This window comes from Nyctereutes procyonoides, unplaced genomic scaffold (assembly GCF_905146905.1).
Source record: "Nyctereutes procyonoides isolate TBG_1078 unplaced genomic scaffold, NYPRO_anot_genome, whole genome shotgun sequence".
NCBI classification, from domain to species: Eukaryota; Metazoa; Chordata; class Mammalia; order Carnivora; family Canidae; genus Nyctereutes; species Nyctereutes procyonoides.
In genome coordinates this window covers 2944668-3227131 of record NW_026575151.1, presented here as the reverse complement: position 1 = coordinate 3227131, position 282464 = coordinate 2944668, and the positions used below count along the sequence as shown (strand labels likewise).

The 282464-nt window shown below is 36.0% G+C and overlaps 1 protein-coding gene across 8 annotated transcripts; it reads left to right on the top strand.

Moving 5' to 3' along the window:
- Nucleotides 1–77287: 77287 nt before the first annotated feature.
- Nucleotides 77288–281932, top strand: PTPN13 (protein tyrosine phosphatase non-receptor type 13). Of its 8 annotated transcripts, none has more exons than XM_055313033.1 (48): nucleotides 77288–77785; nucleotides 134398–134517; nucleotides 156685–156863; nucleotides 166388–166453; nucleotides 169032–169217; nucleotides 174362–174449; nucleotides 184819–185382; nucleotides 196256–196351; nucleotides 196739–196832; nucleotides 204340–204562; nucleotides 208837–208911; nucleotides 209035–209209; nucleotides 210717–210870; nucleotides 211139–211277; nucleotides 212206–212358; nucleotides 213544–213726; nucleotides 216905–217067; nucleotides 221414–221831; nucleotides 221969–222066; nucleotides 223608–223664; nucleotides 231112–231201; nucleotides 231487–231594; nucleotides 231780–231911; nucleotides 235412–235881; nucleotides 236917–237048; nucleotides 238426–238519; nucleotides 239134–239219; nucleotides 240284–240446; nucleotides 242044–242258; nucleotides 242377–242475; nucleotides 244245–244609; nucleotides 245544–245727; nucleotides 247383–247541; nucleotides 248019–248190; nucleotides 248288–248498; nucleotides 251491–251561; nucleotides 255246–255307; nucleotides 258132–258225; nucleotides 259206–259343; nucleotides 259442–259530; nucleotides 265117–265172; nucleotides 267715–267821; nucleotides 269981–270129; nucleotides 271762–271852; nucleotides 273681–274018; nucleotides 276359–276574; nucleotides 278589–278651; nucleotides 281264–281932. In XM_055313033.1, exons 2-48 carry the CDS (start codon nucleotides 134403–134405, stop codon nucleotides 281357–281359), a joined length of 7476 nt encoding a protein of 2491 aa, XP_055169008.1. In that variant the 5' UTR covers nucleotides 77288–77785; nucleotides 134398–134402; the 3' UTR covers nucleotides 281360–281932. The 8 variants fall into 8 exon arrangements, with proteins under 8 accessions (XP_055169008.1, XP_055169007.1, XP_055169013.1 ...); XM_055313032.1 differs by having other exon boundaries at nucleotides 236917–237063; XM_055313038.1 differs by lacking the exon at nucleotides 184819–185382 and having other exon boundaries at nucleotides 236917–237063.
- Nucleotides 281933–282464: the final 532 nt, after the last annotated feature.

Here is a 282464-nt window from a genome sequence, read left to right as displayed (position 1 = left end):
CAAATTTGCTAAGAGATTAGATATTAAGCATTCTTGAAACAATTTTTTAAAAATTTAAAAAAATAATTACTACTAGATGTCCACATCCTTTTGCAATTAGAGTTTTGTAAAGTGAAATATTCCTTTCAAGCATGTTAGCTACCGTCTATGCATTTAAACTCCTCCCAATCGGTATCCAGTAACAGCGAAGTAAGTGGACCTTGGGATAACACACAGAGAGACATACTCAGAGAGCACAAGACAGAAAGTTGCACAAAACCAAAGTGGATCTGTATTCTGTTAATGTAATCAAACACTGAAAAGAAGATTTACACTGTCCTGGCTCTACCTATGATCATCAGTGGCTGAGTTGTATGCATACCAAGAATATAGGCCTCAGGGTGGGGAGAAATGCGGTAAGACTAATTCCAAAAAATTCTCCTGATGATCTTGTTAGTTTGGCCATTTTCTTGCCAGGACCACAAATACACATCCATTGGCTGTGCCTCTAGATCATGAAATGAAGTGGAAATGTGTCCGTTGTTCAGTCAATATTAACAAGACAAAAGGCCACTCATATAATTCATAGTCCAAAGAGGGTTTGTTTTGCTTTAATTATTGATTTTGATTTCTTGCTGTAGCCAATACCATTATCCAAACTATTCAACATCTTAGTCTCTTCTTTTCCTTAATAATAAAACTTTGATTTTATTCCAAATAGTGATATGTCCAACTAAATTACTGCATTTATTAACCTCCCCTGTAATAAGGACTGCTGATAAATGTTAAGTGGGCCTTTAGAGAAGACAGACAACTAGAATATTTTTGTCCCTCCTGCTTCCTTGCCTGGAACATGTGCACGTGATGTCTGGAACCCTAGCAACCATCTTGGTTCCTAAGACAACCTCAGGGATAGAAACCACATATTATGGATGGTAGAAAAAAAAGAGAAACATCCTGGGTCCTTGATGCTACTTTGGACACCCCATACAAACCTGAAATATTTCTTCAGCCTTCCTTTTTTTTTTTTTAAGATTTTATTTATTTATTCATGAGAGACAGAGAGAGGCAGAGACACAGGCAGAGGGAGAAGCAGGCCCCATGCAGGGAGCCTGATGTGGGACTCGATCCCGGGACTCCAGGATCATGCCCTGGGCTGAAGGCAGGCACTAAACCGCTGAGCCACCCAGGGATCCCTTCAGCCTTCCTTTATGAAAGAAAAATAGAATCCCATCTTTTTGGATTCCTATCTGTGTTACTAGCAGTTGAAAGAAATTTACAACTGATAAGCCAGCTACCCAAAACACTCATATTACCTGATAATTGCTCAATATTCACTTCATTTTGGGATATGAAACAAAGCTTTAAAACTAGCTATAATAGTTATGGTAATTCAATTCTCAAACAAAAAATCAGGTCACACAACAAGAATAGTTTGAATCCACTAATGGGAGAAGCACATCAGCTCATTTGAAATCAAGACTGTGCAATAACACCCAGGTCATATGATTCTATTAGAGTTATTGAGTTCAGGCATGTAGCAGTAATCCTAACCTGATCTCCCACTTCATCAGGAAAAAGATAAATTTGGGTACTTGGTGATATACACTATCATAACCAGAAGCTGCAGTTTAATACCTAATATCCAAAATTAATTTCACAAAGGGTTCTGGGCCTCTTGAATTTTACATTCCCCCACTAACATTGGTTATTTTGTAGCAATTACACCTATGCTTCTCTTTCTGGACTCAGAAGAAGCATTATTAGCACCTTATCCTATAGAATTCAGTTCTATATATCTAATATTTGACTCACCTAAGCCCCCTATATCGATTTCCCCCAAAAAAGACAATACTACATACCTTTTTTCCAAGGTGTATAGTGATGTTTAGTTAATGTTTAAAAAGTATTTAGTAATCTGCAGATGAAAGATGTTACAAAAGCATAAAGTAATATCATTAATCTGAGTCATCAGTTAACCTTATTAGATATGCAAAATGAAAGCTATGTTACTACAACTAAAAGAGTTATGAATACACATTAGGTCAAATAAGAATCTCAGAACAACTTAAATCTATGTATTACATCTACAAAGCAAACACGGGAAACTTCTTATTATTAGAGCAATATGCTTTTTTCTGTAATAACTACTTAAAACTTTTAAGAATATAAACTGATTAGAAAATTAGTATAATAATAAAAACAAGATATCTCTAATAAACACCCTAAATCTTTATATTTTAATATGAAGATAAAGATTCAATCTGCAGTGATTTGAAACCATACACCTTGAAAAAAAGAAAATTTACTCTTTGTGAGTGAAACTAACAATAGTAACCTGAATCTCATAGATTTAAACAATAAATTGACAATTTAGTTCAATTGATGTTTATGAGTTCAAATGTGCACTATGTTGAGGTGTGTGCTATTTTATATACAATCCTCAACAATTTTCAACTAAGTATACAGCTATATTTATATAATAATAAGTACATATCAATATTTTATATATTTCTGAACCAAGGTATTATTTATAATATATATATTGTTTTGACATATAAAACTAAAATATCATCTTACTGTGTGACATTGGGCTCTTCTTCAAGCTCTTTTTAAGTTCTTTTTTTTTTTCAGAGTATGAAGAAGGGTTTTAATATCTTTTTAAGTTCTATATCCTAATGCCCACTTGCTTGTGTAGCAGAAAGAAAATTAGGAAATAGGAGGTCCTCAATGATGACAGGAATTAATTCTCTTGCAATTAGTTGGGGTAAATTCATACTATCCATCCATAGCTTACCTATAAGCTGTGGACCTATAGTTTCAAAGAAAATGAAGTCTTAAGAGGGAAAAAAAACACAACAGACACACAAACAAATATGCATGCACATGCATGCACACACACATTACTGTGCAAAGAACAAATTCCATGGCAGTTACAAGAAACAAACCAACAGGGTTCATCATTACATTGTGTCAGAGAATGAAATGATGACTGTATTTCACTCAGAAAGTACATTGTTGAACTTTTCTGCCAACTTCCCTAACAATTTGATCAATTTGGAAATTTGTGATCTGAACAGGTTTACAGGGACGGTAAAGAAGACTCGCATCCATTTCATTTCTCCAAAGCATAAAGTAAACATTCTCCTGAGTTGAAAGTAAAGATAGTTTTTGGAATGATTAATCCCTTTCCAAAAAGAAAAAAACAGTAGGTCATTGCATCACAGGACTGTAGAGACTTTTAATGGTCAACAAATTTAATGACATCTTAACCAGTCCAGATATAAAATCACAGAGATTATTTTCTTTTTTTTAAAGATTTTATTTATTCATGAGAGACAGAGACACAGGCAGATAGAGAAGCAGCTCCCCTCAAGGAGCCTGATGTGGGACTTGATCCCGGATCCCAGGATCAGGACCTGAGCCAAAGGCAGATACTCAACCTGTGAGCCATCCAGGCATCCCAAGAGTATTTTCTTCTACTTCTTTGATGACTCCTTTTCTCATGTGCATTCCTTTTGTTCTTCCTCAAAATGTGTCATGACCCATGTTTACAAACTAAATGTCCCCAAAATAGTCACCACCTTTTTCCATTGTCACATATTTTTTAAATATGTTATATGAATTAAAATGTTAAGAATCGTTATCTTACCATATGGTAGAAAATGAGTATCTCCCACCTCATGCCTAATATCTTCATACATTCTAAGAATGTTTACATTATTTTGAGTCACTTCTTCAAATTTCTTGCTTCTTGAATTCTCAAGTGTCATCTCTCTTGTGAGTGTTTCCTTAGCCTTACTCTGTATTGATTCAACATGGAATACTTCCCACTAATTTCCCTAAAACAATTTCATAAGATCTATAACTGTGATCATACATCTTCATTGAAGTTTCAGTGACAACATGAGATAAGAGGGTATAGTATATCACAGCACAGCATAGCCAAAGGTTTCAAATAGAATTATTTCTGTTCAAAGATGCATTTTTCCCATTTTAATGTATTTGGAATTTTGATATTTCCTGCATTTAATATCTTGCCTTATTTTGTCCTGAAAAGCTTTTATTAAATGGACAGTATATCACATTATCCATGATATCCTAAAATCAAAGAGATGTGATTAAAAGTCCAAAGTCACACCCACAATCAGAAACTTACCATTGATCATCTCACTTGCAGTCTTGCAGTCCTAGCTCCTGTCCCATTCCCACTCCAACATCTACTCCATTCCCTCCTATTTTTCCCCATCTCTCAATTTTTCCCAGGTCCTGGACTTTCACAAAAGGACTACTACTCTTTTTTCCTCCAGACTACTTCAAACTTCCTCCAGACTACTTCAAATTTCATAAATCTTGTTTATTTGTCTTTATATCACCACTAGACCACTCTCAGCATGCTTTGAGTTTTATTGTCCACTGCAATATGGTCCAGCAAGATGACTGACTAAACAAAAATTTTCACTTTGAGGAATTTTCTTGATACCTTTTGTTTATTTTCATTCCTTTTTGTCAATTTGTTTAAAAACTGAGATATAATTGACATAAAACATTATATAAGTTTAAAGTATATAACATGTTTATTTTATAAATTTATATATTGCAATGTGATTATCATAGCACTAGCCAACACCTCTATCACATCACATAATTAACAGTTCTTTCATGCGGTAAGAACATTTAAAATCTCAGTAGCTTTCAAATGTACATCTCCTCCCCCAACCCTACCAATTTTTAAAATTGACATTCCTACTGTATAGAATTCTTCCAGCACCTACAATTAATATTCTTCTCTTTTTACAATTCTTTCCCTTGCAGTTCTTATCCAGTTTGATAGCACCTGGCTTTCACATTTTAATCTTCAACTTTCATCACCCTTCTATATTCTAGACTTACATTTCCATTCTGAAAGACATCTTTACCAAAACTTCCCATGACACCTCAAAGTTAGCACATAAAGGAAAATAAGGAATTTTTTGCAAGATTGTTACTTTGTGTGAATCATCAATATAGACTACAAAGCAAAGTAACAAAGGTTTATTCTGAAGAACTCCGGGATCCATTTGCCAAGACCTCCAAAAATGTGAATTGACTTTCTGCCAGTCAGAAGATTATGATTCACCAAATGCCTCTGGAGTCTCAAAGGAGGGACTGCTGATAGAAGATCATAAAAAAAATAATTGAAAGGTAACCATTGGGATCAACCCAGATGTCTAGAACTTCAAAGCCATGATATACAAGATTAAAGATATCATCCTCTGTTCCTGAACATTTCTATTAATGGAATTATAATTTTCCTAATCACAGAATTTTTAAAAATTTAGTTTTGACTCTTGTCTCTATCTCTTCCTATATTTCTTCAATTGTCTAATTCTCTCAATTCAGACTCTGAAACAATTTTTCCATTCCCACCTTTGCTATCCCATACTCTTTTAATAAAATGGGCATCTAAAATGTACAGATTTGTTTCCATTTAATCTAATCCTCATCTACTGCTACCAACAGACAGATTTTCATAAAGCACAATGCTGATGATATCACTTCCCTATAAAATCTTCAAAGGCTGTTTATTGCCTACGAAATTGTGTATACACTCTTTAGTAACCTTATCGTTGCCAAATCCAAGGGTCAGTTCTCAGTCTTAATTTTATTCAACCAATCAGAAACATTTGACAATCTCTAGCCTGGATTTCTTCAGTTTGGTTCTCTGCTTCAACCCTTACCGGATAATTTATTTCATAAACAGCCACAGTAATACTTTTAAAACATAAGTCAGATTATGTCCCTATTCTAATTACATCTCTCCAATTGCTTCTTTCTATTTCACATAGGATAACATTCAAAGCACTTACAATGGCCTGCAAGACCTTATATGACATGGCTGGCTTCCCACTACCTTTCTGACATTGTTCTCTATCATAATCTTCCAACTCTCTAAACCCTACTCTAGCCATACCTATCTTCTTCTTATTACTCAAGTACAAGGAACATGCTCCCACTTCAGGGGCTCTGCAAGAGCAGTTCCCTTGACCTGAGTACTCTTTGCCTGAGAGCTGCATGGCTCTAAAGCATTCAAAGGTCTATTCAAATGTCACTGCACTAAAGAGTTTCTCTCTCCATTCTATTTGAGTAACAATCTTCTTAGCTTACCCAGGCCCTCTCTATTCTCCATAACACTTAACACCATTTGAAATGTTATAGTTCTGTATGTATTATTTTTGTCTGTCTCTTGCCACTAGAAGAATGTCTGGCAGAAAGAGTTTTGTTTCTTTCACAGCTATATTCCCAGAGTCCAATAGAGCACCTTGGCTTTAGTTCAATATATATCTGCTCAATGGGGGTACCTGGGTGGCTCAGTGGTTGTGCATCTTCCTTTGGCTCAGATCATGATTCCAGGGTCCTGGGATGGAGTCCCACATCAGGCTCCCTGTCGGAAACCTGCTTCTCCCTCTTCCTCTGTCTCTGTCTCTGTCTTCGTGTCTCTCAAAAAAAAAAAAAAAATATATATATATATATACTCAATGAATGAGAAAATATCTTACAAAATGACCCTCCTTACAGAAACCCTATGCTAGCCCAGTAGAACTCAATCTGTGTGTGAAGGATCTGGGAGGTATTGAAGTAATGTAAGGGGGTCTGTGAATCCACACAATTTCAATGAATGTCTTGTAAACATTTCTAATACACACACACACACACACACACTTTATTTTAAAACATTAACTTGGGATGCCTGGGTGGCTTAGCGGTTAAGCACCTGCCTTTGGCCCAGGGCATGATCCTGGAGTCCCAGGATCCAGTCCCACATCGGGCTCCCTGCATGGAGTCTGCTTCTTCCTCTGCCTGTGTCTCTGCTTCTCTTCTCTCTATGTCTCTCATGAATAAATAAATAAAATCTTAAAAAAATCATTAACTTAAAGTATATTTTATCATTATATATTTTGTCAACCAAAAGATACTAATAATGCAGTCACAATTACTGTAGTAGTAGGGGCCTACTGATTTTTTTCATATTGACAGAAGATCCTCACAAAAATATTAGTAACCTTATGACACTAGCCAAATGAAACCACTGTCTTTTCTCTGCCTTATCCATAAGACTTCACATCTGTGCCCTTGCTCACATTTAGATTTTATGTAGAAAAATCTTTCTTCCTCTTCTTCTAACTCCACCCTTCAATTGCTTTCTAAATCTTAAATCATCATCATCTACACCTGAATGAGCATGTACCTAAGTGAGAGCTGGCAATGAGACACATGATGACTGCCTGGAGGAAGGGATAGGTCTGAAGGAAGTGCCAAAGTAGACAAAGAATTGCCAAAGACTAGTCCAATAGAGCTCCCAAGTTCAACTCACCTGCCTCCAAGTTTGCCTACAGCCACCCCCTCCATTAAATGTCCCTTACAGAGCCTTCCCAAAGCCCATCCACTCTCCATGAAGACGTGAATACAACATGCTAATTCTTGACCTCGTACTATTTTTTCATACCAATGGAAGTCCTCTGCTTATTGCTCTTTGCCAAATATCATCCTCATATCTTCATTTTCATTCAATCTTTACCTATTTCTGTAAATTTTCCTGATTAGCCAACACATTCTTTTCATTCCTCCACAGCATTTAGTAGTTTCATAAACAATTTTTCAAATAAATCTTCTACTAACTTGTTTTATAAAAGTTATATATTTTTCTCATTTGTCCTCTTAAATGTGAATTCCTGTATAAGATGTAAATACCTCATAAATTTCTTTTATGGTCTCCTCCCATTATATCATAGTGCCTAGTACTGTACTAGGTACAGAAGAAATGCTGAAAAATATGCTGTGAACCCCCTATCCCACTAAAAAATTTTCTATGACAAAGATAACATAGACAAAGCTTTAACATACCAACAGACTAGAAGAAAAAAAATTATGCATGTGTATATTTGCAGATACAGCTGAAATAGCTGTACATAGCAATAAGGTCCAAGGGGATATGAGTGAGGAGGTGACACATGCTACAACATACATATATATGCATGACAATATATAAGGAACATATATCTAATTTATCAAGATTGATAAATTAGACTGATAAATTAAAACCTATATATTATAAATAACACCCTTGGCCAATGTTTTTAAAAGGAGAAATACTCCAGAAAATATGTTTTCCATATATATAACAAACTATTATCCTGAATATCCAAAGAATTCCTACACATCAAAATAAACAAGAACAACCCAATAAAAATGGGTATAGGGTATAAACATGAAAAGAATAAGAGGCAATTCCCAGAAGATGAAATGATCAGTAAACATAAAAAGATGGACAACCAGGGAAATAAAAGTAAAAATAACAAAATACCAGTTCTTAGCAATCAGATTGACCAAAAAAAAATTTTAAAGTCTGATGATATCAAGTGTTGGCAGATATGTGGACAAAGAAATGTGGAGGAGCCCTTCCATTACAATTGCTACTTCAGAGGGCAATAGTCTATCAAGCCAAAAATCCCACTTCTCCACATCTATCCTAGAAAATACCCATGTGCATTAGAATGTTTATCACAGCATTGTTTGTAACTTTGAGCAAGCCTCAAAAGGAGATAGAAATATTATGGAATACTATGTCACTATTAAAAAAATAAACTAGATACATGTATAATATCATATGTAAATCCCTAAGATGTATTCTTAAGGGTAAAAAGCAATTGCATACAGTGGTATAACATTTTATTACTTGTATAAAACATACTCCTATATAAATACACCCATACTCTAGCAGACAAGAAGTACCAAAAAAATTCTGTGAGTATATGTAAGTGTATCTCAGTTTAAATAATATCCAGAAGGGTCCACAAGTCTACAACTATGGTTACCTCTAGAAAAAAGAGAGGATTATGACTGGAGTGCCTGTCTAAGGAAAATTAGCCTTTCTGTCAAGTTTTCATTTGTGGAGAGAAGCATTATTCAGGTACCATTTGTGTGGTTATGCTAAAATAACCAACGTGTTTTTTGATGGCATGTGAATTCAAGAGTGGCTCCTTGAAAACAGGTGCCAAAGCTCTTGGGTTTGCACTTCCCACAGAGTTCTCAAGTACTGTTTACCTGGTAGGCTTAAGTACAAGCTTGTTAAAACGGATGAATGGGTGGGGATGAAGCAAGAGGCTGAAGCCAGATCGTGAAAAGCCTTAATTTCTGAGTTCAAGAGTTTCTACTTTATTGGGCAGAACAAAATAAATTGAGATCATATATGTAACAGAATTCCTGTCCATACATTTTAGCATCTATGACTAATATCACATTTCAGTTCTATCCTGTTTCATAACCAGAAGATGGAGCTCCAAACATATAAACCACTTTTTTTCTTTTTTCCTGTTTTGTTGGAGCCATGGTAGAGGTAATAGTTTTATTTCTGTAATTCTAGGTTTTTCCCTTCTCCATTTAAACTCTTCCATTTTTATTTAGTTCTCAGATAATCAAACTGCAATTGCTGATTGCAAAGGGGAAGGAATTACCTATAGGGAATGCTACACCCTTCAGTCTGAGGTTTCCTACCTCTGGGACTTCTTTTTTATGCACTAGTCCATAACATTTTTGTCTGTCATTCCCAGTCTGTCCCTTCCCCACCCCGCAATGGAAAAGCCCACTGTAAGCAGGTGCTGACATCCCATTCTGTCCTCATGGGAGGGAAAATTTGAACCGTGCTATACATGGACTTTGTCACTATGTGCAGCCAGGAACTTGTACACTGAAGAAAGAGGACATGGCAGGGCTGGAATATATATTTTGGACTGTTCTCCAGTTTCAATGCTTTTCTAACATAAATTCCTTACCCACAGCATTCTTCCTTGAAACCTCTAAAAATTCATCGGAAAAAACAGATTTTCTAAATTTCTGTAACATCTGCTCTGTTACCTTTTATGGTGATATTATTAATACAGCTGTGTGTCTAGCTATTTATTCAAAATTAATGGATTTATTTACTTTTTCAATAACTGTTTATTGATCGTCACTGCAGAATTACAGAAGGATTATGGATTGGTGGGACACACGCACACACACACATATACACATCCCTCTACTCTCAATCCTCAATATATTTATCCAAGAATACGCAACCCAAGAAAGCCAGAAGTGACTCAAGCAGAAGTAGCATCACCTATTAGGATTGTTCCTTGCTCTTTGTTTCTTAAACCGAGGACAAAACTGTCAGCGACTCTGGTAAGATTCCACACTAGTTAAATTCTTCAAGAAAATTTGCTGGCTTCATAATTGCTCTGTTAGACATCACCATTTTGAAAATAGTTACACTAACAACATATATACCACTGTTGAAGGGAACAATTATATATATTTGGCCTCTCTTTCTTAATCCAAATTCCGTATCAGAAAACACATCTTCACCGTGGATCAACAATCAGATATATTCCAGTAAAATCCTTCTAACCCCTGCCTGCTTCCAGGTCCTTCTCAAAAGGTCCACGTGTCTGTCCCTACCAAACATCTCCCAGGTTCTAAACTTGTATCTCTAAATATCTATGGGTCATTCCCACTTCTAAATTGACAATGTTTAAGTTGAACTTATTTTCTTTCTTGATCCCTTTCCTCTCCTACACAAACCTGGTCTCCTCCCAGCTTTCTGGAGATCGTTTTTTCTGTAGTTAGCTACTCAGTAATCTAAATTTAAAACCTTGCAGAAATCACTTGGATTTCACTTCTCCCTCACCTCCCACATCCAGTCAAGCAGGTTCTTCTCATTTGGGGTCCACAGTGTACCCCAAATCCAGTCCCTGTGTATCATTTTCAGAAATCATTCTCTCACACAGTAATTTCAATAATTTTCCAGCTATCCCCACTCTCTTCCTTCTCAATACATACTGGCTATATTAACACCATACTAGGAGTGCCAAATAAAATACAGGCATCCCTTATTGTTGTTTGCTAAATCTGGCAATCCTGCACCATGCTCATCTTTCTAAACATATTTCTGGTCAGGCAATGCTCCTATTTAAACTCTCTCCCCCTGCTATTACTGAATTAGCTTTTTTGGCTTTTAGCTTTCGGTTTTTATTATTGTTGTTGTAGTGTCCTGATAGTTACTGAATTAAGACTAAACCCCTTAGCACATCACTCAACAAATACTCTATCCACCACCTGCTATGAACAAAGTACTCTGATTTGTGTTGTGAAGTATGCAAAGTAAATAACTTATAAACTCCGTTCTTAAGGAGATATAGCTAAAGGATGATCATTTACGTAAAAGCACCACATAATCAGATGTAGAATGGTAAAACTCAACTTAGAGTTGAGGGTAAGGAGGGTCACAGGCTTATAGTCATGTGACCCAGATTTCATTGGCTTTAGGCCAATGAAAACCTTTTTTAACCCTACCCACACCCTAGTCCTAAAATTCAGGCACTGAGAAAAGTCAACTTAACATCTGCCCTTGGCCTGCGACAAAGACAGTCCTGGCTAATAAAACTTTGTCCCCAGTGTATAAAGAAAAAGAAAATAAGTCGTTTTTATTCAGTTCCACAGCTGAGGAAAGCAAGCATAAATGTTGCATAACTTAAACAGAATCCTAAATGATTCAAGGAGACAGGAATGGAGTCCAACATTATCAGTGTTCTTTCTGAAGCTAAACTCATCTCCAAACAGGACTTAAAATATTTGATGAGTAAAGCAATTTTACTTGAATAAGCAAAATATAAAGAGCGATATAGGAATAAACAAATCATAGAACAAAATTAATATAGGAATAGCTGTAGCAAGGATTCAAAATTAAAAAGCAAAAACCAGAGGAAATTCTAAACATTTGCTTTTGGAAAATTTCAAACAATGAGATTCACTGGGTCAGAAAGAAATAATGAGAACAAGATGAACCTGTCTAGCAACAGCTTCCAAAAAATAACACTAGGGTATAGACATGTACCTGGCCAATATATTTCTTGTATATGTTCATCAGAACTATAGAATTGATACAGAATTATCTATTTTTGAAAGCTTTTAATATAAAACAGTTCTGTGATATTTCCAGAAATACAACAACTGCATGGTGGGAGAGAGTAAAGGGGGAAAAACTCATCTTTTATTTTTACCATTATCTTTCTTTTGAATTCTATAATATGTGTACACATAATTATTCAAAAAAATGTTTAACTTTGTCTATTAAGGAATATCAACACATTGTATATATATATAATGGTTTTATTTTTTATAATAAGTTTCCCAAATACCATTTTCCTGCCAAACAGTAGCTCCTCTAATACATCTTGCCAATTATGTGTTTTTCAACCAAATAAAATCATTAGAACAATCTCATTCAGGAATTTCAGACTCAGTCCTGTCTATTTAAACACTCCAATTTGCATTCAATCAAAGCTCTACTTGTCCCACGATCGATCCAGAAGAGGTGAGGCTTTCAGTTTAAAAGTTTAAGGGAGTTTGGGAGATGTGGGGGCTGGAGTGGGGAAAATGAGTTCTGAATCTTTGGTACCTCCACCGCTTTCTTCTACCAGGCATGAGCAAATCGGATTGAGGCAGGGAGGAAGAAGAAAAGAAACACAAACATCTCCTTATGTGACTGAGCAAGCTGTTGTCCTCTCCTGGGTTGATTAAAACTACTAGCCTGGACTACTGTCCTTATGCTCCATGAGGACCAATGGTGGCTCCAAGATTGTGCTCTGATGAGAGATTTGGTTATATCCTCCGGCAGATGCTCCCCGGGTGACCTGCACCCACATCTGGGCCCCTCTTCATCCCTTTCACTGAATTAATCCTGGGACAATCAGGGCTGCCAATCCCATCTATTTTCAGGGACAACTCTCAGAATCTGCAGCCAGGTGAGGACTTCCTCAACTCTACTTCGAAGGCAGAGGCCCCCTCTCCACCTAGGTGCACTCTACTGACCCCATCTCCATTCAGTCCTTTTCCTATATTTTGGTAGCACACAAGGCACATTTGCAAACCTGCTACTCAAGGAGGTCATACATCCAGGGAACAAAATGTTTACTTTTCTTTTCAAGAGACTTACTTGTATTGCCCTCCCTCACATATGTGTCTTGAGAGAAAGAATAGACTGTAAAGTCACTCCCCAAAAGGCTGTCTTCCCAACCTCCCTTGAGAAGTGGGAATGTGATGAGTGGTTAAACTAGTTCTCTAACTAGGCCTTCTAGAGAGCCCTGCAGGAGGATGGCTGACCCAACTACTGGTGACTTTATAAACTTAGAATATGGAATGTACTGTGCCTTTGTCTTCAGTTTGGGCCCTAACAGTACTGTTACAGAATTTTTTTTCTCTGTCAGTGCTCACAGTTCTTGGTCACACTGCTTTGAAGAATGAAGAGGTAGACCAGACGGAGTGACAGGCAGCAAAGCAGAGTTTATTAAGCAACAGTAAAGTGGTAATAGAAAGCTCCTGTAAGGAAAGGGACCCAAGAGGGTTGCTACTGGAATTTTTAAGTTTAGGGTTTTTATGGGCTGTTTTAATCTGATTAGCCTTCCTTGTGCCTGTCATCCAATTAGGTTTTTGTCACCTATCTATCACATAGAAAAGGGAGGGGGGGCTCCTAGCACAGTGCTGTAAAATCCTTTAAAGGGTGGTTTCCTCTTAGGGCAGGGGCCTCTTGTCCCTGCTTGGCTGTCTTCCAACTACCCTTCATCAGTAGTTAAGTGGCAAAAAGAAAATTATTATTGACATCCTGTAAGAATTGTCAATGTAGGGACACCTGGGTGGCCCAGCAGTTAAGTGTCTGCCTTCAGCTCAGGGTGTGATCCTGGAGTCCGGGGGTCGAGTCCTACATTGGGCTCCCTCCCTCTGCCTATGTCTCTGCCTCTCTCTGTGTGTCTGTCATGAATAAATAAAAAATAAAACTTAAAAAAAAAAAAAGGATAGTATGGGATCCCTGGGTGGCACAGCAGTTTGGCGCCTGCCTTTGGCCCAGGGCACGATCCTGAAGACCCAGGATTGAATCCCATGTCAGGCTCCCGGTGCATGGAGCCTGCTTCTCCCTCTGCCTGTGTCTCTACATCTCTCTCTCTCTCTCTCTCTCTCTCTCTCTCTCTCTCTCTGACTATCATAAATAAATAAAAATTAAAAAAAAAAGGATTGTCAATGTACTTGGTTCCCACCATCCATATAGGGTTCAGACACCATTATAATTTCAGTTCTAAATGATCAAAATTTGGGGGCACCTGGGTAGCTCAGTTAGTTAAGTCAGACTCTTGATGTTGACTCAGGTCATGATCTAAGACTTGTGGGATTGAGCCCTGCCACAAGCTCCACGCTCAGTATGGAGTCTGCTTGTCCCCTCCTCATCTGTTCCTCCTCTCTCCCCCTCCACACACATGCCCACACATACATGTGCTCACAGACTCTCTCTCTCTCTCAAATAAATAAATAAAAACCTTTTTAAAAATTAAAAAAATAAATGATTAGAATACATATGATAGGAAAACAAGAATCTACCAAAAGTAGCTGTTTTTTCTGTAGTCATCTTAATAAAACCAAATAAGTATTTTTTGAACTTGGACAAAACTAAATTAGATGAGATGAGAAATGGTACTTAGGCTGACTGGCCACTTGGGTAAGACTTCTCAAGGCTTGCCTTACTACCATGCTGAGATCTCAACCATGCAGGATCAGGAACTGACCAGGAAGGAAGAAACTAGAACAAAGGTGAGGAGTTGGATAATTTCCACGATTGCCAAGCTAACGATCACTTGGCGCATCCTTTCCCACAATAACAATATACCTACCAACATGACCAGACCATTTAAAGAGTGCTAGAGATTTATGAAAAAGTCTCCCTCACTGGCTACCCTTCCTCCAGATTCCCTTCTGTTTATCAAACTCTAAGATCAACCAGTCTTTGCCTTAGCAAGTAATAAAGTAATTAATTCTATTTGAGCCCATTAAGAAAAGATAGAAAAAAGGCAGGCAGAGACAAGGGACCCCCTCTGTAAGAGGAAGCCACCCTTAAAAGAATTTTATATCACTCTGGAAGGAACCCTTCACCCTTTCCCATGTAAACAGCTGCCTGATAGGTAGATGAGCACGTGGACAAAAACCTGATTGGGTGACAGGTGCATGGAGGGTCAATCAGATTTTAAAAAGCCCACCAACAAGCCCATAAAAACTCCTAGACATAGAAGATATGGTGGCAACTCTTTCGGGTCCCCTCCCTCAATAAACTTCACTTTACGGCCCATCATTCTTTGTCTGGTATACCTCTTCAATCTTCAAAACAGTGTGACAAAGAACATCGGACATGGAAAGAAAAGAAATCCTGCAACACTATTACATTACAATCATGTTTAAGACCCCGCACTCTGAGAATACACTCAAATCCCTTTGATTTAGAGCATGTGGTGTGTAATCAGATGGGTTAATAAGAGAAACACCTAACTGTTACTTTGGGATTGATTTGAGGTGGTGGTGGTTGTTATGGGTTATTTTACTATTGTATTGATATTTGTTATTACTGCTACAGACTCACCAAAGAAGAATAAGGAATCTCTTTTCCCCCCACATGACTTCAAGAAAGAGGAAGCGCTGGTTTCTAAAGGTTGGGCACTTCACCTCCCTCACCAGAAGAGAAGTGAGCTTTTATGATTGAGGTAGACTGGAGGAGATTCAGCTAATCACCCAGCAGAAGTGGTATAGAGGTAAGATGGTAGAAGTTGCTGCCAGAGGAACAGAGGGGAGTATCTCTAACATAGAATGGGGACAGGATATGGAGTTGTTAGAGATGGCAAGTCATGGTGTCTCCTGGGCACAAAGCACCCAGGCTGGAGCTGAGTAACATGAGGAGGCCAGACACCAGACCAAGAAGCCTCAGCAAGAGATTCCACCAACTACCAAGAAATAGAGGAGCCACTCATTCTCTAAGTAAATCTCAGGGGTTCACATAACAAGTTTCTAGCAACTACCAAAGATAAACCCTCAGGAAATGGAAAGATCCCTCAGTAATGATTGACATTTGGCATCTCACCACAAGCCCCACCAGCAGACAAACATGAGTTGTAGACATTGCTCTGCTAGTGCTGTAATATTGTAAATACTGGACTCAGGAACTTTTGTTCAGAGAAAATTGAGAGAACTTAAGTCTCGAATATAATTGGAATCTTCACCTTGGAGTGGAGTTGAAAATGCTATAGCCCAAGTGGCTGTTTACTGCTTTCCATTAGCAGTTACTCACTTGTCTTGGGGTGGGGGGAAGGGAAGAATTGGCTATCTTAAAAAGTGGGTAAAAAAGCTGGTTTTAGGGCTTGTGTTCACCTTGGAAATGTTCTATTTAACAATTGCGTCATGCACATCTGGTGTAGGAACTTTTTCTACCATAAGTGACACCAATAAATGTTTGTTATTTACAAAAAAAAAAAAAAAAAAGTGGGGGCTTGGAGCCAGATTTCATTTGATTCAGAAAATGAAGTACTGCGATTTTTCTCATGCCAAAATGTTGCAGAGAAATTTATATCCCCTTAAATTTGTCCAAACTCTTTAGACCCAGACTTACAGGCAATCTTTCACGGTTTACTTCCTCAGGTGGCTAATCCACTGCTTGTGGGTAAATTTATAGGTTTACCTCTCAGTGATTATGTATTTCTATATAACTAGGAAACACTTAACTGTACTTCCATGTGTCAACAAAAATCTGTTCAAATATAATGTTGTTTTCTATTGTTCACAGACAGTAGGAAACACATATATACCGAACCCAGAAGACCACCAACTGGTCAGACAAGTCCAAACAAGAAATGAAAACAACCACAACATTTTTACTTTCTCATTAATAGAAACAGTGTTTTCTATAGAAGCACCAACTTCTGTGATTTCTGAGAAAAAGGAATTATATTTGTTGGCCTGTGTTATGTAACTCATTCAGGATTCCACAGGAGAAAATACGCAGGCAGAATAACTGATTATTCATTTCTCAGTTTTTCTTTCTTTTTTCCTTCCTAACTTTTGTTTTCAGCTACCAATAAAAAAAACTACTGGCATAAAAAGAATGGGTAAACTGATATCAGATTTCTTTTTAAGTCCTTCCCTTCTTGAGGCCTAGTGGAGAAATACCTTCAGTTACCTCACCACTTCACTATGGTCAACCTGCTACCATTTTCCCTACACATTCTTATATTAATCTTCCTAAATTACAGCCTTGATCATTTTACCCCAATCTCCCATGAAAACCCCTAATTTAACACCATTCTATTCAAAGAATGCTTATTGAAGGACTACGAAGTTTAAAACATTGTGATTAACACTCTGAGGGACATGAACTTGAATAAAATGGCTCTGCCTTCAGGCAGTTTATATTCTCACAGGAGATACAGACATTTCCTAACCTACCAGAAGGTGAACTCTGCTAACTGTTGTAATTAAGGTCAAGATTAGGGCTATAGGAGTCAAGGCAAAGGAAAGGATAAAGATGGTTCCTTTTTCTGATAAGGCCCATTATTCACAAAATAATCAGAATCATATATCTAACAATAAGTGCCCGGTATAAACTGGAATCATCAGCCTAATCTTATCTCCTTCTGCATTCCACAAACCCTCTATAGACTCAGCCAGTTGGTCTATTCAGCTCCAAAAGCATCTTGCAGTTTCTATCTCTCTCCCTCTCCAAATGCCGTTTATTCTGAGGAGATCATCCCTCCAGTCCTCCCTTTCTGTCCAAATTCTACCCACTTTATATACTGCCTTTTCTATGAAAACCTTCTTGCATCAACCAACCAGAGTGCCCATTCTTCCTCGCATTTGAGTCACTTCCTGGAATCTTTCTTTCCACCTTTCTGAATCTACGGTTATTTCCATATGCAATACAACTCTGGGACTCATAGATTCCAGGTCCTTCCTGCCTGATATTTCTGCCCCATTCCAACATCCCAGCCTCATACCATTGGTTTCAGCCCCTTATTTGGTCCTTCATTGCCCATGTCCTTAGTGCTATGCCTAGTCCTCACTCTCTATCTCTAGTAGCTAAGGGGGTCTGATCCCAGACCCCTTAGAACCCATGGACTCTACTATTGACGCCACCCACTTTTGTCCTTCAATATGTGTTTCATGTGTCTTCCTATATATCTCAGCCTATGAAACGGACTCAAAAAAAAAGCAAAAATTCATCATAATTTGACTGTGACTACTTTAGTACAACATGAATGAAACTTGAATGACATTGTGCTAAGTGAAAAAGAAGTTATACACTAAAGGGTAGACATTTTATGATTCTGCTTAGATGAAGTACCTAAAGTAGTCAGATGCACAGACATAGAAAGCAGAATAGTGGTTATCAAGGGCTGGAAGGAGAAGGGAATGGAGATTGTTTAATGGGTACAGAGTTTCAGTATGGAATGAAGAATAAATTCTAGATATGAATAGTGTTGATAGTTGCACAATAATGAAAATGTACTTAACAAAACTAAACTGAAAATGATTACACTGAAAAATGATTAAAAGGGTAAATTTTATCTTATGTATATTTTATGACAGTAAAATAAATAAATGTAAGTGACTCATTCACAACATGGGGGGGGGGGGAGAACAGCACCAAAGAGTTTGACAGAAAATCAAAATAGAGATCTCCATCAGCACTCATTCTTTCGAGATTCTTAACTAGCTAGCCAAATACCTCCCCTGCTAAGATTTCACAAGACTGAATATTTTCTCTGGATGTCCCTTTGTTCTTTCCGGTTTGGGGCTCCAGTTTCTTCTAGACCACTTTGTGGCCTGACTCTGAACAATGAGTTTTAAAATAAAGTGTATAAGCAGTTTATAAGCATAAGGGTTTACTGAACAAATATGTTTCACCAGGGCATTGCTTCCTGCTCCTGGTCCTACTGCTTGATTCTCCCACCCTCTGTGGCTTTCACATCCCATGGACCCAATCTCATTTACACCCGGACTGGTGAGTACATTTCTCCCTTGAGAGAGAGAACCAATCTCCTTCACTGTCTCAGTTTCCCTTCCCATCTCACAGATGGACTACCACTTTCTGCTTAGAATCATGGGTCCTGGGTGCTTTTAAAGATACAGCCCTCTATAGCCTCCTTAGGGATCCTGTTGCCATAGCCACTAAATTTATTTACCTTACAGTTCCCAAGGCTCTTCATTAGTACTTGTCTTTTCCACTACATAATGTTTCCTTGTATTATTTACCTCTCTGGAAGGCAGAGACAGGGTCTTATATGTCTTTCTATTTTTCTTAGTGCCTTTATGAATGCCACATTTTTTAAAAATATAACCAGAATGTCACTCAAACATTTTCAAGAATCATATCATAATAATCAATCCATTAAAAAGTTATTAAATTAGTCAGAGAATTTCTTTAAGTATGTATTTATTTATTACTTTTATATTTTACTTCTGTTTACCAAAGTAAACAGAGTAAACTCTGTTCCAACAAAGTTCATGCAAGCTGTACTCAGAATCCACTGAATTCCATTGCAATGTTCTTCAGGTATGAATCATAGAGATTTAATATACTGTAAGTTGGATAAACCCTGCTCATTCTAATAAGAATTTCCAAGACAATATAGTATGAATACTCTTCTTCAATCCTGTAAATCACTTAAATATCTTTAGTGGAATTTTCATAGAATTCCTCAGTAGGGTGGTTTCTGGTAAAACCCCTAGAATTTAGATCATGCCACTGATCATTATGGTGAATATTGTCTGAGTTCTACGTGTCTAAGTCTACCTAGACTATAATCCATTATAAAATTTCATCCAAATACCATTCTCCAATGAAGGAACAGGGCTTCTCAGAGAAATGTTGAGTCTAGGGCTTGGGTAGGACAAATATAAGATGAACCCAGAGCATTTGTAGTGCCAGAAAGCTCAAAATACAAAAGGACAGGAGTGTGTTATAGGTACACAGAAGCCAACCTGAAAGACTTCCCAATGGCCAAAGCTGAAACAACTTGAGCAACAAAAAAATAATGTGGTGCTGGATTACAATCTAAAGTATAAAACAAATACACATGAGTCTGTACTGATACAATGAAGGAGTGGATAAATAAATAAGTTGGGGGAGGGGGAGGAAGAGGTGAATTTTTCTCTTTTATTTTAAATATTTTTAATTTAAATTCAATTTGCCAACATATAGTATAACACCTAGTGCTCATCCCATCAAGTGCCCTCCCCAGTGCCCGTCACTCAGCTACCCCATCCCCCCATCCACCTCCCTTTCCACAACCCTTTGTTTGTTTCCTAGAGTCAGGAGTCTCTCATGGTTTGTCTCCCTCTCTAATTTTTCCCATGAGGTGAATTTTTCTTGCAAATGACTTCCAAATAATATATGTTGAAACTCCTGCTTCTTGGAGGTAAAAAGTAATTCCCCATACACCCTCTCTTCTCTCAAGTGTGAGATTTAGTGACTTACTTCCAATGAATAGGGTTTAGAAATGGAAAATAGTAACTTTCCAATGGAGAAATCTGACAATTGATGTGGTTAACATCACCAGGCTTAGTCATGTTGATGGCATGTAATTATGATATGATGTGATGAGAAGGTGCTTCAGCCCTTGATATTTTTTTCCAAAATCTTGTAATTTCAATCTAATCATGAGAAAAACATCATACAAACCAAAACTAAAATTAAAGCATATTCTACATAATACCTGACCACTATACCACAGAACTATCCAGATCATGATAAACAAGGAAGGATTTGCGAAACTGTCATAGACTAAAGGAGATTAAGGAGATGTGGTGACTAAATGTAATGTGGCATCCTGGAGTGGATCCTAGAACGGCAAAAGGACATTAGTGGGAAAACTAGTGAAATCCAAATAAAGTATGAAGTTTAATAAATAGCAATGTACCAATGATGGTTTCTTAGTTGTGACAAATACACGACGGTATTATAAGAGATTATCATTAAGGGAAACTGATGAGGAGTATACAGAAGCTCTGTACTACCTTTGCAACTTTCTGTGAATCCAAAATTATCCCAAAATAAAAAGCTAATTTATATAATACTTTCTCCAGTCATCTTTAGAGGCAAATGGAAACTTATCAGATCCTGCTCATGGAAAAGGCCCCTGTTCTATCCTGAGACTTAAAAACCCAATACAATGGACTCATGTCCATTTGTATACATGACTTAATACTTTTTCTCAATCCTCTCATAACTGGCTTTTTGCATTCTTGTTTTCATTTTGAGTTTTGTTGGTGACAATAAAGAAATGGCCCCTTTCTATCTGAGAAGTGAGCACCTGAGATTCTTCTGCCAAAGCCAGCAAATTCCAGAATAAGTTTACAAAATTCCAAAATTTAAGCTAGAAAATAATCCAAGCTAGTTACTAGATTTAACCAGATTTAACAATTTATTCAAAATGGACAACACAAGGATCATGTGAAGATACAGCCTAGGTTAACTATATTCTTTTCTATCAACAACATATATAACTAATCCAAGAATACACATAAATGTATTCTTTATGCTATGAGATACCTCCATAAATTCTTTAGCCTACTAAAGATGGTAGTAGAACAACTCTCAAAAGAAAAAATGCAAAATAAGCTAAGCTCAAAGAATTTAATCCATCAGATTCCCAGGGCTGAAATTTTGAAACATTTGCTGTCTGTTGTAATACAGTACAGGATATCTTAAAATGTTTTATCAAATGTAATACAAATAATGCAAGAAAATTTCTATCAAGTCTACAGCCATTGTATTTTTGAAGAATAAAGTAGACCCAAGAAGATTATGGGATGTATCCTAGAAATTCACAGTGAGTCTATAGCAATGCAATAAGAAAGAAATACAATGAGAACATTTTATTTTTTCATGTCGCCAGAGACTGATAACTATGAGGTTCTGGTCAATTGAAAATTGATGTAGGAAAACGAGGAGATAGTCTGGCTCAAGGCAAGTTAGAGACAATAACAACATCTACTAAAGAATTTAGTGACATATAGAAAAGCATAATCCACACTAAAAATCTCTTAAATACTCAACAGGCAATCCTTTTACATAATACTTTATACTAGTAAATATGCTTTCATAAATCTGTGCTTTCTTTGGACAGTTTTTGGTTTTTAATGTTTAATTTTACTTGACATATTTCAAAGAAGTGGGGCCAGGGCTAAGAAAGGGCTTTTTTGTTTATTTTTCTAGATGGAAACAGATGTGTACTAGAGAACAATCCCTCAATGAGCATCTAATGTACGGCAGTCACAAAGCCCAGACACTGTAATATTTATTCATCCTGAGGTTTCACTGGGTTTCTAGTGAATAGGTTTCTCTCTTTTACTTTATTTTTTTAATATTTTATTTATTTATTCATGAGAGACACACAGAGAGAGAGAGAGAGAGAGAGAGTCAGAGACACAGGCAGAGGGAGAAGCAGCCTCCATGCAGGGAGCCTGATGTGGGACTTGATCCCAGGTCTCCAGGATCAGGCCCTCGGCTGAAGGCAGACGCTGAACCGCTGAGCCACCCAGGCTGCCCGGTTTCTCTATTCTAATTTTAACTTTAAAGTTAAAGTTAAGTTTTAAAATTTTCCTGAGTTGGACTTTATATACTGTCTACTAAAAGAAAAATTCAGCCTTGTTAAAATTCAACTTTATTTTTCTTGTTTCGGCTATGGAGGAAATCTCAAAAACAATTAGCTTTCTTGCTCCTAGGGATGTCTTTCTATCACTTTCTTCAAAAAAAATTTTTTTTCATTTATTTCAACATTGTATATTATACTAAACATAAATGTATTTCAATAGAAATATAAAGTATTATTTAGTAAATAATGATTTGATATAAGTAAAACTATTTTTTAAAGACTTATTTATCTATTTTGAGAGAGCTAGAGAGAGAACATGGGGGGAGGAGGACAGAGGGAGAGAGATTCTCGAACAGACTCTGCACTGAGCACAGAGCTCAACGTGGGGCTAATGTGTGACTTAGTGCAGGGCTCCATCTCACAACCCTGAGGTTGAGCTGAAATCAAGAGTCAGACGTTCAACTGATTGAGCCACCCAGGTGCCCCATAAGTATAACTATCTAAGTCATACCATGTTCCCATAAAGAGATAATTATAAAAAATGAAACCATAAAGATCTAAAGTTAGTTAGCTCTTCGTTTTCCTCTTTCTCTTCCCTTCTTTTCCAGAACAACTCACTCATAAAGCCATTAGGTAAAAAGACAAGCAGAAGAGGCATTTGCACCAGGATAGGGAAAGCCATGGTAGCCCTAAGTGAAGTAGGTGAGCATCTGCAGAGGAGGAAGGGCTAAGAGGGGTACTGGAGACTGTGCAAGGTGAAGAGGGTACTCATGCATAAAGGAGACCTGACTCAGGGTAAGAGGAAGAAGGTGTCTATGTGGTGGAGTTTGCAGCAGCAGCCGGGCAGGCTAACTGCAATAAGGAAGTCATTGTTGTAAGTAGTAATAGTGGTAAAAGGAGATTGGTGCATATAAAGGAATTGATTAAATAAGTAAATGTTTTAAGGATAATGAGATCCAGGGAGAAAATATAGGTTGAAGTTCATGATGATGGATTAGAATTGGAGGTGTCTTTGTGAACATATGGTTTTCAGTATTGTAGATTTCTGTGGAGATAAAGATAGGGGTGTGTGTGCATGTGTGTGTACAAATATTCTCTACCTCTATCCACAGAGAGGGAATGGCAGCAGCAACACCACAGCAATAATAATTGCACCTGGCATCCAGATCTTGGTTTCCAAATACAATTCTACCCTAAAAAGAATCAGGGATCCATGAAGAAATGGCTCATTCAAGGGCTGGGAAAAAGAAAGTGCAAATGAGCTTGGAACACTGTATTGTGGCATTAATAAAAAAGTATCCAGGGCTGCCTGGGTGGCTCAGTGGTTGAGCATCTGCCTTTGACCCAGGGCATGATTCCGGAGTTCTGGGATTGAGTCCCACATCAGGCTCCCTGCAAGGAGCCTGCCAATGTCTCTACCTTCTCTCTGTGTCTCTCATGAATAAATAAATAAAATCTTAAAAAAAAAAAGAAAGAAAGAAAGAAAAAAAGAAAGTATCCAAAGAATGATGGGTAACATGTCAAAAGGACAGAGAAGCCAGCATCCTGGGACTCAAGTCTCAAAGCTTCCCTAAGAAATATTTACAGTTCCTATCTTTTGCCTAATGTTCTATCAGGTTGTTTGCGTCTTCAAAATTCTTTATCTACCCTGTAAACCAATCCTTTCTAGAAAATGTCTTCTCATTTATGTTTATCTGGTCACTATCTTTTGATAAACCACCATTATTCATTTTAATATAGTTGAACTTATCAATTTATTTCTTTATAGTTTGTGTTTCATGGGCTTTGTTTTATAAATTTTTCCTACCCCACATTCATTAAGATAGTGTCCTAAATTGTCTTCCAAAAGTTTAACCTTTCACAATTTGGTCTTTAATTTACAAGGAATTGTTGTTTATATATGAAGGAATATAGAGACACAATTACTTTTTGCATATGAGCCTCCAATTATTCCAGCACCATTTAGTATACTCCTTTTCCCACCTGAGTGTTCTATCCCAGCATCACACCACAGTCTTAATCCTTATAATAAATCTTAATATCTGGTAAGGCAAATGTCCCTGTTTTGGTCTTTTATGTCTATTTTGGATGTTTTTAGCCCTTTTCTATTCCATATAAATTCTGGAATAACACTGTAAGATTTTACATCCAACTTTTCAAGATTTTGATTGGAATTGCATTATACTCATAAAGCAAATTGGGAGGAAACGCCTTTACCATATTCATTGTTCCTATCCACAAACATGGTACTTCATAAAAACACTAAACTTTTGTACATATAAAAATAATAATGAAAAGACCCAAAAAATGGGGGAACTATTACTAACAAACATGATAGCTCAAAGGTTTATATGACTAGGGGTGCCTGGGTAGCTTAGTCAAGTGCCTGACTTCAGCTCAGGTCAAGATCTTGGGGTCCTGGGATCGAGCCCTGTGTCTGGCTCCCAGCTCAGCAAGGAGTCTGCTTCTCTCTCTCCCTCTCCCTCTCCCTCTCTCTCCCCTCCCACCCCATGTGTGCTTGGGCACAGTCTCTAACAAATAAATAAAATCTTCAAAAAAGAAAAAGGTTTATATGACTAATAGTTTTAAATTTCTTATAAAATACCACGGAATATTGAGAAAGGATTTGACCAGATAATTGATAAGGAGGAAACACAAATTAGAAATAAGTATATGGAAAAATGACTGGCCTAATCAATAGTAAAGAAATGCAAATTTAAGTATCCATAAGATGCCATTTCACCTATCAAGTTAAAATTCTTTTTTAAAACGTTTTAATAGGGATCCCTGGGTGGCGCAGCGGTTTGGCGCCTGCCTTTGGCCCAGGGCGCGATCCTGGAGACCCGGGATCGAATCCCACGTCGGGCTTCCGGTGCATGGAGCCTGCTTCTCCCTCTGCCTGTGTCTCTGCCTCTCTCGCTCTCTGTGACTATCATAAATAAATAAAAAATAAAAAAAATAAAATAAAACGTTATAATAGACACATCAGTTTGAGTCTAAGTGAAAATCAACCCTCATCAGGGTTGAAATCTTGGGGGGGGTGCTTGCTAAAAACCTATCTGTAATCAAACTGAAGAGTCTCTTGGGAAAGAACACTTTGGAAGGAACTAGGAATAATGAGTTTCAGCCAGTGAAACAGCAGTTTTCATTGGTACAATCTGGTCTGTCTTTCAGTTATGTCTTCTAGTTCAGCTTCCCCATTGAACTCCTACAGAGGAAGGAGAGAGGCCATACAGAAAAAGAAAAACAAAGAAAGAAAGAGTGAAAGGAAGAAAAAAGAAAAAGGAAAAGAAAACATATCAAAAAGAGGAATTTCATGATCTTTGAAGCTCCAGAACATACCAGCACAGTTTGGTGCCTGTTTGTTAGAGTGACACTGGAAGAGAAGGCATCCTTCTGTACTTGGCACAGAACATTCTGAAGCTCCAAACCTTTGCTATTAGGCTGAGGTAAAGCCAATTGGTTGGTGTGTGAACACAAAAAGGTGAGGCCATAGGCACTTTTAGAAAAACTTGATCACGGAACTCAGGGAGAATTTCCAGAAGCACTAGCGGTCACACATCAGCTAGCAAGGCAGAAAAGCAATATTGAACTTCTTTAGTTTTTAATCTGGCCTCCTTCTGTTCCCATAAGCAAATAAGCTAGTGAGGGCTGGGAAAATCCTTCCTCAATATCAGCAAATGTACAAATGGCATGCCCTCCCATACTGTTGGTAGGAGTAGAAATGAAACAGACTTTTCAGGAAACCATTTTGCAAAATATATTAAAATTATTTTTTTAATTTTAAATTCTTTTTTTTTAAATTTTAAATTTGGATCCCAAAATTGTCCTACTAAATATCTTGTCCAATAAAATAAGAGACATAAATAAATGTGTGTCCAAGGACAACTATTGTAGTACAATTACAAAATCTCCAAATGATGTACTAAATATTCAGTCATAGGAGTATTAACTTTAAAAATAAAACTGCTAGTTATTTTACCAGCAAAAAATGAGTTTATTTGGAAAAAGCCAAGAATTGTAATCCAGGACAAGCAAGCTACAGCAAAAAAACATAGGCAAGTCTGGAGAATAAAGGGGAGGACCACTCTTTTATAGAGGAAAGGGGGAATTTGAGAAGACTATTATAAACAAAATATCCATTGGAGTAAACTGGGAGTTGGAAGTATAGTGGCTTGTCGTTGGCTGAGTAGTGACTGTCTCATCTGGGCTGTTGCCAGGGGGAGGAGGTAAGCCTTTCTTCCTCTTGCCCTGATAGTAAAGTAATATCAATGTGCAAGGTCCCTTTCTTCCTATTGGGTCTGCAATTGACAATGAATGGTAGGACATGAGAGCTCCCCCTGCCAAACCTCCTGACTTCATTTTAGTGAGGTTTCCCTTTATTAATTTTCACAGGAGGAAGGTTAAATGAGTGATGGGACCACTAAACAAGTGACTAGATGATTAAATACTATACAACCCTGTATTAGAAAACACCATTGATAGTAAAACACAGAGTACCAAATTGATGTAGAAAGATAAATCTGTGCTGGACATTTTTAACTAAGGTTTTTTCCTTTGTCAAATTACTTCTTTTGCCCTGTAGTTCTCCACTTACTGGATCAATTGGAGCCATCACCTTGGGCGAACAGAAATCCACTGGCCTGCTTGAATGCCTTTTTAACTCAAAGTGGGCTTACCACTCTGAAGCAAAGAATTGATACATAAGTCAGAATTAGGTTTTTTGAATTAATGTAAAGGACATGATCGTAATATTGAGGCAGAATCTAGAAGACTTGCATTTAAAGATGATAAAAATTAATCACAGAATAAAAATAATGCAATATTTAACCTAAAGCCAATTTTCTACTTGGTGGAAGAAAACAGAAAAATTCCCTTCTAGGCTGCAGAGAAAAGACTGGAAAAAGAGGGAAAGAAGAGAACAAAGTCAGATGTAAGAAGAGTTCTTGAGAGGACTGTCCTGCTTCCTGGGTTGAAATTCAAGATGGATATTTGTGCTCCAAATAGGTTCCAGAATCTGAGAAAAGAAAGTACTTTTGTTTCACTTCCTTCATGAAATCAGGGAGGAGCCACTATTGGAATGCCTACTGACAAAATAGGGTGGCTGCAGAAGACTATGAATGGCAGCAGGTCAGGAGTAGAGACAGAGGGGGCCTGTGAGAGCCACCCACCCCCACAATCTCCATGGTTCCTGCAGAGCTGAGAACAATGAGACAGCCAGCTTGTGGGTGGGTGTGAGTGGAGGATGACCACAATAGATGAGAAGGAGGCCCCATACTAAAACCAGGGGAGATCGGCTCTCAGCAACATCAGGGAAAGATGACAAAACTCCAGCAGCAATTGCACTGCACTGCCCATGCCCAGAACATAAGGTGTGTGCTAAATTAGCAGCAGGTCAGTGGGGCCAGAAACCCACAGGCAAAATCCAAACAAGGCAAGAGCACAGTCAGAAGGGACGGAACCCAGATACCCATCCTCTGCTGGCAGCATGAGCTTCCCCTGTTCCCAGAGGCCATCGCAAGGAGGGAGGAAAGTGGGGTAAAAAGCAGAGATCCTGAGAGGGAGTCTGAACTGGCAACAAATTGACTTAAGTTACAGAGAAATTTAAAGTTATTTTTTACTCAAAATTCTTTACTACAAAACTAGGACATCCATGTATACAATGCTATTTTGACCTATCCAGTATTTATTCTCTCTTCTTCTGATAAAAACAGCTGGGTTTCCTGGGTCCTATTTTTTCAAGGCCTGGGTGTTCCTTTGACTTTGTAGCCTGCCAAGAAATTCCTTTCCTTCCTTAAATTTGAAACTAGGTCAGTTTCTGTGATTTGCAACTAAAGAATGCCAGCTGATATGAAATACATAATCCCAATTTTGTAAATGCATAAGAGCACACTGGCACACACACATACAGCTACATGTGGAAGAGATTAGAAGGAAATTTTTTAAAAAGTTAATAGTGATCGCTCTGGTAATAGGATTACAAATACAATTAGAAAGAAAATTACAAATTTTCTTCTACCTTCATTTCCAAATTTTCTATTCTCTATAATGAGTATGTACTGTATTTTTATTCGTAATATGGAAAGATAGAAGTATTATCCATTATGTCCAGAACAATAACATTAGGAAGCCCAATCACATTAATAAGACAGGTCTCTGTCTTTTGGCATCCTGGGCCAGCCAGCAGCAGCAAGCATAAGAACTGTAGGGCAGTGAGGTGCAATGGGAAGAGCATTCATGGGAGGGCCTAGAGACCTGAATTTTAGCTCTAACTCTGTCATTAATAAGCTGAGGGCCTTCATTAAGTCTCACAATCTCCCTGAACCTCAAGTTTCTTCATCTGTGAAATGAAGGATTAAACTCCTTATTAGATTGCAGAGGTCACTGACCTGTCAACCAGACCCTAGCTCAGGTTCCAGTTCTCAACATTTCTAGGATATATGTGCAACAGGACAAAATGTCCCAGTTGCACCAGCCAAAGTTTTCACTTTCAGAATATTCTCAAGGGAACTCTGTTGTGCTTCTGAGATAGAACCCTAACAATATCACTTTGATGTTTTCCATCTTACTTTCATGCTATTTCTGTCAGAAGGGACACTTTACAATCCACTATTGTCTGTTACGAGAATGAGGGTGCAGCCAGCACTTGACCCTGACATCAGTCCCGGATCAGCCTAAGAACCTCAAAAGCCATTATACCAGATTGTGCTAGCTCTCTTCCTACCTGCAGCACACTGCAGCACATTGCCTCATCGTGCAGCTGGTCATCTGAGCCATAGACAACAGCAGGGAAGGGCTTACAGAGGGATCTAGGGAAAGGCAGATTGGCTACTACCACCTCAACCCAGGAAATCACAAAGCCAAGGAAGTCCAAAAGGGTGTGGTGCAGTATTTCATAACATATCCTCTGTTAGTGGGGCCCTGTTCCAGGGAGAGGACCTAGATGTAGCCCAAATGAAGTAGGTACACATAGAAGGGTACAGCCGGAATGAAGCTGAAGAAATAACAAAGACCATACTAGCAACTTTTATTTCTATTCCAAACTAACCAGGACTTCATCAAACTAATCTCTCGGCTCATTTATTATTATATAATAATAATAATAATAATATTATTATTATTATTATTATTATTTTGGTCATTGTTCGTCCCATATATCCATGTCTTGCAACTTCCCCGGGAATTTTCTTCCTCTTTTTATGTATAATAATGTCTAAAAGTCCTCTTTGGCTTGCCCAGGACAAACTCCCCCATGCACCAGAGTAATGCATGACCTGACACTCTCTGTCCTGTCTCAGGAGGCCTCTAACTTTTGGGGCTCCAAGGAAAATATAGGCCTAATATAGACCTTTAAATTCTGTATGGTAAAACTCTACTTCCTTCTTTCTCTTTATCTTAATTTCTAACCTAAAAGAAGAAAATAGAATGGAAATGGACTGGGTAATCTTTTCCAAGAAAAATTTGAATTTTTTAAACCACTAAAAGAAGAACCAAAATTTGAATGCAGAAAAGATACAATTAAGCACACTTGCAGCCTTGGCAAGTACATGAAGGGGAGTGTAGAGGGAATAAGACTGCGTGGGAGTCAGGCTCAGTCCAAAGAAAACATGCTCGGGAATATCTCAAGATGAGATCTAAAGAGATGGAGTGAGTCAGTCAGTGAAGAAAGCAAAGGAGGACAGAAAACACCAGAAGATAGTCATTCTAGTAAAAGGAACCCCAAAACTAGCAGCAGGAACCTTAAAGAGGAGAAATGAAGAACAGTAAAAGGCAGAAAATGTCATTAAACTGTCTGAAGAAAAGCAAACAGGGAGAGGTGATTTGTCCCTTTGCCAAAGTCAGTGCTGCCAATGGGGAGGGAAGAGAATGGAGAATGTGGGAGGAATTGAGGAATTCCAATAAGAAGGTTATCTCCCCCAAAGAATGCCAGAGAAGGGCTTTTTTCCACAAGAGATTAAGTCATTATTCTAAAATAACCTAAGAGGTCATGCATTGCCTCTCTGGTGTTTACAAGAACAATCCCTGAGTAGAAAATAATTTTCTAATAGGAAGTGGGGGAGCTGGAGGCAACATAGAAAGGATAAAGATCTCTCAAATTAAAAACAAGAAGGCACTTAACTGACTTATGGTTTAAACACACCCCACCCCGCAACACACCCCCCAAAAAAACCTGCTGACTCTGCAGGCAAGGCTGACATCACAGACTGCATCAGAGTTAAACTGCCTCCCCACCGTTCTTACTGAAAATACAGCAGGATGGACAGCTGCAAACATCTACATGGTCCCTTATCTCTCTCTCTCTGTCTCTCTCTCTCTCTCTCTCTCTCTCTCTCTTATGAACTGCTTCAAGTCACAACATCATCATTTTCATTTAGCGAACCAAAGCATCACCTGCTCACATTCACCATTTTCAAACCTACAACCGAAATTAGTGAGCACAGCAAGCCACTTTATTTTTTTAAGCCACTAAACAGAGAAAATATAAATAAAACAGAATGTGGTCTCTTTAAGTATAGTTCGTGATTATAGAAAAGATAATTCTCTTTTGTTGACAATGGGGATTTCTGGTAGTGCATCTATCTGGCAAGCTTCAGAAACAATAGTTCTATTGAAAGGCTAGAAAGGAAGTTGCTATGACCAGATTGCTTCCTGTGGTGAACAAAAAGGGCTTTTGCTGACAGAGCAACTTCATGGTTACGGAGAGAAGCCCACAAGTTTTGTCTTTCAACATTGAAAATTGTTCATTTTCTTCTTCTTTTTTTTTTTTAATTTCACTATTTCAAGAGGAAACGAGATCTTCTGACTTGCTTCCTAAGGAAGAGTTTTAAAAAGAAGAAAAGAAGGGAGAAAGGAGGGAGGGCGAGAAGGAAAGAAGGAAGGAGTTTTGAAATGAGTGTAAGGATTTGTTCACCTAAAAGCACTTTAAGGAAGAGAATGGATGTATCAGGTATAAAGGTTGATTCTCAGGACCCCTGGGTGGCTCAGAGGTTGAGTGTCTGCCTTTGGGGTCCCAGGATCGAGTCCTGCATTGGGGTCCCCGCAGGGAGTCTGCTTCTCCTTCTGCCTAGGCCTCTACCTCTCTCTGTGTGTCTCTTATGAATAAACAAATAAAATATTTTAATAAATAAATAAATAATAAAAGATTGACTCTCAGCACTGAGTGCATGAAGAAGTAAGACACTTTCTCCCTCATGTCCTTCATTTCTGTCCCCTCATCCCTGGTGTTGAGGGCATGTATGATAAGACAGAAAAAAGGCAGGTGTGTTTTCCACAGAGCAAGCAACTTCAAAACAAACACTTTTTCCATGCTGGTTAAGGCCATGATGAAAAGACCTCAGAAGACTTACTAAAATATCATCTGAAAATGCTTTCCAATCCTACAATGTAGGTCTCTATGGTAATAGAAGAGAAAGCAAATTTATCTTGATAGGAATGTCTGTAAATGAAATGTATACATGACTGTTGCATTTTCCACGGCAGGACATGAGGAAGAAGGTTGAAGAGAAGAAGTCCAAGGGGGAAGCATAAAGGCCCTGATGGACGGAAAAGAGAAGAGAGATGTTGATGCGAAGAAGGAATATAGTTTAGCACTTCAAACATTTGTTTCTCTTACGCTCTGACCAGGGACGGGTTTGCCTTAGTCCTAAATAAGCACTTATTTCAAATAGAATAATCACGAATTTCACATTTAAAAAAATTTAATCATACATTAGACATAAATCAGGGAGTAGCCATATCATTCTTCCTTTGAAAATAAAAGCAAACCACTGAAACAAAACTGATTACATAATCTGCAAGGTCTACCATAAAATGAAAATGTGGGGCTCAAGAGGTGCCCTGAGTGGCTTAGTCAATTGAGCTACCAACTCTTGATTTTGGCCCTGGTCATGATCTCAGGGTCCTGAGATCAAGACCCCCCTGGAGCCCCAAGTGGAGCCCAGTGATGAGTCCAACTCAGGTTCCATGTTCAGCACAGTCTGCTTGTCCCTCTTCACCTCCCCCCACCCAACCCCTCTCCAAAGGCCGGGCACATGCTTTCTCTCTCTTTCTATCTCTCTCAAATAAATAACTAAAAATCTTTAAAAATAAATTTTTTTTTAAGAATCTGAGGCTCAAAACTTGTTAAGAATTTCAAAAGGGCAAGAAGAGAGCATTAAACCAGACAAAGGGAATTGCTAAGTGTGGGGCCTGTGTCACTGCATAGGACATATACCCATAAAGTCAACCCTGCCCCACAATTAAAAGCAGATTTGGATAGGTTCATTAATGCATTTGGAAAAAAAAAAAAAAAAACAACCCAGATGCAAATTCCTATTGTAAAAGTTAGAGAGGGAGAGCTTGATTATTGAAGTCAGAAGACTTATCTCTGCTTTTCCATGAGTGGTAGTAGGTCTAAATGCCTTCAATGGTACTTCTAATCCTAGTATTTTTACTATCTCACTAGACCATAACTTGCTCACTATGAACAAGAGAATACAGAAAAACATCATATATAGCTCTTAGATATGGAAATCACTAAAAACATATTCTAGATAGGTTCTTTTCAAATACCTTTATAGTCTTATAATACTTTGAGGCCCAATTAAATTGATTCTTTCACCATTAGAGTTAGTGATTTCAGTTCTACAGCAAAGTGAAAATGCTACTAGTAATTCACTATTTATTTCATAATGTTAAAATACCAGTATAAACACTAGTATTTTATTTTAAAGCTTAAAAATCAGTGAAACCAAATACTTAGTAGATTTAAAATACAAAAGTGCATAAATACATTACAAAGCATCAAATAAAAATGAAAATTTATAAAAATATATGTGTTAACCATTTATTGTGGTTGTGATAAAAATTATCCATAGATGAAATGATCAAAAGTTTTTTTTAAAGATTTTATTTATTTATGAGAGACATAGAGAGAGAGAGGCAGAGACACAGGCAGAGGGAGAAGCAGGCTCCATGCTGGAAGCCCGAAGTGGGACTCGATCCCAGGACTCCAGGATCACACCCTGGGCCGAAGGCAGGCTCTAAACCACTGAGCCACCCAGGGATCCCCTAAAAGTATTTTTAAATGTAATAAACATTATGTTCAAGTTAAGATAATTGAATGAACAATGAAAAATCAGAAGTTAAAAAATACATTTTTAATTAAATAAAGTATAAAAACAAAGGCATCCATTATGTCATGTAATTCTTGAGCAAAATTTTGTACAATTTCTTCCAGCTGCTGTGAAAAATATTCTGACTGTATATTAGTTGGAAGATGGTGAGAAATAATTACATGTGGCAAATCCAAATAATTTGCTCTGGCCCTTCATTTTCAATTAATTATATTTATTATTTAATAACTTTGAGATAAACTTTGGAACCAACTTTTTTTTTCAGGGATTATGAAGTTTTGATTGATTATTATTTTACTGATATTTTAAAAGGAAGTATTTTAACTTCATTTTCATTTTCTTTTATTTTATCATGTATAAATTGAAGACTTCCGGGGTGTCTGGGTGGCTCAATTAGTTAAGTGTCTGCCTTCGGCTCAGGTCATTATCCCAGCAACTTAAGATCAATTCCTGCATTGGGCTCCCTACTTAGCAGGGAATCTGTTTCTCCCTCTCACCCTACCCCCCCTGCTCATGATCTTTCTCTCTCAAATAAATAAATACAATATTTTTAAAAAAAAATAAAGACTCCCAAAGTTAACCGTATCACTTTCAAAACTATTATTTTATATTCCATTTGCACAGATAATCTTTGAACTGGATGTATGAATGCCTATTAGGATTCACATATATATTAACCTGTCTGGAATAGAGATATCTTTCTGTATAAAGTGAATTTTAGGATCATTGATCTTGATCTCAACTTACAAATGATTCAGATGCCAATTTTTTTTAAACAATAAAATAATGATAGCATGAGCAAAAATACCAAAATGTAAGGGATCACAAATATCACTTCATGGGAAAGTAGCAGGTTATCAAACACCAATTTTGTCATCATTATTATGGTTCATTTACTTTTGTAATCCAACCCCTCACATATACACAAAAGTTAATTTTATTTTGAGAATTTCAACATTATCCTTGAGAAAAGTGAATATATGCTATAGTATCAAAAGCCTGAGGTTAGAATTACTATAATGAAATTCAGATTAATGAGCAATAAATAAATATTTTCATTTTAAGATAGATACAGTATGCCAAAGAGCATGACATAAATAACTCTCCATCATCAACTCATTTCTCAGTCTTTGACAACAGTCAGCTAGAGCTATAAGGTAACCTTAGAAATTGAGGTTTACTGACAATGGAAAACGAAAGAAGGACCTGGATTCTAAGCACAGTGGAATGTCAAACTGGCCTTGTGTTAACTATTACAAGACATTTACAAAACAGGAAAAATTATTTTAGGCCACTATTATTTGAAATTTTCTGCCACTCACAGTCAAATTTAATGCTAACTCATACAAAATTCTGTGTACAAAATAGGCTGCTACAAAAACAGATCCTGAAATATATAGCACCAGCTCAATGAAAGTAGTTGGAATATTTTCCTAAGAGCTGGAATGGTAGCAACTCTTCTTATGTCTTAGCAAAATATTTAATAAAACTGTTACCTATGATAAGCCGGCAGGCAGACCACATGCTAATTAAGAATGTAGTACTTGGAAAAATAAAATAAGATGAAAATAGAGAGAGAGGCAAACCATAAAAGAGGCTGACCTCTAGGATTTATTTCCTGAGGGTTGCTGGAGGGGAGGCAGGTGGGAGGATGGAGTAACTGGGTGATGGGCATTAAGGAGGGGACATGATGGAATAAGCTCTGGGTGTTATATTCCACTGATGAATCACTAAATTCTACCCCAGTAACTAATAACACAGTATATGTTAACTAAATTGAATTTAAATAAGGAATTTTTTTTAAAGAATATAGTGCAAAGGAAATGATTAGAAAAAAATCAGAATACTGATTCTTGTTGGCTGCACCAAATTCTTATAAGCTTGAGCGAGAGCTAAGCAATGGTGGAAAGGACTTCTGCTCTGCTGAGGGAGACCTACTCTGCCTACACCCTGCAATCAAAGGAAACTAAAAATCTGATAAATTAGAGTTTCTCAAGATATAAAAAGCCAAGCCTTCTCTCCCCCAACACAGAATTATATTTCTCTCTCTTAGAAAATAATTTCCATTTATAATTATTCATTTTATAATATTCATATATATATGATATTCATATTATTCAATTATTCATATATATATTCATTTTATTTATTTATTTATGTTACACTCTGTGAAAATTAGAAGGTCTGTGTTATTCTCAATTGTATCCCCTCCCAGTGCTTAGCACAGATTTGGTGAAAATAGGCACTTGGTAAATATTGGTTAAAATAATTAATAAATTTCTACTTATTATTTCCATTTATAAACATTCTATTTTAAACATTTGGGATGCAAAAAGCATCAGTGCACCATAACATGACATTTTAAGTTCATTTAAGTTTATTTAAATAAAATACTTTCCTCAAAAACTATACCTCCATCAAAGAAGAATACTTTTTAAAAGACATAAGACATATTATATCCTAAAAGTCAGGCCTCTCAGAACTTCTCAGGGCAGAAAATAAGTAAATCCATCTCATAAGTGATCTATAAGTTATCATGCATTATTACCAGTACCTTTCAAGAACAGCTTTCAAGTCACTACAAATGCCTAGTTGCAGTAATCTACAACCAGTGTAGATTTACCATATGCTTCAAGGACAAAAAAACGTCTTCATCTAAATATTTCCTAAGGGACATAGTTCTCGTAAACATTCTGAGCTTTTACCCAAGTTGAATGAATACATTTAGGACTCCAAACTACACACGTATAGAACTACTATCCAAACTCACTGAGTCAGGAACTCACAGTAAGTTCTAATGTCATTCAAGCGTGACAACAGTTTTTTTGTTTTGTCTTGTTATGTTAGATCTACAAGGCCAATATAGCATTCAATAGGTATCAGAAATTAAAATTAAAAAGATGTAGGAACATCACTATAAGGCAGAGCTTCAGTTAAAAAAAAAAAAGAAAGAAAGAAAACTTCCAAATATCCGAAGTTTAACAGAATTAAAGTTTAATTCTTGCTCACATGAAGTCCTCAGAGGCTTGCTTGTCTTTGCATGTTGGCCTACTTTCTACGTGCTAGTATTATGGTACCTTTTACCAGCCCATGTTTCCACAACATGGTAATAAATTTTCCTCCTAAAAGTGACATATATTGCTTCTACACACATTTCATAGGCCAAAACTAGCCACTTGGCTATGCCTCACTTCAAGGAGCCAGACAAGTACAATCTTCTTGTTTCCTTAAAATAAAGGAAAAAAAGAACTAAGTGAACAGCAATAATGCTATCCACAGCACATTATAGTCACCCAGATTTGTGGCAGTTTACATAATTAGTCTGACCTAATCTTCTAGTATTTACAGTAAAAATGGTATGTGTATATGCATTAGTCCATCAAATAAGCCTACTTCACTATTATCAAAATTTATGTTTTCTACTATTTAATAACCACATCATATATGCTAAATGCAGTAATGTCAATTTTTTTAAAAGATTTTATTTATTTATTAATGAGACACACAGAGAGAGGCAGAGACACAGGCAGAGGGAGAAGCAGGCTCCATGCAGGGAGCCCTACGAGGGACTCGATCCTGGATCTCCAGGATCACACCTGGGCTGAAGGCGGCGCTAAACCGCGGAGCCACCCGGGCTGCCCAGTAATATAAATTTTTAATTGTTTTGCTTTTGTCTATGAATTTTCTAACTAGGCAAAACCAGATAAAAGAATTTTGTTATAATTTTAAGAATCGTTTATCCAATAAGTAATTGTAATTAAGTTTATCTTATAAACAATGAGTGAAATTTTGTCAAAAAGATCATTCCTAATTTTGAATTTTCATCAAAGATGGCAAAATATGACTTCAAAAATAGCATGAGCTTTCTTTTTCCCAAATATTTTCTTGCAACTTCTTGCTGTCATAACAGTTTGGGTCTAAATCGTATTTTCAGAGGTTTAAAGACAGATTTTTATTTCTGCTGACATTTGTAATTTGAGTATATCTATCAGTAAAAGATAATTTTAGTGGGTTAAATTGAAATTTAAAAACAAATAAAAAGGAGGAAATAAGAAATACAAAAGGGAAATTTTAAGAGAGAAAGAAAGAGAAGAAGCATACTTAGCACCTACTAGTTGAGATACAATTCGCCATGGGTTGCACAGGGAGCAGAACTGGCTTTTTTCTTTTTTCTGGATTACCTTTCCAAGGATGTCTGTACAAAGAACAACCTTGGAAGATAGAGAGTATATCTCTTTAGAGCAGAGGGCAGGTTTGTTTGCTGCACGTTATAATTAAGATAATGTTTCCCTCCAGGGCAAAAGTTGGGCAGCTTATCTTGCAGCCCCCTTAATTGATTGGGGTTTCCTAAGCTCAGGGTCCTTCAACTGCGATGCAAACCCACTGCTTGTGTGGCACTCACCTGGGCCACCGCACATCACCTCCGTAAAATTTTCAGGGGCACAAATGACATGAACATGAAGCTCATGCTGCTCATGCTTGTCTGATATGCTATGAGTAATAAGTCCTTTTTTTTTTTTTTTTTTTTTTTTTCTGACCTAGGAGTCTTGTCTTTCGCCAGCATATACAAAACTATGGCAAGCTAACTTGACAACTTTTGGTGACAAGAATGGGATACTGACAGACATGGCTTTCTGGAAGAGAACAGATAAGAGATCATAAGAACTGAGTTAAGGCTTATAATAAGACTCCTCAGGACCCAGTGAGTAGTGCAGTACTTACCCAAACAAGTAGACAAGGGCTAATGGGAGGTGGGGGAGGAGCTTCCCATTGTCCCATCTTTTCTTGAATGTTTACAGTCTAAGTGGCAGGAGGCAGGATTGAAACAAATTACCTAAATGGTGCTTGAATTGTTGCTCACTAAGAAAGAAGAGAAAAGGTCAAGGAATCTCCAAAGCTGTTACAGGGCTTTGGGTGATCTGAAAACATTAGCACTTAGTTTTGGTTGAGCCAGGAGTAGCCACCGGGTCAATCAAAATGGAAAGCAAGCACATGCTTTGCTTATTGGCATGGAGCCACACACCCTCAGATTCCTCCTTCCATCTATCTCAGCTGCTTTCAAGAAAAAAATAATTGGAGGTGGAGTTGAGGTCTTTCTGTCCCCTATGGGGAACAAAACTAAGTGCACACTGCCAAGTATGCTGGAGAACTTAATGGAAGAGGAGGATTCAAACCTCTATGGCTCTGTTGAACATAGGCACCCGAGTCAACCATTCTACCCCATTCTATGATTAAGGCATTGCTCAGATTCAATTTGTATGATTTGGTCTGGGCTTGCAGTAGGAAAATGTTAATATGACCTTGTCTTCTAAGATGTTATCCATTCCTGATTTTCCTTTTACTTCTCTAAGAACCCCTCAGTTTTCTTCAATGGCTTCTTTGCCCCTAGACCACTTCTTTAATTAGACACTCTTAAAAGAAATAGAGGGTAGACAAGTGAAGAAGTTAGATGCTATAATAGGATTTTGAGGGGAAATATCTGAATTACCATGATTAGAGGTAAGCTGAGATTTTTGTATTTTCAAGAGGAGGCATTTTCAAGGGTTAAAAATGAATGAGGGACACTGTCTTACAAGTTGATGTTTTCCACAGTTTCATCCTTGGTGGCCATTTCTTCTACACTTTTTTTTTTTAAGATTCTATTTATTTATTCATGAGACAGACAGAGAGAGGCAGAGACACAGGCAGAGAGAGAAGCAGGCTCCATGCAGGGAGCCCGCCGTGGGACTCTATCCTGGGGTCTCCAGGATCACACCCTGGGCTGAAGGTGGCACTAAACCGCTGAGTCACCAGGGCTGCCCTTCTTCTACACTTTTAGATGTATGCTTTCACCTACATTCTAGAAGCTATTTGTATGCTCATAACTCCCAAGTGTGTATCTCTAGTTCCAACCTATCTTTAAGTTCCAATCTTGCTTTTTGCAAGTACTTGTCAACTGGCTATCCCAAAGGCACTTCAACCTACTGCATTAAAAAGACTAAAATAATCATATCTCTTTAAATATTCCCACCTTCCCCATTATGGTTAATGGAATCAATATCTTCAATTCTCCCAACTGAATCCAAAAACCTCATCCTAAAGTCCCTCCTCTTCCTAACCATCCATAGCCAAATACTATTCATTTTCATTCAGAAATATATCCAAAAATATATCCAAAAAGAATGCCTATTCTTTCCCATTTCTACTGCCACTAATTCAATTCAGGCTCTTAAGATTTCTATCCTAGACTAATGACATAGTGCCCTACCTGGTTTCTGCCCCATCTATCTCTCTTATAATCCCCTTTTAAACTCTTACCATAATTATATTCTTACCAAAGAAATATGATTACATCCTTCCCTTGTTTAATGATGTCTCCTGATTTCCCACTAGCTGTCCTGTGAAAGCCAGGCTGTTTTGTCTCAGTACAGTGCTCTTCCAGATGTAAACCCAATACACTGTTCCAATTTCATTTCCTTCCATTCTCCACCACAACCCTAAGCTCCAAACCACAATGAACTTCTCACATATCTTTTCAAAATTCTATGCCTTTGCACATTTTGTTCCTTGCCTGAAATGCCCTTTTCCCTCTTCTTTATATAGCATTCTATCTTCAAGACTATCCAGAGTTCACCTGATTGTCAAGCAATCTCTGACATTCCTAGCAACAACCACGGCATTTATTCATCTTTATTCAATTTATTTCTCCATATGTTTGCCTCTTCCACTAGACTGACTTCTCTAAGAGTAAACATCATCTCAAGATTTTTGCATTTTTGAGTCCTGGATGCATAAGCAGAATGTCTTAATATGGCTGAATAAATGCTTATTGGTTCATAATTTCTTAAATAGGGATGCCTGGGTGGCTCAGCAGTTGAGCGCCTCCCTTCACGCTCAGGGTGTATGATCCTGGAGTCCTGGGATCAAGTCCCGCATCAGGCTCCCTGCATGGAGACTGCTTCTCTCTCTGCCTGTGTCTCTGCCTCTCTCTCTCTGTGTTTCTCATGAATAAATAAATTAAAATCTTTTAATAATAATAATAATTTTTAATAAAAAAATAAAAATCAGGATCCAATAAATGCCTTGGCTTGGAATCAATTCTTGAGCAACCAAATGCTGGTATTTAACAAACTTCCATGCTCTATATTATATAACTTTTAATCATTTAACCTTTTATTCCTTGACTACATTCACTGGGTTATTTAAATGAACAAGATGAAATATCATATAAGGGAAGAAAACAAGTTTATACTTCGTTCATTATTAAAAGTTTATAAGGTTTTGTAAGGGAAAATGCAGAAATTATTAGGTAAATTAAGGATGACGAGCATTTTTAAATTATCTTTGTCTCCGTTGGGGTCATAAAAAATCAAAAACGTGACTCTTTGACTAGATATGAATGTATAACCAATCACATCATGCCTTATAATATTAGGAACTCAATTTTTTTTTTAGGAACTCAATTTTTAAAATAAAAAAGCTTAATTTGAAGATACCAAAAGATCAATCTGCCTACTAAGTTATATTTTGTCCAGAGTATGGATTTCATTGCTTTGATCCATAGCATTTCATGGTCCACTGCATTTTATCTGGTCACTTTATCAAACTGATCAAATGCTTTCTATGCTGTCTCAGAAACACATAGGTGGGAAGTGAGGGGCAAGACACAGTTCATGAAGAGGAATGAGAAAAAGCTGAGGCAACATGTGCTTTTGGATTTAGTATAACTTGATCTCTATCCATAGGTTGGTGGAATTTGAAGACCTTTGAGTTCTCTACATCAGCTACCCTGGGAAAGTACAAGTTTCTGGAAAACAGAGAGCTTTTTTCTTTTTCTTTTTTTTCTTTATACCCTTCACCAAGATACACTAATTAATTGATCATATAAGCATGGGCATATTTCTGGACTTTATTCTGTCCATTGATCTATGTAACCATTTTTGAGCCAGTACTATATTGTTCTGATTGCTACAGCTCTATAATATATCTTGAAATCTGGGATTGTGATACCTCCAGCTTTGTTCTTTCTCAAAATCTCTTTGGCTATTGTGGCTCCATACAAAATTTATTTTATTTTATTTTTTTAAAGATTTTATTTATTTTTTCTTGAGAGACACAGAGAGAGAAGCAGAGACACAGGCAGGGGGAGAAGCAGGCTCCATGCAGGAAGCCCGTATGGGATTCGATCCCAGGACCCCGGGATCATGCCCTGAGCCAAAGGCAGATGCTCAATCACTGAGCCACCCAGGTGTCCCACAATAATATAATTTAGTTATCAAACTATATTATGTGAAATAATATGAAAATGAACAACAATATGAATATCGTATTTTATTACTTGTAATAGTTTGGGGGGGTCTTTAGGGTTTTTTACATATAGTATCATGTCATCTGTAAGTAGTGACAATTTAACTTTTCGTTAGCAATTTGGATTCCTTTTATTTATTTTTCTTGTCTGATTGCTGTATCTAGGACTTCCAGTTTGATCACTGTGGCTAGGAATTGTCTTGTTCTTGATTTTAGAGGAAAAGCTCATAGTTTCTCACCTTCAAGTAACTGTGGGCTTTTCATATATACCCTTTATTATGGTGAGGTATGTTCACTCTAAATCACTTTTTGAGAGTTTTTATCATGAACAGATGTTGAATTTTCTCAAATATTTTTCTGCATCTATTGAGATGATTATATAATTCTTATCCTTCATTTTGTTAATGTGGTGTATTACATTGATTGATTTGCCAATATTGAACCATCTTTGCATCCCCAGAATAAATCCCACTTGATTGTGGTAAATGATTCTTTTAACGTATTGCTGAATGTAGATTGCTAATATTTTGTTGAGGATTTTGCATCTTTGTCCATCAGGAATATTGGCCTGTAGTTCTCTTCTTTTGTAGTATCTTTGTCTGGTTCTGGTATCAGGATAATGCTGGCCTCATAGAGTATATTTGGAAGCTTTCCTTCCTCTTCTATTTTTCGGAATAGTTTGAGGAGAATTGGTATTAACTCTTTTTTAAGTAGAATTCAGCTGTGAAGCCACCTGGTCCTAGACATGTGTTTGTTGTGAGTTTTTTGATTACCAATTTAATTCTGTTACTAGTAATTGGTCAGTTCAGATTTTTTATTTCTTCTTGATTCAGTTTTGGAAGATTATATGTTTCCAGGAAATTTTCCATTTTTCTGGGTTGTCTAATATGTTGGCATCTAAATTTTCATAGTAGTCTCATAATCCTTTGTATTTCTATGACTGAACCACCCAGGCAGCCCCTATTTCATGCATTTCTTGATTTTTGTTTTTTTCTAAAGAGGGAGAGAGAGGGAGGAAAGGAGCAGAGGGAGAGGGGGAGAGAGAGTCTTAAGCAGGTTCCATACCTAGCACAGAGTCCCAATGCAGGGCTCAATTTCACAACCTGATCTGAGCCAAAATCAAGAGTCAGATGCTTAACTGATTGAGCCACCCAAGTGCCCGTATTTCATGTATTCCTGCTTTGATCTTTATTTCCTTCCATCTACTAACTTTGAGCTTTATTTTTTCTCTTTTTCTAGATCCTGTAGGTATAAGGTTAAATTATCTATTTGAGATTTTTCTTGTTTTTTTTCTATTTTTCTATTGTTGAAAAAAGCCTGTATTGCTATAAATTTCCTTCTCAGAACTGCTTTCACCGCAGAAAAAAAGAACTTATATTCATCCCTCCTTTTCTCTGGCTAAAACATTCTGAATATATCTTTGCTGAATTATCTTAAATGAAATGCTTTATTATTTCTTTACAAAGTTCTAGATGATATTCTAATAAAATATACTCATCTATTGTCTCAATATAATAAAATATAATACATGTGCATAAAAAAAGAATAAAAAACTTATTTTAACTCTCATGTAATATTTAGCAGAAATAGATAAAGATATACTTTTATACAATCTTGGACCAGAGGCAACTGTAAAGAAATTGCTGGCTCGGTCACTGGAGATTAAGATAATCTACATCTGTCAACTGAAATAGACAGTACATAAAACAGACCCTAGAGAAAGGAGAAATATTTTAATTTCAGAAAATGGAATGGGGGATCCTTGGGTGGCTCGGCAGTTTAGTGTCTGCCTTCAGCCCAGAGCGTGATCGTGGAGTCCCGGGATCAAGTCCCACATCCAGCTCCCTGCATGGAGCCTGCTTCTCTGCCTGTGTCTCTGCCTCTCTCTCTGTCTGTGCCTCTCATGAATAAATAAATAAAAATTCCAAAAAAAAAAAGAAAGAAAGAAAGAAAGAAAATGGAACTGTGATTGCAAAAAGAATTAGATGCCAGGCAAAGCAAAAATATGGTGTTTATTTATTATGGAGCCCTTTTAAGTCTGAGATGCAAATAAAAAAGCAGAAAAGTTGGAAAATATCTTCTAAAGTCTGAAAATCTTTAATTTTTTTAAAATTTAACAATGTGAAAAATGAAAACCATTTTTATAGCATTGTCAAGATAGTCAAGTTGAACGATGCCCTTAAGATTTCATGCTCAGTCTGTGCTCAGCTGTAACCTCTAGGACTTTTATTTTTCCTGAGTGGGCTGGGCAGTGAAACCAGTAAGACTTGCCCTCTGGGTTAGAGCCATTTTAAATACAGTGCCCGGCCTACTCATCAGACACAAGAAAGCAGTGAATCATTCATCTTCTAACCAAAATTAAGCTGGTTAATTGCACGGCTATCAACGCTGACAGTTAATGTTTACATTCAAATTTTTAGGTAAAGGGTAAATGAGTTTTTAACAAAAGAAATATGAAGTGTTCCATTAATGAAATTCTAACTGGACTATAACCAAATCATTTTTAATGGCAATAGTAAATGTTTTAAAGATATTATAACTTCTTGTTTTCCAGTGTGTCTTTTTCTTGACCACAACCAGTATAGGATAGAAAAATTCTAAAATAACAACCTCCTAAGTTATGTTATTGTAGAGTAGTTTTACAGCCCAACCCAAAGCAAAATAAACATCAGTAATGAATTGCTCCCATGAACCAACCTAAGGAAAGACTGTCACTAAAAACTAGTACAGTGGTGCCTGGGTGGCTCAGTCAGTTAAGTGACTGCCTTGGGCTCCAGTCATGATCCCAGGGTCCTGGGATTGAGCCCTGCATTTGGTTCCCTGCTCTTGGGGAGTCTATTTCCCTCTCTCTCTCTGTCAAATAAATAAATAAAATCTTTTTTAAAAAAATGAAAACTAGTACACTTTAGAAGCCTAAGAAAGATAGAACTCTGAGGCATGACAGTTTTATTGCTTATTTCCATCATCTAAGATTTCATCCAACTGAGCAGCTATTTAATTAGGAAATAATATCTCAAGAATCTTACTGGCTCTAGTTGCAAACTTCGGATAAATTGAGTGATGTTACAGAAGGGCAAAACTGTTCATTTACTCAGCAGTAGCTCCTGAAATGCAATAAAATCAAAATGCTCTTTAGTTTCATCCAAAAGTAGGTGACATTTTTTTTTCTTATTATAGAACATAGAGGTGACAGATTCATCACAATGTTTTTTGTTTTCATATTAGTTATTTGGCATCCAAGAAACTGAATATGTCATGGAAGGGGTGGGTAGGATGCATTAGGAGTTATATTCCTAAAAATGAAATTGTTATTTTCGTATACTTTTTCCATTAGCTCTTAAATTCAGACATTTAGAGAAACATACTTCTCTTGATTAAATGTACTGACTCAGGTAGTATTTAATAACATCTGCATCCTAAATTGAATCATTGCAAACTTGATGCTAAATAGTGGCACCAACTTTAATGTTTTATTCTTTCACCTACCCTCAAGAAGCTCTTCCAGCCTCATACTTTAAAAATAAAAATCCTGATTTGTTTATTGATAATATAGAGAGGTAAAACAAAAAGTAAACAGAATATATAATTTTAATTTCAACTGGCTATCATTTCTGTTTTCAAACTAGTATGGTCTTCATTCCTTGATTAGCCTACATTGAAAATTTAAATATAGAGCACCTCAACAAAATATACTCATGAACCAATTCATAAATTTAAGTCCATCGATCCAGGAAAGTGTATTCTTATTTTAATTCTTTTTTTTTTTTTAAGATTTTATTTATTTATTTCATGAGAGAGAGAGAGAGAGGCAGAGACACAGGCAGAGGGAGAGGCAGGCTCCATGCAGGGAGCCTGACTTGGGACTCGACCCCGGGTCTCCAGGATCAGGCCCTGGGCTGAAGGCGGCGCTAAAGCACTGGGCCATGGGGGCTGCCCTCTTATTTTAATTCTTATTTCAGAATTTCTCCACCAATAAACAAGTTTTTATATTCCATCAACTTCAGGGCTAATGATGAGGCTTTGTCTATTTGGTGCCTTTCATCTTTGGCCTTTAAAGCCTTTTATGGGCCTTAATTAATTATTACCACACCCATCTGAGACAGGTTGGTATTATCATCCCCTTTTTATAGTTGAGGAAACGAAGACAAAGAGAGATTAGTATGAGATTTGCCCAGTGACATAGACTAAATTAGGGACACATTTAGTATAAGCTACAAAATGCCTCACAGATAACCATGCCATTGGCCTTTTCATTTCTCCTTCCAATCAGCATCAAAGTTTTAACAACCTGGACAGAAAAAGTTTCTCATTTTGCAACATAGTTAAATTGAATTACTTTCTCACTCTGTAAAATTTAGGTTGCCTCTTTGAAGATCTATTTTATTGCTTTCTCTTGCTACAAAGTAAATTTTTTTGACATTTGGCAACTCACTGTACAGCTTGGTACTCTGAAGAAATTAGAGAATGCTGTGACTTAAAGTTAGATCTAAAACCTTCAGGAGGGATCCCTGGGTGGCACAGTGGTTTGGCGCCTGACTTTGGCCCAGGGCACGATCCTGGAGACCGGGGATCGAATCCCACATCGGGCTCCTGGTGCATGGAGCCTGCTTCTCCCTCTGCCTATGTCTCTGCCTCTCTCTCTCTCTCTCTCTCTCTCTCTCTCTCTGTGTGTGTGTGTGTGTGACTATCATAAATAAATAAAAATTAAAAAAAATATTAAAGTCCACAGAGGCCATTCACCTAAAAATCTTTATGGTAACATTATTATGATACAGTCCCATACAGTGACTCATGTTGGCTTGTTCAGGCTTGTGCTCCTTGAGAACCAAAGAACTGCATAATAAACCCAGTCACGACTAGTCTCTCTGCTATTGCACTAGGCCTCACATTGACTGTGAAAGTAAATCTGCATACCAATTTCATTCAATGGCAAATGCTTGCTACTGAAATGAGAAAAGAAAACTGACGCTTTTTTATCACTCTTCTTGTTATTATCATTTATCCTTTTTTTTTTTGTCAAGACATCCCCAAAAGTCTATCTTCTGACTTAACCAAATCCAATGGCTTTGCTTTTTTCTCTCTCTCACACGACTAGCATCTCTTACTGAGAAATAATGCCCATCTTTAAAAAATATATATTAAAAATCACAGGATTTTTAATTATGGGAGAAATAGGTAAAAGGGATTAAAAGGTACAAACTTCCAGTTATAAAATAAATAAGTCACAGACATGAAAAGTACAGCATAGGGAATGTAGTCAATAATATTATAATAACATTGTTGATGGTGATCGTTGAGTAATGTATAGAATTGTTAAATCACTATGTTGTTCACCTGAAACTAATATTGTATGTCAACTGTACTTCAATATTTTTTTAAAAAGTAAATAGAAATCACAGGATTTTAAAAACTATATTTAAATTATCTTAAATGATAATGAGATGGAAATTCTCACTGGGAGATATCTCTATTATTAGATGTATTCCAAATTTGGTTTGCTTATGCATTTGGTTTTCTTAAAATGTCTTACTATTCAAAAAAAAAAAAAGTCCTACTGCTCCATTAAATTCATCATGCTACCAGCAAATGGTCTCTCTATTCACAATAAAGTCTTTCATCTCTCCCCTGATCTATTTTGGATAATTTGTGTAAAATACAACACAATGACTACCTTTGCAGAAAGGGTAAAGAGAGGAAGGGCAAAAACACATTTTTAATTTTGAGACTTTTGAAACTATACTATTCAAATATCTTATGCTGTACTGTACTCTTCATGCCCACTCATCTTCCACCTTCCTTAATATAAAACCATCCACTTTTTAGATTTAGCACATGACTAGTCATATGATTTCAGGATTAAACATTTGTTTAAATATTCTGCTATACTCAATTAAATCATAGTAAAGTTAAAGTTCATTATTTATGTATATATATATAATTTATATAATTTAGGGAAAATAGCAAGAATTTTCACTATGAATGAATAATTTACTCCAAGTTTCAGGTCCAATTGAGTAAATCTCAATTGCTAGACATTTAAAATATTTTCTAAATTTCATATAGTGTGCCAGATAGCTTGCAGAGTGTATATGCCCATTTAGCTTGGACATTACAAAATAATCTTTTCTTCCTAAAATAGAGATATGTTCCATTTTCCTTAAATGAGAGCTTTCAAAATAAGGACACATTTTCTTTCAATATTTATTGCAGCTTATAATGGAATTCTTATTCTAAGATTTGGATAGAATCAGTTACGCTTATTTGCCAAACACTTGCAAATATTTGTTTTAGGGAGTAGTTGATAAACCTGTCTGTTCTATCTGGTAGCTTAGAACTAGGTCAATTTCACCATTTGGAGCTAAACACCATTCATCACTCTTATCTCTCTAACAGCTAATCTGAAGTAGTTAAGTAGTAATATATTGGCATTCCTCTTTTTAACTGATGCAGCAAGCTATAAACAGCATTGCAAAACAGAAAGAAAAAAAAAACAAACTGTTCAATAATCCTTACTGATCTTGGGGTAGAAAGCTTGGTAAATTATTTTCAATTCAAAACAAAGATCCTTAAAATAATTTTCATACAGTTGGAAGATTCTTTCCTGCTGGGTACTAGGACATCATGGAATATATTTAATGACCTATGCAAAGAATAAAGCCTTTTGCTCTTATAATTCATGTCAGAAATAGAGCAAAGCACATTAAATTCTTCTCACATTGTAGTAAAAGGCCTGTTCAATTTCCTAGATGACTCTGTCAGTTGTTGTGTATCATGGCTTTTTATGATATGTGAATAATATAATGCGTAGTAGTACTAATGGTAGTATTTCTAATAATCATTCAGTCATGCCTTAATAAACCAGCCTCTCATGTGCTCCAGGCATATTTGAGCTCAGTTTCAAAAGCTCTTTCATTTTTCACTGAGAGCAATTCATAAAATTCCTCTTTCTTTTTCCAGAATCAACTCTTCATTGTTGCTTCTTTTGTTGACTTACAGTGAATAAAAAACTGCTCCAATATTAAGTTCTGCTTTTTATGAAAAACTAGTTGTGCTGGAGATAGATAGATAGATAGATACATACATACATACATACATACATACATATATACATACATATTAATTAGAAGCCTGCACAAGTCATAATTATTTGAAAGCACACAATATAAAAGTGGATGAATTAGGTAATAAAGAAGGAAACAAGACACAGACAAAATCCTTGCGCTCAGGAAACTGACAATCTAGTTAGAAGAAATAGAAACTGTTTCCTCCTTTGCAAAATATGATGAACCTTCCTGGTGCTCGCCCCCACCCCCCGCCTCACACATTCTAATTTTTATCTCCCCAGTTTGGGCATGTACCACTTCCTGCTTCGATTATTACAGTGCTGTCCTCTAAAAAGAGGCTAAAATAATTTAGCCTCTGATAAATCCTCCCACTTGATCCTTCCTGAACTGACTATTCATTCTAACTTTCATTCAGATTATGTTCATACAAGATTGTATAATTCTGTTCCAAAAGTTCAAGAACTAATGCCTTCAGAATAAAATTTTAATTTCTTAGTCTAGACTCAGCCTCAATGCTTCTAATATCAGATGCCAATCTGTTCCATCAACTTTATCTGCTGCAATATTCCCACACATAAGTTAAACTACATGACAAATCATTCTCTATATAGGTATGCACTTTCCCATTTCTCTACCCCGTGTTCCATGTGTTTAGAGTTGTCTCTGTTGAAATCCTATCCATTTAAGGTGATGTTCATATGCTGCTTCTTCCATAAAGTCTACCCAGAATTCCCCCAGCCGAAACTGATACATCTCACTCTGTGTCTCTGTCTCTGTCCCTGTCTGTCTCATCTAAATGCTCTAAGTTCTTTCTCTGTATCATTGTTATGGTACCAGTCAAATACTACCTTGTATTGTTATGTTTATTTCTTTCTTCCCTACAAGCATATAAAAACCCCTACATACCTCTTGGCATGTGTCATATACATTGAGTTAGTAAATATTTGTGAGGTGTTGAATGAATACAGTGAGAAGAGCCAGCAAGTGTGCAGAGAGGATGGCAAATACATAGTAGGGATAAACGTCAGGTAAAGTTTTGTAAAAATTAAAAAAGTAGAACTTAAATTTAATACTGGAGAGAAATTTTATTCATAATTGTATCTTGATTTATAGTTTCCTTACAAGAAATTTCTCATTTTTCACATAAACATTTCATTCATTTATAAAATGTGAAGGAGGCATAAAAAGGTATTGAGGTCAGTGGATAAGATCATTCTGAAAATTCCGGGAGAGAGAGGAAATTCAGAATATCTAAAAGAGAACTTATTCAAAATAGTGGTATCCTTTATACCTAGACAAGTAGTGTCCAGATTTTATGTGCTGGTGAAATATCTATTTAATTTTGTCTTCCATGTTTATGGTCTCCTCATGGTAAGTAGGCCCATTTAAGATTGAAGTAACTTTTCTGATTACTTAATACACGGAACCTACTTCCTTCTGGTCCACGCACCTTTGAGTTTAATTGTCTCCTAACCTCTAAAAAATGTTGGATGTATGGTGTTTTGCAAAAGAAACACAAGGAGACCAGAGGAACAAGACTGTAACTCTCAGAAGTAGTGCAGGAGTCGTTTCCCTGCAAACAGCTGGCCTCCTGCTTGTTTCCCCAGTACAGTTTCCCTTCCCTTCCTCCCTTAAGATTTAGTACTTGATTCAAAAGGAATTCTAGTTGACCACAGAAAGAAGATAAGAAGCAATTGTGCAAGGCATGTACTTGCCTATGGATGAAGAAATGCTGAGATACCACCAAATGAATCCCGTTCTCCCACTCCCCGCTCTGCAATGTAGAGAAGTCTTTGTGTCCCTACTCAGGTATGGAACCATGGGAGAGATCCTTTCCCGGCTTCCTCCACATTTTAAGGAAATGGAAGGAACAAGCAAACGTTCTTTAGGCTGGATTTAGGCCTCAAAGCTCTGAAAAGGGAAAATTTCTGGTAGGGCAAGATAGTCTTGGGGAGGAATTCAAGTATACAAGGTCAAACTACTCTGGAGAATAACACAATGGAGTATTTGCCTAGGCTTGTGGGACAATCTACATTTATTCAAGCCAGAAAAGGTGGGGGAGGTTCAAGGGCCTCCCACACTGGAAAGTGTGTTTAATGGTTTGGCATCCTGAGAACTCATCCAGCCTAGTAGGAGGAAGTCTAACCCTACAAATGTGCTTCTGTGAGAAGTCTTCGTACATTTCCCATTCCCACCTTAGAATACAGCTGGTTGCACATGTGGTGGCCAGATGGCTCCCCAATTCACTCAGAATATGAGGTGGGGACAGAAGAAAAGATGGGTCAGCCTCCTACTGTACATTAACAGCACATTAGTCAAATCAAACTCCTCTATGGACAACTTTGTTTTTTAATAGCTCAGAGCAGTACCTTTTTTTTTTTTTTTAAAGATTTTATTTATTTATGAGAGACACAGAGAGAGAGAGAGAGAGAGAGGGTGAGAGAGAGGCAGAGATACAGGCAGAGGGAGAAGCAGGCTCCATGCAGGGAGCCTGATGTGGGACTCGATCCTCAGTCTCCAGGATCAGGCCCTGGGCTGAAGGCGGTGCTAAACCGCTGAGCCACCTGGGCTGCCCAGAGCAGTGCATTTTTATTGATGAAATCCAAGTATATTTTTATTTATTTTTGGTTATTCATTTGGTTGTTTAGAGTATACTTTTAAATCACACATATACTCGTTTCTTACTTTGTTCAGTAGAATAAATCCATGTTAAAATAAACTATATAAGTTTTAATTCCCAGCATTTTTATTACTTTGTAGTGATATTAAAAGTTAGACACAATACAAAAATCTTAAATGTAGAAGACATTAAAATAAATATTTCCTAACACTATGGTAGGCTACAAAGCTGCTCTCAAACACACACATTTTCTTTAAAAGCTAGCACTTCAGGGCAGCCCGGGTGGCTCCGCGGTTTAGCGCCGCCTTCAGCCCAGGGCCTGATCCTGGAGTCCCGGGATCCAGTCCCACGTCCGGCTCCCTGCGTGGCGCCTGCTTCTCCCTCTTCCTGTGTCTCTGCCTCTCCCTCTCTCTGTGTCTGTCATGAAGAAATAAATAAAATATTTAAAAAATAATAAAAATAAAAGCTAGCACTTCAGCTAATCAACAATATCCTAACTGATCAAAATATGGGACCACAGTTGCACTGAAAGATCTTCAAGTTCCTCCAGAATCATTACAGATAAATTTGTATTTAGCTGTTTGTATACCAACTCTAAGAGAAATAAATCACAACAAAAAGCAAGTACAGGGATCCCTGGGTGTCGCAGCGGTTTGGCGCCTGCCTTTGACCCAGGGCACGATCCTGGAGACCTGGGATCGAATCCCACGTTGGGCTCCCTGGTGCATGGAGCCTGCTTCTCCCTCTGCCTGTGTGTCTCTCTCTCTCTCTCTGCGACTATCATAAATTAAAAAAAAAAAAAAGCAAGTACACAGATGTAGCATTTTTTATGTAGCACACATTCATGTACCAAAAACAATCCAGTATTCAGTGCTTCAGCCCAGGCATAGATAAGATTCAGCATTTTTACAATGCTTGTTGCCTATCCCATCCCCGTCTTCCTGTTTAAATTTCTTTGACAGCTCACCACTTCCCACAGCCAACTTTCAAGTTCCTCTACTTGGTTTTTCTCTTCATATTGCTTTCTACCACTTCAAATGCATCTCCAACTACTTCCTTACATACACAGAACTCCTGCTCCAGATAAACTGGCCTACCTATTGCTTCCTGAACATACCATTCACTTTCTTTCTACCTGATTCAGCGTTTTGATCAAATCCTTCCTAAGGATTTTATCACTTCTCCTTTACCTTTCTTGAAGATACAGTCTAAGTGCTATCTCTTTCAGAAAGCCTTTCCCAGCTATCTCCCTACTGCAGATATTCATACTCTCATAGAACACCCCCTTCCATGTACTCATCTGGCAAGTATTGTCTGAACAACCATGCAGTCTTTACTTCATTTTGTATCATTCATTGTTATACTGCATAACAATTTATTTCCTCTTCCCTAGGTCAAGGGTCAGGTCTACTATCTATTTTTATCCCTAGAAACCAGAACTAAAAAGTACCTGATAAATACTGTTGCTAATAATATTGAAGCAATGCTAATGGACCCATAGGAAACAAACACTAGGGTGGATCTCTTAGGAAATTACTGGCTACAAAAAATACAAGTTTGTCTCACTCAAAACACCCTGTTCCTTTCCTAAATTTGCCAGATAGATACAAAAGTAACTTATATCATGTTTTCACTGATAACCACCATTTTCCTCATTTCTTTATGGTAGCCACATTCGTTTTAGTATATATCTTTTAAGACTGCATTTTATTTTTTTTTAAGGTTTTATTTATTTATTTGAGAGAGAGAGAGCATGAGTGGGTGAGGGAGGGGCAGAGGGAGAAGCAGAGCCCCCGACTGAGCAGGGAGTCCAACAGGGGTACTGGATCCCAGGACCCTGAGATCATGACGTGAGCTAAAGACAGACACTTAACCGGCTGAGCCACCCAGGCACCCCAAGATTTTTTTTTTTCTTAAAGATTTTACTTATTTATTGAGACACGGGAGGGCGGGGGCGGGGCAGAGACACAGGCAGAGGGAGAAGCAGGCTTCATGCAGGGAGCCCGACGTGGGACTGGATTCCGGATCTCCAGGATCACACCCCGGGCTGCAGGCGGCACCAAACCGCTGCGCCACCGGGGCTGCCCTAAGACTGCATTTTAAATTACCTATGTTGCACACTAGTGTCTCGTCTTTTGAAAAATTTGAAAATTTCTAGGAAATTTTTTACGTTGTAGTCAAATTTTTAGTGTTTTTTTCCCCGTAGATGTTATAGTAATTACCTTATATATGTTAGTCCATGCTGGTTTGCCTATACTTCTGAGTTTTCTGATAATTTAAAATTCTTGAAATGGACGAGAATATGCATACCTGAGGATGCGTGCAAAATTCCTTTGAAACTCTCTATAGCTAAGAATCAGAACTCTTTAATTCTAGTCTTGAGTCTACTACAGTGTCCCTTTCCTATCAGTTAAATGGGAATAACAACACCTATCCTTTTCTTATTACATATTAGATAATAGATATGACATAACAGATCTGAAAATCCTTACAGGAAAAGTGATACATAAAGTCAAAGTATTACTCATTAAGATAAGTCTAAGATCACCAAGTCTCACATCTCTTCACTGCTTGGAAAAAAAAATGTTTTCAGTTATTAAGCACCTTTAATGTTCTACGTAGTGTGTTGCCTGGGAACTCAAAGATAAATAAGACCAAGGACAGGTTCCAGATCCCAAAATATAGTAAAGATGAATAATTAAATAAATAGAACAGAGGTCAGGAAAATTCACTGCCTGTTTTTGTAAGGCTCATGAGCAGAGAATGATTTTCACAGATAACCATTTGCAATCGATTTGATGAATAAAAACACTAACTGAACCACAAGTAAGAGAAATGGTATCCTAAGAGAATTCCGTTCTTTAATAAATATACCAGGTATTACAAAAAATCATACATATCATTTTATCTTAATTTTGTTCATAAAAATCATTAAAAGTTATTTTCTCTCTTATTATATATATATATATATATATATATATATATATATATATATACCTACATGATATCCTTGATTTTGCCTCTTGGTAAATACAATGATAGATGCTGTAATTTGAGAATTCAAGTAATCATGAAAACATTGGGGACAAGCACTTAATCAGTTTTGTGTAATGATTTCAAGGTAAACTTCTGGGAGTCTCAGTACACTCTCATGCATCATGGGCCTGCTGGAGTCATGTATTGATGGGGCACCTTGAACACTATATGCAAATAGAGCAGCAAGTAGTGACAGACATATTGCATGTGTTCCAGTATTCTAACAGACTTTAATTACAAAATACAAGTTCAGAAAAACAGACCAGCTCAAGTTTAAATTCAAAACACAAGTACAAAACAAAATTATTAAGAATATCAAGATAGCAATAGTAGAACATTAAGTCAAGTGTGGGGCTTTCCTAAGCATGAGGCCTTATTCAGTTGCACAGGTCTTATCTCCATGAAGCTGTCAACTCTGTAAGAAAGTGCCAAGTTGGGCAGTGCAGGTGGCTCAGCAGTTTGGCGCCTGCCTTCAGCCCAGGGCCTGATCCTGGACACCCAGGTTCGAGTCCCACATCGGACTCCCTGCATGGAGCCTGCTTCTCCCTCTGCCTGTGTCTCTGCCTCTCTCTGTGTGTGTCTATCATGAATAAATAAATAAAATCTTAAAAAAAAAAGTGCCAAGTTGTTTTCCAAGAGCTGTACCATATTATATTCCTGACAGTAAAGTTTGAAATTTCCAGTAATCTGCATCCTTACCAGTAACTAGCAGTGTCAAACTTGTTAAATTTAGCCATTCTGGAATACATATAATGCTATCTCATTTTAGTTTTATTTGCATTTCCCTAATGAATTATTATGTTTATTACTCACTAATTAATGAATTATTCATTTATAATTATGAATAATTATATGCTTATTTGCCATCTGGTTATCCTCTTTAATGTCTGCTTAAATCTTCTGCTCATTTTAGAAACTGGGTTGTTTTCTTGAGTTTTGAGAATTCTTTATATATTTTGGAAATAAATTCTTTTTAAAAGTATTTATTTATTTACATGAGAGAGACAGAAAGCAAGAGAGAACCTTAGGCAGACTCCCCACTAAGCATGGAGCTTGACGTCGGGCTCAATCTCAGGATTCTGAGATCATGGCCTGAACCAAAATCAAGAGTTGGCTGCTTAACTGACTAAGCCCCTGGATATAAATTCTTTTTTTTTTTTTTGAGATTTTATTTATTTATTCATGAGAGACACACAGAGAAAGGCAGAGACACAGACAGAGGGAGAAGCAGGCTCCCCATAGGGAGCCTGACGTGGGACTCGATCTCGGAACTGGGATCACACCCTGAGCCAAAGGAAGATGCTCAAACACTGGGCATCCCTGGATATAAATTCTTAATGAAATGTGTTTTTAACAAATATTTTCTCCTAATCTGTGGCTTGTTTTTTCATTTGCAACAGTCTTTTTTTTTTTTTAAGATTTTATTTATTTATTCATGAGAGACAGAGAGAGAGAGAGAGAGGCAGAGTCACAGGCAGAGGGAGAAGCAGGCTCCATGCAGGGAGCCCGATGTGGGACTCGATCCTGAGACTCCAGGACCACACCCCGGGCCGCGGGCGGCGCTAAACCGCTGCGCCACCAGGGCTGCCCTGCAACAGTCTTTTGAAGAGCACAAGCCTTAATTTTTGTTTGCCTTTTTAAAATTTTTTTTTGTTTTGTTTTGATTTTATTAAATAAACTCTACCCCTAACTTGAGGCTTAAACAAATGACCCTGAGATCAAGAGTCTCAAGGTCTACTGACAGAGCTATCAAGGTAACCCTAGGGTCTTAATATTGACATGTATCAATTTCTTTCTTTTATTGTTTATTCTTTTCAAGCCTAAGAAATCTTTGCTAGCCAAAGGTCACAAACATTTTCTTCTATGTTTTTTTATAGAAAATTTTACAGCTTTCTTCTAGAAATTTTTATAGCTTTTAGTCTATGATTCATTTCAAGTTAATTTTTTTAATCTATTGGAGGTAGGTTTTAGGTTTAATATAAAATTTCATATTAGAATTTTTTGCACATGATATTCAATTTTTCCAGCACTATTTTTTTTAATTCTATCTTTTACACCATTAAGTTACCCTGTCATCTTTGTGGAAGATCATTTGACTATATATTTTGTTTCTGTTTCAAAATAACTTTGCATTTCCAAATAAATTTTAGAGTAAGTCTCTCCATTTCTACCAAAAAGTTGCTTCAATTTTTATTTGAATTGATGGATTCTATAGATGAATATGAAATAACAGACATTTTAAAAACAGCAATTCTTTTAATCCATGAACAAGGTGTATTCTTCCAGCTATTGGGTCCTGTTTGATTTCTCTCATCAATGTCTTACAGTTTTCAGTGTATAAATCTTTCATATTTTTCTTAGACTTAACCCATAATATTCAAGTTTTGATGCTGTTGTGATATCTTTTGAAGTTTCAATTTCTACTTGGTCACTCCAAAGAAAGATAATTGATTTTTGTATCCTATGATCCAGCTAAATAATTTACTTATTAATTTTAGTATTTTTTTATTTTTTGAATTTGGAGGTAACAATCATGCCATCTGAAAATAATGACAGTTTTATTTCTTAAACGTGAAAGGGCAGACAAGGATCACAGAATATTTGAGAGAAGCCTCTAACATAAAAGACAAACCCAATAAACAGGGGGGGAAAGGCAATTGGAGGAAACAGTACAAGGAGCAAAGAGAATATTCAAAAGTTAAAAGAGAGAGAGAGAGAGAGAGAGAGAAAGAAAATATTCAAAAGTATCATTGGTGGAAATCCCTGGGTGGCTCAGCAGTTTAGCACCTGCCTTCGGCCCAGGGTGTGATCCTGGAGACCTGGGATCGAGTCCCACATCGGGCTCCCTGCATCAGTCTGCTTCTCCCTCTGCCTGTGACTCTGCCTCTCTTTCTTTCTTTCTCTCTCTCTCTCTCTCTGTGTGTGTGTGTCTTTCATGAATAATAAATAAATAAAATCTTTTTAAAAAAAGTATCATTGGTACCTTCAGAGAGAGGAAAAGATACTGCTTTCTAGGAAAGGAAAGATAACATAATATTACGTATTTTTAAAAGGATCACTCAAAGAACTTAAAAGAGCTTCTGTAAATATAAGCCAAAAAAAAAAAAAAAAAGGAAGAAAGGAAGGTAGGAAGATAGACAGGAAGGAAGAAAGGAGGGAAGAAAGAGAACATCAAAAAGATTTCCAGAAAATAGAGGAGAAAAGAAGAAAATTAAGGGAGAATAGAGTATCAGAAAATTCAAGGTTCAGCATGTGATTAAAGATACCTAAAGATTAAAGAGAGAGCAGAGGTACCGGGCAGGTGGAAGGGACAAACAGAGTTATTAATGAAGTTATATTACAAGAAAATTTTCCTAAACTAAAAGGCCTGAATTTTCAGTGGCCACCATAATAATATTAAATAGATCTATATTATGCTCCTTATCGTGAAACTTCAGAACACCATGGACAAAATGGACAATGATTGCAAATACTACACTGAGGAGAAATAATTTATATATACAAAGATTCAGGAATTGGTATGGTATCAAACTTTTCAACTGCAACCCTGTAAGAGACAATGCAACATAACCTTTAATATTTTGAGGGGAAACAATTTCCAAAATATAATCATATTAAAATAAATACATTTTTAGACATTTGAAGGATCTATTGGAGGGTGTAATTCACCAAATCAAAGGAGAAAACTAGAGGAAGAACATAAGATCCAGAAATAGGGGATCAAACACACAATAAAGAGAAATCCCATGACAATGGTGCAAAGAAATTCCAGATCCTACCTATGCAGCAAGGCCTAAAGAGCAACAGGTGTACATTGGAGCAGGAGAATGCAAAGCTCTGGGAAGAATGTCTCCAAAAGAGGGAAAGAAAAACTGTTAATTTGCCAAACACGTCTAATCTTCTCAGGTAGATTTATGTTTCTAACAGGCAGCTTAGGGATGTTTAACTACATAGAAAACTAAGCAAACAAAAACAAAAAAATGCAATCATTTACTCTAGGAGGAAAAAAAGTACAAGAAAATAAATATACTGAAAATAAATGAATATACTAATCCACTATGTGACTCAATTTTGAGTAATACATAATCATTATAAAGGCTAAATATTGACATAAATAGAAATTGTGATAATTGTATTGGGAAAATGGGAGGAATGGAAGTCTAATGGATATGTAATTGTAAAAATTATATATATAATTGTATAATCCTCATATTGCTGATGAAGGAACAAAGTCACAGAAAACTTTACTTCCTCAAGATTAGTGTTCTCAACTGGGGTGATTTTGTTTCTCCTGGGGACATTTGGCAATACCCAAACACATTCTTAGTTGTTACCCCTGGGGTGACAGTGTTACTCGAATCCAATGGGTAGAGACCAGGGATATGCTACACATCCTAAAATGCACGGAATAGGTCCCTACAACAAAAAGTCAGCTGCCACAATATGTCAGTTGTGCCTGTCAAGAAACAGTGACCAAGATAAAGGGAAGTGGTCATTAAGGAGCTGGAATTTGAAGTCTAGCAGCTCTTAATACCATCCTAGTATGCTGCCTTTCAATAGCAGCCCATAGATGTTATATAGAAACATGAAGGTAAATATGAGAAGAAAGAGTTGGAAAATTAAAACCAGTTGCCTCTACAAAGAAATAACTGGAGGAGGGAATAAGGGCCAGTGGACTATTTGGGGTTTGTTTGTTTGTTTTTGAGTTTGTTTACTTTTTCTACTTCTTGCTGTTTTGTAAAAGACCTGAATTATTTGAATGTTGAAATAATTATGAACATTCAAATCATAAACTATTTTCAGCTTCATCGTTGTTTCCCATATTTTAGAAGTGTCTAGAAAAATGCAACGTATAAGAGTTGTCTCTCAGTAAATTTTGATTGAAATGAAAAAGAAGGGGAAAATGCATGGAAGACAGAATATATAAAAAGAAAACTTTGTCTTGATTGACATCTTGCATATCAAGTTCCAACTTGCAATATAATGATGCATTTCAGACAGAAAATCCTGATGATCCAGATTCCTAATGGAAAAGCTATTTCAGACCTTATTATAACCAAAAAAGAAAAAATAACTTTACTAGATAATGACAGATTACCAGCTCTATCATTACGTATGTAAAAGCATCTATATTAGAGAACAATGAAGTTATTTTTTTTAAATGTTGAAAGCAAGTTAAATAAGGATGACACTGTTATTCTTAATAATTAGTTTTAAATATACAGCACACAACCTTTAAAGATCCATATAGAAAATACAAATCCCACTTGGAAACTCACCCCCCTCAATATCTTGTAACAGTAAAAACAGATCTTTAACAGGATGAGCTGCAGAGAAAAGGAAGAAAGTTCATGTTACTCCTAGAGCAGTACATTGGATTAGCCAATTATCCCTGTACTCTCAGAGAGAACAAAAGCCATTTTCAAGAATTTTCCCCATCTTTATTTCCTTCCCCACAGCTTTATTTTCTTTCCTCAGATATTTCTCCTCCTGTGTAAGGTTCTGTGTGCATGCCTTTTATTGTGCTTGTTCTTTGACTAGGTAATTTCACATGTTTCATACATTAGATGACATCAAAATGTATACGGTAAGAAGCCTCCATCCTCTGCTGTCCACAGTCAGGAATGCTGCCCATTCTTCCCTGCTCCTTACCAGTAACTGTTTCTAATAGCATTTTTAATGGAATGAGTCCTCTCAGTATTTCTTTATGTAAATTCAAGCAAATCTAGAGAAGTATGCATGTGCATATATATGTGCGTATTTTCTTGTATTTCCCACATGTACTGTTGTATTTCTTACTTTCATATAAGAATTTTTAAATAACATTTGTTATATTAAAGTCTAGCCACCTTAGACTCACCATTTAACAAATTAGAAAATTTAAGTCCGGAGAGATGACATCTATATTAAAGATACTGACTACTATAACAATTATATAACAATTATTAAGGTATTTAATTATGAAATAATTATTTAACAATTTTTAAAGCTTTTTAGTTTCAAGGCACTAAAAAATTGTTTTAAGCAGGTGTATAATATCTATGGTTTTAGGGTGTTTTTAAAAATTACTTGTTAAGCTAACTTCAAGAAAACTTGTACTGTACTTTAACAACTACTTATGTTTGGAAACAAATTCATAATGAGACCTAACAATATCCCTTGTATAAAAATAAATCAAGGGTGCCTGGGTGGCTCAGTCAGTTAAGCATCCAACTCCTGGTTTCGGCTCAGGTCATAATCTCAGGTGGTGAGACTGAGACCCGGGTTGGGCTCTGTGCTTAGCGGGGAGTCTGCTTGAGTTTCTCTCTCGCCCTCTCCCTCTACTTCTCCTCCTCCCTCACTCTAATGCTCCCTCTCTCTCTCTCTTCTCTCTCTAAAATAAATAAATAAAATTAGTGGTTTTAATTTGGCTAAATTTCATATCATTTTCTGTACTGTTAAATAGTAATTACTTAAAATTTAAATAACACTACTGTATCAAAGATTTTAATTTCTCATTTTTACTAAAGTGTCATTCTTGGTATAGTCAAAGATCATAAAACAAATGCTGAAAGTCTAATTAAGTGGGGAAATCAAATTTTTTTCAACAAGATTTTAATGAGAAGCTATGGGACTTGGAACTGGATAAATAATTAAACCCTTGCATCTTTCTTTCTATCATTTATTTTCCATCCCCCAACCCCATGCAACCTGGGCAGATCAGTTAGAAACATATTTCATAGCGTGGAACTCAGAATGGGGACTTGGTAGAGAATAAAAATGAAAAAATGCTGCACATAATGACCCACCAAGTTAACCTGGGAATACTCCTCTTCACAGGGCTTCACAGCATGGTGGATTTGGCTTGAAACTGTGAAATCAAAGGAGAGTTTGTTTTTCTCTGGCCCTTCCATGATTCTTCCCAGGAGCAAAGACTATTCTATATTCATGGGAAAATCACTATTATAGAATGTCAATGGTGTTTGAATGAATGGCCTTCTATTCCAATTCAAATAAATATTATCTTTGGATATATATTAAATTTATTGGCCTTCTTTTATTTCAAGTGGGAAAAGAAATTACTTTAAACATAGGAAGAAACCTAGGAGACAATCAGAAGTCACTGCATCATGTCTATTTGAATTTCTTTAGGCATGTGAACATACTCTTCTCAAATAAAAGACTATGGGAAGAAATGGAAAAATCAGCTGCATGCCTCAAAATAAGGAGAGAAAATATTTCAAGAAATAGAAAATAGGGGATCCCTGAGTGGCTCAGCGTTTAGCGCCTGCCTTTGGCCCAGGGCTGATCCTGGAGTACCAGGATCGAGTTCCGCATCGGGCTTCCTGCATGGAGCCTGCTTCCCCTTGTGCCTATGTCTCTGCCTCTCTCTCTGTGTGTCTCATGAATAAATAAATAAAATCTTTTAAAAGAAAGAAATATAAATAATGAGAAAAAATTAACTATCTATTAAATAACTGCCATAACAAAGAAGGTATATGCCCCTTCCAACTTTTTTTTTAAATTTTATTTATTGATTCATGAGAGACACAGAGAGAGAGGCAGAGACACAGGCAGAGGGAGAAGCAGGCTCTGTGCAGGGAGCTCAAGGCGGGACTCCATCGGGGGACTCCAGGATCACACCCCCGGCCAAAGGCAGGGGCTCAACCACTGGGCCACCCAGCGTCCCAACCCTTCCAACTTTCTAGAGGTTAAAAAATAATGATGTGCTATTAAAAATATAAAAACTGTCATAGATTATATTAGCTCTCTAATTATGAAAATTAAATCATGGGAATCCCTGGGTGGCTCAGCGGTTTAGCGCCTGCCTTTGGCCCAGGGCGCAATCCTGGAGTCCCAGGATCGAGTCCCGCGTTGGGCTCCCTGCATGGAGCATGCTTCTCCCTCCTCCTGTGTCTCTGGCTCTCTCTCTCTTCTATCATAAATCAATCAATCAATCAATCAATCAATCTTTAAAAAAAGAAAAAAGGAAAATTAAGTCAAGATTCTTCCATGAAGGGGCAGCCTGGGTGACTCAGCAGTTGGGCGTGATCCTGGGATCCAAGATCAAGTCCTGTGTTGGGCTTCCTGTGTGGAGCCTACTTCTCCCTCTGCCTGTGTCTCTGCCTCTCTGTGTCTCTCATGAATAAATTAAAAATATATTTAGGAAAAAAAGAAAAAGATTCTTCCATGAAAATTATATATATTCACAGTCAGGAAAATAAAAGCAAAGAAAAATGATTAGTACCTTATCAAAACTTCACCAATGATATTTCAATCACATCAAATCCTCTTGGCAGATATTCTTTTTTTTTTTCTAAGATTTTATTCATTTATTCATGAGAGACAGAGAGAGGCAAAGACACAGGCAGAGGGAGAAGCAGGTTCCCCATAGGGAACCCGACTCAGAACTCGATCCTGGGATCCCAGGATCACGACCTGGGCCAAAGGCAGATGCTCAACCACTGAGCCACCAGGGATCCCTTGGCAGATGTTCTGTCTGAACAAATTTATCTGTTCACTCTTGTTCAGTTTTGCATGACAAAGTTATCTTTCTTTGAGTTGTGTGTCATTGTATATGTGTGCTTTTTGGTGAAAATGAGATGTAAGAACTTGAAATTCTTTGTACAATCTATATCCATGCATCATTGCATATACTATTAATTTTTAAAAATATTAGTAGGAATATCTGTGCTGTGAAGAGAGCACAAAATATTAAAGGAATAAAAGCATGATATAACAGTTGAACTGTATGTTACTGGGTATTATTAGTTGGCATTGAGGAGTTTCTAGAAATCATAAAAACATGGTAAGTCATTCATACCTATCTTCAAACACTATGGTGACAAGTGAATTAAGTGATTTTCAGGTGCCTAAATAAGAATTTATTGTCTGCTAAAATATTATTAATTAAGTGCCTTTATTCTCAGAATCCTACAATGAATCTATAAGCTTTTTTTCTTTGTCTTCAAGTGTACAAGTAATACTTACCACATATAAAAGTGAAAGTAACAACAAATATGAAATTCATTTATGAAAGAATAGAAAAAATAAGCCAAAAGGAATCTATAGTTCTTTCCAAGTCAAAAGCAGTCCATGTTGGGAAAATGAAATTTAACAGTCCAAGGCAAAATAATGAATACATTTTTCTTTACATTGTTAGAAGTACAGTATACAATTATATTATTTTCAAGGGAAAAATGCCATATCACTAATATAAATATATACTTTTTAGAGAATGATTATAATAGAAGGATAAAACAGAACAAATGAAACAAGAGTTTTTGTACTTATCATACAAATATTAACTTAGGACCCTAGTTTTACCAAAACTATGTAAACTTTAAGTTCATTCGTGATTATATTAAATTAACTACTTTGGCTTTTTGTTTTCTCTTCCATTACAGGCCTCTTGTGCCTTAGAGCTGTTACATTTTACTTGGCTTAATCTATAACTAGAGCAAAACTGAAATAATCATCTGTGTCATCTAAAGAAAACATCCTCACATGACACAGTGGGGGAAGAAAGAGGCAGTGGCCTGACATTGATGACCACCAAACAGAAGTTGGAAACTAAACCAATGGATCTTGAAAGCCTAGTAATTTGATAGAAAACTTTCTATAAAAACTGAGAAACAAATGATACTTCACATAAAATACAATCTCTTTTGTAAGACCTCTGCATTTTAGTTGGTAACTACATTTATATTTTGATTTTACTACTGTGGTTATAGTTGAATATGTTATTAATACAATTGCTGAAGTGATATAAAGAAAATTAATACATTATTTTATGAAAATATTATTTTTAAAAATTCATTTAAAATTTGTTTTACATTGAAATAGCTCATAAAGTTCTTGCTTGTTTACTTAAAGATTCATGGAAAAACTTATTGTTATTACATACATATAACCTATTCACCCTATTCTCACTACCCACTGAACCAAACTCTGTCTGGAGTTTACCCATGCTGGGGATACTAAAGTAGCAGATACTGATGATTACTTCAATAATCCAATATCCATTTCCTTTTTTTTTTTCAAACCTTGTTTCCCATGTCTGCCTTTGCTAGAAGCTAGAAAAGCTAAATACTTGCTTCTTTGCTTCCTTGTAGTTAGCAGAATACAATTTTGGCCAATTTATATATAAGTATAAATATAATTATAATTTTATTTAAAAATTTAAAATTATAATAATATAATTTTGTAATAATTATAATACATAATATAAATATATATAATTATAGATAATTATATTTCTTTTTAATGTCTATATATAAATAATATTTCTCTATATATAGATCTCTATAGATAGATAGATAGATAGATAGATAGATAGATAACCAAGGTTGACCTCATATGTTTCCATCCTTCTGGTCTTGAAAGAGGATTGAATATTTATAGAGTTTCAACAGTCTTATGATTGAAGAGGAAGGCAAAGAAGAACTGAACTGCAATGACTCAGGCTTGGACATGGAGCAGTTGCCTACAACCTGGATTCTTATGAGAAAAAGAATCCTTTCTGCTTAAGTCACTACTTATGCAGCTAAAAGCCTTTCTGACCCACTGTCCTCAAAGAGTCTATATTCTACGGATAAAAACATGGTCAGATGCCCAAAGTAAAAGATTATGCTTTAACCAGAGGCTGTCTCTCCTAACTAAAAAAGAATGGTACTGATTCCTTACCACATCCTCCTTCAATATTCTGATTATCAGAGTCTGACTGTTAACTGAACACGAGGACTATTCAGAGCATCTATTTGAGAAAGTTCACGCACAGAAATACTTTCTATGTTTGGCTGAAGAACAGGGTAAGAGTATATGTGTGAATAGTAAATGTGTGTAAGGTGATGACAGCCAAGGGAAAGGCTTGCCATGATGACTCCGTCCCTTCACCTCTATCTACTTAAATTAGTTAATTTCATCAGAGACATTGTGATATAATGAACATAAGCAGTGCTGCTTCAGGAATCACATGACTAAGTATGACACAATGATGGCCTTACTTCTGCAGTTGAGCCCAGCTCTGCTCTGGCTCATTGTTGACAGCTTTGGGAGCACTGAGTGATGATCTCCTTAACACCAATACTGATTATCCCATGGAGGGCACAAGCAGCAGTGGAAATGGCAAACACCCTACTGCAAGTGACGTTCAGGCATTAGACTTTCAGGAAGAGGTATGAGTACAAGCACAAAGTCAAACATTACAGAATACATGTAAACCTTCACTTGGAAAATTCTGGAAGTATGGGAGGTAGATGACACATTTTCAGGAGTCTGGAGTCCTACATATGGAAGAAGATGGGCCTCAATTTGAGTTAATAGTATAATTGGAATCCATCCGGTCTATAGCTCAGGCTGGTGAGAGTTTTAAAGACAGTGATTTTTGGCTAAAAGGTTTTTGGCTGATAGATGCTTTAACTCTTCATCTAATTCAAGTTGCCATTGATGGTATTGAAAAGACTTTCCCATTAAGATAACTGGACAAGAGAATGGAGGATCACTCAAAGTACAATGAATCAAGGGAATGCTTATTGAAAGCTGAGTAATTGGAGTATATTCTCTGATCAAAGGGAAGAAAGTTCATTATTCTTTGAGTTCATATTAATGGCAAAGTTCCAGAACTGTCTTGAGAGAGTAGAATAGTCCCCCCCACACACACACTCTAAGAGTATATATATATATATATACCCTCAATATTAATATTTGTTCTATTTGTCCTCACCCCTTTCTCTTTCTCCTTCCCTCAGTAGAGTAACAAGAATAAAAAGATCAACCAACAATCAACAAAGATTAATATTTTCTCAACATGTATTGCATACAAGGTATTGTGTTAAGCACTGTATAGGGATTTTTCAAAATAAAATAGCTCTATTAAATGACCCTCATGTATTCAAACCATAAGATTAACACAGAGACTGATGTCCATGGCTGCTGAATGTTTACTAACAAGCTGTATCAGAGCATACCTGCACAGTTATGCATCCTCCAGCTGAGTTATAACTACCAGTATAATAGTATCTGAGTGTCACTATGTGACGGGCTGTATTCTAGGAGTTAGGGACAAAACAGTAAATAAAACAGACTAAAATCTTGACCTTATGAAACTTACATAAAAATCAATTTTTTAGGGGCACCTGGATGGCTCCACTGGCTGTCAGTTACGCAGCCAACTCTTGATTTTGGCTCAGGTCATGATCTCAGGGTCCTGGGATCAAGCCCCACATTGTCTCAGCACCAAGGGGGGAATATGCTTGAGGATTCTTTCTCTCTCTCCCCCTCTGCCCCTCCAGCACCCCCACAACACTGCTCCCATGAGTGCCCACTCTCTCCTTCTCTAAAATAAATAAATCTTTTAAAAAATCAGTTGTTTTAGTTTCCCAAATTCTTTTTTTTTATTTTATTTATTTATTCATGACACACACACACACACACACACACACACACACACACACAGAGAGAGAGAGAGAGAGAGGCAGAGACACAGACAGAGGGAGAAGCAGGCTCCATGCAAGGAGCCTGACATGGGACTCAATCCCGAGTCTTCAGGATCACACCCCGGGCGGAAGGCGGCGCTAAACCGCTGAGCCACCTGGGCCGCCCAGTTTCTCAAATTATTAATGTGAGTTATTCTTGCTAATGTAATGAGGTAATTTAATTTTGTATACTTTATTAAATGTCAAGTCCAAAATGAAAATAAAATGAGAGTAAAGTTGAAATTTAAAAACACTTAATGTAATGAATTTTAGGTTATGTATATTTTACCACTATTTTTTTAAAAATGAAGTTGAATGCTGTAGAAAGACAAATTACTGTCGTGAATTACCAGAGGCAAGAAAACTGGAATGTATTACACAAGTGTCCTCAACTTCTACATTTCCTTTAACAGAAACCAAATGAGAAAATTGTAGATTTTGCATTTAGGCAAGGTTAATGTCAAAAAGACAATCTTCAACTCTCAACAGCGGATTTATGGTCAGAACAGCCTTGGCTCAACATCAAAAGGTTGACTAATGAATGTATAATGATAGGGGTTTGGTAAAAATAAAACACTTAATTTGCATATGTATGTATAATTTTTAATAGTTCTCTAAGTTGAAGGTGAACTGAAGACTACTCATGCTAAGACTTCAACTCTCTAAGAAATTTCCTCTCCTCATGTGATTGTAAAATGTGGCAGATCCAGCATTTCTCTCATTTATAGGCATATGCTAGGTCAGAATTTGGCCCTAAATTGATAATCAGTGCCTGCAGATAAGACTACTTTTCCTTCTATGTTTTCTATTAGACATTATAGGAGAAAATGTAAAAATCAATCAACTTTTAAGAAATGTTTTACAGGGGCACCTGGGTGGCTCAGTCGGGTGAGCATCTGCCTTTGGCTTGGGTCTTTCGGATGGAGTCCTCTGCTCAGCAGGGCAACTGTTTTTCCCCCTTCCCGCCTCCCTGCTCGTGCTCTCTCCCTCCCTCTCTCTCTCTCAAATGGATAAATAAAATCTTTAAAGAAAAAAAAAAAGAATTTTTTTGTGAAGTGATGCTTTGTTTTATTAAACACTCTGACTCCACCTAACAAAGCCTTTAATGATCAACTTTCTTGCATTGCAGCTCACTACCATCAGACAATGTGAAGTCACCCTCTTTAAAATGGAGCTTAAACTAGAAAGCTTAATTTCTGATTTGTTCTCCATTTCTGGGAACACTTCAGAAAATTAAGATTAGCAGTCATGAATCCTAAGGCAAGTCCCTATAGGTCAGATTTAGATGACAGCATGTTCACATTAAATTACTTTGTGTATGTTTGCACATGGCTTAGTTTCAAAAAATAGAAGGGTTATGCTTCTTTGCCTTATTCCCTCCCACCAAACTGAATAGGCAGTTACATAACTTGCCAGGGCAAGTAGTAGAAATGAGTCAGAGACAGGACCAGCCCTAGTAAAAACTGTGAATTAGGCAGTTTGACTTCAGTGCCACACCCCTTTAGTACTACACATACTTCCGTGATCCCCTCCCTTGGTATCATCAGCCCAGCAGCTCATCATCACAGCACACACCTCTCCCCCACCAAATTCTTCTCACTGTCTCTTTCTCTTTCACTCATACCGAAACTGGCTTCCCTTGTTCCTTCTTTCCCTTTGTTAATTAAAATTTACCTCTCTAGTATCTCTCACCCTCAGGGTTTAATGTGACAACTACCTAATCTGATAAATCAGATTATACTAATGTGCTGAGAGAGAAAGCTGGAAGGTATGGTGAATTTTAACTTCTACATTCTAAAGTTGACACTTCTGCAGTTTAACTCTTTAGCAACTAAAAATGAGAATTTCTAGCTGAAGCATTCAGGAAATATTGTGGCTCCGGCGGAGCCATTAAGCAACAGGAAAATGCAGGAGTAGGTGAATGTTTTTAGCCTAACACATTACCAGCCCTATCAGAGAACTAACAAGGCCTGGTCAATGTGGGGCCAGCAGGGGGACATTCGAAAAGAGCTAAGAATCTTGTTGGTAAAGAAAAGTGGAAGTTACAGGAGCACAACAAATTTTTCAAACTTAACCTTTCATAGGACTAGCTAGCCCTACTACCTGATAAATATTTTTTAAAGTTTCTCTTCAGAATGACTGAGATCATTTAAAAAAAAAAAAACTCAATTAAGTCTAGAACACTAATTCAAAAATCTGCATACCTTTTGCTTTTATTGTTGTTTGATTTTCTTTAATAGCACTTTACAGTTTTCATACACATATTTCATTCAATCCTATTGAATTCTGAAAGAACATTACAGGCTATTATGCGTGGGACATATCAGCTATTCTTATTTCCTTCACTTTATAAATGAGGAAAATGACACTCAAAGAAGTGAGGTGACGTGTCAAGATTTGTACTTAGGTCTTTTGAGTGCAAATGCTGTGTTCTTTCATTGTACTCAGCTACCAGGCTACCTCCCGATGTTTAGAGTTATCTGTGCCATTGCTGTCATGTAACTCTACATCCTAGGGGAATTCTCACATTCTAAAGAGACTTCAGCTACCACCAAAAGAAAATAACCTGTTTATTCAGTGGACCTGAGGGTAATTGTAGTCCTATCTGGTTTCCATTGATGCATTTTTCCCTAGCTAATTCTTGGTTCACTTGGAAGTGTCAGTACTGTCTCACAAAGTCTTCCTTAAGCACTGTCAGACTTTGTGCTCCAATTACCTGCTCATGTTTTGGTAGATTACTTATCTTGCTTCTGCTTCTCCTCTGGGCAAAGTTCCCATCACAGTCCCTACTCTGTAAGCAAAAAAGGATAATTATGTTTCTGGGCTTAAAGGAGGAAAAACACTAACACAGTTGGTACAAGCCAGAGTACAAATATTTCATATTGAGATGAACACAAGAAGCCAGCTGGGAAAACATTGGTATTTACAGATTTAGATTAGCCTAGAATTCTTTTCAACCTTTGAGGTAAAGGTGGTATTTTTAAATCATTGGCATTTAAAGCACACAATCCTAACATTTTGGAAAGCTATAAACCCTTTTCTGAATTTGTTGAAATGTATGGATATATTCCCTAGAAAAATGCACAAATACACGTACTTGAAATATAATCTCAAGGAGTCCATTAAGGGGTGGTCCATGGGTCCACATAAAATATTCCTGATTTAGAGTGTGACACAGGTTAGCCTATAAGTGATGAATATTCTGAGGTCCAGGACCCCAATGAAAAATGTGTTAAGGCCAGCTATTTAATTTCTTTATGTTAATAGTGATCATCTGTTGACCTTTTTGTTTGTTTACAGAAGCTGGCAAAAGAGAAATAATTTTTATTTAGTCTTTAAGAGAGAAATCAGCTATGCTAGACTCTAAAGTAGCATTGTCCAAAAGGACTTCTAGTGATGATGGAAATGTTCTGTATCTATTCCATTCAGGAGCCACTAGCCACTTGCTGGTGGGACTGAGCAACTGAATTTTTTATTTAATTAATTTACAAAAAAGGTTTTTTTTTCTTGTGATTAAAACTTTTAAGATCTACTCTCAGTAATTCTCAAATATATAATACAGTATTATTAACTATAGTCCCAATGCTGTAGTTTACCTCCCCATGACTTATTTATTTTACAGCTGGCAGTTTGTCTTCTTAATATCCTAGACCTTTTGTAACAAAAGTAGCACACACATGTTGTAAAGATTTTAAGTAAAAACATTTCAGAAATGCAATGTTTACTGTAATTCTAATCCTCAGAGGAACCATTGTTGTTATAAATATTTCCATATAAATAGATGTATGTATTTTTTTTAAAGATTTTATTTATTTGAGAGAGTGAGCAGGAGGAGGAGCAGAGGGAGAGGGGCAAGTAGACTTTGTGCCAAGTGCAGTGCCCCATTTGGGGTTGGATCCTAGGACCCTGAGATCACAACCTGAACCGAAATCAAGAGTCAGACACTAAACCAACTGAGCAACCCAGGATCCCCTAGATATATGTATTTTTTAACAGAAATCATATTATTTTGTATGGCAATTTGATTTTGTCACTGGATAATATATATGGACAATCATAGTTTATTTAATCATTCTACTATTAAGGACATTTTGTTTTTAATCATGACTACCAACAATACTGCAATAAATATTCTTGATCACATCTCTGGTCATATATGTAAATATTTCAATATGATAAATTTCCTAAGTGGAATAAGCTAAGAGATATAAACATTATATATTATGAAAGACATTGTAGTTGCACTCCCAAATACAGTAATTCTACCAACAATCATGAGATGGTACCTGTTCCACATGTTATCACCAGTACCAAAGATTATAAGTCTTTCAAGATTTTTTAAAATAGGGCACTTGAGTAGCACAGTTGGTAACCTGGTGGACTCCTGGTTTTAGCTCTGGTCATGATCTCCGGGTCCTTAGATCAAGTCCTGTGTCAGGCTCCAAGCTCAGCAGAGTTTGCTTAAGACTCTCTCTCCTCTGTCCTGATCCCCAACCACCACCCTCCCTGCTCTTGCATGTGCCCTCTCTTTTTTTCAAGTGAATAAATATATCTTAAAAAATGTTTTCCCATTTGATAGTTACAGACACCTCATTTTTAATGTTTTCTTTATACAGTTGTTTTACTTTCATTTTTTAAAAAATATTTTATTTACTTGAGATAGAGAGCTCACTTGGGTGCAGGATCAGAGGGGAGAAGTGAGGCGGATGGGGTGGGGCATGGGGAGAGGGAGAAACAGCTGCCCCACCGAGCAAGGAGCTGGATGTGGGCTTCATCCCAGGACCTTGAGATTGTGTCCTGAGCTAAAGGCAGACACTTAACCAACTGAGGCATCCAGGTGCCCCTTTATTTTCAAATATTCATTGCTTTTCTGAATTTCTTTTGTAAATTTAATATTCATTGCTTTTATTGCTATATAGAAGCTTTGTATTTTATGTAGCAAAATAAACAAATTCTTTCAAGATTTGGGGGACAAGTGGGTATCTGCTGCTATCACTAAAATAAATTCCATATTTATGCAAAGAATAAAATGTGAAAAACAAAGCCATGAGAACCTAGAAGGAAAAAAGGAACAATATTTTCAGTAACAGAAAGTAAAATGACTTGTAAGCATACAAAAACTACTAATAAGCGAAAGAAAACTATACCTGCAATGTGACAGCATTTTGTACCTATTAGATTAGCAAAGATCAAAAAGGTTTGGTAATGCTGTGGTGGTGAGGGTGTGAGGAAACAAAATGTGCCAGCAAACTTTCCATCTATATTAGGATGACTGTAACTAGTTTGTACCACTTTTATAGAGGGCAACTTTTTTTAAAAATTGTTTTAAAGATTTTATTTATTTATTCATGAAGGACACACAGAGAGAGAGGTGGAGACACAGGCAGGGGGAGAAGCAGGTTCCTTGCGGGGAGCCAGATGTGGGACTGGATCCCGGGACTCCAGGATCACGCCCTGAGCTGAAGGCAGGCACTCAACTGCTGAGCCACCCAGGTGTCCCGAGGGCAACTTGATTTTGCCTATCAAATGTAAAATGTGCCTACTCCTTAATACAGCAATTACACTTCTAGAAGCTAAACCTCCAGTTCTGCTTTACATATAAGACAAGACCAGGTACAAAGAAATGTATTTCAAATTGAAAGGAATAGCAAAAGTTTGGGAATGACCTATGTGTTCATTAAAAAGGGAGAAATTAAGTCAACTATGCCGCATGCAAGCAACAGAATACTATACAACCATTCAAAAGAGCTAGGCATATCTAGGGGATCTGATAATAGAAATCAAAGGATATTACAATATTTTAAAAAATGTATTAGATAAGGATTTGAGCTAACATTACTTTAAAAAAGAATATGTGTGGGGATCCCTGGGTGGCGCAGCGGTTTGGCGCCTGCCTTTGGCCCAGGGCGCGATCCTGGAGACCCGGGATCGAGTTGCACATCAGGCTCCCAGTGCATGGAGCCTGCTTCTTCCTCTGCCTGTGTCTCTGCCTCTCTCTGTGTGACTATCATAAATTAAAAAAAAAAAAATGTGTATGTGTGGGTCTGAAAAGATAAACAAGAAATAAATTTCTCAACACTGTTTATTTAATGATGCATGTTCCTCTCCTTTAGTATATACTGTAGTCAACCATTTAATCTTATATTGTGCACGATCTGGTGTCAAACCTGCTGTTAACCATTGTGATTTATAATTTAATAGCTTTTAATGTACTTCCTCCTCATTTATTTTTTTTTAAGATCTTCTTGGTTATTTTTAAGAGGTTAATATTCCAAATGAATTTTTAAATTATGTTTTCGAATTCCCAAAAGTATTGATAGACATTTGATTAAAATTGTACTGGATATATAGATCACTTTTAAAAGGTATTATATGATGTTTGAGTGTTGATATTTATTTATTTTAAAGATTTATTTGTTTATTTTAGAGAGAGAGCACAAGCAGGAAGGACAGAGGGAGAGGGAGAAAGAATCTCAAGCAGACTCCACACCCAGCACAGAGCCCAACTTGGGGCTCAATCTTACGCCCCTTGGATCATGATCCTGAGGTGAAGAACCTGGGAACATACTGGGGCCCAAACCAAAGTCAGTTGCCTAACCAACTGTAACACCTACACCCCTGAGAGGAAGTATATCTCTTATTTTTTATGATTTTTTTCTTTTTTTTTCCTTAAGTATCCAGATTGGAACCCAAAGCAGGATTTGAATCATGACCCGAGCTAAGCTCAGAGTTAGACGCTCAACCAACTGAGCCACCTAGGCACCCTATCTCTTCTTTATTAAAATATTTTTGTCTCATAAATTCACATTTAAAGTAAGTTTTAAGGCAGCCTGGTGGCTCAGTGGTTTAGCACCACCTTCAGCCCAGGGCGTGATCCTGGAGACCCCGAATCGAGTCCCATGTCGGGCTCCCTGCATGGAGCCCGCTTCTCCCTCTGCCTGTGTCTCTGCCTCTCACTCTGTGTCTCTCATGAATAAATAAATAAATAAATCTTTAAAGTAAGTTATTAATTTCTTTTACTATTCACTTCTAGCTGTTTAATTGTGGTTATTATAAATAGGATTCCTTTTATATTGTATGTTCTGATTATGGTTTGTACATGGGAAAATTCTTCATTTTGATGTTAATTTTTAAAAAGATTTTATTTATTCATTCATGAGAGACACAGAAAAAGGCAGAGACACAAGCAAGAGGGAGAAGTGGGCTCTATGCAGGGAATCCAATGCGGGACTAGATCCAGGGACCCCAGGGTCATGACCTGGGCCAAAGGCAGGCGCTAAACCACTGAGCTATCCAGGGATCCCTTGATTTTGAATTTTTTTTTAAGATTTTATTTATTTATTCATGAGAGACAGAGAGAGAGAGGCAGAGACACAGGCAGAGGGAGAAACAGGCTCCATGCTGGGAGCCTGACATGGGATTCAATCCGAGGTCTCCAGGATCAGGCCTGAGGCTGAAAGCGGGCGCTAAACCTCTGAGCCACCTGGGCTGCCCTCTTGATGTTAATTTTTAAAACTGGTTACTTTACTTCATCTTTTATTGCTTTTAAGGGTTTTTCATTTATTTATTTATTATTTATAATAAATTTATTTTTTATTAGTGTTCAATTTACCTTTTAAGAGTTTTTCAATTGATCTTTGGAGTTTTCATATAATTAGCAAACAAATGACAATCCTAACTTATGTTCAGCATTTAATTTTGTATTTCTAGTCCATATCTCACTGGATTTCTATTCCATATATCTATCATATCCTTTCATGGTATGATAATGAGCACCCTTGCCATGTTTCTGACTTCAATGTGAATAATTGTGTTTCATTATAAAACAAGTTTCTGGATTGGGTATAAAATATATATTGTTAAATTATTCTAAATTCTTTAAAAGTTTTTAAGGAATGATGCTGGATTTTACAAAATTCTTTTCATTACCAACTGAAACACTCATACAGATTTTTTTTCTTCCTTGACTTATTAATATATTCTCAACCAAATGTATTATTATTGAATCATTCTTATATACATATACTATTGAGAATCTATTATTGAATCATTCCTATATACCAGAATTCCTCTTAATTTTGCCATAGCATTTGTAACATAGTTCTGGGCTCTACTTGTATTTTATGTATTTTAATTTTACATTATATCCAAGAGGAGATTAACTTGTAGATTTCTCTTTTGTGTAACCAGCCTTTTACCTCATACAGAAGGATTACTAGTGAAAAAGCCTTGAGGGCAACCGCCTGAAATGGACTTAACAACAACAAAAAGACAATGCTCACAACACTGGTTTGTCTACTTTTGAGAAAATTTCCAACACTATACTTTTTATATTTTCTTTCCAACTTGAACTTGCAAGCTATTCCAAGTATTATGGATTTGCTTTTCTTTCTAATAAATACATGAACTTTCTTTCAGTGGCAAGCCGAGGCAGATGTTCAACCTTAACCCTTGTCATACACGAATCAGAACCCTTAAAAACTCCTGTTTCAGAAAATAAGGGAAGGACTGGGGAAAGGGTTCCCATCCCTCACTTCTGTCTCCAGTTCAACTGGGCTGGCCTTCTCACTATTACTTACTTTCACCCCTCTATTTGTGTTGTTGCACTTTGGTTAATGTTGTTTCCTTCAATTGTCTTTTTACATGTCATTCATCCATTCATCCCACTACCCACCCTTTAAAGGCCATTTTAAATTCCTCTGGCTCCTTAATCTTACTAATCCAGCCCATTCAACCCAGCACAGCCTTTCTCTCATCTGCTACATTTGGCTGCACATTCTAGCCATAATCTCAAATTGTTTCAAGAATGCTACTTTTCTTTCTTAGGCTCTCTGTGGTTAGCTCCCTGAGGGCAAGGACCTTATCTTAAAATTTTGCTGTGCATTTTCCATTGTATTTAGCGCAGTGAGTAATTACATTCGGTGCCTACTTGCAAGGCATATTTGACTGAACACATCCATCACAGTTATTCATTTAGTAAACGAGATAATGAAAAGTCAAGTGCTCGCCAAAGGTAAATCATTACTATTAATTCCCTCACTCATCATACATGTACAGCAGCCTCGGGGGCTAGGGAACCCAGGATTGCAGTTTTAATTTCACCTCAGATCTCACCATCTTGGAGGCAGCCACGAGGTTTAGATTCACCTGGGGCACAACACTGTCAGCCCAGGACCCCATGTACCCCCAGGTACCCACCCTATCCAGAGTGGGCCAGGTTACCTTAGACCTCTGAGAATAAACCCCAACTTTTGAGACTCAGATGACAAGATACTGCTTGCTCCTGAATTCAGGAAGACTTCCCTGTTAATTGTTGAAACCCAAACCCTTCTGTCTGCAGGAGGGGGAATAGCTACCAGGACATAGCTTTGCCAAGTGGCAATGTGTAGTCCTATACTACAGAAAAATGGATATTCTTTATTTTATTCGATTACGTCGAACCTTTCACTTAATTTTTTTAACTTGAGGATGATCTTAGTTTCAGAGGACTTTTAACCTAAGAATTTACGTACTCCCCCCCCCCCCACAAATATGAGGATTTGGGTCTTCCCGAGGGCCTGTGGGGCTGACGGAGCGCTGCCAGCACACCTCTGCGGGTCGCTTCCCAACTGCGGGAACCTTCGCCCAGAGCCGGCTTCCGCGGACCCCCCCCCCCCCATTTCCCTGCTGCTGTACCGCGGCACCGAGCGCGCGCAGCGCTGCCCTCTCTTCCCTCTTCTCCTCGCCCTCGCAAAGCCCAAGTCCGCCCGGTGAGAATATGGAAACGAGGCTGGAGGCGAGGGAGGGCGAGGGGGGAGGGGTTATCTAGATTCGCAGGGGAAGAGCAAGCAGTTAGACACTTTCCCCTCTTCCTCACACTCCCTAGGGCCCCAAAGTCCCGTTTCTGAAGTTGGAACGTGGGGGCGTGGGGGCGACCGGCTGCGCTTTCCACTTGGCCCGAAGTTAGGCGTCCACCCTGCAGGGGATGGGTACTTTGCAGCCCCGCGGTCAACCTGAGCGTCTGCTCGGCCAGAACCCGAAAAGCGAGGCCCTAGGCACCGGTTGTCATGGGAACCGGGGCGCCGGTCTCCGCGGCGACCAAGTCCCCCGGGAGGGGGCGGAGCCGGAGGCCGGGAGGGCCAATGGGCGGAGGGGAGCGCCGGGCGGCGGATCGCGGTCCTCCGGGAGCGGCGGAGGGCTTGAGTGACGGCGGCGGGGGCGGGGCCGGGGGCGGGGCCGGGGGCGGGGCCGGGGCCGGCGCGCTGCCTGCGGCGCAGCGGGGGCTGTGCTAGTAGCTGCGGCGGCCGTGGTGCGGCGAGGGTCCCACGCCATGCTCGCGGCCCCCGGCGCCCGTCCCGCTGGCGCGCCGCGCTCCCTAGCCCCCCGCTCCGCCTCGGCCCGGTCGGCAGCGCTCGGAGCCGGCTGCAGGAGCTGAGCCGTCCCGCGCCGGAGGCCGTCGCTGCGGAGGCTCTGGGAGGCGCGCCGAGCGCGGGAGGGCGGAGAGGGTAGTCCAGCGCTCCGGGGTCAGGTCAGGCGGCCGGCGGGGTCGCCGCGGAGGGGCGTTTCCGAGGCGTGGAGGAGAAGGAGATGCTGCTCCCCTTCCCCCCGTCCCCAGGCTCCTTCTTCGGCTCCTTCGGCCCACGCCCGCAGCAGCTCGGCGAAGCGGTGGTGGCTCTCGGCGCCCGAGGCTGCAGCCGGCGGCCCGCCCCGACGCCGCGTCCCCTCGGCCCTTGCTTCGCGCCGCAGTAGCCGGACCGGGTCTCCGGAAGACGCGGTAAGGACCGGAGCGGCCCGGGGCTCTGGCGTGCAGCTGCGGGGGTGCAAACCAAAGTGCACCGCGCTCCCTCTGCGCCGTCTCCCCCCGCCCCGCTCCTCTCTCGGCTTCTGCCCTGCCCCCCCCCCCCCCCCCCGGCCCGAGCCGACTCCTCTCTTGCCCTGCGGGAGAACGAGCTTTGCTTTGCTTTTCGTGGTGGGGTGGCCGGGACGGGGAAGGATGGGACGAACTTCCATTGTGCGTTAGGTGGATCCACCTTCCCCGCGGAGGAAGGCCGGATTCTTGGGGACGAAAGCCCCGAAGCGGGGGAGCAAGAGATTGGGAGGCAGCAGGGAGTGACATCGCCCCATCGTGCTGCTACGGGAAGGGATCCCGGAGTCTGTTTCCAATTTCTGTAAACGGCTGTGGACACGGTGTGGTCAGAGGCCGCCCAGAGGAATGTGTGTATGTAAGGGCTCAGAGCGGAGGGGGTGGGAAAGGAGGAAGACGGGCCGAGGGAGAGGCACTGCCTGATGCAAGCTCTTGCATTGCTTTTCTTCTCCTTGCCTCGGTTGAATCTCGCCACCCCCCTCCCACCCCGCCTTTGCTCTTTGCAGGATTCTTGGTACGGAAAGCCGGAAAGATAAGGCTTGCTAAAGTCGAGTAAGTTCTTACAAAGTTTCATTGCCCTGTGTTGCGAATGTATTGGAGAAGAGGGAATGGGGAGAAATATTGCCACTAAAATAGATTTGGAGCCATGCGGTTTTCATTGGCCTTACACGTATGATTGACACCTCCACACTCTTGCAGCTAATCTCTTCCGCAGCCTTGTGTCATGTTCGTTTAATTGCATCTTTGAAACAACAAACGCGGTGACTTCATAGGGAGCTGCCTGGAGCTGAGTTTACCTCTCGGAAAATGGGGCAATCGGGTTTGTTTTCAAGGCGGGGACCTAAACAAAATGTAGGACACCTGATCTGCGGTCTGAAGGGCACTCGTAACTAATAAGCGACACTTAAAAGTTTACATCTATAGACTTACCAAAGGATGGGAAAATAAAGGAAAGCCGCTGTAATATGAAACAAGTGTTGGTATTTTCTCAAATTCGTGGTGACTTGGGTTAGCAGGATCAAAGTGAACAAACTTGCATCACGCTCACTGGCTGCTTGTGGTCGTGCTTTGATAAGCATTGTTTCTCCTTTTAATATCATCAGCATTTTTTGTTAAGCTTATGCTTGTATTGATTCGGGAAACTCATACAGAGGCGAACTAACTGCTTTATCAACCAATCCTAAATTTATTTTACCTTTGCAGAATCACATTGTGTCCTAACTTTGATGTTCTGGAGGCTTTGTGGGAGTCTGTGTGGGGGAGAAGGTAGGATGGAAGCTGGAATTAAAGCTAGAAAAAATATCTCTGGTTAGTTATTAAGAAAAAATTAATTTGTAGTGACTTTGACTTTACAATTAGGGAATTGTAAAGTTGCACTAGACTTTTACCATTACTTAGGTTTGTCTTTTGAATTTACATTTGCCCCGCCAAAATGTTTACTTGGATGTAAGGCCTACTTAGTTTCCAGAGGGTGATTACTAGGTTCCAAAAATATTTATAAATAACTTTTTATGTCATGAGTAACATACACGTATTATTAAAAACCAATGTCAATTTAAGGGATGGATTTTGGCACTGTAATAGGGATCAGAAGTTGTAGAACTTAACATTATAATTTTCTGGAGGCCTATCCCCAATGAAGGAAGGGAATGTGGGAATTGGCTAATCAGTTGTTTCTGGGTAGATCATAGGTATCATTCTTTAATGAATGGAGCTTATGTATTCTTTATTATTAAGAAAAAGCATGCCAAGTTCTTACCTTATTCCACTTTTAATAGGCTAAGGGTTGGATGGGGGTGCATTGTAGCTTCACTTATAGCAATTGAACATATTTTTTCCAAGCTCATCCAATTGCCCAGCTCCAAACATACTGAAGGAAAGGACTACTGAGCTATTGCTACTGCTTCCTCTTTTTAAATAAGTATTCATGATTTTTAAAGAAATTAAGAATTTTTTTGTGGTATAATTAAATAGTAATTAATAGCATTTGAAATTGAAAAGAAACACTACCATACACCAAGCCAGTGCATTTAGGAGTTAATCTTGTCAATATATTCTTATTTTGGAATATGCTCTGGGAAGAAGTCTGTGCCATTAATTAGAACAGTGAGTTGAAGGTATTCTCCTTTCTAGCCTCTGATGGAAGTAAATGTGACTCGTGTTAATGTCACTTTACTTGGTAGGGGCCTTGTAAAGGAGAAAAGATACTGAGTCTCAGAAGGATTAGCGCTGATAGGTAGGTAGGGTGTAGGGGTCTGTTGTTCTGGATTTACCCTTTTTTCCCCCTCTCTCTCTGAGAAACTTTCTTCCTTAATTTGAAAATTAAGGTGGATTGAACAACTCAGGAACTGAGTTTTTAAAAGATTGCTTTTAATAGGTAAATTTTATGTAAGACTTTCAGTGACCTAGGTTAAAAAAAAGTTCCACACTCAGTATAAATATGTCATATCAAAACTGTGGTCTGTAAACTGCTCTGTGAGGAGTTCCAATAATAAAGGGGGTTAAATGAAAAAAAAAAATCCTTAAACCCCCTGTCTTATTCCTGTTTAGTTTTAGGCAGCTGTGAATAAGCATCTTGTTCTATCCTGTCCGAAGAATGTGTGACTATATCTAATAGCTTTTGAGGCAGTAGGAGACCAATTGTTTAAGTTCTTAGTGTAAAAGGCAGATACTCCTAAATGGTCTAGTCTAGAGGCTGGTATAGATTTGAACCTTAGACAAACCTGTTTTCCCCAGGGTTTGCTATCACCTACCTGGATAATACGGCAACAGGACTGGTTAAGCACCTATTTTAGTGTGTTTGCCTTATCCTGTGCTCCACCACTGAATCCTGTTCTTTCTTTTCCTTTTCCTTTTTTTTTTTTTTTTTTTTGTTTGATTCCAGTGTGAAAATTGACTAACAAATTTCCCTAGAGAGAATCTTTTGGCTGTAGAGTATGGACTGGATGTCTGATAAACAGGTGTCCAATTCTAGAGAATATCTTTAAATTTACTTTCCTCAATCTGTAAATAAATTAATCATAACTACCTCCCAAGGTATGTTGAGGATGAAATTAAATGATATACACAAAATTGGCAAAGGCAAGTTGAGACTCAATAGTTCATTTCGTTCCTTTCTAATCTCTTTTACATAATTGAATAACATACAGTGATAACAAAAATTTATGATTGTATTTCTGAGTGTTTAGAATGTGTAGCTCATATATAGCCCTCAGGTGTTTTGATTTGAATTTGGGTGGTCCAAGGCCCTCTTTGCTTACCAGCAAAGAAATGTCTTTAGTTGCACACTGTGTCTATGCTTAATAAAGAGTTTTTCATTTTCTTTCAAGTTTAGTAATAATGAACTCTGGCTGCATGTTAGAATCACCAGGGTAACTTTAAAAAGTTTTTATGCCCAGGACTCAACCCAAACCAATAAAGCCAGAAGCGTGGTGGGGGGAAGAGACCCAGGCATCCATATTTTTGGAGCTCCCTCAGAAATTACAACTTGGAGCAAACTTGTGAACCAATATTCTAGTCCTCTCTAGAAGATGAGTATAGAAAATTTGTCTCCATAAATGCAGCAACGTTTTCATGTTATGTCATAGTTCTTTCCTCTTCATAAATCACAAAAATTAAAAAAAAAACTATGTCTTAGAAGCATCTATGTATATGCTCATCTACAAGACTTTTACTATTTGAATCAGAATTTAGGGTACAAATTTACCCTCTACTTCTTTAGTGCTGCAGTGTCCAATGCTTAGTCCCAGACACATGTAGCTAAATTTACGTTAATTTCATTAGATGCAATTTAAGATTCAGTTTCTCATTCCCACTAATCATATTTGAAGTGCTCAGTAGCCACTTGTGGCTAGTAGCTGCTATATTGGGCAGCTCAGATATGGAACATTTCTGTAATCACAAAATTCTGTTATTACCTGAAGAGTTTTTAAAATTTTTTAACTTTTTATTATAGTATACTTGATATACTACCTAAAGGTTTTGAAATTTATATTCCATTTTCTCAACATCTGAAATGGGTGTGTATATTCATTTTCTTCAGATTTATACTTTAAAATATATACTTTTTGATAGTTTTTTCTAATGCAGAGAAATACCATGTATTTGATGCTTATATTACATCTTTTCCCAATCTGCTATACCTAGTTATAAGGTTTTCCTTTTCAAAGTTAACTGAGAGGTGGAACTTCAATGTATTTGTGTGTATTATTTGTATCTGTATGCCCTGAATCTAACCAATGGCTTAATTTCTCGTGTACTACAACAGTTTCAAGTCAGGAAATAGAGAAAGTCATCATTTCCTTGCAAGTGTTGGAATTCGCTTCAAGGTTTTTCTATCTGGTGAAGGTGTTTTTGGTTTTTTTTTCTTTTAATTATGGAGGCTCTTAGTTGTCATATTATATGATTGAATTTTCCATTAGAAAATGATCATATTAGTTCTAACATAAACATAACATGAGAGACTTTATTTTTTCCCACTAGGGAAAGCATCCCCTTCAACACAAAATGAGGTTCCTAAACAATTTGAGGTGGTTGGAAGCTAATAGATGTCATGAGTTGTATTGGTGTTTACCATTTGTTAACTACTGTAGCACAGCTTAGAAGAAACTGTACCATATGTGTAGTCCCTCTGACTTGTATACCCTCTCCCCTAACATCTAAAATATCAGTTTTCTTTATTGGTTTAGGGTGTTCTGAGTAGACACGGAAACACATTATTTTAAATTAAAAGTTTTTTTTTTTCTTTTTCTATTGGTAGATGGTACTTTTTTTTTTTTAACATAAACACATGCTTTTCTTTTTTTACCTACTCAGATCAGACAAGTTGCATCCAGAATAATGAGTTATTTTGTTGAAAGGATGCCTGATGGAATATTTTGTGTACATTATCATTTTCATGTTTTGATGTTTTCCCACTTAGATCTAATGTAGCCTGTGGAACAAAAATGAAACTTTCGTGTTGAATAACTTAAAGTTAGAATTTATATAACTTGGGAATGTGGTAGAAATATTCAAAGTTGGTGTTTTTGTTTGTTTGTTTTGGATTTTTTTGGAAGAAAGATAGAGCCTAGGCATTTTTTTAAAATAAGGGAACTCTTAAGAAATTTAGTTTCTCTCAGCACTGCTAAGTATTACACGTTTTTTTTCTAGAAAAGTGTAATTTTTAAAATAAACATTTAAACTATTAAGAGATGATTATATTAGGTCTTAGTGTGGTCAGATATCTCTTCTGGAGAAAATAATGTAATTCAGTTTTGAAGTAAAAAATAATCAGTATTTTGGTACAGGAATTTCCCTTATTGTAATGTTCTGATTTATTCCCGCCTCAGTGTCTTTCATATTCTTGACCTGTCCTGAGATGTAATTTTATGGAATTATTTGAACATAGTATTAATTCACTCTTCACCCAATCTGTTTTAATTTTATTCTGATGCTAGTATCTATACTTAAAGGTATGAGTGTCAGACAGTGTTTCAAATGTAATATATTGCCGTTTTCTAAGTATTGTGTGAAAATCTACCAAAGCTAAAATAGATCCTTATAGCTGTACTTCATGAAAGCTAGAATAGGTGTTTTGTTCAAACAAAAAACAAAACAAAACCCTGATAATTAAAGTGTATATAAATATAGGGACACCTGGGTGGCTCAGCGATTGAAAGTCTGCCTTTGGCTCAGGGCCTGATCCTGGATTCCCCAGGATCGAGTCCCATATCGGGTTCCTTGCATGGAACCTGCTTCTCCTCCCTCTGCCTATGTCTCTGCTCTTTTTCTATGTTTCTCATGAATAAATAAAATCTTAAAAAAAAAGTATATAAATAGAAACTTTAATTCAGGAATGATCAATTATCAAGTCTGATAGATATAACTGTATTGCCGATATTTATCATTCAGTTCAGTTCAATCAGAACTTTGAAATTCTGGCACTGCTTTTAGATGTATACAAATTATTAGCAAAAAGGAAATGTGCTATTACACAGTACCAGGAATACTATTACTTCAGTTATAATTCAAGTCAACATACCCTCCACCACTCATATGATACAATTCTTAGAATGAAAAATCTAGACTGTATTCTCCATTATTAAAATTTAATAGGAATTTCCTTTAATCCTTAAATAAAAGGAAGCATCTTAGTGTGGCCACATAATATATCATTCTCACGGTGTAACTGATGAACACCATGCTCAGTTATGTTTTTAAGTAAGATTACAACTGACTCTTTCTCAGTGTTTATGTTAATACATCAAGACTTCTAACTTCAAAGGAATTTTAAGATTGTATTGAGATACCACAGTTTAAATGAAAAATGAGTAATACTGTTCTTCCAACTAAATGGATTAAAAAAAAAATCACTGTTGGTGAGCCAAGCTAGCTGTTTTTCTAGTGACTGTATTGATGAATCTGGACCAATCTGACTACATTCTAATGCCCAGTTCCCTTTTTAATTGTCCTTTATTCAGTAAATACACATTGAATTCCTGTTCTCTGCCACACCCTCTACAAGGCACTGGTACACAGAACGACACAGTTCTAAGACAACAGATAAGTGGAATAGTCTATGGCCACATAGTTTTAATTACTCAAATTCATGCCAACTAAGTCCATCTATTGACAGGATATATTGACCTAGAACAGCTGTGAAGATAAAATTAAACAACATGTAAAATTGCTTTGTAAGGGCAGCCCTGGTGGCTCAGCGGTTTAGTGCTGCTTCAGCCCAGGGCCTGATCCTGGAGACCCGGGATCGAGTCCCATGTCGGGCTCCCTGTGTGGAGCCTGCTTCTCCTCCCTCTGCCTATGTCTCTGCCTCTCTCTCTGTGTGTCTCTCATGAATAAATAAAATCTTTTTAAAAAAATTGCTTTGTAAAACTTTATAAACATATAAACATATGGATACCTTGTTTTTAGATACAGGTGTGCATGGTGTTGAGCATTCCTGTTTGATTTAGAGAGAATAGCATGGGATTTAGCACATAAACCCTGGGGCTAGTTTGCTTAGGTTTTGATTTCTATCATTTAGTTTGTCTAAGTTTCTTTTTTCTTTTCTTTTTTTTTTTTTAAGATTTTTATTTATTTATTCATGAGAGATACAGAAAGAGGGAGAAGCAGAGTATATTTAAATGTACATGTTCACAGTCTCACACAGTTATTAGCTAATATTGTAAATTTTTTTAGAAATTGTTGCTGTGCTCCTGAGAGTGTTGTAGGGCATAAACTAAAATTGCTTAGAATGTATTTATGGGCATACTTCCCAACTAATACTATGAACACTTTTAGAACCTTGGGGAGCCTGCTTCTCCCTCTGCCCATGTCTCTGCCCCTCTCTCTGTGTCTCTCATGAATAAATAAATAAAATCTTTGAAGAAAATAAAAAAAGGAGCGCTGATATGGGAAATGCTGCCTGAGATATTCTTTGTGTTTGCTCCATCCAAGACCACTGCAATGAATTATTTGTTCTGCTTTTTACAATTAGAAATTGCATTGGATTGCTAGTACAAGAGACCTAAATACTGTGTACAAGGTACAGTGGCCTAAAGAAGATAGGGATTTATTTTTCTCTGACATAATATTCCAGAGCAAGTATGGGAGTTTCAGGACATGGCAGTGAACTCAGATATCTTTTTTCTTCTCCACCTCCTTAGTGAATGGCCTTCATCCTCAAGATGGTCTGTGGTCGCAAAATGACTACCAGCATTCTATTCAAAATGTATTGTCTTTCCAGGCAGGCAGAATATGGAAGAAATGGGGAAAATGGCAGAAAAGGTGTGCCTTTCAGATAAGTCAGATACTTTCAAAAAGTTTTTTTTGAAAGCCCTACCTAGTGACTTCTATTTATACTGGCCACCCATACTTGCAAGGGAAGCAGGGAGTTCTAGTCTTTTGCTGGATAACTTGGCTATCCCAAAACTAATTAAGTAGAATAAATATTGAGGATTCAATTATTGTTGCCAGAGTTCTTAACATCTGATCTCCATTTGTTTCCAGTTTAGTGGAATTTCGTTGTAGTATGCAAAGATAAATTATAGATCATATGCTAGGTTTTTTGGGGGATGGGAGGGAGCTTGGTTTTATTGACTTGCCAATTGATATTTAACCATAAATAATGCTAATGAAAGTGTCTTGACCTGGAAGATATTTAAGAAACGGGATTTATTCTCTGTGCAGGCTGGATCATGGCCATTAAAATTATTTGGTACTTTTATAGTTTGTATTGTTTGATACTTAATTTCTTGTAATAATATGCCTAATATGTCTTCACACAATTTTTTAAAAATTAGTATTTGACTTATTGACATTTTAAATTGAGTTATGGTTGACCTTTAGCAAAACAGAGTTAATGTATTCATTTTTTATAAGTTTTTAGCTTTTGTGAAAACTATAGGTTGTGTTATGATTTATTCACATTCAGACATACATTAGGAAGCAGTGTAGTAGAAAGAACACAGAGTTTAAATTTAGGTAATCTTTGATTTGCATTTAGCTCTTTTAGTAATTAGAGGCATTTGGGATAAGACTTTTTTTTTAAGATTGATTGATTGATTCATTCATTCATTCATGAGAGATGCAGGCTGAGAGAGAGGCAGAGACATAGGCAGAGGGAGAAGCAGGCTCCTCACACCGAGCCGGATGCGGGACTCCATCCCAGATCCCAGGATCACAACCTGAGCTGAAGGCAGGCACCCAACCACTGAGCCACCCAGGTGTCCCTGGGATAAGAAATTTAATCTTGGGGAAAAAAAAATAAATTTAATCTTGGGTCTGATCTGTAAAATGGATATAGTAATACTTACCTCATAAGGTTCTGTGAATTTTATTCCTGAGTTATTACACGTACAAAATGATTGGGTCCAGTGAATCAGCTTACAAGAATTCTTTACCTTTTCACTTCCTGCTTCAGCTGTATATGTATTGGGGAAATACCAGCCAGAAATATGACTAATAATCATGAGACAAAAGTATGAGACAAAGCATTTATCATCCAAATTTTAGCCTCTCTAGTATATGTTGTCTTGATTAGGTTATTGACTATGCCTTGGTTATCAGATTGTTTTTTTTATGTAAGATGTTTTTATTTTATTATTTATTATTAAATTTATGATATTTATTATATTACTTATTATTGTTGTTTTTTTTTAAAGATTTATTTATTTATTTATTTTAGAGAGAGAGAAAGAGTGAGGGAGATAGAATCTCAAGCAGATTCCATGCTAAGTGAGGAGCCTGTTGCAGAGCTTGATCTCACAACCCAACATGACCTGAGCCAAAACCAAGGGTTGGGTGCCTGATTGCCCCACCCAGGTGCCTCTATGTAAGATCTTTATAGACATAGTAGCTACATATAGGTGGTGTTAAGGCTAAATTGATTGACATTTTAAAGGAAATAAAGTGAGCAAACCTGTCATATCCCTTTGAATATGTGGAAAATATGGAAATTGGTAGAAAAGAATACCTACAGGATTGTTTGAGTATAGTTAAAATAACCACAATTAAAAATGTTTTATAAGTAATATAAATTTATTTTTGTTTTGAATGTCTTGGTTTTTGTCTAAATAAGTAATAGGGGCACTGGGAAGCTCAGTCAGCTGAATGCCTTTGGCTCAGTTCATAATCCCCGACCCACATAGGGCTTCTGCTCAGTCGGAAGTCTGCTTCTCCTTCTGTTCTTCACCACCTCCCCCCCCCCCCCCGCTTGTGCTCTCTCTTTTTCTCTCTTTCTTACTCCCTCTCTCAAGTAAATAAAAAGAATCTTACAAAAGAAAAAAAAGCAAAAACAAATTATACAGCTGTAAAGTATTTGACTATTCTGTGTTCAGAATTTTTTTCTGTATTTTGAGAAATATTGAAAAATAAAAGGAAAATAGTTCCTATCAAAAAACTTAAAATAGGGGATCCCTGGGTGGCTCAGTGGTTTAGTGCCTGCCTTCAGCCCAGGGCATAGTCCTGGAGATCCGGGATCCAGTCCCACATTGGGCTCCCTGCATGGAGCCTGCTTCTCCCTCTGCCTATGTCTCTGCCTCTCTCTCTGTGTCTCTCATAAATAAATAAAATCTAAAAAAAAAAAAAAAAAACCAAAAAAACTTAAAATCTAGGTTTAAAAAAAATGCAGACAGGAAACCCTTATATATATTAGAAAACAGTGAATAAATACAAGAAAACTGTTAAGGAAGAAAGTGTGGCTTGATTCTATCAGAATTCACGTAGGGGCTAGAGCCTGACACTGTTTTGAAGATCTTCTTAGATGTCTGGGACTGAGCATGGTGTTACCAACGAATAAAAGATTTGAGTGAGTAGATTCAGAAGAGGCGGTTTTTAAGAAGCACTGAAGATGGCCTGTGAAAGTGAGGGAAGTATTGGGACAGGGAAGGAAGTATAAAGAGTTAAAGAGCTGGGGAAGTGCAATGCTAAAGAAGTGCATTTAGGAGGGTCTGTCAGGGAATATACGACCTTTTGGTGCCAAGGTGCCAAGGTGCCGGATGCCGCAGGGAGCCAAAGAAAGATGACTGAAGAAAAGTAGAAGGAAAAGAATGGTATGATCAATAGAATGTTATTACCTTCAAAAGCAGCACTTTACTGATAAGGAGGGGAATAGGAAGGAAATTGAAAGGGAGGATAGGGGATCCCTGGGTGGCGCAGCGGTTTGGCGCCTGCCTTTGGCCCGGGGCGCGATCCTGGAGACCCGGGATCGAATCCCACGTCGGGCTCCCGGTGCATGGAGCCTGCTTCTCCCTCTGCCTGTGTCTCTGCCTCTCTCTCTCTCTCTCTGTAACTATCATAAATAAATAAAAATAATTAAAAAAAAGAATCAGTTTCAAATTTAGAAGGCATCTATTAAAAAAAATGAAATGGAGGATAGCATTTGGTGGCAAAACAGGTGATATTTGGATGATCTAGAAGATTTCATAGGTCAGAAAAAAAATTATTTTTAAGACATGATGGTAAAATGACAGATTCTAAAGGAAGTGATACCAGAAAAAGTGAAACAGTAATTTCCTTTTGTGAGGCTCTGGATGGGAAGGAATGAGCCTTAGGTAGAATTGTTAGCATTAGTCACAGGAGAGCAACTTTTCTGTAAGGTTGAAGGCAAAGCTATGAAGACAGATGTAGGCCTGTTGATGCATAGACACGAAAATAAGATTGTGTAGAATTCCCACTTAATGCTATTATCTTAAGAAAGTGCTGTCAGAAGGAGCAAGATTACCTGCTTTTAAGTATGATTTTTGGGTAGTGGTGAAGAATTTGAAGTTTGAGGAGAGAGGCAAAGTTCAGATAGAAATCATCATTGCTGGGAAAGTAATGGGATATTGATAAAATATTTATAGGCCAGGGCACCTGGGTGGTTCAGTGGTTGAGCGTCTGCCTTCAGCTCAGGGCATGATCCTGGGGTCCTGGGATCGAATTCAGCATCAGGCTCCCCACAGGGAGCCTGCTTCTCCCCCTGCCTGTGTCTCTGCCTCTCTCTCTATGTCTCTCATGAATAAATAAATAAAATCTTTTTAAAAAAAGGATTTATAGGCCCTGTCTTTTTGAAGTTGAATAATTTGAACAGTGATTGCCTAAATCCATGTTGACAGAAAATGGAAAGTAAGTGTAAGGATTATTGTATGGTCAAATAGAATATGAAGCCTAGAATAATGAGGAAACTTCACTGAAGCTAGGAGGAGGATTGTGTTAAATGGGAAGTAATTTTTCTTATTTCTTACTGAGCTAAGTCAACTATGGATGGAAATATATTTATCATTTGTTGCTGTCTACCACTTTAACAAGACAAGCTGACAAAAAAAGATCTTGACTTTAAAGTATGTTTGATGTTCAATTGAAAATGCTTTGTAGTTTAGTTACTGCTTGGTTCATTTAATCTGGGATTGGGAATTATATTTATAACATTTTTTTAAAGATTTTATTTATTTATTCATGAGAGACACAGGCAGAGGGAGAAGCTGGTTCGAGTTCCGTGGGACTCGATCCCAGGTCTCTAGGATCACGCTCAGGGCCGAAGGCGCTAAACCGCTGAGCCACCTGGGCTGCCTGGGAATTATATTTAAAATTAGCTATCTAAACTATAAATTCAGAAAAAGTGTTTAAAATAAAAATCTCATGCACCTGAGTAGCTCAGTTGTTTAAGCGCCTGCCTTTGGCTCAGGTCATGATCCTGGGGTCCTGGGACTGAGTCCCGCATTGGGTTCCCTGCTTGGTGAGAAAGTCTTTTTCTCCCTCTACCCCTTCCCCTTGCCTCATGTTCTGTCTCTTTCTCTCTCTCAAATAAATAAATAAAATCTTAAAAAAATAAATAAAAATAAATAAGAATCTCATCCTGTTTAGTGTTCTGCTATAGTAGTTGGGTTATGTTATTTGCCACTAGTGTGACTGTCCTGTCTTTTTTTTTTTTTTTTTAAGATTTTATTTATTTATTCATGAGAGACAGAGAGAGAGAGAGAGGCAGAGGGAGAAGCAGGCTCCATGCAGGGAGTCTGATGTGGGCTCGATCCTCTGACTCCAGGATCACATCCTGGGCCAAAGGCAGGCGCTAAACTGCTGAGCCACTCAGGGATCCCCTCCTGTCAGCTTTTATACTTAATTATTATGATTATAGTTATCAGTAGGATTCAAAACTTAAAATTAATTGGGAATGTTGTCTGCAAATTGCCTTTGCTACAAAAGATTTTTTAATCCTCTTCTTAGAAGTTAGCATTATACTTGGCAGATAGCAACTCCTAAAACGTTTTGAAATAAACCCTTCTTTCCATTTTTAATTCAGATAAATGTTTTATCTACTATATCAAATGTGATATAGAAGTATAATTTAAAAATATATTTTGTATTTTACCAACTCAGGACTGGCTTTAGTCTTTAATTTCTGAACAGCATAATACTAAATCTCTTGGCTATTTACAAATAGTTGGTGGATTGCCAAAAGTCACCTAGTTGATTGTTAAGTAATAACAAAAGTCAATGTAGGCCTGTAAAAATAGTATCTTATCTGGCTAAATGGCCTAACGGATTGTCATCATCTTGACTAATAAAGTGTGCATAGTGGTGGCTGGTGCACTTTCCTTTTCTACTGCTTTTTTATATTACCAAATAGCTATAAGGGAAAAAAAAACCTAGGAGAATTAATGTCACTCTAGCTTATAAATTACTCCCACTTCACTTAGCATCCTTTATGTATATTTGACCTTTCATCATGTGAAAAAGAATTTATTGTGTCTGAAGAAAAAGTTTTTTTTAAAAAAATATTTATTTATTTGAGAGAGAGCATGAGTGGAAGGAGAGGGAGAAGCAGACTCTCCACTGAGCAGGGAGCCTGATGCAGTGCTGGACGCCAGGACCCTGAGATCACGACCTGAGCAGATGCTTAACTGATTGAATCACCTAGGCACCTTAAAAGGAGAAATATTTTAATGGTATATCGTATAAACAGTGAAATTCATTTCTTATGATTCCATTAAAACTATTATTTAACCTTTAAAAATTATTTAAATCCTCTTTTGCTATCTTAATGAGGGACTTTACAAAAATTTTCATATCTCTATATTTTGACAATTAGCTTTTTAGACTGAACAGTATTTTAAAACTTAACTGCACAATATAGCAATTTGTAAATATGCATCTGTGCCATCATAATTTGTAGATTAAGCCAATAATTTACACACAGATCATATATATATATGATGTCTTTGAAACCACCAAAACATTGAAAACTGGAAACACTTAAATGACATAAAGCTGTTTGTGTATTTACTACATGCTAGGCACTATCTTAAGAATCAGATGCATAGAATATTATTTATTTTTATAACAATCCTGTGAGATGGATGCTATTATTCTTATGTTATAGATGAGAAAATTAAGGCTTAGACTTAATGAGTTGTCATAGGTCACACTGCTAGCTAGCTGGTAGTGGAACGGGGATTTTGAATCTGTTTGGCTCGAATTAATGATCTTATCTGTAGCTTCTCATGTGAGTCGTATCTTTTAAAATGAACAATATCAAGGAAGGGTAAGAAATTACCTCAGTTTGCATAGAAAATGTGTAAGAGAACTCCCTTGTCTATTTTGGAATTTAAATTTATGAAATTGTTCATGAGCTTTTTAACAGTCATTCCTGGAATGGTAGTGTATTTTCCTTTCAGCTTTCTTTCCCTTGGGTCTCCTTCTAACCTGTGGTCTTCATAGCAATCAAGTTCCTATAAACTGTTGAGTAAAGTAAAACTAATGAAGTGTCTTCTTGGGGCACCTGAGTGGCTCAGGTCAGAATCTCAGGGTCTTGGGATGAAGCCCCACATCAGGCTCCCTGCTAGTTGGGAAGCTTCTCCTCTTCCCTCTCCCTCTGCCTCTCCTCCTGCTGTTCTCTCTCTGTCAAATAAAAAAATAAAATCTTAAAGTGTCCTTTTGAGAATCTTTTTTTTTTTTTTAAGATTTTATTTATTTATTCATGAGGGACACAGAGAGAGAGAGACACAGACACAGGCAGAGGGAGAAGCAGGCTCCATGCAGGGAGCTTGACGTGGGACTGGATCCTGGGTCTCCAGGATCACACCCTAGGCCAAAGGTGGCACTAATTTGCTGAGCCACCTTGGCTGCCCCTTGAAAATCTTTTAAAAACGTTTAAATGCTCATCACAGCATTTTTGTAATAGTATAAAATTGGAAACAACGTAAGTAGCTTACAGAGGAGGAATGAATTATTCTGAATTCTTACAATGGAACTTTGTGATCATCAAAAATTTGGTTAAAAAGAGGTTGTTTATAACACGGAAATATGTTGGGATGCCAGGATAGCTCAGTGGTGGAGCGTGTGCCTTCAGCTCAGGGCATGATCCCAGGTCCAAGGATCAAATCACACATTGGGCTCCCTGTGAGGAGCCTGTTTCTCCCTCTGCCTATTTCTCTCCCTCTCTCTCTCTGTCTCTCATGAATAAATAAATAAGATCTTTAAAAAACAGTCAAACAAACAAAGGTCATGGAAATATGTTAAATAGAAAAAAAGATAAAACATAGTAAAGCATGATTAAAACCATAGTTTTTATTTTGCTTTATTTTTTATGAAAACTCTCATTTTTTCTTACATAATTTAGAGAATGTGCATTGCTCATTAAATGAAAATAGAGAAGCTAGTCTTATGTATTTAAAATTAGTAGAAATTGTTTTTAAATGTATTTAACATTATCTTTAATTGTAGTCTGATTAACATAAATCTTTAGAGTCTGATTTAAAATAAAACACCTTTTTTGAGATATAATTTTATTTAATTTCATATATTTTTAAAAGTATTTATTTAAATTCCAGTTAGTTAATATATAGTGTTATATTAGTTTCAGGTGTACAATATGATTCAACACAGACAATACCGAGTGCTCATCCCTTAATCCCAATTACCCATTCAGCCCATCCCCCATCCCCTTCCACTCTGGTAACCATGAGTTTGTTCTCTATAATTAAGAGTCTGTTTCTTGGTTTGCCTCTTTTTTTTCCCCCTCCGAAGACTCGTTTTTGTTGTTATTGTTGTTGTTACTTAAATTCCACACAAGAGTAAAATCATATGCTTTTTGTCTTTCTCCGACTTACTCATTTAGCATTATACTCTAGCTCCATCCATGTTGCAAATGACAAGATTTCATTTTTTTATGGCTTATATTCCAGTGTGTGTCTGTGTGTGTGTATTTGTGTGTTTATCTGTTCATCAGTCGATGGACACTTGGGCTGTTTCCATAATTAGGCTGTTATAGATAATGCTGCTATAAATAGAGTACATGTATCCCTTTGAATTAGTAGTTTTGTATTCTTTGGGTAAATACAAAAAGAATACAAATATGAAAGCTTGAATTTTAGAAAAGACCAGAAAGAACCAAAAATATCTAAATGGTGATATGTAAGGGAAAACCAACCTGTTTTAGGAGTTGAAAGATTAGGTTTTGAAGAGCTATGACATATAGAATTGTTTTGTTGAGAAACAGATTATATTTTACGTGAAATTTTTTTTTTATATTGAAAAGGCTTACTTATTATAATGCATCATATTTTTTTAGCCAATGCTTTAGACAATTAGAAGATGTATTTGAGGGTAGGTTATTGATTTACAAGGATGTTTAGATAATAATAATAACATACACACTTATAAAGTATACTGTTTCATGTAGTAAAAGTTTAATTCCTCAAAGCAGCCTTAAGGTAGATACTACTATTATCTTCATTTTTACTAGTAAGGAAACAGAGGTTTGCCCAAAGTAATATAGACAGTTAAATGGGAGAGGCAGCATTATGACTCTTGTCAGTGTGGTCCCTTAAGCCTGTTTACGTTTTAATAGTGAGAATTATGTATAACTTTTAGTTCAGGGTTAGAAGTAATGATCTTATTAAGGTATGGTGATTAAGAATACTCTGACCAACTCTTTATTCCATTCTTAGTGCATTTAAAAATTGTCTTTTGGTTTAGTTGACAGCTGTTATTTACAGAGCCCCAAACTGTTGGTGACTGCTAACAAAGTTTCTTTTCTTCTCCTCTGAATCAGCTCTTTCAGTAGGCCTACATGCTTTCTTTGTGGTGGTGTAAAAAGTATCTGATAGGAGAGCTCCAAAAGTTTCTAAACTTTAGTTTATCATGTGGTTTTAAAATCATTCACAATATAATTGGCTGACACATTCTTGTTTAGAGAAGTGGAGTTTGTATCCAGAAGTCTTTTGAGACAGAAAGTTAAAATCACTTATTAACCGTTTCCCATAACTTCTTTCACATATATATTTTTCTTTCTACTATTTTTTTTGCACTTAAAAGTTGTATAGTGTTCTCATGCAAATAATTTCAGTGATCATGTAGTTCTTTTGTTAAGTAAAGTTTTGTTGCCCTGTGAAGGGAATGAGTCATACAGACTTGAATTTCATTATAGCAGGTAAAGATTGCTTTTAAAACATCTATATTGTCATCTTTCTATTCCTATCTCCAGGTCCCTTCCCTGTCCCTTCATTTTTAGTAATGCCTCCAAAGCCAGGAGGAAACATTAATAAATGATGTGCCAAACTGATATTTTAGTCTTTCTTAATGTGAAACATGTACCATTTTAATATGCTAAAAATCTATTTGATTTTGAAAAGAATTTTTACAAATAAAGTTTTCCTTTTTTATATAATAGTATGCTCCATTTTTCTGCTTTTCTTATTTTTCATCAACCATTTCTCACACTTTTGAACTGTTAATCCTCATTTTTTATTAGTAGTTAAAAATTTGTTACAGTAAAGCAAACTTGAATGTCTTATCACTAGTAATGCTGTTTTGTTTAAGTTGGAAATTTTCTTTTAACTGAGGTTGATAAATATTGGGTACAGCTGAAGGATCATTTTACAGTTGGAAGTGGAAGTTAGACCCCTATTTCAGTTCTCTTAAAAAGTGCTGAGGTACAAGGAAACCCTAATATATAGATATTTTTGGAGTATAGAAATTTGAGGTATAGCACTTTTTTAAAAACATGCTTGTTTATCTAGTTTTCTTGGTGGAGGCATGAATACTGAAGACTAAATACAGAGTTGCTTTTATTGTGTACCTAAAGTTCACATTTTTTTCCTGCTTAAGTAGAGTATATTGGGAGGAAATTGTACCAGAGCATAATTTTTCAGTAACATTGTTTTAGCTCTTTTTAATTTACTTCCTTTTATGTGTACCTTTTGAAACATAGGCTAAAGGTAGGGTGGATTATGGTTTCCAAATGTGAGCTATGTCTGAATTACCTATGAATTTGTTAAAAATAAACTTTTTGGGAAACCTAGACCCCCAGGAACCTACGGTTTAAAGTGTGCCCCAGGTGTAGCTTTCCTACAATTGGTAGAAAATAAGTACTCAAAAAGAAAAAAAAAAAAAAGAAAGAAAAAAAAGAAAATAAGTACTCTTTTTAATGTATCTTTCTGGGAGTCCTGTCTCCCTTTCAAAAAAAAAATTTAGTAATGCTTTTATATGTTTGTTTTCTAAGTTAAAAAAAGTGGGTTAATTTTGGACATTATTATACATACCTCCAATCAGATGACCTAAATACCTATAAAGGCAAGAAAGTCCAAGGGTGGTTTAGGGAGAGGGGAAAGCAGTGGTGATGGAAACTGACACTGTAGTGAACTAAAGGGCTGAGTATCTAGCTAAAGGAGACATCTGCTACCCATCTTGAGTGCTACCACATCTTTTTCCCCAAGATTTTTATATGAAATCTTTCTGATTCATGAATCTTCCAATTTATAATTATTGGCCACCAAATAACACAAAATAACACTTTTGTAGAATATGTGTAGCCATTACTCCGTCGGCCGTATACAACATGCCTGCAGGCCAAATAAAGCCCATAGGCCACAGGTGTAAATTCCCTGTAGGAATTATCTTAACTACCTTACACTTGCATGAACTTGCCGTATTTGGTTTTGACATTTATTAAGGGATAATCATAATGCTTCAAACTATCTGGTTTGATTAATATTTCACCTTGGCATATTAGGTAAACATTGGATTTTTGTGTAGGAAGAAAGAAAAGAAAAAGACTATTTTCTAAAATAAATAGAAGACAAAGTTTGATGTGCAAACATATTAGAGATTTTTGGTTTCTGTGATTTTTCTTAGAAAAATTTTATTTTCAGTCCCTTCTCAAGGTCTGCAATTCTTCCTTTTTCCTGCCTCCACATTCAGTATCTCCCTGCTCCTCCCATGAATGTTCTTTTCATTCGCAAACATTATAAAAGAAGAAAAATCCTTCTTACAGAAACACTGTAGAATGAAAATCACTTTGTGACTTACTTAGCTGCACAAACTTCTAGACATTCTTCCCCATACCATTAAAATTCCTTAGCCTTAGTACTATTTCTTTGAAATGTGCTTTTAAACAGAAGAATGACTGCCTTTAAGGCAGTTAGTGAAAAGACCCACACAGAAACAATCTAAAGAGTCAGCCTCATAACCATGTAAGATTTGACCCCAATCCATCAGGGATGATTGAACTGAGATGCCATTTACAATGATTCAGTACAGAGAAATAAACATAATAAGCTAGTGAAACTTAGACTTCTAGCCAAGAAAGAGTAACAGGGATGGATGAGTCTTACCCTCCTGCCGATGACAAAAAAAAAAAAAAAAAAAAAGATGGACAAAATTTGTGAAACAATTTTTAAGATGTTGGACATCAAATAGTGATACTCCTGAAAGATGGAAACAAGGTGAGCCTTATTATTGCTCAGCTTACTATCTTGAGAGAGTTTCTGGGCTGTGGTACAAGATATGGGAAGCCAGTAGAGAATGGTAACCTCCTTGGATTCAGGAGTTGTTGCTGAAAAGACTAGGAAAACTGAGCAGCTAGAATTAACAGAACAGAGCAAGGGAGGGGGAAGAGCAGCACAGAGAGAGAACCCCAAAGACCAACAAAGGGTCTCCTTCAAGTATTCAGCTGGGTACCTAAAAGGAAAGGTATGTGAGGAAACTTCCTGCATGGAGAAGAACTACACAAAAGAATTAGAGGAAAGAGTACTTGTGTATTCCAGTAGGGTCAGGAATAGTCCCTGTTCCCACAAAGTAGACTGGAAAACCTCAAGATTCATGGGGTACTAGGTGGAGTGCACAAAATAATCATGTTCCAGTAGTGAGGAATAATTAGACCTAGACTGAGTGTTACTCTGGACCAGCCTAACAAATCTTAAAAGCTATACCCAAAAGGATCAAATTTCTAAGTTTTCAAGTAATTTAACTTCATTCCTGAGCAAACTCATGAATATTTATAAACATTCAGCATCCAATGAAGAATTTCCAGGCATGCAAATAAGCAGGAAAATAAGACCCATAAGGAGAAGATAAATCATTTAAACTGACTCTAAACTGATACAGAAGTTAGAATCAGCAGATAAGTGCATTAAAATAGTTTTTTTTTAGTAATAATTCCATATGTACAAAAGTTTAGTAGGAACAGAACTTCTAAAGATGAAGACTATAATGTCAGATGAAAAATATAGAGGGGATGGGATTAATGGCAGATTAAGCTTGGTAAAAGGAAATATTAGTGAACTTGAAGACACACCAGTATAAATGATTCAAAATGAAACACGTAAAAGAATTTTAAAATGAACAGAACATCTATGATTTGGGATAACTTCAAGTGACCCACTATACATGAAATTTTGATCCCTAAAAGAGAAGAGAAAGAAGACCTGATGAAAAAAAAGTCTAATTAATATTGGCTGAAACTTTTCCAGATTTTATGAAAGCTGTAAACAGATTCAGAATCTCAATGAACACCAGCATGAAAATTTTCCAAGGCACATCATATTCATATTGTTCAAAATCTGTGGTAAGGAGAAAATCTTAAAGTTAGCCAAAGAAAAAATAAGGATGAGAGTATATTTCTTGTCAGAAATGATGCAAGCAAGAATACAGTACATCAACATCTTTACGGAAACTGTCAACCTGGATCTCTGCCCAATGAAAATCTTTGAAAAATGAGGTGAAATAAAGACTTTTTCAGAGATGTAATAGCTGAAAGAATTCATCACTCACAGATCTGCTCTACAAGAAATGAAGTCCTTTAGACAGATGAGAAGTGATACCAAATGGATCTACACAGTGAACTGAAGAACACTGGAAGTGCAAACTACAATCATAATATATACCCTATTTTTCTTACTTAAGTGTCTTTATTATTTTTTAAAGATTTTATTTATTCATGAGAGATACAGAGAGAAAGAGATGCAGAGACACAGGCAGAGGGAGAAGCAGGCTCCACGTAGGGAGCCCAATGTGGGACTCAATCCTGGGTCTCCAGGATCACATCCTGGGCCGCAGGCAGTGCTAAACCGCTGCACCACCGGAGCTGCCCTATTTAAGTGTCTTTAAAAGGTAATTGATGAAAGGCTGACACAAGTAGATTAATAAGCCCACTTAAAAAAATCCCAAAATGCAATGATGAAATAATAATGGATGACATTTTGACCACTTACCAAGGAGTTTTACCTATTACGTTTGATTTAATCTATCTAGCAACCCTATAATTAAGTACCATTATTGTTTTTCTATTATAAATGAAGAAAGTAAGTTCTAGGAAGGTGAAATAACTTTTTAAGATTACATAACTGTAAATGGAGGAGCTGAGACTTAAATTCATTCTGCCAGACTTTTAACTAAAGCTTAGGTACTTTGTGATTTTTCTGCAGTGCCTTTCCAAGGAAGGAGGAAATATATATTATCAAGGAGGAACTATTACAGAACAGGTGAATATAGTGCAAAGAGATCAAAAGTTAAGGAGGTAGGAATAAAGGGGAGTTAGCAGACAGCTTGGCAGATGTCATTAATTCCTCACATGTATCAGATTATTTCCAGTTGAATGGTCAAGACCATCCAAGTTGGCACTTTTAACACTAATAGTTTTTAGATAAAAAATTTATGCAGATGTGAGAGCCAAGGAATCTAAGTCTCTATTTCTAACTTTACATAGTTCAGAATATGCTTTCTGGAGTTATGGAAGGGGGAAAAACATATTTTTCTATCCCAGGGAAGTGATGAGCCTCTATCATCAGGGAACCAACCCTTGAATTGCTTCAACCAGTTCTCACTAAATACTTGGACTACAGACCTAAATAATTTAACAATTTTTCTCTTTCATTTTTAAAAAGCAGTTATAATATTTATCACTTTACTTACAAGATCAGCTAAATGGTAGAAAAAGTTTAAATTTGGGTACCCTGGCTTGTGCTAATAACAACAATATTGAAATCACATGGGAATGGTTTTAAAAAATACCTATAGGTAAAGATTGTTATTTTTGGTACTTACATTTTCTTATGTGCAATAAACTTTAAAAAAATAATTGACTTTAAACAAAAATAACAATGTAGTATGGGGTTATAATATGTAAAAATGAAATGCATGGTAATATCACAAATTGGGAGGAGAGTAATGGAAATACACAAATGTAGATTCTTATATTTTTGATATATTACTTGACAGGCTATGGATAAGTTAAAGATATGCGATACAAATCCTTTATCAATGATAAAATAACAACAAAGAATTACAGCTAAAAGCCAACAAAAGAGATAAAATGGTATCCTAAAAAATATTAATAATCCAAACAGAAAAAAAGGGGTAGATAGGCAAAAAAACCCCAATAAAATCCAATTATATCAATAATGGCATTTAATGTAAATTATTTAAAACCTCCAATTAAATAGCAGAACTTGTCAGATTGGATTAAAAAATTAAGGCCCAACTATATGCAAGAAAAGATGTAGCATGTTCACTAAACTAATTGAAAGAAAACTGGCTATATTAATAACGGACAAAGTTGATCTGAGGACAAAGAATTTTACCAGGTTGAAAAAATACTGTTTTATAATGGCAGTGAGTTTAATATATCAAGAAGATGTAACAAGTCTAAACATTTATGCACCTAATAGAACTTCAGAATACACAAAGCAGAAAGAGAGCTGTGAGAGAAATTGAGAAATCCACAATTATAGTTGGAGATTTCAATATGTTTCTCTCAATAAATGACAGAATAAGTAGAAAGTCAATAAGGTATAATACTTTAATATCACAATCAACTAAGATGGCATTTATACAACATTTATAACATTTATACAACACTTCACACAACAACAACAGAATACACATTCTCTTACAGTGCATACAGTATATTCACCAAGTTCATATCCTGGACCATAAAAGAAGTTTTATCCTTTTTATTTATTTATTTATTCTTAAGATTTCATTTATTTAATTGAGAGAGAGCAGAAAGGGGGGAGAGGCAGAAGGAGAGGGAGAAGCAGACTCCCTGCTGAGTAGGGGGCCCTACACAAGCTTGATCTCAGGACCCTAGGATCATGACCTAAGCTAAAGGCAGATGCTTAACCTACTGAGCCACCCAGGCATCCCCATAAAAAAAAGTTTTAATGCATTTAAATGTATTCAGGTTGAAACAAAGCATCTCTGGAAAATCCTCAGGTATTTGAAAACTAAATGACACTTCTAAAGAACCCATGGCTCAAAGAGGAAATGAGAAAATATATTGTTCTGGATACAAATATCAACATATGTCGGGGGATCCCTGGGTGGCGCAGCGGTTTAGCGCCTGCCTTTGGCCCAGGGCGCGATCCTGGAGACCCGGGATCGAATCCCGCATCAGGCTCCCGGTGCATGGAGCCTGCTTCTCCCTCTGCCTATGTCTCTGCCTCTCTCTCTCTCTCACTGTGTGCCTATCATAAATAAATAAAATAAAAAAAAATAAAAAAATTTACAAATATCAACATATGTCAAAATGTGTGGGGTGTAAGCTCCTAAAGCAAGACTTAGGGGAAATTTTAAAGCACTAAATGGCCAATGGTAGAAAAAGTCTCAAACCAGCCTTCACCTAGAAAAAGGAACAAAGTGGTAAGTAGAAGAAAGAATAAAGATCAGAGAAGATAACAAACAGAAAACAAGAAAAAAAATAAAAAGATTAATGAAACATGAAATTACTTGTTTGAGAAGAGCTATTAAATGTATAAACTTCTAGCCAGACTGTACAGGAAGAAGAAAAGACTCTAATTACCAGTGTCAAGAATGACAGAGGTGACTTCATGACAACTTCTACATTTATTAAAAGAATCATAAAGGGAAAAAAAAAAAGAATCATAAAGAGAAATTATCAATGGTTTTATACCATTAATTCAATAACTTAGATGAAATGGATAATGCTCTGAATATACTGAAATATAGTCACTCTCCAACCTTAGATATTACTATTTAAAGAGATATCATGAAATGAAAACTTTTCCAACTGTATTTCTTTTATTTTCTTACTTTTCTGGAGAAATTAATATTTAAAATATCCGAAGAGTAATGTTTTTAAATAACCCTATTTTACTTTTATATGATCACTTTTTAGAAAGCTTGGGAAAGTACTTACAAAGATTATTTCCATTGCAAATGCTAAAAGGTCTTAATTTTGAAATGTTAAACATAAATGTCTACAGGTAGGAACTTCAAAGGTGTATTCAGCAACTCAGTCATGCATTTCATAAGGTTCATAGCTTGCTCCTGCTTGCTTTCCCCTCTCCCCACTTTTTTCCCCCCCACTATTCTTCCGAATATTCTCTCAAATTCTTACGGCTAATCCTCTCATAGTTGCTGTAAATTTAGCTGCTACAGTTCCAGATACTGCTTTTAGACACCCTACTGGCTAGTGTTTTGGGGGTCCCCAAGACTAAGCCAAGTTCCGTGATCTGCTAGGAGAACTTACAGGATTCGGCACAAAAAAATTGTCACAACAAAAGGGTACTAAACAAAATCAACGAAGGGAAAAAGGCAATGGGGTGAAGGCCAGAGGAAACCAGGAACATACTTAGAAGAGTCATCTCCCAGTGGAGCCACACAGGATGTGCTTAATTCCCTCACCATCATTAGATGGTGCTCACATTTTTAGTGGTGACTAGTCAGGTGGGTACTGTCTGCCTAGCATGTACAAAATTCCAGACTCCCAGAAGGAAAGCACGCTTTTAGTGTAAACCACATTGTTTGCACAAACAGTTAAGACACAATGAGGCACTCTTCCAAGTTGTGGGGATGGTGGGAACCCTCTCACCATCTAAGTTCCCAGACCCCAGCCAAAGGCCAACTTCACCAGTAGTCCTGCTATGTTAACTCTTTTTCTGCATAGCTAGACAAAGAATAAAGACCATTTCTTTCATGTATCTTTTTATTAGGGATGAAAGTTTTTCCTGGTTTCCCTTTCACTAGATGGTGTTTCAGTATAGTTAGCTAGATTGGGTTGCTGCCTATATCCTTCCTAACTGCAGGAGGCTGAGAACTATCTAGTATTTCCAGTCCCCGCAGTGGAAGACAGATTTTGCCAACAAGGAAGAAGAATGGTTGGGGGAGAGTGTTAGGAAGCTGAATATTTTTTAAATTCATAGTTGTCAATTCTATTTTTAAGGTTAAGACACTAAGAGATTCATGGCAAGGAAAAGTTAAGTACCAAGACCATTTACTTTTAGTATGAATGATCATAGCGAATTTTCAGCTATTCAGAGTAGTTTTTGTTGTAATCTAATATATGACAGATTTGTAAACATTGTTTAAGATGAAATCTTTATTAATAAGCTGAACAGGAAAACAATTCCAGAGTACTCTCATTTATAAACAAAACAAAGTAACCACACTCTAAATTGCTCTTTAGTTTGACTCATTAGTTTAAATGAAATTTTCTGTATTATAGTGCAGTTTTATTTTCATATGAGTTTTTGTCTACACTATTGGTGATTACTTTTCCAAAATGATGAGACACTGTTCTTCAAAAAGAATCACCTTATTATAAGAATTTTCATTGGGATCACTGGGTGGCGCAGCGGTTTAGCGCCTGCCTTTGGCCCAGGGCGCGATCCTGGAGACCCGGGATCGAATCCCACGTCGGGCTCCCGGTGCATGGAGCCTGCTTCTTCCTCTGCCTGTGTCTCTGCCTCTCTCTCTCATTCTGTGTGACTATCATAAATAAATAAAAATTAAAAAAAAATTAAAAAAAAGAATTTTCATCATTTTTCAATGAAGTCATTATTTTTAGTTTGACTTTTAAGTATTCCCTTTGCCTTTGCCAGAATACTTTTGTCATGGTCAATTAAATAGTCAATTCCAGTAAAAAATTAGATCTGTCAATTCCAGTAAAAAATTAGTTCTAATTATCGAATTATCAGATAAATTTAATCACTTTGGGCCTTAACAATGAAAAACCCCCATCAGAATTCATTTCCTGGTATGAAAGTTGTTCTGTGTTGGCTATGGATTTAAACAAAATAGTTTTTTTTTTTTTTTTTTTTTTTTTTTACAAAATAGTCTTATAATGGAGAATGTACAACTTGCTTATCCAAAAACCTTGGTATTGAATGAATGGTGCCAATTACAGTATTACTGATTTTGGAAATATCTCTAACATTAGACTGCTAAGGTGTAGATTTAGGTTTAAGAACATTGAAATGCCCTTCATAAAAGAGCAGGCTTAAAAACTATGCTTGGTTTTTGAATGAAGAAAAAAACCTGGTAGGACTATAATTGCACTGATTGCCTAAAATGTAATTGCAAATGGAAGTGAGAGATTGTCATCCAGATTCTGATTATTCACTAACAAGTTTGAATCTGCTACTACGCTACATGTTTAGTACTACCACATATTTAGTACACAATTTGTTTTAGCTTTTTTTTTTAAGATCTTAAGAATTTTTTTTTGAAATTTATTTATTTATTTATTTATTTATTTATTTATTTATTTATTTATTTATTTATTTATTTATTTATTTTTTTATTTACGATAGTCACACACACAGAGAGAGAGAGGCAGAGACACAGGCAGAGGGAGAAGCAGGCTCCATGCACCGGGAGCCCGACGTGGGATTCGATCCCGGGTCTCCAGGATCGCGCCCTGGGCCAAAGGCAGGTGCCAAACCGCTGCGCCACCCAGGGATCCCCAAGATCTTAAGAATTAATTGACCTATTAGTTGTAGATTTTAAGACCAACTCTCTTATGGTCTGCTGATTGGAACTAAGGACTTCTATTTTGTTGGTCTAAGTGAAATTTTAGATGAAGACGTTACCGAATTACTCTGTTTTTCTTAACCAAATATCTTTAAATTATGGCCGACTCTAATAGCGCTGATGCAGAAATAACATTGGAACTGTGGTACTCAAATCTGGCAAGTTTTTTTTTTTTAAGATTTTATTCATATATTCATGAGAGACACAGAGAGAGAGAGAGAGAGAGAGAGGCAGAGACACAGAGACACAGGTAGAGGGAGAAGCAGGCTCCATGCAGGGAGCCCAACATGGGATTTAATCCCGGGTCTCCAGGATCATGCCTTGGGTGAAGGCGGTGCTAAACCGCTGAGCCACCTGGGCTGCCCAAATCTGGCAAATTTTTAAGCTGAACCATAAAAATGGTCAACTATGATCAATTTCATATGATTCAACCTATTAGTTGGATATATTTCTAAAATACAGGTACAAGTATTCTTTAACTATTCAATAGAATATTTGTATGTTAACTCTGACTCTCATTTTCATTCCTTGCTGTCTGTGAGCTTTGGGACTTATTACTTGGAACAAACAGGAAGCAACATGTCAGTAAATGGCTGATGTATTAATTGCATTCATTATAGCATTGTACAGTCAATATAATGTTGGACTTGGAAAATATGTTAGAAGTCACTGAAGGCCACTCCACTCTCCTAATAAAGGAAAATATGTCGTCCCCTGCATATAGCTATTTCCCTCTGCTTGACCACTTCAGGATACTACCTCAAGAACTTTTCAATATTGTTAGAAAGTCTGTGTATTGAACTGAAAACTACCTAATTTTAACTCAGTCACATTTCTGCATTTTGTTAGGAATACTGTAAAAAGATTACTCCTTCCAAATGGCAAATGTTTTAATATTAGAGGATAGACATGCTCTATATTCCTATTATTATCCTCATCAGAAACAGCCCCAACTAATTCCAGTTGAAGTCATAGAATCAGCATTTTAGGATTTAAGGAACTTTAAGATTTTTCCAGTGGTAATCCAACTTACAAGGTCTGGGCTGCTGTCAATTTAAATTCCCCACATTGTCTGATGCAGTGCCTTATAAATAATGAGCACTGAACAAACATTTGTTATATAAATGTGAGACTAAGAGAGGGTAAATGAGATTTAAGTTTATTCAGTCATTCCGTGAATATTTATTGAGAATCCACTGTGTGTCAGACACTGTCATGGGCACGTGGGGATACACCAGTTAACAACAGAGACAAAATATCTGTCCTAATGAGTTTTACATTTTGCTGTGAGAGACATTCAGTAAAGATTAAATCTATAATGGATTGTTAGGTATTATAAATGTTGTATTATATAATTGGATAAAGACATGAAAGAGAGGAGGTAATGCTATTTTAGATTGGATGCTCAAGGAACACCTTTCTGTGAGGCAATTGGTCAAGGACTGAATAAAGGGAGGAGGCTCAGCCTTGTAGGTATTAGACAGGAGTGTTATAGACAAATGCAAGGACTTGAGTCCCTGTGGCTAGAATTGAGTATGTCAGGACTGAAAGTGAGAGAGTAGTTGAGGTGGAGACGTAGCCTGAAGAAAAATTATGTAGGGAGCTATAAAACTAAGTAGAAGCTGAGATTTCATTCTAAATGAGATAGGAAACCATGAAGCAGAAGAATGACATGATTAGAACTACGTTTAAAGAGGATCGCTATACCTACTGTATTGGAATAAAGTGGGTAAAGGAGGAAGCAAAGAGACCCATTATAACCATACTGTTACAGTCTTCTGGACTTCTAGTGTTCAGTGCAGGTGCCACAAGTTCTATGTGATCATTTAAATTAATTAAAATTAAGTAAATGTTTTTTTTTTTTTTAAAGATTTAAGTTTATTCAGTCATTCCATAACTGTTTATAGAGACTGGAACTCATGATCCTGAGATCAAGACCTGAGCTGAAATCAAGATCAGATGCTTAACCAACTGAGCCACCCCTAGATACCCCTAAAATATAGTAAAATTTAAAAATTCAGGGGCGCCTGGGTGGCTCAATGGTTGAGCATCTGCCTTTGGCCCAGGGCGTGATCCTGGAGTCCCAGATCGAGTCCCACATCGGGCTTCTTGCATGGAGCCTGCCTCTCCCTCTCCGTATGTCTCTGCCTCTCTCTCTCTGTGTCTTTCATAAATAAATAAAAAAACTTTAAAAAATTAAAAATTCAGTTCCTCTCTTGTACTAGCCATATTTCAAGGGCTCCATAGCCAAATGTGGCTACTAACTTCATCATACTAAACAGGACAAATATAGGATATATCCATCATCACAGAAAGTTTGATTGGACAGCACTGTTCTGGACAATATATAGTAGCCAAGATTGTAGGATAGGAATAGAGGTCATGAGACTTGTCAGATAGATTCAAGACATATTTTAAAATTAGAGCTATTAATAGTATTTTCTAACAGATTAGATATGGGATCTGAGGGAAAGAGAAGTCAAGTCATTCTAAAGTTTGTGGCTCAGTTCCATTTCAAGATGAGAAACACTGGAGAGAGGTTTAGTAGTTGAAATCAAGAATTTAGTTTTGAATGTGAGAAATGACATGTCTGTTGCAGATTGATTATAAGATGAAGATCATTAAATTTGGCAACATGGGGACGTCTGGGTGGTTCAGCTGTTGAGCGTCTGCCTTCAGCTCAGGGCGTGATTCTGGGTCTGGGGATCAAGTCCTGCTTTGGGCTCCCTACAGGGAGTTTGCTTCTTCCTCTGCGTATGTCTCTGCCTCTCTCTGTGTCTCTCATGAATATAAATGAAATGTTTAAAAAAAATTGGCAACGTGGAGCTTCCTGATTTAAAAAAAATTTTTTCAGGGGTGCCTGGGTAGCTCAGTCGGTTTAAGCAGCTGCCTTCTGCACAGGTCAGGATCCTAGGGTCCTGAGATTAAGCCCCACATGGGGCTCCCTGCTCAGCAGGGGGACCTGCTTCTCCCTCTCCTTCTGCCCCTCCCCATGCTCATATGTACTCCCTCTCTCTATCTCAAGTAAATAAAATCTTTTTTAAAAAAGTTCAAATGATCAATTTCTCTGTTTAGAAGTTGCCCTACAATAATTAAGTCTGTATACTATGTACTTTACCTATAAATGAGGATATGTAATTATTTAGTGTGTAAATTACATTAGAAAAGTATTTAAACTTCCAATTTAAGTGGATTGAGCACATTTATCACCTTAATTTCCTAAGTCTTTGCTTTTTAAATGCTACAAACTCACAATAAAAAAGTAAAACATCAAAAAAGACAATAAGTTTTGGCTGGCAAAGATGTGTTGAAAGGGGAACCCTTGTGCACTATTGGTGGGACTGTAAATTGGTACAGTCACTAAGGAAAACAGTGTGGAATTTCCTCCAAAAGTTAAAAGTAAAACTGTTATATTATTTAGCAATCCCACTTCTAGTTACATATCCAAAGGAAGTGAAAACATAATCTTGAGATATCTGCACTCCCATATTCATTTCAGCATTATCTATAACAGCAACACAAAGAAACAACGTGTCTATCAACAGATGAATGAATAAAAAAGAATGGATAAAGAAGACATTAAGTTATATATCAATAAAGCTACAGAAATTTTCATTTAATTAACAAATAAAAGTGCTCAGATTGTTTCTTAAAAACAAAGTGAACCAACAGGGACCACCTGTTTGTAGAAGTTTCAGAATTTTTTTTAAAAAAGATTTTATTTATTTATTCATGAGAGACACAGAGAGGCAGAGACACAGGCAGAGGGAGAAGCAGGCACCATGCAGGGGCTCGATCCCGGGTCTCCAGGATCAGGCCCTGGGCTGAAGGCAGCGCTAAACCGCTGAGCCACCGGGCTGCCCAGTTTCAGAATTTTTAAATGATAGTAAGGAACAAAAGTACCTGAGGAATCAAAGTAAAAGAAATCAAGTGCAGAAAATATACAGAATGGGATAGAAAAGAGTAACCCATTTTGTCCCACAGAACCCTGGAGAAGCCTAGGATTCAGAAACATTAGGTCTGAAGGGGACCATAAGTGGGATGTGTCACTGGAAACAAGGATATGATTTGAAAGATTTAATATGTATCAAGGTTAGTGCTTCAGTTTTTATTTTTTAAATCCCAATGAATTATTAGTATTTGGGGGTGCCTGGGTGGCCCAGTAGGTTAGCTGTCTGACTTTTGATTTTGACTCAGGTCATAATCTCTCAGGGTGCTAAGATTGAGCCCCTCCCACACTGGGGTCCATGCTGGAGCCTGCTTAAGATTCTCTCTCTTCCTCTCCCTTTACCCCTCTCCCAGCTCATATGCTTGCTCTCTCACTATCTCAAAAAGATAAAATAAAATAAAAATTGTTAGTATTTTAAGGAATATTTAACATCAATCAATGAAAGTTGAAACTATATACAGAATATAATTTTTTTTGTTTATATTTTGAAAAGCATTAAAATAATTCAAGATACTCCAAGCCTTGATCATGTACTCATTGTATGATGAATCCATATTTTTAATTATGGGGAAGAAAATCCAGATATATATCTTATGTGGCATAATTAGAAAAGAGTACAGGGAGGGAATACCCGGGTGGCTAGCTGGTTGAGCATCTGCCTTTGGCACAGGGTGTGATCCCAGGGTCCTGGGATCAAGTCCCGCAGTGGGCTTTCTGCAGGGAGCCTGCTTTTCTGAGTCTGCCTCTCTTTCTGTGTCTCTCAGGAATAAATAAATAAAATCTTAAGAAAAAAAACAACTATGGGGAATTATAATAGAATACTAAATATGAAGGAAATTTTTTTTAAGTTCTTCCTCTTCCATTTCTTACCCTTTGCCTCACAGGGAATTAGGAAGAATTACCTTTTAGCTACACAATGGGGCAAATCAATATAATTAAATCTACTGCTTTACTCTATGTGCCCCCTCACCCCCAGTTCTCTCTGTAATGTTGAAATTGGCTAGCCTGAAACTAGACTCACTTGAAAGGGGAGTGAATTATGAATTGATTTAGGGAAAAGCATTAAAAGATACTATTTCTTTTGTTAAATTGGAAAATATAAAAAATACATAAACACATCTTTTGACCTAATTGGAATGTTTTTTTTTTTTACGATTTTATTTTATTTATTCATGAGAGACAGAGAGAGAGAGAGAGGCAGAGACATAGGCAGAGAGAGAAGCAGGCTCCGTGCAGGGAGCCCGATGTGGGACTTGATCCCAGGTCTCCAGGATCACGTCCTGGGCCGAAGGCAGGCGCTAAACCACTGAGCCACCCAGGCGTCCCTCTAATTGGAATATTAAATTTAATTGAGGTATAGTGTATGTTTCATTATATCAGCAGTGTTGTCTATGTAGACATGAAATTCTGATGTACAGTCATGGGTCATGAAATTTGGAGAAAAAAGTTCTAGAATGCTTTTGGTCTATTTCCCTAGACAAATAGCCATTAAATGTTAATGAGCCCATTAATGAATCATCTTCATTTTCTCTTAAGAGTAGAATTAGCTTGTACTTCCAATCTTTATTTGTTTGATGGGAAGTATACTTAATATTTTAAAAAATATTTCATTTTCCTGCTTGAATTTGTTTAAAAAGGAAATCTTAGATCAATATTATTTTCTTACACGGAAAACCAGTAAAATGCCCCATTAGTGGAAGGTAAGTGCAAAAGTCAATACCATTTTGATATGTGAAAACATAATTATGTTATGAAATGTCAGCTATGATAGGGTGGCCTGCCTGTGCAGCAAGGTTTCAAGCTCAGGACATGTCTCTGTTTGCTAAAAGGGAGATTAGCAAGTAAAACAAGCACTAAACTGGAACTTTTTCCATGACCTAATCAGAAGTATTGAAGCAGAATTAAAAACAGTAACTTGCTTATTGTGGAATTCAGTTTTCTAAAATTTAGCTACAGAAATTCTCTCATAAGTATTACTCTTAGAAAAGCCCCACCATAGGGGTGTCTGGCTGGCTCAGTCGGTTAAGCGACTGCCTCTTGGCTCAGGTCATGATCCTAGAGTCCTGGGATTTAAAATCCTGGGATCAAGCTGCTCTGGGATCTAGCCACCCTGGGATCCAGTGGCAAGTACCCTGCTTATTAGCAGAAAGTTTGCTTGTCCCTCTGCCCATTCCCCTCCTCATGGTCTCTCTCTCTCTGTCTCTCATTCACTCTCTCTCTCTCAAATAAGTAAAATCTTAAAAAAAAAAAAAAACCACTGTAAGCCAAATGTAATAATCAAGAGATGTAGAAAAGACATTTAGAAATATGGAGATGTAATATGGTGATAGGAGTTGTATTTGGGTCTCTTCTCCACTGTCCCCTTTCCACTCCTAGGAAGAGAAGGGCCTCAAGGATACGGAAGGCTTCCGGAATTGTCTCTTCAGTATCTGTATTTTAATGGAGTTTCAGCATGTTTGCTTACTAAAACAGCCAGCAATGCTTTTTTCTTCTTTAAGATTTACCCTTGTATTAAATATTTAAAAGATCAAAGACTGAATTTTCTTTCTTCAGCTGTAGTTAAGTGTATCTCAGGCTAGTTTCCTTGTAAAACTGCAAACTAATTCCCCTTTTCTTTATCCAATTTCCAGCTGTGAGCTACCAGAAAGATTGAAAAATGCAGGGTTTTTTTTTTTTAATTTCTTGACTGAAGTCTCAGTAATCTAATTTTTAATAATGATAGCTAACATATATTAAGCGATTATTATGTGCCAGGCACATGTTCAAAGACTATTGCATGTACTAATTCAACAATCCCCATTATGAGATGAAGATACTCATAGTGCTTAATTAAGTTCATATCCCAGCTCCCCAATGTACTAGCTGTATAATCCTGGGCCAATTATTTAATCTCTGTGCCTCAACTCCTCATTTGTAACATGAAATAATCGTAGTATCTACCTCATGGAATTGTTGAGATAATACAGTACTTTCCTATGTTACTGAACAGAGCTGTTACAAAGCTAACTCTCCTGATAATATACTCAGTCTGCCAATTAGCTCAACTCAAAAGTGAAACCTTTCTCATTTTGTTTGTTTGTTTTGGTTTTGTTTGTTTGCAGTTTGACCTCAGGGAGACAAATAGATTCTATAACTTGTGAATTTCTTACAATAGGATTGAAGAGAATAAGCATACTTAATTTTAAAAGTGTCAATGATATAGAGTTTGTTCTAGATAGAACATGTCACAAAATTAAGTCTCTTTAACCAAAGCCCAGTTTCAAATAGGTCTTTGGAAATGAAGAACTTTAAAAAGAAAACTATACCTCTTGAGCCCTGTGTTGGAATGATCTTTTGTGGTATTTGTGTAGTGCCCTAATGCCTTTAAAAATGAAAGTGGAACTTTTCCAGGAAGAGCTAAAAGTTGAGAACATGCCCAAATACCTCATCCATTTAGATTTATGGAATATTTTATTTATATAATACAACATATAATTTTGAGGGTTTCCATCCATTTAGGCTAAGATGTCATGGTATTACATGTGCTATAATCTAAATAACAAAACTCAGAAAATACTAAGCGTCACATTCTTTGAATTATAGTGTTCATATGTACTGAGTCACATTCTCCTTCAGTAATAAACACAACATAATTAACTCACCACTATGCTCATTAATCAGATGCCTGTGTTTAAGTCTTGTTTCTGCAACCCAGATTACTGGAGACCTAGCCATCTGCAGATACCCTTAGATCTTCTCAAACAGATAAAGGTCACTATTTTGGAAGTGAGTTTAGAAATAATTGTCAAATAGCTATTACTACTTTGTAACCCCAGCGCTTCTTCCCTCTAATTACCTGAGTGTTTACAACTAATTGATTACTGTTGAAGATTTCCCTCTTTTGTTTACATATTTATAGTCTCTGGAAGCCTCTCCTATTTATCCCTGAAACCCAGATTTACAATGTTACCTTCTGTCATGTAGCCTACCCACTACCTCTGACTGCATCTTGTATTTCCAGTTTCTCACACTGGCTTGTTGAATTTCTTATATTCAGAAGGCAGACAAAGCTTGGCCTCTGGGCTATACATGCGGCATTTACACTACTAGCTGTGAATGTAAATAGAAAGTCCTTTGTTAGGGGTATGATCATTTTAACAATTAATGGACCAGAAACTCTTACATTCACAATAGGCAATGGAACATTTAATTTTTTAAAAATTTTAAGCCCCACTGTAAAAATAAATAGTCCTTAATATAATCTTGACTTTACCATGTAAATTTTAATTGGGTTCAAGTTCACTCTCCAGTCCCTAGAATTACGCCAAAGTGCTCCCTAAGATAATAGAAATTCTTATAAAGTTAGTGAGCCTCTTTAATGAAATTTATGTTCACAATCCCTTTTTGCAGTTCCAGAAAAAGCAAAAACATTTTTGTGACTTACTTGAAGGTAAAACTGACCTGAGCTTTTTTGGTGACAAAACCTGACTTGACTTGAAACTATTTATAGTTTTTATTTATCTTGCTTGGTGCAAGTATTTGTCAGTTTGCCACAGAAATGTTAATGTTAATGTAATGTTATTAATTAATGTTAGCTACTGGATTAATGTTAGCTGTAATTAATGTAATGTTAGCTACTGGATGCTAATCCAGATCTTTGCTGTAAATGTTTCATAACATACAATATTAGAATGTCATTAGTTTTCTAAAATCAAAGAAACTCTTATTAAAACATAACTGGTCCAGAGTTTCATATAAATGGTTGGGAACCTATACACATAAATAAACATAAGAGCTAAAGTGAAACTAGAGTTGTTTTTTTTTTCTCTCATTCTTTTGATGCTGTTCCTTGGTCACTTATCTTTTCCTCCCCCATCCCTCTCCCTCTTCTTTCCTTCCTCCTTTTTCTAATAAACTGTCCGTCGTTATAATCCAACTATCAATATTAGACATAGTTCTGTCCTTAATACATTTTTTTCAGATTTTTTTTTTTTTTAAATCTATACCCAACATGGGACTCAAACTTAACTGGGAGATGAAGTCACATGCTTTATGCACTAGCCAGCTTGGCACCCTCCTCAATACATTTTAATTGACCTTATAAGTTCTGTAGTTTATCATTTACAGTGGAATTCATAACAGACAGAAGTGTAAAGAAACACTATTCCTTCTTAAAATTTTTGCTTTGTCTCCAAAAGGTTATTTGAGTTAATATTACAAACTTGTCATTTAGTCATTTTTTCTTCCTTCTCGATTGTGCATTGGGTAATTACCATACAACATAGTATAATCCTGTTGAATTTATTTTTAGACTGGTACAGTGTGAAAACTAGGGCAGTTGCCCTATTCCATAATACCCTATAGACCAGTCTGAATATAAACTATAAGTATTCTTTATCATTTATTTTATTTTATTTTTTTTAATTTTTTATTTATTTATGATAGTCACAGAGAGAGAGAGAGAGGCAGAGACATAGGCAGAGGGAGAAGCAGGCTCCATGCATTGGGAGCCTGACGTGGGATTTGATCCCGGGTCTCCAGGATCACGCCCTGGGCCAAAGGCAGGTGCTAAACCACTGCGCCACCCAGGGATCCCCTTTATCATTTATTTTAGCTTAGTTTTTTTTCTAATGCTAATAAAGTACCTCTTCAAAAACAAATACTGTGGTTTTGTTTTGTTTTGTTTTTTTAATAAATTAATTTTTATTGGTGTTCAATTTACCAACATACAGAATAACACCCAGTGCTCATCCCGTCAAGTGTCCCCCTCAGTGCCTGTCACCCATTCACCCCCACCCAGCCCTCCTCCCCTTCCACCACCCCTAGTTCGTTTCCCAGAGTTAGGAGTCTTTATGTTCTGTCTCCCTTTCTGATATTTCCCACACATTTCTTCTCCCTTCCCTTATATTCCCTTTCACTATTATTTATATTCCCCAAATGAATGAGAACATACACTGTTTGTCCTGCTCCGATTGACTTACTTCACTCAGCATAATACCCTCCAGTTCCATCCACGTTGAAGCAAATGGTGGGTATTTGTCGTTTCTAATGGCTGAGTAATATTCCATTGTATACATAAACCACATCTTTATCCATTCATCTTTCGATGGACACCGAGGCTCCTTCCACAGTTTGGCTATTGTGGACATTGCTGCTAGAAACATCGGGGTGCAGGTGTCCCGGTGTTTCATTGCATCTGAATCTTTGGGGTAAATCCCTAACAGTGCAATTGCTGGGTCATTGGGCAGGTCTATTTTTAACTCTTTGAGGAACCTCCACACAGTTTTCCAGAGTGGCTGCACCAGTTCACCAGTTCACATTCCCACCAACAGTGTAAGAGGGTTCCCTTTTCTCCGCATCCTCTCCAACATTTGTTGTTTCCGCCTTGTTCATTTTCCCCATTCTCACTGGTGTGAGGTGGTATCTCATTGTGGTTTTGATTTGTATTTCCCTGATGGCAAGTGATGCAGAGCATTTTCTCATGTGCATGTTGGCCATGTCTATGTCTTCCTCTGTGAGATTTCTCTTCATGTCTTTTGCCCATTTCATGATTGGATTGTCTGTTTCTTTGAAAAAGAGGACTTTAAAAGTATAATCGGTTTGTTCAATAAATCAATAGCATAATATAACTAAGGGATTAATATTTCAGATTAAAAGAGATATGCAATGTATAGATTCTTTAGATCCTGATTTGAACAAATACAGTTTGAAAAACCAAACCCATTCTGAGATAACCGGGGATCTCTAGAAGAGGTGTGCTTCAGGTAAACCATTTGTACTCAGTCTCTTTTTCCTACCATTCTTCTGTCCTTGGGTATCTATTCTATCTGAATGTACTGTCTTAGAGATCTCGTGAATCTCAGCGCTTTGAAATGCCATCTATCTGCTGAAAATATCTAAATATATAACTTTATCCCAGACTTCTCCCATAAACTTCAGACTCATATCAAGCTGTTTACTTGACATCTTCACTGAATGTCCAATCAACATCACAAAGTTAACAGGTACAGAATTGAACTCTGAAACTTCTTCAAATCCATTCCTCACATGTCTTTTCCATCTTAGTTAATGTTAACTCCATCCTGCCAATATCTCAGGGCAAAGAGCCATCCTTATCGGCAAATCATTTTGGCCTTCCTTCAGAGTCGTTCCAAAATCTGATTTCTTCTCACCTGTCCCATAGCTACCATTTGGGCCAAGCCCAATAGTTCTTGCCGGGATTATTGCTACAGCCTCCTAATTGTCTCCTTGCTTCTACCCTATAGTCTATTCTCAGAACAGCAGCCAGAGTGATCCTTTTAAAATAGGTCAGATCAGTCTTTCCTCAAAACCTTCCAGTGAGGTTTCCATTTCAGTGTGTGTACCAGCATTTTTTTTTCACTGGCCTGAAAGACCCTATGTAATTTATCTTATATTTTTCTTCCTTTTATTCACTGTTTCTCCTTGGTATTCCTGGGACATTTTTCTGCCTCAGGATTTTTTTTACTTTCTGCTTAGAATATTCTTTCCTAGATACCTGCATGGCTTAATCTCTTAGCTCTTTCAGATCTTTGCTCAAGTGACAAACTCAGCAAGGACTTCCTTGAATATTTTATTTTAAATGTAAACTTTTTACCCTCCCTGATATTCACTAGCCCTCCTTCTGGAGTTATTTTCCTCTATAGCGTTAATCACCATATGATCTTTGATTTCCTTATTTATTATCTCTCTTTTGTAAAAAATGTAAACTCCTTGGACCCCAATGTTTTCGTCTGGTTTGCTCACTATTGTATCCTTAGTGTCTAAAAGAGTATTTGGCTTATAGTGAGTACTCAATAAATATTTGTTGGTTGAATGACTAAAAACACAGCACCTACCAATGCCTAGCACACAATAAAGTTTTAATAAATATTTAAATAAATGAATGGTTAAATAATCTTGTTGATAGCTCATTCCATTTTTTTCCTAATCTATTTGACTCTGTTCTACCTTTATTATCTTTTTTATCTAGCCTAGACTCCATGGTCCACCCCTTCAGTAACTCCTTACAAGTCTCAACTCATGTTCTTTTATCATATCCACCAAGCAAACTTTTGGCTTCTCTGTTCTTATTCATTGGCTGCTAAGTGCACCCAGGAAAAGCTGAAGGTCTGACTCTGGTTCTAGGGGGCAGCCGAGCAAGAGAATATCCAGGGCCAGTATTCTCATTATAAGTTGATATATGATTCTGTAGCTATATACTGCAACTCCAGCAGTCCCTGTACTTTGGCTAGTTTTCTAGTTTTCTACATTGAAAGAGAACCAGTTAAAATAGCTCTTTTATTTATGAGTTAGTTCAAGAGCCTCCAGTTGCTAGATATCAAGGATAAGCATGGTAAGGAAGTACTCAAAAGGCTGATCTCTGAGTAATAAAGAACATCTGACATTGCTCCCCTTTTAGAATTAATATCAAAATGATCATAGGCATTATTAGAATTGTGTGCTGGTTTTATCCAGATTAGTGCAGTGATTCTTTAACATTACTGTGTATGAGAATTAGCTGCAGAACTGCAGATTCCCGAATACACAATGAAAGAAAGTCAGTCTTTGCAGTATGCAAGCAAATAGACATATGTAGTAAGTATTTTGAAACAGATCACAAGGACTGCTTCACTCAGCTCATAAGACTTTTAGGCAAGAGTCCTCCACCTAGCTTATTACCAACTGCACATGTGCTTCTGTATCTTGACTTTAGTGGACCTGATGAAGCATGTGAAGGGTAATCACTCCACCTTCATAACCTTCCCTATTGGTTGCCTACCTCCTCCTGTACCTTCAACCTCTTTACTGGCTCTTTCCCTCAGCATAGAAACATGAAGTCCCTTAAATATTTACTTGTTTATTAAGATTTTATTTTTTTATTTGAGAGGGAATGAACATGAGAGTGGGGGGGAGGGGCAGAGGATGAGGGAAAAGCGGACTCCCTGCTGAGCAGGGAGCCCAGTGAGGGGCTGGATCCCAGGACCCTGGCATCATGACATAAGCCAAAGGTAGAGGCTTAACTGACTAAGCCACCCAAGCTTAGTCTCTTAAATATTTAAAATTAAAAGATCAACCCTCACTTTGAAATTTGTCATCCTAACTCTATTCCTTTGATTACCAACCAAACTTCTAGAAAGAAGTCAACCCTTAAGATTCTGTTTCCTTTCTGCTCCACGTCAATTTGCCTTCTCTCCTACATGGCTAAAACTTCTTTTAATAAAGTTACCTATGACATCTGGATAACTAAATCCATATGCTCTTATATTGTATGACTTCTCTATGTTATTTGAGAACGATGATGATGAATAACAATTATTGATTTGATATTCTATATCAGGCTCTGAACCAAGAACTCCATATGCATCTTATTTCATTTTTGCTAACTTTCTATGAGATAGGAACGGTAAATAATTTGTTTTGAGAAGAAAACTGAACCTAGAGATACTAATTTTCCAAAAATTACAGAGCTAGTGATACCTTAGGATGTCACTGGCTTTGGAGATAAGGTCTTTAAAATGTAATTCAGTTAAAACTGGGTTCAAGGTGGCCCTTCAATCAATGTGACTGGTGTTCTTATGAGAAGAGACAATTAGGAGACAGACAAAAGATCATGTGAAAACAGAGGGAGAGGACGGACACCCATCTACAAGCCAAGGAGAGAGGCCTCAGAAGAAACTAATTCTGCCAGCACTTTGATTTTGGACTTCTGACCTCCAGAACTGTGAGAAAATAAGTTTCTAGTGTTGAAGATACCCTGTTGGTGGTATTGTTATGGCTACCCTAGCAAACTATGTAGTAACTAAATGTAGAAGCTTAATGTTCAACCCAATTAATAATTATAAAAATGTAAATTAAAATTATAACATGATACTATTTCATACCTGTGAGTTTGATACAAACCCTATCAATACCTAGTACTGACATTTATGCTACTTGTTAGAGTATAAGGTGGTAAAATCACTTTGAAAAGAAACTTGGCTCATCGAAGTGTCAAAGATGTGCATACTGTATGACCCAAAATTTCTACTCAATTGTTATGCATACAAAATGTTCATAACAACATTATTTTTGTTAGCAAAAAACTAGAAATGATCCAAATCCCAACAATGGGATCCTAATCAGTAGTAAAAGTGAATAAGTAACACACATGAACATGGAAGACTCTCACAAAATATTTTAGAGTGAAGAAACAAATCATAGAAGCGTATTTACAGAATAATCACTATTTTTTGAAAAAATTCAAACATGTATACATACAAAATAAGGGGAAAGAATGAATAGTAGGAAAAATGAGACTTGAAAGAAAAATTAATGTGGGACAAATTTAGAGTGAATAAGCAACAGTTTTGGTGACAAGATGAAGGGGAAAGGGAGAAAAAATGAAGATAAGAGGGACATTAAACCTGGCAGCTGGTGGAAAAGTGATCCCATTAATCTGTTTGGAATAGTTAGAGTGGCTAATTTGGAGAAAAAAATTGTTTTAGGCTTTAGATTTATTGAATTTGACGCCAGAGGACAGTGTATATCCAGGGGAAAAATGGGGCAACACATAGTTAAAATTGATAATCTAGTATTTAGAACAAGGCTATCTCAAGGCTGGAGCTAGATTTAGGAATAATCTGACCTAATATGATTGGTGAAGTCTTGGTAGCAGGTGCATTCTCCAATAAAAACTGGATATAGAGAACACTAGCTTTATGAGAATGGATGGAGATTATATGTCACACTGAGCAGCATTGATTAGAGTTAGAAAAGATGATGTGGTGCAATCAGAAATTAAAGTCAGACTTTTGACGAATGAATTGTAGTGGAGCACATGATTCCAGTTCTGATCTGTAATATATTAACAGTAAATTTGAATAATTTATCCAAAGTGATTTTGTCATTTGTCTATAAGCCAGAATTCCTTTATCTTATATAAAAAGGTTTCCATTGTTTTGCATATTTAGTCATTCTTATTTATGACAGTTACAAGAGAACCATGTAATTAATTAAAATAGTAGATATACAAACTATACCTTGAGAAAATCATTCTTAAAGAGTTAGTTGGATTGCCACAGAATAAGAGAGTAAGCCAAACCTCATGGTTTGAAATTAAATTCATGAGTTCAGAGAGAGAGAGAGAGAGAGAGGGAGAGAGAGAGAGGCAGAGAGGCAGAGACACAAGCAGAGGGAGAAGCAGGCCCCATGCAGGGAGCCCAATGTGGGACTCAATCCTGGGTCTCCAGGATCAGGCCCTAAGCTGAAGGCTGCGCTAAACCGCTGAGCCACCTGGGCTGCCCTACCCAAACCTTTTAGATTTAGTATTTTTCTAAGAAGGGACAAGAAAAGTTAGACATCACTTTCACATTTAATATTCTAATATTTGCTGAATAGGTAGCTTTTGTTCCCTTCTGCCTTCTAACATCTCTAATAGCCAGCTTTTTATCAGTTAGATCATAAATGGATATACTGCTTGATTATAAGAATGCTAAATGGTGGAAAATCAGCAAAGTAGCAGGTATCTCTTTAATAGACTGTCACTGTCTTACTTCTGTTAGTACTTCACTTTGGAGTAGCATGAGCTTTGGTCAACCTTTCTGGACCATCTAACATTACATCCCAAACAATATTATATAAAAGGCACCTCAGTGCAAATTGCTTTGTCAATTAAAACATGAAGTGATGGGTTTGTAAGAAGCTTGAGGTCTTCAAGTTTGAAAAAGACAGTGATGAATTTATTCAAAATATTTCCTTTTTTATAGATCCTTTTTAATGGTCTGAAAATATTAACCAGAGAACCTTAGAAGTGTAGGAAGAGAGCTTACTGTGTTAATTTTTTTTCAAAATCTATACGTGGAAGTATTAGTTTTCTATTGCTGTATAACAAATTACCACAAGATTAGTAGCTTCAGACAGCATAATTTATAATTCTACAGTTCCTGTGGGTCAGGAGTCCAGGTACAAGTTAACTGGGTCCTTTGCTCAGGATCACATCAGACTGAAATCAAGGTGTTTGCCAGGGCTAAAGTCTTATCTGAGGCTTGGGGTCTTCTTCCAAGGTCACTGGTGGTTGGCAGGATTCAGTTCCTTTATAGCTATAGTCTAAATCATATCTTCTTACATGTCTTATTACTCTCAGGTCCTTGACACTCGGTCCCCTCCACAGGCAGTTCAGAACTTGGTTGTTTGCTTCATCATAGCCAGCAGGAGAAATCTCCCTGTCTTTGAATCCCTTTGAAATCTACTCCAATAGAGTCTTCTTCAGCATAACCTAATCAACTGATTGGTTATCCTTTGATGCTTAATTTCCTATTAAAGCATCAGCTCAAAGTCCAAAATCTTATTTAAATCATCTAAATTAGATGTAGATGAGGCTCTTGTGTGTCATCTGTGAACCTGCAAAATTAAAGAGTGTCCCAACATAAAATGGTGGTCCAGGTGTGGGATAATTATTGTAGAGATTATGGTTCAAAACAGGCAAGGACAGAATGGAAAGTTAAAAAGGAGTCACTGGGCCATAACAGTTCTGAAATCCATGTTGACAGACTCCAGCTGGGTTTTGGTTAGGCTTCAAAGCCTAGGAACAGAACTTCATGGCTCTCAATTCTACCCTCTAGCCTTGGTTCCACCTTCTGAAACATTCTACCTTTTCTAGGAAGGAAGCATATGTTTGCAGTTAGTTTTATCAGACTTCTTTCTGCCAGTGGCATTTGGGAGGAGTCTAACAGCCTCCTTCCATTTTATATTCCTTCTGGGGTTTTTTTTTGTTATTGTTCAAACTAATAGTGTTTATGCTGAAACAATTTTCCCAAACTCTGGGCTTGGAGTGGATTTCAGAGGAATTCACTACATTAGACAAAAGCTACACTGGCAGGTTTTTCAAGAAATGAAATCATCCTTTTTCTGTTTTTTCCTCCTGCTGAGATGACTAAGGTACAACTCTAAAGTTTACTGGAGGCCCTTAAAATATTGAAAGGGTCTTATGTGTGACTAAATCCTTAGCCTTTGACCTTTCTGAAATTTTATGAGAAGGTCCTCTTTTGGGGTGCCTGGGTGGCTCAGTCAGTTAAACCTCCAACTCTTGATTTTGGCTCAGGTCATGATCTCAGAGTTTTAAGATAGAGCCCCTGCATGGGGCTTCATTCTCAGTGTGGAGTCAGCTTATCCCTCTCCTCCCCCCACTTCCTCCTCACACTCATTCTCTTTCTCTCTCTCAAATAAATAAAATCTTTTTTTTTTTAAAGGTCATCTTTTTTCTGTATTGTGTTTTTGTCAGTGATTTTTTTTTCTTTTTTTTATTTTTAGCATCTTTTGATGCCTGGAGAGGCTGGGCATTTTAGGAATCATCTAGGCCTGGTTCCTTTCTCTTTAATAGCTATTTCCTCAATTTATCTCTCCCTCCTTGGATTCTACTATAAAGAACAAGTTGAACCAGACAGCACCTTCAACACATCACTTGGAAATGTCCTTAGCTATATATCCAGTTATATCACTGATAAATTCTGTTTTCCATGTTACTGCATGACACAGTGTTGCCAAGCTTTCTGCTACTACATAACAAGGATCCCTCTTATTCCAATTTCCAATATAGGCATACCCCCATTTTATTGCAGTCTTTAGATATTGCCTTTTTTTTTTTTTTAACAGATTAAAGGTTTGTGGCAACCCTGCCTTGAGCCGGTCTGTCAGTGCCATTTTTCCAACAGCATTTGCTCTTGTAGATTTCAAATTTTTAAATTATTTTGTTATAGTGCTCTGTGATCAGTAATCTTTGATGTTACTGTTGTAGTTGTTTGGGGATGTCACAAATTGTGCCAGTATAAGATGGTGAATATAATCAATAAACGTTGCTTGTACTCTGACTATTCCACTAACTGACTGTTCCCCCATCTCTCTCCCTCTCTCCTCAGACTTCCCTATTCTCTGAGACACAAAATACTAAAGTTAGGCTAATTAATAACCCTACAATGATCTTTGAGTGTTTAAGTGAAAGGAAGAGTCCTATGCCTCTCACATTAAATCAAAAGCTAGAAATGATTGAGCTTAGTAAGGAAAAAGCCAAGATAGGCCAAAAGCTAGGTCTCTTGTGCCAGTCACCGAATTGTAAATGCAAAGGAAAAGTTCTTGAAGGAAATTAAAAATGCTACTCTAATGAACACAGGAATGATAATAAAGTGAAACAGCCTTATTGCTCTTACAGAGAAAGTTTTAGTGGCCTGGATAAAAGATCAAACCAGCCACACCACATTCCCTTAAGCCAAAGCCTAACTCAGAGCATGGCTCCAATTCTCCTCAGTTCTCTGAAGGCTGAGAGTGATGAGCCTGCAGAAGAAAAGTTGGGAGCTAGCAGAAGTTATTTCATGAGATTTAAGGAAAGAAGCCATCTCTATAACATAAAAGTAAAAGTGAAGCAGCATGTGCTGATGTAGAAGCTGCAGCAAGTTATCCAGAATATCTAACTAAGATGGTTAATGAAGGCATTGGGAAACAGATTTTCAATGTAGATGAAATGGTAGCTAGAGAGGAAAAGTTAATGCCTGGCTTCAAAGAATAGGCTGACTCTCTTGTTAGGGATAATGCAGCTGGTGATTTTAAGTTGAAACCAATGCTTATTGACCATTTAGAAAATCATAGGGTCCTTAAAAATGATGTGAAATCTAACCTGCCTATATTTTCAGTGGAACAACAAAATCTAGATGACAACAAATCTGTGTATAATATGGTTTACTGGATATTTAAGCCCACTGTTGAGACCTACCTGCTCAGAAAAAGAAGATATCTTTCAAAACATCACTGCTCATTTTCAATGCGCCTGGTCACCCAAAAGCTCTGACGGAGATGTACAAGATGAATGTTGTTTTCATGCCTGCTGACACAACATCCATTCTGCAGCCCGTAAATCAAGGAATATTTTGACTTTTAAGTCTTATTGTTTTAGAAATAATTTTGTCAGGCTTATTATAGCTGCCACAGATACTGATTCCTCTGATGGATCTCTGAAAAATACATTGAAAGCCTTCTGGAAAGTATTCACCTTTCTAGATGTCATTAAAAACATGATTCATCAGGAAGAGGTAACTATATCAATGTTAATAGGACTTTTGGAAGAAGTTGATTCCAACCTAACGGATGACTTTGAGGAGTGCAAGTGGTGAAGTAATTGCAGATGTGGTGCAAACAGCAGGAGAACTAGAATCAGAAGTGGTGCTTAAAGATGAGACTGAATTGCTACAATCTCATGATAAAACTTTAACAGATGAGGAATTGCTTGTTATGGATGAGCAAAGAAAGTGATTTCTTGAGATGAAATCTACTCCTCGTGAAGATGCTGTGAAGGTTGTCAAAATGACAGTAAAGAATTTAGAATATTACATCAATTTAGTTGATAGAGCAAGGTTTGAGAGAATTGACCTCAGTATTTTATTTATTTTTAAAGATTTATTTATTTATTTGAGAAAAAGAGAGTGTGGTCGCACGAGAGGGGGATGGGTAGAGTGAGGAGAGAAAGAATTTCAGGCAGACTCCCTGCTAAACTCATAGCCCAACACAGGGCTCCATCCCTCGCATGACCGAGCAGAAATCAATATTCGGATGTCTAACCAACTAAGCTACCCAGGTGCCCCAGCTTGACTCTGTTTTTTTGTTTTTGTTTTTGTTTTTGTTTTTTTTGTGTGTGTTTTTTTTAAAGATTTTATTTATTTGAGAGAGAGTGAATGAGAGAGAGTACAAGCTAGGGGGTGGGGGAGAGGCAGAGGAAGAAGCAGACTCCCCAATAAGCAGGGAGCCCGGCTTCGCCTGATCCCTGGACCCTGGGACCATGACCTGAGCAGAAGGCAGACACTCAACTGACTGAGCCACCCAGGCATCCCTTGACTTCAGTTTTTATTTTTTATTTATTTTTGATTTTTAAAGATTTTATTCATCATTCATTCATTCATTCATTCATTCATTCATTCATTAGAGATAGAGAGAGAGAGAGGCAGAGACCCAGGCAGAGAGAGAAGCAGGCTCCATGCAGGGAGCCTGATGTGGGACTTGATCCCAGGACTCCAGGATCACACCCTGAGCTGAAGGCAGACACTCAACTGCTGAGCCACCCTGGCATCCCGACTCCAGTTTTTAAAGAAGTTCTGCTATGGGTGCAATGCTATCATTGCATGTACAAAGCAATCATTTATGGAAGTCCATCAATGTGGTATTTTTACTGTTATCTTATTTTAAGAAATTGCCACAGCCACCCAGCCTTTAGCAACCACTACCTTGATCAGTCAGCAGCCATCAACATCAAGGCAAGACCTTCCACTAGCAAAATGATGACAGCTCACTGAAATAGATACCGGTTAGCATTTTTTAGCAATAAAGTTTTTAATTTAAGGTGTATACATTGTTTTTAGACATAATGCTATTAGGCTTTTAATAGATTTAATATAAACATAACTTATCTGCCCTGGGAAACCAAAAATTTCATCTGACTTGCTTTATTGCAATACTCATTTTATTGTGGTGGTCTGAAACTGTACCTACAATATCTCCAAGGTCTGCCTGCAAATTGTTCCCCATTTCCTTCTGAGTCCTTACCAGCAGCATCCAGATTAAGATCCACATGTCTATTAAAAATCTATTCAAGGCAAGTTAGACTTTCTCTATCATGCTTCTCAAAATTCTTGTATCTTCTACTCAATATCCAATTCCAAAGCCACTTTCACATTTTTATTGCTAATGCAGCATCCCATGTTCAAGTACCCAGGTCCATATTACTTTTCCATTGCTATGTAACAAATTATCAGCCTAAAATTTAGCATCTCAAAGCAACACAGATTTATGATTTTTCATTTCTTGTTGGTCAGAGTCTGGGTATAGATTAGCTGGTTCCCCTTTTCAGGATCTAACCAGACTGGAATCAAGTTGTCATTTGGAACTGCAGTATCATTTGAGGCTCAGAATCCTATGCCAAGCTTACTGGTTGTTAAAATTCCAATTTCTAGTGATTGCAGGACCATTTTATTGCTGGTTGTTGGCTGGAGTACACTGTCCACTCCTAGAGGCCACCCCTTGGTCTTTGCTGTGTGCCCCAACATAGGCAGTATACAACATGAAAGGAATGTTGAGGACAATTTTAAAGTTGTGCCTACCACACTAATTTGTTTATTATGATATAATGGACAAATATTTTTTCTTAGTCTTTTATGCTTTATGCATATTTGTTTCCTTTAGTGGCTGTTCACTCTGATATACTTTAAGTCTACAATTCTTGAGGAAGAACAGTAAGTACTCTAAAGCAAGGATCTTAGCAAAAGTCAGTTGGTGGGTAGGAGGGGTAGAAAGACAATACTCAAAACTGAAATTCTACCATTACATTACTTTCTGTTGGTACTTCCCAGTTGGTGAGAAGAAATGTAACATGTGAAATTAGGGATTTTCCCTTCCGTTTTACTTTTCTCCAAAGTTTGATACAGAGAGAGTTAAGAATTTCAGAATTTTTCTTCTTGTTTTTTGAAGCTGTCTTTGAAAACAGGGAACAGGCATATATGATTTCTATTTAGATAAGTGGTTGACATGAGCCAGAGGCCCAAAAATGCAATTTAGACTTGTGTTTTAGTTTCTCTTTTCTCACTGGAAAAGTATAATGGAAAAGTTGACAAATATTAAGCATTGCTCCAACTTCAATAAAAATGGTTAGACACGTGCTGTTTTCTATCTTAAGGCAACATGAAGTTCAAACTTCACTGAATTTTATCTCTTTTTCTCTTAAAAATCCCAATTCTTCTTAATCTTTCCTAACTATATCAGATAATAATGCTTTTTCCCCACTATCTGATCTATCTATACCAACACCCTAATAGAAAGAAATTGTAATGTATTTATTTATTTAGAGAGATTAGCTTTGAGTCCTCTAGACTCAAAGTGCTTTTATTGTTTCTACTTTGAATATATCTGTCTTGGTGTTGACCATTCTGGATCAATAGTTAAAAGGTAGAATAATTCACATTACTTAACATGTCTTCTGATTATTGTGATTATTATTTTGGGTTTAACTGCTTACAAAATTAGAAGTTGAGAGAAAACAAAGGATGGCTATCTTGAATAATGGGTTTTTAAAAAGATAGTGTTATCAATGTATAAATTCTAATTTTACTAACATCTAAATTACGTGGCATTTTAGATATGCTTTGGCTGTTTGAAGAGGGAAGATCTTAGACTTTCTTCATAGATTTTCTTTTTTGTAGTCTTATGGACTTTTTTTTAATGGGAGAAGTTAACATGTAGAAAACAAGTCTTTTTTTTTTTTAAGTCTGTGTTACCTGAAGTTGGGGCTTAGTTTCTTCTGAAAGTAAAAATTATTCAGACAGCTTCATGGGACAAAGATAAGCAATGCTATCTCACTTTTGTCAGGTTTAGTTAGGTTTTTCTCTTTTAAACAATGTTATTGAGACTTAATTGACATATATGTAATAAATGATATATATTTATACAATTTGATAAGTTATGAAATATGTATGAAATATGTATATATCTATGAAATATGTATCTATGAAATATGCATCTATGAAACCATAATCACAAGGTAATGAACATATCCATCATCCCCAAACATTTTCTCATGTCCCTTTATAATCACTCCCACATACTTTTCCACAGGGCAAGCCATCCTCCCACAACTGAATTGCTTTCTCTAACCATAAATAAGCTTACATTTTCTATAATTTTTTACATATGTAATCATAAATCATGTACTTTTTTGTCTAGTTTCCTTTACTCAGCACAATTATTTTGAGATTCATGATGTTGCATGTTTCAATAAAGGTTCATTCTTTTTTATTGCTGATTAATAATCCATTGCGGAAATATGCTAAAATCTATTTATTAATTCACCTGTTGGTAGACGTTTGCTTGTTTCCAGTTTTTGGCTGTTGCAAACAAAGCTGCAATGAAGATTGCATATAAGTCTTCTTATAGCTGTGTGCTTCAATTTCTGTTGAGTAAATACCTTGGAGTGGAATGACTAGACCATGTAGTAGGCTTATACTTAATTAAAAAAAAAAAACTTTTAATGAAAAATTTTCAGGATCCCTGGGTGGCGCAGCGGTTTGGCGCCTGCCTTTGGCCCAGGGCGCGATCCTGGAGACCCGGGATTGAATCTCACGTCGGGCTCCCGGTGCATGGAGCCTGCTTCTCCCTCTGCCTGTGTCTCTGCCTCTCTCTCTCTCTCTGTGACTATCATAAATAAATAAAGATTAAAAAAATAATTTTTTCCAAAGGGAACCATTTTACATTCCCACTAGCAACATATAAATATTCCAGTTTCTCTACATCCTTGTCAATATTCAGTTTGTACAGTCTTTTTCATTTTAGCCATCCTGATAGCTATGCAACAGTGTCTTGTTGTTTTATTTTTTATTTTTTTTAAAGATTTTTATTTATTCATGAGAGAGAGAGAGAGAGAGAGAGGCAGAGACACAGGCAGAAGGAGAAGCAGGCTCCATGCAGGGAGCCCGACATGGGACTCGATCCCGGATCTCCAGGATCACACCCTGGGCTGAAGGTGTCGCTAAACCTCTAAGCCACCCGGGCTGCCCTGTATTGTTTTATTTTTCATTTTCCTAATGATTAATGATGCTGAGCATCTTTTCATGTTTATTTGCCATCATATACTTTCTTTGCTGAAGTGTCTATTCAAATCTCCTGCCCATTTAAAAAAAATGGATTATTTTCCCATTTTTGACTTTTGATAATTCTTTATATATATCCTGGATGTAAATTTTTTTATCAGTTATGTGATCTGCAAATACTTTCCTTTAACTTGTGGAATTTAAGAATTCTTTTAAAAGTTCTTTTCAAAGGGCAGAGGTTTTGATTTTGTATTTGATCTGCAAATACTTTCCTTTAACTTGTGGAATTTAAGAATTCTTTTAAAAGTTCTTTTCAAAGGGCAGAGGTTTTGATTTTGTTAAATTTCAATTTATCATTTTTTCTTTTACGAATCACACATTTGATATTGTATCTTTTTTAGTTTCAGGGGTAGAATTTAGTGATTCATCAGTTGCATATAACACCCAGTGCTCATCCCATCAAGTGCCCTTCTTAATGCCCCCCAATTACCCCATCTCCCCACCCACCTCCCCTCCAACAACTGTCAGTTTGTTTCTTAGAATTAAGAGTCTCTTATGATTTGCCTCCCTCTCTGTTTTCATCTTATTTTATTTTTCCTTCCCTTCCCATATGTTCATGTGTTTGTTTCTTAAATTCCACATATGAGTGAAATCATATGTATTTGTCTTGCTCTGACTGACTTATTTTGATCAGCATAATACCCTCTAATTCCATCTACGTTGTTGCAAATGGCAAAATTTCATTCTTTTTGACGGCTGAGTAATATTCCATTGCATGTATATATGCCACATCTTAATCCATTCATCTGTCGATAGACATCTGGGCTCTTTCAGTATTTTGGCTGTTGTGGACATTGCTGCTATAAACACAAGGGGGCATGTGCCCCTTCAAATCACTATGTTTGTATTCTTTGGATAAATACCTAGTGGTATAATTGCTGGATTGTAGAGCAGCTGTGTTTTTAACTTTTTGAGGCATCTCCATACCAGAGGTATGTTTTCCAGAGTGGCTTTCTGGAGTGGCTGCGGAGTTTGTTCCCATCAACCATGTAAGAAGGTTCCCTTTTCCATATGATATTGTATCTAAGAAAGCTTTGTCTAACCCAGGGTGATTTTCTGGGTTAATGATTTTCTAACTTTAAAAAAAGTTTCTGGGGGCACCTGTGTGGTATAGTCCATTGAGCATCTGACTCTTGATTTTGGCTCAGGTCATGATCTCAGGGTAGTGAGATGAGAGTCGTGAGATCAAGCCCCAAGTGGCCATGCATCAGATCCATGCTCAGTGCAGAGTCTGCTTGAGATTCTCCTTCCTTCTCCCTCCACCTCTCCCACTCATTTGTGCACACACTCTCTTCTAAAATAAATAAATAAATATTTTTAAAAAATGGCCTTTAGGGATCCCTGGGTGGCGCAGCGGTTTAGCGCCTTTGGCCCAGGGCGCGATCCTGGAGACTCAGGATCGAATCCCACGTCGGGCTCCCGGTGCATGGAGCCTGCTTCTCCATCTGCCTGTGTCTCTGCCTCTCTCTCTCTCTCTGTCTCTCTGTGACTATCGTAAATAAATAAAAATTTAGAAAAAAATGGCCTTTGAAGTATTACTGTATGAAGAAAAGCTTATTGAATATTATTTTAAATTTTTTATTAAATTAAAAATACAAAGTCCTAGTTCTTAAACTTCTAAGGTCAATTTAATTATTTTATTATACTTGTAGAAGATTTTAGTAGTTACTTTTAATGAGTTCTTGGAGTATATAAGCACATTTTCAAACTTTATTAAATTTTCTTAAATGTTTTAAACCACACTCATTCAATTAAAAGTCAGGTTTTAGAAGTGTTTCAGAGGTGCCTGAAATAAACAGTCAGTTAAACATTTGGCTCAGGTGGTTATCTTGGGATTGTAGGATCAAACCCCACATCATTGTGGAGTCGGCTTGAGATTCTCTCTCTCCTCTCTCTTCGCCCCTCCCACTTGTGCTTTCTCTTTCTCTCTCTTTAAGATAAATAAATAAATCTTTAGAAAAAAGTATTTCAGTTATCTGAGCAAAAAACCTTCCTGAGTACTTAAATAAATCTGGGGCAGCCCCGCCGGCCCAGTGGTTTAGAGCCGCCTTCAGCCCGGGGTGTGATCCTGGAGACCTGGGATCAAGCCCGGGGTGTGATCCTGGAGACCTGGGATCGAGTCCCACGTCAGGCTCCCTGCATGGAGCCTGCTTCTCCCTCTGCCTGTGTCTCTGCCTCTCTCTCTTTCTCTCTCTCTCTCTCTGTCTGTCTGTCATGAATAAATAAAATCTTAAAAAAAAATCTGATGAATGAAAACTTAAAAGTATGTTAAGATTTAGTTTCCCTGAGATGTTCCAGTGGCATTTTTAGTTTAAAATACAAGTCTTTTTATTTTATGTATTTATTTGAGAAAGAGAGAGAAAACTTGCAGGTGGAGGGGCAGAGGGAGAAGCAGATTTCCTACTGAGCAGGGGCTCAGTTCCAGGACCCTGAGATGATGACCTGAGTCATGATCTGATGAAGCCACCCAGGAGCTCCTAAAATACAAGTCTGAACTCATTTTCTTAATTACATTTTTTTAAATTGGTATCACAAAGCATATCTGGCACTCTACCTGAACTATTTCTCTTAAACATTAGAAACAGCATACCAAATACATACAAATTCGTTCATTTTATTTTAATTTTTTTTTTATTTATTTTTTTTTTATTTTTTATTTATGATAGTCACAGAGAGAGAGAGAGAGGCAGAGACACAGGCAGAGGGAGAAGCAGGCTCCATGCACCGGGAGCCCGATGTGGGATTCGATCCCGGGTCTCCAGGATCGCGCCCTGGGCCAAAGGCAGGCGCCAAACCGCTGCGCCACCCAGGGATCCCCGTTCATTTTATTTTTTACTTTTTTAAGATTTATTTATTTATTTTAAAGAGAGTGTATATGAGCAGAGGGAGGGGCAGAGACAGAATCTCAAGCAGCAGACCCCCTCCCCCCATGGGATGCCTGACACAAAGCTCAATCCCATGACCCTGAGATCATGACCTAGGCAAAAGCAAGAGTCAAGATGCTTAACCAACTGAGCCACCCAGACACCCCACAAATTCTTTAAATTTAAAAAATACTAATATATGAGTTGGCTTCTCTTTATAAACTTCATTGTGAATCCTTTTAGGTTAAAAGGTACGTATAATTTTGGATGTTGTTTTCTCAATTTAGAGATTCTTAATGACCAAAGAAGTCCTTAGCCAGGGTCATGAGTGGATCTTTGCCCCAAACTACTGGCACACACAGAACTCTATTCTATAGTTGTTTTGTTCTTAAAATAGGGTGATCTTGGAGCCCTATTCCTTAGAATCAACTTAAACATACTTAATTCATTAGGCTGCCCCCCAGGCAGGTTGTTACATGACTTGATGGGATTCAGTTAATCTGTTTACTATTTCAATCTTTTTTGGAATCACTTTTCTATGCTTCCTATTTGTGAGTGCCACAAATCCCTCCGGATTAAAATGACATCTGTTAGAATGCTTTTGTGGCTTTGGGCATAGTTTTAAGGTCATGACAGTTAATTCTTGTGTTCACTAAAAACACAATAATGATTCTGGTTATGTAATGTAATTAATTTTTCTTGTTTGAAAGTCTTCCCTTAAACTTATGTAGCCAACCACATTGAAGGAAACAAAAGTGAAGAATACAATTATGTTTATTATAAAGCAGAATTTCTTTGATAGTAAAATAATTCCCAGTCATATATCTGTACACCAGGTTATCTATAACTGTGCGTAACTGAAGTAATACACTTTTAAGAATTTTCATGACAGGGTCACCTGAGTGGCTCAGTCAGTTGAGCATTTGCTTTAGGTGGCCCAGGGTCCTGGGATTGAGCCCCATATATTCTCCTTCACTGTCTGCCCGCCGCTCCCCTTGCTTGCGCTCTCTCTCTCCCTGTCAGATAGATAGCTTTTTTTAAAAAAAGAATTTTCGTGACAAACTGTTTCCCTCATCTATTGGTTAACTTCAAGCTTTTTTTTTTCTCCACTTTTTTTTCATCCTTCTACTTCTGTTTCTTTCATTCCCTTGTCTTCTCTTTCCTTTCAGAACTAATGATCTGGAAAGCTATAGTAAAGATGAATAAAAGTAATAGAAAAGAAGCATGATGATGGTAAGCAGTTGCCAAACATGGACATAGTAGACAATATAAGGCATGACATCATTATTTGATTTTTAGAAAGCTGCTTTAACATTACATTAAGTTTTGAGATTGAGTGATGAGAGGGGTAAGACAGTTTTTTAAAATCTTAAGCCTCTTTTCTCACAAACAAAATTATGAATATCATGTTCTGTTAGCTAGATAATATTGCTTGAAACAACAATGTTCCCTCTATGCTGTGGAGTTCTAACAAGTTCCAACCAGAGATGCATAGAGAGATCTTGCTATACTGAATAGAAAAAAAATTTTAATAAAAATTAACAGAGAATTAATAAAATATAATTAAGCCTGATTGAGTTAAGCAACAGAAGTATAATTTGTAATCTTTATAGATAGAAAAGCCAAACTACTGAAAAAATTCTATGTCTAGAAGTTACTTTTACTTTTTCATTTTCTTATAGGAGATAATTATAAAAACCTATATTTTTTTAAGATTTTATTTATTTATTCATGAGAGACAGAGAGAGACAGAGACACAGGCAGAGGGAGAAGCAGGCTCCATGCAGGGAGCCCCATGTGGGACTCCATCCCGAGACTCCAGGATCATGCCCTGGGCCGAAGGCAGGCACTAAACTGCTGAGCCACCCCAGGGATCCCCAAAAACCTATTTCTTTAAAAATAAGTAAAAACCTGTATTTTAAGATTTAAAACGTTGTGTAATACAGATCATTTTCTTTACAATACATGAGGTATAATCACAAGCAAAAAAACAAAAACAAATCCTGTTGGTATTTGATTGCTAATGGTATCTTGACATGTCTGTTGAAACTTCCAATTTCAGACAGTCTTTTATGTAGAAGATATTAACTCAGATGTCTTTAGCAATGAAGAAAGCTAATCATTTTTTTTTTAAATGTACTATCATTTAAAAGTGCATAAGACACAGTGTTTTTTTGGGCCGGAAGAGTGTCTGAAATAAATCATCACTTCTGTACAAGCTAAGTAAAATGCCTTTGGCTTTTTCTAAGCAATATCTTATATCTTCCCTTTTAACTACCGCATTGTGCATTTAAGTGCACACCCCTCAAGGCAGATTCTAAGCATAAAATGCTATTAGTAAACATTTGTGGGTTTGTTTACTTGTTTGTTTTTATTATTAGTAAACATTTGAAAAGGAAAGTAACAGGACAAGGCTTTCCTCATTTGTAGCTGGAGTTGCTTTTTTTCAGTCTGGGTTAAAGTACCATAAATGTAAATTTAAAAAATATATTAGCTCTCCTGTTAGTTGAGTGAACAAAGCTGTTTTGTCTAAAACAGCTTTTTTAAAAATAGGTTAATTTTAAAATTTAATGAAGGATATAATTATAGAAAACAAGGATTTAGCATTTTCTACTCCCTCTAGTTTCTTTTCCAAACCATCTGCTTCTGCCTACCAATTTCTTTTCATGGAATGCCAGTGTAGGAAACTTTATTTATGATAATATTGAGTAGCTTCATTTCCCTCTTTTACAATGAAAATCAGATTATTGTACCCCATAGAAAACCTTAAAATTTATCATTATATCACCGACTTAATTGAATGCTATTGAAAAAATTGACCCTGTAAAAATGTCACCACAAAGGCACCTTTCTCATTTTTTATTAATTCAACTTCTATAGAGTTAATTACAAAGCATGTGTATAGGAATAACCTTTTAGCCCTTTATAGATACCACAAAATGGCATTATTATTATTATTATTATTATTATTATTATTCCTGTGTCACAGATGGAAAACTGAGGTTTAGAGGTAAAATGACTTTCCCAAGGGCAAATGGTGAGTTGGCAACAAAGCTGTCTAGACATAGTTAAATCCATTCAGTATAAAATTTATAGTTTTACTATATATATTGAAGATATAGGAATCAATTAGTGAATGGAAGAAATGTGTTCTATCTTACTTCAGCTTCATGCACCATGGCTGGAGGAACTCCAAGCCTAAAGTTATAATCTGGAAGGCCTTCTGTTCATTCTGGCTGTTTTGATTTAATCATCTGCACTTTTGCTGCCTTCTGGTACCTTGAAGTTTCTGTCTCCTCCCATGAAGTAGTCACCACCTATTTTCCAGTTCAGGCTCTGAAGCTGATTCTATGGGGTTAGGGCAAGTAACTGTTTTGAAGACTCCCCCCCCCCCCAATTCCTTTATTCTCTGTGAATTTAAACTGTAGGATTATATCTAGATTGAAGCCCATATTGAGAAATTAGGTAGACAGGAACCTCAGTCTCTTATCCCTGATGTAGAACTTCTACTACTACAAGTACAGTACAAGATGCTGATGTGTATCCCATCTGTTACTTTTTGTTTCTCAGGTAATATGCATGTGTCACTAGCCGAGGCCCTGGAGGTTCGGGGTGGACCCCTGCAGGAAGAAGAAATATGGGCTGTATTAAATCAAAGTGCTGAAAGTCTCCAAGAATTATTCAGAAAAGGTAAGTGTTTTGGTTTTTTTTTTTTTCTTTACTGCCTTTTTTCTTTTTTCTTTCTTTCTTTTTTTTTGAGTATCAGGTAGCTGAAAAACATAAGGGGGCAATGTATAGAAAGAATACTTTTTCTTATCTTTCTTTGGGCTAAAAAGCTCAGATCTTCTTCATTTGAACATCTTCTTTGTCCCTAATATTGTGGTAAGTGCTGAAAATATAATGGTGATCAAAACCAAAAACGTTGCCTGTCTCTCTGGAGCTTGAAATCCGTGTAGAAAATTGCTATTAGCCACAATACTTATATAAGCAAATGAAAAAGATGCAACCACGACAAGTTCTAAAAAGGAAGGAATTCAGTGACTATGAAAAGCCCTAATAGAATTTGACCTGGTCATGAGGAAGAAAAGGAAGGTTCCTTGATGAAGCTATCTATGAGCTACCCTACTGAAACTCTAGGGGTAGAGCCCAGCAATTTGTCTTTAAAAAGTCCTTAAGGATACTCTGATACATGTTAGAGAATCACTATACAATGGAAACACTGAAGACCATGAGCCATGGGAACCTTTTGGAAGGTGATAGGGTGACCACTCATTGAGTAGAGGAAGGTCTAGAGCAGAGAGGAAGAATGTTTGGAGACAGATGGTAATAAACTTTCTTGTTGCTATTATTTTCTAATCCAGGAACAGGAATTTGAATCAGTGTAAGCGCTCTCCAAATTCTGCTATAAACAGGTGTTTGAAGATCTTTGATTAGAGTTAGGATTACTCTAAAGAAAATGTATTCATTTTATCTAATGCCACTTACCTAAAATGTAGCAATTTTAAGTACTTTGCTTCATATTAATTTTTCAGAAAATTTGGAAGTATGGGTACTCCAGAGTATAGAACAGTAACTATGCTCCAAAGATGTTGTTGAAGGAAGGATATGTTGGTGGCATTCTTTAGTTAATTAACAATAGTTTAATATTTAAGAAACAACTGTTGCCTGTGAGATTTTGTGTGGAAGATCCCAATAAGTACAGGATTACACTGTTGCCCTTAAGAATTCACTCACATCAGACAAGATGCATGTCAAGAGTTTACTACTTCAAAACTGTGCCAAATGAGTGATGGGGGCAGTAAGTACTACAGATGTTCAAAGGAGGGAAAGATAATACCTCTTTTTATTTGGATCACTACCCTAGCCATGACTCATGCAATACAAAGATCTTGCATACTGCAAATACCTAGGGTTTTTTGTTCTTTGAAATTTTATAATGTTAATAGAGATTGAATGTCTTAATGTAAAGTACTTGTCATTAAGATACAATTACTACACAGCATATTGACACATTACAATGAAGAGACTTACTTCATACGTTATAAAATGAAGTGTGAGGCATTTAGATCTTAAACACTGTCCAATGGGAGCAGTTACCATAACACCTTCAATCCAATTCACAGGGTAACATCAGTAATATAGAGAAATTGAATTTGGCTTCTTTGGCAGTCTAGAAATTACCAACTATTATAATTGCTGATTGGAAATTTGTATTTATTTAGAGGAAATTTATGCTTATTTGATGTATTTTATCTGAAATCTCTAATTTTTCATTCCTTGGTTTGATGTCTTTTGGGCACAAGTTCTTCTCCTGACTATTATAACAAATTGAAATAAAACAATTATTAGTTTGCTTAGTTTGTGAATGAATGGTGTTGGTCTTGGTTTTCTAGTAGACATCCTTATGAATAACAGTAGGGATGTTAGGAAGGGGAAAGCAAGTAAAATACAATGGTTTCTAAGAAGTGGTTTTTGTTTTTGTTTTGTTTTAAGATTTTGTTTATTCATGAGAAACCAAGAGAGAGAGGCAGAGACACAGGCAGAGGGAGAAGCAGGTTCCATGCAGGGAGCCCCATGTGGGACTCGATCCCGAGACTCCGGGATCACACCCTGAGCCAAAACAGACACTCAACCCCTGAGCCACCCAAGAGTCCCGAAGTTTTTCTAAAATGTATTTTCTTCTCTTGGTTTTATCTTTTTGTGTCTATCATATAACCCTTAGTTTCATTTCGTATGGATGGCAATTTTCCCATCTTCTTGAACTTGTACGTTGCTCCTGTGTCCTCTTCAGTATATGAGTGCCAGTATGCATTCCTATGAATGCAGACCTGGAAATAAGCATTTCCGCTAGGGGATTATTGAACACAAATCAAGAAAATGTTGTTTCTTCCTCTTTTTGAGCCTCCCAGCAACTTAAGGCTCTTAGCCTTTTTAAAAACAAAATTATTAAAAAAAAATAAAAATAAATTATTGTGGTTGTTATTCATAGAATAATGATATCTAAGGATGACCTTATTGAAAGACACCATATTTAAATGAGTTTCTTTTCAGAGAAGTAATAATATAGACTTTTTAAAAACTATAATTCCACACATTTAGAGAATGGTGATCCTGATCATTGGTTCTCCTTTTATTTCAGCTTTTTTTGTTTTATTGTGTTGTGATTGTTAAAATGTGCAATCTATGTGACTACTTTTTAGAATTTTTAAAGATTTTGTTGTGGACTTGCATATGATATATTTTGTAAAATATTCCATAGTGTAGGAATTTGAATGTGTATTTTCTATTTCTGCGATACAAATTAGGCATGTTAATGCTAGTGCTTTTAAAATTTTTCTGTGAGATGCCTGGGTGGCTCAGTGGTTGAGCATCTGCCTTCGGCTCAAGCATGATCCGGGGGCCCTGGGATGGAGTCCCACACTGAGCTTCGTGCATGAAGCCTGCTTCTCCCTCTTCCTATGTCTCTGTCTCTCTTTGTATGTCTCTCATGAATAAAATAAATAAAGTTTTTCTGTAACCATTTAGTTTATATACATAATTTGTCAAATTCATAGGGATAGTTAAAATCTCCCATTATTACGATGTCTTTGCCTATCTTCTTAATACTGCCAACATGTGTTTTCATGCTATTTTGTATAATACATATAATGGCTAATGACTAATTTAAATGGACTGGATATTTTATCAATATAAATTGGCTTAAATTCTTTCCAGTCTTTTCTTAATATTACCACCTCTGCTTCCTTTTCTTGCAATTTACCTAGTATATCTTTTCTTCTTCTTTATTTTCAAATCATCCTTATTGTAATTTAGGTATCACGTGTAAACAGTAGACAACTGATTTTACTTTTTAGCCTATTTTTTTTTAATTAGGAGATTAAATGTGGCAGTGAAATAAAAGTTCTGGAAGAATTTCATTAAGGATCCTTGTATATTATAACTTTCTAACTGTATGCTTCTCAATCCACTTTATTAATTGATTGGGAGGCATAGTCAATGTTAGAAAATATATTCATTTAAGATTTTAGCTTTTAAATCCTGGATGAACTCATGCAAGGACTGAGTGGTCCTATATTATAAGAAAACAATGCCATTCTCTAGATCATCTTTAGAACTGAAATTATTGCTGCCTTGGAAAATTCAGTTTACGATTATATTAGTTCCCCAAAACAGCGATTTTTTTTTTTTTTTTTTTTTTTTTTTTTAGTTATGGAACTTTTGCTCTTTGTAGAAAACAGATGTTTTGAGTCTAAGGGATTTTTAAGATATTAGGGTGGATGATTAGTTGTTGGTAAAGTTGCTTCTTCATGACTAATCAGAGGTAAAGAGATAATCTTCCTTACTAAGGCAAGGATATAAAGCCCTTCATGTGTAGTCATTTCCGGTTCCCTGTTTATTAAATAAGATAATAATTAATGAAATTAGTAAATTGAATAAATAATTAAAAATTATTAGAATAAAGCATCTTGATGAAATGCTAAAAAACAAGCAAACTTCACTGTCAAAATAAAACATTCAAAGAGTTAACAGCAAGTATCTTTGAAAAATTAAGAAGATGTTATATTTCTTATTCTTTGGGGGAAACATATTGAATAAGGTTGCAGAGAGCAGGGTGTATAGACTCCTTTGGCTGTATTTCATTGTAAACCCTTATATGCGTTAAGTGAAAACAAATTACTGCAGATATCTGGGACAAATATCAAATGAACTTCTCTCTCCCTCAGTTCTTGAAGAAAAGTGTTTAAAAACAGAATTTGTGGACACCTTGTAAAAAAGTCTTATTAGAGAATTGTCTATTATTTAATTATTAAAATTAAGTGAAATAATAAGTTCGTTTTTTCATTTTGTGCAATCACTTTCATTAATAAGTACTTTCAGGGAAGTTTTCTGGCTACTGAAAGGGAAAAATAACATAGAGGAAATATACAAACTCAGAACCACACATATATATAAATTTTTATTTATGGAATCAAACTCTTTGATCTGGGAAGACCTTCATGCATTTCACCTAATCATTTTTAGAGATAAGGAAACAAAGCCTAGTTCAAATGGCTTATAAAAATTAATATCGGCAGAAATAGTATAACTATTTTGAAATAAGTCATTATGAGCCTATTTAGAGCTGTAAAATTACTTCCATGTATACATGACAATAAAGTTTTAAAATTGATAGCTCTTCTATGACCATAGCAACAGAATGTTTAAGAGAAACAGTATCAGGCAACAAAAGAGACATCACTTCTGATTCTACAGATATTAAAAGAATAATAAGGGAAACTTAGGACGAAAGAAGTTGAAACAATTGAAATGGAAATTGAAATTCAATGTTGAAATTGAAATGAACACCTAAAAAGACAAAAGCTACCAAAATTCACGTAAGAACAAGTAGGCAACCTGAATTGTCCTATATTTATGAAGATGAGTTAATGTATATTTTTAAATGTTCTATAAAGAAAACCCTAAGCCCACATTGCTTCACTAGAGAATTCTAAAATTGTATGGGAGAAATAATAGCAATTTATAGCAAACACTTGAAGAAAACTGAAAAGCAAATACTTCTCAACTAATTCTATGAAGTCAAAATTAATATCAAAATCGACAAAGGGGGATGCCTAGGTGGCTCAGTGATTGAGCATCTGCCTTTGGCTCAGGTTGTGATCCCAGGGTCCTGGGATCAAGTCCTGCATCAGGCTCCCTACAGGGAGCCTGCTTCTTCCTCTGCCTATGTCTCTGCCTCTCTGTGTCTCTCATGAGTAAAAAATTTTTTAAAAAATCAAAGACATTAGAGAAAAATAAAACCATAGACCAATATAATTTATGAACATTGAGGCCAAAAGAAATTTTTTTGAGAGAGAGTGCACAAGGCGGCGGAGGTTGGGGTGGGGGTGGGGGACAACAGGAGAGGGAGAGAGAGAATCTTAAGCAGGCTCCACACTCAGCGCAGCCCAAACTGGAGTTCAGTCTTAGGATATGGGATCATGCCTTGAGTCGAAACCCAAGAGTTGACTACTTAATAAACTGAGCCACCTCAGTGCCCCCCTTCTTAACCTATTATGAAAATGACAGGAGAAGTCACAGGCTGGGAGAAAATATTTTAAATGATGTAACTGATAAAAGGTTTCTATCCACAATATATAAAGAATTCTCAAAACTTAATAGTAGCAAACAACCCCCAAAAATGGGCAAAAAAATTCAATAGCTAATTTTCCGAAGAAGATAAACAGATTTCCAGTTTCAAATAATGAAATAATTAGACTTCGGAGAACTACAAAAATCTCAATATCATTAGTCATCAGAAAGATGTAAGATTAAAACCACAATGAGATATTACTACACATCTATTAGAGTGCTTAAAATTAAAGAGGCTGACCATTCCAGGAATTAGCAAGAACTTCGGGGAACTGGAACTTTCATATATTGCTAGTGGGAATGTAAAGTGATCCAGTTTCACATTTTGGAAACTGTTTTTAACAGTTAAAAGTTAAAAAGTTAAATATACACTTATCGTACACACATACTTAACCAAAAGAAATTAAAGCCAATGTCCATAGAAAGTCTTGTATGTGGATATTTGTCTAAGCTTTATTTGCAGTAGGCAAGACTTGGAAACAAACTAAATGTCCATCAACAGGTGAATGGATTAACAAATTTTATGTCCATAGAATGAAACAATACACAGCAATAAAAAGGAGCAAACTATCGATACATACAGCAATGTGGATTAATTTCTTTTTTTTGTGGATTAAGTTCAAAATAATTATGCTGAGTGAAGGAAGTTGAACAGAAAAAATACTGTATGATTCTGATCTAAAACTAAAATATGCAAACTAAACTATAGTGATAAAGCACATCAGTGGTTGCTTAGAGATGAGAGGTTCAAGAAGGGTTGAATACAGGGGTTACAAAGTATATGAGAAAACGTTTTGGGGGTGATGGATATGTTTATTATCTTGATTATGATAATAGTTTCACAAGTGTATTCATAGGTCAGAAAATCAAATTGTACTCTTTCAGTATATGCAGTTATTATATGTCGTATCATGCTTTAATAAAGCGGCTTTAAAAGTATATCAAATATTTCCTAAAACTTACTCTTAAATTTAGAACTTAGCCTTTTTTCTTATTAATTTGAAACTGTGGGTCTGTTTTTAAAGATTTTATTTTTTTGAGAGAAAGAGAGCAAGAGAGCACAAGTCGAAAGAGGGGCAGAAGAAGGAGAGGGAGAAGCAGACTCCCCGCTGAGCTGGGAGCCTGACACAGGGCCAGATCCCAGGACCCTGAGATCATGACTCAAGCCTAAGGCAGACACTCAGCTGACTAAGCCATCTAGCTTCCCCCAAATTTCCCAAAGACATTGACTGTCTTGATTCATTTTTCTCCCTATTGATCAAAGAGCAGTAGATCCCCCACCTTTAAAAATTAATATTATATAATTCTTATAACAGATTCATCTAATAAGTATGTATAAATTAGTATATAAAGTTGAATGTATTAAAGTGATTTGAAAAAAAGGGGGGATTCAAGACACTGAAAATTTTTAAAACAAGCAGTGTTTTGGGCTGTATTTTGTTCTCTCAAGAGTCATATATTAAATCCTAACTCCTGATAATTTATGATATGACTGTATTTGGAGGTAGGGTTTTTAAAGAGTTAATTAAGTTACAGTGAGGTTGAGTGGGCTCTAATACACTATGACTGATGTTTTAATAAGAAGACACACACAGAGCAAAGACTATGTGAGGGCACAAGAAGATGGTCACTGACAGCAAGAAGAAAGGCCTTAACAGAAACCAGTCCTACTGGCACCAAGCTCTTAGATTTCTACAATCCAGAATCGTGTGAAAATTCTGTTGAAGTTACTCTGGCTCTGATATTTGTAGTGGTAACCTTAGCAAAGTAACACAGGCAGGATGAAACAAACATTAAAACATCTAGAAATTAAATATATAGATTCTAGGCTTATAACCTCATAGGAGATCTTTAATAGCAGTTTACACAGATTCTCTTTTCTTTTAAAAGAGAAAATTAGTAAACTGTGCAGTAGATCTGAGGAGTTAATCATTTCCAGTTCTTAAAAGCCATATTGTATTAGAATGTGCAAATAGAATTTAATGTCCTCTTAAACTGTGGTTAAGAAAAAGGTCAAAACGAAAGCATTTTCATGTAAAAAGTGAATATTTACCGTCAATAAAACATTAAGGAAAATACTAAAAGATGTATTTCTGGAAGAAAGAACTTTAACCCAGAAGAAAGAACTCTTCAAAAAGGAATAAGGGGAGCCTGGATGGCTCAGTCAGTTAAGCGACTGCCTTCCGCTCAGGTTAGGATCCCTAGGTCTGGGATCCAGCCTGGTATCTAGCTCTCTGCTCAGCAGGGGGGGGGGGGGTCTGCTTCTCCTCCTGCTGCTCCCCTCCCCCTCCTCATGTGCACGCTCCTGCTCTCTCTCCCTCTCTCTCACTGGCTCTTTCTCTCAAAGAAATAAATGAATCCTTTAAAAAAAGGAATGATGAGCAGAATAATTACTTAACTTGATGGTAAATCTTTTTTTTTTAAATTTTTTTAAAATTTTCATTTATTTATGATAGTCACAGAGAGAGAGAGAGAGAGAGAGGCAGAGACATAGGCAGAGGGAGAAGCAGGCTCCATGCACCGGGAGCTCGACGTGGGATTCGATCCTGGGTCTCCAGGATCGTGCCCTGGGCCAAAGGCAGGCGCCAAACTGCTGCGCCACCCAGGGATCCCTTGATGGTAAATCTAAAAAAGCAATGGCTGTATTAAAACATCAATATTGGGGATCCCTGGGTGGCTCAGCAGTTGAACGTCTGCCTTCAGCCCAAGACGTGATCCTGGAGTCCTGGGATCGAGTCCTACATCGGGCTCCCTGCGTGGAGCCTGCTTCTCCCTCTGCCTGTATCTCTGTCTCTGCCTCTGTCTCTCTCTCTCCTCTCTCTCATGAATGAATGAATGAATGAATGAATGAATACAGACATACATACATACATACATACATACATACATCAGTAATAGGAACTCCTGGGTGGCTTAGCGGTTGAGCGTCTGCCTTTGGCTCAGAGTGTGATCCTGGTCCAGGGATGGAGTCGCGCATCAGGCTCTCCACAAGGAGCCTGCTTTTCCCTCTGCCTATCTCTCTCCCTCTCTGTGTCTCTCATGAGTAAACAAATAAACAAAATCTTTAAAAAAAAAAAGTAAAACATCAATGATAATGATGCACAACTTAAAATTATAAATAACATTTAGACTAAGGTAGATGATTAGGAGTTAAAATAGTTTGAGGGTTTGACTTATGGGAATGGTAAGTTTATCAACTTCAGAGCTTGCATAGTCAAATATCCTTAAAATTTGCAAGAATAAACAGAAAACAAAAAGAAACATAAAACTTCCATTCTGGTAGAACCAAAGAGAATAAATAAATGAATTCATATTTGAGAAGGGAGACAAAGCACTGAACTTCCAACTGGTTTCCTTGTTTGTTTGCTTGATAAGCCTTTATAGGAAATACAGAAAGTTTTTATGGATTAAAAGCTTTTGAGTAAATCTTCGTAGACTGCACAGCTTTTAAAAGACCAAATGCTAACTAGTCTCTTTATATTACATTCCTAATTATCTACAGTCATAATTTTCTTGATTAACAGGGTGTATCAGTTGTCTCTGACAAGCTACTTCTTGCTCTGCCTTTATAAAGCCACAGTGAACAGGTCCTTCAAGTTAAATGTATTTGAACCAGACAACATTACCCCATGTTTCTCCCTGGAAACAAACTATAAAACATGAAATTAATATCTAGCATTCTTAAAATGAATAATGTCAGTTGCTTAACAAGTGTATGAAGCACTTGTAGCAAACCTTGCATCCCCTATAAATACACAGCAAAACACTGTTTCAATTTGAAATTTTTTTGGCTCCACATGTGACAAGCCACTTTATAATTTAAAGTGTTACATTTTAAAAAGTTGCTACAGGTTGTGTTTTCTAACATCCTCCTAGGCTGATAAAAATAATTTTACCCACAATATACATTGTTTTAATTTCATAGTTAAAGATTTTTTTAAAATATTGAGATATAATGTATATAAAGAGTGTTATTTTTTTTTAATAACCGGAAGTTTGTACCCCTTAATCCCTTTCATCTACTTAATAAAGAGCATTATTATTAAGTGTACAGCCTGATGAATTTTATGAAAGTACATACCCATATAAACCATCACCCAGATCAAGATATAGAACTTTTCCAACACTTGAAGTCTCCCTCCTACTGCTTCCTATTCAATAATAATTGAATAGGAATTCTTCTTCTCTCCTCTTCTTCTTTGTTATAGTTTACACACAGTGTTGTCTAGTTTCAGGTATACAACATAATGATTCAACTTCTGTATGTTATGCTATGCTCACCACAAGTATAGCTACCATTTGTTGCCATACAACACTCTTATAATATTATTATAACATTATTATTTTTTTTTTTGAGAGAGCAAGAGTAGTTGAGGCGGGGGGGGGGTGCAGAGGGAGAAGGAGAGAGAGAATTTCAAGCAGGCTCCATGCCTAGTATAGACCTCAACATAGGGCTTGATTTCACAACCCTAAGATCATAACCTGAACTGAAACCAAGAGTTCCATGTTGAACTGATTGAGCCATCCAGGAGCCCCTAAAATCTTATTAACTATATTACCTGCACTATACCTTTTATTCTCATGATTTATTCATGGAAGCCTGTACCTCCCATGTCACTCACTTTGGCTACCCTCTACTTCCCTCCCCTCTGGCAGCCATTGGTTCTCTATATTTATAGATCTGATTTTGCTTTTTGATTGTTTTTCAGATTCCGCATATGAGTAAAATCATATGGTATCTGTCTTTCTTTTTCTGACTTGACATAGCAAATTACCCTCTAGGTTCATTCATGTCATCACAAATGGAAGATCTCATCCTTTGTTGTGGCTCTGTAATATTTGTGTGTGTGTGTGTGTGTGTGTGTGTGTGTGTGTATGTGTGTATGCACCACATCTTCCTTACCCATTTGGATAAGTATCCAGTGGATACTTAGGTGACTTCCATACCTTGATTATTGTAAATAATGCTGCAATAAACATAGGGCTGCATATATCCTTTTCAAATTAATGTTTTCTTTTCTTTCTTTCTTTCTTTTTTTTTTTTTTTTTTTTTTTTTTTGCGTAAATACCCAGTAGTAAAATTACTGGATCACATAGTACCTCTGTTTTTAATTTCTTGAGGAACCTCCATACTGTTTTTCACAGTGGCTGCACCAATTTACATTCCTACTGATAATGCACAGTTTTGTCTTTTCTCTACATCCTCACCAACACTTATTATGTCTTGTCTTTTATTTTAGCGATTCTGATGGGTGTAAGATGACGTGACATACCATTAAGCCTTGAATTGCATTTCCCTGATAATTAGTGATGTTGAACATCTTTTCATGTGTCTATTGGCCATTTGGATGTCTTTAGTTAAAAAAAAAAATTCGGCCCTCTATCCATTTTTAAATCACATTGTTTTTTTGGTGTTGAGTTGTATAACTTCTTTTTATATTTTGGATATTAGCCTGTTATTGGTTATATCATTTGCAAATATCTTTTCCTAGTCAGAAAATTCCCTTTTTATTTGTTGATGGTTTCCTTCACTGTGCAAAAGCTTTTTACTTTGACGTAGTCCCAGTAGTTTATTTTTGCTTTTATTCCCTATACCTGAGGAGACATACCTAGAAAAACGTTGCTATAGCTTATGTCAGAGAAATTATTCCCTGTGTTTTATGTCAAAGAAATTATTCCCTGCACTCTCTTCTAGGATTTTTTATGGTTTCAGGTCTCACACTTAGGTCTTTGATCCATTTTGAGGTTTTTTTGTGTGTATGGTGTGAGAAAGTAGTCCACTTTCATTCTTTTGCCTGTAGCTGTCCAGTTTTCCCAGCAACATTGGGAAAGAAGAGACTATCTTTCCCTCATTGTTATATTCTTGCCTCCATGTTGTATACATATATGTGTGAGTTTATTTTCCTGGTTAATTCTTGACTACCAAGAGAAATCATTATTACAACCTGTTACATAGATAAATTTATATGATTTTAACTTATATAAATAGAATCATGCAATGTAAACTCTTGTGTATCTGACTTCTACTCAACATTCTGAGATTATTACATTATGTAACTGTATGTATTACATTATGTACATTATTACATTATGTAACATTATCTTAGTTACATTATGTAACTAAGCTTTTGAAAGAAAGCATTTTATGATTACTTCTCTATTTTTTCAAATATAAAAATTAAAAGGGGGCTCTATGCCTAGTATCATTTAGCAACAGGTTACTATTCTTACCTTCTTTGGTGATGTGTATTAGTCATGTTTAACATTTTTACAAAAAATATATCCTAATATTTCTTTTTGGACAGTGGAATTGTTTACCATTCAAACAAGGCTCCTTCTCCCCTTTCTCTAAGAAGGAAAAGTTCTTGAAAATGTAAATATGGAGGTGATATCTGAAGAGCAGCAGAGAATGGCATTAGTCATCACAAAAATATTTTTCAAAAATAGCTTCAGATCATGATTATGTGGAATCATGTCATCATAATTAAAGTCAGTTTCTCTCTGGTAAACTGTGTATTTTCTTTTTCTAGAAACTGAAAATATAAACTCATCTTTATTGACCTTTTCATTCAATTCTTGAAAAATGAAATAAATGACAGTCACCCTTAATATTTTTGGTTTTTCAGGCATTGTATAAATTCCAGGTCGTCAAAAGTAAAGAGAAGTTGCTAAGTGCATTCTTGAAAATTTGTAATCTTCCCCCCCCCCCCAGGTTTTATTCAGATAGCAAGAATGGAAGAAGATGTTTTTTAGAAACTTTGTGTTGGAGGGAGAAAAAAAATAAAACCTGCTCTTTTATAAATGGCTTTTAATATAAAATTTATTTCTGTTAATTATCTTAGTTACAGTTTAATTTGTCTGGCAAAATATAATGCAGCCACTCTGATCTACAGAGGCTGTCAGGAAGTTGCTGGGTAGCAGTAGAAGTGCCAGTGCTTTAAGAAGCTTGGCACTTGGCTCCAAAATTATTAAGCTAGGTATATAATCAAGTTTTGAAATAGACTTAACCATTCAAGATGAACATTTTTACAACTACTTGAATGGGTGGTTAAATAAAATATGATTAGTGTATTTTAAGAAAGAAACTGCTTTCAAGCCAATTTGTCTTTTAGAAGTCTGCAACTTAAAAGAGTACATATATAGGAAATAGTTTTGCTCTGAAGTTTCGACCCTCCTTCGGGAAATAAAAAATTGGTGTTAGTCTCAGTATCTTTTCTAAGTACAAGTTGTAGGCTTAATGACACATGCATATTTCAGACAGGATAGAAGATCAGAGGTGCTCACTGCAAAGCTTGAGGAGATAAAACATAGATATTCACTGTATTTATAGAAAAAGTCAAAGAAGAAACAAAATGCATGGAAGTTCATTTGTAGTTTGCTTTACTTTGGGAACAAGAAAGAAAAACCAAATGAAGATAATGTTATTAGGTGAGTAAGGCAATTTATTTCTTAAATGCAGGCAGTGGGATCTTCAGTTTGGTTCCAATTATTCAGCTTTTTCCTTATACATAGAAAACCACTTAGGTCTCACTTCTAGTCTAAAGTTATTTCTTACAGTCATTCTGCCTTTCTAATACAAAATGACTTTATTATAATTTGGATAAAAGAGTTACTTTTAACACTTTCTGGTTTGCCATATCTCTAAAAAAAAAAAGCCTCTTTGTGGCTTTATAAACTGAAAAAAAAGTTTTAAGTATTACAGGAGAATATAAAGTCAAACATACTCTACATCTCATGATGTTCTATCAGTTAATTGACTTAGAAATGGAGCAAGTACAAGGTCAAGAAACAACTGAGCTACAGTACCATTGTATCGACCCTGTTAAGGGCAGTAGTTCTTACATGTGTGTCAGTTCAACTGATATGGGTATCTGAATACCCAGGAAATTTTTAGAAAATACTATAGAATCCTATTCCCTGTCTCCAGAATTCACACCAAAATCCTGATTTAGGAGACAGGAGGTTTATGTGCTTTCTTAATTACCCCAACCCTTCCTGAGGCAGATACTTTGTAACTTCTAAGTTTGTTTCAATATTCTAATTAACAAAGCTGACACTTCCTTTGAATCCTAGTTGGAAAAAATAACTGAAAGTAATAATGATTGTAGAATAAAATAAACATTCATCTCTCAGTGAATAAATTTTCTGGTGTCGAAGGTTGAAAGAAAACTTTATTTTTCTTCGTAATGAAGCAACAAAATAACCTTTTGTTGTGACCAGCAAAAAGTAAATTGATAAATTATGTCATAGTAGAGCAGGGCAAAGGACACCTTTATTTATTTATTTATTTTTAATTTTTATTTATTTATGATAGTCACAGAGAGAGAGGCAGAGACACAGGCAGAGGGAGAAGCAGGCTCCATGCACCGGGAGCCCGACGTGGGATTCGATCCCGGGTCTCCAGGATCGCGCCCTGGGCCAAAGGCAGGCGCCAAACGCTGCGCCACCCAGGGATCCCTTATTATTATTTTTTTTTCAAAGGACACCTTTAAAAGATTGTGAAGTTGTGGTATAGAGTTGGAATTGTAAACACGTTCATTTTTTTTAAGATTTTATTTATTTATTCATGAGAGACAGAGAGACAGAGACAGGCAGAGGGAGAAGTAGGCTCCATGCAGCATGCAGGGAGCCCGAAGTGGGACTCGATCCCAAGTCTCCAGGATCACGCCCTGGGCTGAAGGCAGTGCTAAACCACTGAGCACCCAGGCTGCCTACACATTCATTTTTTTTTTTTAATATTCTAATTATGTTATTGTAATGGCATTCATTATACCTGAACTTTAAGACATTCATACATAGTTAATATCCTTAAAACACATTCAGGAAAAAACGTGTGTGTAAAAACATAGTTAAAAAGCATTATCAGTATTGGTATATAATTTTGGGGTGCACAGTTTTTATTGATAAATGTAAAGAAGGTTGGTGAAAAAAGTGAACACCAAAGGAAGATGAAAGCAGAGGAACCTTAATATATGAAAAGAATAAAACAGGCAGCTTCCTCAGAATATAAGAATGGAAGAAGACAGGAAAGGAACTGCTACAGTTTCTTCCATGCTGTTTGGATCAGGTGGCCAGAAAAGTTTGCTGAAGTGGAGAGCAAATTCTTAGAGACCTGTTTCCTTCTCTCTGTATTATCTAGCCATATAAGCCCTGCTGCTTTTAATAATCATAACCAATTTAATTTTACTTATATAAATTCCCTATATACTACTTTTGTTAAACTCAGATCTCATTGGTGTTTTGTTAACAAGAGTCATGGTTTGGAATTACCTCAAGAATCTTGTAAGTACATAACAAAACAGAACTACTGGAAGCCTATTGATCAGATGCCATACCAAGATTCCAGTGGTTATGGTTTGGATAGTTGGCTTGCATGTGTTTAGTGTTTAAAAGCAAAAAGGAAAAAAAATGTGTATACTTGTGTGAGTAAATGTCATCAATGAAGAAGTAAAAATGCCTTTTTTCTCCTACTGTCATGATGAAGAAAAGCTCATAAAATACATCAATTTGGAGGGCATGTCAGCCTAATTTCATTTTATCAGCATGCTATAACTTCTATTAAAAATAAAAATTTCTAAACTGTATGTTGATATACATTCAAATAAACATCTTCTAATAATTCATGTCATACCTAAAGATAATCACTAGGTACAGTAAAACATCAGTTTCACATGAGTAGGTACTGAGTAAGTACAAACTGGATTGATTATAAAATTTTAACTAGTTTTTTAAAATTTGATATCTGTGGTAACTAGGAAACCATATAATAAATAGAACACTTATAGAATGTACATTCCCCCAAGGAATTGAAGAAAAAAAATAATATTTTAGGATAGTTTGTATCTTAAATCATTTGTATTTCTATTGGCTTCTAGGTAAGAGATGCCAAAAAATTCCTAAAAATCTAATTTGATCTATTCTCCTGAAATTTACAGTACTTGTTATATATGATAGGCTCCTTATCTTCCACTGGGGAGAGAAAAGCTAAGTAGATGATTGAGGATGAACTTAAAAGTGACTTTTCTTAGATATACTATCTATATGTGTTATCTTCAGAGAAAAGACTTATTAAATAATAATAGCTACCACTTTTGTATATGCACTGCCAAAGTGAGCATAATAGCTACTGCTTTTGTATTATATTTACTTTGTGCCAGGAACAGTTTCAAGGGCTTTTTTTTTTTTTTTTTAAATGAATCCTTGTAACAACCTTACCTACTCAGATGAGGAAGTTGAGGCAAAGAGAGGCTAGGTAACTTATTTAAGATCATTGTGTAGGCTATAAATATCAAACCTAGGATATTAACCCAGGGATTCTGGCTTTAGTCTGAACTCCTAACCATTATACTATACCTCCTCTCTCTCTTTCTCTCTCTCTTCAATTTTTAAAGATTTTTTATTTGAGAGAGAAAGAGAGAGAATGAGCAGGATGAGGGGCACAGGGAGAGAGAGAATCTCAAGCAGACTCTCAGCAGAGAATGGAGCCTGACATGGGGGCCGATCCCTTAACACTGAGATCATGATCTGAGTCAAAATCACGAATTGAACACTTACCCAAATGTGCTACCCAGGAACCCCCGATACTTCCTCTCTTAGTTAAATGAGACTACATACTAAATTAATGAAGTCAGATATTAAAAGGAATGAAATGAAGCTGACAGTGCCTGATATCTTTCCAAATCTAGTTGAGTTTAGAGATTTGGATTATTAGCAAGGTTTGGGACTACTACACCAGAATATAATTTCTTGAGGACCAAAGCCTTGTAGAGGTCTATTAACGACTGTTGAACAATTGACTATGTCAAGAAAATATACATGATGTAAACATTGTCAATGTACATTATATAGATGTCTTAATTCCAATTATTTGAACTTTTTTTTTTTTCAAAATGGGATTGTTATTCTATGCTGATTCATATTGGAGAAACTGAAGTTTTGAAAAAGTAGTAACAGGGGATCCCTGGGTGGTTCAGCAGTATAGCACCTGCCTTCGGCCCAGGGTGTGATCCTGGAGTCCGAGGATCGAGTCCCACATTGGGCTCCCTGCATGGAGCCTGCTTCTCCCTCTGCCTGTGTCTCTGCCCCCGCCCCCCCGTTTCTCATTAATAAATAAATAAAATCTTTTAAAAAATAAGTAGTAACAATTTATAAGGAATCAACAAATTTTTTATTGGGAATTGATCTGTAGCATAGACTGTAATTTCCAGTGAATCTTAATTTATCACAAAGTTTTACTAATCAGGAAAATGTTCAAACAATCTGAACCAATTATTTTTTTCTGTTTGTGCATTGTTATACCAGATGATTTATTTAGTGCTGTATATATTTATATGCACATAGGAGCTGAATTTTTTGGAGAATTGTGTATTATAGATTGACTTCATCAAATTCTTTGGAGTTTGGAACAGTGGCCTCTGCATAGATTTTTGATAAGCCCTCTAATAGAACATATGGAGTAGGAGGACTACAATTTCTGTTTATGTACCTAAATAGGCAGAGATTTTTCAGGTCAAATGATGTTGTTGTCCTAAGTCTTTAGAGGATTATCTGACACTTTTGTTTAGTTTTCTTGTCATGTTTGTTACCAGTTATGATCACTTCCCTAATTTTTATATCATAATTGGAAGGCCAAAAAGTAAAGTGAACAATAGAAAGTAAGCTCCCTCAGGAAAAAAATAAAAAAGTTGTGGTAGGGTGCCTGGGTGGCTCAGTCAGCTAAGCATCCAACTCTTGGTTTTAGCTCAGGTCATGATCTCAAAGTCATGAGATTGAGCCCCGCATCAAGTTCCATGCTCAGCTTGGAGTCTGCTTGAGAGTCTCTTCCTCTTCTTCCCTGTCTGCCCCTTCCCTCACACACTCTCACTTGCATAGGTACTAGCTCGCTCACTCTCTCAAATAAATTAAATACTTTTTTAAATAAATCTTTTTAAAAAGCATGAACATGGGACTAAGTTTAAGGGAACATCAGAAAGAAGCTCTGAGTAAGATGTTTCTTTGCATATCAGATTTTTGCTTATTTCTAACCTTGCCTCTAATCACTTGAAATTCTGTTTAAGCCCCCTTTTCTGTGGAATGTTGGTAAAAATCTATAAATAGAATCATTTGCCTACTGGAATAAGTTCATATCTGATTTACTGTTTCATAATAATAGCATTCTTGAGGATAATCATCACACAAGTAAAACATTATAGGACATCAAATTACAAGCTTCTGGAATTCCATTTTAAATATTCTTTTGTTAGCATTCTGTGAAGGATTTTGAATTCATTTGCTTTAAATTCTTTCCTTGTGGTTAGACAAGGACAGTGAAAATTACACTGATTTGAACCACTACTCTAAATTTCCTCACTTGGAGGTTTGCATAACCCTTTACAATTATTGAAAAATATATTTTGTGGTTTGACTGTTGTCAAAAGAATCTAATACTTAAATGTCATATGTGTGTGTTTTGGGTATTTGACAGCAATGTAGTTTGTTGTTGCAGCTGCTTTAGCTTTCTTACAAAACATTTAAAAATCACATTTGAAACAATGAAAATATCTGTCATTTCTTTGTGTGTTTTCTAACAAGCGAAAATATGACCCACCTTGGTAATTCTGTTTCTTACTGCTCTCTACCATTTCTCTGCCCAAAGTTCTTGCTGTTCCTTGTACAAACTTAATAATTTCCTGACCACATGTCTTTGCTTTGGCTATTTCTTTTCTTTGGAATCTCCCTTTTAACCATGGTCAAATCTTACTCGTATTAAAGGGCCACATATAAAAAAGAAATTAATTTTCTCTTCACTGTAGTTGAAGTAATTATGCTATCCTCTGAGCTCCCTTTGGTATTCTTTTTTTCTTTCTTAGATACTTTATGCTTTCTCTCTTGTGTTTATTTATAAATATATTTTATCTCCCTAGTGGTACTGTAGGTTGTCTAAGCAAATGACTTGTCATTTTGGGAAGGTTATGTTTAAATATGAATGGTGTTTATAATAATGGTATGCTTTAGATATTCAGTAAAAACAAACATAATCCTCTTGTATAAAGCACAATTTGAAAGATAAAGTTCTTTAAAAAAAAAAAAGATTTTATTTATTTATTCATGAGAGACACAGAGAGAGGCAGAGACACAGGCAGAGGGAGAAGCAGGCTCCATGCAGGGAGCCCGACACGGGACTTGATCCCAGGAGCTGGGATCATGACCTGAGCAGAAAGCAGACACTCAACCACTGAGCCACCCAGGTGCCCCTGAAAGATAAAGTTCTTGCCAGAGTAACAGTAGTTCTGCTGACCTAAGTTGTGCTGCTAAATAAATCTCTTAATTTTGTAGTGCTAAGCAATTATAGATTACTTTCACCTTCAGCAGTTTTTGTTCTGTGCTACCCTGTCAGGGATGGGGTAGAGTTAGTCTGTGGCCTTTTTTGAGGAAGAGGAGTGTAGCTGGCTCTTTTCTGGTCTCAGTGGACACTAGCATCCAATATGGCAAGGACATAGCCTTTAGATTTCTGATTGGTATTTATGCCTCTTGAGTTAGCTATGATTTCCAATTATTTATAAATTCAAGAGGTAACAGCTACACTAAATATCATAATCCTATCATCAATAAGACTAACAAGAATTAGATACGATAGTTAGAATCCCAGCCTCCTCTTAGATGTAGGATTAGATACTGGGAAACTGCATAGGAAAGCGAATAAAGACAATTATTTAAAATAGTGGGGTAGAGACTGGCAGTGATGAGTGCAATAAGTGTGAGAGGAAGATTACAGCACCGTGCTTACACAGATGCCCAAGAGAGAACCACCTGGAAAAAAAGACCAACAAGGGATCCCTGGGTGGCTCAGTGGTTGAGTGCCTGCCTTCGGCCTAAGGGTGTGATCTGGGAGTCCCGGTATCGAGTCCTACATCAGGCTCCCTGTGTGGAGCCTGCTTCTCACTCTGCCTGTGTCTTTGTCTCTCTGTCTCTGTCTCTCATGAATAAATAAATAAATAAAATCTTTAGGAAAAAAAAAAAAAGACTGACAAGTAGCAGCCAGCCTTAATGTTGGAGTACCCTAGGGTATGGTCCTTGCCCTTGATTTCTTTTCTATCAACTCATGTTTCGGTGAGCTCATCTAGTTAGAAGACTTTAAATCTTGTCCATAATGCCAGTGCCCCCCAAAATGTATCTCCAGTTCAAACCTTTCTCCCAAATTCCAAATCCAGCTGCCTACTTGATACCCCCCTTTGAATATCTAAGATATCTTAAACGTAGTAGGTCCCAAAGTAAAGCTCTGATTCCTACCACCATCTCCCAACCCCTACCTCAGCAACCTATGGTCTGCCTCATTGATGACACTCCATCCTTTGCATTACTGAGACCAAAATCTTGGAGTCATCCTGATTCTTTTTTCCCTTGCTTCACATCTAGTTTGTCAGGAAATTCTGTTGTCACTACCTGTGAAATACATTTGGGTTCCAGTAGGTTCTCACTACCCCTACTACTACTATGTGCTTCCAGGCCATCATCATCTCATACCAGATATTAATGGATTGCCTTTCTTTTTGGTCTCCTAGTTTGTTCCCTTTTATTGCTAATTTGAAGTGAATTGATTGTAGACTGTTTTGTAATATCTATGACATGGGAAAAATCAGTATTTGGATAACCTCCTTTGGCAAAGAAAATATTGCACTACCCTATTTGAGTTCTTGTTAGCTGGATTGTATATTATTTGTGCATGAAATACCCAAGAAGGCACTTTTAACAGAAAATGTGTAAAGTGTTTGTGAAAGATAATATCCCTAGGCTTACGAACTGTGATTATTCATTAAAACATATTTACCGTAAGAATTATGAGATATATTTTTCATTGCCTGATGTGTGATTGGGTGGGATTATAAGGACCACTGGTGGGTAACTCAGTTTCAGGGCCACCTAAAATATGCTAACTTATGAAAGGATACATTCAAACATGTTTTTTCTTCATTGACACAGTAACTAAAGACAAGTTTCAGGTTCATAAAAAATGCAGGAGAACATAGAGTTGTCTGTTTAATCTTCAGAAAAGAAATGAATTTTAATTGTTTACTTTTTATTAACATAAGTCAAATTCTGATGATCAGACTCTTGATCACAAGTAGAGGTGAAAAAGTCAGGATGGATGATTCATTCTAATAAAAGTTATTTTCAGAAAAGTATAGATAACTATAATATGTTTAACAAATTGTACCATAGACTTTTGTCAGTTTCTTATGATTTTTTTTTAAAGATTTTATTTATTTATTCGAGAGAAAGAGAGGCAGAGGCACAGACAGAGGAAGAAGCAGGCTCCATGCAGGGAGCCCAACATGGGACTCGATCCCGGGTCTCCAGGATCACAGCCCAGACTGAAGGCGGCGCTAAACCGCTGAGCCACCTGGGCTGCCCTTATGATTTGACTTAGAAAGATATTAGTACAACCTATTCAGAATGAATAATAGTGGCATTGGCAGACCCAGGCCTTTTGTTACTTTCCTATAACAGTTTCTTGAGTCTGTAATCTAGTTCATGTAGCAGTTACTTTAAAATGTGTATTAACTTCCTTTTGAAATGGGAGGACAAAATAATATTCCCTCTATTAAGTCTATTTTGTTGAGTTTAATGTATACCTTTACTTTTGGGAGTAGGCCTGCTAAAATCCAAGGAAATTAAAAAAAATACTCATAAACATGTGCTGTTAAGTACCCATACAGGCAAACATTAAAACAAACAAACAAAAATTTTTTTAATAAAATAAAAATTAGAGGCACCTGGTTGCTCAGTCAGTTAAACATCTACCTTCAGCTCAGGTTATAATCCCAGGGTCCTAGGATAGAGGCCTGCTTCAGGCTCCCTGCTCAGTGGGGAACCTATTTCTCCCTCTCCCTTTGCCTGAAGCTCCCCTTGCTTGTGCTTTCTCTCTCTCTCTCTCTCTCTCTCTCTCTCTCTCTCTCTCTTTCTCTCAAGCAAATAAATAAAATCTTAGAAAAAAAATTTAATTAAAATTAAATAAATAAATAGATAGATAGATAAATAAATAAATAAAATGTTAGGGACCCCTGTGATCACATTTGGTAGTACAAAAGCTGTATAAAATTCTAGTGAAATAACATATGTACACAAGACAAAAAATCTGAATTCAGACAAATATATATATTGATGCAAGAGACTTTTTAATAGTTGAAAGCTTTACTAATTCCAAATCTGATGAATTATCAAAGGAATTATTTTCTATGTTTCAGAACATTATAGTCTAAATTAGGAGAGCTTAGACCCATAAATGGGCTATAAGGAGATCCATGATTCTCTTTGTACAAAAATTTATATTTATTATCTATTTCCTCAAAAAAGAGACCATACTTTTCACCAAATCCACATAAGAACCCACGATCCTCCCAACGTGTAAGAACTACTTGATCCTTATGCACATCTATATCACTGTGGTAAAGGTTTTGAACCGAATTTAATTTTTATGACTGACAATGAAAGTTCTCTATTTCTGCTCTCCAAAGTTTACCAACTAAACTTTAAAAAGTTAAGACAAATCAAGGTGATGTTGTTAATAATGCTAGCAGTAGTAGATATATGAAACCCATTCTCTTTGTAACATGTTAATTTGGTGTATGTAACTACATGTTAACATATGTATGAATAGGTTGGGATAGTCATTTAAATGATCTATACTTATAATGGTAAGCAGTTTCTTTTTCTTTTTCTCTTTCATTTTTCTGTGTGGTTATAAACCAGTAAGCATAGCTGATCCTGCTGCCCTTGGTTTCATCATTTCTCCATGGTCTCTGCTGTTGCTGCCATCTGGTAGTGTGTCATTTACAGATGAAAATATTTCCAATCAGGATCTTCGTGCATTCACAGCACCAGAGGTTCTTCAAAATCAGTCATTAACTTCTCTCTCAGATGTTGAAAAGGTAACTCTTAAGTGTTTTTTGCTTGATTTTGTTTTTTATTTTAGTAGGGGTAGGGAAAGTAAAAGATGCTGGGCTACTCTGCCTCAACCCTCTGAAAAAAAGCCATTGAATTTTAAATGATCATATATTCAAGAAGTTCATATTTATTTTAAGAATCCAGAATAGTTTTATAAAAATTTATGGATATAAGAAAAAATACATTTTAAATGTGAGCCATTATTAATTCATGTTTTAAAATCTGTATTAAATGCCTGCTGTGCATAAAGCACTGTGCTTGTGAGGAAGATGCAAAAATAACTAGAAAAATTGATCCTGATTGGAGCACCTGGTGGCTTAGTCAGTTAAGCATCCAACTCTTGATCTCAGCTCAGGTCTCGATCCTCTAGGTTGTGAGTTCAGGCCCCACACTGGCTCTGCACTGAGTGTGAAGCCTATTAAAAAAAAAAAATAGATCCTGATCAACAGGTTAGAACAATCATAATATATGGATTGAAATAAATGCTATATACAAGGATAGAGTATATTAGGATGCTGGAAGAGGACCAATTAATTTTTAGCATAGAATAATAATTACAGAAAAGATAGCATTTGTATTAGGCTATGAAGAATGAATAGAATTATAAAAAGTAAAAATAGGTAGAAATGAGCTTTCCACAAGGTTATTAGTATATGTAATGATAAGAGGTAAGAAATTATCCTTTGTGATAGGGGAATGTTTGGTTAGACCAGCTAGACTAGAGCGTTAGCTATTTGCAAGGCTGTGGATAAAGAGAAGAAGGCTATTTAATCAGAATAAAGAAGACTTTGAACACCAGACCTTGAGACTTTCTTCTGAGACATATTTTTACAAGAGTGATGTGATATGATTTGTGATTTTTTAGAGGGTAAGTTTGACAAAAGTGGATAAGTAGGTAAGATGAAAGATTGTATAGGAATTGTATTATATAGGAATCTATACAGTATACAGAATCTAAACTGCACACACACATAACAGAATGTATAGGAATTGTATAGAAATCTAACTGAGGAGTTTTAACAATCTGGAGGAAAGAACTGAAAATCATGTAATGTCTTGAGAATATAAAGGCATGGATGAAGGGGATACAATGGAAGGGAAGCCGACAAAGTTTGACAATTCATTTGATGGAACAATTAAGAAGGAAAAGTTTATGATGGGAATATCCAGTATGAGGATGGCAATATTATTGACATCAGATCTAATTTCATTGTCAAGGCTATTAAAAAATTTATATATATGTATAAATAGTGTAGCCAGCTGTGATAATTTAAATATGGAACTTTGAAGAATTCAGAATTGGGTATGAATCATTTCCCATACATTATTCCACATAAGTGTAAAAATTAATCTAATAATTTCCTAATAGTAAAATTATTAAATGAAAAAGTATGTGCATTTTATTTTAAAGATTTATTTATTTATTTGAGGGAAGGAGTGAGAGCTAGAGAAAGTAGGAGCTGGGGGAAGGGCACAGAAAGAGAATCTTCAAATAGACTCCCCGTCCCATCACAGGGCTTAATCCCAGGACCCTAAGATCATGACCTGAGCTGAAGCCAAGAGTCGGGAGCTTAACAAACTGAGCCCACACAGGTGTCCCATGTGTGCATTTTAAATTTTGATATTCATTGCCCAATTGCCATGTGAAGGAATTGCACTAATTTATCCTTCTATCACTGACAATGAATGTTTCTCTTTTCAGATAGGATGAGGGATTGAGAAGGTAAGAAAGAAAGTGTGTGTGTGTATGTATGTGTGTGTGCGTGCACATGTGTCTGTTGGTTAAGCTAATAGAGGGCATCTTGATTTGAGCCATTGTGTTTCTGAAAAAAGACTGACTGGCACTGATAGAGAATTCAGGTTTATCTATCTTGTATATTCCATGAACTCCTTAAGGATTTTGGACAGTACAAGCAAAGGAACAAGTGAACAGAGACAATAACTATGAGATAGAGGTAATAATTAAGGCATTAGCCAAAACAAATTTTTATTACATCAAACAAGGTATTTGAAAGGGACTTTATATGTTATAGAATGTATACAGTGTTGGTCAGTTATATATATCATGAAGGTAATCAAATGTATCGATGACGTCTAATTAAGCTGGATAGTATATATATATTTATGTATTGTTACTATTTAAATAGCATGTATTCATTCTGTACACTCTGTGGTTCACTTAATAATTTTTTTAAAAAATATTTACTTACTCATTTGAGAGAGAAAGCACACAAGCAGGGGAGGGGGTAGTGGGAGAGGGAGAGAAATCTCAAACAGACTCCCTGATGAGCATGGAGCCTGACACATGGCTCCATCTCCTGACCCTGAGATCATGACCCAGCCAAAATCAAGAGTGGGATACAACCAATGGAGCCATGCAGGTACACCTAATAATAAACTTTTAAAAGATAAAATTGGATAATTGGAATATAGGAAATAGACATGGTGTTTGTGCAAATTATTTAACCCTTGAGATCTCTAGATCTTAATTGAACTTAAGGATATCTACAAACCAATGAAATAGCAAAATAAGTTTTGCATGTCTGAGCACTTTTGAGGAACAATGCCCATAACTTTATCAGTCTCTCAAGCAGATCTGGTGACCTCAGAAAAACTAAGAAACACTGCAATAAAGTCAGGAATGACTTAGTTTAAGAACTTCTACTGATTTTTAGTAGGTTTTCTTCCAATTATGAAAAGTTTTGAACAGGTGTTTATAAATTCTTGAAAGCATTTAAAATCCACAATAAAAGAGAAAAGTGCTTAGTAGAAATTTCAGGTGCACAAGTGCTTTTCTAATTTGCTAAAGGCTTTCCCATTTTGCCCTGTGATGCAAGATACCCAAACAAGTAAACTGCCCTGTGTTTAGGTATAACTGTTAGAGCACATGGTTGGGAAAATGATTTGATGCCTCCCTATTACTAGGCTGAGTGTTTAGGAGCCAGTGCTGGGATAGGATGTGTGTGGCATTGTTACCATTATTGTGTTAAAGCTGATTTCTTAGTGAATCTAATTCGAACTTCTGGTTTACCTCATGCCTCAAAAGCTCCAGTGCAATTCTAAATATAAAGAAAATTAAAGTCAAGTTTTTCAATCCCATTCCTGTTTGTAATGTAAATATAAAGAAAAGGTCAGAGGAATAGTCATATATTCTAGTCTTCTTTTGGAGGGGGGCAAAAGAACATACATTTATTTGATGACTAATGGCCAATAAATTCATGGAAACAGATTGACTTAATATTGTTAGTATGGAAATTAAAAATTAAAAATCATTATTCTAGGGGCCTCTGGATGGCTTAGTCGGTTAAGTATCTACCTTTGGCTCAGGTCATGATCCCAGGGTCCTGGGATTGAGTCTCACATCGGGCTCCCTGCTCAGTGAGGAGCCTGCTTCTCCCTCTCCCTCTACCTGCTGCTCTGCCTGCTGCTCTACTTGTGCTCTCTCTCTCTCTCTCTGTCAAATAAATAAATAAAATATTTTTAAAAATTTGTTATTCTAGTATTCTGATTTTAATGGGACAGAGGTGTACTGTAGAAGGATGGTAACTGCATGTCATTACTTCTATGAGTTAAGGATATGTCATTAACTAGTAGTATTCAATACATGCTTACTACTAATGGCATATAAAACTTCTAAAAATAATTTCAATGCCTAGCACAATATCATGAATAATAATGAATATTTAGTAAGATCTTGATGCATAAAAATGTTCTCTTTATTCAGTGGAACTTGTTTTGTAAACTGTATATATACAGTTGTATGAAAAAATTTACCTCACTACCAGCTCTATAAACAGGCACTTTCATTTATTTGCCTTAAAATTTTACTTTTCAAGATAACATGCCTCTATAAAACAACATAGGTTTATACAGGTCACACTAAGCTTTTTGATCCTCTGGCTTTTCTGTTTTACTTGATAATTGTTCACTTCCTGCTTGCATAGCACATGCTGTGTGCTTAATTTGGCAATTCTTTTGAAACCAGTTTGCTGGAATTGGAACCTGAATCAAATTCTTGTTGTGATTTGTCTTCAACAATATTGATATGCTCAGGGATTTTTACTATATCCCTGGTAAACTAAAGAAATCTTAGTTTAAGTGTTTATTGCCACTAATTTGTAGTCTAAATGTCAGGAATATGGCTCCTATTACCTCTGTTCTTCTTGAATATCACGGGTCATCTTTATAACAGTAATACTGGAAACTCACTTCTCCAACCTTAGCAGAAGCCTCAACTGAACTTGGCAAGAAAAGATCAGGGGTACCTAGCTGGCTCAGTCAGTGGAGCATGTGACTCTTGATCTCACAGCGATATAAGTTCAAGCCCCACATTCGGTATAGAGATTACTTAAAAATAAAAGACCAAATTCCCTTACCACATTATTCTATACGTACTCTATATTAAATCTTATTAATGCATCCTTTCTCCCCTCCTTCCCATTTGTTTATTCATCCATAAATTTGACAAGGATACTTGTTATATGATAGGCACTATGCAAATCACTAAAGAAACTCCAGGATTGTCTAGTGCCAGAGTCCAATAGGTGGTAACATAGTTAAATTGAACATTTTAAATGCTGGAGTTGTGGAGATATCTATGTCACACTCACTAGGATGGCTATCATAAAAGAATAGAAAATAGCAAGTGTTATCAAGGATGCAGAGAAAATGGAACTTTTATGTACTGTTTTTAGGAATGTAAAATGATGTGACTATTATGGAAAACAGTATGGACATTCCTGTGTGACTACTGTGTGATCCAACAATCTCACTTCTGGGTATATTTCCAAAAGAATTCGAAGTGAGATCTTGAAGAGATATTTTTATACCCATATTCATGGTGACGTTATTCTTAATACCCCTGAGGAAGCAATTCAAATGTCCAATGATGGATGAATGGATAAAGAGAATGTGTCATATACACCCAGTGGAATATTATGCAGCTTTAAAAAGGAAATACTATCACATCCTACAACATGGGTGACCCTTTGGACATTATGCTAAGCAAATAAGCCAATCATACAAAGACAAATACTCTATGGTATTTGTATGATACTCCTGTGACATATCTACAGTAGTCAGATCATAGAAACAGAAAGTAGAAATGTGATTACCTAGGGCTGATGAGAGGGGGAAGGAGGAATTTGTCCTTAGTGGGTATAGTTTCAGTTTTGCAAGATGAAGAAGTTCTAGAGATCTGGTATACAACAATGTGAATATACCTTGTCCAGTCCATCATGAATGACCAGTGCCACAAACACTTTCTAATCATCTCCCTGCCTCCAGTCTTGACCTTGTCCAGTCTGTTCTTTAATTATGGTCAGTGCATTTTTGAAAACCCATATCCGAACTTGTCCTTTTGCTGCTTAAAATTATTCAGACTCTCCATTTCTCTTGAAGAAGCTCTAGACTCCTTACCATGGCCTCTGAGGGTGTACTGCACCAGCCTTTCCTCTGAGCAGTCTTTATCTCAAACTCTATGTTTCTGCCATTCTGGACTTATTGTAATGTCTTAGATGCACTGAGTGCTTTTTTTTTTCTTCTTAACCCTTGCACATTCTTCCTTCAGCCTCAAATACTCTTTCGTGCCATCTGACTCTTGTCTCATGCCCTCATTGCCTTCTTTTCCCTATTTGTACTCTCCATGTACTCTCTTGTACATGATGTTATCTTGTCTTGTTTACTATAGCAGAAGATTTGAGATAGAAAGGACCCTGCCTGTCCTACTCATTGTTATATTATCCCCTCTGCTCTGTACTGATGGTTCTCAAAGTGTTGTCCTCCAGCCAACAACATCAGAATCATATGGGAACTTGTTAGAAAAGCAAGTTCTCAGATCCTACACCAGATCTACTAAATCAGAAACCCTAGAGATAGGACCCTCTGTCTGTATTTCACCAGATGATTCTGATCTGCAGTGAAGTTAAAGAAACATTGCTCTATGCCATATCTGCCACTTACAGTCTCTCAAATTTGTTGAGTGAGTAGAAACAATTCAGAATTTTTTCACCCAAAGATATTTATGCTTTATTGCTATTAAATGCAGAGCCACACAATCTCAAGGGGTTTTGCTAAAAGGAGCTATGTAAAAATTAAATAAATAATAAATAAATAAATAAATAAATAAAGCTATGTAGCACACATAAAGCAGCTCTTATTTCTTCACAGAGATCACTGAGTGCATGCTATCTGCATATCAGACTGCAGTACTTTACCCAGTGTCTCATGATTAGTAAGCAAATCTTCAAAGACTTAACATCTCCTCTTTAGAGGATGCCTGTAGAAGTAGAAGGTGTTCTATGAGCCTTCTGGGTGATGACTGTTTCATTAGTATCCCATTTTATTTTTCAACAAATATTTATCAAGTGTGGGTTCTGAGTAAAATTTCTGGCTTTGTCACTTGAAAGATATGTGACCCCATACAACTTGCCTACCTTTCTATGCCTCAGGTAACTTATATATAAAGGGATAATGATAGTATTTGCCTCATAAGGTTATTAGAAAATTAAATAATATAATACCTATAAAATACTTAGAACAGTACCCAGCACGGTGTAAACACCCACTAAATATTTCTACTATATGTTAAGTGCTGTCCTGGGGTAGAGTGGTAAATGGGACAAAGTCCTCCCACTTATGGAGTTTACATTCCAGCCCATTATAACTATAAAGAAAAAAATATATTTCTGCTCCCCGTGAGTTATATTACCTTGCTCACTCAAGTGCCCTTCTATCCATGTCACATTTTTGTTGTATCTTTATCTCTGACTCCTCCCTTTTCACATATTCACTTAATTGTCTGAATTTCTTAAGTCTACTTCCCAAGTTTAGTTATACTTGTCATTTCTAATTCCAAAGGCCTGAGAACCAGGAGAACAGATGATGTGATTCGGTCTGAAAGCCAGCAGGCCTGAGACACAGGAAGAGCTGATGTTTCAGTTCAAGTCCAAAATCAAGAAAACTAATGTCTTAGTTCAGAGGCAGTCGCTAGAAAGATATTTTCTGTTCTTCAGGAATGGTTAAACCATTTTGTTCTATTCAGGCCTTCAAATGATTGAATAAGAACCACCCACATTAGAGAGAGCAATCTGCTTTACTCAGTCCACTGAATTAATTGTTAATTTCATTTAAAAAATTCTCACAAAAATTCCAGAGTAATGTTTGACCAACTATCTAGGCATCCTTGGTCCAGTCAAGTTGACGCAGAATTAATCATTACACTATATACATAGATGATAAACAAATGTAAGATTTTATAACCTAATTTTAAGAATTATGCTGATTTATATAGTCATCCATAAAAATTATTAATATATAGTAATTCATTTAGCATATTGAGAAGTAAATAAAATAAAGAATCTTAAAGCACTCAGAATCACAAATCAATATTAGTGTGTTAAGAGAAATAAATTTGAATATGTAATTAGTTCTTTATGCTAAAGCCATGAGAAATGTGTTTCATATATGAGGCTCTTGAAAAAGGTGTTCTTTGAAAAGAAACCTAAAAAGAAATATACATATAGCCTGGACTATGCTCTCTTGAACTTAATGTACGTTTAATTAAGTTCAGCAGGCATATATTGCATATATACTAGGTACAAGTTCTGTGTTAGCTGCTAAGAGGTATAGTAAGATGTATAAAAAGACTTCCTTAAGGAATACAAACATGGACCCATCTTTATTATATTATAGGCAATATTAATTGTTTCATTAGAGATGTAAATGAAATATAACTATACATGAAAGAGAGAATGCTTTTTCCTGTTTGCGATAATCTGTATTGCATACATCTCTAGACCATCAATAATGTGTAGGAATTTTATTGACAGATGAAGAAAGGAATTCTTGTAGAAAGAAGTGCTTAAGAAAAATTAAACAGAAGAATTCATTTTGGCAATAGAATTACTTAGTAGTGCTGAAGTATTTAGGTTATGGTAGGCAAAGGAGTAATAATAGGGAAACTAATAAATCTGGCTAGGAAAAGGAGGTAGAGGCAAGTCAGAATGAACCTTGTTTGTCATGATGAAAAATTGAGATTTCTTTAAAATTGGGATCTGAAAATATTTGAAAAAGAGGAACAACTTTTCCAGTCTGGAATCTGGAATGATTTAAGAGACAAAGTTGGAGTAGGTTAAAGTGTTGTGAAAGTGTAAGAAGGATATTCAATTTTATTTGTGTATACCTCACCTGTTTCGAAAGAGAATTTGAGACCGTTTAGAGAACTTAAAAAAAAAAAAGGTGAGAAAATAAGTGCAAAGTGAAAGTAAGACAAGAAAATAAGATGGCACTGGAGTAGGATTATGCAGTATCAATTGAGATGGGCTAGAAGTTTAACTCTTGGGTTTCTCAACAGGTGGAAAAATGGGAAATGATTACTTATAATATTAACTGTCATCACTTTCATCTCACTTCCTGTTTCACAGGAAAGAAGTAGAAGGATCCCACTACCAGATTACTCACATAAATTCCCACATTCTTGGTCTCCTTACGACAGATGACTTGTCCGAGCGCCTCTGTAAAGCCAACTCCTTTACTTATCCTTTAACTTCCACCTCCCTATTCAGCAATGTACTCCCAACAACCTCTGCTCTCTCCTACAGTTCCAGTTTTCCCTATTGGATCACTCCTATCAGCATAGAAATGTGTAGTTATTTTTGTAATCTTTAAGAAGCATACAAACAATGCAAAAACTCTTTTCACCAGCTTCTTTCTCCATCCACTACCCCATCCATTCTTAGTGAGAAAAATGCTAATCAAAACTTCAGTGCAGAAAAAAAATTTCCGTAAGATTTTTTTCTCTTCACATTAGCAAAAGTCTAGATCTTTGTAGCACATTCTATAGACAAAGCTTGTGAAAAAAATCTCTTATGTGTTGCTAGTAGAAATGCAAAATGATACAACTTCTGTGTAGGAATCAACAATGTGTCAAACTGTAGATGATTTACCCTTCAATCCATAATCTCAGAGAATCAATTCAAGAGCAATACCTACATGTACAAAATGACGTCACATATATCTCTTGCTAAATTAAAAATGTAAGTGCAGAGTAATTTTTAAAGTTTCTGACATTATAAAAAAAATTTATTTGTGGGGCACCTGGCTGGCTCAGTCAATAGAGCATGCAGCTCTTGATCTTGAGGTCATGAGTTGGAGCCCCACATTGGGCATAGAGATTACTTCATTTTAAAAAGAAGAAGAAAGAATATGTTTGCATGAGTTTGCATAAAGAAACTTTAAGAAGTAACAAAATTATTCATAGATGTTAGGCTGGGGAGTTAAGGGGAAAAGTCTGTTCTGATAATTTCCAGTTTTTTCTATTTTAAGCTCTTAACATTTATGTAAGATATGAAATGATGATTTTTCTCAAATCATGTGTTATACTTTATCTGGGACAAAAAGTCATGAATATACAGTACTCACTAAATTTTTCTTTTTTTTAGTACTTGCTAAAAGTGTTAACTTTTTTTTTTTTTACACCATAAAATGATTTTTTTAATTCTATCCATAGATCCATATTTATTCTCTTGGAATGACATTGTATTGGGGGGCTGACCATGAAGTGCCTCAGAGCCAAGTAAGTCTAATCTGCACATTTGTACAGTTTTACCCTTTTATAAAAAGTTCTTGCTTATATTATTTATGTTCTACAGCATGTTATTAGGCATACCAGTATTTCTATGCTGTTTGTTGTCATAGTCTCAGAATGGTATAATGCAATACTAAAGCCATTATGGTTCTCAGAATGTTCATAGAATTATAGCAGTTACTACCTACATTTCAACATTTAGTCCGGGATATAGTGACTTCTTCAAAAATTATAGCAAGAAAAATGGGAGTTTACCATATTTCTTCTAATGTAATGTTTGGTAAGAGGGATTGTAAATGTTGATGATTCATTCTTTTTTTTTTACTTTTATTTATTTATTAGAGACAGAGAGAGAGAGAGAGAGAGAGAGAGAGAGAGAGAGAGAGAGAGGCAGAGACACAGGCAGGGGGAGAAGCAGGCTCCATGCAGGGAGCCGATGTGGGTCTCAATCCCAGGTGTCCAGGATCATGCTCCGGGTGGAAGGCGGCGCTAAACCACTGAGCCACTGGGGCTGCCCCTTGATGATTCATTCTTGAACTAAAGTGATAACCTTTTTTGATGCAGACATGTAGGAATAGTTGCTTTCACTATGTCTCAATGGATAGTTTATACTTCATTACTTTTTTTCTTAAGGCCTCAAAATCATGCTTCACTAAGCCTATGGCAGCGGACACCAACATTAAAGCAACACTTCCTAAAATTTTGGGCTCTGATGACTGTTGGGCTGTTTCTAGTCCTTATTTTCTAAAATAACTGATTCCTGAAGACCTAATATAAAAATAATTAATAGTAATGGAAATTTTAAAACTAACTGTATTTCATCAACACAAAGATATAGTATATAGAATTAGGTTTTTAGGCATTTAGAAATCAAAAACAAAAAATAACTAGTATCAGTGTTGTTTGTTATCAAATTAAGTAACAAATGATTTAGGCTTTTATTCTAAAATTCTTAGAATCTTCAACTTGGCCTCATTTTGTATCATGAAAAATACTGTGTATGTACTCTCTCTTCTCAACCTCAATTTTATAAATTCAAGTGAAAAGGTTAAATTATTACCAGAAATATTGGTGTCATATATTGTACAACCTAATTTACGTGTAAAATGTGATCACAGCCTATGATTCACACTTTATACTCTTCAGATAACTGAAAATTAAGTCAGTATCTAATGTACAAATTGAAGAAGTATAAACTTTCATTTGTATTTTGCTATCAGTATGCAAATACTTAATGCCATTTCAAAAGCCCCTATCTTGTGTCAGACACTGTAGTAGACATATACAGAAATATAATGACCCATGCCTGTAGAGTACATCCATAGGTACAAGCAATTAAATAACCAATTATAACAATGTGTGAATGCTGTGGTAGGGAAATGGAGGGTGTTATGGAAAACCAGAGTTGGAACCTCTTACTAGACTTAGAGGGTTAGGATGAGTTTATTAAAGGGTATTGCATCTAATCTGAGATCTAAAGGATGACATAATACCCAAATGGATGAGAAGTGGAAAGGAAGGGTCATAGAAAGAGCATGCTTTAACCTAAGTAGATGTACTGGTTTAAACTCCTACCAACAATGCTTTTCTCCTTATCAGTACTTCAAATTATCAGTCTTTTTCTTTTTAGCCATTCTGTCGAGTTGTACTGGCCTCTTTTTGTGATTTTAATTTGTATTTCTTAGTATGCTTATTGGACATTTGGATAGAATATTCTACAAATCATGTCAACTAATTAAAAAATCTTACATTCCAGGTCCTCTGTGTCACCAGCATAATGAGAACTAATATTTAGATGATCTTAAGTCATTGTAGTATTTGAAATCTAAGTTATCATCAGAGTCAAATTATATTTAATATATATTGACTATATTACATATTTTGATTGTTAGGAAATCATTTATTCACTCAGAATATGTATACACACACATATGCACGCACACACACATGTAACTGCTTACCAAAATATTTGAATAACTCAGGAATTTCATTTCTTTATCATATAAAAAAACCTGAGTTTTTCTGTAATACTTCCTATTTGGGGAAAGGTATGTTAACCATCTTTTGCTAATTTGGGGGGTTATGAAAAGGTAAAATGTAGTAAAATATATATGCATATATATTTTATATATGTAGTAAAAATATATAATATAAATAAATATAAATATAAAAAATATAAATATATATAAAATATATATGATAAGGAGGGATCCCTGGGTGGCTCAGTGGTTTAGCACCTGCCTTTGGCCCTGGGGCGTGATCCTGGGGCCCCAGGATGCAGTCCCACGTTGGGCTCCCTGCATGGAGCCTGCTTCTCCTTCTGCCTGTGTCTCTGCCTCTCTCTCTCTCTCTCTCTCTCTCTGTGTCTCATGAATAAATAAATAAAATCTTTAAAATATGTGTGTGTGTGTGTGTGTGTGTGTGTGTATACATGATAAGGAATTCCTTTCCTCCAAGTATTTGAAGGTGTTTGGAGTGGTTCCTGTGACTCCTGTGATAGCTTGTCTCATGTTGGATAAGATTTACCCACAGTTATCAAAGTGGCTTTTCCCTTCTTTATATTCAGCCTATCAAGCTTGGAGATCATCTCAACAGCATACTGCTTGGAATGTGTGAAGATGTTATTTATGCTCGAGTTTCTGTTCGGACCGTCCTGGATGCTTGCAGTGCCCACATTAGGAATAGCAATTGTGCACCTTCATTTTCCTATGTGAAGCAGTTGGTAAAACTGGTTCTGGGAAATCTTTCTGGGGTAAGCTATAGTTCCAACTGGTACATGAAGTGGTATTTTAAAATTTAGCAGAATATTGCAAAATTTTATTTAAAGATACTATAAGTAGGTAGCATTTTTCTCAATGAAGACTAAGAACATTAAATTTCTTGTGCTAATGTTAATTGTTTATTTGAAACAGTACTTAAGGGCAGCCTGGGTGGCTCAGTGGTTTAGCACCGCCTTCAGCCCAGGGTGTGATCCTGGAGACTCGGGATCGAGTCCCATGTCTGGCTCCTGCATGGAGCCTGCTTCTCCCTCTGCCTGTGTCTCTATGTGTCTCATGAATAACTAAATAAAATCTTAAAAAAAAAATAAAAAAAAACAGTACTTAAAATTTAGAAGCCCAGTGCAATAACTTTAGTGTCCTAGTATTTATGAGAATCTCTTTTTTAGAACATGTTAGAGTTGAAAATGTCTGCTCTTGCCTCCTTTGTTACATCATAACAGGAGCTTCCAGCAAGTGGTTCTGTCTATTATAAAAAACACATTGACATTCAAAATGGATTTTAGCATTAATAATGCACTTTCTTAAAAAAATGCACTTTCTGTTGCTTAAATCTCTTTCTTGGCCACTTACTTATCTGAACCCCTTGGGTAGTCTTGAAACCCTCCCCACCTTCTGTAGACACTGTCAGCTGGTGTGTAGGGGTGATACATGCTTGTATCTCTACTAAAGTACCCCAAGACCTGGACACTCACTCTCTCTCTCTCTCTCTCTCTCTCTCTCTCTCGTCATAGATGTGAAGAACCTCAAGAATAGCAAACCCTGTATCTATAGTCTCACCTCTGCAAACCATGTTTTATACTTTATCTGGGACCAAAAGACATGAATATATAGTACTTGGATACTCCTTGGTTTTTGATATCTGATCTAGAGCCAAACTTTATCTGCTCTTACCCTTAGAGTTATGGTACCTGAGTGAGGTCCTACTCTTCTGTGTGGACTACAGATTTGCCATTGTCACACAATGTTATTGATGGCTTCTTACTTCTTCTTCCCTAGGGGTTTAGTTCTGCCATCTTAACCAGGATGTTGTATGGCTGACCGGGGTATATCCAAATGCCATACGGCTTGCTAGTTGACAAGAAACAGGCTCATAGATTCTTCCAGGCAAATGGTTTATAAACTGTACCCTATGCAGCCTTTGTACTTATACAGTGAAAGGAATAAAGGGAATAGAGGCTGAGCATATGGGGTTCTCGGCTGGTTATTTGATACCCTCCTTAACTAGAGCTGCTCCAGTTTTATTTTTTTGTTTATATTCCTGCATGTGATTTTTTTTTTTTGAACAAAGGTAAAGCTACTAAAAATCTATGAAAGCCCTCTATCCAGACCAAAGTTCCTACATAGTATCAAATATAGTTTTGTTTTTTTAAAATTCCTTTGTGATTAAATATGTTTGAGGAAAACCTGTTTAAGAGAAATTAAAGTATATTTTCACTACAGAACTTCTCAGAGCCTTTAATACACTAGACTATATTACATGTGATATACATGTAGGTAAAACATTTTCCAAACTTATTTAGGTCTTTTTTTTTTATTATTATTGTCTCATGACACTAACCTTTGGGAAACATTGATCTGTAATTAACTCCTTCAGCTTATAAATAAGGAAATTGAGACTCCCACAGCTCGTGGGACATATGTTTCCTATTAGTCCAGGGATCTTTCTATTATACCACATTTCCTCTAAGACTTTTGTCTTGCTGATTTTATTCCTATATTAAGAATCCTGGAATTATTTTTTCTTCCTTCTTTCTGTGAAGAAATATTCCTCCCTGGAATTCTGATATCCTTCTAATAGTTGCCCATATTAGATAAAAGATTTCCATCTCTTTACAATTAGTACTTAAGGCAGTTTATGACAGTAATTATATTGCTCAACTACATATGAATCCTGTCTAGATACTACAGAAGATAAAAATTTGAATAAAATATTTGCTACCTTCTATGAGCTCTTATGTAAAGTTCTACAACCATAAAGTTCTACAACTAATTATATATAAAATGCAGAAGAAGGTATGAAAACCACAGGAAGAATTTTAAAAGCTATGAGGGTTTGAGGGGAAGGATATAAAGTATAACTGCATTGAAAAATAGCACTTTGAACTAGATCCAGTAGTCTGATAGGAAGTAATCTAGGCAGAGGAAAGTAAGTCTGGATAAATGCCATAAAATAGGAAAGAGCAGGGTATGTTTGAGGAATAGTAGTAGTAAGTCTGAGATGGGATATGTTGTGGGAATGTTTAGTAGGAGAGAATAGAAGGGTCAATCAGAGTTAGTACATAGATAGTGTGCCTTTCCAGAGGCAAATTTCTACTAAGAAATAACAATGTTCCCCTCATCTTTCTATTGCTCTTGCTAGTCTCCTGGATGTCACCCAACAGAAGGAATTCCAACGGCTATGGTTTTTTTTTTTCAGTGTTTTGTGCCAGGCACTGTGCTAAATGGCTTATGTGCTTTTCCACATTTGTTCATTTTAACAATCTCAGGTTACAGAAGATAATTTCACGCCCATTTTAGAGATAATGGTACCAAAGCTTTGAAAGATGAAATAACCTGACCATGACCATGCACTTTGGAAATGACAGACACAATTGGAACATGCATCTCTCAGGCTCCAGAGCCCACGCTGTTAGCCATTTTGCTCCTCAAAGCTGTTGTTGCCTCCAGGAGCTGATAGAATGATTTGGTCCTAAATGTGAAATTCATTTCAAGTAACCATAATTCTTATCTACTTAATTAACATAGAGTAAAAGTCAACAGGCCAGTTTACTTATCTTGGTTCTTCTACTGATTTAATGTTAAAGCATCTTTGACCTCAATTTTACTTATCTGTAAAATAGGAGTAGTAACACATATCATCGACTCATATTACTGAACAGTTTACAGATAATTATTTCAATGTTGATGAGCTGCTTCAAGGTTCTTTGAAGTTTCCTTGCTATTTCTCTCTTCATCTGCAACACAAGGATAATAACCCTACCACATAGCAGTTTTGAGTATTAAATAACGTAAAGTATGTAAAGCACCTAATGTAGTCCCTGCTTTCTAGTAATTGCTCAATAAATGGCCGCTATTATTAATAGTAGTGTCGATACAGAGATTCCCAAAGATGCAGGATGTTCTTTATCTTTTTAGTAACTGACAATATAGTGCAATACACTACCTAGATTATTTATGTAATTTAAAGGATAATATCATTTCAGAAATACTTCCATCTTATAAGACTTGTAAGTCTTATAAGTAGGAAAAATAATACCTTGAATATACTACCTAAAACTTTTATTTTTTTAAGACTTTATTTTTTATTGATTTATGAGAGACACACAGAGAGAGGCAGAGACATAGGCAAGGGGAGAGGCAGGCTCCCTGCAAGGAACCTGATGCAAGACTCAATCCCAGGACCCCAGGATCATGCCCCAGGACCCTAGAGGCGGGTGCTCAATTACTGAGCCACCAAGGCATCCCTACCTTAAACTTAAGTGAATTTTTAACCCATACTCAAACAAGTTTCACTAATAGAGGAATATTAAAATGTGTGTGTATGTATGTGTGTAAACAAATATATATGCATGCTTTTGGTGCCAGATTTAAATAATTTATCTTCATTATTCTCTCTCCGTTTATTTCTTGAAGCTTCTATTCAATCATTTAAATAAACCCAGTGTTCTAATTTTTCACCCCTTATAGTGTGGAATTTGATCAAATTTGATACACTTTTATTTTATTTATTTTTTAAAGGTAATATACTTTTTTGGCTAATATATTTTTAATTTTTTTACTTTAATTCCAGCATAGTTAACATACAGTGTCAGATTAGTTTCAGGTGTATAATATAGTGATACAGCAGTTCTGTACATCATTACTCAGTGCTCAAGTGCTCATCATGATAAATGTACTCTTAATCCCCTTCACCGGTTTCAACCATCTCCCTACTAGCCTCCCCTCTAATATCCTTTATTTTATTAATTTTTTAAAAGTTATTTATCCTCTCATGAAAAATCTGCACTATCACCACAGATAAAGTCCCTGCAGAATCTTTATTCCTTCTGTTGTCCAATCTCCAGCTCACCATTAGACACTTAATTTCTTTTTGCCAGCACCAACATTGGCTTTTGCAGACTCCCTGACATTTTTCATTCTGTCCTTGTGTTCTTTGGGCTATTTTCTTGAGATCTTTTTCTTCTCATATGGGCCATGTCATATAAGTCTTGTGTTTGGGTTCATTTTTCTTTGCGTCATCCACAGAATCATAAATCATCTCAAAGCCAGTTGTCTTGCCACCACCAAAATTGGGTAGGAATCCAAACACAAAGATAACATATGGTATGGTTTTATATACTTTGGCTAGTTTTTGCAAATTTCTGCCTTAGGTGCTGTTGCCTTTCCAGGGTGAAGAATATCAAGGATCATTTTTTCAGCTGAAGTAGTTGGTTTGTCATGAACTTCCTGGTCCAGATAGTTACTGTGTCATTCATGATGGCAGCCAAGTTTCAAGCAGCTAGAGAGGGAAAAAATGATACGCTTTATTTTAAATGAGTACCATCAGTTAAAGTTATTAAAGTTTAAGACTCTTGTTTTTTATTTAAATTTGTCATTCCTCAATATGTCCATTTAGTTTAAAACATTTCTCAAATGTAATTTCTGGCAGAAAAAAATCTAGAAAATTAGTTTTGAAAATGATTTAAGTCAATACCTTCCATCCATAGTTATAATCAGGAGAAAGCTTTATTACCCCAGAATTAATGTGTTTTTAAAATCATAATGTAACTTAAGAGATTAACGTAGTTACAGGAAACAAAGAACTCTTCAGGTATACTGTTTTCAGAGGAAACTCATTTTAACTACTTTAGTTTGGCTAACTTTGTTCCCTAGTTAGCAAATAACTAACTCTTCTATAACTCAGTCTTGCTTTTCATTTCCTGAAGATGAATTGGCCAGAACTATGTTACATAAATCCTGTTGAAGGAATACAAATTAATAATAGCAAATGTGGAGTGTCTTTTCTTAATACTATAGTCTCCAAAAATTGTCTGACTAGTGTCGTTCTGTAGATAATTACCATGAAAATGAAAGGGAGATTGTTTTGTTAAACTTGATTTTGTTTATATGTGTACAGACGGATCAACTTTCCCATAACAGTGAACAAAAGCCTGATCGAAGCCAAGCTATTCGAGACCGATTAAGAGGAAAAGGATTACCAACAGGTAAGAGTATATTTATAGGAAAATTTTAAGCTCTAACTTTATTGCATTGTTTCTTTTATGAAATTGTTTTTATCTGGCTTGGAATTCTGATAATTGTGACCATAATTAGGACATAAGTATGCAAAGTGGAGACAGGAAACAGATAGGAACACTAACTGTATTAATATATAAATCCATTAAAATTGTGCAACAAACATTACTAAGAACTCCCACAGTAAATCATTTCCTATCCAATATTGGTATTATAGCAATAGTATTATTTGTTTACTTTATCATCTTTATCATGGAATTTTATATTAAAAATACATTTTAAAGCAAGGTGAAACAAACCTAAATTATGGACATAAACACTACTGAAGCAAAGTTTCAGAAAGCAATGTTATTTTTGCTGCATTCTTTTTTCTTTTCTAGTTCATTTTTTAAATGGGAATCACAACCCCCTAAGTTGATTTTATGACTTGTAGTTATCAAATACTATCTTAGATTATAAGATACTTAGTCAATAGAAACTGATGAAGAGTGGTTTTACTGTTTGCTAATAGCATTAGATAATTATGGATCCTATAAAATTAATTTTTTTAAGAAAATGATTAGAAAAAAAAAAAAAGAAAATGATTAGAAATCCCAAACAGGTAAAATGAAAGCAGAAAAAATAAAATTTTACATGAAAATTGATTTTTCAGTGTTAAATTTCAAGCTTGGCTTGTTTATAAAATGTACTTTTTAAAAATTGTCTTTGTTCACTTTGCTTCTCAAGCAATATTGATAATTAGGTTAATCTAAACATTAATAAAAATATTTTATAGGTGAGTATTTTATTGTCTTAAATCTTGGCTGGGCAAAGTAAATGTAAACATTGCATAAATATATTCTAATAAAACATTTTAACTGAAAATGCTCCGATTAAAAAGCTAAAATGCTTAACTTTTTAATTTAATCAGACAATCAGGGCACAGCTATCTTATTTAAAGCCTATGAGAAACTCTCATTGTGAAAAGTAAATAGACACTTGATTATCTGGACCAAATGTTTTGCAGAATTCAGAATTCTTGTATTGAGGAGGAAAAATGTGCCCAAAGCAAGTGTACTGCTTATCTTGAGAAGTCAAAGAAAAGCAATAAAATCGTTTCTAATGGAGTGATTCTGTAATGGTTTAGTTAGTTAAGTGTCTGTTTGAAACATCCATTTTACTTACGGTGAATTAGGACTATTTTTCTGGAAAAGTACTTTACCTTTCATTGTCATCGATATAATTAATTTATTTCTGGTTACATAAAGTTCCTTTTCTAATATATGTATTATTAATTTATGCATGGGTCAAAAAAACCCCAGAAGACAGACTTTCACTTAGTTTTCTCAGTGCTTTGATGGCAATTTGAAGAGTATGTTTAACCCTTTCTCATATTTCTTACTATATTTATGCTTCCATATTTATATATAAATACCCCATCTTGTAGGTAAAAGTCTTTCCCTTTATTTTAAAACTTGCAGGATTTGAGGTATGATATAGTGTGAACCTTAGTGCCAAGATAAGCAACATTTTGTTAATCCATCAGAATTTCAGACTCCTCTTTTAGAATTGAATAATAATAGAAAATTATAGTTAAATGTCAATAGCAAGCTAAGAGAGTCTTTTTCAAGGAGACATAATGAGCATTTTAATAAGTGAATGTTAGATTTTAATGATTTCTGTTTCTCTTATTTTTCATTTTTCTAGCTTTTCCCTCCCTTCCAGTAGTGTTTATGTTCATAATCCCTCTCCTTCTCTTGCTCTCTTTCCTTCTCCGTTCCTATCTCCCTTCCTTATATCTCTTTCCTGTTCTTTCATTTCTTTCTGGAATTCTCTTCTATCACCTTCTACTATTATTAAATGGCCATGTTGTGGAATTGAAGTTGATCTGCTTATTTGTTATTTATTGAGTTAGTAACTATAGTATATTATTATTAATTTTTATTTTTTTAAGATTTTATTATTTTTTTCATGAGAGTCCCAGAATGAGAGAGAGAGAGGCAGAGACATAGGCAGAGGGAGAAGCAGGCTCCATGCAGGAAGCCCAGTGCAGGACTCAATCCTGGGACTCTGGGATCATGCCCTGAGCCAAAGTCAGGCACTCAACTGCTGAGCCACCCAGGCGTCCCTATTATTAATTTTTAAATGTAGTTTGTTTTTTTTCTAAAAATAATAAATGTTCCTATATATATGAGACTCCCATTTTATCCCTATTCATCATAAATGCTATAGAAAGAAGACCGCTCTGCCATATTTAGTTTATCAAATTTTTTTAAATTTTTTTTTAATTTTTATTTATTTATGATAGTCACAGAGAGAGAGAGAGAGGCAGAGACATAGGCAGAGGGAGAAGCAGGCTCCATGCACCAGGAGCCCGATGTGGGATTTGATCCCGGGTCTCCAGGATCGCGCCCTGGGCCAAAGGCAGGCGCCAAACCGCTGCGCCACCCAGGGATCCCCTAGTTTATCAAATTTTATAAAGATTCAAGTGTTAACATAGTTTAGATTATATTACTTACAACCATTCAAAGTCTTATTGTTACATATACATACAATTTTAGTAGTAGCAATTAGCAATTAAACTGAATCAATACTTAGTCCATAATGTACTTTAGATAGCAGGTTATTTTGTCATTTACATATATACATATATTTTTTAATAAAAGTATATACAAAGTCAAGCATCCAGGACATCGATACTAGGGAGAGGGATGTATTATAATACATTTATAATACAATTTTAATGGTTCCATAAAGAAATATATGAGATTCTGATTTATTTTTTTTAGATAACCTATTTTAAACATTAAGTTGTATGCAAAGTAAAAAGAAAAACTGTAATTCACCATCTTGGCTCATATTATTAGACTATTTCATTACTTTAACAACAAATATATCAAGTTTTAAAAATTTTTTTTAATTTTGATTTATTTATGATAGTCACAGAGAGAGAAAGAGAGAGAGGCAGAGACATAGGCAGAGGGAGAAGCAGGCTCCATGCACCGGGAGCCCGATGTGGGACTTGATCCCGGGTCTCCAGGATCGCGCCCTGGGCCAAAGGCAGGCGCCAAACCGCTGTGCCACCCAGGGATCCCTATATCAAGTTTTAGACCAAATTATTAATGCTTTTCATTTGTGATTTTGTTTTTATAATATTAAGAAATATTTAATCCTATTAATAGCTCTTTAGAATTCTTATGATGAATAGACTGCCCAAATGCAGATGATCTAGGGCTGACTGTAGTTACTTCAAAAATTTAACAGAAATCTTTAAATGGACTGTCCATTGATTTTATGATTGTATAGTCATATCCATTTATTGGAGAATTAAGTCTCCTTGATATCTAAACTCAAGAGAATTTGTAAGAAATTATAATCTGTAACTCAAGATAAACCAAATTTGTTTACATTTACATTTTGAGTTGGATTAGAGGTCCTTATACTTAATGAAACAATAGCCTTTTTGAGATTAAATGTAATATAAGAGGATTCTTCAGTTCTTAGCCATTACTTTCCATGGTAGTACTGCTCAAGGACTGTCTTAATTTACCTTTGACAAATATGTAAAACCACATCTCAAAGACAGAATCAATGTAATGTACTGATTATAGCCATTACCAGACAAGCAATTAGCAGCAAATAGTCAATGGCATATACTAATATAATGTAAAACCTTAAGATTAAAAAAATTACCTTGTGCAGAAAAAATATTCTTCTAGGACACCAGTGTTACTTTTGAGCAGCTCCAGTTCTTAACTGTCAGTAGTCACTTGCAACAAAGAGCCTTGGTTTACTGCATCAGGACTAAAGTATTCTATTTGATGCTGACAAACCTGTGAAACCTTTATGTAGTGATAGTTTTAGTTTATTAGGCTCCTGGCTGTAGTTTTCAATAAAGAAAACGTCTAAATGGGCAGTGAGATACAGAATTAGTTTAAAAGAAGTAAGCAATTTTAGGGATAATGCCTTGTAAGTGATTTGATTGTTCAACTGAAACTTAACAATAACATTTTTTTTTATCTATGAGCAAATTACATTAAAATGTCTCTCCTCAAAAAATAAAAGTCTCTCCTCATATCTTACCTTTCAGATCTGTTACAAAAGCTAAGGTCTAAACTAGTGGGCTGTCAGCCCCCATTTTATTATTTTATACTGCCAGTGTATAAATCAAACATTTCCTGCCAAGCTTAAGGTGGAAACCTACACCATGATCAGATCAGCATGATAGTGCTTCAGAACTTGGGCATATTGACAATATCACATTTCTTTTTTATGTACTTGAACACACTTGTGAGGACGGATGGGAATCAGGGAGCCTTTTTTAATACTGAAATGTCATTTTGAAGTTAGCTTCTAAGATATGCTTAAATTTCTTGAGTCTTGTGTGGGGGAAAGGTCAATGATGATATCTAAGGATGATGTTAATCATATAGAACAAGTATAGTTAAAACAGTGTACTTTAGGAGGGAGATTTTTTTTTCAATTTAACTAAAATAAACGGAATATTTTCTATTATAAAGACTTTTTATGTTCTTAAAATCTTTTATTTTGGGGATCCCTGAGTGGCTCAGAGGTTTAGCGCCGCCTGCAGCCCAGGGCATGATCCTAGAGACCCGGGATCGAGTCCCATGTCCAGCTCCCTGCATGGAGCCTGCTTCTCCCTCTGCCTGTGTCTCTGCCTCTCTCTCTCTCTCTCTCTCTCTCTCTCTCTCTCTCTCTCTCCTGAATAAAATGGATAAAATCTTTTATTTTTATTTCTTTTTCTCCCTTTTAGTTTGTTTGTTTTGTTTTGTTTTGCCTGTAAGCTATGTATTCTCCAAAAGGAATATGTTTATTGTTTCATTTTATATTTGAATGCTTATAATTGTATATAATCTAATGCTGTTTGTAAGTTCTCTCTGAACTCTGAGCCTTTTCAAGAGATGGAAAATCCACCTATAGTTACCCTTTATCCTATTTTGAATAATTTGATTTTTTAAATTATAAAACTAGAACTTTTATAACTGTATAACTTAGAATTTTGTAACTCTTTTGATTTCTGGTTTCATGATTTCCTCTCAAAAGAACTTTTAAATTCCCCCTTGCTAGATAATTAAAAGCTGAGGGAAATAAAGCAGAAACAAAGAAGAGCGGAATTTAGAATTTTATGTTGCCCTTGTTCAGAAGAACTCATGATAGTTCATTGGATGTTCATTTTTCTTGCCATCTTTAAGAAGAACATATAACAAGTTATATCCAGTTTTGTAGATGAAGGAAATAAGAAACATGGAAATTAAGTGGCTTGCCCAAGCTCATGGTTTGAATTTGATAAAGCTAGAATTAAAACCCAGGTGTGTTTTGATAGTAATCTTTCTGATAGATTAACTACCTACATTGACTTTAAAAAGGTTTCAAAAAGTTATGCAATCAGTCTATTCTACACACATTGTTTTGGAATGTCTTTAATCAGGAAATAGAAATACAAAAACAGGTAAGACATGGTTTCTTGTGTTATTGTTCCAGTTGGAGGTGGAGTGAGGAAATGAGTGGGAGTGATGAGAGATATCTACTATAATGGATAATTTTAATATAGTGAAAGAATGTCCTAAGAGAGGGCCAGTGTGCTCTAGTAGAGTATAATGGAAAGACTAGTAACTCTCCCAGGATAGGGAAATATTAAAGAAGTTTCCACCTGAAATCTTTTAAGAGTAGCTCCAATGGCATTGCCTTCAGAAATAACATTAACTTCCTATGATCAAAATGGGTAGTGAACACACCTATTAAATGTACTTATGATTGCAGTTCTGTTTATTGCCTGTTAAATAAAATCATTATAATAGTCAAGCACATGTTTAGAAAGATTTGGAGAGCAGTTGAAGAAATTGCATTTTACCTAGTCTCAAAGTTAGTAAGTAAGTAGCACTGTTGTTAACAATGTACATGGTTTTTACTGGTCTAGCAGATTGTGCACCTCATAAATGAGCCTAAAATTCCATGTCTTTTCTCATTTAAAGGGCTAGATTCTATATTTGAACTCTCATTGTTAGGTCCCAGATTAGTGAAATTTTTCCCCTAGTACTTTAGCAATATTAGACAACCATAATATGATATGTGATGCTATATATATATTCTATCCACTTGTGAAGTATTCATCATGCAATTACATATCTAGTTGTATAGTTGAAGATAAGTGAGTATCATTGACCTGACAAAATGCATTGAGACTCCTGCCAGTTAGGAATATGTGATTTGAAAATGGTGTGTTTGTACCAGCCCAAATCCATCTCTTTTTTTACCTAGATAAAGGTATGTCTCCTTTTTCACCCAAAAAGCAAACAAAAGCAGTCCTAGCCTCTGAGACCCACTGGAGAAACCACTTAGCTCCAAATATATCTTTCCTGTCACTTCCTTTTTCTTCTTTCAAGAGGTGATCCACACTCAGTTTCTCCTTTTAATACTTTTGTGGCTTATAGCTCTTACAATTTTACTTTAGACCATCTCTAACAGGTATATACAAATTACTTTGAACCTGTTTCACACCTCCATAATTTGTTGCCCATTTTCCTCAGGAGTATTAATCCATCCCCCACCCTTTCTTTCTTTCTCACTCCTCTTCCTACTTTCCCATTCCTTTGTTTTATTGGCTACCAGAAGAGACCTTATTATGGTCAAAATCATCTTTTACAAATAATGTTCATGAGACTTTAAGTTGGCTATCATAATGTGATTTTCAGGCATGTAGAGCATATTGAGCCATAGATAAATTTGGCATATTTTGTAGAAGCAGAGTATAAAGGGAATGCAAACTTTTAAATGAATTATTTTCACTATAATTTTGTACTACCTTACAGAATTTTAAAATGTTAACGTTCTGTACTTTTTTTTTTTTTTAACTTTCTGGACTTTTAGTACTTAGAAACTGAAATATTTTTATATCTACTTGTTTGCATACAGACAGAAACCTAGCATTTACAGAGAAGTAGTTATCCAAGAGGTACCTTATTAGCAATTAGTTTTAAGACTCATATGGCTGGTGAGAAGTTTTAAAACTCACATGGCTGGTAAGAAGTTTTAAGATTCATATGGCTCTTTTAGGATGCCATAGCCCACTAATACATTGTTAGTAAATACTAATGACCTGCAAGAAAATGATAAATCTATCTGTTAGAAATGGGATAGACTCATCATACACTTGGAAAGTGATTATTTCAATAGTGGTCAGGGTAGAAGAAGTCCTATTTAAGATAAAAGTGTAGAATAAGAAACAACTAACCATGAGAAAGGTCTAGACCATTCAAAGCTTAGAAGACAGAAGACAGTGTGTACAGAGATCCTCGCATATAAGAGCTTTACAGGAAAACCTGTGGCCTGAAGAGAATAAAAGAATTGGAGATGAGACTTTAAAAAATTTAAATGACAGATCTAAAAGGAGTCTTGATTTTATTTTGAGTGTAATAGTATGCTTTTGAGACTTTTTGAAAAGGGTGGTGGCATCATGGAATTTGTTTTTTGAGAAGATAACTCTGGCTGCTGACTATAGAGAGTGGTTGGATGAAGGAATAAGTAGGGAGGCCTATCCAGAAGCTGTTGCAGTTTTCTAGTTAATTGATAATATTAACTGGAAATAGGATGATGCCGGTGAAAACAGAAATAATCACATGGAATAAAATATATTTGAGAAGTTAAATAGCCAACACTTCTGATGAATTTGATACTGGCAGTAAGGATGATGAAGGATTTCAGGATGGTGCCCATATTTGTTTTGAGCAATCATTTGGATAGTGATGCCATGTATTGAAATTAGAAAGATTGGGGTTGAATGGACATCTCTAGATATGGGAAACAAAAAATAGTATTAAGCATGTTAAGTTTGAGGTGCTTCTAAGATATACTAATAGAAGTCTCGATCATTGGGCAGCCCGGTTGGCTCAGCGGTTTAGCGCCGCCTTCAGCCCAGGGCGTGATCCTGGAGCCCCGATATCGAGTCCCATGTCAGGCTCCCTGCATGGAGCCTGTTTTTCCCTCTGCCTGTGTCTCTGCCTCTCCCTCTCTCTCTGTGTGTCTCTCATGAATAAATAAATAAAATCTTTATTAAAAAAAGTCTCGATCATAGAAGATTGGAGCTCCCAGAAGACATTGGTACCAAGAATATAAATTTGGGAGTTAAGAGTATGTAGATAATTATTTAAAGCCTTGTTAGTAGATGAAATTATATAAGAAAAGAGTGAAAAGGTTCTAAAACTGATACCTGAGGAAATCGAACATTTGGATATCTAATAGAGGAGGAAAAAGCAAAGACTCAGAATGAGCAGTCTAAGATGTAGGAGAAAACCAGTCTTGTAAAGAGAGGAAAGTGCTTCATTAAGTAAGTGTCATCACCATCAGTTGTTGCTGAGAGGTAAGATGTGAATGTAAAACATCTATTGGATTTGGCAATAATGAGGTCATTAGTTTTACATAATGATAGTTGCCAAAGTATGGAGGAGTTGGAAGTTTACTAATGTGAGTAGAATCTGAATGGGAAATAAGAAATTGGAGACAGCAGGAGCACAGAGATTGGTGGTAACAGGGGAGAGGTTTTGTTTAATTTGCTTTTTATTAAAGAGATATTAAAGCATGTTTGTATACTAATGGGAATGACTCAATAGAAAAGGGGATTAATTAAGATAGACGGCAGAAGTTAACCAAAGTAAAATCTCTGATAACCTAGAAGAAGAAGGGGATTGAACATATATTTGGAATCAGCCTTCAACTGGTAGAAAATGTCATCTTTTGAGGCAAGGGAAAAGATTGGCAGACACAGGTAGATGTATAGAATTAGCCATGGGAAAATGAAAAAGCACTCTCTGACATTCTGTTTTCTTGATGGAATATAAAGCAAGATCATCAGAAAAGAGAAGAGGGAATTAATGTGGGAAGTTTGAAGAATGAGGAAAAGTGAAGCCTTGTGCAGAATGAATGAAATTACTGTTAACACATTGACATTGTGAGTGTCCAAGGTGTTTGATTATGAATTTATGATGTTGCCAAAATTCTCAGTTTTTAAAATTTTCTCTAAGTTTTGGCTACTTGTTGGTAGTCAAGCAGTAAAAGAAGGCAGATTGTTGAGTTCATCTATGATTGTATGATCCTTAGGTCCTTTCAGCTCTTATCTTTCACCCAATGTATTCTCTGTTCTCTATTTTTTAATAAAATTTTAAATTAATGAGTTTCAATATGTGGTTTAAGAATGTAATTTACTCCTAAAATACTATAACATAGATGTGTTTATCAGTTTTAAATTATCTTACATTAGAAGCTAAAGTCTATGACAATCTATATTTGGATGTGGTGTGATACATTCTCAGTCTTCTTTATATGACATGCCCCCAAATATTGGTGTTATCCGTATTTGCACTTAAGTGGATCCGTGTTCAGGGAAAGATGAGTTGCAAAAAAAGCAAAATGTTTGAATCCAATTCTCCGGTGAGCAGTTCTTTGTTGATCACTCTGAAATGAATTCACTTTCCTAAGATTATTAAGGTGAAATGTGGAGTCACAGAATTAAAGCCTATAGCTGTCACCCTGAAGAGGAAATTGACTTATTCAGATGAATTACTAAGCAATTTATTATTCCTATGAAAGTTTTAGTCATTATTTTATACTGTATACATAGCAAATAAGCTATCAAAGAGGGATCACAGAAGGTCACACAGGAAATCTTCAATGTTTATGGGCTTTTGCATCAGTAACTCGAAGGTATTTTTCTACATTTCTTTTTTTATAGGGGAGATATATGATTTTTTGTGTCACTGATGCTAGGATTCCAAAAATGAATTACTGGTTGGATATTTTTGCTGTGTCTCGATGCATTTACAGACTGGTGCCATAAAAAAATTAGAATGACTTACTGTTTTTACTGTATCAACATCAAAGACTAAAGAATAAAATAATTGGTACTTTATTCCAATTGACAAATATTGATGCTTTATGTTCAAGAGAAAAAACTATTTTAGGACATGATGGTCTGCCATGGAAAAATTAAGTTTCTTACATAATTTAAACAATCAAATTATCTGGATTTCAAACAATTAAATTTTCTGAAATCGTTTCTAATCATAATAAAACTTTGATGCTTATGAATTCCAAATGCTATAATCCTTTTTCATCTGTAATATAGCAAGAATTCTTTTTTTTCCTCTTTAAAAATATTTAAATGACTAGAAAATACCAACACAGCATTTCTTTTCACTTTCACTATCACTACCATTCCCTTTCATCTCTGATCCTTCATTAGGAAAATTTAGGAAATTACCAGCACTTCCACTGTCAATAATAAGGTTACATTCCAATTATTTTCTAAAAATTCTATGCATACATGATAGATTCTTATCATTCCAGGAAGAAGCGCTACTTCTGATGTACTAGACATACACAAGTCTCCATTCTCTCATCAGACCTTTCTTAACAAAGGGCTTAGTAAATCAATGGGATTTCTGTCCATCAGAGATACACAAGATGAGGAAGATTATTTCAAGGACATTTCATCAGATAATAATTCTGGACATGAAGATTCTGAAAATGCCTCTTCCCCTTACCAGTTCAAAACTAGTGGCCCAGAAAAAAGAACTATCCCTGGCATTGATGTGCTTCCTAAGAAGAAGATTTGGGCTTCATCCATGGATTTGCTTTGCACAGCTGACAGAGACTTTTCTGGGGAAACTGGTGGATTCCGACAGTATCTTCCTGAGACAGTAACAGTACGGACTTCAACTACCCCTAGGAAAAAGGAAGCAAGATACTCAGATGGAAGCATAGCCTTGGATATCTTTGGTCCTCAGAAAGTAGATCCAATGTTTCATGCCCGAGAATTGCCAACTTCCTCAGCAATATCAAGTGCTTTGGACCGAATTCGAGAGAGACAAAAGAAACTTCAGGTTCTGAGAGAAGCCATGAATGTAGAAGGTTAGTAATTTTGTATGTGTTTGAGAGAGAATTTAATTGAAATATTTGAAATTGTGATTTGAAATAAAGAAGGGTTATTAAACCATTCCACAAGTCTTATTTCCACTGCCAAACCTTTATACCCAGGTTAGTCTCTTCTCTGTCAGTTTCTGTCCTCCTTTCCACCAAAACCCTAATCAAACTCCAGTGCTCCCACAAAGTCATCTTTAGTAAAAGTCTCCCAGTCCAGGCACTTTTATAACCCTTCAATATTTTGCATATTCTTAGACTGTAAGCTTCTCAGGGCAGGAGCCATGTTTTCTACTTCTCCACAGTACCGTCTATCTTGCACACTCGTAAGAGGCTTCCCTAAAGGACTGGTTCATGGAAATAAGAGGCAGTTATTCAAAATCAGCAATTCTAGGGAGGCAGAGTAGCCTGGTGATAGTGCATTGGTTCCCAAACCACCAACTTCAAAAAACAAACTTAGGGACACAACTCTTGGTGACCATAAATTGTTTCATCTGGAATGAAGTTTCAATCTATATTTTAAAAGTTATGGTATTTAGATTTATAGATTTATAGATTTATAGTCAGACAGCCTAGGTTTGAATTATTTACTGCATCAATAGTAAGTGATCCTTAGTTCAGCAACTGGGCTTAATCCCTCCAAGTGCAATTTATCACATCTGTAAAATATGCTTGACAAAAATAGGTTAAATAATGTAAAGTGATTGACCAATCAAATTATTATAATATTAGTATGAGGTGCATTGATAAACAACTTTATCAATGATAAATTCTTATTTGCAGGGCAGAGCTCTGGTTCAAAATTCCTGATTGACACACAAACTTCAATATATGGAGTAAAGTAAAATGTGTTAGATATGGACAGAGGCTATTTTTAACATAAATAAATGGAAAAGATAACAAAATTAGAGTTATCAACCTAATCCTCTACATTTTTGAAGTTTAAAGTTTTGTTATCTCCCTTTTGCCTCATAGGCAAACATTGGGACATAGCTGAAAGGAAGCTTTCAGTTCTAGTTCAAAAAGTACAGTGGCATAATCAAGGGTCATATTCATCTTTAAGGCCATTGTTCCAGTGAAGTATTTTTGATTATATAAGATTACCTTTAAAGTGTTCTGCTGGAGGTTTGTTCTGTTACTTAAGCATAGCTCTGGACTAAACATACTCAACATACGCTACACATCGTGCTTTACATCTAGTAAAAGAAGCTTTCCTTCTTTTTTTTCCAATTGCAAATTAGTGATGAATTTGAAATTATAAGGAAATTATCAAACTCTTAACTGATTATACAGGTATATATATGTACATTTAAAGAAAACATTAGACAATTGTTTATAATCTTGATTATAAACTTTCAAGGGCAGAAAATAACTTAGAAAATTGTTTTATGCATAGTTTTACTGTTTAACTCTGATCAGTAAGCTTTTAGAGTTGTAGCAGAAAAGATATTTTCTGTAGCTTAGTCTTCTCTTTCAGAAATTGTACTTCATGATTATCTAATATTGCACAACAGCTAACATACGAATAATAACTTAGCCTAATCATCTTATGACATACCCTCATAGAGATGTTTATGTGAAGAATTCTTGCCCATTGTGCAAAACAAACAAACCCTTAATTATTCAATAGATAAAACCATGATAGTCTCAGAGTATAAATAGTGAAGCTTTATACTGATGTAGATGACTATTTTTAAATTTAAGAAATTGAATATTTTCTTAACAATGAATATTAAAAATTAAATCATAATTTCTAATGTTCTTTTGTGTTTTAAAAGATTATTTACTTAGTATTTGGTAAATTAATTGTAATCTGGATTAGTGAAGTCTGAGAAAAGTGTTTTTCTTACCCTTGAACCTTGGTTTCAGAGTTAAACAGTAGAGAAACCAAACACTAATGGAAGTATATTTAATGTGTTAAATTATACTACAATAACCTGACATATTTTGTTTAAATAGGTGATTTTTGACTACCTATAAAATGAGTATTAAGCCAAATTATGTCCTAGTTTACATATGAGCCCGTTATCTTGTCAGGGAATGTGTGCAGGCACATGTGTTAAAGAAACTCAAATAGACCAACTTGTTTACAACTTGTTTCCAAATATGCATATATATCTACAAAGATGATGTACAATGTTATTGACCCTTATTTATTAACAAGAGTAACTTGCTGCAAAACCTAACTTCCAAATTTAGAAATTTTATATTCATTACAAAAGATACAAGAAAAGAAGAAAGGGAAAAGATTTCTTTTTAAAAATAAAATACGCTTTGAATTGTTTGATACAGGACCATTTTTATCCTGAAATCTTTCTTTGCTATTGAACAATTTTTAAAAGCATTTGTTCTCACAAAGAACCTACCCGTTTTCTCCCAGAATGTATTTTATAACCAATTTAAAGAGATACCTTGAAAATGTTGGTATATTATGGAAATGCTTACACCATCTTAAATAAACTCCATTATTATATAGTAACTTGTAAGTAGTAATAAATTATATTTGCTTTAGACTAAAAGTATTCTTCAAAAAGAATGTTTGATGTTTGGAATTCAGAAGTGATGATTCTTAGTTATTTAGTTGAGTAATTTGTTGGTTTTATCCTGTGCATTTTCTAAAAGTGAGATAATTTCTGTTAGCTGTTCAAACAGAACTGCAGATTACTAATATAAAGATTTTAGCTAATATACAAAGAAGAAAAAAGAATAGAAAACAATTCAAATCCCATTTATTTCATTTAATTCTCATGAAAAGTAGGCTCCACAGATGCTTTTTATATGTGAGAAATCAAGCAGAACAGCAGCTGCTAATGTACACATTTCTTTTTAAATATTCTTGTTTTAAGCCATTTAAAAATATTAATAGTTCTCTGTACAATTTTTGTGATCTTTAAGTCTGGTAGTTGCTACTGGCTATCAGTAATTACATAATTAGAAGATGTCTTAGAGTACATACCCCTGAGTTCGTGAAGTTAATAACTTATCCAAGATTGCATAACTAGTTAATGATAGAGTTTCCATCATTATGGGAGACTGTGGACTTCCATCTAGATTTCAGAGCTCCAGTTTAAGAATTTCCAATTCGTGTAACTTACGAATTTTTAAAAACGATATGTTCCTGTTCATTGGATTAATACAGCAATTGGAAGAAAAGTAACTCCCCAATTTTGGTCTGTCCTTTTAAGCATGCAAGGAGGCTCATTGAACTAATAGGAAATACAGTTTTCTTCAACTAGATGTATAACCCTTTCCTTAATCCATCCTCTTGAAAGGAGCCTTTACCTAAATCATTTCTATAGCATCTCCTTAGCTAACAACATCAACCAGCCAACTAGCAGAGGGGAGACCAGAGTTGGTACTGGAAGGAATCTGGATGCTAAAACCAAAGTTTTCATTTTCAAAAGCCAAGAGTAGACTAGTTTGCCAAAGGAGATACATAATTCATAATTCATAAAAGTTGTATTTAGAATCCAGATCTCTTGAAATTCAGAGTAAGTTTTTTCCACTCTGCCATTCTGATTTCAAGCAGAAACCAGATACATGTCAGATACATTGTTTGGAAATTTTTTTACTGGCTGAAAGGTTGGCTATTCAACTAACCACCTAATAAACCCCTTAAGTCTCTTCCTAATAAAATTATATAATTTTTAATACAGTAAAATGAGATAGCATAATTTTTTTTAAAAGGCTAAATGAGGGGATCCCTGGATGGCTCAGGGTTTAGTGCCTGCCTTCGGCCCAGGGCATGGTCCTGGAGTTCCGGGATCGAGTCCCACATCTGGCTCCCTGCGTGGAGCCTGCTTCTCTCTCTGCGTGTGTCTCTGCCTCTCTCTCTTTTTGTCTCTCATGAATAAATAAATAAAATCTTTTTTTTTAAAAAAAAGGCTGAATGAGGCACTTTTGGTTCTTTCTGCAGCAAACCACACTGGATAGGGATTAAGATGGAGCTCTGTGGTGTCACATGCTCTATTGTGGTAGATAGTATTTTAATGGGCTTTCCTATACTAGGATTTTGTAAGGCAATGATCCAGTAGCCAATGAAATAAGATCATAAATTATCAAATAGCAATGAATGGTTGGCTTTGAGTGCTCCGATTTCCTTGAGAACAAAATAAGAAAGGAACAGAAAAGACCCTGAGAAAGTTGAAGTTTAAAACTTACAAATATAAGATCATTTATATAATTATTGAATTAATATTTAATCTTTCAGAAAGTTCCCTACATACAAAAAGCAGTAAGGAAGGGGCAGACAGAAACATTAACAGATTTTCCATGAAAACTAGTTTTAAACTTTGATGGGACTCTCTCTTTCTTGGCTTTATTCTTTTCATTTTACTTTTTTCACCTTCATATAGGACTGTCTTAGTCTACTCTTCCTCTTTCTTCTTTGTTCCTAGTATCTTTTTTCCACTCTGTACTCCCATCTCAAAATCTGACAAATTGTCTGTTTTCTAACAGAAGTTTCTGTCACCATTTCTCTTGTATGTAATTACCACATACTCCCTATCTAACATTGCCGTGTGGGTTGATAGCACATTCCTGATTATGAGAGATTGACTTGGAACCAGTACTGTGAATATAGTCTGAACAGTACTCCACACCCTGGGTGGGGATAGCAGTTTGCTTCCAATAGTCAAAACTCCTCTGCATTCTGTATAAATACTAGAAGGGAATATGAAGGGCAGCCCGGGTGGCTCAGCAGTTTAGCGCCGCCTTCGGCTCAGGGCCTGATCCTGCAGACCCGGGATCGAGTCCCACGTCGGGCTCCCTTCATGGAGCCTGCTTCTCCCTCTGCCTGTGTCTCTGCCTCTGTGTGTGTGTGTGTGTGTGTGTGTGTGTGTGTCTGCCTTTCTCTCTCTGTCTTTCATGAATAAATAAAATCTTTTAAAATGGAATATGAAAAGCAGATATAATTAAATTGTTCAAAAGTGACTACAGTTAAATATTGAAATTATAAATCAATCTACTTCAATCTTAAGTATTGTTTAAAGAAAACAATATTGTGACTTCTGGTCTAGCCTAGTTTTGCTATTCTGTGACTGTCTTGTGAATACAGGTTAAACTCTGTGTTGTGCAACTAGAATATGTAAACACTAAAGTATGTGAGCCTGCTCTTATTATTGAGGCATCTTAATATTTCCATTTTCATGAGAAGGTTGGATTTGGAAGTTCTTACATTTTTAGAGTTGCATTTCAGAAAAACAAGGGGATGGGTTTATAAATACTACAGTTCACCATGTAGGATACTTCTAGTGATATATATAGAGAAATTTTTCTTCAAAACTTATCTCTCTTTTAAAATCCAAAACTGGGGTGCCTGGGTGGCTCAGTCAGTTAAGCCTCCAATTCTTGATTTGGTTCAGGTCATGATCTCAGTATCCTAAGATCGAGCCCCTTGTTGGCTCTGTGTGGACGTGGAGCCTGCTTAAGATTCTTTCTCTCCCTCTCCCTCTCCCTCTGCCCCCCACCTCATTCGAGTGCACTCTCCCTCTCTCTAAAATAAATAAATAAATCTTAAAAAAAAAAAAAAGCTTTCAGACATAGCCATGTTCAGGAAACTTTGTCTCACCTTCCAGTTTAGGGTGATGGCCCATTTTTCATTGAAATTATTTGTTTTAAGGAGCTTGTTTCTCCTCCTGTAAACATCAGAAATTTGGCATGGTCTCATTCATAGCTGTTTCCTTAGTATCTACCACTATACCCTACATGATACTCAATAAGTATTAATCTAAACTGAGTATTGCAATATAGCTATTAATATTCAGTATTTGGTAAGTGCTATTTCAGATATGTGATTCAACAATATTTTCTAATGAATTCTGTGCAGTGAGGAGAAATCCCACCTCCTTTTCTAACTCTAAGAGAAGTCATAACCTAACCAACCAACAGCAAATGCGGTCAATTTCCTTTAGAGATCTGTACTGTTTGAACGCTTTAGAAGGGGTAATGAAGTCATAATAACGCAGGATCCTGGAGGATTCTAGAGTGGCATAGCCAGCCCAGATGCAAGACACAGCCTAGATTGGTGGCTGCTACATTACACAAAACTGTTGTAGATCAAGAGAACTGGAGACTTACTTACTTACTTACTTACTTACTTACTTACTTATTTATTTATTTATTTATTTATTTATTTATTTATTTATTTATTTCTATTCCTACTCTGCACAAATTTTATGTCTGTAAAGTAATTTACAGTTCACAGAGCATTTCTGCACATATCTTTCCTCAATTACATGTATTTATACTTGAACGAGTTCTGTTCCTCCTGATTAAAAATGTTATCGATCTCAAGGGATTTTAGAATATGTTCTATTTATGGATCATGTAGCATGGTATAACATAGAATATAGTGGACTCTATTGAACGTATAAAAGGTATAATCTTTAATCTCTAAAAAGTAATCCCCTCAAAAGAAAGCACAGAGAAAAATACTTAATACATGAAAACATAATATTATTTTTGTTTCTCTGGTTTATTTGAAAATTGAAATATTTCATTAGGGCCATAACCTTAAAAATGCAAAGTTTAAAAATTTTTTATGGTTATTTAGTTCCTGATGTTGTAGTTGTCTGAGTCTTACTTTCTGCCTGTCACTTGTCTGAGCTTGAATATGGGTCACTTGTAAATGATGTTTTTAGATTACAGTTTGTGCTGGCTTAAATTCATTTTAATGTGAAGATTGTAGATTTGAATGTTTCCTCTGAAATAGCTTTATGTGAGCTCAGAATATCGTGTAAATCTTCACAATATCCTAAATATTAAAAGTATAGTGTTCATGATCACATACTACAACTTTATATGTTTAAAGTGGTGTGAGGGGAGTGCCTGGGTAGCTCAATTGGTTAAGCGTCTGCCTTCAGCTCAGGTCATGATCTCAGGGTCCTGGAATCAAGCTCCACATCAGGCTCTCTGCCCAGCAGGGAGTCTGCTTCTCCCTTTCCCTTTGCTCCTCCCCCTACTCATATTCTCTCTCTCTCTTTCCCAAATAAATACAATCTTAAAAAAAAAAATAAATCTTTTAAAAAAGAAACAGAGAAAGAGGGAACACTTCCTGTTAAGTACAATGCCAGCATTACCATAATGTCAAAACCAGACAAAGATATTATGGGAAAAGAAAACTACAAATATCTCACATGAACAGCAGCATTCATAAAACTTTGTAGTATACAATAAATACTTGGGAGCATTTCATTATTTAAAAAAATAGTCTGACATTTTTTAATTAAAATAACAATCACTAGGTTTGATTGATTTAGGAGATGGATATGTGAGATGGATATTGTTCTCTCTGTTTTTGTGTCTGTAGAAGTCTTCATAATAATTTTTTTCCTTTTTAAATCACTTAGTTAATACCACATTCCTGAGATCTGGACCAAATCAAAAGTGCTTATATTATGCACAGAAAACACATCTGTGGTACCTGGATCCTTCAAAAATAAAAGTTGTCAATAATGTTAAGACACCTCATGAATAATTAGGGATTACCCTTCTTCTGCATACCAGAACAGAGGATAAAAGCTGCTCTGCAACTAGTTAGTGTCTACTAGATGCTTTTCAGTAGGTCATCTTAGAAAGCCAGGCAATGTTCCTATCTGATCCTATCAGATCATTTGATCTATAAGCATAAAATATGGCTCTCCATATATACCAATGTGAGATACACTCTTGGTAAAGGACACATTTGTAATAATTTTATGTTTGTAGCAAATTTCATAATAATTCGTGAAATGGTTAAATTTATTATTCAGAAGTGGAAAGCCCATACTTAAAAAGGCTAGCCTTTGTAAACATGACTGAGTAGTAAATATTGCCTGGGAACTTTAATCAGACCATGCCATTGCATGAAAGGAACATGGCTAACATCATTTTAAAAGATACATTCCAGAATATAAGAAGCTTACAACAGAGAGTCCTACACTTTAATTAACATAGACTCCACAGTGTTTGAAGAAAAAAACAAAATCTTCTCTTCTCCTTAGTAGTGCTACAAAGCTAGTCATCCCGTCCACATTTCTGGAGTGCCAGTGCCCCATTACTATAAAGCAATAAAGCATCATAAGTCAGTGCCCTTCCTCCCCATAGGTGTGGTCCTGAGAACATTTATAGACCAACAGTTCATCAAGGGGAAATTATTTATTTTGCTTTTAAGAGGGGATAATCAATATTACATTAATTTGTCTCACAGAAGGGACCCAAGAATTAGAAAAAAGGAAAGGGAACATGGACACATGAAATAATATAAGAACAATTATGAAGCGCCACCGAAGAATGGAAATTCAACTTAAAATGTATTTACTGCCTTACAGCCACTTGGCAGAAATAGTTATGAAACAGTAAATTCATTCAGTGTGGGGTGTAAAGTTGTCATTGCATGGCTTAACATCCAAGTAACTGAAGTTCTCTGTCTACCAAAAAGGCTCATTGCAACTTCGTACTTTTCTTTGTAAGGTAAAAACCATATTGCCTCTGTACATTTGAGTCCTTGTTGGTTTTATTTACTCTTCTATACCTTTCAATGCCAGGTGTGTAATTTGTTCAAGTTACCTTAGGGAAATCCTTCAAAAATTTAACATGGCAGTTCTATAACAACATAAAAAAAGTTCTTCAGTGCCTCCTGGAAAATAGCAGCTGGTCTTAAGTAACCATTTAACTGTTCATTAAAATTAAATATAATTAGGAAAAAAACATTGTTTGAGGTCTTCTAAAATCTTCCCAAATCTCACTTCTCTTAAACCAGAGGAATTTTTAAGAAATTATCTTATTTACCATGAGACTTCCTTGTGGTAGAATGGAATCATTTTTTAAAAAGTACTAGTAAATATTTGGACTCTCAATCCCAAAACTCCACTAATTATGGCATTATTTCACACTCATGTTCAGTGTGTACAAAACTGAACCAAGTAGGGGTATCATGCCTACTTCTCCAGGTAACTATGGGCAACTTCCTCTCAGTCAAGTCCATGGCCATTTTTCCTTTTACTCCTCTTTTCTTTATTTAAAGCTTTGTCTCAGCATGACCTCCTAATTCTTCCAGGCCATCATCTCCATCCTGGTTCTAGAAGCCTGGTTCCTATGGTGCCATTTGACTATTTCATTCATTTATTCATCCCTTTTTCTTTTAACAGTCTCTACTGAACACCCTGCAGTGCAAGGAATTATTCATTTTGTGAAGTTCCTGTTCTCAAGTTTGCAAACTAGTAAAAAAGAATCCCTCACATATATCCATTGTATGTTATCGTACATCCCAGGTCTCCCCACTCAGTTCTACGTGTTTCCCATAGTTTTCTTTCTCTAGTGCCAAGAAAAAGCCAAAAAAAATTCTGATTGGTTCCAACGAAATTCATGCATTCTAGCCTAATCTAAACTCTTAAAACTTTCATGTGGTTTTTACTCTTATCACATTGTTCATAGCAGAATTTCCTTACTCTTCTCAAGCTCCCGGCCACTGGATCCCAGGAAGTGACACACTTTTTCTTACCAGAAGTAGACAACTTCTGATATGAGTACAACTTCTGTTATTTTCACTTTTTCCCTTGTCCATCATTTCTTTCTCTTAAGAAGAAAAAGTTCTTCCTCCTTGCTGAAATGACCATTCATGTATTTTGGGTTATTTTTTTCATCCCATTTCCTTCGCATTTTTTCATCAATTGTCCCCACCATCATTTGCAACTTCAGTCTCTCTCAATCTGTAGGCTTATTATCTACTGACAAAGATCATGTCCAGACATTCCACTCTGCCGCAAAGATTCAAATAACTCATTCCGTCTATATTTTTATGTTGAATTTTTATTTTTTTTTATTTTTTTATTTTTTTAATGTTGAATTTTTAAAGTTCTATTTAAATGTTTGTGTTTTTGTATGTTTTGGGGAGTGGATGGAGAGAGGTCTGTAGTTTTCATCAAATTCTAACAAATGAATCTGTGACTCCACAATACGAAGGGCCACTGTTATAAATGTAGTCAGAGACCAGGTTATTAAAGGCTTTGAATACCAAGCTAACAAGTTTTTAAATTGTATTTTGAAAACTTTAAGAAATAATAGTAAGATGCTCAGATTTTCATTTCTGAAAAGTCCACTCTTTAATGTGAATTATAATACGAAATGAGCAAGACTGCAGAAGGAGGAATCTAGGACACATGATATAATCCAGACATGAGATGAATAGTGATCTATGCTCATTAGTGTGAAGAAGAGAGGATGAATTAGAAACATTTAGAATTTTTATCTTAATGTTGTCCTTCCCACCTCATCCAGAGCACACATTGCAGAACCCCACACAGCCCCCACCACCACTCCCAATGCTTATTCATCTCATTCTGGTGGATCTAAACACTGTCTTGAATTTAGTATTTTGTGCTTAATACATTTTAAATTATTGAGCTTGGGACTATGTCTTTGGATTTTCTATCCCTTTTAGCATGTAAAACAATTCTACATAGTGCATTCAAAAACTGCTTAATAATAATACTTAGTAGCTCTGTTCTAAGAGCTTTTCGTATATTAACTCATCTAATGTTCACAGCAAACCTACCAGGTGTGCACTATTATTATACCCCCTTTCCAACTGAAGAGGATGAGTCACGGGAAGGTTCAGTTACCTTCCTAAAGTGTCACACACCTGGCAAGTAGTGAGTTGAGATTCAAACCCAGGTAATCTGGTGTCATAGTCCAGTTTCTTAACCAGTATGCCAAACTGCCTCAAAACTAGAGTCACATCATTTGAATACCATCCAGCAATTGCTAAATTTAAAGCAATATATAAAATGTTCTAATCTCATAAGAGTAAATGTAACATTTTATTTTATTTATGTGGAACAATTAAGGGATTTGTTTTCTAATGTGTTTGTTTTAATCCTTTTAGAACCAATTCGAAGATATAAAACTTACCACAGTGATATCTTTAGTACCTCCAGTGAAAGTCCATCTATTATTTCCTCTGAATCAGATTTCCGACAAGGTGAGAGGCATCTGAATAACCAAACTATTTTTAAGAAACAATGAATGTTCTTTTTCAGTAATGTTGAGATATAAGGCATCAAAAGAATAAATCTGCATAAAATTTGAAAATTATAAAAAGCTGCCGGTTACTCATTTTGACAGTATTATAGGAGCTTAAACAACAATGTAGTCATTTTCATAATAGGAAATAATTCATTATCTTTCAAAATAACAGACTTATCGGTGAAGAGTTTAATGATGTCATTAATTTAGTGATATGAATATGATTTATAAAACTCACCTTAATGTATCTGCTAAATGTTTGAGTTTTAAGTAAGGTTACTTCATATTTTTATCACCTATGCCATTATTTATTTTTCCATTCCTTTTTTCATTCTTTAATTAGTACAAAAAAGTGAAGCTTCCAAGAGGTTTGAATCCAACAGTGGTCTCCCAGGGGTAGATGAAAGCACAAGTCAAGGCCAGTCACAGAGACCAAGGTAAGTGATATGAAAAAAATAGTAATAATATATTTCCAGCAACAGGTTGTTTTTTTTTTTTTTTATTAGAATCAAGGAGAATTATCCTCTTTTCTCTATTTTCTCAATTTTCCTTTCTTTTGCCCTCTTTAAATTATTCGGAATTCATTTAATTATGTGAAAGACATGTAGGAGTTTGAGTTTGAGCCTATTGGAATCTTTTAAAATTAGAATTGGCACCAGGGGTGCCTGGATGGCTTAGTCAGTTAAGCATCTGCCTTCACTCCAGGCCATGATCCCATGTGGGGCTCACATTGGGCTCTGCTCCTCCCTCTTGCTCTGTCTCCTCCCCCCTACTCATGTTCTCTCTCTTTCTCTCAAATAAATAAATAAAATGAAAGATTTGGCTCTGATAATTTATAGTTTGTGCTTGAAATTAAAATTGTCAATATGAAGATAAAATAACTTATTAACAGGAAGTTCTAAAGGGATGGCATTAAGCATGTGAAAAGATAGTAAGCCTTGATTTCTAAAAGAATATTTTCTTTTTTGAAAGGTTGAACAGGCTCAACAAGCAGGTTTTCAGGGCGTGTTATTTGTTGAATGGATAATGAGTGGGTTACTACTAAGTAGCCTATTATGTAAAAAGTTAATTATTCACTACATATTTACTAGCTAAAAGAGGTTATCTTGTATCTTTTTAAAGCCCAATTTGGGCTGTTTCAAATTCATTTTCATACTGAAATACTCAACTTTCTTATAAGGTGTTAGATATTATTCTTGTGCTATGCTTAAGATGGTGGTATTATAGCTATATTTTGATGTATTTTTGTTTAAACTGAAATGTGTCAAATCAATACTGAATATTTTCATGTGTAGGCTTTTCATGTATGCACAGGTCCCTTACATGAATTAAAGCATATTGTTAATGTTATACATTAATTTGAAATTTGTAATTGCTGTTAGAACAAGAGGTTGCTTCAGAATTTACTCCTAAACTATGGAAATCTTTCTAATTTGATACCGTAGTTCATTTAGTTCAAGTGTCACCATATACAAAAGAATCATTTGGAGATTAACAAGAACTTGCCCCTTAGCTAATTAATTCTGGCAGACACTGTTTCACACCTGTAAACTATGAATAGACCAGGTAACCCTAGGCATGTAATTAAAACAGACAGTTTATCTAGGGTTTAGACTCCCAAGTAATTGAATACAGTACACTAAAGTTATTCCTTTTAATATTGCAGTTTTTATTAAATTTTTATCTTTTCTCCCTTATGCATTTTAAAATAGTACATGATACTTTCCTTTGAGGAAAGTTCTAATATTCATTTATCTAAAACAGTATTATATTTACATAATAGAATTTTGTATAACTAGGATCCCGTTGTGATGATAACCCTGATTTGGTAATTTTGAACAAAGAGGTAAGAAAGAGATGAGGATAGGTTTATATTTGATATTATACAGTTTTATTAAAGACACAAAAGCATTTTGGGATTAACAGCAATAAGAAGCAAATACTGAAATGCACTAAGCTCTATGGTGAACTGAAGGTATCATTCTTATAAATTCAATTTAGAGAAAATTTATATAAATAGCATGATACTCTTTTGCTTGATGAACAGCATAAGTAAAGTAACAACTGAAGAATTATTGGTCTTATGTATTAAAAATTGATTTTTATGGTTCATTTGTTATTTAAAAACATATTCCTTCAAATAAAATTAAGTCATTTTGTGAGTCTTATTTCAATTTTCTTGATAAGTTACTTTAAAAATTATGAGAGAATCTTTGTTTCAGCTGTTTCTAGGTTTTATTTTTAGGAGATACTAATTTTTTTTTTTTTTACTCCAATGGTTGGGATTTTTAATTTTATTTAAATTCAATTAACATATAATGTATTACTAGTTTCAGAGGTGGAGGTCAGACATTAACTTTAAAGCCACTTTAGCTCATCAAATCATGTTCTAATGATAAACTATCTTTTATTTCACACTTTGAGAGAAAATAAACTTAATGTGGCATTCATAGCATCTCTATTAGATAGACCTACATTAAAAAAACTTTTCAAGAAGTAGATTGATAAGTCTGTGTATATGTTATATTTAATGTAAGATGCTAAACTCTACTTCTTTTAGACAATCCCACCCATTTTTCCACCCACAGAAAGACACATCAACTAAAATACTCTAAATTCCTTATTCAAATGCAGTTTTCTGAATGCGAACGAACAAAGGTTTCTGATAACATCCTTAACATGCTGGCACACAATTAAGAGGTCCTGTTTTGTTCTTTAGGTCATATATTTGTGAGATCTATAAATAGTGCTGTATTTAGACATGTTACATTCTTCTTTATAAAAATTTCCATTCCCTTTAGCTAGAATGAAATGGAAAACCAGATCCAGGCAGTACAATTGATTTGTATCATAGGGGTGGGGGGAAATTAACAGGAAATTATGAGTCAGATAGAGCAGAGTGAGTAATTTTTTGATTCTGAGTTATCAAAAGTGTCTTTCAGTGACCAAAAAGGATGTTCAAAGCTGTTTTCCAAAGAACATCTCTAAGTTTTTTCTGTGTTAACTTTTGAAGTACAATTTATACATAGTACAGTTCCCACTGCTTCTGTGCCTCTCTACTTGATGAGATAACCTGTTTTTCCAACTTAAAACAACCTGTTTATTCATTCCTAAATGATCCAGATTTTCTTAGTTTTTTGTTCATTTATTTGCTTTGTTTTTGTTTAGGTTTTATTTTGGTTTTTTGTCTCTCAAATTTTTTAGCTTTTATAGGAACTCTACCAGATATTGTGTTGGAAGAAATAAAATGATAGTTATTTTTGGTACCTGTTTGTGACTCTGCTGGAAAATAATTTGAACAAGAACGCTAATATATTTGATGAAAATAACAGGTACAAGTTAAAATGTATAGATTTAGATTCTTATTATTATTCTTGACCCCCATTGAGAGAGCCATAAAATTAACCTGTCATTTGCTCAAGGAATGATTGCTGTGCACCTACCATGTACTGGGAACTTTTAGGTACTAGAGATAGTCATGAACAAGACCCAAAAAAAAAGGGTCCTTCAGGGGAATTTCTAGGGCTGAGAGGTAGCCAATAAACCATTAAAAACAAGTAAGTAATGCCCATCAGACAATAATGGTACTTTAAAGAAAAATAAAGCAGGCTAAGGGGATAGAGAGTACACATAGAGGCAAACAACAATCAACAAAATGAAATTTTGAATTTCTCTATTGAATGAGAGAAGATATTTGTAAGTGGTATTTCTGATAAGGGATCATATCCAAAATATATAAAGAAATTATACAACCCAACACCAAAAAAAGCCAAATAATCCAATTTATAAATGGGCAGAGGACCTGAATAGACATTTTTCCAATGAACACATACAGATGGCTAGTAGGCACAAGAAAAGATGCTCAACATTATTAATCATTAGAGAAATGCAAATCAAAATCACAATGTGGTATCACCTCACAACCTGCCAGAATGCCTAAAATAAAAAAGACAAGAACAAGTGTTGGCAAGGATGTGGAGAAAAAGAAATCCTCATGTTCAGTTGGTAAGAACATAAAGTAGTACAACCACTGTGGAAAACAGTATGGAGTTTCCTCAAAAATTTAAAAATAGAAATACCATATGATCCGTAATTCCACTACTGGATATTTACCCAAAGGAAATGAAAACACCAATTTAAAACATATACACCTTTATGTTTACCACAACACTATTTACAGTAACCAAGATCTAGAAGCAGCCCAAGTGCCCATCAGTAGATGAAAGAATAAAGAAGACAGACACACATGCTGGAATATTACTCAGCCATCAAAAAAAAAATGTGATCTTGCCATTTGCAACAACATGGGTGGACCTAGAGGGTATAAGCTAAGTGAAATAAGTCAGACAGAGAAAAGACAAATACCATGTGATTTCATTTATATGTGGAATCTAAAAAACGAAACAAATGAACAAACAACAGAAGCAGACTTATTAATACAGAAAACAAACTATTGATTGCCAAGGTGGAGAGGGAGTAAAATAATTGAAAGGAAGTAAAAGGTACAGTCCTTCAGTTATAAAATAAATAAGTAATGGAAATGAAAATTATAGCATTGGGAATATAGTCAATAATATTGTAATAACATTGTAGGGTGACTACACTTAACATGGTAAGCATTGAGTAATATAGAATTATCATATCACCATGTGGTTCACCTGAAACTAATATACCATTGTTATGAACTATACTTCAATAATAAAAAAATTTTTAATTAAAAAAGACATTTTTTAAAAAGCAGACTGAAGGGATAGAGAGCGCAAAGTTGTGATGTCCAAGTTCCTTTTACCCAAGTAGGGTGATTAGAAGAGGCTTTTCCCAAGGGTTACATTTGAACAGAAAACTATTTTAAGTGACAGAGTGAACTATGCAGATATCAGGAGGTGCAGAGGGTTCCTCCTAGACAAACAGAATGACAAGAGCAGAGGCCTTGAAATATGGGAGAGGTGTTGCATGTCAGAGGAATACAGCAGGACAGTGTGGGTGCAGCAGGATGAGAGAAAAGCAGAGTGGGTAGTAAATAGGACCCTTATTATGTCATACCTCAGAAGTTTAAGTGAACACTTTGGATGTATGATGGAAAGCCATTGGGTAGCTTGAAAACATGTCTAATTTGCATTTAACGGGATTACTCTGTTCTGTTCTTTGAAGAAGACATCACAAAAGTAAAAGCCCAGTTAGGAAGTAATGATGGTACTCCATTTGGATGGATATAGCACAGATTAGATTGCTAGTGATCAAGAAGAGTCAGATATAGATATTTTCAAGGTTGTGCTTTCAGGACTTGGCTGCTCAATTAGATAAGGGATGTGTAGTCTAGAGGAATCAAGAATGACTCCCAGTTGTGTTGTAAACAACTGGTGAATGATTGAGAAAACATTGGACAAGGGGGGAAAATATCAAGAATCTGATTTGAGACATATTAGCCTAAAGATGCATATTAACATCCAACAAGAACACTCACCTAGGCAAATAGAATTCAGAGGAGAGACTAAGGTATAGGCCTATATAAGGCAATTAATTGCCATGCAACCAAATAAGATCATGTAGGTGTGGAATATATATGTAGACAAGGAGAATCTGGAGGTCTGAGCACTATTGTAGACTAACATTAAGATATTAGAAATGGAGGACGCATCAACAAAAGAGACCAAGAAGGAAAAGCCAGTAAAGTAGAAGGAAAATAACATGATCATGGCTTTCCAGATGGGAAATGTTTTAAGAATAGAAAGGACTGGGCACCTGGGTGGCTCAGTCGTTTAAGCATCTGACTCTTGATTTTGGCTCAGGTCATGATCTCAGGGTCGTGAGATGGAGCCCCATGTCAGGCACTATGCCTTGTGTGCAGCCTGCTTAGGATTCTCTCTCTCCCTCTCTCTCTCTCTGCCCCTCCTCCTTTCTCAAACAAAACAAAATGGGAAAGACTGAGCAATTATGTCTTTTTGTGCTTAGAGGTCAAATAAAATGAAAATCAAGAATTATCCTTTGGCTCTGACAATAAAGAGGTCAGTCATTTTTGTGAACAGCTTTGATGGAAAAGTGGGGACTAAAACTATTGGTCTGAGTCCATGAGAGTGAGAGATGAAGTGGAGATAAAGCTTAAATGACAATTTGAAGAGATTTACTCTAAAAGACAGGAAAACATGGGATAGAGTCCAAAAGGGGATATAGAACCAAAGGAGGCCTTTTTTGTTGTTGTTCTGAGTAGGAAATAGTACATGATGTGTGTATTAATGAGAATAACATAGTATACAATATTATTGATGCATGTAAGAGGATTACTGCAGGAGTAAAGTCTGAGTAGGAGACGAGATGGAATTCCATGCCCAGTAGAGATATCGGGCCTATGTAAGTAAGTATGCAGAAGATCCATCACTGTTACAGAAGAGAAGGCAAAGCAGATGGATGTAGATCTGGAAAGTTTGGTCGTAGAAGGATGAGGAAGTTATTTCCTGATTGCTTCTTAGTTCACAAAGAAAACTGAGGAAAGGTTGTCAGAAGAGGGGGAGAGTATTTGAGCTTTGAAAAAGAAAGAGAAGAAGGTATAAAATAGTTCTCAAAGAAAACAAGTTGCCAGGCAGTGCTGAGAGCCCATTGAGATTGGTCAGCGTAGTTCCGCAGTTGCATGAGATTGAGATTATTTGCAAAGGAATAATTTTAATGATGGGCCTTCGAATTCAAGCAGTGTAAGGGCAACAGAGGGGAAATAGAGAAAGCAGTGGAGTCAGTGAATTATTTGAAGAAGGGTATTAAAAGTAGTGAGCTCAAAAAATAAGATTATACGGAGAAGCTATTGGAGGATAGAAATAGGACATTTTAGGGGTAGTGCTGTTATTGTTTATAGGCAGTATAACCATGGGAGTAGATAGCTGGCCGGCTGAGGTGGAGTGCTGGAGGACTTCTCAGTCTGTGTAATACCATCTTGAATGATGACAGGAGTACTAATGGAGAAAGGACTGAGTTAAGCACTTAAATCTTTAATGAATACAGGAGACTTGACCAACAGGATGGTAAATGTCTAGAGCAAAAGCAGAGCAGTGGATTAAGCAATTTCATAGCATGTACTTAAGGGGAAGCTGGAGGCTATTGTCAGTCAGCAATGTTCTGGAAGCTGAAATAAGAATTAAAGGGAATCTAGGGGCATTTGGGTTGCACAGTCAGTTGAGCATCCGACTCTTGGTTTTAGCTACGGTTGCGGTCTTGGGATTGTGAGATCCAGCCCTGTGTCAGGCTCCATGCTCAGCATAGAGTCTGCCTCAGATTCTTTCTCTGTCTCCCTCTGCCCTCCTGCTTGTGCTTGCTCTTCATCTCTCTCTCTCTCATTCTCTCTCTCTCTCTCTCAAATAAATAAATACATAAATCTTAAAAAAAAAAATTAAGGGGAAACTCTATCTCCTCTCCCGGCCCAATGGTATAGGACTATGAGAATAAACAGCCCCATCTGAAGAGAACTGCAGTGGAAGCAGTTTTCAGAGGATACTATAAAATGTTCAGAGGGATCCCTGGGTGGCGCAGCGGTTTGGCGCCTGCCTTTGGCCCAGGGCGCGATCCTGGAGACCCGGGATCGAATCCCACGTCAGGCTCCCGGTGCATGGAGACTGCTTCTCCCTCTGCCTGTGTCTCTGCCTCTCTCTCTCTCTCTGTGTGTGTGACCATCATAAATAAATAAATAAATAAATAAATAAATAAATAAATAAATAAATAAATAAATAAATAAATAAAATTAAAAAAAATGTTCAGAGAAGAGGAGGAGCATATAGATCTATTCAGTGAAAATGGGACAGCATGCTATATTGATTGATTAAAAGTAGGATTGAAGTGTTACTGCAAGGGTTCTTCTCAGATGACAAAATAAAAATTGTTTAAATTCTGGATACCTTACTTAACCTGTTTTTCTTTCTTGACTAGACTTAAAATCATTCTTTTCTTCTCTTTTCTATATAGTAGACAATATGAAACACCCCTGGAAGGCAATGTAATTAATCAAGAGATTATGCTAAAACGGCAAGAAGAAGAAATGATGCAGCTGCAAGCCAGAATGGCCCTTAGACAGTCTCGGCTGAGCCTGTATCCAGGAGACACAATCAAAGCCTCTATGCTTGACATCAGCAGGGATCCCTTAAGAGAAATGGCCCTTGAAACAGCCATGACCCAAAGAAAACTGAGGGTAAGTTAGTTCTTAGATTACTGCATTTATAATTCGGCCTCACAGGGAATTTTTTTTTTTAAGTTTTTACTTAAATTCCAGTTAGTTAACATACTCACAGGAAAATGTTATGCAAAACATTTTCAAATTCTATAGATGTCCTAAAGTTTCCTGTAGATGAAATAAAAATCCCATATTAATTCCCTTGGTGTTAAATATCATGTTGGTTGATATTAAAATAAATATTTAGTTGTTTCATCATTTCATTTTTAAAATAACATTAGATGGATTTAGAATATCTTAACTATATATTTTAAAAGTATATTCATGATCCTTAAAGTCAACTGGATTTATTCAGTATTGTAGGGGATTATCTTAATATTAAGAAATGTATTATCCCACAAACCAAGAAGATCAAGAATAGAGAGTTCAGGGTTGGTTCAGAAGCTCAAGAATGTTATCAGATACATTCCAACTTTCTGCTCTGCCATTCTCAGAATTTTGATAGTGATTTACTTTGTAATCAAAAGATGATCACATGAGCTTCAAGCATCATATCTTTGTATTATAATATTGAAAGACAAAAAGAACAAATCTACATCTTATATCAGAGATTTTTTTTTAAAATGTGTTTAGTTAATTTTTCTTTCAACATATGTCCTATATATTTTTACAAACATAAGCTCAAAATGAACAGCCGTCTCATGTAAAATATGTTGAATATTTTATAACTTCTATAGTATTATTGTTAGGGTCTGTATAAAGTACCCCATTATGTGAATTTATCATGTACCATGATTTCTTCAATCAGTTTCCAATTATTGAACATAGAAACATTTATTTCTTTTAAAGATTCTATTTATTTATTTGAGAAAGAGCATGAGCAGGAAGTGGGAAGGACAGAGGGAGTGGGAGAAGCAGACTCCCCATTGAGCAGGGAGCCTGATGTGGGACTCGATCCCAGGACCCCAAGATCATGATCTGAGCCAAAGGCAGAAGATGCTTAATCAACTGAGCCACCCAAGTGCCCCTGGATATTGGAAATATTTCTTTTGTGTGTGTGTGCTCTTCAAGATTTTCCATAGTTTTATTATATTCATTTCATCCAGCTTTTTCTTTCTTTTTTTTTACATTATTATTATTTTTTTATTGGAGTTCAATTTGCCAACATACAGCATAACATCCCGCCAAGTGCCCCAACTAATTGGTTGTTGTTGCTATTGCAAGCAACGCTCTGATGAACATTCCTTTAGCTAAATCTTTGTAAGTAACTTCCTAAAAGTAGAATAGCCAAGTCAAAGGCAAGCACCTTTTAAGACATTTGATCCTGTTGGGCATCCCGGTGGCTCAGTGGTTTAGCACCCCCTTCAGCTGAGGTTGTGATCCTGGAGACCCAGGATTGAGTCCTGTGTCATGCTCCCTGCATGGAGCCTGCTTCTCCCTCTGCCTGTGTCTCTGCCTCTCTCTCTCTTGCTCTGAGTCTCTCATGAATAAATAAATAAAATCTTAAAAAAAAAAAAGACATTTGATACATATTGTTCAATTGCCCTTCCAAAAAAAAATTTTTTTTAAAGATTTTATTTATTCATTCATGAGAGACCCAGAGAGAGGCAGAGACATAGGCAGAGGGAGAAGCAGGCTCCCTGTGGAGAGCCTGATGTGGGACTCGATCCCAGGACCCAGGATCAGGCCCTGAGCCAGAGGCAGACAATCAACAGCTGAGCCACCCAGGCGTCCCACCCTTCCAAAAATTTGTGCGAATTTATGCTTCCTGTGTCATGCCTGTTTCACCATATTCTTACCTAGTCTGGATATTGTCATTCTTTTTTTATCATCACCGATTTGATAGGTGAGGCAATATCTTGTTTGTATTGTTCCTTTACAAATGATTTGTCAGGGCAGCCCAGGTGGCTCAGCAGTTTAGCACCGCCTTCAGCCCAGGGCCTGATCCTGGAGTCCCAGGATCGAGTCCCACATCAGGCTTCCTGCATGGAGCCTGCTTCTTCCTCTGCCTGTGTTTCTTACTCTCTCTCTCTCTGTCTCTGTCTCTCTGTGTTTCTCATGAATAAATAAATTAAAAATATTTTTTTAAAAAAAACAAGTGATTCTTCAAATATGAAATAAATGGTAGTAAAAGTGACAAAATCTAGGATGAATTTTTTCTTTTTAGTTCTGCACTGAGTGTAATACCCCCATTCTGTTTTGGTTTTTGTTGCTTGTTTCAATGAACTGTCTTAAAAGCATATTTGTATGCCCTAGACTTGATAGAATTCAAATTTCCCTCATAGTTTTCTAAGAAGAAACAGTTTTGGGTAGTGAAAATTGCATTGAACCTCAAATTCAAAGACTTGACTTCTATTGTTAATAATGCTGTTAAATGACTTTAAGTAAAGTCATATAATAGTAGGTAAAGGCAGGATATCACACAAAATAGTGTGGGCTTCCAGTAATTAAAGGGACACATAAAGCATAAAGAGCACATATCCATATACCTTTTTCCTGAATCATAATTTTAAAGCGCTAATGCAGAAAGTGGCTCATTAGAGATTCCTAAGTGGTATTCTGTAACTTTACAGTATGCTACTCTCACGTGCTGTCTCACTAACAACCTGTGTTCCCTTTTAAGCAGTTCTGGCTATTTCAAAAACAAACATCTCTTTATCAAAGGCATACTAATCAGTGACCACAGAATGTGAACCAGTGGTCATTAAAGGACCACATGTTTTTTTCTGAAAAGAGCAGGAAAAGTACGTTTTTGGTGCTAAAAAACAGTGCTAGTATTTGAAGGAACAATTATACCATTTAATTAATGTTCTTTGCTAAAACATAAATGTCTAACTTTTTTATGTTACTTTTGGTGAGGACATATTTTGACTTGTTTATACTGTTGCCTTAGTTGATTTATATTAGATTCCATATTTCCCATGGCTGACCATTTCTTCTGCTCTCTTTCTGTTCTCATTTAAAATGTGTCCCACTGGTTTGTTAAGTATTAACAAGCCCTTGATGTTAAAGTTTTACTTACGTGGTATCTCAAACATGTTCCATGCTTGGCTAATTGGATAGAATTCCCACATCAAGCAACCAAAGAAGAAATCAACAAAAATAAGACTCCAGTAGCTTCCATGAGTGCAAACACATGCATGCACATTAGTGCATATGCTCTCTCGTGTGCACTTGAGCACACACACATACACACACACACATAACACACCACCTGCCTTTGGTCCCAGGATTAGCCCTTTCATTTTACTTTTTACCCATTTATCTTTCAGTCTATTCTGAATCCTGCTCCCACCTGGAGTCTAACTTATTTTAAGTTATTTCCTCATCTAGTTCTCCACTCGTGGCAGAAACTTTTAGATATACAAAAGGTGCAGGGAAAGAGCAGATTAAGAAGCCACAGTTGTTGGTGCACCCAGGTGGCTCGGTGGTTGAGCATCTGCCTTTGGCTCAGGTCATGATCCCAGGGTCCTGGGATCAGTTCCGCATCAGGCTCCCTGCAGGGAGCCTGCTTCTCCCTCTGCCTATGTCTCTGCCTCTCTCTGTGTCTCTCATGAAAAAATAAATTAATTTAAAAAAAAAAGAAGAAGCCATAGATACACTTTCCCCAGCACCTGGTCTCCCTCATCTGCTGAGATAACATTTTCTCACTGAGGCAGCAATGGGGACCAAAGACTAATACCTATAGTATCCCTAGCTGCCACTATTTAGAAAAAAAAAAAAGACACAGTGTCACAGGGTTCCAAGAACATGATTATGAATGGATATGTATATTTTGTAATTACAAAGTAGATGTCCTTTAACTATGATTTATTTTAGGACACAAATATCACTCCCTAAAACAAAATGAGATTGTGTTCAACCACTTCACGCCTTGGCAGTACTAAACCAAATCCTTAGTATGAGCTTCATAACTCAGTATTACTTCAGTAATTAAGACTACCATGTTTTGTTGTTTTTTTTTTTTTTTTTTTTTGAGAGTTTGAGTTTATCTGAAGGCCACAAAATGAAAAATTTGTAAAATAGTATGAAGCAAGGCTTTACATTTGACATCACTGGTGGAACATGAAACTGAGGAAGAACTTTTGTTCACATTTGGCACAAGGCATATCCCATTCCTGTTCTTTGTAAAATCTACTATACTTCTTTATTGAGAGTTCCTACATTTGTTTCAGATCACCTAGTTCTATTGTGGCTTTACATGTAATTTATTATTATTATATTATTTGCCTTTTATGGAAAGACCTAGATTAAAGGGTAAAAACTATTGATTCTACTTCTGTGATTTGCAGAATTTCTTTGGCCCTGAGTTTGTGAAGATGACAATTGAACCATTTATATCTTTGGATTTGCCACGGTCTATCCTTGTAAGTAATAAAACCAGTTTGTGTCATTCTTAGAAAATAATTTCAGTAATGACTTTAAAAAAAAAACAGCTAAAATTCTTATGTTTACTTTAATAAGTGTCATTCTTTTTTTTTCAATTGTAGGCCAAGAAAGGGAAAAATGAAGATAACCGAAGAAAAGTAAACATAATGCTTCTGAGTGGGCAGAGACTGGAACTGACTTGTGATACCAAAACTATTTGTAAAGATGTGTTTGATATGGTTGTGGCCCACATTGGCTTAGTGGAACATCATTTGTTTGCTTTAGCTACCCTCAAAGGTACCAAGATATTTTAAGCTCAGAGTTCAATATGGAAACTTGGCAACAAGCTGACTTCTATACCTGTTATTGCCCAACTTGTTTTGGGAAATGTTAACTCCATGAACGTGTCAGCATTGAGAAGTAGGAGTTAGGAACCCCTTCTCCTAATTAGGTTCATTGTTTTAATAGCTGTGTCTTTTAGTATCTTCTATACCTGACTATGAAGATTTTTCTTTAGTTGTCACTATACTAAAGTGGATTTTAGTTACTATATTTCGGGGACCATTATGTGTATCAATTGCCTACATATGTACTCTAGAAAATAGTATCCCGCTAATCTGAATTTGAATATATAGCAGGATCCTATTTCTGAATCTCTACATCAACTTCTCTAGCCTACTGTCCTAAAAGCATAGTCTTTTTTTTAAATGTTTTCACTTTGTGACTTCAAAAAGTCATTTTATGTATTTTTTAAGCTTTACATGAACTTTGTTACATCCCCAGTGGTCTCAGAACATAGCTTCTATAGAAATCACTCCTATTTAACAATTAGAATTTCCAAAGGTTCTTATTGCTTTAGAGATGGACTATAATAAATTATTATACTTATAAATTACTCTTCAATATTTCAAATTCCTGTTTACCTCAAAATTTAACTTAGCTTTAGACAACAGAGTACCGTACATTGCAACTGAGGATCAAATTATCCTGAAAGTCTACAATATCAGGATCATGTCTTCTTTGTCACAAAAGAAATGTTTCCTTCAATTTAGTTTATTGAATGCTTATTTCTTAAAAACTATAATTCACTTTGTCAAGTCATCCAATAAACATTCAATTAGTGCCTACTAATGTTCTGTCACTTTACTAGTTAAAATTTTAGACTAATTAGGTAATACCATTCACATGAATAATTAGAATTTCTATTTATAATAGATCTGATTTCTTGAACATTCTGGATAAGTTAGATTTTATTGAATAATCTTTTATTTGGAAAGAGTCAATAATAATTAGATGGAATTACAAAATAAAATGAGTATTGTTCCTCCTAGCTTTCAGTTGGAAGCTCAATAATAATAAATAATAGCTATATTTACTGAATGCTTACCATATGCCATGTGCTTTACCAAATGTTTTATATGCATTAGGTCATTTGATCCCTACAATAATAAAGTAAGGCAGGAATTAGTACTACCCTAATTTTACAGACAAGAAAATTGATGTCTAGAAAAGTTAAAGAATTTATTCAGTGTCACTGATAGTAAATAATGTGGTAGGTAAGGCAGGATATCTCCAATATCTGTCTGCTTTAGAGCCCTCAGCCTATAGAAGACTCAACCATATCATATTGCCCCCATCTGTCTGCAGTTGCCTCAGAGTTCCTTGCCATACTTTTTGACAATCTTGTTTTATTCTTGTGTGAGACTATTTTGTGTAAGTCTGACAAAAAAAAAAAAAAAAAGGAATCAGAAGAAAACATTGAAGTATTTTTATTTTATCTGGATGTTTTCTCATTCTGTTTTAGATAATGAATATTTCTTTGTTGATCCTGATTTAAAATTAACCAAAGTGGCCCCAGAGGGATGGAAGGAAGAACCAAAGAAAAAGAGCAAAGCCACTGTTAATTTTACTTTGTTTTTCCGAATTAAATTTTTCATGGATGACGTTAGTCTAATACAGTGAGTACAAAAGAGTTTCTATTTTTCTCTTTTGGCTTCTGGTCTTTTGACCCTTTAGTTTACTGGTACTGAATCATTTAATTCTGATCAATGAAAATGTCATCTCTATCATAAAAGAAATATTTCTTTCAACATAGCTTATTAAATTTTTGTGCCTTAAAAGCTTAATATAAACCATCTTGGGAACTCAGCTTATATGCCAATAATAAGACTCACCCTGGATTCAAGATAAAGCCTAGATGTTTAGCATGTGCATTTATTTTTCTAGACATACCCTGACCTGTCATCAGTATTATCTTCAGCTGCGAAAGGATATCTTGGAGGAGAGGATGCACTGTGATGATGAGACTTCTTTATTACTGGCATCCTTGGCTCTCCAGGCTGAATATGGAGATTATCAACCAGAGGTAGGATTTAGTTTTTTCTCCAGGAACTCTTTTATCTTGATATTTTTATCCTTAGCATAAGTGAAAACTGAACCTGGTTGATGTGTTTGCTATTTAGATTTAGAGTTGTTATTGTTGTTGTTTTTAAAGATTTATTTATTTGTTTATTTTAGAGAGCAAAGCAGGAGGGACAGAGGGAGAGGGAGAGAGAATCTTAAGTAGACTCTGTGCTGAGCACAGAGCCTGACACAGGGCTCTGGTCCCACGACCCTGACATCATGACCTGAGGTGAAACAAAGAGCTCAACCAACTGTGTGACCCAGGCGCCCCAGATCTGGAGATTTTTGAGGCTAGTTTGGTACCTCAAAGTGACCAGGTTCCCCACGTACATTGATATATAAAATCATACAGTATAGCTTTCTTTTTTTTTTCTGTGTAAAATTTCCTGTTTCATAGTTACACAATATCTAGCATTTACCCCTCTTTCTCTCAATCCTGATTAATAGATATTAGGCACAAAGGCTATCAGCCAGATCTGGATCAAAGGGGTCTTCTGCCTTCCACATGGACCCATGCAGTGATGGGCTGAGAACCTAGCAAAGCTCACTGTACAGGTGAACAGATGTTTGAGGCCAATTTCCCTGAAAAAAGTGAATCTAAGAGGAAGCAAGGGCAAGAGTCAGTGCCGCTGGAGTAGCAACCTTCACAACATTAACTCTAACCATAGTGACATTTGGCCCTCGTTATCTGTCTCTTTAAGCTTGCTAATCAGCTCAGTCACATTACCTCATTGAATGAAAGAGAAAGACTGATACATTTCCTCTAAAACTCACTCCTTGGGGAGAGGTCTAAATAGAAGTGTTTTACCTACCTCTTGGTTGAGGCAGGATTTTTAAGATAGAAGGAAGAGGGCAAACAGTATTGCTTATAAAAACATTCTGTTTTCTAGGTTCATGGTGTGTCTTATTTTAGACTGGAGCATTATTTGCCTCCCAGAGTGATGGAGAAACTTGATTTATCCTATGTGAAAGAAGAGTTACCAAAATTGCATAATACCTATGTGGGAGCTTCTGAAAAAGAGACAGAGTTAGAATTTTTAAAGGTAAGCGTGCAAGATTACAAATGATAAAGTTTGCATCTTTTTCAAAGTAAGCAACAAATGTTGGAGGACATATGTATCTAAAAGCTCAAGCGCCAATAATTGATACAGTGCACTACCGGACTAAAACCATTGTATTTTAATCATTTTGTGAAGGAAAGGACTGAAGCTCAAGGAGGAAATGTAATAATCCCAACATCAGTGGCTGGTGTGTGGGGCAAAACGGATTTGAACTCATACCTGTATGCCCATGGATTCTCTGCTTTATTCTGTTCCATACTCAAGATACATTGTAAATGTATCAAGATCCATTGTAAAGAAGTAACAACTGAATTTTTTGACTGACTAGCTGTAAGAGGGGAGTTCATATGGATTCTAGAATTATTTTGCTTTGTTTTTTTTTTTTAAAGGCTTAAAATTCAATTACATCCTCTAAAAATGGTGTTTTACCAGTGCTAATTCACATAATGGAAGGGGATCAGAAAAAAAATGGTTTTATGGTTCCAGTTCTGCCACCAGCTTTCTTTGAGACCTCAGATAAATGGTGCATTTATGATCAAGAAAGATAGTATTGTGTTAACTTCCATTAAGAATAGCAAGTATATTCTGTTGAGAAGAGAAACTTTCGGAACATTCCCCTGCTTCAGCTACCTAGTACGTAACAGTATGCCTTCCATTTGCTGCTCCATATTGAAGGGAGCCAAGTTTCTCAGCCCTACAAGTGTCTATGAAGGGGTTGCACTCACCGACGTACATCACCTTTAATCTAGGATTTTACTAAGAAAACTAAACTGGTTTGTTTTATTTAAGTTGAGTCAGTGTTTAAGGATGTTCAATTACGTAATTGTGTTTTCCCTTAATAATTACATTTTTATACTTGTTGGACATAAATATTAAGTTATATTTTTATTAATAAAGGTAGAAAGCAAATTAATGTAGTGGTAAGAATTTGCTTGGGATTTTATAGTCAGTTTTGATTTGAATTCTTGTTTCAACCAACTACGTAAACTCGGACAAGAAAGTAAGGATCAAGATTCATTTTTTTCTTGCCTGTGAATATCCATCTGTTTCAGCATCATTTGTTGAAAAGACTATCCTTTCCATATCAAACTACAGTGGTACAACTTCTCTATCTTTATGTTACCTTTTATCAAGGTGCATTGCTATGATGTGATATTGTTCCAACAGGTCTGCCAAAGACTGACGGAGTATGGAGTTCATTTTCATCGAGTGCACCCTGAGAAAAAGTCGCAAACTGGTATATTGCTTGGAGTCTATTCTAAAGGTGTCCTTGTGTTTGAGGTTCACAATGGAGTTCGCACACTGGTCCTTCGCTTTCCATGGAGGGAAACCAAGAAGATTTCTTTTTCCGTATGTCCATTTAAACCCCTTTTCATTATATTTTAAAATGTGTTGTCAATTTCAATTATAATATATTAATCGATTTTCCTTAAGTAAACTTTAAATCTTTCTATTCAGTAAGGCGGGTACATTTTAATACTACTTAACTCTTCTTAGTTGTAGGAAGTATCATTGAGACTTTTATTTGGTTTTAATTTTCTCAGGAAGTGATTTTTTTTAAAAGAATAGTATACATTCCTAGTCAGTTACATGCTCAATTAACTTTAGTTAAATTACAACCAAATTGACTTTCTATTAATTCAGAACTTATTCTAGGATACTAACTTCTCACATGGAGAAACGCCTCTAATATATTTTTTAAAATAATTATTTTAACCCTGGTAAATTTTGTCTAGCTCAATAATGGGCCCCTCACAGCAACTATATTTGAATTTTAGCAGTCCAGAGATTTATTGGGTTTTATAAAATAAAAAATTTTTAATGTCCCAGAACTTTCTGCAGTTTTAAGTTTTAGTATATACTCCATATAGAGAGAAAGTTTTAGAATATCATGTTTATGAAAGATGGTGAGCTGTAAAGGCATATTTTGATTTTGAAAGTAGTCTGAACATTGAAATGCAATTGGGAAACCCCAGAGGTGAATAAAAAAATGTGTTAAGATATTTATTTGTTTTCCTGGTGGTATTCAGGGACTACTGTCATATCTAATTCATATTTGGGTTGAAATATGGTCTCACTAAAACATTGTTTATCCTTATAAGGATACCAATGTCAGGGTCCCAACTTACTCTGGTTAATTTTCAACCGAAGACCTTTGAAATCACTTCTAGATTTGATGGTTAGTTGGTTTCCTGTGAAACCCAGAGGTACCACTAAGATTACCAGATGATAACATGTTCTCTTGGGAAAGCCCAGACAGCCTCATCTTCCCAAGACTGTCAAGACCAGGAAATTAACCTGGGTATCATTTACCTTCCCCAATGGAAATACTGGCAGGGCAAGTATCTGGAGGAAACCTTAGATGAATTAAATACAAATCTAATTTGGACCAGTTTAGAAAAGGCAACAAATCAAATAAATTGTCTAACATTCAGCTCTCTTTTGTTTGCCAAGCTATCACACCAGCCCTGCCATATATATAGAACTGGCTGCAACTAGCTCAGTTTTAAAGATCTCCAGTAATAAAGAATAGACCACATTCCCACGCAGACTTCCTGTGTTTGACAGAACTTGTTTATCCTGATGTTCCTTCTACACAGAGCTCTTTTTAACCCTTCTTTTTTTTTTTTTTTTTCCCACTAGCCTCTGGAGAAATGGAAAAAGTCCCCCTCCTTCGCCTTTCTCATCCCTCACAGTTGAATTCCCTTGGGCACATATCTTGTCCAGTCTGTCAGTAAACACTTAGAATCAATTATAATTTGTTTCAAACCTGTACAGCTTTACAACTGTGGAAAACAGTACCGTAGGGCATTACTTGACAGTGGTTATGTTTGTTAGGAAAAAAAATTCCCCAATTATTTGAATCAGTAATATGTATACTACTGATCATCAAGATCCTAGTTTGGTGCTACTGAGTCTTTAACTCCTCTTAAATACTTGCTGGTTTCCTTTTATTAACAAAGAGAGAACAAGGTCCCAGAGATTTCACTGGTAACACATCCAGCTAGAATTTAATAACCTTATTTTGTTTTTGTTTTTTTCATTTTTAAAAAATATTTCATTTTTATTTTTGAGAGAGAGAGAGCACAAGCAGGGGGAGTGGTAGGCAGAGGGCAAGAGAGAAGCAGGCTCTACCTAGAGTAGGGAGCCCAATGCAGGGCTCAATCCCAGGACCCCGGTATTATGACCTGAGTCGAAGGCAGATGCTTAACTGAGCCACCCAGGTGGCTCTTATTTTGCCACTCTTATTTTGTTTTTATTGGATTACATATATATTTCAAAGGTTTTATTTATTTATTTGAGATAGAAAGAGAGAGCACAAGCAGGCAGCTGGGGCAGGGGCAAAGAGAGAGGGAGAAGCAGATACCCTGCTGAGCAAGGAGCCCAATGTGAGACTTGATCCCAGGGTCCTGAAATCATGACCTGAGCTGAAGGCAGATGCTTAACTGAGCCAACCAGGTGCCCCTGATTACCTATTTTTAATAGCTGAATTCTATTTTTGGCAAGTGCTACTGGTTTTCTATTTATAGCTGTGATACAAAGCTTAAGTGAACTTATATAAGTAAGCAAAGTCAGTTTAAAAATTCATAAATAAACAAGACCAGAAGTTATTAAGAAGGCACTGCATGATTGAAGTTTGAGTAATATTCTGTTACTGTGTCATTTGTGGGCATTACCAAATTTCACTTTTCTGTGCCTATTTCTGCATTTGAAGACAAGTGTTGTGAGTACAGGGAATAATTTGCCCAGTAGAAGCAGCCAAGAGCTAGAGTAAAATCTAATTGGACTTAAGCAATTCTCTAGAGACATTAGATCCCTGGCATGCTGAATGCTAGTCTTTTCAGACTTGCAGATCATCTACAAGCCCCACTACAAAGGTTGCCCTCTTATGTAAGAGATGTTTATTTTTCAAGAAACATACAAGAGATAATATTAATTGGTATTTCCCCTGAACTTAAATGCAAGAAACACTCTTTCTCCAAATACTGTTCTATCTCGCATCCCAGCGGCCATGTTATCCAGTGCCTCTCTATTCCCACATATTCTTTTAACTTTTCACAATTTCCATCCCAGCCTTCAGGCCAGCAAGATTTTTCTTGGCAGAATCACAGCTCTTACATATTAATAAATCAATTTTTGTTGAATTTCATTTTCTCATCCATGAAGAACTTATTTTTGTAATGTCTTTTTCGAACAGTTTTGGTGTTTGTAAACATTGCAGTAAACTCAAAATATCAATAATCTCATTAAAAGAAATTTTTCCCTTGCTGATAACAGATATACTATCTGATTTAGGCTACAATTTCTGAAAGTGATAAATGATATTAATTTCATTTATTTGCAGAATCTGTAATAATAACAGAGTTCTATTTTTCTATATTCTTTAGGTGCAGGTCAAGGAATACTCATGCCTAATGTGAAATAAAAATAATATCTGTACTTATTATTTATTGTTTGCAGAATTTAGTCCTATAATAAAGTGGTAGGAAAACATCCTAATTATTATCACCCCTGATTAATATTGTAGAAAAAGAAAATCACATTGCAAAATACATCAGATGGAATAAAACATGCGTTCCAGACAGACAACAGTAAGGTGTGCCAGTACCTGCTACACCTCTGCTCTTCCCAGCATAAGTTCCAGCTGCAGATGAGAGCAAGACAGAGCAACCAAGATGCCCAAGATATTGGTAAGAAACAAATTGTGTCAGATGTTCAGGGTGTGAGCTTCATTTTTGCCACAAAGCTTAAAAGAATTTCCATGTTTAGGATGAAAGTTACAAGATATAGATGTTAAATGACTAAGTCAACTTTATAAAGGTGCCACAAATGAAGCCAAAATTTTAATTTTGTGTTCATTTTGAAAACAGCACCCCACATCAGTCAAGGAGTACCTGCTGAAAGGTCTATTTTGTGCTAACCATTAGGTTCACTGATGTAAATATGATATTTGGGTCATAGTCTCTACCCATAGAACGTTACATACTATTTGGGGAGGTAAGACCAACATATAGGAAACAATAATACACATGAGAGGGCCAAGGTTTTAGTAGCAGATTATATCATACAAACTACACTATCTACACGTAAGAAAAGAGGGAGATCAGAAACTAGAATACTCCAGTGATGGCACTTGAACTGGAATTTGAAGGACAAAAATAACTAAGTAGGTTGAAGATAAATGGAAGGGCTTTCTAGGTAAGGGAAAAAACATGAGACACAAGGCAGGTGGCAGAGGGAGTATGCATCCAGCACAATGAAGTCACATACTGTAACAGTTTGGGAGTGGCAGATTTCCCACCTGTTAGTTTTATTTAAGTGTGTCCCTCTTCAGAGACTAAGATGAATAACCCCTACACTCACTATAAATGGTCAGGAGAGAGGTTCAGTTCCTTTTGAAAAGGAACCAGCTGAAGAAACTAATTCAGCTCTGAACAAAATATCTCCATCAGAACTGAAATATTTAAAGGTTACTCTCTAAGACCACATGTAGAGATTAACGTTATACAATATCTGGTTCTGCATAATAAATTCTTATAGACTTCTGTGAAATACTCTGAAGAATTAGATTTTTAAATGTAATGGAATAGCACTGATGACCTTGTATAGCAGAGTCCTATGAATTCTGTATTTGAACATTCTCACATCCTGAAATCTTACGAAAAATGTATTCCTCATAGAATCACACTGAGGTGATGGCAGCCTGTGAGTAGATGTTTCTCAGCTTTTCAAAGTCAAGATGGTAGGGGTGTAATGCTTACTAAAAATGAAGATTCCAGAAACCTACCTGAAACTTGATGAATCACCATCTTTGAGTTCTGCATTTTAATAGTCTTTCTTCAGAAATGATTTTTAGGCATGCCAAAATATGGTTACTACTGCTGCAAAGTAATTTCATTATTCCTTTTCTTTCCCTACTTTGCTCTGCTAAAAAACTGTATGCTTTTACATATTTTAAAAGTGCAATGAGATATCAAACTTATTAGAGCTATCAATATTCCTGTTTGGACTGATACTCTGTTCAATAACAAACCAAAATTGAACAATTGAAGGTTACATCATTACAGATGTGGTGTGATGTGCTATAATGAAAAAAATCAAGACAAAACTATGAAGCCAGCCTTTCATCCTCAACATTTCTTATACTGAAGAACAAAATAGTTTAATAGTTAAGAGCATGAACTATGGAACCAGACTGCCGGGGTCCAAACCTTGCTTTATTATTACTATTATTATTATTATTATTATTATTATTATTATTATTTAAAAGCCCTGAAACTTTGGGCAGGCACTTAAATTCTCTCCTTAGTTCCCCATCTGTAAAATGATTATCATAATGATAATACCTACATCATGAGGTTGTAAACATGAAATGAATTCATACATGTAAGCACCTTAAGGGTGCCTTGCACAGAGTAAAGATTGAATAAAATCATTATTGTTATCATTATCATCATTGTTTTACTACTACTACCACTAATAGAAGTAATAGTAGTATAGTGACCCATTAGGAAGATAACTGATTTCTTGGAGTCCCATCTTCCTTATCCATGAAGTCAGAATGTCCTATGTATCTCAAGGTTTGCACCAAGGAACACAACAGTTCTGTATCCTTGAACTCATATGTTAAAGCACTTTAAGACAATATTATCTACATCTTTTCCTAGATTTTGTTAAGCCTTTAAAGAAATTTTTTGTTTAAGATGGCTTAGAAGTAACTACCTGCCTACTTAACTATCTGTGCCAGACAAGTGAAAATAACTGGTGGTATCTGTAGGAGGTTGATGGGCTAACAAATGTATATTGCTTCTTTAGCATCATAGAATGTTGGTGCTAGAACCCTAGAGTCCTTTAAATCTCAAATTTTACTGGAGAGGAAACAGGTTCAGAGCATAGTGACTCCCCTAACTTCATAGAGGTCAAATGAGGCTGGAACCCTGATGTCTTCATTTCTATTTGATTAGTTTTCAAAGAACTAATTTGCATAGAATGAAATGAAGATTAATGATCATTTATTGAGCACTTACTACTTGTAAGATATGATGCTGGGTGCTATAGAATAACAGTAAATAAATGAAGTCCCTCTCTTCAAAAGAGCATAACAATTAAGTTGATAATATAAGGAAACACTAAATAGTACAAGGGACTGAATTAAGTAGAGCAGAGATTAAGTATTGTGGATTGCAGACTCCATATGGAATTAGTAGAACTTTGAGTTCAAATGTGAAACATTAGTATTATGATATAGGCTCATTCTAATATCCTTTCCCATTGTAGCAGTCCATATTGGAGTCCCTTCCAGGTGAAAGGGATGAAGGACAGACCAGATAAATGGATGGTTTTTGCTCCCATCCAATGAATATATGCAGGACTAGGCTGTGAATGGATTTGACTAGCATAATCTTTGATATGTTTTCAAAGCAGTCTTCCTTTTTCTACCAAAGTTTGGTATACATTTTCCGTAAGGGTGAAAAAAGCTGTTAGGTGTAAAGGCATTTCCTGGTAGTTGAATCTGTGTAAGACTCAGTTTTGCATCTTTGATGACAGTCTACTCTTAAAGCAAAAAAATAGAAATCACGTTATCTGCACCAGTAAACTATATTTTAAGCTAAAGATAAACCAATAACTTATTTTTATTCTCATGTTTTAATTTGGTGTCCACTTCTACCTCAGGGAAAGAACATTGAATTATCCTGTTGGCAATGAAACATGTTTATTTAAACTTCATTCTGATGCATATTAAAAATCTTCAGTGTTTTCCTAGCTCTTTATGCCTGAGGTGAAATATTAATTATTAATCTTCCTAGGAATTAGAAGATAAACGAAGCAGGATATAAAAATCTAAGTCAGCAACATTTGACATTTTCTTTTTAAAAGGAAGTTTTTGGAGCTGTTTTACATAATGATCAAGCTGTATTGCCTATAATATGCAACTTTCCATGAAGGCACCAAACTGGGGGTACCTTGTAATGTGGATTACTAATGCATGAACTAAATCATTTGAAATTGTGCTCTTGGCACTTTATTTACAGGAAAAGATTTTGATGGTAAAAATCTGTGATACAGTGCTTTTGTTAATAGCCTCAGATGCTCAAATACTGACATGACATTGGCTCTCACAAAATAGAATAACCAAGCACTTGTCATAGAGTATCTATAATTTAGCCTCTAAAAGACTTTGGATGTGTATTTAAGAATGAAAGGAATTTAAGCATAAAGAGAACTCCAGCTCCTTGATCATGTTTATTAACAGAAACCAAAAAAAATGAAAGAAGGCAAGTAATATTTGATTCTCCCATGGCCCCTGTGCCTCAGTTAAATCATGAAAAGTCAACCAAGTGGGAAGGTGAGATTGGCATAGTTATGAAATAACAAAAAAAATAATTCTCTGTAAAAGTTTTTTTTTTTCTTTTTGGTTATAGTTTTATTGAGACATAATTTCCATGCTCTACAAGTCACCCACTGAAAGTATACAATTCAGTGTTTTTTAGTATATTCACAGAGTTGCACAACCATCACAATCTGGCATGGGTTTTAAAAAATATAATGATCAAGAACTTTTTCTCTGGGCAAAACTCTCCTCTGCATAGCTTCTTTTTCATGTTGGCCTATCCAGGCTCCATCGTTCCCTCTCCTCATCCTTGGCTTGCAGGTATTTGAGCAGAGACAGTACTGGGGTTGAAATTTCTATGTCAAATGTTGTTTTCATTTTTAACTGAATCCCGTAATTGGGAATCTGGAGTCAGCAAGCCTGAAGCCCAAACATTATGAAATGCTCAAGGTTCATTAGATGAAGTAGGAAATGCTTACCAGGCCCTGGCTGTGAGAAAGCTACAAGGATGGAGAGATGGTTTGAAAACCAGGACCTTCTAAATTCTTTTTTCAAATCCTGGATTGCCACACTTGGAAAGCTACTACTTACGGTAGCAATTAAAACAATTAAGAACTGCATGCTGTGTTTTATTTATTGAAATAACTCTTCTCATAAAGGTACTGCAGTGTTTCCATCGTGTAAAGCCATCCTGTTTCCTTGTAGAGAGAGCCTCGTTTAGGAGCCTGAATCTGCAAGCAGAGTCCGTTAGAGGATTTAATATGGGACGAGCAATCAGCACTGGCAGTCTGGCCAGCAGCACCCTGAACAAACTTGCCGTTCGACCTCTGTCAGTTCACGCTGAGATTCTGAAGAGGCTGTCCTGCTCAGAGCTGTCGCTTTACCAGCCATTGCAAAACAATGCAAAAGAGAAGAGTGACAAAACTTCCTGGGAGGAAAAGCCTAGAGGGATGAGTAAATCATACCACGATCTCAGTCAGGCCTCTCTTTATCCTCATCGGAAAAATGCCATTGTTAACATGGAATCCCCACCACAAACCATGGCGAAGTTGGTAGGAAAACCATTACACCAGATGGCAAGATCTGAGACAGAATCTTGGGCAGGATTCACAAAACTTAATAAGTAAGAACATAACTACCCAACTACGTATTTGTAAATTCAACATTTCATACATTTGTTTTTGTTTTGACGTTTCATTACTTTCGCCATATTTTTTTACATTGATACATCCCCCTCCTACCTTCCTTTTCCCTCTTTAGTTCAAAGTCTGTTGCAAGTTTAAATAGAAGTCCTGAAAGGAAGAAACATGAATCAGACTCCTCATCCTTTGAAGACCCTGGTCAAGCATATGTTATAGGTCAGCATAAACAAGCTTACCTTCTTTCTCCCATACCTCATGCTCATAGTGAAATGAATGAAATAATGTTAGTTACTGAGATACTATTTTTGCTTCTTTGTCCTAATTGCCAAAATTGCTTATGAATACAAAATTTTAGGCTACTTAAAATGCACCAAATCAAATCAAAAACTGATTTAACAAGTGATTATTTCATGGCACAGACTTCACTTTCTCTCGGTCACAATTAAAAACCATGGCAGTCGTACTGAGAGAACCCAGACATTCTGGTACCATGGCTTTGGACAGCCTTCCTTTGGATTTTCCATACAAACCTGTGGGATTGGGCTCCCCTCATACTGTATTTTTTTAAAGAAAGGTTTATTTAGGGTACTTTCAGCTTAGCATGAATAGAATTATCTCTCAAACCAGATCATTTTATGAAATGTGCTATGGTTGGTAGGTGGAAATTCTCAGTTGATGTAAGTCTTCCAATTCTCCCAGCTAGCTGGGGCATATTAATTATTTAGGTATAGAAGTTTATAAACACGTACTGTCTTATAAGATAAATAGTTCAGGCTTCCTGTTGCTTAATGAGTCTTAAAAAGGAAATGCACTGGAATCTTTGCTAGGAGTAGATATTTAAGCACAGAGGTGTAAACAACTACTCAGAATAGTCAACACGTAGGGAGACAAAAGAGAAAGAAGGACACCCTCTTCTGTTGCTGTTTTACCAAGGAATACAAGTTAACTCTCACACCAAAGTTTGAACATTTAACCCTAATTACACAAAGTTAAAAAATACTTTTTAATCTGTAGTTGGATTGAAGATCTGTGGAATAAATGAAGTCAAAAGAGAATTCTACAGTTGATATTTATAGAAAGTAACATTACTTTATTAATGTAGGCTTCCACAGCTTTCAGAGATGATACTAGCACCAATTTAAATTAATTGGTGAAAATTAGATTAAAAATTGGAGATAAAAGGCAAGATTTCACCCTAAAGGTCACTACCCTGGTATGTTAAAAATAGCCTAGTTCAATTTTTTAGAAAATAGGTTTCTAAGGAAGCCCCACCTCTTATAGACTTTAAGCTATTTTCATTAGAAATACTTTTATCTACATAAAAATCCACATATGTAGAATAGTAAATATTTCACTGGAAACCACAGATAGAATAAAACCCACTCATGAAAGAACATTTATTTTCTGCATTTGCTTTTTGATTAAGATTATTCATTCTTACTGGATGTTAAATTTTATTTTAACATTTGAACAAATGCTTTTAAAATTCATTTCAATTTCATCATTTCATATTTGACATATCAAGATGTCATTTGCCAGAAACAATACATTTGTGTTTAAATTTATTCTGCAAAACAAGCTGATATGCTTAATTTAGACATTAAAAACAGTAAATAAGCCCAGTGAGGGAAGACATTTTTCTGAGTGTAAATTTTTAAAAAGTTGCTGCCTTCATGTTTTATTGATTCTTATGAATTTATCAGAAATTACTACTAGAGTATCTGACCATTTTATAAACTGTCTAATTTATACCACAGGAATGACTTTGCATAGTTCTGGAAATCCTTCATTCCAAGTACCCTTAAAAGAAAATGGTAGGTTTATAAAATGTTTTTCCCCTCATTTCCATCGTATCTTTTCTTTTGTACCTTATGAGATAGTCTTGGACATAATACCAAAGAGTCTTCAGTTCAATACTAAGGATTTTAGGTCTTACATTGGAATCAGAGGAGAGTTGTATTTTTTCAGCACAATAGTGATATGATGAGACACGTGATTTAAACTAGATGATATACTAGAGAAATGACGAATTATAAATAAGGACATCTAGAAACCTAAGATAGTAGTTCAAATGGGAAATAATCTTGATTAAACAGTTTTAACTGAGGCAGTTATTTTAACTGCAGATGCTTGAACTGGATCTTGAGCTAAAAGGAGGAAATTCAGACAGAATGTTGTGGATAAGTGTTCCAGACCAAGGTCATAGTGTGATCAGACAGGAAGACAAGTGAGAGGATAACAGATTCAGGGAACAAGTGTCTCAGTATGGAGACACATGGGGCCAGAGAGATGCTTGAGAACTAAACAGGACTATCTCTGAGTCTTATCCTAAATGTTATACAAAGAATTTGAAGGGACACCTGGGTGGCTCAGTCGGTGGAGCATCAAACTCAGTTTCAGCTCAGGTCATGATCTCATGAGTCCTGGGATCAAGCCCACACAGGGCTCCACAATCAGCAGGAAGTCTTGAGATTTTCTTCTTCTCCCTTTGCTCCTCCTCTTACTTGTGCATGTGCGTGTGCTCTCTCCCTGTCTCTCAAATCTTTAAAAAAAAAAGTGGGTAACTCAGTCAGTTAAGCGTCTGTCTTCAGCTCAGGTCATGATCCCAGGATCCTAGGATTGAGCCCAAGTTATGTTCTCTGCTCAGTGGGGAGTCTGCTTCTCCCTTCTGCCCCTTCCCCTGCCCATGTGCTATCTCTGTCTCTCTCTCTCTCTCAAATAAGTAAAATCTTTTAAAAAAAAAAAAAGAATTTGAAAACTAAGTATTTATAATTTAAAAGGAGTCTAAGAAGTAAAATGTAGGAAGAAATTTTGTGTAGTGACTTGAGTCAGTGGATTCAAATTTTTTAGTTTAAATTATAAAATACCTTTATCTACCTTATGTTATCTAATCTTTCTAACAACTTTCATGGTACAAAGAACATTTAATTGCTGTGTATGTACAACTTTCCTCCAAAAATGTTTCAGTCTTACCTTAAGTTTAGTTCTAATTTTCCTGAGAGCCAAGGCAAAAATGAAGGTATGAGAGTGGGTTGAGCCCTATGAAACTGCAATTTTTAACTGCAGGTTAAAACTGTCAGATACCAAGTTTTGATATCAAAAACTTGTCAGATATACAAGTGCTATTTTGTATAATTATTATTTTCTAATAGAAATACCCACAGCAATTCTTCAAGAGAGGAAAATTTTTCTTGGAAGTAAAATTAAGTCAGGGGATGCCTGGGTGGCTCAGTGGTTGAGTGTCTACCTTTTGCTCAGGGTGTGATCCTGGGTCCGGAATCGAGTTCCGCATCAGACTCTGCGAGGAGCCTGCTTCTCCCTCTGCCTGTGTCTCAGTCTTCCTTTCTATGTCACTCATGAATAAATAAATAAATCTTTAAAATAAATGAATAAATAGAAGATAAATAAACAAAATTAAGTCAAAAAGTTAAAATGCACACAGTGTCTTATATACTCATAGCAAATGAAGGGTTTTTTTAATCTCTTTTTTTTTAATGTATCCTCAAAATATTTGAGGGCATATCATTAAAGAAAAAATTAGTGAACTTAAACTTGAGCTTAAGTTACTAAGACCACGTTATATAGCTTTATGATGATCAAATGCCTGACATAGACTGAGTTTAGATTACCTCTTTGCCTAAAATCTTTGCCTCAATTTAACATGTCTATAATAGTAAAAATTTTGACTAATGGTTATTGAGTGGCTTATATGTGCCACACACACTATTCTAAGCACTTTGTTTAATCCCTCATTTAATCCCCATAACAATCCTATGGGGAAGGTGCTAGTGTTATTTCCTTTTCAAAAATGAGAAACCAAAACAGAGAAGTTGAGTTGTCCAGAACGTCATGGAGCTGGCACATGCTGGAGACATGATATGAACACATGTGATCTGTTTCCAGAGCCCATACTCTAATGTACTCTTCAGACTGTGTCCTAGATAATAATGCCTGATCATTTGTAGGCATTATTTCTCCAAGCTAAACTTTTGAGAGAAGCTGGATAATAATCTATTAAAAAATGAGAACCTGAAATGTGTTTAAACCTAGGTTTGATGGAAAAGAATATGAATTTACAGTGGACACCCAATGAATGACATGTGCAGGGTAGTTGCTCTGTTTAAACCTTCAGAAACCTCATCTTCTGAGGTTAGTGCCTCCTGCTGAGGAATGTGTGGTCCCTTGCCGAGGAAGATGGCCAACCCATCTTCCTGTACCCCCATTTGGCTTACAGACAACTCAGTTTTCTTCAAAATTCTCATGGAATCTGCTCATGTAGTCCTGACTTACCACTCTGTTGAGAACCAAGTTTTCATACATGAGACCATGGCAAACACATTTTTCCAAATAAGGTAACTGAATATCCAAAAGTGGAATTACTTGACCATGAATCAAATATAGGACTTCTTATTCTAATTTCAGTGTTCTTTCTTGCTGGTAAGGATTATTAGAAGACAGAACTTAGCATCAGTTAATATTGAATTATTTATCATTTAATAAAAGAACCAACAAGTAGAATTCAATCTTAACCTTTTGTGACACTCAGGGACCCTTAAAGAATGTGAAACTTGAAAAAGATTAAATAAAAGGCATGAACCATCTAATGAAACAGAGATATGAGAAGGATTACAAACCTCAGATTAATTGTGATTTCAAAAAAAAAATAAAGTTGCTTAATATTCTTTTAAAAAAAAAAACACATGCATGCTTATAATATTTCTTCACAAGAGAGTAAAAACCAAAACTGAAAATATAGAACTGATACAAGAATTATGCAAAAAAATAGTTTACCATAAGTCAGGATTACTATATAATTGAAAAGTACCTCTTAGCTAAATTTATCAACTTTCTTCCTATCTAAACCACAAAAATGGGGTCAAACACTGGGTTCTTAAAAACAAATGCAAAATACAAAAAATCTCCAGTAAAATGGGTTTTTCAAGTAGAGAATAACCTGGTAGACACTGAAATAAGCTTTTTTCCCCAGTATTAAGACTGATTATTCTCCTTGTAGACAATCTCAAGTGCAAGTAATAAATTGGTACATAAACAAGATTTTAAAATACACTTTATTTGTCAAGGACAAATGTAATGTTAATACTAGATTTTTTCATGTAAGTCTTAAGTAGGATACATACAAAGTTGAAAGTTATAATAAAAATTGAAGTCCAAGGTGAATCCTTCACAAAAGGATTCAACAAATACAGGAATTAACCAGAAGCAAAAAATAGAGTTAACTAAATTGAGACTGAAAGGAACTTTAAAGTATATTCAAACCAAGCCTTTATATTATGTGAGTTAAATAAGTTCCAGAGATGTCATGTGGCCCCAGTTTTACTAGCTAATTAGTACTGGCACAGAAATAAAACCCCGAAGATTTTATTATTATCCCCCTTACCCTACCATTGGGTAGGTAGTATAAATATTAAAAAATACCTATCTTTGTTTTTATACCAATATGGTGCTGCTGACCCATCATCTCCAGGATTTGAAATGGATCTTCTTCCCTAGAGTGAGTGATGGATTTATCCAGAGTCTCCTCCACCTGCAGTTCAGTTCCTCATAGAATCAGTGGCAGGGAGCTGCCTACAGAAAGTGTCTATATCTATAATCAACAAAAATCAGTTTTTCTTGCAAAAAAAAATTGTTGACATGACTTTGCCCTTATCAGAAATACACTCTTATTAGGAAATTTAGTTTAATTGTAGGTACATCTATCGTTAGTATGCATATTTTGGTTGGGAACTATATATATATCCACATGAACCTTAAGGTCGATGAGAAAGGCAACATTGGAATAAATGTGTCTAACACAGAGAGCATATACATTGTTTTTCTAAATTCTACATTTAGTGACTATTCTAAAGATATATTCCAAGTAAACATTAATGGGAATGACACCAGCTGTATTACTTAAAGAAGTGGACCTTTCAAGTTGAAGCTCGTTTTCACTTTAAGATAATGATAGAATTTGCTGTGTTCATAGAGTATATTAATGGGGAGGGGGAGAGATTCTTTTAAGGATTTAGAAACATATTCCTTCAATATTAAAGCTTGTTTTTCTATAATAATAAAAATAGCTCAGAAATGTCATGGTACTTGAAATATTTAGCTGCCTTTCAGATTCATAAATTCTATTCATACCTTCCAGTTTACTTGAGTTGTCATGTACCATATAACTCAGATACTTCCTCCTCTGTCTTTTTTTTTTAACCAAAGGAAAAGTATTTTGAACATGTACATGAATAGAATATAGAATACAAATAAAAACTGGACTTGGGCACAGCACTGTCAAGTAACATGCAGCCGCACGCCATCCTTCCTTCTTTCTGGGCTCATATTAGTAATAGTAGGTTACTGTATATCAGTGGGAGGTGAGGTGGAGGACATCCCTGTTAAAAAAAGAATGGGTTCGCAAGGCTTCCCTTTCCAAAGGAATATTTATCTCCATCCTACTTAAATCTTGTACTCTAGCCAAGCTGATCTCTGACATTTCTCCAGGACCCTTTCTGCCTTCTTTCCATCCCAGCTTTTGCTAATGCCTTATATTACTATATAACCATCTTCATAATCTACTTATTAAAATCCTACCTTATTTCCTTTAAGTCTTTATTTGTGGCAGGAAGAAGCCCCTCTTACAGGCCTGACTCATGTCATCATAATGCAGCTATTTCATTGACTGTGTTAACATTTCTATTTATCAGCCAGACTAGGTCTTTGCTCTTGTAGCCTGATCTGATTCAGCTCACATTTCCTATGCAGCAGCTTTTATATATATTATCTCATTTTGCTTTCCCAAATTGCCTAGTGAGGGACTTTGACAGAAAAGTTGCTCAGTCAACATTTGAAGGATGAATGATTACTCAAATCCTATTGGCGAATCCTTGAATATAGAGAGCTTAATCTGTTGTTTCTATAAATAAATCCATAAAAATATTGCATATTTATTTTGTGTGTGTGTTTTATATACATATTCTAATGTTTACATAAGAAATATCTTCTTATACACACTTATTAGCCAAATAAGTAATATAAATAACCAATTTTCTTAGTACATACGTTGAAAATAAAATGGCATTTTTATTCTTTGAATCAATACCTTTGACTTCTAACATATACTCCTTAGACACATTAAGAATATTTATCAGTTTTATAACTGAGGGCAAAAACACTGCACAAAGCAAATGAACTTTGTCTTCATGGTGGTAATAAAAGTCTACATTTAATATTTAAGCTAACCATACCCTCTTATTCATTTCATTTTATTTATGGGTTTGTCTTGTTGTATTTTGTTGGCTTCAGCTGAAAGTTAGAGATACTTGTCTATTTTAGGATAAAAGTTTTGGATACTTAGATGATAATATTAAGCTAAGCATTAACTAATTCTTGGACTTTATGCTTATATGTGTGTGTATGTATGTATGTACATACATGTGATATGGATATGGATAACGTTCTTATGTTATCCAATGATTTTTTCTTTTTGGAATCTTACAAATTAATTGAAAATACTGAATTACTACTACTCCTATTGATTATAACTGAATTTATAATTAAGTTTTGGTCAAAAAAAAAATTAAATAGGGACATGCATACTCCAGAGAGCTAGCCAGCTTGCATTAGTGCTTGGTGTTTAAGAGATAAGTTTTATTTACTCCAGAGAGCAAGTGATTGCTGTTATTTTTTTCTGATATTAAAGTGGTTAATTTCTAAATTATGAAGTATCACATTTGCATCATTTAAGCATTAATACATGTTATGTAACAAAATTACTACCTATTTTATAACATTCATTAAATTTTAATCTATGGGTAGTCATATATTGGCAAATCTAATTTTCAAAAAGCTTCAATATGCTTAAGAATTATGTAGAGATTAATTTGAAAGTTTAGTTTACAAAAATTATCTTTCTGAGTGTATTGCATTCATCTATCACCCATCACACACAAACTAGTTTGAGCTATCAAATTATAATTGATATTAGTAAGTATAATAATCTGCTAGAGCTGCTAAAACAAGATCCCATAGACTGACTTAAACAACAGAATTTATTTTCTCACAGTTCTGAGATCAAGTCTGAGATTTAGAAGTCTGAGATCAATATTTTGGCAGCATTAATTTCTTCTGAGACCTCTCTCCTTACCGTGTAGGTGGCAGTCTTCTCCCTCTGTTTCACATGGTCTTTCCCTGGTGTGCGCATGCACCTGTCTGTATTCAAATTTCCTCTTATAAGGACACTAGTCCTACTGGATTAGAACTTGTCCTAAAGACCTCATGTTAATTATTTCTTAATCTGTCTCCAAATACAGTTAATTTCTGAGGTACTGGGAGTTAGAGTTTCAATATATAAATTTGGGGGGTAGAGAGAAAGGGACACAATCCAGCCCAAAACAGGAAGAGATGAGAGAAAGTGTGTGTGTGTCTGTGTTCACATGCTCAGATTACTAAGTAAATGAAGTAATTTTATTAACATGACAGTTAAGTGGCATATTTATTGGTTTAATTTAGGAGATATTTGTGAATGATAAACCTACTCAAAAAAAAAAAAGCCATCAGTGGAAATAAGAAAAGTAAACTCTAGTTTGATGCTAACATTCCAATCTCTTGACTAAAGGCATTTTGCTGGGAGTGTTATTAACTGTAATGTTGAACAAGTCATAAACTATTATTCCTCATCTGCAAAACTGATTTAAAATCGCTTTACCTAACTCATGAGATTGCTCCACAAATAGGAAGTAAAAGAAAGTCCTTTGAGAATGTAAATGTGCTAGCCAAGTCGTTACTAACAGGATTTTAAAATGTAAATCCATTTTTGTCTTGTTGCTGCCTTACCATACAACTTACCATAAATATTCTAAGTGGAAAATTCTTAACATAGTCAAATTCAGGAAGTCAGCTGTGATGCAACAGAAAAACAGTGTCAGAAAATGTAAGTTTAAGGTTTGGCTCTTGCCTATACTTGCTGAATAAATCTCAAACCATTTAAAATCTTGAAATTTATTTACTCATTTGTAACTGACATATACTTATTTCACAGGGAATCATTTATGAGGAAAAAATTTGATAATATCAGTGGCATGAAAATCATATATTGAACCATGTGATGATAATCAGTACTTTTGTGAACTACAAATCTCAAAATATAAGATGGTGGCATAATATGTGACCAAGTAACCTATTAATGAATTTTGTTAACATTTAAATTGGGACAAGCAGTCTCAATGTCTAAGCATTTATCTTAATATTCTATTTTTCCAATAGATGTGCTACACAAAAGATGGAGCATAGTATCTTCACCAGAAAGGGAGATCACCTTGGTGAACCTGAAGAAAGATGCCAAGTATGGTTTAGGTAAGTCACTGTGAGATCTTAAAGATATATAAGAACTCAAAAAGAAAAAGTCTATAACATAACATTGGCATTGTTGATCAAGATACTGGTTACCCACCCAGTCAGGAAATGTGAAAGATTACAAGCAAAACTTCCTCCAAATTTAACAGTCCTGTTGCACATGTTTTACCTATTTATCATATCTGATATGAGAATCTCTACACTTCTGTATATCGGACAAACTGATCATTAGTCATTGAAAGCACCAGTATCATGGAGTTGTTTTTTAAATGTGTTGTTTCACAGGATTTCAAATTATTGGTGGGGAGAAGATGGGAAGACTGGATCTAGGTGTATTTATTAGTTCAATTACCCCTGGAGGACCAGCTGACTTGGATGGATGCTTAAAGCCAGGTACATTATTTACATTTAGGTACTTTCCTAAGTACTTAAACTGACAAGTGTGAATTTGCACACATAGCAAAAGTAGAAATTGGGCAAAATAAAAATAATGAAAAATAATATTGGGCAGTGACATTTCTAACACAGCATGAATTTCTCTGTGTTTTTGAAAATAACTGGATTATCTATTTTTACAGGAGACCGTTTAATATCCGTGAATAGTGTGAGTCTAGAAGGGGTCAGCCACCATGCTGCAATTGAAATTTTGCAAAATGCACCTGAAGATGTGACACTTGTTATCTCTCAGCCAAAAGAGAAGATACCCAAAGGTAATGTTGTGGATGTTTGTTAGCTGTGTGTTCTGTTTCACTTTCACAAGAACCTCAGTATTGTGGATTGAATTAAAGCTTAAATTGGATTTAAGCAATGTTGTGGATGTTTCTTAGCTCTGTATTCTGTTTCACTTTTCAAAAGAACTTCAATATCATGGATTGGATTAAAACTCCAATTGGATTAAAGCTCCTTATTTCCTTTCTCAAAATTTAATAATATATCTCTGTTTGTTTTAATATTATGGATTAGTGTAACTTTTCATTCATCACTTTCAAGATTTTCTGTCTCATTCATTTTTAGTACTATATGCATAAAAATGGATTTGTTGTGCAAAATTTATGTCACTTAAGTGAATTTTGAGTACTTGATGCATTCCATCACTTCTTAGGGCAAATCAGAAATTCTTTACCCTAGTCTGATTAATAGAATTATGTAATAGTTATCTATAAAGTCCTATCTTGAACAAGATTATAAAAAGTAAAAGGATAAAAACATCAGAAATTTTAAAAGGACATATCATTTGTCTTATAATTCCTGCGATTAGCGTACTGTGGGAGAAAAGGCACTTGACAAAGATTAGATGACTTGAGTTTGGGCCGTGGTTGTTTTTCTTTAAGGAGGAGACAGTGATCTTGACTTTGCCTTGTCTAGCGTGCACAGAGTTGTTGTTCTGAGGCTCAAGTGGTAAGGCAGTGTTTGCAAAAGAAGCCCATGTGGCACATGCAGTGAAATGCACTGGGTGGTGAGAAGGGCTCCAAAGTCTATGGTCAGATTCTGTTCTCCACTGCTTAACACTGTATACCCTGAATAAATCACTTGAACTTGCTAAGCTTCACTATACTCATGTGTCAAATGATGAATATAGAAGTGCTTATCTTATAGGTTTTGAAAATTAAATGAGTTAATATATGTAAAGAATTAGCACATTGCCTAGTACCCATTAAGCACTTCAAATGTGACTTTTAGCTGTCATTATTAACAAGATTTTTCAAAAACATTAGAGTGCTAATTATATGCAAGTTACCTTCATCCCATAGATCCTGAAAAACCTGTAAAAGAATAGTTAAATATTAGCGAAAAACAAGTTTAGATAGTGAATTTTAGGCATAATTTCAGACAATTATGATAAAATAGAAACAACTAACATTTCATACAGTATGTTGTGACATAAATTTCTTACATTTTATACAGATAAGTTTTTGACTGTGGTTTCTTTTATTCACTAAATATTTTTATATTTATATAGAGTGTATGTATTTACAAAATATGTATATATATAAATAGTATTTTTCAGTAATCATTACTTGAACAAACACAACAAACAGAAAACACCATCACTGCCCAGAAGAACCTTATAATCTAATTGTAGTCTAGTCATCTTATGCAAAGGAAGAGGATTGCATGAAAATGTAGCATACTTCTGAGTTTCAAGCAGCCAAGACAAAAAAGTGGGGGGTGGGGGGGCCTTTTACTCACTATTTTTTAGCAAAGGAAGCATGTGAATTCAGGAGAAATTAATTTTCCCCCTAAATAAAGCTCTAAGGGACTCCCATCCTGATATTCTTTTCAATAGATATTTATAGAAAATTCATTCATTTGTTGAACAAATATTTACTGAATGCCTGTGATGTGCAAGACACAGAAACTCTGCCCTCATGGGACTTATACTTTCTCAGGGAACATATACTGAACAACCAACTAAACAAATGTTTCATTGTAACTATGATAAATATTAGGAAAAAGTCCAAGGTACTGAGACCATTCAGCAGAAAATTTTTACCCAGTGGAGGGATCAATAAACTTTTCTTTTCAGCAGACTTTCATGTGGTTATTTTATTTTTTACTATTTACTCTCAATAAAAGTTAAAGGCATGATGTTAAAGTATAGTTCTGTGCAGCTAGATTAATCTTACCATCTGTGTAGCTATATATACTATGGTGTAACTTGGAAGTAAAACTCAAAGAACCTAGAACATTACCAGTATGTACATTGGGCTATTCCTCTCAAGTATCAACCATCAAAGAGGAAGGCTTTTATTTTTCTGAATGTTTTTAAAGTTATAGAATACATACTAGTTTATTAAAATAAATCCAATTTATCTGAAAATCAATGAAGTAAAATATAAAAGTCCCCTTACCCTATTTTCTAGGGAAAGTCTTTGGTATCTATGTCATTATCTATATATTATAAATTTTTGAAAAAAAAATACTTCCTGTATGTGTGTATACACACACACGCATACATACAATTTTTTAACTAAAAATATAGTGATTGTCTATAATTTAAACATCCGTTTGCAAGTTGCACACTCTATGTTCTGAACATCCATGAATATACACCTTTTTCACATGACATTATATATCATGTCATGGGTATAACAAAATTTAATGTTTTTGTTGTATATTCAAGTTAGCTATAATTCTTTTACAAATGTTACTCCAACAAATACACTTGTATATACACCATTGGGAAATGTACATATTTCTAGAGGTTAGATACCTAGAAGTAGATTGAGTATGCACATTTAAATTTTCGACAAATGCTGTTTGCCCAAGTTTTGTTAATGTTTATAGTCAGCTGTGTAGATGTGACAGGGCTCTTTTCACACCAGCAGTGGTGGGAGAAATTATCAGTCATTCTCATTTTTGTCAGCCACATAAGTAGAAAATTTTTTAAACTGCATACCCCTGAGCAACAGTGAGAATGTCTTTTCACATGTTAATTATTTGTACTTTACTCTGAATTTCCAGTCTACATATTATACCATTGTTGCATAGGAGTTTTAAATCTTTCTTACTTCTAGAAACTCTTTGCATAATTAGGGATATTAACTCTTTGATTATTTTTTGTTATTTTTGCAAATTATTTCTCTCCAGTTGCTCATTCCTCTTTTAAATTTTTCTTGGCTTCACTTGCTAACATAAAACTTTTCATTTCTTATGAATTTACACCTGTAATTTTTTAATTCAAATCTATGATTTGTATCTTACTTAGGAAAGCTTTAAGTGGCTTTTGGTAAGAACCATATATATATATATATAAGGAATTTGGAGTTGCTTTGATAACTATTTGGAGTCCAAAAAATGCGATCTAGAAATACAATTAAAAAACAAGTAAATAAATAACCATTAATAAGGATCAAGGAGTTTTGGCAACTCAAATTATTTCTAGTTAGGGAATCAAGAAAATCCTCACAGAGAAGATTCAACTTGAAGTAGGTATTGGAGAATGGAGATGGGGAGTTCAGGCAAGGAGGGGTATGCATTTTTATAGAAAATGCAACAGGAATAACCAGAAGAGGGGGCAAAGGAAGCAGAACACACCTTTTACATTTGTCGGATTCTTATTTTGGCTCCAGGACCTGGATTGGGTGTTGTAAATATGCTACCCTGTGTAAAATCCTCCCACAATCATTAAGAAACACTGTGTAAGGATGGAAGCACAGGCATGTGTGTCACTAACTTGTTATTCTCCTTGATGGATTTTGACTTCTAGTGCCTTCTACTCCTGTGCACGTTGCCAGTGGCATGAAAAACTACATGAAGAAACCTTCCTACATGCAAGGCAATGCTATAGATTCTTCTTCTGAGGATCACCGCTGGCCACATGGTATCCCAAGACACATCTCAGAGAGCTCTTTTGGGCTGTCTGGGGGCCTGCGGGAAGGAAGCTTGAGTTCTCAGGATTCTAGGACTGAAAGTGCCAGCTTGTCACAGAGCCAGGTCAATGGTTTCTTTGCCAGCCCTGTAGGTGACCGAACCTGGCAGGAATCACAGCATGGCAGCCCTTCCCCTTCTGTGATATCCAAAACCATTGAGAAAAAGAGGAATTCTACTGACAGTAATCGAAGCAAAACTAAAAACACAGGCATTTCTGATGCAACAGATTACTCTGATCGTGGAGATTCAGACATGGATGAAGCTACTTATTCCAGCAGTCAGGATCATCATCAAACATCAAAAAAGGCATAGTTTAATTTGAATCTCTGGGTTGTGGTTTTGTTTTTGTCTTTTTTTTTTTTCATTTTCTAAAGCAAACAACAACAAATATATTACAGAGCTGAATAATCTACTATAAACTGCTTATGTTATTCTGGAAAGGAGGAATAGTTTATATGTTACTAACTGCTACTGCATTTGATGCTAACTTTCAGAGAAATTAGCAGCTTTGAATACTAACTCTAAAATGGCCATTATTCTGGGAACTTGCAACCTTATAACAGAAAGGAATGAAGTTATCTCTAAGTTGTCTCTTGCATACTTAATGTTTATACTAATAAGAGAATTTAAGATCTGAAAAAGTTGTTCCTACATAGTTTGTATAATGGGAAGTTGACTTTACTGTCAATAGCCTAAATTCTTCTGAGGTTCTGAACATATGAAAATAATAAGAACAACAACATATAAAATTGCTCATTTCCTAGAAATGATATAAATGTAAACTCACATTCACAAGCAGATTCAGAAAAGAATCTTAAGCCCTTTGTTCACCGAGGAACCAACATTCCTCATAAGAGGGTTATGCCCTTATAAATGGGGCTTTAGCTGTTGTGCCTATGTTTATATTAGATTTGTAAATATAAGCAAAGTAAACATGAGGCCTACTCATCTTAGAGGTCCAGTTGAAAGCTGCTGCTTGATATATATTGATTTTAAAAGGAAATAGAAATACTTTGTAAATGTGGGAACATAAAAAGCATTGGACAAAGATTATGTAAAAGCCAGGTTTGAACTGGGTTCTGGGCTTCCCTCTGCCTTATCTTGCTGTTTGACCTGAAGCAAGCTCTGTAATCTCTAGACCTCAATTTCCTCAACCATAAAATATAAAGATACTGGATTAGATGATCTCTGAGATGGCTTCCAGCCCTCATGATCTCTGAATTTACTCTATCCCTTAATATCTTGCTTTTCCTTAATTTTTCTTAAAAAAACATTCATCTTCCAGTAGTAATTCATTTTGACTCTAACAAAAAACCCTTTTGTTTGTTTTTCTTTGTTAAGGAATCTTCCTCCTCAGTGAATACATCCAACAAAATGAATTTTAAAACTTTTCCTTCATCACCTCCTAAACCTGGAGATATCTTTGAGGTTGAACTGGCTAAAAATGATAACAGCTTGGGGATAAGTGTCACGGTACTGTTTGACAAGGTTTTCAAATATTTTCTCTTCTCTATTTCCAGCAGCCTATTGTATGCATATTTATTAGTGTAATTATTTTACTTCAAAAGGGAAACCTGTCAAATATTTGCCAAATTAAAAATTGAATTATATCTTAAAACTTTTTTTTAAAAAAACTTGTGTGCTAGTGACTTTTTCCTGTGGTTTAAAAGAAATTAGACAAATGCTACTTAGTTAAACCCCATAGATTTCATAATGCTTAATCTGAATACAAGACTTAGAAAATATAAAATTAATAAGTATGCATTTGACAATTCTACATGAGCATGGAATAATACATTTTAACCTACATCATAAATAAATTTTAATGTGTATTTATATGTCCATTCTCTCCATAATATCTCTCTTTTTTTTTTTAAGATTTTATTTATTTATTCATAAGAGACACAGAGAGAAAGAAAGGCAGAGGGAGAAGTAGGCTCCGTGCGAGGAGCCCAGCGCAGACTCAATCCCGGGACTCCAGGGTCATTCCCTGGGCCAAAAAGGCAGGCGCTAAACCGCCAAGCCACCCAGGCATCCCACCATAATATATCTTAATTGTAAACATGATTAGTATATTAAAATTAGAGGTTCCCAAGGAACATTTGTACTTTTGAGATGGTTAAATATGAGTATAGACTATTTGATGAAAATTTTTAGATTTTTATTAATTCTAAACTATAACATTTGTAACATTTGAAGGATATTGTTAGTTAGGAAAAGCCATTTCAAAACATGGTAAAAATAGCACTATGAATATATAGAGGTCAAAAACGAAACCTAATTTTCGAGCACTTTTAAAAATACTGTAACTCTTTACCTCTTGCCCTTAACTTCTTTAGAATTTTATTATCTTCCTGTTGGGAAGGGAAATAAAAGCTGTATATCCGCAAGAGATGGAGAATCTACTCAGATCTCATTTACAGTATAACAAAACTTATCTACCAAAGCCTTTTAAAATGAAAAAGAAAAATCTGTTCCTTGACTCATAGATTTGCAAGTTGCAGTTTAGCAAATATGATTGAAGTAAATTTTTCCATGTGCTATTTTTTCTGACAGTCATGCTCCCATACTAATTTTGCTTTCTGCTTGTTCATAATGCATGATGTAGACTCACAAAGGGAGAGCAATTCATATACTCAACATATGGCATGTTGTTTTCTTAGTAAAAAGTAACTACTTTACATCTGGAAAAGTTGGCTAGAGATATTCTTGGGTTTTGAATTAATTGCATGTGCTAGTGTGGTACTGCTGCTTTGGCTGATGAATGCTTTCTAGGTCTCAGATTTGAAAGATGGAGTGTGAAATTTTTCATATGACAAAATGTTATTTTATTTGTCATTTTCCACTTAGGGAGGTGTGAATACCAGTGTAAGACACGGTGGCATTTATGTGAAAGCTGTTATTCCCAAGGGAGCAGCCGAGTCTGATGGTAGAATTCACAAAGGTAGAGTATTTGTGTGTTTACAGAAATTATACATGAGATTATTACTTCAACAAATAAACAAGAAATTGGAAAGTTGATAGAGACCTTAAAATATTCATAATACAAAATAAGAATACATGCAATTATTTTAAGACCAAAGCATGAAAAACTCGGTATCATCCCCAAAAATCTTCTTTCCAGCCTATTCTCTAGTATCAGAAAATATCTTTACAGTGTTTTAGTTTGTGTTTTGTACTTTCTAGGAAGCAAATTGCCAGAAAATAGGAAAGGAATAGTGCCCTTGTAAAAACACTGAGTTCTACATTTTTAATAAAAATTAACTAGTTTCCTCCAATCTTTCTACATTTGCAGTCAGTTTATCTTTTTTCCCCATGATTTAAGTTGATTTTATAATACATAGAATATCTTGTTCAAAATTGTATTTAAGATTAATCACAAAATTTGGAAAGAAAGTAGATACATATTAATGAAACTCTGTGACATGATTTTTTCCAGAATTTGTCTGAGTCTCTCTTCAAACAAATTAATATAAAACAATGCCACAAGATATTTAAAAACATATAGAATCTTTATCTTATCATTTGCTTTTTTCAAAATTACTGCCTAATTTATAGGTGATCGTGTTCTTGCCGTCAATGGAGTTAGTCTAGAAGGAGCTACCCATAAGCAAGCTGTGGAAACACTGAGAAATACAGGACAGGTAATAATAGCTCATCATACCAAGCTTTTAAGATATGTTGGAAGAACATAATGTGTGAATAATATCTCACTGAGGTCTCCAGATTTGCTAGTCAAGAAACCAAGCCTGATTCACATAAATGTTCTGGTATTTTCTTTTCCTTCAAATTCGGAAGCAAATATGACAGAGGATTTTCACTGAGGAAACTTGTCTTTCTATATCACATTTAGCTCAAATATTACCAAATCTGACAGGAGGAAAGGTGGAGGTTGCATTTCTTTTTAATTTTTTGTAAACATCTACAAATATCTAGTGATTTTCACTTCTAGTCATTTTTCAGCCCAAAGGCTAAATTATTTTCTGAAGTTTACCAAATTATTTGTAATGGTCTGTTTATTGTAGTATAGTGGTGATTCTATTCTAGTGTCCAAATCTCTTATAACGAGTTTATGTTATTTCTAGTAGAGAATTTTTTTAGGGGTGGGGGGAGGGATAGAGAGAATCTTAAGCAGGCTCCACACCCAGCATGGAGCCCAATGTGGGACTCATCTCACAACCCTGAGATCATGACCTGAGCTGAAATCAAGAGTCAGACTCTTAACTGATTGAGCCACACAGGCATGCCAAGAAATTTTTTTATTTAAATTAAATTAATTAACATATAATGTATGTTAGGGGTAATTAACATATAATGTATGTTAGGGTATGTTAGGTAGAGGTCAGTGATTCATCAGTCTTAATATAATACCCAGTGCTCATTACATCACATGCCCTCCTTAATGTCCATTACCCAGTTACCCCATCACCCCACCCCATTCCTCTCCAGCAATCCTCAGTTTGTTTCCTATGATTAAGAGTCTCATATGGTTTTCTTTTGAATTATTTATTTTTTTATACAGAAAAATAAAAAAACCTTGATTTTGAAATTTTCAATTCTTTGTTTTTTTTATTTTTTTCTTCCTCTATATTTTGGTGGACTAGGTAGTTACTATAATGATTTTATACTGTCAACTATACAAAGTCCAAAAAAAATTTATCTATTTTATTATAATTCTTCTTAATGAAATGCTATTCCGTTTGTCCAGGTGGTTCATCTGTTATTAGAAAAGGGGCAGTCTCCAGGAACATCCAAAGAACATGTTCCCATGACCTCACAGTACACCCTTCCAGATCCAGATTCCCAAGGTCAAGACCCAGACAAAATGAAGAAAATGATTCATGTCAAAGACTACAGCTTTGTCACTGAAGGTCAGGCCTTGAGCAACTGTCATCTCACCTTTAACTTCTTTGTGACTTAGTCAAAATTTAATTTTTATATGTTGGATCATAATTCATGCCTGTGTCTCTCTAATTACTCTTGTCGGCTATAAATGATCTGATGGATTGGGACACCTAAGTGGCTCATTGGTTGAGCATCTGCCTTTGGTTCAGGGCGTGATCCTGGTCCAGAGATTGAGTCCCACATCGGGCTCCCTGCGAAAGAAGGGACATAGCTATTCTGTCTATGTCTCTGCCTCTCTCTGTGTCTCTCATGAATAAATAAATAAATAAAATATTTTTAAAAATAATAATCTGATGGAGCACTATACCAGTTTTTTTAAAAGATACATATTTGTACCTCTTAGAGGCTGGAAGACCTTGAATAATGAAGTCCTATATAAAACAAATTATAGTCACATAATAATGCTTTAAATAGTTACAAAATTCAAATGAAATTTTCCAGGGAAAAAAATAAATATAAATAATTGCTGAGAATGACTTCAAACCCCTGTGAAACCTTGACTCTTAACATTTTCTATATTTTCTATATTTTTGTTTAATTTTATGGACTTGTCAAGCTAACCCTTGGCAGAAGTTCACCTTATAGTTCCCAAATAGTAGTCTTTCTTAAAAACTTTGCAGACCCTTGAACATGCCACTGTCATGGTGGTAGTAAAAAAAGAGAATTAAGAATGATGTAGTGCTAAGTTTTTCATAAGGCTAAAAGCTTTCATAATACAGAAAAGTACCCTTTATTCTGAAATTCCATATATCTCACTTTATTTAAGGGGCATAAGTGTCCTTTATAAGTGATGGTGGTGGTATATAGTCAATTGTTTTGTCTTTTATTTTAAATCTTTATTTGATTACCAAATGTTAGTTACCTAATGTTAGTACTTCTGAATTAGTCACAAAAATAAGAAGAAATAGCCTAGCCTGTATTATTTTATCTGATTATGAAAATAAAATTAGCATACCCACTTTATCTCACTGGCTGGTATCCTTTATTTTTTCCATCACTCCTTTTTTAAATGTGTTTTTTCATTCTTTTATTATTATTCTTTCAGTTTCTTTTGTTGATGAGAATTTTTTAATAATGCCATTGCAATTTACTGGAGTAAATTATACCTCACTAAAACATTAGAATGTCAACTTACTTTCCCCTACTTCCTCTAGCATTTGTTGTGCTCTTTTTACCATCTTTCCCCCATTGTTTACCTGAATTTCCCTCATTCTTCTCCTTCCTGGGATTTTTCTCTCTTTTTTTATGTTATTCCACAGTCTTTTAAAACACGTGAGATTAAAGCATAATTTTATTTTCAGAACCCTGATATTAAAATCCTCTCTTCTGTTCAAGTAGCTTAGTTCATACAGCTGAGTTTATTAAGTTTTCTTAATGACAGAGAGTATGAAGTAGAACCCCTTGCATACAGAATAAAAGTACAATAAGAGCTTCTAAAACTGTAAATATTCTGAGAAAATGGGCTTTTTTAAGATGTGCCTTAAAGTATATGTGTTTGTATGTTGATATGTGTACATAGCATGCTAAGAATATTTAAATTTTTTATATCTTTTCTTTCTCCAGAGAATACATTTGAGGTAAAATTGTTTAAAAATAGCTCAGGCCTAGGATTCAGTTTTTCTCGAGAAGATAGTCTTATTCCTGAACAAATGAATGCCAGCATAGTAAGGGTTAAGAAACTCTTTCCTGGACAGCCAGCAGCAGAAAGTGGAAAAATTGATGTGGGAGATGTTATCTTAAAAGTGAATGGAGCCTCTTTGAAAGGACTATCTCAACAGGTGAGCCCCCCTAGGTGTTGAATGCAGCACTTTTAATAATGAGATGGGTTGGCCTTTCATAATGATTTCATAATGCTGGCTTAACAGTATCTTCATTTGTCATTCATGGTACTCCTAGGAAGTCATATCTGCTCTCAGGGGAACATCTCCAGAAGTATCCTTGCTTCTCTGTAGACCTTCACCTGGTGTGCTACCAGAAATTGACCCTGCTCTTTTGGTGAGATCTATGAAAAGTAATTCATATTTTTATAGAATAGCAATTGAGTGATTAATTCAGCTATATTGATTTCATCATTGATTGATCTCCTGGGTTTTATCCTACTTTATTCTTTAGCTAGGAGTATCTTGTGTGTGCCCCTTAGCCTCTGAGTGCATTCTACATTTGTAATGTAGAGTAATTTGATTCACTTTCTTTTCTTTCCAATTCTAGAATTCTAGAATTTTAGGAGTTTGTTTTCTAAGCATAAATAGGAAAAGATACAAAATAATGGTCACTTTTGTCCATTTCTTCATTGAACCAGAGTGGGAAGCATAATTCTCACTGTGAGCTAGTTTAAATAAAAATGAAAATTATTTAAGATTTTTTTCCTTTATTTTTAATAATGGAAATCACAGAGTATGTAATATATTTGTCCATTTCCCTTTCTTATGTCAAGGAATAGCTAAAGGTTCCAAAGTCTATGGTTATTTACAAATTACAAACTAATAGGTAGGAATCCATACACAGTTGAATAATAATATTATTATTGAAGAAAGACAGCTTTTGTCCTGTCTACCTAAAAGAGCATTCCATTAACAATAAACATGACCCCCAGGATGTGAAAGGCAAGAGTAACTAGCCCCAGAAACTTTGGCCTTTATATCACAGTGGTGCGGTGGATAGCGTTAGGATTAAGAGGAAAATATCATTTCTGAAGGTGTATTGTAAACAGCATTTTATGAGACTGCATTGATTTTGAGCACCGGATAGGAAGAATTGAGTGGAACTCTCTTAATGAGTATGTAAATTGATATAATCTTTCCAGAAAGCAATCTGGAAATATTTAACAAGGCTTTTTAAAACATCCTGCATGCTGATTACTAAACAGAAAATTACAAGGAAGTAATGAGAAACTGAGGTGAAGCTTCTTTCTGGAAAGGTAGGGCCATCTGTGGGATCCTTACACAGTTCTATGCAAATTTTTTTTCAAAGCGTATTTAAGGACTTCAGAAAATACTCATGACAGAAACCTGGCTGGCTCAGCCAGTGGAGCATGCAACTCTTGATCTCAAGAGTTGTGAGTTTGACCCCTCATTTGGTATAGAGATTACTTCAAAATAAAATCTTCAAAAAAAAAAATAGGATACAAAGTACAATATGTACTATAATTCTGCTTTAAAGTATGTTATACAAAAAAATAAAAAATTAAGTATGTTATACAATATTAAGTTATTTTTATATATGATAATTACATATGGTTTTTCTAATGAGCATAAATTACCTTTATTAAAAAATAATTGAATGTTTTTAAAATATTTTATTTATTTATTCATGACAGACACAGAGAGAGAGAGAGAGAGGCAGAGACACAGGCAGAGGGAGAAGCAGGCTCCAGGCAGGGAGCCTGACATGGGACTCAGTCCCAGGTCTCCAGGATCATACCCCGGGCTGAAGGCGGCGTTAAATTGCCGGGCCACTGGAGCTGCCCTAACTGAATATTTTAATAGAAGGTGCACCTGCATGGCTCAGTCAGTTAAGCATCTGAGGATCCTGGGATCAAGCCCCACATGGGCTCCCTGCTCATTGGAGAATCTGTTTCTCCCTCTCCCCCGCCCCTACTCATGTTCTCTTGCTATCTCTCTCTCTCTCTCTCTCTCAAAGAAATAAATAAAATCTTAAAAAAAAAGAAAGAAAGAAAGTGCTGTTGTTCAACATGTTGCTTTTCAATTATTCTAAAGTTAATATAAGTTGTCACACTCCGATCTCTTTAAATATGTCCATTACAGACCCCATTGCACTCTCCAGCACAAGTAATTCCAAACAACAGTAAAGACTCTTCTCAACCAACATGTGTGGAGCAAGGCACCAGCTCAGATGAAAATGAAATGTATGACAAAAGCAAGAAACAATGCACATCCCCATCCAGGAGAAACAGTTATAGTGACAGTAGTGGGAGTGGAGAAGAAGACTTAGTGAAAGCTCTAACAAAGATACCAAATATGAGCTGGAGTTCATCTTTGCATCAGACTCTAAGCAACGTGGTATCACAGGCACAAAGTCAACATGAAGCACCTAAGAGTCAAGAAGATACCATTTGTACCATGTTTTACTATCCTCAGGAAATACCCAGTAAACCAGAACTTGAGGACAGGTATTGTCAATAGTATGTGTAGCACTCAAAGCATCTGGTTATTACTAGCAATGGGAGCAGCAACCTACATTTCTCTAAGAATGAAATATGTCTATGTGTGAACAAACTTCAGTAATCAGACAGATGATGACCGTATTAGATATCTAGTTATTGTGACTAACCTCTCTAAGCTGTCTAACCATTCGACCTGAGACTTGCTGCTCTCTTGAGCATATTTAGTTGCAGTTGGGAAAGTTGTTTACATTTCACCATCATTCATATTACTTAAAAGAAAGAGAAGGGACCTATATAGATAGTGATGGGGCAGGAGAGTAGGGAGTACAAAGATAAATGGAAGTGGTTGGAAGGAAGGAGACACAGGTAAAATAATGGAACTGCAGAAGACAGGGAAAGATGATTGAAAATATAAAGGCAAAAAAAAAAAAAGACTACATTTATATTTCTAATAGTTATTCATACATTTTATTGTTTGCTTATATCTTTGTGTATATCCAGGTGCAAACAGGTTTGTTCAAGTTTCTTCAGTGTTTTGGTTTTTTTTTCCCCATTGTATCATCCAAAATAACCACAGAAATAAGACTTGTATTCTTATTTCTTCTTTTTCTTTTTATGTTGGAACACACGTTAAGCTTCTGATAAAATTAGCTTCGGCCTTGAGTTAAAAACTAGGAATCAAAAGTATGTTTATTTAATTTGTCTTATATATGCAGCTTAAAGAGCTTCAAAATAAAACCTGGACAGAGAATAAAAATTTGTTATGTTAGCTTATAACAGGTATGAAATAAATTCATAGTCCAGAGTCAGGAAAAAATTAACTAGGATTACAATCAAAAGCAGATGTGAATATTTGATAAGCATTTTCTTTTTATGGCACAAACTTACTATATTGGATTAAAATGTATTTGAAAATAATCTTGCTTCTCTGTCTTTGTAGTAATCCCCCTTCCCCTCTACCACCAAACACGACTCTTGGGCAGAACTATCAACCCCAGTCAGAATCTGCTTCCACTAATTCAATGGATAGATATCATATACGTCACATTTTTGAACCAACTAGACAAGAAAGCTTGACATCTTTGAAAAATGACTTGGAAAACCACCTTGAAGACTTTGAGCTGGTGAGTCATTTCCTCTGTAAAGAAAATTCCATATTTCCTCAAGTAAGGTGTAGTCATACACAATTACCCTTTAGGGAAAAGGCTATCTAGAGTAACTTCATATCCATGTCCAGTAAGTAGATAACATATCTGGTGTATTTCTGTGCTGTGAATCAGAGGGGAAAGGCAAAAAGACCTGGGTATATATCCTTACCCTACCACAAACTTGCTGTAATCGGGCAATTGCCTATAGAATTACTTAATTCTTCTGAGCCTTAGTAGTTCTGGCTATAAGTAACCTCATAGGATTGTAATAAGGACTGTGGAAATATGTGTAGAGCATGTAAGACAATATCTACTATTTCCCAAATTCTGATAAGTTACCTACTTAATTTTTAATCAAGTTTGGTTTTTTCTTTTTAATTTTATTTATTTATTCATGAGAGACACACAGAGAAAGAGAGGCAGAGAGACACAAGGCAGAGGGAGAAGCAGGCTCCATGCAGGGAGCCTGATGTGGAACTCGATCCCGGGTCTCCAGGATCACCCCCTGGGCTGAAGGCAGTGCTAAACCCCTGAGCCACCCGGGCTGCCCTTTAATCAAGTTTGAATGTAATTTTTTTCTCCCCCACACTTTTTTGTGGGTGCCCAAATGTGTGTAACATCTACATATTCAGTTTTGTTCTCAGCAGTAGAAAATAATCTTTTTTCAGAGAGAAGAAAATCTTTGAATGATTTCCTTTATAACTTCCTTTTTTTTTTTTTTAAGATTTTATTTATTCATTCATGAGAGAGACAGAGAAAGAGGCAGAGACACAGGCAGAGGGAGAAGCAGGCTCCATGCTGGAAGCCCGAAGCAGGACTCCATCCCGGGTCTCCAGGATCACACACCCTGGGCCAAAGGTGGCGCTAAACTGCTGAGCCACCCGGGCTACCCAGAATGATTTCCTTTAGAAGTGTGTCATCACCCCATAAGCTGTCAGCAACCTTCATCTCATTCAAAAATCTTCCAAAAAAAAATTTTATGCAAGTAAATGAAGTTGTAATATTTAGTCACCAAAAGATTTTGTGTTTTTACCAGAAAACCTTTTCTTTAATGGCTCTTGGCATCTGTCTAGGCTGTTTAGAAATATATGAAGATTTTTTCTGAACCTTTTGCTCAAAATGTATTCTTTGATCATCAGAGTATAACCACTAAGGTGTCCTTGTTTATTCTGAAAATACAGAAAGTGAAGCATGAGTAAATTTTGTCTCAGCTATCTTTAAACAAACACATAGTGTTGTATCAAAAGCCAACTTTATGGGACGCCTGGGTGGCTCAGTGCTTGGGCATCTGCCTGTGGCTCAGGGCATGATTCCAGAATCTGGGATCGAATCCCACATTGGGCTCCTTGCAGAGAGCCTACTTCTCCCTCTGTGTCTCTGCCTCTCTCTGTGTGTGTCTCTCATGAATAAATAAATAAAATCTTTTTTAAAAAATAAAATAAAATAAACCCAACTTTACATGGAGGTACATTCTATTTAGAACTGGATAGACCTAACTTCTTCACTTGGTTAAGATCAGTAACCTTTTAAAATTCGGATCCCTCCTCTGTTATTCAATAGAATAATAGTCCTTTGTGTTCATTGATGGACAAAAATAGACAACCTGAAGAGTCACTGTTTTCTTCCCTTAGGAAGTAGAACTTCTCATTACCCTAATTAAATCAGAAAAAGGAAGCCTGGGTTTTACAGTAACCAAAGGCAATCAGAGCATTGGTTGTTATGTTCATGATGTCATTCAGGATCCAGCCAAAAGTGATGGAAGGCTAAGACCTGGGGACCGGCTCATAAAGGTGAGACTTTACCAGAATGGTTTTGTGCAAATGTAGGCCAAGACTGAGCCAGGGCTGGAGAAGGAAGACCAAGAAGGCTGAGTTAATAAACACTCCATTTGTTTGTTTGGTTTATATTTTCCATCTCCCATCTCTTTAAAGATAAAGGCCTTTATAAATTTATAGTTCCCTTTCTAATTAGAAAGTCCCTCTAATCTCAGTTAAAGAATTAAATAAGTCATCTTGGTTATCAGGGACAAAAAGTTTCTTAAATTACTCTGAGGATAAATTTCCTATATTAGCAAAATAACGATGCATTTGTATTACACATTATTACTTTGCATGTAATTACTTGATCATTATATTTACGATTTCCACAGTAAAGGGAATTAACAATAAATTAGAGACCACTATCTTACTGGCTAATACACAACTAGGGAGTTGCAGTATTTTCATGGCAACTTCTAATCCTATTTTGCCTCTTTCTCGTTTTTGTAGGTTAATGATACAGATGTTACAAACATGACTCACACAGATGCAGTGAATCTGCTCCGAGCTGCACCCAAAACAGTCAGATTAGTTCTAGGACGAGTTCTAGAATTACCCAGGATGCCAGTGCTGCCTCATTTGCTACCTGACATTATATTAACATGCAACAAGGAGGAGTTGGGTAATGCACATTCAAACTTTGTGCAGTGTGATTTTCTTGGCTAGATTAAAGAAAGTACTCTTAAGACTAAGGAAACCAACATTTTCTATTCCCAAAGGTTTTTCCTTATCTGGAGGTCATGACAGCCTTCATCAAGTGGTATATATTAGTGATATCAATCCAAGGTCAGTTGCAGCCATTGAGGGTAATCTCCAGCTATTAGACATCATCCACTATGTGAATGGAGTCAGCACACAAGGAATGAACTTGGAAGAAGCTAAGAGAGCATTAGACATGTCACTTCCTTCAGTGGTGCTGAAAGCAACAAGGTATTTTGCAATTACATGTGGGTTGTGTGTGTTTGCACAAGTTTCAGACTGTTGATTATACTTATGCTATCTTAAAAAGATATTCCTGAATTAGTAATTCACAGACTACACTGGCAGAAATTAATAAAGTTAGAAACTTTTTTTTTTTAAGTTTTTTATTTATTTAAGTAACCTCTATACTCAACATGGGGCTTGAACTCACAATCCCAAGATCAAGAGTCAGATGCTCTTCCAACTGAACCAGCCAGCCCACTCCCAGAATAGACTTCTTGATGGGAGATTCGAAGAGCACTTTAAGTGAATTAATGTTTGATATGTGTGTGCATTTGTTAATAGGGTGGTTACCACATTTGTCAGGATGTTTTCAGTTGCAAGTAATAGAAAAATACAACTCAACTTGGTTTAAGCAATAAAGGGAATTTACTGGTTATTGTGATTTTAAAAGCCCAAAATAAGGTGGTCATCAGATACAGTATGATCAGGGGTCTGGCTCCATTTTTTGCTCTTTTCAGTTATTCTCTTTTCTGTGTATGTGTTTCCTTCATAATTGTTAAGTGGCTCTCTCCATTTCATGCCTCACACCTGCATACTGTACTCTCCAGAACAGTCTTCTGACAAATCTCACCAATAACCATGGTAAGGCAAAGACTGTCTGCTGATTGCCTTAGACCTAAATTAAGACCAGCCCCTGAATTGAGGTAAAGGGACAAAGAATATACTGATTGGCCTAGGCCAGTCCTGGCCCATTCACAGAGCTGGGAAACCTCCTATCTACAACCAATGAGGCATAGAAACCACTTTCACTGCACCTCATAACAATTTCACATTATAAGAAGTGCTAATGGCAACTTTTCTTTCACTTAATAATAGAAATAAGATGGAAAAAAAGAATGCATTAATTTCAAATTACTATGGATACAATGGCTTAAATGATACAAGTTTATCCTCTTAATAGTCTTGAAAGTCAGAAATACAAAGTAGGTTTCACTGGAAATCAAGATGTTACCAGGACTGTATTCCTTCTGTAGGTTCCAGAAGGAAATCCATTTTCTTGCCTTTTCCACCTTCTGGAGATTTTCCCATTTCCCTTGGTTTATGGGCCCCTTCCATCTTCAAAGCCAGTAGTCACAGCACTCTACTTCTATTGTCCCATCTCTTTCTCTGACTCTGTCTTTTCCTGCCTTCCTTTACTTATAAGGGCCCGTACGTTGGGCCTACCCAGATAGTACAAGATAATCTTCCCATCTTTAGATCCTTAACTCACATCTGCAAAGTCCTTTTTACCATGTCCAGTAACATACTCATAGATGTGGAGGATTGGAATGTGGACACCTTTATGGGGCCATTATTCTGCCTATCACAATGTACGTACAGCCAGGCTTTCTAGATTACAGATTTATGTTACATTGGTATCTGTGATACATGGTGAGTTTTACATAGTATGTCTTTCAAAATATAGGAACCATGATTGAATCATTTGATCATAAACATTTGTTCCTTCTAAACCTTTAAATCAGATTGTGTACGTCTTTCTATGAATGTAATCCCTGATCTGTTTCCCTCCTATGTTTCTAAAACTTAGATTGTCTTAACGTTTATTTTCATAGGAGTAGCTAAATCTTAATTGGCAGAGGAGGAAAGTGTTCAAACAACCTGGAAAATATTTTTGTGAAAACTGACATCTCTGCTGACCATAGATCTAGCTGAATTTTTTTTTGCCTCAAAATCCATAAAGTACCCTTTACCCTAACCCTGAAATCACTTTCTTTTGCCTTTCTGCTTTTTATCATCACTGTAGTCACTACAGATATATTGGTGGCAAGTCACAATTACTTTTCCCTTCATTCTTCCTCCAGCGTTCTCCACTATTATATATATCTGCCCTCTTTAAAGTCCAGAGGGTAGCAAAGCGGAGAAGTATATATTTGTGGTAATTATCTATATGTCAAGAACTGTACAGGGTCTGTGGTCTTAACCTACTTGCAAGCTAATAAACCAACTAGTTCTGATTTCTTGGGTGCTGAGAGAAGAGTATGAAGTTCCTGGATGAGAGACAAACTATTTTTTCAGTAACCACAAGCAGCATGAGCATGGTACTGGTGTCAATTCCACGCATCTTCTAAGTCTCCTGAAGACACATGGGGCCTAGTGGATTCCTGAACAGTGGGTTGTATTACAGGAGAGGAATACCAGGAGGAGAAGAGGAGCCTGCCCCTATGGCAGCTTGTAAGAAAATCTGCTTTTTATTTGGAGAGAGAGGTTGTTACCTCATACTTCAAGCTTGTTCACCACAAACAGCCATGAGAATTGGTGCAGATAAAAAAACAGTCAGGGCCTTGCACTTCTGGGATACCCAGAAGGATATACAAGAGCTTAGAACCATGGCAAATTGCTTCTCCTAGCACTGTATACTTTAGGTAGACTCCCTTTTCTTTCAAGTACTAGCACCATAAGATTGCGTACTAGTCCTCTGCTTCCAAGGTACTTTTTGACAGTTTTTCACATTGGGTGACACTATCCTTACAGTCCTTTGAATATATATATTTTGTTGAGGATTTCACTTTAAATAATTACAAAAAAAAAAAAACATGCATCAGGGTCTTCAGATATACATACCTTAGTGATCTCTAATTCCTAAGTTATCTTTGAACTATCACCTGAGTGACAGTGAATAAGTAATTAGATCATGAATATTGCAAGTGTTTTAAATAAGAGGGAAAATGTGGTAGTGTATTAAACTGAAACCCAGAGAAAGATCATGTAAAGAAGTGATTCTTAATCTTTTTTTAGTCAAGAATATCGCCCTCCAGAAAACATGTAGATGAAAACTGATAAAATTTGTCTACAGTTTCAGAGGTGCCTAGACCCTCCCAAAGCCCATCTAAAATAAAATTCCTGAGGCTCAATAGTGGCAAGTGGTTCAGAAGGTATATAAACAAAGATCTTAATTTGGAGTTGCTGTTTCCTTTTTTTTTTTTTTTAAATGACACAGAGATGGTCATCCAGTGGTCCCAAGTTCTAAGAAGTCTGCTGTTTCAACGCCAAAGTCAACAAAAGCCAATGGTAAGGATACATTCATTTTATGGCACACATAGTTATGCAGAGATAAATATGTTTTTCCCAAAAGCAAGTTTGGAGACTATCAGACTATCATTACAATGTTTTTATTGCCCTTCCAGAGTGTTTTTCAGGATCTAAAGTGCAAAAAATTACATTTATGTAAAAGCATCTCTAAAATTCAGTGTGTAATAGGAAATAGTAGAGCAGCATGGACCATGGAATTTATAGCCAAGTAGACCTGACTATATTAAGTTCTATGTGACCTTAGCAAGTTACTTGATCCATATCTATTTCCTATCAGTAAAATAAGAATATTAGTAATATCTATCTTGTAAGGTTATAATGAAGCATAAATACAATAATACCACGTGTAAAGCTTGTCAAAATGATTGTCACATAATTTGTTCAGTTATTGAATCTCTTCTCTGTGCCAGGCATTGGTCTGGCATTGTGAATATGGCCATGAATAAATAAAATATCTTGTCTTACATTCTAGCATAATAATAGAAATTGTAGTATTAAGTAGTTGTGGCAGTCACTAACATGAATTTAATGCTTATTCTGGACTAAATATTCTTCTAATTGTTTTAGTCCTCATAACCCTGTAAGAATAGTATTACTATTATTCTCCATTTATAGAAGGGCAAACTGAGACAAAGCAGTTTTATAATTTACCCAAGCTCACGGAGTTAATTAATTATTGAGCCAGAATTTGAACTGCGCTGTCTGGTTCCACACTCTCATTTACATAATTGGGTTCAGTAAATGTAGCTTTTTTATTTTTTAAGATTTTAAAAATGTAATTATTCATAAATAAATTTATTTTTATTCATAAATTTATTTATTCATAAATAAATTTATTCGTGAGAGACCCAGAGAGAGAAGCAGAGACATAGGCAGAGGGAGAAGCAGGCTCCTCTACAGGGAGCCTGATGTGGGACATGATCCCAGGACCCCAGGACCACACCCAGAGCCAAAGGCAGATGCTCAACCGTTGAGACACCCAGGTGCCCCAGTAAATGTAGCTTTTAAATGCTAGTGTTGGGCAACCCCAGGTAGCTCAGCGGTTTAGCAACATCCTCAGTCCAGGGACTGATCCTGGAGACCTGGAATCAAGTCCCATGTCGGGCTCCCTGCATGGAGCCTGCTTCTCCGTCTGCCTGTGTCTCTGCTTCTCTCTCCCTCTCTCTCTCTCTCTCTGTCTGTCTCTCATGAGTAAATAAATAAAATCTTAAATAAATACTAGTGTTAATATAATAATAAGAATGATAGACACAGGGAAATGTGGTTGAAATTATTGAATTGAAATGTGAAGTCAGTACTTCATACATAACTAAAGTTTTAGGTTATCAGGTAGTGATATCTAAATACCAAAGGAATCTCACTACTGCAGTTGTAGTTTATTGCTAAATACTAAAGCACATCTGTTTGCCTCCTTCTCTGTTATCTTGAATTCCTTAGGGATCCTTGTTGCTCTCTAATAGTTCAGTCACATTAGAGTCTATCTCACAGAACTCAGGAGAGCATTTTTCTAATAACCTCTCTACCACCTGTTCCTAACTTTCAGAGCTAAAGAAAGCTGTGCCCTGTCCCTGCTGGAGAAATTGCCTAGTGATTTTGTCTTTTTGGGGTTCTCTGATTTGACTCCCATAGAACTGATTTCATGAATTCTGATAATCAAATAGTTACCAATAATAGGGACTTTTTTATAGTGATGGGAATATAAAACGATATAACCATTTTTATGAAACAGTTTCTTAAAAATTTAAACATGTGCCTCCCATATGATCCAGCCATCCCACTCCCATTTGTTTACTTAAGAGGAAAAAAAAAAGAACATATCCATACACAAAAATCTGTACATGAATGTTTTAGCAGCCTCCCTTGTAAAAGCCAAAATCAAAAACCACTCAAATGTCCAAAAACTATTGCAGGAATAAACCAATATATCCAAACTATAGAATATTAATCAGTAATTAATAAAAATGTTCTGTTGACATATAGCAACATCATCAAAATAACCTCAAAATAAGACCACTGATGAAAGAAGCCAGACAGAAGAGTTTATACTATATTATTCCATTTATTCAAAATTATAGTGACAGCAAATTAGTGGTTGCTTGGAGACAAGGTATGAGGGACAGCTGGGGAATAGAAGGGAGAGAATATAAATAATAAACTATTTTGTTTTGTACTATTCCAGTATGATTCTTTGAACCAGTAGTTTATTATTGGTATACTTTTTCAGTATTTTTCCTGGAAATGATATTAAAAGGCATTCTTGAGTCTTTGTAACATTATCCATGTAATCATAGAAATTCATCCCTGCAAATTTCATGTCAACCTTCATCTTTCTAGGCGAAAAATTTTTTAAGCATTTATCTATCTATCTATCTATCTATCTATCTATCTATCTATCTATTTGAGAGAGAGCGAACGAGCAGTGCTTGCATGAACAAGTCAGGGAAGGGGCAGAGTGAGACTCTCAAGCACAGTCCCCGCTGAGTGTGGGGGCTTAACTCAGGGCTTGTTCTCATAACTTATAAGATTATGACCTGACCAAAGTCATGTAAATGACAGAGCTACCCAGGTGCTGCTCTAGGTGGAATTATATTTAGGTCTGTCTCAAATAGAAGTCCTTGAATACACATACCTGTATTTTTTTTTTCTTTTCTATTCTTTTCCTTTTTAACTTTTCGAAACTCTACTATCTCTTTCAAAATCACTTAAAAATAAAATTCATTAAAAATTTAATGAATCAGACTATTTTTAAATATGACTTTAACTATAAGAGAGAATTTCATTTTAATAAATGTATTGAATTTTCATACTGATGGCTAAGAGTTAAAATTAACATTTGGTGTAGACATATATTAAAAGTTCCACTTGGGCAGCCCAGGTGGCTCAGGAGTTTAGCGCCGCCTTCAGCCCAGGGCATGACTCGGGATTGAGTCCCACATGGGGCTCCCTGTGAGGAGCCTGCTTCTCCCTGTGCCTGTGTTTCTGCCTCTCTGTGTGTGTGTGTCTCTCATGAATAAATAAATAAAATCTTTAAAAAAGAAAAAAAAGTTCCACTTAATTGTATCCATAACTTATTTTACTATGTTAAATTGATAGCCTTTATGAAATGATATACATGGCTTGCTGTCAGGTAAAGTGATTATAGGTCAGCACCTGTGATTATCTCTCCCATTCAGCTGGGATAATTTATATTCAGTGTCTCACACTAGAATTATTCAGCCCAAACTGAGCTTTCATGCAGACTACAGTATTTTTTTGTTAAGAAATTAGCTTTTTCCTTGGGATAAACCCTTTTGTAATATTTGATTCCATCTAATTGGTTTTTGTTTTGTTTTGTTTTGTTTTAAAGATTTTTTTTTTTTTTTTTGTTTATCATGAGAGACACAGAGAGAAGTAGAGATATAGGCAGAGGGAGAAGCAGGCTCCCCACAAGGAGCCTGATGTGGGACTCAATCCCATGACCTTGGGATCACAACCAGAGCCAAAGGCAGATGCCCAACCACCAAGCCACCCAGGTGTCCCCCATCTAATTGGTTTTAAATCGCTTTGTAATATGACCTCTTTTGGTGTACTAATAAAAATAAGAACATGCACAGAAATGTGGGTTTTCTTTCACTATTTTGATGTCTCTATTGTGGTTCCAACTTTTTGTGTTGTCCCTTTTAGGTCATCACACTTTGGAGCCTTGCCACAAGCCTGCCCTCACTCCTAGTAATTCATTCTCCAAGGTAAGGAAAAGGCCATCTTCTTCATGTTATACTTCCTTATCTAAATAACCAGCTTGGGAAAAAATACAAACAAACAAATAAATAAATAACCAACCAACCAACCAGCTTGGTTGTGTCTTGAACCAAACTGATTTCACATTTAAATATTTGCCCTTTTTAGATACATGTAATGATAATAGGATATATTTTAGTGAACCCATGGGCCTTGCTAAGGAAAGCACACAGTGTAAAGCTCCCACACAAGCAGTCCTACATCTTTGGCACATATTCAATTCTTATATAAGCTTACTTAAATAGATAGCTTTAGTGCTGGGATTTTTCTTTTTTTTCTTTTTTTCCTTCTTTTTTTGCACAATTCTTGGGTTGTGTCTTAGATACCCAGAAGAGAAGAACATACATAATGAAGAGTTGAATTGGTCTTTTTGGTTAATGTTGACCAGCAGTGACTCTCAAATGACAGATCTATACTGCTAGTAAGGAAAAACAGTACTGATAAAAGATACAGGCTTATTTGCTATTTAAAAGACATGGAAAATGCTTTGTTGCATAATCAAATGTAAGAACCTAAATCATTTAAGACTACCTCAGAGAAATCTGGAGGTGATTTAACAAAACTTCTTTCTTTCCTTTCCTTTCCTTTCCTTTCCTTTCCTTTCCTTTCCTTTCCTTTCCTTTCCTTTCCTTTCCTTTCTTTTCTTTTCTTTTCTTTTCTTTTCTTTTCTTTTCTTTTCTTTTTTCTCTTTTCTTTTCTTTTTTCTCTTTTCTTTCTTTCTTTCTTTCTTTCTTTCTTTCTTTCTTTCTTTCTTTCTTTTCTTTTCTTTTCTTTCCTTTCTTTCTTAAAATTTTATTCATTTATTCATGAGAGATTCAGAGACTCTTCCTCACAGGCAGAGGAAGAACAGGCTCCATGCAGGGAGCCCGACATGGGACTCAATCCCAGGTCTCCAGGATCATGACCCGGGCTGAAGGTGATGATAAACCCCTGAGCCACCCGGGCTGCCCCTAACAAAACTACTTTAATATATAGCTGAATTCCACTTTGAGCTTTCTCTTGAAGGCCTTATGTATGCCCATTTGTTTGGTTAGCATTTCTTTTTATGATTTTCTTTTGGCATGTAATGTACATTCTAAAATGGTCCCAGCTGGATCTTCATTTTGCAGAATTGTTTAATCCCACACACATTCCATACAGTCTGTTCCGAACCCCACTATTTAAGTCTTTCCATGTAAGATCTGGAGCTGAGGTATCGCTCTCCTAGTAATCTGAAAATTCTATCATCACAACAAGCTTTCTGGGTCAGAGCTGGACTTAGCATAGAAGGAAAATTTGGTGATCAGGGGTCAAAATTCAGTGCCTTTCATCTCACTGGTCCAGCAAGTCTTGGAAACGTATTGTAGCAGAAGACTTATTAGGCAGAAATGATTGGGACACAAAAATAAAAATGTCTTGGTATGTTTATGGATTGAGATACAAGAACACCCACTATTCCCTGTTTATTCATAAGGTCTACAATTACACATAGCTGGAACACCTGAAATTTTATGTATTTAGTGTTAGTCATGCTGTATGGTGTTTATTTGCCTTTTAAATATCAGCATGTTTTTGAAAGGGAGAAGGGGAGATTTTCTGTTTAAATTAATATACAATCCTTAGAAAGTGGGACCTTTGTTATTCATGGTTGCAAATATTTGTTGTTGGAGTTCAAATCTTCCAGGAAGTCTTTCAAATAATATTCTGTCCTTAATGCCAATGTCTGTATTATGAATTTCTCATGAAGATTGGAGTTGCACAATCCAATAAAACTTGACATTATGAAACAAGAATAATTATTAAGAAATAATTCTGCATCTACCTTTTCTACTTTTTTTTTTAAGATTTTATTTATTTACTCATGAGAGACACAGAGAGAGAGATAGAGACACAGGCAGAGAGAGAAGCAGGCTCCATGCAGGAAGCCTGATGTGGGACTCGATTCCATGCTCCGGGATCACGCCCTGAGCCAAAAGCAGATGCCCAACTGCTGAGCCACCCAGGCGCCCCTCTACTTTTTATCTTGATAAAAAAGAGTAAAATTTTCAGAGCAAACCACCTTTTGTTTGTATATAACTGTTTTAACTTATTCCAGTCATTTCATGTTGCATTTTTACTCAAATCATTTTTCTTTCAATAAGCCATGCACTATGAAGTGTTCACAACTTACCATTGAATTAGAAAGTTACATTCTATTCGATGATTATAGTTATGAACTCATTGTTATTTTTCTTAAATTGAGATGAGATTTAGACTAGATTTGAAAATCTTTATATCCTGCAGTTGACCAGGGTACTAAACTAGAGTCTGTGTCCAAGTCATAGCTTCACAAATACTTATAATATTTTTTCCCTTTCTCTCAACTTCTAAGTTTAGTGATCCTAGAAGACTTTCCTAAAAAGCTTTATGAAAGACAAGTCCCATAAAATATGCCTCAAAAAAGAAATCTCTGCAGTCAAATAAATTCAGGAAATACTACATAATACAGGGTTTTTTTGGCAACTCAAAATTTATAGTAGTAAACACTATGAGAGTTCTTGGAATAAAAATACTAATTTGATGTTGTATAATCTGTTTCCAGAGGTTTTCGATGATGGAAAGTGCCATCCTCTTTGTACATTCCATTGTACTGATGTTTGCTAGAAACACAGATCTATTATGGGGAGATAAAAAATGAATTTAGTACTAAGAAAGGGGAAAAGAAGGACATGGTGGGGCAATCTACAGTCCCTCTCTAATCCGGGAAGTTAGTAAAGTAGTAAACTAATTGTTTGCTCTGGTTTCATATTTTAGGTTAATGGGGAAGAAATAATTGAAGTTTTGTACCCCAAAGGAAAATGCTCTACTTATCAGATGAAGGGATCAGCAAACTTGATTCTCTCCAAAGGTAGTTTTCCAAATCAGTCATTCAGTAACTCTAAAAGCCCTAATAATTCAGGTAATGAAGAAATATTAGGTATTGGGCATACATATTTCTATAGTGTAAAAAGGAAAGATTGTTGTTCAAAGAAATAAAAGAACAATGTAAAATTAATCATTAACTGCATTACTGTACAAATGTCCTGTATTCATTCTCATCTCTCATGTTAAAAATATTTTTAAATGATTGAAAAGATAGCTGTTTTTGTTAGTGTTTCTTATATTCTTTGAAGCAGCAACTCACCTAATAATTTTTAGAAAATTTTTCTTGAGGATGTTTGAGCTTCCTTTTTATATCCTTAATCTTGGATAAATTTTATTTCTTTTTTTGTTTTGTTTTGGGGTTTTTTTGGGGGGGGTGTTTGTTTTTTAAAGAGAGAGCGCACATGAAAGTACATGTGGGGGTGATGGGGAGAGGATGGACAGAGGGAGAGGGAGAGAGAGAATCAGAGGGAGAGAGGCTCCACATCCAGAGAGGAACGCCACTCAAGGGCTTGATCTTAGGACCCTGAGATCTGGACCTGAGCCAAAATCAAGTCCAGATTGAGCCACCCAGGCATTCCAATATGTCCTTAATCTTTATAACAGAACTTCTTTAGTTGAATTTCTTTCATGAATTAATAACTTGGTATTAATTTAGGAAAATAAGCATTAAGTTATTGAGTCTCATGAAAAGATTTATTCACAGACATAGATTTTGGCTTATTCTTTTTATGTTGTGTTTGTGTTGTCCTTTGCCATGGCAGTCAGGGTAATACTAGAACTAGAAATGGCTAGGTTCCATGAGTGGAAACTGCTTTTCCAGTCATGGCTGCTTTTCAAAGTAGATGCTTAAAATTTGAAAGACCTGCTATATTCAATTTGCCATAGTATCTCCTTCTCCTATCAATATTTTTAAAGTAAAATCTTTATTTTATTTTAATTGAATGTAATTTATTGTTTTTCAAGAATCTAATGTACAAGAAGATGATATTTATGATGACCCCCAAGAAGCTGAAGTTATTCAATCTCTGCTGGATGTGGTGGATGAGGAAGCTCAGAATCTTTTAAACCAAAATAATGCAGCAGAAGATGCCTGTGTTCCAGGTAGATGAATCAGAATGAATAAGCTGGTAAATGAAGGAGTACAAAAAGACCTCCAAGGAGCATTTTAATTCCTTTTGGTCCATTTATTTCTCTCCCAGATTCATTGAAAACCAATAGGAAGTTATCTGAAGAGAGAGCAGAAGATACAGACTATGATGGCTCACCTTTACCTGAAGATTTTACAGAGGTAAAATCTAGGATAATACCTAGATAAACACTCTAGACTACTATATCTTGTTAGAATTATGTATCTCCTTACTTAAACCTTGCTTTCTCTGCTGAAGCTTTACCACTGCCTCCATTGACTCCAGCATTTCTGATTTTCCAGCACTGCTCATCATCTGCCCTAACCCTGACATTCACAGGTTCATATTTATTTGGTTAGTTCCCATTGGCATTTGAGTTTGCTTGAGTCTGTCCTAGTGTGCTTGGTCTGCCATAGCAAAATAACACCAACTAGGTGGCTTAAAATACAGAAATTTATTTTCTCACAATTCTGAAGGCTAGAAGTCTAAGATCAACATGCCAGCAGGGTTGGTTTCTGATGAGACCTCTCTCCTTAGCTTGCAGATGGCCTCCTTCTCACTGTGTCCTCACATGGCCATTCCCCTGTGTTTGTGCACTCCTGGTACACTTCCTTTTCTTATAAGGACACCAGTCCTATTGGATTAGAGTCCCATCCTTATGACCTCATTTAGCCTTAAATACCTCCTGTCTCCAAACATTGTCACATTGGAGGGTAGTACTCCAACCTGTGAATTCTGGGGAATCACAATTCAGTCCATAGCAGTCTTTGCTTGAACCAGTTATAAAATACAATTAAGTAAAACTTCATTCACAATAGTTAAAAACAAATAAAAGCTATAGGCATAAATTCAACCCAAAAAGTGTGAGACCTGTATTGTGAAAACTTTAAAGCTCTACAAAGAAGCAATGAAATATTAAAGAGAAATGTTTATTATTCTTTGATAGAAAAAACCTAAAATTTAAATCCTCCCTAGATTTACCCATAAATTAAATATGGACCCATAAAATATTTTGACTTTTTTTTAATAAGCAGAATAACTTGGTTAAATAATTTTAAATTTCACTTGGAAGAAATTAAGATGTAAAACTGTCCAGTACAAATCTAAAAATTAAGGTTCAAGGGCACCTGGGTGGCTCAGTCACCTTCTGCCTTCAGCTCAGATCATGATCCTGGGGTCCTGGGATCAAGCCTTACGTCAGGCTCCCTGCTCAGTGAGGAATCTGCTTCTCCCTCTCCCTCTGCTCCTCCGCACCCCACTTGTGCTTTCTCCCCCATTCCCTCTCTCAAATAGTCTTTTATAAATCAATAAATAAATAAAATTAAGGTTCATATCATATAAGTTGTTCTACCACCCATAGCACAGATAGATCCCACAAATTTGCACCTTGAGAATTCAAGATGTTTAAGAACAAACATTTTGGGCCAGTCCATCCTTAAAATTAATAGATTGACACTTGAATGAATGGGACTTCAGAAGAGATTTTGACTAATAGTAAGCAAAACAAAAAAGTTAAAGACATTCAGGAAAGGAGGAAACAAGGTACTGAGATAAAAACATGAAGTTCCATTTGTATTAGACTCTAAATGTTTTAAAATCACTATAGAATTATATTTAGAAGGAGATAAATTCGAAAAAGACAAATATGACTAATCTCCATAGCTGAAAGGAAGACTAAGCCAGGATCATGGAAAAAGTTTTCTGTTTCATCTTGTATTTCTAGAATATTGCCTATATTTGAGTAGTTTTAAGTTTCTTACAATTTCTGAAAATACCAGTTTTTCATAACTGCACCTCTTTGGGATCGCTCTAAACAAATAGATTATTTACTGGTTGGTTCTTAACAGTGTATTCTATAGCCCTTTGTAACTTTTATTATTGAAATATAGGTGAAATACAATGTTGTATTAGTTTTAGTTATACAACATAGTAATTTAACACTTCTATACATTATGCATTGCTTACAACATTAAATGTAATTTACCACCTAGGTGCCACCATACAAAGTCATTACAACATTATTGACTCTACTTCCTGTGCTGTACTTTTAGTATTCATGACTTACTGATTTTATAACTGAAAGTTTGTACCTCTTAATCCCTTTCACCTATTTTGCCCATCCCTCCACCCCGTCCCTTCTGGCAACCACCAGTTTGTTCTTGTATTTACGAATCTGTTTCTATTGTTTATTTGTTCATTTATGTTTTAGATTCCACATCTAAGTGAAATCATATGATATTTGTCTTTCTCTGTCTTATTTCACTTAGCATGATACCCTCTAGGTCTATCCATGTTGTCACAAATGGCAAGATCTCATTCTTTTTTTTATGGCTAATATTCCATTTTTTATATATACTACATCTTTTTTATTCATCTGTTGCTGGATGCTTGAGTTGCTTCCATATTTTGACTATTATAAATAATGTTGCAATAATGCTCAGGTGGTGGAGCATGTGACTCGACCTCAGGGTTGTGAGTTCAAGCCCCATGTTGAGTGTAAAGATTACTTAAAAAAAAATGCTGCAATAAACATAGGAGTACTTGTTTTCAAATTCATGTTTTCATTTTCTTTATGTAAATACTCAGGAGTGGAATGACTGGATTGTATGTACAAACCTGGAAGTTTTAGGGTTTTCACCCTATAGGCCGAAGGTTAAGCTACTAATCATGGTACTATAAAGAGTATAGTATAATGCACACTTATCACTCTACACATGATTACCTCTTTAAAAAAAAAAAAAGATTTTATTTATTTATTCATGAAAGAGAGAGAGGCAGCGATGGAGGCTCCCTGCAGGAAACCTGATGCGGGACTCAATCCCTGAGGGAATCACCCCCTGAGCCTAAGGCAGATGCTCAGCTCAACTGCTGAGCCACTCAGACATCCCTACACTTGACTACTTGACTACCTCTTAATGAAATACTTCAGGTCAATGTCGGAGTCTTATTTATGAATGAAGGAATGAATACCAGTCATATACATAATGTAAATTATCATCCAAACTTTCAAAACTTCATTTAGCTATTGCTGAACTAGTTTGACTCTGATTAATCGGGAGTAACAGGGTAAGAAGGTATGTCAGGGTTTCTGTCCTAAATTTGCTTGTATTGTCTAGTAGTCAATTTGGGAGTTGTACACATGTAAATAAGCATAATTTTAAAAACTATAGTAAAGTGGTGGCTGGGTGGCTCAGTCGGTTAAGCACCTGCCTTTGGCTCAGGTCAGGTCATGATCCCAAGGTCCTGGGATCAAGCCCTGCATTAGGGCTCCCTGCTCAGTGGGGAGCCTACTTTTCCCTCTCCCTTTGCCCTCCCCCTCCACTGTGTTCTGTCTCTCACTTTTTCCTCTCAAATAAATCTTTTTTTTTTTAAGGTAAAATAAAACTATAGTAGAAATATGTGCTAATAAATGTTTATATGGAGTTCAGAGAGTGTTTTAAAGAATTGGGGAATAATAGGGACTATACAGGAGTAGATGGGTATGGTTATTAAAGCTTCCTAGAGAATTAGCATTTTAAAGGTATTTGATAGGTGTGTGCTATGGGAAAGAGCATTCCATCTGGGGGAGTTGCTTAGAAAAGACTTGAAAGTCTAGATCAGCAGTCTTTTTGTTGAGGCAACACTACAGCTACTTCCTCCTCCAAAGAGCCTATAATCCAGAGACTGAAGGCCAGTCTCCTTAATCCAGTTCTCCCTCATACACAGGTGAATTTTGCAAAAGTGATGGGAAATTGTTATCACTATCATTGATATCATTGTTACAGTAGTACTATATATTATTTCCACTTGGACTTTATCTCACTATTTTCATGTTAATAGCATTAGATTCTTATAAGAGACTTTATGCTTTTCAAAATATTGCACTCATGGTAGATTCTTAGACCAAGATTATGATGAGAAGTAAGAAATCCAAATGACTTCACTTGGAATTAAAAATCTAACCCAGCCTAAAATTATCAACTTCTAGAAACAGGTAAGGTCTCAGGAAGGTTCCTTTTAGTTGTCAGTGGATAAAAACATGCTACTTTTTTCTTCCTCAAAACAAGTGAGACAACCTTCTGTGGCTCAGGCATAAGCATGTGTAGGCACACAGTGGTAAACAAACAGATATGATTCCTGACCCCATGGAGCTTATAGTCTAATGGAGAAGACAAGAAAATGATTAAGTGAACACCCAAATAAATATGCAATTACAAGTTGTGATAAGATCTATAAGGTTTAAAAAGAAAAAAAAGTGCTACGAAAGAGAGTAACCAAGGAGACCTCTTTGGACTAGGTGGTAAGGGAACATCCTCAGAAGGAAAAGGCACATTGAATAAAAAAAAGTACCTTCCATAGGAAGAACTTTGTGGTGAAAAGAGGTGAGCGATTTCAAAGTAAAAGAAAGACCCAGGGATCCCTGGGTGGCGCAGCGGTTTGGCGCCTGCCTTTGGCCCAGGGCGCGATTCTGGAGACCCGGGATCGAATCCCACGTCGGGCTCCCAGTGCATGGAGCCTGTTTCTCCCTCTGCCTGTGTCTCTGCCTCTCTCTCTCTCTCTCTCTCTCTCTCTGTGACTATCATAAATAAATTAAAAAAATAAAAAAAAAGAAAGACCCATAGGTTTGAAGCCACAGGTAAATGGAGTGTAAAACCAGATGGATTGTAGAGGTAGACAGAGACCCGATAATTCAGAGTCTCAAAATGAAAGGAATTTCCCATTTGTTAAGATAATTTGTCCTAGGGGATCCCTGGGTGCCTCAGTGGTTTGGCACCTGACTTTGGCCCAGGGTATGATCCCGGAGTCCCGGGATCAAGTCCCATTTCAGGCTCCTTGCATAGAGCCTGCTTCTCCCTCTGCCTGTGTCTCTGCCTCTCTGCCCCCCCCCCCTCTCTCTCTCTCTCTGTGTGTGTCTCTCATGAATAAATGAATAAAATCTTAAAAAAAATAATTTGTCCTAATAAAGATTGAAATGTAATATTTATTAACCATATAAGAATGAAACATGAGGGTGCCTGGGTGGCTCAGTGGTTGAGTGTCTGCCTTCGGCTCAGGGTATGATTCTGGAGTCCCGGGATTGGGTCCCACATCAGGCTCCTTGCATGGAGCCTGCCTCTCCCCCTTCTGCCTATGTCTCTGCCTCTCTGTATCTCTCATGAATGAATAAATAAATAAAATCTTTAAAAAAAGAATGAAATTTGGCATCTCCTAATTGTAGCAAACTGCTCCTACAGTATTTGGGTCTCTGAGACATCATACTCAATTATAATATGAGCTGATTGACTTATGTTCTTCATGGAGAGACTCCTCACTTTAATAATAAAAAGGCAAGATAATTTAACACACTGAATATTACTAAGATTTTTCTGGAGAGCCCATTTTTAGATCTTAAAATTGAAATAGTATAGCAGCATATAGATATGCATTTAGATATGCATTTAGATATGCATATGCATATCTAAATAGTCATACTTTAACTTTTCATCTTGCTTTCTCCTTACCTCTATACCATTAATATCCCTTAAATAAGAAATGAAAAGCCAAAATGAATGTGAAGGTGAATAAGTGGAACCAGCAAAAACTCGTAGGTCACTGAAGATACCTTAGCCACAGTTTGACATTATTTGAATGTCATGTATGTCTTTGTTACATGAGGATGGACATAACAGTAAATATAGGAAATAACTAACAGGGAAGAATTGAACATTATGAGATTATTTGATTTTCTTTTAATGGGTTAATGTGAGTTTTATTTCTCTGTATTGTAGTCTGTCAAAATGAATGGCTGTGAAGAATATTGTGAAGAAAAAGTAAAAATTGAAAGGTAAGAAAATAATCTTTTAAAGTATAATAATTCATTTCTTTTTAGAAGTGCTCAGATTTTCATTTAGATGTTGCTTTTGAAATTAATTTATCCTTTTCCAATAAAATGAGAACGTTTGACTAAATTATGGACCTGTGGTTGAATATTAATAATATTTTTAAACTACTATTACAGGGAGGGTCTAGTGACATGTAACAATGTGTTTTTTAAAACATTCCTCAAGGGATCCCTGGGTGGCGCAGCGGTTTGGCGCCTGCCTTTGGCCCAGGGCGCGATCCTGGAGACCCGGGATCAAATCCCACATCGGGCTCCGGGTGCATGGAGCCTGCTTCTCTCTCTGCCTCTGTCTCTCTCTCTCTCTGTGACTATCATAAATAAATAAAAATTTAAAAAAAAATTTAAAACATTCCTCAAAAAAAGAAGTATATCCTTGACCATGGGGAAAAAAATGAAAGAAAGGTCAAAAAGGGAATGTACCAGAAATGATGATTATTATCTTCTAGTAGAATTAAAATAAAACCAAAGAAGATAAGAAACATTTTAAAACCCCACAGTTGTTTCTTTTTGAAAACAGTTTCTAAATCAAAATAGGATTTTTCCAATACATTGTTTAATATTTTAAAAAGTTATATGTATTGTTGGCCAATAAAGTGATTGTACATGAATAAATTTTGCTCCATATTAGATGATAACAAAGAGAACTACTTGCTTTTTCCTAGAAAAGTAAATTAACAGTGAATTTTTCACAAGTAAAATTAGAAAAAGGAGTACATATTATTGTAGAATTGTGTACAGTTTAAATTTTTAAAATTAGCAAATATCTGGGCCAGCTGCCAATAATTGTAAAGATACAGGCTCTACTCTGTTAGGAAAGAGGAGGAAGAAGGAAGGGTAAATTAGTGTATGTAATTTATTTGGGTGTCAATTAGAAACACTATTAACATATAAGTTTTATTTGCATGTTACTAACTCTTGTATATACTTTTTAATTTTAAGATCTCTTAAATCATGAAGGGTCTTATAATCATAAATATTCTTTCTTAATGTAAACAAAGTAATAGTCTATCTTACAATTATGGGTGTCATAGATTCAAAGAATTATAGTACATAACCTTCAATCTAGTAATTTTATTTCTAAGAATTGTTCCCACTACCATATATGTGCAAAGACAGTTCTACAAAAATTTAATTGCAACATCATTTATACTTCTAAAGAAAAACATAATATACAAAAAATAAATTAAGGTATACTCATACAAGCACCTATGAAATACTACAAGCAGTTAATCAAAAGAATGAGAAATAAGAGGAATGCCTGATGGAAAGATCTCCAAACTATACCCTTGCAGACAAAATAGAATTACTAGATGACAAAAGCAACCTTATAAATGTAGAGCTTGCAAATTAAATATTAATTATAGGGACACCTGGGTGGCTCAACGGTTGAGCGCCTGCCTTTGGTTCAGAGTGTGATCCCGGGGTGCTGGGATCAAGTGCTGCATCGGCTCCTTGTGGGGAGCCTGCTTCTCCCTCTGCCTGTGTCTCTGCCTCTCTCTCTGTGTCTCTCATGAATAAATAAATAAAATATTTTAAAAAAATGTTAATTATAACCCATAATTGGCTGAAGAAGAGGAAAGGATCCACCATAAGAGCAGCATAATTACTACCCTGTTATTGACAGTTGAGGAGCATTGTACGTGTCTTGCTTTAATGGTATCTATTCATGTCATCAAACAGAGGTACTCTGCTTTGTTTCCCCTGAATATCATAAAATGTAAAAATGTATTCAGCCTTTTACATTATCCTTTTCATCTCATCACTAAACATTTCTTCTGCCTAGATTCTCTTCCCTAGCCATCTACCTTACCAAGGAGATGGCATCTACTGTGTACCCATAGAATAATGAGAATTTGTACTGTGCTTTAGTACATTAAGTGAGTACCCTGATACAGAAGTGTCCTTCTAGCCCCCAATTGTAGCAAAATATGGATATTCATCAATAGAGACTTCTATAAATAAATTAAGGTACATCCATACAGTACAACAGTAGGTAACTGTGAAAAAGAGAGTCTCCTGAGTGGCTCAGTCATTTAAGCATCCAGCTCTTGATCTCAGCTCAGGTCTTAATCTTAGGATCATGAGGTCAAGCCCCACATTGGGCTCCACACTGGGCATGGAGCCTACCTTCAGAGAGAGAGAGAGAGCTATACTAACACAATTGTAATGGGTTATCCATTTTGAAGGGCAGAAACAAACCACCACTTTCTCTATTCCCAAGAGGACTCTTTCAATCTAAGGTTCAAAGACAGGATCTGTTTGAGGATAAATTTTTTTAAACTATATTAAACAATTCTGCACTTCAGTTTAATTTCCACCTACCAATGAATTTTAGGAATTCTGGACTTGGGTTTTTTTTAATAAGATGATCTATTTTTATATTTCATGATAATTGTAGAGGAAACAAGGGGTTCAAGAACATAATATTTAAATTTATTTGGGGGACAAAACAAGAAAATATTACCAATGTGTTTTGTTATCATAGCTTGATTCAAAAGTCACAAGAAAGGAAGCCTGAAGATGATGATGAGATAACATGGGGAAGTGATGAATTGCCAATAGAAACAACAAACCATGAAGATTCCAATGAAGGCAAGAATTTTATGAGCAATTTTTTTGTCAAAAATATAGATAAAAAATAAGCATTTGAAAATGAGTTTTCTGGGTATAGGGATGTGTTATTTAACTGTAAATGTACATTATTTGGTCCTATATGTAAAATAAAATCACATAGACAAACACCAACATTCAATTATATAACTAGGTATTTGCACAGGTATAAGCTGAAATTTTCAGTGGCTTGAGGGAAAACCCACATATAAATGTGTTACACAAAGTCAGACGCCTGGGTGGCTCAGTGGTTGAGCTCTGCCTTCGGCTCAGGTAGTGATCCCGGGGTCCTGGGATAAGTCCCCACATCGGGCCCCTGCAGGGAGCCTGCTTCTCCCTCTGCCTGTATCTCTGCCTCTCTCTGTGTGTATCTCATGAATAAATACATAAAATCTTTAAAAAAAAAAAAAAAGAAAGAAAAGAAAAGAAACACAAACTCACAATTTTGCCATTCTGAATGAGAATCGAGGAACACATTTTATTTATAATAAAATAGGCAGAATAGCTCAAAACTAGGAAATTACTTCTCCAGCATCTCAGCCTCATTTTTTAAAAGCAAGAGTCCATTGCTCTGACCTATTACTGCCTCTTTATTTAAAACTGAGCCAGTGGAGAAATGAAGCTCTATCCAGTGTTTCATGTTACACTAATGCAATGAAGGAATGAACGACATGGTTTTGTCATCTGAAGTCTTAGTTGTTAAAGGAAATTAAAGAAGTTGAATTAACACTTTTTCAATTTAGGTAGATTGTTGGTGTCACTGATGGTGCTCTTGTCAAATCCTGTAGCCCATGCTCATCTCCAGCCTTTGAGCTCCTGTTTCCTTTACACTCAGTTCTGTAAAAGTTTCCAGTTCTTTTTTATGACTGAACTCTGTATTTACAGCTAGCCTTCACCCCACCGGATGTCTGGCTTCTTGAAGTATCTTGTACAGCTTTGTATACCCACAGAGCCTAGCATTATTGTTGCCTACATGGTGGCTGCCTCATCAAAATACTTTAATCAACTAATTTACAAGTGTAGCTTTGTAGTACACTTGTGCAAACCGTATCAAGAGCTCTCTTTTTTCCAGGATAATCAGTTGCCTTCTGATATAAGCAGTTTCCATAGAGCGGGTACTAATTAGATACTTACCTTTTCTAAGACACTGATGTCACTCGTTTGATAAGCTCCTGAAGACCCCACAGTTTCATTTGTATTGAGAAAACTATCAAATGCCAGACTGCCTCCTGGCACTGAGTACCAAGGAGGGGTAGAGAGAGGAGACACCAGTGTTACTAGTGAAACGAAATGTCCCATTGTAAGGAATTTCTGAAGCATCTCCCTTCATCTTTTCCCTATGTGCTTGGAAGCTAATTTAAGTTTTGCAAAGCAATAAGAAGACTACATACGTTTTCATCAAGAAAAATCATGTCATTTGAGTCAAGAAAAGCAAAAAGAATAAATAAAAATTAAACTCTTCTAGAAACCGTAAGTACATGAGAGCCAAGAGCCTTAAGGATTTCTGAATACAGGACGCCTACGTGGCTCAGTGGTTGAGCGTCTGCCTTTGGCTCAGGAAGTGATCCTGGGGTCCTGGGATCGAGTCCCACATCAGGCTCCCCACAGGGAGCCTGCTTCTCCCTCTGCCTATGTCTCTGCCTCTCTCTGTGTCTCTCATGAATAGATTAATAAAATCTTAAAAATAAAAAAAAGAATTCTGAACAGTGAAGTGTTTTCTTAAAAGTTGGGTACAAGGGCCTTGCTATGGCCAGATTTTATGTTAACTGTAGGTATCTGCCTACCTGTTCTCCTACCTTATTAATTCCTAAGACTCTTGCTTTCATAAAAATAGATGAGGTGAGAATAGGATCAAATCAGTTCCCTTATTGGCTAAATTAGTTTTAGGGGAAATTTTTTTTAAAAAATTAACTGCTGTTGGGGTGCCTGGATGGCTCAGTCAGTTTAGGTGTCTGCCTTCAGTTTGGGTCATGATCTCAGGATCCTGGGATTGAGCCACACATCCCTTGTTGGGCTCCCTGCTCAGTTAGGGAATCTGCTTCTCCCTTGCCTGCTACCCCTCCCCAACCCTTGTGCTTTCTTTCTAAATAAATAAATAAAATCTTTTTAAAAAAAAAAATCAACTTCTGTCTTCTTGTTAGATCATCCCTTTCTGACAGACGAGCAACTTGCTGCACTCCCCATTGTCAAAGTGCTTCCCTCTGGTAAATACACCGGTAGCAAGTTGAAATCAGTCATTCGAACATTGCGAGGTTTATTAGATCAAGGAATTCCTTCAAAGGAGCTGGAGGTAAGTGGTACTACCAAAGATTCTTTTCCAAAACTTTATGCAAAAGTAGGAGAAATTTTGATAATGCCCATTACTTTACACCTTTACTTCTAACTAACAGCACCCTTAATAACTATCAATTTAAAAAGATCTCTTTAGGGACGCCCGGGTGGCTCAGCAGGTTGAGCATCTGTCTTTGGCTCAGGGTGTGATCCTGGAGTCCCAGGATCGAGTCCCATGTCGGGCTCCCTGCAGGAAGCCTGCTTCTCCCTCTGCCTGTGTCTCTGCCTCTCTCTGTGTCTCTCATGAATAAATAAATCTTTAAAAAAAATAAAGAGATCTTTTTAGCCACTTAGCTTGATAAATCTCCCCAATGATTACCTTCCCTGCCTCAGAGATAGAGAGCTTTTTTTTTCTTTTTTAAGTCGTGTCAATTCCAACCATTAAACTTCATAATTAATACACTATAGATATGGTTCTTTAGCAACAGTTTTTAATTTTATACAGTTCTAGAAATATGCCCCTCCGTGCAACTCAGCAGTGGTTCAGAGCCTTTGCTCATGTGGTCTTATTGGCAGCATCCATATTTACCACTAGGCAAAAGAGGAATGTAGCACCACTGGTTTTCAGGTTTACCTTGCTTATCTTCCTCAAACCATATACTTACTTTACCCACTTCCTAAACTTTTCATAGCCACTAAAGCAAAAGGAGCTAACTTCTCTTGAGAGCTTCTGGAATATGCTAGATGCTTTGTATGTATGTATTTATTTATTAGATGCTTTGTATTTAATACTCAATAATGTAAATAGATATGGAAACATTAATAGATTTGGAAACAAGCTCCCAATAGTTGACATATATTCTCCCTCTCCATTTTGCAGAAATAATTTCTTCTTTAAGGCTTAAGTTTAAATGTCACAATTCCAAGGACCTGCCATCACAACCCTTTATAAAGTAGATCTTTATTACTCTCTAAAATAACAGCTTGTTAATTGCTCCAAAGCATGCATCACAGTATTTATTTCTTTACTGCTTCTTTCTCCCGATAAGCTGTAAGCTCAAGGAGAACCAGAATCATACCTTCTTTCTCACCACTGTATTCCCAGCACTTATTACAGTGTCCTGTATCTAGTAGGTATTTTTAATATATATTTGGATGGATGGATGAATGGATAAAAGGATGGATTACTGAGTGAATGAAAAGTGAGAGTTGACTTTAAAACCTAGGACTGTCTCACCACAACTCTACAATGGATTATTCCATGACCCCACAGACAATATTGTCAAGAAATTCTGCTCCAGCTCATTACTTTAAGACAAAGTTGCTTTTATAAGTTGTTGTGGGTTTTTTTTCCTAAAATACAATTATAGACCTCTTTAAACTGAACTTTAAAATAAAGGTACGAAGTGCAGCCTCACAAAGTTGACTACCATATGCTAAAGATATTTGCAGCAACATATTTCAACAACTGGTATTTCAAAATAATATTGGGATTTTAGACTAGCTTATCTTTACAGGATAAGCTATTTCTTAACTCTCAAAGTCTGCCTTGATCAGTAGCCAATTTTATACCCTGCATATTTAAAGCATTGGCAATTATGGCTGAATTACTGCTTATCAAATTTAATTTTATTTCTATTTTTCCTTGCAGAATCTTCAAGATTTGAAACCTTTGGATCAATGTCTAATTGGACAAACTAAGGAAAACAGAAGAAAGAACCGATATAAAAATATACTTCCCTGTAAGTTTAATTTGGTTTCAAATCAAATGTATGTCTAATATAGTTTGAACTGATTTAAAATTTTTATGCTAGTTTATCTCTCACACAAGTGTGCATATATACACAGAAGCACATATTCAGAGGTTTACATCAATAACAAATACATTTAGATATACAACATGAATTCCTGTTTAAATTATCTATGTATTCTGAAAATTAATCAGAAGAATCTTAGGAGCACCTGGGTGGCTCAACGGTTGAGCCAACTATAATGTTTGAATTGTCTCAGATACTAGAAGAGCAAAAAAGCAATTCTTCTTACCCACATTTTACCATTTTACCAATCAACATGGGATTTTTTAATTATAAATGGATATAGCCAAAATATTAATGTCTAGCAACTTCTTTTCTTATTTTTTAGCAACTTCTTATAGTAATCATAAGCCATATTTATATATATATTAGCACACTGAATTACACTGTGCATGATACAACGATCCTATCTTTATCAAGAAGTCCTAAAATCAAAGAACTGTAACAGAACCAATAGTGATAAATCATGCAATAAATAATAATACAACTGAATTTTTTCAACCAAGTTGGAAGACAAAAAATTTATTTTGGAAAAGTTTCTGTGAAAAATGTATCTTAGCATTTTAAAAATGAAAGTAATAGGATGCCTGGGTGGCTCAGTGGTTGAGCGTCTGCGTTTGGCTCAGGGCATGATCCCTGGATTGAGTTCCACATCAGGCTCCCTGCGTGGAGCCTGCTTCTCCCTCTGCCTGTGTCTCTGCCTCTCTCTCTGTGTGTTTCTCTGAATAAATAAATAATACCCTCAATTAATTAATTAATTAATTAAAATAAAAATGAAAGTAATGATGATTGAGCATAAAGTAAGTGCGAGTTATTTCAGCCTCTACCACCACCATCAAAAAAATGGCCAGACTAGTCTCTCAAATTCAAAAGGGATAAGCCGTAAATTCAAAACTACTTGAGTGGATTTGTTTCCATGGACTAAGAGACAGAAGTCAAATGATAGAAGAGCAACTGATGCAGGATTTTGAAACCTATTACTAAAGTCAATTTGATAATCATAGAAATTACCAGTTAAATTTATAAATGCTCTAAGCAGAAATTGCTTCTGATATAAGTACATACAAATTAATTATTTTGGATAAAATGGCTTACATATAGTTTTCACTGGTTTAAAAATTTATATTTTGACTATGAAATTACATCGGATAAAGATAGAAGCCTATATGCCTAGAGAATAAAGTGAGCTGCCTTTTTATTTATTGTGTTTATTATTTTGGCTGCTGATTTAAAAGAATATAATTTAATTAGATGAACAAGAAATAATTATGCAAATTTGTAGTAAGTACTTAGTTTCATTATAATACTAATTTTTATTTTATGAAATAATCTTTTGTCATTGTCATTCATTAAATTGAGCATTATTATCATCATCATTATTATCATCATAAAATAAGGTTGGATAAGAAGTAGCAAAGTTATGTTTGTTTCTCTTGGAACTTACTAAGAAGTTCTGACTGTATCGATTGATTTTTTTTTTATTTATTAATTTTAATTTTTCAACCAAATCTATGTAAATAACCTCAAATTGTCAGAAACTCGCTGAGTTGACATCTTAAATATACTTGTACAAGAGTAAAATGAGTAAGTATAAAACGATTCTACTGTAATTTGAAAATATACCTTTATTAAAATGTGTTTGTTATTTCATTTATGGTTCTGAGGAATTTCTCCTAATCTTTGGCCCCTGTTTATAAGACTCCTTAAACAAAATGCATGATATACATGGCTCTGTTTTATGGTGGGAAATTCACAGATGATGCTACAAGAGTGCCTCTTGGAGATGAGGGTGGCTATATCAATGCCAGCTTCATTAAGATACCAGTGGGAAAAGAAGAGTTCGTTTACATTGCCTGCCAAGGACCTCTCCCTACAACTGTTGGAGATTTCTGGCAGATGATTTGGGAACAAAAATCTACAGTGATCGCCATGATGACCCAAGAAGTAGAAGGAGAAAAAATCAAATGCCAGCGCTATTGGCCTAACATCCTAGGCCAAACAACAATGGTCAATGACAGGCTTCGGCTGGCTCTCGTGAGAATGCAGCAGCTGAAGGGCTTTGTAGTAAGGGCAATGGCCCTAGAAGAGATTCAGGTAAGTGAGTTAAATCTTTCCATCTCCTGGTTAGAATGCCGGCCTGGACACTTTCCATGATAGCGTCAATGTATTTCTGAGTGAAAGCCAGCTTCCTATTTCACTGGAACTAATGTCACCCACTATTTTTGACCTAATAGAAACTAAACTGTGACCTTCTTCAGACTCTGCCAGTTTCCTCCAGTATGTACTGTATTAGGATGAAAATGAGAATAGAGGCTTTAAAGTAACCTCCCATTATCCTTTGCTCACTGATAGAACAGAATGGCTCAGAAGCTATGTACTATCATCTCTAAAAAGAGTGAATAAAACTGTTTTTTAGGGACACCTGGGTGGCTCAGTGGTTGAGCATCTGCCTTCAGCTCAGGGAGTGATCCCGGGGTCCTGGGATCGAGTCCTGCATCAGGCTCTGCAGGGAGCCTGCTTCTCCCTCTGCCTATGTCTCTGCCTCTCTCCCTGTGTCTCTCATGAATAAATAAATGAAATATCTTTGAAAAAGAAATAACCTGTTTTTGAAAAATCTCCAGGTAGCAAATATTCCCCTATAAACACAACATATTTAGCAATACATGGGCAATTGTAGCATAAATATTTGCCAGTAGGGTAATTCCTTCTGCAGCCACAATCCATGCTAACCACTGAATCAGTTTAGCATGGATTAGATAAGTGGATACACCTTAAGTAAAACTGCTACTTTTACTCTCCTCCATGCCCCCTCAATTTCACCCTCCTCCCCACCCCCACCCCAACTCCAGTAATACGAGCTTAATGCCTTAAAACAACATAGGGGTTAGGGACACTGACTTCCATGCAGTCCAAAATCCATGTAGAACTTTTGACTCTCAAAATTTAACTGATAGCCTGCTATTGACTGGAAGCCTTACCAATAACATAATCAATTAACACATATTTTGTTTACTATATGTATTATACACTGATTCTTACAACAAAGTAAGCTACTGAAAGGAAAATGTTAAGAAAATCATAAGGAAAATATTTCCTGTACTGTACAAAAAAAAAATCCTTGTATAAGTGGACCTATACAATTCAAACTCTTGTTGTTTGAGGGTCCACTGTAATTGGTTTCCTTTTGGGGTTTGACTTGAGTCCATTGGTCACATGTAAATATAGCCTAATGATTTCCTTCATAGTTTTTTTTTTTTTAAGATTTTATTTATTTATTCATGAGGGACACACACATAGAGAGAGAGAGAGGCATAGACACAGGCAGAGGGAGAAGCAGGCTCCATGTAGGGAGCCCAATGTGGGACTCGATCCCGGGTCTCCAGGATCACGCCCTGGGCTGAGGGCAGGCGTTAAACTGCTGAGCCACCCAGGGATCCCTCCTTCATAGTTTTTGATGTGATTTTATAAAGAATTGAAGATTATACTTTCTTGTTCATTTATACCAGCCTACCGATTACTTATGCTAACACAATTGTTCAATATTCCTTAAGTGATATATTTAATTAACACATGGCTTGTAGAGCTCGAGCCCTGTTATGAAATCTAGAGATTCAGCAGTTAGCAACACAGACAGAAAGAAATCCCTGACCTCATGGAGTTTACTTGCTAATGAGGAAATATTAGTGTTGATGTTCCTGTGGAAAAAATCCTAAAGGAGTTGATTGAGCCACAGGGATGGGGCAGTGGAGAGGTGGGGGGAGAATTTCAGTCAGAAAGAGCAAGTGCAAAGGCCCTGACCTGAACTGTGCCTCGTGTTTTTAAAGAACCACAGACAGGGCAGCCTGGGTGGCTCAGTGGTTTAGCAATGCCTTCGGCCTGGAGCATGATCCTGGAGACCCGAATTGAGTCCTGTGTCAGGCTCCCTGCATGGAGCCTGCTTCTCCCTCGGTGTCTCTCTCTCTCTCTCTCTCTCTCTCATTTATCGATATATAAATAATCTTAAAAAAATAAAAATAAAAGAACAGAGTGTTCCCTGTAGGTAGAGCAAAGTGGTCACAAGGAACAGGTTAGGTCTGAGAAGTAGCTGGGTCAGATTATGTAGGGCTTTTAAGCCATTGCAATGACTTTGGCTTTTATCCAGAGTGAATATGAAGTACAGTAATTTAGAAAAGGTTGTTACTCATATTAAAATGTAATTTGCTTTTAGGGTTTCAAAAAGTAGTTTTCATCAGTATTTAAAATGTGGATTTAGCAACCTCCTTGATAAAGACCCTCCATGTGTTGTTTGATGTACTTTTTTTTGTCTCTAGCACCTTTCTTTTGATTTGATCAGTTGGGCAAGTCAAAGTTGGAAAGGACAGTGTATTAATAAGAACTAAAACATATATGTGAACAATATAATATTTATCTGTTTCTTTTGGTGTACAATTTCAGACAGGAGAGATGCGACATATTTCTCATCTGAATTTCACTGCCTGGCCAGACCATGATACACCTTCTCAGCCAGATGACTTGCTTACTTTTATCTCTTACATGAGACACATTCATAGATCCGGCCCAATCATCACACACTGCAGTGCTGGCATTGGACGTTCAGGGACCCTGATATGCATAGATGTGGTTTTAGGATTAATCAGTCAAGATCTTGAAGTGAGTACAAGATACAGACTGAACCAGCATTCAACCAGAAATAACAGTGGAATCTAATTTTTAATACTTAATTTTATGATCTTGGAATTTTTTTATTTAGCAAGGGTTTGGGGCAGGGGAGGGAATTAAGTATTTTTTTTTTTTAAGTAATCTCTATATGCAAGATGGGGCTCGGACTCACAACTCCAAAATGAAGAGTCACATCCTTCACCAACTGAGGCAGCCAGGCACCCCTATTTAGTAGCTTTTGTGAATGCCTTCATTTGGGGACACCTAGGTGGCTCACTGGTTGGGTGCCTGCCTTAGACCCAGGACATGATCCTGGATTCCTGGGATCGAGTCCCACATCCAGCTCCCTGCATGGAGCCTGCATCTCTCTCTGCCTCTCTCTCTGTGTCTTCATGAATAAATAAATAAAATCTTTTTTAAAAAATTAATGCCTTCATTCTCTGGCTATATCAAATTGTATTTTAGTAATGTTCAAAACTGCCCAGACCATAATCAAAAAGAAATAATACTTCAATTTCATATTTGTTTTACCAGTTTTAAACATGTGCTCAAAAGTCCCTTATACAGGGACACCCAGGTGGCCCAGCGGTTGAGCGTCTTGCCTTCGGCTCAGGGTGTGATCCTGGAGTTCTGGAATCTGGTCCACTTCAGGCTCTCTTCAGGGAGCCTGCTTCTTTTTTCTCTCTCTGCCAAAAAGTCCCTTTTACAGTATTGCATTTTACTCTTTACAGTATAGGTTTGTATAAGATAAAGTCAGTGTCACTATCACACTTAAGGACAGAAATATTGAAGCAGTGGGTGCCTGGCTAGCTTAGTCAGTAGAGCATGCAACTCTTGATCTTGGGTCTTGAGTTCAAGCCTCACATTGGGTGTAGAGCTTACTTAAAAAATAAGGCACCTGGGTGGTTCATTCAGTAAAGTGTCTGCCTTTGGCTTAAGTCATGATTTTGGGGTCCTGGGATCAGGCCCCACATCAGGCTTCTTACTCAGCGGGGAGCCTGCTTGTCCCTCTGCCCCTTCACCCCTCCCTCAACTAGTGCTATCTCTCTCTCAAGTGAATAAATAAAAATCTTTATTAAAAATATATATATATAAGCACAGAAGATAGTATATTTAAGGAATTAAAAGACATTCTTTTCTTTGTTAGTTACCTATAAGTGGGAAATGTCTACCTTGTTATACAAATTGATGCTAGTCTCTAAACAATTACTCCCACTTTAAAAAATATTACTAAGTGGGATGCCTAGGTAGTTCAGTGGTTGAGCATCTATCTTCGGCCCAGGGCGTGATCCTGGGGTCCCGGGATCGAGTCCCACGTTGGGCTCCCACAGGGAGGCTGCTTCTCCCTCTGCCTGTGTCTCTGCCTCTCTCATGAATAAATAAATAAAAAGGTTTTAAAAATATTACTAAGTAAACACAATTAATGAGTTTAATTTTACTTAAAATCTAAATTAGTATAAGCCTCACTTAAAACATTAGAAATCTTACTGTACGTAAGCAATTAAAATCATTGTCTCTTAAAGAATTTCAGTTAAAAGCAGTTCTAGTTTGCTCTTCACACACTATTGTACCTACCATAATAATTTAAGTGGAACAAAACAAAACAGTTTATTTCTCCCTTGTTTCAAATTGTTAATATCATTGAAAATAAAAAAGATCAAGAATGTCATTCTGAAAAGCAAACTGTAGGAAAAGTAGTTTGCCTTGTTTCTTTTAAATGGTGATATTAGAAATTAGTCAAATTCCAAAGGGAAGAGAATTTCTGTTGGGGATTTTTTATTTGGTTGTTGTTACAGGATTTTCAAATAGAATAACCTCCCCTAATTCTTAAAAATATCATAAATAAAATTATCAAATGATGGCAGAGTCAGTCCACTGACTTCTTTTGTACAGAACAGTTTCCCAAGACTGCTAAAAGGAGAAGGAGAACGAGGTATGGAATCTTTGGGGTTTAAATTCGGTAACCCTTTTTTGTCTAACATACAAACCTTGTTTCCTTTGGCAGTTTGACATCTCTGACTTAGTGCGCTGCATGAGACTACAAAGACATGGAATGGTTCAGACAGAGGTGAGTCTTGGGGTCTCCTAATGAGGATTTTCATGAAGATTCTGATGTTTTCAAATTCTGATTAAAACATTTCTCTTTTTAAAGGGTCCCCACTTTATTACATAAAACCAAAGATTTGTGGTAATAAGGGACTTTTTTTAAGCATGAGGACTAATTCAGAAAAAGAATGAAAATATTTTCAAGCTATCTCACTTAAATTTTGCCTTTAATTTAAATACAGGAAATGAAGAAATGCCGTATCTGCACTGAACGCTATACAGAGAACGGGGCAGCATGGGCGGGGCGGGGGGGAGCATTGGGGTGGTAGAAAATAGTGTATAATTAGAGGTGTTCTTTATTTCCAACTTTAAAAGGATATAGAAGGTACCATTCTTGCCACAGAAATTCCCTGAGAGGGAATGGATTCAGCAGCATTGACAGCAAGTCCAGAAGGCAGACAGCCTGGCGGTGCTTAGCTTGGAGGGAGCACTCCTGGGGATGAGTGAATGGGTGGCTCTGTCTCCTGTTTTGAGTTTTCATTTCTCTAAATCAAACCATGGGTTAATATCACCCACTGACCTACGGACGTGTCTTTCACAGGAACTGCTTATGTAGAGTCTCGGCCTGTTCTGAGAGCTCCCTCCCCTTATTGTTTATATTGTGAGGAGGGACATGGAAACTATTTTTACAAATCTATAAATTCACATTTCTCTACCTTTTGAAGAATATAGAAGTTTACTATCTTTAAAATTAAAATTTGCCCACTTTCCCTTCATATATTTTTGATTCAAGTTAAATCTAAATATTAAGCTGATTTACACTTTTTTTTTATTTTTTTTAAGATTTTACTTATTTATTCATGAGAGACTCAGAGAGAGAGAGGCAGAGGCACAGGCAGAGGGAGAAGCAGGCTCCATGCAGGGAGCCGGACATGGGACTCGATTCCAGGTCCCCAGGATCACGCCCTGGGCTGAAGGCGGTGCTAAACCACTGAGCCACCCGGGCTGCCCCTGATTTACACATTTTTTAGTTAAAGAAAGCATACCGATCTGTATATTTCCTGGGTTCCTTAGACCCAGGAAATTCACTTATTTAACAGATAATTTATTTATCTGCCTACTATGGACCAGGCACTCTTGTGAGTACTTGGAGAACATCAGTGAATGGAACGAAGATCCCTGCTAGAATAACAAAGATCTTCTCATGGGGTGGTGATGAGGAAGGCGGATATTAAGCAGGTTAACCAAGTAAATTATATAGGATCTTTGAAAGTAATAAGTGCTTTAGAGGAAGAAGAAAAAAAAATAGAGCTAGGCAAAGAGGAGTCGTCTTGGCTGGCTGGGGGAGGTATTTTAAGTCAGGTAGCAACACTGAGAAAGTTAACACTAAAGCAAAGATTTGGAGGAAGTGCAGTGAGGGCATGAGGCTATTTGAGAGTAAGAGCATCTCAGGCAGAAAGAAGCACCTGTGTGGAGATCCGAGGCAGGAGCAGGCCTTGTGTGTTTTAGAATGGCCATGGCCCGTGTGGCTGAGGTGAGAAGGGGAGGTGACGGGACCAAGGCCTGGGCTTTCCTCTGAGTGAAATGGAGGCATTGTAGGATTATCAGCGTGGACTGACATGATTTGATTCACATTTTCAAGGTGTTCTGTGTTTACTGTGCAAAAATAAGACCCGATTTGGGAAGATGCAGGGTTAGAAGCAGGGAGGTCAGTTTGGTGGCAGGCAGTGGGCCCAGACCAGAATAGTGTGCATACAGGGAGTAGAGGACGTTGAGTGAAGTAGGTTTGCTAATGGATTGTTTGTAGCGTGAGAGAAAGTCATGGATGATCATGTGCAAATGTGGACAAATTAAAATACAGATGAGCAGAAAGGAAATAAAAGGATAACTCGTATTCCTACTCTTCAGAATTGTTCATGTTCTGGCAACATTCTTACAGTCTTTAGGCCAAGCACATGCACACAGGCATGAATGCTCACATACAGGCAACTATTTTAAATGAGATTCAACTGTAGTTGTTTTATTTCTTTCCATTTAGTGTATTGTGAATTTTTTCTATTTACCTTCAGACTCATTAATTCCTTGCAGAGTGTAATAAGAAAATTCAGATCCTGGTACCACCAACTAACAGAGTAATTTCACCAAAAAAAAAAAAAAAAAAAAAAAAGTTAATTTTCCAAAAACTTTGATTTCCATATTCTTTGGTTCCAGATATTTAAAGAACATTATTTTGTGTAGCTTCTTGGGTATTAATTTCTTGACATTTCAAAACATCAAGATGAGTCCAATAAATCTAGAGGAAATTTTGTAGGAAGTTCATTTTTCCATTATAAGAGCAAATCATAAATATTACCAAAGCACAAAAAAGTGTCAGGACTGTGAGATATTTCCACCTACCCACCCACTCACTTCCATGGCTGCTTTTCCCCTCCTCATTTTCTCAATCGTTTCTTATAATTTTTATGACACTATACAATTCTATATCTTCCTTCTTATATTAAACATTATAACAAAATTTTTCCATATTTTCAAAATTACTCAAACATTGTGTGTGTGTGTATTTCACATTATACATCTAGAGTCATCCTACTTTCTCTCTCTCTCTCTCTCTCTCTCTCTCTCTCTTGGCCATAGGATCAATATATTTTCTGCTATCAAGTCATCCTTTATGTGCTGACACGTCTTCAAACTGAAGAAGAGCAAAAAGAACAGCCACAGCTCTTGAAGTAACGTGAAAAGAACAGCCTCTGGATGCTTCTTCATCTCTCTCCAAACCTCCAACAGGTGTTCCTGTTCTCTGCTTAAAATAAAGATCACAGGCAGCAAGTCCACACAGTATCATTATCCTTATTCTCCTCTACCTTAGAGGGGCATTCTTCACAACAATAAGTCATGCTGAACTGCTGTATTTTTACAGCTACTTTAACCTGTGAGAATCTAAAAATTTTTAACACTAACTGAACAGTGCACATGTTAGGGATGATCAAGGAAGCATTTGATTATAGTTGATGTTACAAGGACACACCAAGTCTATTTTTAATGCACCAATCTTGTTTATAGCAAAATTTTTTTCCAGTATTTTAATAGAATTATTTTATAGGGGATACTTGAAACCAAGTATTTAAGCTTTAAATGACAGTAATACTGGCATAGAAAAAAGTAGCAAATGTTTACTATATGGAATTTCCTGTAATATATTTATATACTTTTTCATGAAAATGGAGTTATCAGATACATTTGTAACTTCATTATGTTTGTTATACATCATCTCACTTTGTAAATAAAAATGCATCTTAAAAAATATGAGCAAGCCAAAGTGTGTGCAAACATTTTCCATGTGTTCTTTTTTCTTCTTCTTCTTTTTTTAGTAAGCTCTACCCACAGTGTGGAGGGGCTTGAACTCAGCACCCTGAGATCAAGACCTGAGCTGAGATGAAGAGTCAGACACTTAATGGACTAAATTTAAATTCAATTAGTGCTAAATGTAAATTCAATTAGTTAACCTAAAGTTTATTATTAGTTACAGGGATAGAGTTTATTGATTCATCAATGGCATATGTTCATTACATCACCTGCCCTCCTGAATGCCCATCCCCCAGTTATCCCATTCCCCCACCCACCTCCCCTCTGTGTTTTTTCTCAACAACACCCAGGCCCCAGGGGAAGCAAGAACTCCTGGACCCCAACTTCCTGTCTCCCCACTTGGTCCCAGTCATGCCAGCCAGAGGGACCAAGAGTGTGGTTAGAAACCCTGGTAGATCTTCATCAGCGTCTGACATGAGGGTCATGTACTGACCAACAGGAGCTAGAACATTCATTCCGTCTCCCTTCTGCC

Bases quoted from the DNA above. Each gene is read 5' to 3' on its own strand.
- PTPN13 (XM_055313032.1), top strand. From the start codon at position 134,403: ATGCATGTGTCACTAGCCGAGGCCCTGGAGGTTCGGGGTGGACCCCTG. The intron at 237,064-238,425 runs GTTTTCAAATAT...TTTTCCACTTAG, and splicing joins TCACGGTACTGTTTGACAAG to GGAGGTGTGAATACCAGTGT. The intron at 240,447-242,043 runs GTCAGGCCTTGA...TTCTTTCTCCAG, and splicing joins CTACAGCTTTGTCACTGAAG to AGAATACATTTGAGGTAAAA.